General features: G+C 43.5%; 2 protein-coding genes across 3 annotated transcripts; both read right to left on the bottom strand.

The window, feature by feature from the left end:
* Positions 1-29,331: 29,331 nt before the first annotated feature.
* On the bottom strand, positions 29,332-40,447 carry EQTN (equatorin). The gene is made up of 8 exons (XM_012925784.2): positions 40,279-40,447; positions 39,135-39,749; positions 37,430-37,516; positions 35,869-35,934; positions 34,578-34,622; positions 33,633-33,689; positions 30,798-30,951; positions 29,332-29,651 (listed from the first exon to the last, which is right to left on the bottom strand). Exons 1-8 carry the CDS (start codon positions 40,352-40,354, stop codon positions 29,387-29,389), a joined length of 1,365 nt encoding a protein of 454 aa, XP_012781238.2. The 5' UTR covers positions 40,355-40,447; the 3' UTR covers positions 29,332-29,386.
* A 15,588-nt stretch (positions 40,448-56,035) lies between these two features.
* Positions 56,036-231,281, bottom strand: MOB3B (MOB kinase activator 3B). Of its 2 annotated transcripts, none has more exons than XM_058672631.1 (4): positions 230,966-231,281; positions 171,301-171,917; positions 92,593-92,795; positions 56,036-56,265 (listed from the first exon to the last, which is right to left on the bottom strand). In XM_058672631.1, exons 2-4 carry the CDS (start codon positions 171,716-171,718, stop codon positions 56,236-56,238), a joined length of 651 nt encoding a protein of 216 aa, XP_058528614.1. In that variant the 5' UTR covers positions 171,719-171,917; positions 230,966-231,281; the 3' UTR covers positions 56,036-56,235. The 2 variants fall into 2 exon arrangements, with proteins under 2 accessions (XP_058528614.1, XP_058528615.1); XM_058672632.1 differs by lacking the exon at positions 230,966-231,281 and adding an exon at positions 201,489-201,537.
* Positions 231,282-242,774: the final 11,493 nt, after the last annotated feature.

Here is a 242,774-nt window from a genome sequence, read left to right as displayed (position 1 = left end):
ATGAGAGTGACAGCAATTCAGAAGAGTTGAACTATCAAAACCACTTGAACAGTGCCCTCGGAGCATGCCTCACATTGGGGACCCTGGGATGGTTGGGAGGGAGGATGTGGCTTCTCCCTTTGTCTCTCCCCTTCCACCATATACAGGAAGGAAAAAAAGAATATGGAAGCAATAGTCTTACACACTTTACTGTAGCCCTTGACTCTTTCAGCCCTAATCAACTATGTAAAGATCATCAAAATAAAAAATAATGATTCTGGAAAAACTGACTAGTCACACGAAGATGAATCAAGTTTGGCACCCCAGCAACTGCACAGAGAAAACCACCTTAAAAGGATGGAAGACCTAAATATAAAACCTGAAGCTATGCAACTTCTAGAAGTAAACAGAGGAAATGCTTTAGGATCTTGGCAAAGGCAGCAACTTTTTCTGAGAAGACAACAAAAACATGGGAACAAAAGCAAAACTAAATGAATAGGATTGTGTCAAACTAAGAAGCAATGAACAGAACCGAAAGATAAGCAACAAAATGTTAGAAAATATTTGCAAACTATTCAGTTTGTAGTTACCCATCTTGTCAAAGAATTGAAATCCAGAGTATAGAAGATATGGGATTATACTGGGCCAGGATTATGGCCCAAAAGGTGAAGCTGCAACATGCAGCATCAGTAGCACATATTGCAGCTCTGATTGAGCTCCTGGTTTCTGCACTTCTAATTCAGCTTCCTGCTAATGTGCCTTTGGAAGGCAGTGGAAGATGGCTCATGTACTTGGGCTTCTCCCATCCGGGGCCAGGCTCAAGCTCCTTGTGCCTGGCCCAGACAAATGCAAGATTTATTTTTCTCTGTCCATCTTTCATCCTTGGTCACTTTTAAAATAAATTAATATATTTCAAAATATACAACCAAAAAATGTTCAATTAAGAAATGAATAGGGGAGATGGTGATGGCACCAATGGGGACATGCAGACCTGGAGGCTCATGCCCACGCAGGCAGGCAGTGAGCCTGGGGACTCCCCTCATGCTTGATCCCAGACAAGGGGTGTGGGGGACCCTGGGTTAGCATGCTCAGGTGGTGTGCTGGTGGACTGGGATGGGGAATCAATGCGCTCCAGGGCACACCAACTGTGAATTGATAAGGGAAAGGGGCAAGGAGTTCTGGGGGAGAGGGAGGACCATGGAGGAAGTATATTGCAGGTAAGGAATGACTTCAGAGGGGCTCCCATTGACAAAGCAACTGTACTTGAAAGTGAGTGGGCTGAGACCAAGGAGATTGGAGGGGGGAAGCTGGAGGACTTTTATGGGTCAGACCAATATTCCAGCCCACGTGGGAGACCTGAACTGAGCTAGTTAGCATGAATCAGCAGACCATCACTCATTGAGGTACACTAAAGCTAGAGCTGGGAGCCTATCTGCCTGGGCTAGATTACAGTACCTGCCAGTGGGAGTCAGAGCAGGTGGCAGGTAACTTTAGGCAGGGCCATGGCAAACCAGCATATGAGAGAACCAGGTCCTCAGGCAGATTCTGTCAGGGATATCTGGGGTCACCCATGTGGAGCTGCAATCTCTGCTGGTTTGCCTGAAGAGCTGGTGGTGATGGGCTGAACCAGACATAACCACGGAACACTCTGATGCTCATGGATACTGGGGTTGGGAACAGGTTGGGCTGGTCCAAGTTGCAGTACCCCAGGCACACCCAAGAACAGAGTGTGGGGTGACCTGGGTTACAACATCCACCAGCTCATACAAAGGCTGGGATGGAGGGGGCAGACTGTGTTAGGTAAGGGCCTAGCCCCCACTAGCACATGTGAGATCTGGGTCTGGGAGTGGGTCCGATGGGGGGATTTTGGAAACTCCCCTGATGGGATGTAGCTCCCACTAGTGAGCATGTGATTCAGGCCTGGATGTTATTGGTCAGGCACAGGGATCAGGGCTGGAGACAGGCATAATGGAGGTACTGAGGGTCATTCCAACTAGACTGCAATTCCTGCTGGTTACGTGATGGCTAAGTGTGTAGTGGGCAGGGTTGTACTGGACCGCAACATCCATTGGTTTACATAAAAGACAGGCCTGGAGACAGAACTTAACAAGCCATTGCAACTACCAGTGTGTACATAGGCTGATGTGGGTGATGCACTGAGCTGGATCCCAAACTGGCAAGCACACGTAAGAGTCAGGTCTGGAATCATCTCAGATGAGGTTTTTTGGGAACTCCCCCCTCAATTGAACCACTGGACTCAGAACTTCAATTAAGAGAACTGTAGGATCTATAGTCTGACCTGGAGTGCATTGCTAAGAACTGGGCCTCCTCAGTGGCCAAGATGAAGCAGTGAATGGCATACCCAGATGTACATGGAGGTATGGCAGTCCACTGGGACCTGCAGAGAATATCTGGAACCATAGCAGAGGATGGAAGGCAAAACAAATTGGTCAAGCATTGGCAGCAAATATTTGGGTGAATGGAGACTCTTGGTGAACTATGTTAGCTAATGGACCTTGGAAGGATTTCCTCATCCTTGGATCAGCGAGAGCAGCAGTATTTCAGAAGTATCAAAACCACTTGGGCCTAGCACAGTGGCCTAGCAGCTAAAGTCCTCGCCTTGAACACCCCGGGATCTCATATGGGCGCCAGTTCTAATCCCGGCAGCTCCACTTCCCATCCAGCTCCCTGCTTGTGGCCTGGGAAAGCAGTTGAGACCCTGCACCCGCGTGGGAGACCCGGAGGAGGTTCCTGGTTCCTGGCTTCGGGTCGGCGCAGCACTGGCTATTGCGCTCACTTGGGGAGTGAATCATTGGACAGAAGATCTTCCTCTCTGTCTCTCCTCCTCTCTGTATATCTGACTTTGTAATAAAATAAATAAATCTTTACAAAAAAAACCACTTGAGGAGAACTCTCAGCATGCTCCACACTGGGAATCCTGGGATGACACTGGGTGGCCATTCCCCATTCCCAGGTAATGAAGCTGCTGGAGGCTGGGGGCAACTTCTCCCCTAGTTCTCCCTTTCCCCAGATACAGGAAAAAGAAATGGAATATTTGGAAGCGATCATCTTACCCACTTTTCCCTAATCCTTGACCCTTCCCACCCTAATTGACTATGTAAACATCATCAAAAGTAAAATTTTAAAAATTTAAAAAATAAAATTAAACCTCAATGTTGGCTGAATTTGATTATTTCATGGTGTTGGACATGTAAGAAGCAATGTTTCACATTTCAACACGTTATCTTTCTCTGCTTAGAGCACCTGGCAGGGAAGTGTCATAGTTCTGTTAGTGGCACTCCACAGCTCCTCTGATTCTACTCACCACCCTCCCTTAACTTTTAAATCTCTATGCCAGTTTTGTGATAACACAGTAATTTCACATAATTCATCAATTTGTCTAACAGAAGCAGCAAAATTTATATGCAAAAATCATAGTAAGAGGATTCTGAGCAATCTTCTGGCTCACTTAGTACCTTAATTTGCCAAGTCATCCAACTCTCTTCAGTTCCCTATGGCTCATACAGCATTTTAAGACTATGTGTGCTGCAGCAATAAATCCCTGGAAAGCTACGTATAGGGCCAACTTACAGTCTTTCCTTCATCATTGTGATAAGGTAAAATCTAAAATTTAAACCAACATGCCACTGCACAATTTACTGTTATAATTATCATCAGCAGGTGGGATTTTGCAGAAGTTTTCACAAAACCCTGTAGGTTTTCTTTATGGTTATGAAGATGAAGCTAAAACAACATGGCCAAATTTGTTTCTGACAAGTGCAGATGAGATCATATAAAGTTAAACAGCTGAAAATTAATTTTTAAAGATGTTTACCAATCACCAGGGTCTGAGCTACAGGTGATAACTTAGTTCTGAAACAAGAAGCATTTCGAGCAACATGTCATACCTTGGATTCTCAACACCCAGGAGGTCCAAGGACACCTCTGCTACAACTTTTTGAGTTTTGAGAATCTCAGTGTTGAGATTCTTAGCCATTAATTACTGAAAACCAACCAAAGAATCATCATCAAAACAAGCCAATTTTACAAGACAGATTGGCTAACACCCCAGAGCATGTTTTATGTTGTACCAGAGATCATTAAGGACTCCACTGAATACTTGTTCTAACATTACAACCCTTGACATCACATTCTCAGAACAGAAAATCTATGGTAAGCAGAGTTCTTTGAAGCTGTGCTTTGAAGGTGAATTCTAACAGCCAATAGCATGGCCTCGTCTTCTCCCATCTTCTTCTACCCTGGCCCTTTTCCATTAGCTTCCCTCTGGCCTCGTGTGTTTTCTGCCTTGACTCCACAGCCAAACACTTTCAGCAAGCCTTTCAGCACTGGCTCCTATTCAATACTGACTTTTTTTTTTTTTTTTACCTGCTGCTACCCTCTGGATGACTGGCTCGAATAGCCATCCTCTCCCTTGCTGGTAACATAGATTGAAAGGTTCAACCTTCAAAATCCTGATGCCTGCTTTCATGCCCTTGGCTAGGAACTTTGCACATTCTTCATGGTAATAGCATTAACCTTCAAAACTTTTTCATACCTCACTCCCACCATCCAATTCTTAAAAGATTAATCTAAAAGGAAAAATGACAGAAGGAGGAACAGATGCCTGCAACACCTGTGATTCAGCCAGGTTGAAGTCAACAACCAAGAATTTTACGTGATCTCCCACTTGAATGGCAGGGACATGAGCCATCAGTGGCTGCTTGCAGGTGCATTAGCAAGGAGCTGGTCCAAAAGTGTAGTAGCTAGGACGTGAGCTGCATTCCAATGAGATGCAACAGACAGCTTAACCTGAAGTACCACAACATCTGCTTCCCATCATCCAAATTACCTACACTTGTATGTACCCTGATCACGAGGCAGCAATTTCCCAGCCACTCCATAACAAACCCTTCTGCTACTAGTGGGTTCAGCACTAGTTTTTTCTATTAAACTGATCTTCCTAAAGTGTATTTTCATTATGTCATTTTACTCAAGTACAATATATTGTCCAGTAAAAGAGTTTACTGGTTGAATGTAAATTTCCTAGGCTTTTTGTTAAACCAACCCATTCACCTGTCATAGCATCCAACAACCACATTTTATCTTCTCTTGTGATAAAAGAGGAAGCCAAAACATGAGTGTTAACAGAATAGTCGTTATATGCCAGGGATTTGATACCATATCAGCTGTTAAATGGACAGCCTTTCCGTAAATGTTGTAACAGAAGCTTATATTAGTTAAGTTAGACAGAGGAAGTAGGTACCAGGATAGCCCCAAATCTTGGGTCTGTTAACTCAAAAGTCCCTAACTGCCTCATTGCACTGCATGGTCATAGTAGCCCAACTGCTTTGTCAGCTACAATCCATTCTCCTCAGCATTCTCCATTCTGGCTTTTCCTTGGAATTCATAGTTTCCCATGTCCTGAAAGTAGGCAGCTTTGCTTAAAAATAGGTCAAGCATGTTTTATTTATTTTACGTTGTTTATTCCTTTCTCATGCTTTGTTTAATTCATAGCATTTATGACAATATTATTAGTACTCATGGTCATGTGTACATGAATAATTCAGTCATTTACTGAATAATTCATTTACTGATGCCATGTTATGCTAAGTGCTGAGAAAACAAGGAGAAAAAGGTTGGACGGTTCCTCCAAAACTGCTTAGTCTTTGCAGATGACCAACAATAAATTATTCTGTCATGATACATTGTGTTTCAGTGCTAGGGAACACAGAGATAGGATGCTGAACTAAAACAGAGAGGCCCTGGTGCAGGCATCTTGGTGTGATGAGAGAAGCTGTTTCCACTCCCAAGTACTCTACTTTCAATTCAGCTTCCTGCTAATGTGCCTGGAAAGCAGTGAACTCTGGCTCAAGTAATTACATTCCTGTCACAAACATGGAAGACCTGATAGGGTTCCTGTATCCATCCTGGCCTGGATCTAGCTGTTGCAACTATTTTGGCACAAAATTAACAGCCTGAAGATCTCTGTCTCTCTGTTAAGTAAGAGTAGAGGAGGAGGAAGAGGAGGGAAGGAAGGAGAAAAAAGGAAGAGGAGGAAGGAGAGAAAATAGTGACTTTAGGAAATGATGTCAAGAGATCTCAAAGATGAGAGGCACCAGTCAAGCAGAAAGCAGAAGCAGTAGTCAGAAAGCTCCAAAAAACTTGCCAGGCTATGAAGATAGTGACAGAAAGGGCAAATCAGGCATAGTCATGCAGGCGTTTTAAAGGCGGGGAATGATCGGACCGTACTGTGATGTAAGCAACAAAGCACTCTAGTGGCTTTTCAACACAAAATAAATGGGGAGGCAAGGTACTAGGAGAGAGAAGAGAGTGGTGCGGAAGCATGAGACCTGCAAGGTGGCCTCTGCAGGAGTTTCACACCAAGCCTAGTTTGATTTGGGCTCAGGGAGTGGCAGTAGAGGTGGAAGTAGGTTCAGGTTTCTGAGGTAGAATATATGGGCTTGCCTCCATGAAGGATTGCGCAAAAAAAGGAAGGCAGTGAGCATGGTAGCTGGACTTCTGGCATGAATAGAGAGGAGAGCAGAACATTATTCCTCAAATGCTCTGCCTTCCCATGGAAGTGCAAATCAAGGTCTTCTGTAGAGAGGAGCTTAAACTAGGGGAGGCCACTCAAAAAAAGTAGAAAACGATCAAGGCAAACAGTGGATAACTGAGCAAACCAGACTTACAGAGTACCTGCTTAAGTTCCACACAGAGGAATATAACCAGCAGGAGAAACCCAGACAAGCAATGGTCCACTGTATCCAGGGTTTGCATTTTTTTATGAATTCAGCAGAGCAGCCCTAACGGGAGAAGTGGAGCAAGGGAATGAAGACATCAGCAAAGACAGCATTGTAATGCTGGCATGCGAAAAGGAGGCAAGGTCAGCAGACAGCTGACTGGCGACCTCGGAAAAGAGATTTTTCAGTCTCAGAGTTCTTGAGCCTTGGGTGCCAAGGGGTAAGACAGAAGTGCTGCTCAGAAAGACACACTTGTACTTGAGACTTAAGGGCTGATTCAATTTCCCTTCTTGGACTGAATTTAATAAACACATCAAAGTGAATATTGTATTCCCTTATTCTTTGAAGTTTGCCCATGGGTTGGCAAAAAAATGAAACAGAACTGCGAATACTTGCCTTTGTGACTCAACACTTGGCCAAAGTGTTAATTATATTCTTCTATCCTACTGTGTTTGCCTGAGGGAGTCACATCATATGTCTTGCCACATCGACAATAGATCTTCAAAGCTACAATAAATATGAGGTACAGTGATTCACGACCCAGTAAGGGAGTACCGAGACACTGCATTATTGACCTGTAGGGAGCACTTAGCCTGCATGATTGCTAAGTTACAGGAAAGATCAGAGGAGGACCTCCAGGGAGGATGTGCAGGGGACCTGCTGTGGGAACAGGCAGTCCCTGCTCAGCCCCAGAGTCAACCCAATGACAGACAATTGTATTTTTAGTACCTCATTTGACTATGCATAGAGCAGGCACTGTGTGCAGCACTTCATGCACATTGTAGTTATCACTAAAATCTGATGAGCTTTATCCCCACTACTTACAAAAATGCAGCTGAGAGTGACAGAGGTTCAATTATGCAGCATCATTTTTTTTAAAGTTTTTAAAGCTTTTTAAAGTTTTTACGTACTCACGCCACAGACACTGCCACAAGGCAGTGAACGAGTCCTCGGCCTCACCCAGGACCCAAGAGAGCTCTTTCCTCAGGGTAAGTGCGCCATGAGGGAACTTGGGAACTGGGTTAAAATTCCTAGCTCCGCCCAGCTGCTAATATCTTGCAGCTAGGTGAGTTTGGGAGGGGTTCGGGCCTTGGGTTTGGGGGCAAGTGCCACTCCTCACAGTGTGGCGGCTGTGGGGGGTGCCCCTGCCGGGTCGGACCCAATGCTGGGGGCTCACGCCAAAGACACTGCCGCAAGGCAGTGAACGAGTCCTCGGCCTCACCCAGGGCGGCCAGTGCACCATGTGGTGTCAGGCTTTGCCTGCTGGCTGCCCGGCGGCAAACTCTGGGGTTTTTTTAAATATGTTTGCTGCCTGGGAACACCCATGACTAAGTCCAATTTTAGTGTAGGTGAGTAGTGAATATTGGGTGATTCCCAGTGACAGGGTCATGGAAGGTTAAGGCGTGGGGACTGAGACCTGGTGGTTTGGAGGGAAGTATCCAGAAGGTAATTTGGGTTAGACAGACTCACCAGCCCAATTAGGAATACAGAGATGGCCTTTAGCATAGAGCATCACTGATCACCACACCCCAGCCCACACCAAAGCTATGGATGGGGGCCTCTTTGGCAGTGATGGGTACCATTATCCAAGTGTTTGGTGGAGTGGTGGAGTGGTCACATTTGGCAGGGTCAAGACTCTATCTAACACGCGAGAGAACTTGGTCTGGGGTAGACTCTACGGGGTTGTGTGGGCCCAACCCTATGGAAATACAAGTTCCCCTGGTTAGCTCACAAGCTGGGGTTGGGATGGACTAAGCTGGATGTGACCATGCCACCTGCCATCACACACGGGTGCAGGAATCCAAAACAGTCAGCGCAGGTCAAGGCAGCAGCACCTGAAAGTGAATCCTTTAACAGGATATGGGGTGGGCAGTGCTGCCACTGGAACGGGACAGAATGGGCAGGGCTGAACAAACCTTAACTCACAAGAAACAACAGAAATCAGGTTGGAGCACAGGTCATGCCAAGTAGGTCCTTGCACCTACTGATCTGTGTAAGACAGGGATGCTAAGCCACAGCATCTAAGGGGACAGGACAAGAGAGGGGCTCTATTAAGTTGAATCAGAGCAACCACTGGCCTTCATGAGATCTAAAGCTGGGAATAGGCCCAGTTGGGCAGCTAATGGGATACTCTAGCTAGGTTGAGTTTCCCATCAATGAGCGCATGGGCTGTAAATGGGGCTGCGTTCCGATCAGGATACGAGTGTAATCCCACTTGGCACAAGTGTGGACTGGGAATGGAAGCACCAAGCCGGGCCAGATTCCAACACCATCTGCAGGACCAGGGGAAATGTATGACAGACTAGGCTAGGTCTCAGCCCTTACTAAACCATGTGTAAGCTGTATGGGGGTATGGAAGAGCCATGGCTGGGTTGAAACATCCAACAATAAGAACCAGATTGGGTTGAAGAACAGTCAGGAAACACCACTGTTCCTGCTAGGACAGGAGGTGAACTGAACAGGGCTGGCTCATGGACCCACTGGTATGCGCAAAACCTGGCACTGGGAGAGTTTCTGATGGAGGAGCCTGGGCAACTCCTCTGGCAGGACACAGTCCCTGCAGGTAAGCGCAAGAAGCACAATAGGAAACAGCCCAGAACAGGCTATGGAACTTATCCCACTGTTATACACATGGCATGGATTGGGCGCAGACCAGGCTGAACCTGTTCACATAACCCGCTGGTGAGTCTGAGCGCCAGAACAGAGTGTGGGTTGAGCCAGGTTCGGTTGCGACACATACTAATACACAATAAGGAATGCCAAGGTGAGATGAGCCGTACCAGATGTGGTTGCAGCGCCCAAACAGCACATGTGATAATCGGGGGGAGGGGGGGAGGCAAAGCTGACAGAGGAATATGGGCTCCCCTGCTGGACAACTACTTCCATTGGAAAGCGTGAGTCGGGATGGGGACAGATCACACTAGGCAGGGCTGTTACACCTGTGGGCCGCATGTGGGCTGGATAAGGGAAGGGCCACAGTGGGCTGACTGTTCCGACTGGTGCAAGCAAAAACTAGAGTGGGTGAGGGTTGGTTGGGCTAGCCGCAGTACTAGCTGGCAGAGACTGGCACTTGGAGCTATTTCTGTCAAGTCTAATGCCAGAACTACCTGGAGAGTGCATAATATGGGAGTGAGTGTGGCCTAGAAGGGAAATAGTGGGCACCTCCTTCGGGGCTACCACTCTCATTGGACAGCACAAACACCAGGACAGGGGCAGGGGTGGCTGTACAGAAGGGCACCTGCCAGTAGGTGTGTGGGCTGGATAGTAGGTTAGTTGGGTTGAGCTGGGCTTCAATGCCCATCAACATGTGCGAGAGCTAAACAGGATGTGGGACAGACTTGACAAGCCTGCGGTGTGTACTGGCAAGCATGGGAAGCAGAGTAGGGGGCAGAACTGGTGGGGGTTATGGGGAGTCACCCCAACTAGGCTGCAGCTCCAATCGGTTTGCGTGAGGACCAAGCATGAAGTGGGTAGGATCAAACTGGACTACAACACCCGTTGGTTCATGAGGAAGACAGGGCTGGAAAAAGAACAAACCCAGCAATCCCAACGACCAGCATGAGCATCAGCTGATTGGTGTGATGGACGGTGTCGGACTCTGTACTAGCAAACTCGCGCAAGAATCAGGTCTGGGATCATCTCAGATGAAGTTTCTTTGGAGATCCCTCCAACTGAACTGCTGATCTTAGAACCCCAACCATGAAGAGACTGTCAGCCATTGGATTCTGAATAGGTTTCATTGTGATTGGAACTGAGAGATTGGCAGCAATCCAGAACTGATGAACTATCAAAACTGTATGAGCAGGACCCTCAGAGCATGCCTCCCATTGGGGATCTGGGATGCGTGGGAGGTTGGATGGGGCTTTTCCCTTTGTTTTTTTCCCTGACCCCAGATACAGGGTAAAATGATATTGATGGGGAAACAATGGTATTACCCACTTTCACCCTTTAGCCCGTGACCCTTTGTTCTCTAATCAACTAAGAAAGATTAAAAAAAATAATTTAAAAATAAAAAAAATTAAAAAAATAAAGTTTTTACCTACTTTTATTAGAAAGGCAGGTCCACAGAGGGAAGGAGAAACATCAAGAACGATCTTCATCTGCCAGTTCACGCAAAGCCTATGCTTTTAACCGCTCAGCTTACAGCCCTTCATTGAGAGGGTTTTAAGACAAGACAAAAATCCCTATAGACAAGTTTGAAAGATGCAAAAGCAAATAAAGATAAATGTTCCATAATCAGTGAAAAACATTTCTATAACAGCATTTCAAGCTCGTTACCTTTCTAAGCTTTTCAATGTTAATGGTAGGCATTCATTCTCTCTCAATGAACACATGAGCTAATGATGCCTGCTACCTTAACACGATGTAAAGTAAGAAATCAGTGTTTTTGTTTTTTGGTTTTTTTTTAGAATGTGTAATGGCAGGGCATCTGTTATCCACATGTTACAGCATATGTGGACAGCTAAGAGTGGGACTTCTGGGGCTGATCCTTTTCGTCCTGATCCTGATTTTCCCATTTATTTTCTCAGAGTCCTCTGACAAGTTATGTTGAGTGTCAGTCTTCCTGTTTGTGTAAGTAGAGTAACATTACTGACCTGAAGTGGTTGCCTAGAGGATTTAACTAAATCAGTCACTTAAGTAAAAAGAAACTAACAGCAGAAATTAAAAGAAATGGAAAGAGAGGTGAAATGCACCGACTGCTTTATCAATGGTTAATCATGAAGCTACAGATCTCCCTTCTAATATGATAAATCCTCTCAAATAGGTAAAGAATCAATATCATCTAAAAACTCTCCCAGAAAAAACAGCAAAGGGGAAGGAACACTTCCCAATTTAGGCTGAAGTGGATATAACCCTAAGACCAAAGAAAACTACAGTCTCCATCAACAATGAATGGATAATGAAAATGTGGCATAGACCTGGGAAAGCAGTCGAGGACGGCCCAAAGCTTTGGGACCCTGCACCTGCGTGGGAGACCTGGAGGAGGTTCCTAGTTCCCGGTTTCGGATTGGTGCAGCACCGGCCCGCTGCGGCTCACTTGGGGAGTGAGTCATCGGACAGAAGATCTTCCTCTCTGTCTCTCCTCCTCTCTGTATATCCGGCTTTCCAATAATAATAATAAAATCTTTCAAAAATAATAATAAAAAAAGAACATGTGGCATAGAATGAAATATTAATTGGCTATGAAAAGGATTGACATTGTAATATACGCTATAACACGGATGGATCTCGAAAACATTCTCGGTGAGAAATCAGACATAGAACATTTGGAACGATTTCCTTTACCAGATGCCCAGAACAAGCAGATTCACAGAAAGAGTGCAGAGACTTCCAGCAGAGAGGAATGAGGAATGTTTAATAGGTACAGGAATGCTAATGGCAACAGTATTTCATGGCACTGAACTGCATACCTGAAACATGTAAAATGACAAACTTTGTCTCATCTGTTTTACTGTGATGGAAAATAACAGGAAAAAAGCAGGGGCAGTAGTGGGGAAGGAAGGAAACTGCAGACGACCATCTCTGAAATACAGCCAAACGAAAACCCTCAGTAGCAGGTGCAATCCTCACTGGGGATGTCCTCATCCTGAATCAGTGTCCCTGGGCTCAAGCCCCACCCAAGTCTCTGATATACTTCCTAAGCCTGTACCTGCTAATGTAAGATAATGGTTCCAGGATTTAGGTACCTGTCATCCACTTATAAAATCCAAAAGAAGTTCCTGTCTCCGAACGTCAGGCTTTCCCCAGCTTGGCTGTTGGAGGCAACTGGGAAGTAAAGCAGCAGAAAAACACCTTCTTTCTCTTGCTCTTTAAAAAAAATAACAATGAATGAGCATTTTTAAAAAATAGCATTGGAATAAAGCAAAACATAAAAATTGGTTTTATACCATGACCAAGGGGTTTCATTCAAGATACAAAAGATTAGACGGAAAGCTGCTCTGAAGAATCAAAATGCATACATACTAACAGGGTAACAGACAATGCCCACTTGACGGATCTCAACATGATGAAACACTCAACAAGGTAGGAATGGGAGGGGACCGTGCCACTGACAGAGATCCTGTGCAAAACCCAAGACACTTATCAGAGAAAAGCTCAAGAATTTTCTCTTAAGGACCAAAACAATGTCATCTCTTATTGCTTCTGTTCAATATTTTGGTATCATTTTGTGGTAGGGAAATTAGGTAACAAAAATTAACAAGTACCTAGATTCAAAAAGAAGTAAAATTACCTCCACTCAGATTATATCCTATTATTTATAGAAACCCTGCAGGAATCACTATGAAAACTAAAAAAAAAAAAAAAAAAAAAAAAAAAAAAAAGTTCAGCTAGTTTATAAGATACAATATTTAAAAAATTAACTTTCTACACTCTAGTCATGTAAAATCTTGGAATATAATTTCACTTTACCCAATGGAATATTAAGCCTGTGATTCAAAGTGCCATAAACACATGCCATTGTAAGCATTTTTTAAAAAGGAATATGTAAGTGGGTACGGAGTGAGGGCAGGAGGCAAGGACGGCTGAGGGATTTCACTGTGTTTCTAAACCTGTGTTATGGAATACATGAAACTTGCTCACATTATATTAACAAAATAAGAACAAAATTTATAATCTAGATAAAGTAACATGACCAGTTTCATTAGCAGTAGTATAATGATTAATGAAGAAAACCTTGATCAAAGAAATGTGTGGATTGTACTCTGAGATCTACAGGATGTTCTTAAAGAATTAAAGATCTAGATAAACGGAAATCCATCTGTGCTGATAATTCACAGGACTCAATTGTTAAGACGGCAATGCTCCAGAAATTGATTTAAATTTTAAAAATCATCTCAATCAAAACCATGCTTGCTTGTTCATTTGTTTGTTTATTTATTTTGCAGAAAGTAACAAGCTGATCTTTAAGAAATTTTTTTTACTGGAAAAGTCAGACATACAGAGAGGAGAGACAGAGAAGATCATCTGCCTGCTGATTCACTCCCCAAGTGACTGCAATGGCTGGAGCTGAGCCAATCTGAAGCTAGGAGCAATGAGCCTCTTTTGGGTCTCCCACGAGTGCAAGGTCCCAAGGCTTTGGACCAATCTGGACTGCCTTCCCAGGTGACAAGAAGGACGCTGGATGGGAAATGGGACTGCAGGGATTAGAATGCTCATATGGGATCCCAGCATGCGTAAGGCAAGGACTTCAGCTGCTAGGCTACCATGCTGTGATGCAAGCTGATGTCAAAATTTACAGAAATGCCAGAGATCATCAATAATCATGGTAAACTTGAAAATGAAGAACAAATTTGGGGCCCGGCGGTGTGGCCTAGCGGCTAAAGTCCTCGCCTTGAACACCCCAGGATCCCATATGGGCGCCAGTTCTAATCCCGGCAGCTCCACTTCCCATCCAGCTCCCTGCTTGTGGCCTGGGAAGGCAGTTGAGGACGGCCCAATGCATTGGGACCCTGCACCCGCGTGGGAGACCCGGAGGAGGTTCCTGGTTCCTGGCTTCAGATCGGCGCAGCACTGGCTATTGCGTTCACTTGGGGAGTGAAACATCGGATGGAAGATCTTCCTCTCTGTCTCTCCTCCTCTCTGTGTATCCAACTTTGTAATAAAATAAATAAATCTTTACAAAAAAAAAAAAGAACAAATTGGAAGGACTCAAACTTTCCAATTTCACCAATTACTAGAAAGGCACAGTAAGATTAATTATGTTGTCTGATTTAAACTTAGAGAAATGGAACAGAACAAGAGTTCAAAATTTGTTGTTATTTCCACACACACTTCAACTGATTTTTGACCAAGTTAGCAAGATAAATGGGATAAAGAATAACGTCTTCAACAAATAAACAAGTGAATATCTACATTCAGGAGAGTGAAATTGGACTCCTCCCTCACTTTTCACTGAAAAATCAACTCAGAACAGGATAAAATATTTAAAGGCAAAACCTAAACATTTTCAAAGCCATAGAAATAAATCTCACTGGTCTTGGATGCTTAACATACCACCAAAAAGGGCCCAGTGCGATAGCATAGTGGCTAAAGTCCTCGCCTTGAAAGTGCCAGGATCCCATATGGGCACCAGTTCTAATCCTGGCAGCACCATTTCCCATGCAGCTCCCTGCTTGTGGCCTGGGAAAGCAGTCAAGGAAGGCCCAAAGTCTTGGGGCCCTGCACCCGTGTGGGAGACCCCTAACAAGCTCCTGGCTCCTGGCTTTGGATTGGCTCAGCTCCAGCCATTGCAGCCGCTTCGGGAGTGAATCATCAGAAGAAAGATCTTCCTCTCTGTCTCTCCTGCTTCCTGTATATCTGCCTAATAAAAATAAATAAATCTTCCCCCCAAAAAAAGATATCACCAGAAACAAAGGAAAATTAGGTTGAAAAAATATTTGCAAATGTTATATCTAGAATATATAAAGAACTAACAACTTAACACTAAGACTACCAAAAAAAATTGGAAAAGGACTTCAACATTTTTCCAAAGATAGAGGAAAACTAACAAATTAGCACATGAAAATAGATTCAGTATCATTAGTTGCTAGAGAAGTTCAAATCAAAATCTGAGCTAAGTATTGCTTAGCTCCCACCAGGATGATCACAAGCAAGAACACTGATAGTGACAAGCGACAAGCACTGCTGAGGTAGCAGGGAAACTGAAACTGTCAAAGACTGCAATGGGAAAGTAAAACTGCACAATCACCAAAAGTTCAGAGTCAGCATGGGACCCAATAGTTTTACCTGCAGATTTCTGAGAGTATTTCAAGAAATTCATAGGAAATGGAATGCAAGAATGTTTATTTCCATGTAAAAAACATTTTGGAATTCATACATAGTTTTTTGATAGTGTGTATAAACTACTCGAAGACTCTTCATATGCTCAGGAAATACTGCCCTGAGTTCATGAAAAAAATTTGCACACAGCTGTCTCCAGAAGCATTACTCATAAGGGTCATAAAGTATAAATAAGCCAAATATCCACCAGCTGGTCAATGAAAGAACAAAATATATACACATGCATAGAATGGAGTATTAGTTGGCAATACAAAACAATGAAGTAATGAAGAGTACAGCAGCTTGGAAGACATTTGAAAACATGATGCGACAGTGAAACATTAAGCTGGTCACAAGAGAATGGCATATGATTCTATTCTTGGAAAATGTACAGAAGGGACACATTTATATAGGCAGAATAGATCGGAGTCGTTTAGAGCAAAGGGCATGAGTTACATCTCAAAGCTGCTTACATTCCAAAGTGTTTCTAGCAACTGCCACCTCTGCTTCACAAAGCTGTTTTATGGACAATATATTTGTTACAAAAGTCTTCCTCGTATGATCCCACATCTGTTTCTCCTGGCATCTACCCTCGGTTCTTTTTATGATCTCCAATGCAAACTGAATTAGCCTCAATTAGTGCCCACTCCTTTTAAATAGGACATACCCTGCATGGTAAGCCACAGTTCCCATCCTTCTTTCTTACTTACGCAGTCCACATGGAGTTCTAAAGACACACATGGGTATAGATAACTATTGCTGTTGCCACTGATCTAAAAGATTTCAATTTAGAAAGGGGGGGGGCTGAATTAGAAGTTGCCAAAACAGGTGCTTCCAGAAGACCAGGAAGGGTCCATGAAGGAGTCTAACCAGGTTCAGATAATAGCAAGCAGAGCTATAACTACTAGTAGTGGCTCACTAGGCATGATATGTCCGCCCAACAGGAAGGCAGATCCTACTGGAGCTAATGTGCCACTGGTCTTGAGATGAACATCATGGAGTTTGTACAGTTTATAATCACTAGAGGTACCCAGGGTACGTTCTGTAACTTTACCAAAATGTCATCAAAGGAGGGCAAAAGAATCAGTGTCACAGCCTATTTAAAAAAAAAAAACAGTGTATTAAGCCTGTGAATATAAAGTAGACCAAGATTGTGTGTGTGTGTGTGTGTGTGTGTGTGTGTGTGTGTGTGTGCGCGTGTGTGTGTGTTTGGCAATAATTAAATGAAATAAAGGATGGAAAGAGGGAGCTGAGGACGAGCATTATCATTATCTTATACCCATGAAATACATGAAATCTGGTTTCTATCATGCTAATAAAAGTTTTACGAAAAAGAAAGATATTCTTCTGAGAATGAAAACTAGAAGAATAAAACTATGACAAATGAAATGAATAACCTGTAGTAGTAACAGCCAGAGACTCTTCAATAGTTGACTAGCCCTTAGGGATGCCACAAATCTAATCAACGTAACCTGGCTTTGATTTTAGTGAAGCAATCCTTCAACAAATATGACTAAAATAAAACATGTCAAAAGATTAAGAATTTCTTTGTAAAGCTGTGGAGCTAATGAATAGTAACTTGCTAACGATGTCCTAGGAGGTTTTTTTTTTTTTAACTCGATAATTCCTATGTTGTGAATACCTTCTGTAATTACATTATTCAGTACACACTGAGCTTCCAAATACTTTTCCTCAAAGAGACAGACATAGCACTGTCTCACTTCATCAGGTACTTCAGATGAGGTTGCCTAGGTCCTTGAAGTCTCTATTTTGTGTTTTGACATCTGCTTAAATACAGAATAACTGATTGAAGATTTGTACATGCTTAACATTTGTACCATGCATTAAAAAGTAAAACATTAGGTACAATAAAGGGAAAAATCACCTCAAGTTTTAAGTCCACTAGAATAAATAAATGGTCTAAAATTATCTACACTCACAAAAGAGCAGCGAGACAGCAGAGCCCACCCTCCACTGCCTAGACGGCAACATTAGAGCCTACTAATCACCTAATCGCACAACTGTTCCCTCATCAAGACTTCTACAACTGTGGTTAGAACTCTGACCAGCATCCGACAAAGTTCACAGCTTTTCTTAAATGTTAGTCCTCATGTCCTACTATACCATTAAGAAAAACAGTTGCACTTAAAATGTACAGAGGTGTTGTGTATACTAAATATAAAAGTGATTTTAGTGTTTCTTTTATAAGACTTAATGCATACATAGTGAATAGGGGAAGGGATGGACACATTGCCACTAACATCTGGAGGCAGACAAAGGATGCTCACTCTCACCACTGCTACTCAATACAGTCCTGAGAGCAATTATGCCAGAAAAAGAAATCAAAGGAATACAAACTGGAAGGAGGAAGTCAAGCTACCACTGCTTGCAGATGACAGTGGATCTGAAGACTAATAAACCATTGGTACTCATAAGAGAACTTGGTAAAGCTGCAGGACATAAAAAACACACAAAATCAAAGGATTCCATATACAGAAATACTTTCATGGCCAAGAAAGAACCTGAAAGAGCAGTAACACTCACAATAGTTGCAAAAAAATTTTTTAATACCTTAAAAATAAATTTAACCAAGGATGTGAGGGATCCCCATGATGAAAATTACAGATTAGATACAGATTAGGAGGAGTCCATCAAGCACCATTTTGTATGGTGTGCCAATGGCTTCGAGACTGTTGGGACAACAGTGAACTGTGCATGTACTGCACTGAGAGTGAACTCACTGAGCTCAGTGAATTGCACTGGTCCCACACTGAAAATAATACTGACTTTGGTATCTTATGACTCAAAATGGGTCTGTGTGGCTCTCAGACTGAATAGCCAGCTGGTTCCCTCAAGATCAGCACCACCAACAACGTAGCTATTAGGATACTTGATTTCTCCCCGATCCTGGGAACAACACAAACCAGAAGTGGGAGAAATGCTGTACAGACAACAGTACAACAACATGGGATCACAGAAGGTAGAGTGGTAAGCCAGGAGTTGGGGCTACAGAGACCTGGTGGAAGTCTAACATAAGATCCCAGATCTGAAACTAGCTGGAGAGAGTGGCACAAGTGACTACAAACAAAGTGCTGTGTACAAACAATAAGTAAAATCAAATTGCAGACCTGTGAGTGACAAAGCTTAGAAACCTGCCCTAACAAGAAGAATCTGATAACCAATACAATGACGAACAGCAGAAGAGACAAAGGCACAATGAATATTACTTAGGACTCCTCTGCAAAGGAGCAAAAGCCGTTGTCAACCTCAGAGTTAACTGAGGGATACATCAAGAAAATGGGGATACAGAATTCAAAATGCTTGTTATAAACCTCCTTAACAACGAGAAGCACATGCATGAATTTAAGGAATAGGTCACACAAGTTGAATTTCTAGCAAATTAAAACTTTAATGGAAAATCACAATAATAGAATAAACGAGGCAGAAGAAAGAATCTCAGAATTGGAAGATATTTCTTGTCACAATTGGTAAACAATCAAAAAGCTGGAAGCTTAGCTGGGTCAAGCTAAAAGAAGTATTCAAGAATTAAGAGACACTATTAAAAGGTTAAATATAAGAGTTATGGTAGCTCCAGAGGGTGTAGAAAGAGAAGCTGGGTTTAAAAATGTATTTGATGAAATAATAAAGGCAAACTTCCCTAGTCTGGAGAAAGAAATGGGAAACAACAGCCAGGAGGGGCACAGAACTCCCAACAGCGTTGACCAAAAGCGATCTTCACCATGATACATGATAATCAAGCCTATTCAATCAAACATAAGGAAAACAACCTTAAATGTGCATGTGAGTAAAATCAATTGACATATAGAGAAATGGCAATCAGAATTACAGCTGATCTCTCACAGGAAACACTACAGGCCAGAAGAGAATGGGGTGACATAGTCCAGATTCTAAAAGCAAAAAAAAAAAAAAAAAATGTTGGCTCAGTATAAGGTACCCAGCAAAGTTTTCCTGTCTTTTTGAGAACGAAAAAAATTCTTCCACAGTCAAGAAAAGCTCAAAGAAAAAACACCTTCCAGAGCTGCCTTACAAATGATAAAGATGTTCTCGTCAGAGAAAAGGAATAGCATACACCAAAACCAAAGGCAAATGTGAAGAACATCCCAGTAAAACAATATCAGAAGCCTAAATCAATGAACAACCCACTGCTAAATGACAGGACCATATTGCCAACCATTCATATTAACCATGAATGTAAAAAGCTTAAACTCATCAATCAAACATAGGTTATTAGTAGACCTGATTTTAAAAAACTAAACCCATCTATTTGTTGCCTACAGGAGATGCTTCTCATCAACAACTATCAGCAGAAACTATCTCATGGATTTTGACGTTTTCATTTTTAGTTTCATTTCTTCAAAACACTCGTTAAATTCTCCAATGACTCATAAATAACAGCAGCATGTTATTTAACTTCATGGTGTAAATTTTTTTCTTCCTGCTGCTGATTTTGTCTTTGTGCCTTTTAAGGGGATGTACAGTAACTGTGTAATGGAAACTAACTTATCCAGTGGCTTGTTGTTTAAATTCATCGCATTGTAGATTTTTGTTTTTCTTGTTATTGATTTTGTTTTGTGACTTTTCACTTGGGGGAATTATAGTGACTGTGTAGTGGAGACTGACATGTCCAAATGTGAGGATATGGTGCAGTGTGCATCTTTACTTCTGGATTGGGAATGGACTCCCAGTGAAACTGTAAAATGTGTCTTGACAACTTGTTGTGGGATTCTCTGCTACTGCCCATGCCCGCAATGATGGATTTACGACTGTATGAGGAACTATGCCGTTGTAATAATATGGGGAACTCAGTGGGGGGTACTTACTTGGAGACGGGGTAGAGAAAATCCCAGGGCTTACAGAACTGTATCATAAAATGATAATAATTAAAAATTAAAACAAAATTAAAAAGTGAAAAAAATAAAGAAATAAAAATTTTAACCAAAAGGGGTTTGTACATTCAAAATGATAGACTATGCATTAAAGTAATTGAAAATAAAACAAAATTAAACAAAAAAACAGATCAGATACAGAAATAGAAGATGACGTCAAAACATGGAAAAATCTCCCATGGTTGTACAATGGTGGGATTAATATCATCAAAATGTCCCTATCACCAAAAGCAATTTACAGATTCAATGAGATCACAATCAGATCTAGAAGAAGTTATGCTAAAATTCATATCAAATCACAAGAGACCCTGAATAGACAACAATGTTAAACAACAAAAAAGCAGGAAGCATCATAAATATCAAGTCTTAATCCAAACTACAAGGCAATTACAATCTAGTATGGGAACAAAAACAGACATGACAGCCAAAGGAACAGAACAGAAATGCCAGAAATGAACCCACACATCCACAGCCAGATAATTGTTGAAAAGTGAACTGAAGTAAACACAGGAAGAAAGGACAGTGTTCAACAATTGGTGCTGGGAAATTTGCATTTCTGTGTGGATAAGTATGAACCAAGAGTCCGTACACCTTACAGAAACATTAACCCCGAAATGATCAGGAACCTAAATCTTGACCTGCTATCAAATTAATAGAAGAAAACATGGGAGAAACTGCCAAGATTCAAGTGTAGGCAAAGAATTCCTGAAAAAGACCCCAGAAGCACATTTAAACAAAGATAAACAAGTGGTATTACGTCAAGCCAAAGGCTTCTACACAGCAAAGGAAGCCATCAACAAAGGCAGGAGGCAGGACACAGAATGGGATAAAATATTTGCAAACCATGTAACTGATAGGATTAATATCTAGCATCTATAAAGGACTCAAGAAACTTAACCAACTACAAAACAGTGAAGAAAGGACCAAAGGACATGAATGGGCACATATACCGAAGCATAAAATTCAAATGATCAACAGCTACATGAGAAAATTCTCAGTTCATTAGCCATCAGGGAAATACAAAATGAAACCATTATGGCCTTTCACTTCACCTCAGCTAGAATGACTGTCTTACAGAAACCAAAAAACCATAAATGCTGGTGAAGAACGTGCAAAGATGCTCTATTCCACTGTTGGAGGGAATATAAACTAGAGCAACCTTCATGGAACACAGGGTGGAGATTCCTTAGATACCTGAAAATAGATCTACCAAATGACCCAGCCATCCCACTCCTGGGAATTTATCCAAATAAAACAAACTCAGCACGTGAGAGAAGTTATCCATACCCACATGTCAACAGCAACACATTCACAATAATTGGGAAATGGAATCAGCCTAGATGCTCATCAATTGAAGACTGGTTAAAGAAAACACAGCATATATATATTTTGGAACACTACTCAGCCATAAAAAAAGAATGAAATATTGCATTTTTAACTAAATGGATGCAGGTGGAAACCATTATGCTTAGCAAAGTTTAAGTCAGCCCTCAAAGGCAAATGTGATCCTTGATCTATGATAAATAATACAGGTACAACAAGAAGCCTTTTAAATTCCTGATGAATAGTACTTTTTCATTTTTTCTTCTGCTTCTATGTGAATATTTTTACCTCTCTCACACACACAAGACTTTTCAAATTTACATTTTAATGTGAAACATTTTGGAAAAAGATACAAAGGAAGCTTTTAGGCATAAAAAAATTAAGACTTCCAAAGATAGGAAAAAGAAAATATTTTCATAAAATAACTATAGTATGATACAATGTCCACCAAATTTTTAATATTTCTCTCTAAAGGGTCAGACATTTATCTGAAGCAGTGGTTTTTAGTAAGAAAAGCACAGGCACATTTTGGGGATTCTGTTCAAGGACAGCAAGTTTCTGTGGACAGATTTAGGCCAGAATTCCTTCACAGGAAAAGCAGCAATGCTCTTCACAGAGATGTGTAATTTTCTTGGTTTTCAGTGGATTTTCCTTTGAAAGAGCTACAAGAGCAGAATGCTGCTTAATGTGGGTGAGCTTTAATTTTAATGATCAAAGAAAAAAGGAAAGGGTGAATGTTAATATTTTTTATTAAGATTTCTTAAATCACTAGTTCAATGTTGCATATTTTTTTACAAGTTTCAAATACATGTTTCTCTTGAAGAAAGCAAAATTTGAAAGTATTAAAAAAATCACCAAACCAAGTTAAATACCTAAGATCAATTTCATGTAAATTTATAAAGCAGCTTCATCACACATCTGAGTGGTTCCAAGAGTACTACCAGCTATTGGATAGGAGTTAAATACAAACATAAAACATTTAAAGGTCATATCCATTGTACTATTTTATATAAAACTCTGTCTTTTGCTATAATTGGTAGTATGGGTCATTCATAAGATATTTCACAAGTACAAAGTAAAATACTATTTCTTAAATGATTGGCCCAAAAGGAAACAGGCAAATGCTTTTTCCTAGTGTTCAGCAGTGGCAGCAACCACTGTCCACTCTTGATGGAAGCTGTCATCTGCACCTCCTGTTCCTGCGCTCAAAGGCTTCCAGTGCAGCAAGCAACTGATAGGACTGATCTCGGGGTAAGTCAACCAACCATCTTTCTACTTGTTAGGACCTACAGGGCATCGGTATGAGACAACAATGATGAAAGAAGTGTGGACATTGATAACAGGTCCTTTGTTCTGTCAGGGTTCTTCCAGAGCCCTTCGCCGACTAGAGCAGCAAGCTGATGGCATGTGCTCCAGAGCATGCACAACTGGCTCATTCCTAGAACTGAACAATAAAATGGAACCACTGAAGCATGACTCAAGAGACCGTTCTTGCAACAACAACAAAAAAAAACATGTGAAAGCAACACTTGCTATGCAGGCGAATGTCATAAACCAGGTAACAGTAGGATATTCTCTGCTAAAGTTTAACTTCAGAGTTAAAGAATCCTTCCAGTAGGGAAGCAAATGTGATTGGGTGATCGCAGGAGAGACAGGTTAGCATCATGCTTCTCTACAGCAAGATGTACTACGAGAGACTGAGACCCACTGCAAGGACGTTCTGCTTCAGTAGTAATCAAAACAATGTAATGTAAAACAGAACACAGTTCCACCTAGTTTTGGCCTTTCAAAACCTCTGACATTCAATGGGGGAAAGGTTAGTGGGAGGGGAACTCAAACTGAGTAGGACCCAATCGTTCCCGCACTTTGGGAGGGCATTGGTGCAGTGCTTTATGTATCTTAAAAAGTATCTTCTTGGGCCCAACGTGGTGGCCTAGCGGCTAAAGTCCTTGCATTGAAAGCGCTGGGATCCCGGCGCCAGTTCTAATCCCAGCAGCTCCACTTTCCATCCAGCTCCCTGCCTGTGGCCTGGGAAAGCAGTCAAGGACGGCCTAAAGCCTTAGGACGCTGCACCCGCGTTGGGAGACCTGGAGGAAGTTCCTGGCTCTGGATTGGCACAGACTGGCCATTGGGGTCACTTGGGGAGTGAATCATTAGATGGAAGATCTTCCTCACTGTTTCTCCTCCTCTCTGCATATCTGACTTTGCCAAAAAAAAAAAAATCCTAAAAAAAATCTTATTTCCATTGCTGAAAATTTTTGGTACAGAAATAATTATCAAGGACAATATTTACTCATAAATCTACTAAGGTTCTTTAAAACATCCCTGGAGAATATCAGAATTTAAAAATATTTATTATGATGCAATCAAAATTTGAAAGCCATGAATAGCTTTTTCATAATGTTCATTTTCCATGATTTTATCCCACAAACGATTTTGTCACAAAAATATTTTTGTTTCATTTTCCATAAATTTTCTGAAGTAATTTTGATAATTTAGAAGTGTTACAAAGCACAATAAAGTAAAAACTACCATCATCACAACATTGCTAATTAAATGAGAGTAGTATTAGCCTCTGGGAGTGAGGGAACCTTTCCTCATAAGAGAAATGAAAAGCAATGAGATTGTTAAGTATCTATTTAACTTCCAAACAGGCACTCCATGTCTCTTTCACACAAAAGCAAAGCAAAAACCAGAAAATTAAGTAAGTTCTCCAAGACATTAACTATGTTGTGACACTGTGGAGTGGGGGTTCTCAGCTCGGTCCTGCAAGCATACAGCCTTTTTCTGCCTATAGATACCTTATGCAATATATTAAGTGCTAAGTGTACTATCCACCTGAAAAAAAAGCCCATTTGTCACGTGTTCTCTGCAGGGCATAGTCACAGCCTAATTGTGCCCAGAAATATTACACCCAAGGACTATTTTTAGCAATAAACTCAACAAAAAGCACATCAATGCAGAAACATGGAAGTAAATAGATTCTGCAAAACTCTGTTTACAGTGAGAGGCCTGAAACAAGGCATCTCTGCTGTCTTGAACTCTAACCAGGGATGTACACAGCGGGTAATTAAGGATTTTTTGGCCGGCCTTTACCAGTCCAGAGTGAACATAAAAGCAAAAGGTATTTCAATGAGGTCAATTTGTAAACTTTGCATCTGAAAATGATGATAAAATGAAAGGTATTAAATAGTGGCAAGTGAAGGAAAATGCTCCGAAGTAGAACCAATATACTCACTGCCCACATGTGCCCCCTGGTGGATACAAGATAATTTTACTAGTTTCAAGCAGGAAAATGACTAACCAGTCCACACTTGAGTTTGGTAAGTTCTGTGTCAAGGGAAATAAGGGATTAAATAACTCACATCAAATTTGGTAGTGTGTGCAATTCCCTTCTTGGAGTCAGAAGTTGTTTTGTAATTCAACATTTCTTGATTTTCCGATGCCTAACGGGGAAAAGTGATCCATTTCAGTCTAATAAAGGCATGTTCCCTGAAAAGCAATGAGCCCAAGCTACAAAATACTAGGGAAATCATTAAGCAACAATTCAGCTTACTCCCAATACTAATTACCTTCTAATATTAATGCCTTCTTAATACAGTGATATACATCCGTGGGACCAGCCTGGTTTATACATATTTACTGTATAAACTGAGACATGGTTTGTCTATCAAATACATCCTGTTATTACCAACTACTGACAATTTGGAAATTCAAATATCCAAATATCACACAGAACTTCATATAGTCTTGTACCCCAACAGAGCTCCCCTTTCCAAATTAAACATTTACAGTGGAAAACTTTTGCTTCACTTAGGTCTCAACATTCTCATCGGGGTTCCTGATATCTATGAAACACTTTGGAAACCAAAAAGCCACAACAAAGCAACCACACAAACATACCACTCAAATAGCTAATTTTGTACTCCCCAGGAAATTCAGCCACAAAACAGTGTGCCCTGTTGGAAGCAGAGCTGTCCACAATGGCCTGGTAGCTTCATTTTGAACCTAACTGTACAATCGCAACCCTTCTTTTTTGCAAGATAGTTTCATTATGTCAAAGTCAAGAGAACTAACACGTTTCCTATTTGCCAAACAAGATGTTAAATGTGAGATGCTGTCCAAATCATGTTTCATATTTTAAAAATTGTAGATGACCTATGCTTTTAACATGCACAATTCCTTCTTCTGTAGTAAACTCTCTAGGTTCAACAGCCTTTTTATTTGCCAGCCATTTTCTATAAAGAAATCAATTCCGTCGAATCCAAAATCGAAAAACCTGACTCATTTTTTCATGAGGCGGGAGGAAAGGAAAAAGCAGAACAAAAAATGTCCTAGGAGTCAAGAAATGCCCAGATCTGATTTCTTTTGTCTCTAGATGCCCAGCCAGGCACGCACACGGGTATACTCTGGGTTATAGGTGGTTGTCATGAGTTGGGAAGGGCTGTGAAACAGGCAGGGAGAGGGGTGAGGAACGGGGAGGGGGGTGAACGGTACCACCGAAAGAGTTTCCTTCCAGACCATAACCATTTAAGTGACTTCTCTTTGCCAGACTGTTCTGGAAGAGTCAGTTGGTCGTTTTGAGGGCCAGCTCCTTTTAATGTTGTCACTCGGTGCCCCTCAGCGAAATTACCAAAGGCACAGCTGCCAATCCCCATTCCACCCCTCCAACCCAGGACCCCTCACTTTTCGCAGAAACAGAAGAAAATTAATTCCACCTTGCAAGTGGGGAAGAGAGTCAGGGGGCGGCTCAAAACCAATGAAACCGGCACGCGTGGTTCTAGGGGGCCTGTCTGGGCACCAGCGCTCCCAGCACCTGGCACCCGGGGTCGGCCCACGAACACTCCGGGCCTGGTGGCCTGGGAGCCTGGGGGCTTGGGCGCCTGGGGACCTGGGGACCTGGGGACCTGGGGACCTGCCCGTTCCCACCCGGCCCAGCGCCTCTCGGGCTCCCGCGTTCTCCCTCGGTTGCTGGGCAGCGGCGTCCTCAGGTGCTCTTCGGCCCGACATTCTAATCCAGGGTGTCTGGAAGGCGCTACCTTCCCTACCTAAAAGAAAGAAAAAAGGACAGGACCTACCCACAGAGCTCTGGTGTCGGGCCGCTCCTGCGTCAGGTGTCACCGGGAACACGGCCAAGGCCAGAACTTCAGGCTTCACGCCCCCGAGGCGAGCTGTTGGCTACCGGCGACGCAGAACACGCACCGCGGCAGGATCCGGGGCGTGCGGGGCCGGATCTAAAGTCCACAGATTTCCCGGTGCTGGGGGAGAGGCAGGTGAAGGCGTTTCACAGAAGGAGCAGCAGGTCCCAGGAACACCTGCTCAGAAATTGCGCAGGTTTGTGGAGGTCGTGGAGCTGCGGACACAGGAGAAGCCCTCTGCCAGCCAGCCTGGGGCCTCGGGCCGCCTCCTGGCTCCTGGACTAGGGCAAGGCGGAGACGGGATGGTGGTCACTAGTAAGAACCTCCTCATGTTCTCACATCCCGCTCTCTCAGGTGGCAGCGGTATGCAGAGCCTGTAGCAACTGTCCCAGCATGGAAGCCAAATTTATAAAGTGTAGTCAACAGTATCTCTTTGTGCCCTTTCGGACGTTTTAGCCAGGGCAACACCCTAAGCATTTCCCTGCTCTGCTGTGCTCGGGAACTGGAGACACCTTACAGGCATCCACCTGTTTCTAGTCAAGAACACGCTGGGCACTTCCCAAGGAGGAGCAGAAGGAAGCCGTGGTTATAGTTGGTCCCCAGGCTCCCCAAGCGCAGCCGATGAGCTTCCGACCCACCTCACCCCTGGATGGGACATGAGGCCTTTTGCACCCGCAGCTGCTCCGAGGCGCTGGGCCCACCCCTCTTCCTTCAGTTTCCACTGCTCCTTGAGGGGTTTGAACTCGAACGCGCACACCCAGTCCAGGGCTCTTCGAAGGGGCATGGGTAATGGCCAAAGGAACCGGCGGAAGGTGGCATGCACTGCTGTGAAACCGGGCGGAGACAAGGCAACAAGGAACGCCGTGCTGCTGCTGCTGCTTTCCTGCTGTCTTATAGAGTGCGTCGCTATTCCAAGGCGGAGCGTCACAGCTTTCCCAGCCAATGGTGAGTGATGCGAAGGCTGGAGACTGGGAAGAAAATGGGGAGGGAAGGGCCTGGATTCCACGCGAGGGAGAGTGGAAGGTGAGGTAAGAGCATGTGAGGGACAGATCCTGACGGAGATATATGCTCGATGCAGGGAAAACGGGTTCCCAGGAACCAACAGAATACCGGGATGGAGGAAGCCGGCGCTCCTCGGAAATGGCTCGGCGCCTCTCTTGCTCCCACAGTTCTCTCACCTGTGTAGACCCTTGGCCTTCAAGCGGCAGTGTGGAGAACCCACATTCGGAAACACTGAGAGCTAGGAGCAATTTGCCCCAACAGATGCTCTTAGGCAAGGAATCTGACTTACCTGAGCTTTCGTTTCTTAATCTATAAAACTCAGACACAAGGAACTGAAGTGCCTAGCACAGGGGAGGCGCTCAAGAGATGCAAACCTTGGTTATGGTTAGGAATTGAGGAGGGCCATGGAACCTGCCCTCTTTCCCCCACGACCACACCTATTCACAGAGAGACCTATGTCCCTAAAATCCTTCCACTCAAAAGTGGTTTTTAAGAAGAAAACATCCCCACCCTATTTGTCTTCGTTGTAAATTGAAATACTCTGGTACTGATAGTCTCAAGAGTCAGGTGCTTTGCTTTACAGTGTGAATGATCTGCATTGCCTTGCGGAAGAGAGAAGGGAACTTAATCTCTTTTAAGACTTAGGGCAGGCCCAGAGCAGCAGCCTAATACTCAATGCCAGGATCCCACTTGGATGACAGTTCTAATCCAGGCGGCCCTGCTTCCCACCCAGCTCCCTGCTTGTGGCCTGGGAAAGCAGTTGAGGATGGGCCAAAGCCTTGGGACCAAACCTGCACCGATGCGGGAGACCCTGAGGGGACTCCGGGCTTCTGTCATCAGATCATCTCAGCTCCAGCCATTGTGGCCACTCGGAGCGTGAATCAGTGGATGGAAGATCTTTTTCTCTGTATCTCCTCCTCTCTGTATATCTGACTTTCCAATAAAAATAAATGAAAAAAAAGAAAGAAAGACTTGGGGCCCATGAAACTCAGAATTACTTGCTGGGATCCTCTGTTTCCTTCCTCTTCAAATGTTATCACAGATTGTTATATTACTTCAGAAAATGGAAGAAACATCTTTCCATCCTTAGTTTGTCCCATGAGAGCAACCCTGAGGACTTTTAAGCAATTCAGGAATTCTAGCACTAACTTAGGTTCCTCTTGGGCCCAACTAATTTAGCAGTTAAACATTAGCAGGAGTGTGCTTTCTGGGTTTTGGGGGGATTAGGGAGAGCATCCTGAGAGGCCTCAGAATGCCCCCCATCCTCAGTGAGACAAGCATCTAAATGTCCTCATTTAGAAACAGATTCTGATTCACTTCCCCAGGGTTATTTTCAGTGGATGATTTTTCTACACCTTAAATTATTTCCTTGTATATTTTCCATTAAATAATTTCTATAACTGAGATAGTTTTTATTGAATATGCCCTTCTTTGAAAACACTAGAAAATGTAAATGTCTCAACAATTCCAAAATCATGGCATTAGAATGAGACAACAAGGTGGTTTTTTTTTTTTCCAACAAAAGATTTAAAGTTATCTATTCGCCTTCCTCACTGTTAACTAAGTTTGACTCCTCATTCGCGCCCGTTTCATCTGAGCCCGTGGAAGTCATGTCCGTCAAATTTTTAGATTTTGACCTTCTTGTGCCTGATTTTCTCACATCTGAAGAAGTGGTGCCCCAAAATGTACTGCTCTCTGCACTCTTAGAAAAAGATGTGTCTGATACACCTTCTGATGGATGGAAATAAGAAAGAGTGGCCAGCTCAGGGTTGACAGAGTATTGACTCTCACAAGTTTTATAACTGAAAAGGAAAAGAACACACATCAAGAATTGTTTTTCATTGTGTACATTGTAACTCAACTTAGAAAAGCATTCACAAAAGTTAACTTCTGTCCAAGGTATTACTTAACATTTTATAAATGATACTTTTTCCCCTTAATCGTAACTCTATTATATTTAATACTAGCGTGGATGAAGCATATTTTAAATCTTAAGACTAGAACTTAAAACCAAATTATAAAACTGGAAAATCTGCTTTAATGAAAGTTTAATATGAATCATGTATAAAGAAACTGAGAAAGGGGGAAATAAATAACTAGGATTGTCCCAAATATATCATTCATCTAAAATACCATCACCAAAAAAAAAATGAAATGACTGATGTTCTGTTATGATTTCTAAAGGTAAGCCGTTATACCGTGTGATAAATTTTAAATAATCCTCTGAGTCAGGTTTGAGTTGAATTTCAACTTTTTCTAAGAAAGAACGAGTGAATAAGTTTTAAGGTATAAATGCAATGGAGATTTGCTGTTTTTGGAAGGCCTTAAGCCTTGTTTGAAGGAAAAAATGTCAGACCCCAGGAAGATGTGCTCTTCAGCTCCCTGGACTATCATCACAAAAATAGCAAATGTAAAATTCTCTACAGTGTTGCCAAGTGACTAAGGTTGTCTATCAAGAGAAAGCTAAAATGCAGAGTGGAGTGCGTTTGGTGTGGTTTGGTTTCCCATAGCTCATACTGGAATGCCTGGATTCAAGTCTCTGCTGCCCATTGCAGCTTCCTGCTAGTGCGCCCTCTGGTGGGCAGCGGCTGATGGCTCAAGCACTGGAGTCCTTGCCACATGAGGAAGACCTGCACAGCATTCCCATCTCCAGCCTCGGCCCAGTCTCATCCCTGGATGTCGCGGGGAGCAGTGGATGAGAGATCTCTGTCTATGGCTCTGCGATAGATAAAATTCTAAAAAATGGAAATGAAGTGTTGGAGCAAAGTTTAGAGAGGCAGTCTCATATTCCTTCTGCATAGGGGAAATAAAGTCAAACTGAACACTTCAAACATTCGGGAGAATTAGTATATTTGGGAGTCACATATTCCTAACAGTCTCCTAAAGAGTGAGGAGTGAGCTTGACATGGTGCGCTGGTAGTGAGGACTGCAGAGCCCTGCAGACTTACCTCAGCTGCTTCAGTTTGTATAGTGTGGCACTACAGAAGGCCAAGAGGATGACAAAAAGGAGAAGGGTCATCAAGGCGATGCCCAACATTAATTTGAGCTTGATTTCCTGTAGCTCTAACAGTTTGTCGTAGTTGGTGGCATTTATATCAGAGCCTGAGAGGAAAGAAAGAAAATGCAATGGAAAAGAGTGTGTTTGTTCTGTTATCCTGGGGTTAACAAGGCCCTCCACTGGGCGGAGAAGTCACTGCTCACTCCTCCTTCCTAGTCCTGGGCAACGGAAAGGCTGCTCGCTCTGGTCAAGCACGTTTTGCTTTCACCTGTGCAGCAACTGTGAAGGAACTGCCCTTGGCTCCAACTCATAGGATCACAGATGTTGATGTACTACTGGCCCATGGCACACAGCTGGTGAATGGAAAACTCTGGATTTAAATCCAGGATACCAAATGTCAAAAAAATGTGTATTTGACAGACTTTGCTAAAAACCAGATGAAACATAAAGTCTCTGAAAAGCTCTTGATGAAGACAGTTGCAAGGGGCTGGTTCCTCAGAAGACAGATATTCTATTATTAGGACATGCATTTTTTATGTTAAGTTGTAATGATAGAGTTCTTGATGCTTTATGAGGCTAGCTGTTAAATTTTGCATTTCATCACTCATGGGATAAAACCAAATGTATTTGATATTTAATAAAGAAATGGAAACACCTTATTTCACTTTCTAAAATCAGTGAGTAAAACCATGTCTGAATCCAGAGATGTCAGGAGTCTCTGTACTGTATTAATGAGCATCTGTGTTTACTGTCCCATTTTTCATTTCCCTGAATCTACTCCTGACTTAGGAGAATTTGTTTATGGATGGTTTCGATGATGTGTGCTATCTCTTTCCACTTTCTCAGCTTCCCTTCACTCCAACCCAGAAGTTCCAAAGTGTTCACCATTATATAGGTGACAATGTTTAGGTAATAAACAATGACTAAGTCCCATTTCTGCATTCTCTAATCACAGAGGCTCTGGAACTGTATGTTAAAATAAATGAATTTTAAAAAGATTGTAGCTGTCAAAGTGTGGCTTAGAACTAGTAGAGTGAGATATGCCTGTCAAGGACTGTTTTATATGGCTTTGAGGTTGATTATTTTGAATATAATCACACAAATCATATTTAAGTGGGCTACACTCCTAAATTGCTTCTCTTGACCTTGAATGCTACTTGTATGAAGAGGAATGCTAGCAGTTTATCATGCATTTCTCTGTCCCAGTGATGATCAGACCCAGAGCTGGGTTTGGCGTTCCTAAACACTAGAAACTTACAGCAAAGCAAATTATGAGCTTGGACAGATTTCCCCTTGAAGCTTCACTTTTCATATCTATAAAATGAAGATAATACCAACTTCAGGATGCTGCTGTGAGGACCAACATAATAATGTATCCAAGGTCCCTGGCATCCAGTCTGTGCTCAATAGAAGAAAAATCAATGAAGCTCAATTTAATCACTCCAGAGAAATGACAGAGTATGTCTAAAACAACCCAGCTTTGATCCTTCTTGTATATAACTTTCCCAAACAAAGAATATTTGCTCTGTTGTCTTAGAGCTATACAAGACAGATGACTATACTTGCCAAATAGTCCAATGCAGACTGAAGTGACAGGATTTAACTACCAGATGACATCTATTTGTGTGACACGTTTGGGGGAGAAATTAACATCCGGCCTTGTCATTAAACTTTGGTGCAACTCAGTTCTTTTATGCATATAAATCTAACCAAATTGCTGGCGAGAGCTGTATTCAGTAATAGGCGTTCACATTCAGTGCTGCTGATAATGCAAATGGTAGCAGCCACCCTTACAGACAGTTTCTTGCAGAGCTAAACATAGCCTTCTCATACAATCAGCAATTGCTTTCCTACACAGTTAGCTACATGAGTTGAAAATGTATGTGCACACAAAACCTGCACACCAATGTTTATAGCATCCAAAGCCATATGCTGCCAAGATGTCCTGCAATAGGTGAATGAACTGGGGAAAAATCACACAGTGAAATGTGAGTGATAAAAAGAAATGAGCTCTCAAATTTCAAAAACATGGGGTGAGGAAGTTTAGATGCATATTTCCAGGTGAAAGAAGCCAATCTGAAAGGTCACTTCCTGAATTAGTCCAATATTATTATTATTAATTCTATTCCAATAATTATAATTATATTCCAATAATAACATTTGGAAAATGCAAAACTACCAAAAGAGTCAAAAATGAGTGGTTGCCAGGGGTTCCAGCGGAGCGATGAATGGAGGAATGGACTGCTGGGAGGGGCTTGGGGGCAGCCCCACTTTGGTTTGCACCTGTGATGGTATATGCATGACACTGTGCAATTGCTCAAACCCAAGCAATCACACAACACAAAGAGTAAACCCTGGTGCAAAATGTGGACTTTGGTTCATATCCATATCTCGATATGCATAAATCAGTGTTCATAAGTTGTAACTTTATCAATGTGGAAAACTGAGGGGGGCATAGTGAATTTCTCATTCAATTAAAAATCTTGTAAAAATCTATTTTTCAAGAAGATCATGTTGCTCATATACTCAGTCCCCCATGTAGTTTACCTGTTTTAGTAGAGGCTGTAAAATAGGAAGATGGAAATGACTATCTGTAAAACAGGAACTGGAAAAGAATACACAGGAATTGTAACCTCTACAACGTTAGATATCCTCTCCTATGTGATGTAGCTACACCATGGATCACCTCCTACACACAGTATACCCTGCTTGGGAAAATAGCATTGTCCTGTTAAAATGGGTGTGAATATTTATGTATGTACTAATTGAAGTACTTTGTTCTTACCTGGAATTGGTTTGTATAAATCATCCTTGTCGGCTTCTGGTGCTGTCTGATTTATAACTGTTAAAACAATAAAATGGTGTTATGGTCAGCAGTTCTCACAAAGATTATGTGCGTAAATGTGTGTGTGTGATACGTGCAATCTATTCTCATTATTCATAGTGTTTGTGCTCTGCGTATTTTAAACATCACTATAACTCAGGGCTGAGCAATGTTTAACTAACGTGTAGTTTCTCCATGATAGCCTACTTGTACTTAGGAACACTAAGTAATGTAACACTATCTTGAAAGCCAGCTCAAGGTATAACTGTGTACACCAGGCAGCTGCATTTTTTAAAGTTTTGTCATTGTCCACAAATGACCATTAAGGGACTAGCAGTGTTAATCACAGAAATATTACTGATTTGGAATGCTAATACAAAATATATGAATGAGGATTGACTAAATATAGTATGTGTTGCACATAATACATTCATTTACATTCATTATACATATGTTTATATGCACATATTCATGCATGAGTAGATTAATGGACACATTATATTTATGTGGATGCTTAGGATATACAAATTACCGTTAAGCATGGGTATATTTTTATTTAGCCTTACATTTATACATGCATTTCCATGTGCTGTGTTCACATTGCTCTAATCAAGAAGAGATCTCATATTGGGCAAGAACCTTATTTTTAAATTTCAACTAAAAATTAAATTGAATGGCCACATTTTAACATTTATGGAAAAATAAAATTTTGGTTTGTGTATGGAGGGGGACATGGGAGAATCAGAAAATGTGTGATACTTGATCACTTTCTGGGTTTGTTTTGCATTTATTGCATGTGACAACACAATGTTGGCATATTGACTCTGTATTAAATTTAGACTGAGCTTGTCTTCCATACTTAACATTGTAGAAAATGAAAACATTTCCCCAGCTGTATGCATTTACCTTTAGCTAACATGGACCAAAATTCAGGCAGATTTGGGGTTGTTTCTGTTTTGAGAAAAGAACAAGATAACAAAATAAGGTAATTAGCCTTAGTAATATCCATTCACTATTCATTTAGCAGTTATATCCAGAGCTACCAGGACCTGAGGCTGGCACTGTACAAAGAACACAGCATAACTTCTTCGTTGGGGAGGCAGAGCAGCCACTGTTGGCCATGTTGAGGGTTAAGAAAGGCAAAGGAGTTATACACAGGGCCTAGGTCAAGTTGGGAAGCTCAGACACTCTTTGAAAGGCAGCTTTTGCTTCTGTGTAGCCAAAAAGACCTAGAAATGGCTCACTAGGCAAGCCAATCAGGGCAGCAAACAGTCGAGCAGGTTGAGGGAGCTCTGGGAGCTTCAGGTGGTCTGCAATGAATAATGTAGATGGAAATATGGCCAGAGGAGACATGCTCAGGTATTTACAATGGCAGGATTGTTTCATGTGTGAATGCTTGATTACAAACTTAGAATATAACCCCCAAACCTAGTAGTTAATTTCTAAAGATAGTTAAGAAGGGGGGTACTAGGATGAGCAGGTTTCCACTCTGAAACATATCAAAAGGTAAGATACATTTGGTTGTTTAGTGTTAAAGATGCAAACTAATTCAGAGTAATCATATTAGAAACATAATTGAATTGCATAAACTAGAGGAAACAGAGTTTCATGTAATGACAGGTAATTATCCAATGTCTTGAGTTAGATTGTTCACTAAGAGCCTTAGAGGACAGCCATACTAGGACTTCACAAATAGTTTATATAGAAGAATACTTTTGATAAAAGGGTATAGTGGCGATTTTTACTTTTTCCATCTTCCACATGCAAACCCCATTCCATTCTTCAAAAAAAAAAAAAAAATCTTAGGAAATACAAATGGTTGACTCTAACCAGAGGTAAGTTTATTCTTCAGGCAGTTAGAAATGTTTATATTATCAAATGATATTTTAAAAATATATGTATGATTTATAAATATGTATTTTATATAGATATGAATACATTTCATTAATAAAAAATTACTTTTCTAAAAAGGCTCACTTCCTGTTCCTTTATCAAATTCTGAAAAGTGACTGAAAACCTGAAAAGTGACTCTTAGATATTCACCCTTTAAAGGATTTTAGAATGACTTTAAAATATAGCAATATAAATTCTTTAAGCATGCTATTACTTTATGTAATGATCAGAGTAGTGAATCTTAAATTTTTAAGTCATATAATGATATGCTCCAGATATGAATACAGTGTAGTAATTTTAATACTTTGAATATTTTTATGATAGGGCTCTTTTTCTTCAGTTTTTTCAGCACTTGCATTGCCAAGTTTATCTAGGAAAAGGAATAAAGGATTATCAGTATATGAAGAGGATACAAAAATTTTGACTCAACATCTGTGACTAGGTATATTTTATGTAAAAGATGGAACAACTTAGAAAGAAAGACATTGAGATTTTTCTAAATAGAGAAGGGGAAATAAGGAAATATAAATCCATGTGGTGATGGGTTGCCTGAGTTGGGACTGACAGGCCTAAAATTTGTGAAAGAACAGGAAGGAAACACAGGACCAAGGGCAGGTGACACAGCCCTGGAGCTACCAGCTGCTGCCTCCCAGGACCTGTACTGGCAGAAGCTGGAGGCAGCAGCCACAAATGCAAATAGAGTCCTGGGACACCGGCATCATAATCAACTGCCAGGCCAAATGACCACCTCCATTATAGTCATCTTGAAGACAAGCATGGAAGGGAAAGAAAATCTATATTGGAGTTCATGACAGTCCAGGCAGGACTTGAAAAATTGTGAAGTAATCTTTACGATCTAGTGTGCAACTCTTTAACTCTACCTTGGAGAATTGCACCTGGATTGCCTTGACTTGCCCTCTGGGCCTTGGGGTTTTAGGAATTATATGTCTGTAAGTAAGCTTGACTCAGAATTTCCCTAGAGATTTCCATTTCCTGAGAGGTAAGCTCTGCAGGCACACAGCCTCGGGTTGCCCAGTTCCTGGTGCTAGCCTAGTGTTGTTTGTCAAAGCCTCTCTGAAGATGGCAAGAATTTTTTATCCCAACCCAACTTTATCTGGAGCCTCTAGGAGCCGGAATTGTGGAGTGAGAATTTAGCATTCTGGAGCCTTTTCCTTGAATCCCATAGTCCTTAATAACCCATATCTTAAGGCATTTGGAGGCATTCAATCCATTTAACACTGGTCTCTCTCTCTCTTCTCATCCCAAGTGATTAGATGTTGTTTGCTGGGAACAGGCAAGATTTCCATAAGATATTTATCTAATTAATGTATGACTTTGAATTGTAAATACTCATTTAAATACAAAGGCTTGAAATTGCTGGAAATATTCCATTCTTGTCAAGTATCTGTAATAGTCATTAGGCATTACTCAGCTTGGCTTTTTCCAGTTTTGAAACTGCCACAGCCAGAAACATCCTCTCTGCCATGTTCAAAGCTAACGGTGCAAACCAGAAACCACTTCAATGTGAATTTTTATAAAGATGTAGAATTCCCAAGATCCAAAATTTATGGAATTGACCTTTCCACACAACCTAAGGGTAAGTGTAGAATTGTTTAGGACCTCCCTGCCTCTTGAAATGATCAGCACAGTGGACATGTAGAGAACAGTGAAAAAGAAAAAGACCTGTGGGATGGGATGACTGTAAACCCAGTGGGGTCCCAGAGTCCACTTTAACTAGTTTAACTTAGGAATTAACACTTGTTTCTACCCAACACTCTAGTGCTATTTTGAAATCCTGCATTAAGGCTTTTTGCTTGTTTTTGCTAAGCTTTAAGGTTTTTCACATGTGCAGAAGTGCTACTTACAGTTTTTTAGAGCGAATCTCAGATCAGTTGTTGCTCTCACGGATATTTCAGATGCGGAGCCATTTGGATTCTGTGTTGTGAACACATCTAAAAGCATAAAATCAAGTCTTCAACAATTAGCCAATCTAACTCTTGCTGCTTTACGTATTTCCTCATCTGATTTTGTTTTTCTTAAAATATATGCACTAATTCCAAAAGAATGAGAGAAAAATAATTGAGTCATTTTCCAACTACAAAATTTTGTTAAGATGGGGCAATCTGAAAATCATGCGGAAAAATATGTGAAGAGTAATTCCAGAGGAAATTCATGTAAAAGAAATACAGAACGAGTTGCAAAGAGATATGTAGATGCTCAGTGTTGTCACTGCTTTGGCATTAGCAAAAATAAGTAAAACAGGGAGAGAAAACCTTCATTCACCCTTGACCTTTTCATTAGACTATAGAACACAACATGTCAGCTTGAAAATAAACAGGTAGTTCAATAAAAAACAGGATGTGTCCTCACACTTGTATTTACACAAGCAATTCTACTGTTGAAAGCATCAGTGGGTTGGTTATAACTCAAAAATAATGAACACAGTAACCCAACAAAGGGATCCGGATAACAGGCTGCACATACACAGACATGTACCTCTTCCCACCAAAACTTCACAAAGCAACACAACTTTATACATACTAAAATGTATGATTTTGTCTCAAGTCCTGCCAGAAACCACATGTTTTTAAGAAAATGCATTATTGTATCACCATTTTTGAGAAATTCCTGAGATAGACTGTTGCATGGCAGAGCATGTTTCAAGGAACACATGGCTAGTCTTGGAGCTGAGTTTGGACTCACACCCAGGATGTCACAACAAACCTCTCATGATGATTCCTTTCTCGGGACACACTTGCAATGATCTAAGGACCCTGAAGAATGCTATCTCCTAAGGGTTATATCATATCCCATTAGTCCTTGGGAACAAAACCTGTAAAATACATGGAACTTTTGAGAGACAATCGTTATCCAAACTAATATCCAAAGAAGAGCCAAGTCATAACTCAGGAGCTCGGAGTGTGGACTTCTTTGGAAACAGAGTCATTGAAAACGTAACTAAGATGAATTCATATTGGAGTCAGGTAGGATCTTAAGCATGTTAGATGGTGCCCTTGTAAGAAGAGGGAAATTTGGATGGAGACACAGGAGAAGACCATGTGAGGAGGGAGGTGAAGACCATTAGCCAGGGGGTGCCTGGGACCACCGGAAGCTGGAGGATACTCCTCTACTGGCTGTGGAAGGGCTTTTATCTGCTTAGCTCAAAACTTGATTTTGGGTTTCCAGTCTCCAGGACTGGGAGAGAATAATTTCTGCTGTTTGGAGCCACCCAGTGTGTGGTACTTTGTCTTAGCAACCACAGGAAACACTTGTGTTTAGACACATTCTGTGACACTTATGGACAAATTAGGCCCACTGTTACTGGTGTGAATAAATAGCCATGATACCATAAAGAATGTTGTGAACTATGAATAACTGCAAGGGAAACTCTGTTAAACTTTGTAAAAACATTGTAGGAAATAAAGGTTTCATTTCACACTATGTTGCATCTGTAAGATAAATTAGAATTTAAGTAGGAGATAGAATGACTATAGGGATTTAGAAAGATTTAAGACATCAAACCCATCTCATCAGTTTGTGGTATATTGCTATTAATTTGAAAAAACTTACATTGTTTTATATCTCTAAAATAATTTCCACTTTTCTCATTAGCAGGAATAGTATCCAGATTATATTGATTTTTATGTAAGTTAGAAGCACTGTCTGAAATCTTATCTGCCTTTTTATGTCGATCCGGAGAAATAACCATATTCATATTCTTATCTTCATCTTTATGTAGATCAGGAGAAAGAGTTACTTCCATACTTGAATCTTTAGCATGTTGACCAGGAGAAATGACCATGTTTGTATCCTTATCTTCATCCTTATGTAGGTCAGGAGAAATAACCATGTTTGTATCCTTATCTTCATCCTTATGTAGGTCAGGAGAAATAACCATGTTTGTATCCTTATCTTCCTCTTTATGTTGATCAGTAGAGATGCCTGTATTATTTTCTTCTTTCGGTATATTAGAAACAGTACCCATATTCTTGTCTTCGTCAGATTCAGAAGGAGCAGTGCCTGCATCCATTCCTGCATCTTTGGGCATGTTAGGTGCAGTGTCCTCAATCTTTTCATCTTTAAGTATAGCAGGAGTAACAGCCATGTTTTCCTCTTCTTCGTGGACAGCAGGAATAGTATCCATATTTGCTACTTCCTCACTGAAAGGTGGCATATCAGGTACCTCTGAAAAGCATGACACAACAGGGTCAGAAGTACATTGGCTACTCCCTGTTTCTAACTGCATTTTTTCACAAATGATTCAAGACAGATTTAAACCCTAAAGCATACCACATTCCCAACAATATATTTTATATCATAATTTTATACAACTCCCACAAACTCCTCACAATTTTTGCCCTCCGTTTTTAACATGTATTATTTTTATTTATTTAATAAGCCAAGTCACAAATAGAGAGAGAGATCTTCTGCTGCTGGTTCATTCCCCAACTGCTTATAAGAGATGGAGGTGGACTGGACTAAGCCAGGAGCCTAGAACTCCATGTGGGTTACCTACATGCTTGGCCAGGACTCACCTGGAGGTGTCACCTGCAGCCTTGTGCATCAGCAAGAAGCTGGATCAGAAGTGGAGTAGCTGGAGCTTACATCAGGATGTGGGCATCCCAAGTGGCAGCTTAAAATGCTGTGCCACAACACCCACCCTGGTTATCATTCTTATCTATGATTCCTGTGAAAGTTTTAAATGCTTACTTACCATCAATATTGGGCTTCATGTTGCTGATCGCTACGGAAAAAGCCCCAGGTAAAAAAACAAATAGTATAAAATTCATTGGGAAATGGATGATATGATTTATCTAGTAATGTACTGCGTCTCCTCAGAGCTTTCTTTCTGTGGCCCAGCAGGTCCTATAACTGGCTAGGACATTGTGACATCACTGCCCGGGGGAGGTCAGAACGTTGTGGTGGATGTTCGGGAGCTTTATGACTCCGGGTGAGGACAGTGTTATCTCCAACACTATGATGGTCTTTAGCTTTTCTAAATGGGCCATTAGAAAATTTGTGAGAGTTTTTATATTTTCATGAAAGGGTAATTATTGGCACCTGAGATTTTTTTTTAAGGTTTGTTTATTTTAAAGGCAGAGTGACAAAGGGGTAGAGAGGGAGAGAGATCATTATTAGCTGGTTCCTGTCCCAAATGACCACAATGTCCGGGGCTGCCCCAGGCCAAAGCTGGGAGCTCAAACTCCAGGTCTTTCATGAGGCAACAGGTGTCATCTTCTGTTGCTTTTCCATGTGCATTAGCAAGGAACTAGATGAGAAGTAGAACAGTTGGAACTGCAACAGATGTTCCAATATGGGATGCTGGCATTTCAAGTGATGGCTTAACCTGCTACAGCAAAATGCAAGCCCCAACCATGATTTTTTTTTTTAAAGAAACTTCTCCAGAAACTCATTTTTCAAAAAAATTAAAAATGTATATTATTCTAAACTATAAAATGATTTGTTCCTTGAAAGTGTCTCTTACTTCACATATGGGTGGAGAAAGTAGTGTAGTATTTAGTTGACTTAACTATAGAGGATTTAACTATAATATGCATTATTATTCGTATAATATCTTAAATAATAGGCAATAAAGATAAGAAATCAGATGATTAATATTTCTGTCCAGGATATTAATGGAAACCCAAGTTTCCATTTCTCAATTTTTACTGTTGTTGACAATAGCCTTTTAACTTTAGAGAACATTCATATTCAAAATGATACAAGTTATCAGGAAGAAACGGCAGGACTTTAAAGGCCCTGAAAATGCCCTGAAAATGTTCTCAGTGTCATGAGCGCTCACAGGTGAAAGCCAACCTGTGACTGCTTCTCGGCTGATGCTGCCTCGGGGGTGGGGGGTGGCGCACGGGGAGAAAGGCCACCTCTGCAGGAGAGGACCAGGCAAGTGGAGAGGCAGAAGTAACTCACCCAAAAGGAAAAGACGGCGAGCAACAAGGGCTGGGATAGAAACCTTACTCAAGCCAGAGGAAATACTGTTGTGTGCAGCAATGTTTCTGCTTAGACCAGGGGTGGGGAAAGTCCAGCCTGCAGGTGTAGAAGGCCTGCAGAATCACTTGGTTTGGCCCTGCCCAGGCAACGGCTGCTGCGACTTGAAATTCAAGAACTTTACAGCAGGTAATTTTGAAGTTGAAAATTTTGTATGGTCTCTGAAACATAAATAGCCAAAGGGCCCTCCCTGGCCAGCAAAAAGCTTCCCTACCTGTGTCTGGGAGCATCCAGTGCCTTCAACTGTGAAATCTGGGTGTGGGAAAAGAGACACAAAGGCAGGGATGGCAGGTGCAGGAGCCTTTTCCTGTGGGTACCAAGGGGGCATTGTGGAGAAGGAGAGAAGCCTGAAGCAAGTGTGCCCTGTGGGGCTGCAGCCAACATGTTATCCTGGATGATGGAGTTCAACCAAGATGAAAAATCGTCTGGAGACATGGGTCCCATTGCAAGAGCAGCATCCAGTAGAATGACTTGCTTATCTGTTGAGATTTGAGAGCCAGAGCCAGCTGGAGAAACACATTAATTGCTGCATGCCCCAAACAGACACAATGTAGCATATACCAGGCACATGGTAAAGGAGTGAACAGACAGGTTATTTCTTCAGCAGGAATGTAGGTGCTAAAAGGAAATAGCACGTTCTAATGACAGGTTTTCTGTGTTGCCTCATCATAAAACTTTCTCTGCTAGAATCCTCCTACAGATCTTGGATAGCCTTTTTAAAAAGACCTATTTATTTCACTTATTTGAAAGGCAGAGCAACAGGGAGGAAGGAAGGAAAACATAGAGAATCTTCCACTTACTGGCTTACTTTCCAAAAGGCTGCAACTGAACTGCCAGGGCAGACCAGCCTGAACCCAGGAGCCAGAAGTCTCCACCAAGTCTATCATGTGGAAGAAGGGGCCCGAAATTTGAGCCATGCTCTACTGCTTTCCTGGGCCATCAGCAGGATACTGAATCAAAAGTGGAGCAGCCAGAACTCAAACTGGAGCCCATATTGGATGCCATCATTGCAAGTGGTTGGCTTTACCTGTTATGCCACAATGCCATCCTCCCCCCAAATTTTTTTTTGAAAAAAAAAAGATTTATTTTTATTGGAAAGGCAGACATACAGAGAGGAGGAGAGACAGAGAGGAAGCCCCTTCATTTGTTGATTCATTCCCCAAATGGCCAGAGCTGTGCCAATCCAAAGCCAGGAGCCAGGAACTTCTTCCTGGTCTCCCACGTGGGTGCAGGATCCCAAGGCTTCGGGCAATCCTCAACTGCTTTCCCAGGCCACAAGCAGGGAGCTGGATAAGAAGTGGGGCCACTGGGATTAGAACCGGTGCCCATATGGGATAGCAGCGCACGCAAGGTGAGGACTTTAGCTGCTAGGCTACCATGCCGGGCTCCCCAAAATTCTTAAGATGAGGTCATTCTGGAGGCAGAAAGGCCCCTACTCCCATCAAACTGATTCTTACAGAGGTCACAGAGACATACAAAGGGGGAAAATTCATGTGAAAACAAGGGGCCAAGATCAGCGTAATGAAGCAGAAACAACACTTGAGCTGGCTCACAAGCCACCAGTAGCCATCAAAGGAAGCTGCTTGGTCCACATTCTGATTCGGGACTTCTGCCCTCCAGAGCTGTAATGGCATTCATGTCTGCTGGTGAAGCCACTCAGTTGGTGGCACTGTGTGCAGCCCTTGCACACTAATGCTAGATTGATTATGGAAATTTACATTGAGTATCTATTCTGAAGGTCATGATTTGAGGGTTGTAATTAGCCCCTTCATAAATGTAGATATTCTAGAGCACAACATAATAGAAACTTTTTTTTATAGTGTGAGGGTGACTGTCCTAGCTGTTAGGATGCCAGTAGGGATACCTGCATCCCATATTGGGGTACTGGGGTTCAAGTCAAGCTCTGTTCCAAATGTTAGCTTCCAACTAAGGCACATCATGGTAGGCAGCAGGTCATGACTCAACTAGCCGGGTCCCTGCCACTCATGTGGAAGATATGGTTTGGGTTGCTAGCTTCTGGATTCAGGCTGGCTCAGCACTTGTTGTTGCAAACATGTGGGGAATGAACCAGCAGATGGAAATGATCCATTTGCGTGTCTACCTCCCAAATAAGCAAAATCTTAGCTAAAAATGCAAAGAACTTCAGTGTACATTTTTTATATGTTAAAGCATATTTTAGTCTGCAAAAATCCTAACGGTCTATTGTTCACTCATTCTAACAATGTCATTAGCTATCTGAGGGGACTTCCAAAGGTCATGGAAAATGGAATTAAAAGATAAGCTTCACTCATGTATGTTATATGTTGTGTATACACTAAAATTGAAATGTCAATGAGGTGGTCACAGAATGTGGTTAAGAACTCGCATTTACTTTTAACATATTGGTTACTCATTACTATGTCAATTAATTCCATAATGATGTAAATTTTTGCTGATGGTATGTTGGAGCTTTTAATTGATCAGGATGATACTCTGCTGGCTCTGTCTTCAGACCAGAGAGGGTATACCTAAGAAGCCATTGAACTTGACTGGACAATAAGATGCTGGACTCTATGTTTGGTATATGCTTGCAATGGGGGAATCTCAACTGAACTTGAACTGTGGTTATGCAACAAGGTGGAGGAATCCACCATGGTGGGAGGGTTTGGGGAGGGGTGGGGAGAATCCAAGTACCTATGAAACTGTGTCACATAATACAATGTAATTAATGAATTAAAAATGATAAATAAATTAATTTAAAAAAGATAAGCTTATTTTGGTGCAAAAATCTTTCAAAACCAGTGTGTAATTTTAGACTGTCATGGTGCAACTGGGAGAATCATGACACCAATATCCCATATCAGAACACAACTTCAAGTCCCAGGCACCCCATCTCTCATCCTGCTCCTTCCCAATGTTCCAGGGAAGGCACTGGATGATGGTCCAAGTACCTCCTTCCACCTGTGTGGGAGATGAAGATGGAGTTCCAGGATTCTGGTTTCTGCCTGGCCAAACCTCTCTCAATGTCTGTGTCTTCCCTCACATGGGCCTAGAGTAAGAGGCAAATATCTGGGTCTGAGTGACATTATTTCCTGCTTTTATTATCATGGATAAGTCATTTCTTCTGTGATCCTGAATTTGCTTATCGGAAAACAGAGAAATTAAATTTCACTGCAAGTATTTAATAATTTAACTTAATCATAAGTATTTAAGAGTCAGTCTTGGGTTGAATTTGCTAAGTTTATTTGCTTCCTGTATTTCTCTAGATATTTTTCTTTGCACCTAAAGGTGTTAGCAGTGGTAAGATTTCCATGTTACGGGGAGGATTGACTCAGCTAAGCCAAGTAAAACCATTGGCGCGATGCTGGCTCTTGGTGAGCATGGGGACTTCCCCTCGGTGAGCCCAGCATTGCTCCCAGCCAGCAGTTGGAATTTGGTCTCCCCATCTGCGGTGGGCCTCGAAGCTCACTGATACTTCCCTCAATGGATAGCTGTAAATCCAGGGAAGACTACTTGTCAAGGAACAGTGCTTGGCATGCAGCAAACCCTCCAGCTAACACATTCCCTGGCTTTTCTGTTTTGAACTCACCTTCCTAGTCCCCTGTAAGGCAGTTGGCACAGCCAGCCACTCTGATGCTGGTCCTTCCTAACAGCAAGTTGGGAATCTACACAGCAGAAGATGCTTACCTCACTTAGCTGTCCATCCTTTTTGCAGTAGATAAGGCCCTTGAGTACCTCCCTGACACATTTCTCTACCCAAGTCACACATATGTCACCTAGTTCACAGGATGTAAATTCCAATTAAATATGAGGCCGGGGCAGCATACTCTTTGTTCTGAATGCAAACTTGACACTGCAATCATTGGTTAAGGCTCTCAGGGACTTTCTGGATTTGCAATTTTTTAAAAAAGACTTATTTATTTTTTACTGCAAAGTCAGATATACAGAAAGGAGAAGGAGACAGAGAGGAAGATCTTTCGTTCAATGACTCACTCCCCAAGTGACCCCAATGGCCAGTCTGTGCTGATCCAAAGCCAGGAGCCAGGAATTTTCTCTGGGTCTCCCATGTAGGTGCAGGGTCCCAAGGCTTTGGGCCATCTTTGACTGCTTTCCCAGGCCACAAGCAGAGAGCTGGATGGGAAGTGGAGCTGCTGGGATTACAACTGGTGCCCATATGGGATCCCAGTGAGTTCAAGGCGAGGACTTTAGTAGCTAGGCCACCGTGCCAGGCCCCAGGATTTGCAATTTTAACTTTTCATTTCCAACCTGTAAGCTCACAGGGTTTTTTTCTGAATTAACCAATAATGTCTGTTAGTACTTAATACTAAAAGCTACACCTTATGCTGTCAATTCAGCCTCAGGAAGCTCTCGCTAAGGTTGAAAATGTGCTCCAGAAATGGGGCTTGTCTTCAATGTCCATGGTTTAATAGTTGCAGAACCTAATGAGTTGATTATTAAAAGAAAAAGATGCTTGGGTGTGGGTATTGTGTTGCCAGTTGGGATGTCTGCACCCCACACTGAAGTTCCTCCATGTTGCATCCAGCTTCCTTTGAGTGCATCCTGAGAGGCAGCAGATGGTGGCTCAGGTGCGTGGGCACCTGCCACCCATGTGGAAGATCTGGCCCCTTGCTGCAGCCTGATGTAGGCATTTGGGGAGTAAAGAAGATGTAAGATATTCTCTCTATATATACACATATAGAGAGATCCAGCTAACTAGCTATCTTTATGTCCCGTTTAAGTCAATGGGGAAAAAAACAAACCCATATTTTAAAAAGTGCACTCTCTACTTCCCAACTCTGGAGGAATGCTGTTCCCTTTGAATTCCTTTGTGGACAACATCTATGCAGCCCCAGGAATGGGCAAGCCAAAGACATTCATTTCACCACAGCAGACTGATTGCATCTGGCCTTGAAGGAGGCCTGCATTCCAACCTGACATCTGAAAGATCCCCCACTGGAACCAGGAGTCGGAGGATGTTTATGATCTGCATAACATTCATGACCTCAGAGGAAACAGGGCAGGTGAATGGCAGAGATGCCTTTAACATGCAATGTGATTCCTGTTCCTTTCTAAATTTAGTTAATGGGGTATGTGCACTAGTGTACCTTAACAGTCTATGTGGTTCTGGCTGCTCAGCTGTCAATTTCTAATTGTTCATAGACCCACATCTGCATCTTTTACATTATGGCTGATGAATTAATACCAGTTAATTTCTTTAGTAAAGAAGGGAAATGAGAAAAAATTAACTGTGTTAGTTATCAGACTGCTCATAATCAAAAATAAGATGACTTGCTCTGGGAATTTCTGTTTATTAATCCTGAGAAGTCTGCCCATGTTCTAATAGCTAAAATGTAAGTTTCACTTCCATTTCACAGCAGGAACAAAACTTGGGAAAATTGACTAGTTACTTGGACCATCAGATGGGGCTAAATATGTATAACCAATCTCACAGGGTTTGTCTAAACATTACACAAGATTATCCACATAGAGCACATTTAGTTAACAGTAAACATTCAATACCACTTAGTTGATACACAACCTTTTAGAGCTACTAACATCAAATATATATGTATGCTGCTTTTAAAGCATGTATCTGCAATGTGAATTCATTCAACCATCAGGTGCTGGTTAAGTTTATGTGGTGTATCAGACACTGTATTCTAGGTGCTTGGGATATACAAATAGACAAAATGCTGTGGATAAATCTACATTCCAGCAGAGATGGTTATGAGGTCATAGAGGAGAGACCAATGGCAGATCATAAAACTAAATGAATAAAATATAAATCAATTAAAATGGTATAAGTTGTACAGAGTTCTAGGAAAAAGAAAAGTAGAACAGAGATGTGTGCAGGGCTCTTTAGTTCTGGTGGGCAGGGGCATTCAGCAGAGCCCTCACCAAGGAGGCGACATTCCAGAAGACCTGAACTGGACATGTGACGACCTGGGAGGACTCATGGAAAAGGAAGGATCAGCACATCTACTGTCAGCAGGGAGGCCAGATGGGCCGGTGTTGGTGTGAAGGGCACCTGCTGCTGGTTGATGCCCCAAACGTCCACGTTGGCCAGGGAGGAGAGACTTGTCAGTCTCACATAACTTCGGCTGATGCTATTGCTAGCATCTGAAGAGTGAACCAGTGAATGGAAGATGTCTGCCCCTTTTTCTGACTTTCAAACAAATAAATAAAACTTAGGGGAGAAAGAGAAAATTCTTAGACTCTTATCCCATGCTCATTTATATGAGGTCATGTCTCAAACATGATACAATTTCCTTTGGAGCAGATATTCAACCCTATCTAGTTGCATAGTAATGTAATTGTAAGTAAACTTATGCTTTAATTAGATTGACTTTGACTTCCTCATTTAGTGTTTAATCTGTAAACGACTGGGAATTTTTGCTTGGGTTTCGTCTTTATGAAAACTCAATTAGATGATTAGTACTGCATTAAAACAAAAAGAAGTTTAGTTCAAATAGCCTGGTCTCTTAAAATCTATTTAACAACAAAACAGAAGTAAAACCAGATAAACTCTATAATTCTAATCAATGTCACCACATTGCTTTTCAGTGGCCTTGATTGATCATTTTAGCCATTGTAGCAAATAAGCTTATTTGGAAATAGAGCTGCAGGCAAAGAAGTTAAGATAATTAAAACACTGGACAGATTAATGACCATCTTTCCACAGAGGAAGTGAGTGTCTTACGGGGGTATGGGTTTGTGTTGTTGGGTAGGAAGACTGAAGGCATCTGGTTTGAATCCATTGTTGTCTAAACTTTTTCCATCTATCATTAATGCAAGACTGGTTACTACAAAAATGCAAGAACAGGGCCTGGCACAGTGACCTAGTGGCTAAAGTCCTTACCTTGAACACGCCGGGATCACATATGGGTGCCGGTTCTAATCCCAGCAGCTCCATTTCCCATCCAGCTCCCTGCTTGTAGCCTGGGAAGCAGCTGAGGATGGGCCAGAGCTTTGGGACCCTGCACCCACGTGGGAGACCTGGAGAAAGTTCCTGGCTCCTGGCTTGGAATCGGCACGGCACTGGCCATTGCAGTCACTTGGGGAGTGAATTATCGGTCAGTAGATCTTCCTCTCTGTCTCTCCTACTCTCTATATATCCACCTTTCCAATAAAAATAAATAAATCTTAACAAAAAAGAATAAAGCAGATATTCAGTATGGGGGATAAATTAGGAAATATAATAATTACCTCAATGGCCTCTCCAAATGTGCTACAAAGGGGCTGTGAGTGAGTGGATGGAGAGAGACAAGTGGGAACTGAGCACCAGTCACATAGACAACAGGCAGGTGGGCATGGTGGGGATGCCGTTAAAGTGGATAATGTGACTGCTGGGTCAGTCTCTTCCTGACACATGAGAACAGGAGCCTGGCATTGCTAGGTCAGACTTGATAAGAAAAGCCCAACTGCCTGCACCTGAGGTGGTGGGTTTTCCATTTCTTAAATGGTAGCTGGCTTGTGTAAAAAGTCTAACTCAGACGACAAAACATGCCCATAACAAAATGCAGCCTGCAGTCTGGCCCTTTGTTACATCTCAGTGGTCAGTTTAGACAGTAGGCCTGTTTAAACAGAATTCCTTGTACTTGTGATAGAGTTCTGAATGTCTTCTTTCCGATGCCCTGGTCTAGAAGCCATCTATTTATCTCATTTTGTCTGATACAATTGCTCTTGTCAAGCACAGTATTGCTATTATTAGCAATCATGGCTATTATTGGAGTCATCTATCATTTTAATATACGATAAATATATACACATGTACATAAGTCAATATATTGTATCAATGTACAGAATTTAAATATACACCTGCTTCACCATCTGCCCAATTATGCTAACTTATTTTATTATCTTCCAATAATTCTAAGTTACAGGAACAAATCTACAAGCCATTTGCCATTCAGAAACCCATGGCATGGAATCACCCCCAGTGAAACATTAAAGGTAAGGACGGGGGTGGGCAGTGATAGTCCAACAGGCTGATCCTCTCCCTGCCAATGCCAGCATCCCATATGGGCACCAGCTTGTGTCCTAGCTATTCCTTGCTTGTGGCCTGGGAAAGCAGTGGAGAATGGCTCTAATGCTGGAGTCCCGTCGGAGACCCAGAAGCAGCTCCTGTCTCCAGATTTTGGACCAGCCCAGCTCCATTTGGGAAGTGAACCAGCACATGGAAGATCTCTCTCTTTCTCTTTCTAGGTAAGAGAAACATACATATCAGAGATTAAAACTCAGGTTCATTTTCTCTGATTGGAGAGCTTTTGCTGTGACAGCTTGATTATGTTTTATGTAAGATTATCATCACATTAATATAGCATCTCACCACAGGAAAAAGAACAGGTGTTGTGGTGCACTGAGTGAAGTCGCTGCTTGTGATACCGCCAACATTTGACATCAGAGTACCAGCTGGATGCTCTGGTTCCTGTAGAGATTGCTGTTACTGCTTTTGGGGAAGCAGCAGAGGATGGTTCCTGTCCTTGGGCTCCTGCACCCATATGGGAGGACTGGATAGAATTCTCGGCTCCTGGCTTTGGCCTGGTTCAACCTTTTTTAAAAAAATAATTTATTTATTTTTATAGGAAAGATAGATTTACAGAAAGAGGTTGCAATGGCCAGAGCTGAGCTGATACGAAGGCAGGAACTTGGAGTTGCTTCTGGGCCTTGCACACAGGTGTAGGGTTGTTCCAAGGCCTCAGATCAGCCTCTACTGCCTTCCCAGGCCACAAACAGGGAGCTGGATGGGAAGTGGAGACGTTGGGACATGAACAGGTTTCCATATGGGATCCCGGTGCTTGCAAGGCAAGGATTTAGCCACTAGGCTACTACACCGAGAGCCTGGCTCAGCTATGTCATTTGGGGAGTAAATCGGCTAATGTTACTTTGCTTTTGAAATAAATGAACACATACATTAAAAAAAAAACTATGCAAAGATATTTAGCATTTGTGTGAAATGGGACATCTGTTTTGATTTTGGTGCAAGGAGCTTGAACTTCATGCATGGCTTTTTTTTTTTTTTTTCATTATTTGTGCTTTTAAATCCCTCATATTTTACCCTGTTAAGAAGCCGAAAGAGCTGGTTTGTGTCTTTTTGACAAGTTTTCTAGATGGGATAAAGAAACTTGTGCTAAAAGGTAAGGGTGGCATATATTTGTTCTCAAACAAAACTGTTAAAAATGTTTATTTTCATCTATTCCAAAGGAGAACAATAGAGAGAAATCAAGAGATCCTGTATGTCATGGTCTACAAACTCCTGCAAAAGCCAAGGCCTGCTCAGCTGGAAGCCAGCAGCCATGACCTCCAGTCAGATTTTCCATGAGGGCAGCAAGGACCCAATATGATATAGACTCTTGGCTCCCAGCATGCATTAGCAAGAAGCTGGGAGGTCAGTGTTGTGTCACAGCAGATAAAGCCATAGCCTGCAAAGCTGGCATTCAATATGGGCACCAGTTGGAGTCCCAGCTGCTCAAGTGAGTCACGGCTGTCCCATTTCCAATATAGCGCCCTGCTCACATGGGGGGGGGGGGGGAGTCACTGGAGGATAGTCCAGGTGCTTGGACCACTCCCCACCCCCGGCTCCCCTGTCAACACGGGAAACTCAAGTGAAGCAAAATTGCTATTAACTGGCCATGATTCAAACTGGCACTCCTTTATGCAATGCAGCTGTCCCATGTGGCAGCTTAGTTTGCTGAGCCACAACACTTGACATTTTCAATGATTTTTGAATTAGATTTTATAAAATTAAATGTCCCTGTTATCTACTGGCTTCAGGCGCACTGCAAGATAAGCAATCTATTTGTTCAAGAAATAAATTGAATATTAAAAAAAGACAAACTAAATGATGGTTATACATTTTTTTATTTATGACATGAGTTCCTAGGCTCACATAGAACTGATTTCATAAATATTTTTAAATTTCTTCTTGCATTTCTAATTGATTAAACCATGTTAGTCAAACTCTTAATTTGATCAAAATTGGAACTAAAAATATAGTATGCATTTTTTCCAGACGTACGTAGAAAACTTCATAATCAGAACACTAGAAGAAAAACTTCGTAATCAGAACACTAGAAGATAGTAAAACAGCTTAATTGTTTGATTAGAAATGGATCTTCCCTCCACAAGTTATACAAATCCTTATATAATCATCAAAAACTTTTACTCAAAATTAATACCTGCTTAGAGGGAAACATGTTGTTATAAAAATATTGTGTGGATATGCTGTTTAAAACAGGAAAATGAATGTTATTCCCAAACACACATTATTTGGATAATTCTAGAAGAGAATCATCAATTTCTTCAAGGACAAAAATGATCAGAACAAGAGTGATAATATTATTCAAATGATACTCCTTCTCACTGGAGTGTGTCTTTGTACGCCTTTCTTGACATTATGGCCATGCAATATCTTTTTTTACTCACAGTGTTAGCCATGGGCTGTACAAGAGTTAGAAGTTAGAGACCAGAAGCATGGATTGGCTTAAACCACCACAAAAAGATGAGAGAAAGCCTGCCTAAGTCCTTCTCTGCTCTGCCAATTATAAAAGTGATTAACAAACAGGAAAAAACAACATACTGTAATCACATGAGGAATGTTAAAAGCAGGAAGAAAGGAGGGTCAGCAAGGTAGTTCAGAATAGTTGGATAGCATCAAGAATTTTGAATGGGGAATTCAAACAGAAAAGCCAATCCACAGGCATCTAAAAGCAAGACCAGACTCAGCAAAGACACAGTATCATTTGGAGAAGGCAAAGGATAGTTGACCACATTCACTGCTGCACACATCCAGAAGGCTGAAAAAGGCGGAAGTGTAGAAAAGTTTCAAGTTGAAGTTCAGAGTTGTGCAACAGTGCAGCAACATTCTTCAGGAAAAGGATGCTACTGTTGACAGAGCTCTAAAGGAAAGAATACGCAACAATCAGTAAGACTGCTTCTTTAACAGGTAGGCAAATCATGGTCATTTATTTTTATTAATCCTACATGGTTTTCAGATCAGAAGATGGGATGAAATTCAAAATAAGGCTTTGGCTTGAATTGCATGAAAGGATTTCAGATGTTGTAAATCATTCAGCGAGAGACAGGCACTGAAGGATGCTACAGAATTTCTGTAAAGAACTGGGAAAAAAAACCTTGAAATGTTACTCTTCTAGTTTGGGAGTTAGAAGGGATGGGGTGAGGAATCTGTCAAAGTTTTTCCCTCATCTTGGTTTACAGGGTAGGCCCTTAGAAATGAGAAATTACCCAGGAAAGAATAAAGAGCCTATGAAGTGACAAATAACTCTGGAGTGTTACTTTTCAATCAGCTTTATTTTCATTATTTTCCTCCATGGAACCAATGATTTCCTGGTCACCTGTCTGTCCCGTCTCCCATGTCATCCCCAGTGAACTTCCAATAGCATAATAAGCACTTGCTGTCTATGTATAGACATTCCGTACAAGGCCAAATTTACAGTCAGAGCTAAGATTTTCCCCTCAAGCAACAACGGGCCATCATCCTCCCCAAGAACCCAAACTCTCCATGAGTCTAAATGGTAGGGCACTGTTGATGCCGGGGGGAGAGTTACACATATTTCATCTCTGGCTGTATTTCAACAAGGACCATGCAAATGCTCCTAAGCCTGCAGACGCAGGGAGGCACTGCCTGCATGTGGAATCCTACTTATCCTTCCTGTTGTTGAGAAATGATGGGCTCCTTTGTCACTGCCTTGTGAGCTCACTGCACAAGTCCTGGGCCTCCAGGAAAATGATAGGAAATGAGCATCTGTAATTTGCACACACTGTACTAAAATGCATGTGCACTCAAATGTGGAGCTTAACCATGAACCTGGAACTTAATAATGATTGGATCAGGCAGATAACACCTGAACCTGAGAGACAACCAGAAGACATGTGTATCCAGGGTGAGATGCAATAGAAAGAAACAGCATTTACAAAATATCCTTGTCTACCCCCCAAAAAGTTTAAGCTAAATCTAACATTGAGGAAAGAATCAGAGGAAAAAAAAAATCAGATTGTGGGACATTCCATAAACCAACTATCCTACACTCCTTAATGTCAGTGTTATGAAAGATACTCCATAGACTCCAATACACACAACCCTACTCCACTGAATAGAATTTAAAAAACAGAAAACCTAACACAATGCGCGACTCTAACTGGTATCCTAGATTTAAGAAAATTAACTATGAAGAATATTTTTGGGACACCTGGAAGATTTTCAACATGAACTGTATTTAAATATTAGATAATGCAGTACCAGTGCTCGATTTCTTGTGTGTAATGATATGATACATGGAAAGGGCAACTTTTTTATAAATATGAGAAACATGATGAAATGCTTCACAAGCACTGATGGCTGCAGCTTCCTTTCAAATGGTTCAGCCGTGAACAGCAAGGAAACGCGGTGAAATGTGAACAACCGCTAACGCTGCAAAGGGTAAAAGTACCCACTGAAAACGTTCAACTTTGAAACGTCTCCAGATATAAACGAAAGAAGAGGGTCAAGTTGAGAGGAAGAAGCAAGGTTGTCGGTTTCTGACGGGGTGGGGGCGAGGAAGCTGGGGACGTGGGGTTGGAGGAGATGGGGGAGTGGGGGCAGTGCAGAGGTCTGGGGTGGCTGCGGGGCCCCAGGTTCTCCACCTGCATTATGAGATGCTGATAAGATGCCAACAGGACGAAGAGATGAAGCTCACCTATGAGGATTTTCTTCAAAATCTGTCTAACACAGGAACACACGCCATCATTGAAAAATAAGAGCCATTTGCCGGAATGTACCTAGACAAACTGATTAGTGCAATTAGCAATAGAACCGGGACGAGGGAGAAGGGGATCATTCCAAGCAGTTCAAAAAACATTTGGGTTTTTAAATCGAGTGGAAATTTCGTACACATAGCTAACAGAAAAGAACTTTGAAAGAACTGCTGACCAATGGCTTTTAGCGTCCATTTGATGACACATCACGGAAGTGCAGAAACAGATTCTAACTTTTAATATCACACACAACCCTGCGGTTTTCCGTGCTCACTCCTCTGTCACATAGTTCTGCACTCCTGCGTGATGCTGTGTGCTGTCGGGAATGAGGGGCTCTTGGTCCTCTGTTCTCTGGGCCCCCAGGACAGTCACAGCAATGCTCGCCAACACCTTGGCCCATGCAGTCCTTCCAAAGTGACTAGAGAAGCGAAAGAGGGGGGATGCCTGTCGTTGACCAGAGCGCAACAACATGGAGAGAGGTAGCAGCATTTGGGTTCCATGAGACAACCTTTGTCAGATGTGAAGCAGGGGTCAGGCTGCTTGGTTAAGGCGACACACAAAGCCACTATGCTCAGCCAGGCAGGCCTGTCTCAGTTTGGACAAAGAAGGGTTCATTGCTTCCATCCTGGCGGCCCTGGATGGCTGGAACACAGAGAATCCAGCAAAATCAGTGTTGCTTGGTTAAGTGCATTAGTACATTCTTCTCTACTTCCCTCCACCCAATGGTACTTTGTAAAGTACTAACTGCTCACCGGAAGTATTGTCACCCCCTCGTCACAGGCTGTCAGGACCACTGCAGTTAGGTGACTGGATCAGAGGAGGCAACGTTTCACTGAAACTCACTTAGGGTTCAAAAGGCAGGCAGCAGGACAGAATGCGTTATCCTGGCTGTCTACGTGGAATAGAAACATTGGGAAGGATGAAGGATGTTAGCCTGGGCATCACTGTTACCTTGGTAACGGTGGCACAATCGCAGGGGGCGGAAGTTAACTGTGCCTTCCTGCAGTGTGACAGAGGAGGAGAAAATCCCACCCCTGGGTTGAGGAGCTCTGAGGGGACGATTCCAAGTCAACAAGCTGAGTGTTTAATCCACACACATCATCCTTTTGTCACTGAAATGCTAGCGTTACGTAGACACAGCCACAACCCCCTGTCTTTTCATCCAGAACAAACACTGCACAAAGCAGGCTCAGGGCTCCTGCTGGTGGCTCTTGCACATTGCCAGCTTTCTTCTATGAAGGAACATCTTCAACGGAAGAGACAAGGAATGACACTGGTTATATTAAAAAAAAAAACAAAACAAAACACAAAATTACATTCAGGGCAGGCGAACTGGTAACATGTTAGCTTTGTGCTGGAAAGCAGTCTCCTTGCTGGAGTCCTCAAACTGCTTGTTAGGGGGGAACGGTCCAGACACTGGTGGCTATGGCTTCCAGTCTGCCACAGCACAATGGGAAAGCACGGGAGTTCAGAGGCTCCGGAGGAAGGCTTAAACGCTCACTGTGGACCTTCCAAAACGCACAGGCGCTGAGGGAAGACAGCCATCGCCAAGACAGCGATGTGGAAAAGTACTGCTGAACAACTCTGTCTCAGAACTTCAATTCCAGGAACGCTCAGGCGGCGGCAGCTCACAGGCAGAACTGGGATGTGGGTGGAGTGCAAAATCTTCCTCCCTGGGCAGTTTGAAAGGCAGAAGGGTTGAGGGCTGGCTGGTCCTTCCTTCACAGGTCCACAGATCCACAGGTCTTGGCTAGCAGCACTCAGAGGGTTATGAGCAGGTGCAGTAAATGGGAAACGTTGCTGGCAGGCCGGATCCCTCCAGCCCTCCTGCTCCTGGACGTAGTGGCAGCATCCGAGCCAGGAGGGCAGCCTCTCTGGCTCGGCACTCTGGAAGGAAACTGCGTTCCTTTCTTCTGCAGGATGACAGGGAGTGTTAGTGACACATCCTGCTCGTCATCTCTTTCTGGAAAGCAAGAGGAGAAGGGAAGTTAGGAGAGACCAGAAGCAGAGCAACGATTTGAGGCAAGACTGCAAATTCTCCTGGGGCCTCTGGAGTCTGTATACATGACAGGCTGCACACGTTGCCGGTGAGTAAGGCTTAGAGTGAGGAGGTGTTCCACTTGGTCGGCAGGTTCCTTTCTTGTTGCCAAGAGGCTGTAAGACTCTGGCTACTTTGCCAGAAATCCAGGCTGCTTTTGTGGAAAAAACAGCAACATCTGGAGTTGCTGAGCAGCGGGAGAACATGGTGACGCAGGTCCCCACTCCTCCCAGCTGTGTCCCTGGGAGGAGACCAGTGCCACTTGTCAATTGATAGGACAATTGGATTTGGGCTACTAGTTTTCTGAAAGAATAATTTCCCTTCAGCGATGTTTCAGCCAGAAATGTCAAAGTCAGAGATAACTCAGGACAAGCAGGACGGAGGGTGTGTCTCGGCAGCAATGAAGACTGGACCTCAGTGTTTGGCGTGCAGCCATCACTTGCCTCGCTTTCACGGGCATTTTCAGATCACACAGATGCCAATCTTGTGCTCTGGGGCTGGACACAGCTGAACCCCTTGTCTGTGGCCCCCACCCTAACACATCCCTTCCCTCTGAACTGGGCTAATTCAATGCAAGCAAGATGCCTTCCCTCCCGACACCCTGCTGAACGCCCCCCTCAATGGAGAGCGTCACACATTTGTTCACACCTGCAGTCTTTTTTTTAAAAGAAACTATTTATTTGAGAAGTAGACCAAAAGAGAGAAAAAGAGCTCCATCTACTGAGTCACTCCCCAGATACCCACAGTAGCTGAGGCTGTGCTGGGAATTCAGTCCAGATGTCCCACGTGGGTGGCAGGAGCCCCAGCAGCATCACAGCTGCCTCCTACTGTCTGCTCATCCAGGTTTCCCCATGTGGGTTTGTGCATCTTAGCTGTGAGAATACTCACGCATCCCTCTGAACACCTGGATTGCTGCCTGCAGTCTGGTAGTGTGTACACTGGTGTGCACGCATGCCTCATGCATGTCTCCAGGCCCCTTGACCAAGAACAAGGAGTGTGAGGAAGAACGAACGCTCAATGAACCGCTACTTGCCTTCTCCCTTTGGTCTCTTCCATCCCTTAGCATTGTACTCAGCACAGAGTGGCAGTTCCCATCTCCAGGAACGGCCGGGAAACTGCCTCCTGAGCTCTGTGCCAGTTGGCAGTTTAGGAGGATAAACTTGATGTTATTTTCGCTTACGACTCAATTGCTTTTGAGCTGCACACGGGTCACAGCAGGTTGCAGCTGCTACCTCTCTTGCAGCCATCATCACCCCAGCTCGTAATACAGGAAACACAAAAGGAAACAAGGCCTGTGGGTGGCACTGCCCAGGTACTAGGAGAAGCCTTCTATTTGAAAACAACAAATGTGTCAGTTCATGAACTGACAATATGCAGACCAGAATCCGGGTGCTTTTGTAAGCCTCCAGAATATTAATCACAAACAACTACATGTACGTGGGAGGCCCAAAACGGACCATTTACTTTTGCATATCACATGGGATGTGGACGAGATGCCTGGGACTCAGGCTGCTCATCTCCAGAAGTTACAATGTATGGATAAGGGATCTGGATGACAAATTTAAAAATGATAGGAATGCAAATATTTACAAGTATGGAAGGGGGCTCAAGGGACAGTGGAACAAACTCACCCACCTGCCAATCGCACATCAGATCTTAGGTGAAATGTCCCTGAGTTAGAGCCATTTCTCCTTCCTCTACCTTGCATAGCACCTTGCTTTACAAGTAGAAAAAGTCCACTCTGGGTTTCACTCCTGCTCCTGAATTCATCTGACATCAGATCCTCTAAGATTCCAGAGGGGATGAGCTGGATCTGCTGCTTGCTGCTGTGCCCCAGGCCTGGCAGCTCACAGTCAACCAGTGCTTGCTTAATTATGGAAGGAACAGACCCCTAGTCTTCCCACTTTAAGGTGGAGAGAGTGACCCCTACTTGTGATTACCAGCAATGCAAGACATCTGCACGCATAGACTAAGGATAGAAAATCCCTCCTTGTGATCCCTTCCTATAGAAAGACATGTTCAGAAGCATAAACCTGGGAATAGTCATTCCTTGCTAGAGGAGACATGGGAGACCTTTTCTGATCAGATAGTCATTGAGAAGGGCCCACAGCTCAGAGGGGGGAACCTCACTGGTGGAGGGGGCACTAGAGGACAGGGCTATCAGCCCAAGAGAGGCCCAGGTGGGACATGGCCAGGGATCCAGTGTTATTGTGGCTGCAGCAGAGGGATAGTAGACACAGTATGACGGGGCATGGGGACCAGGACCAGGATGGGTGAGTCCATTAAGGGCCCATGCACCTGCTGTGAGGAATGGACATAAATGATGACAACCTGAGAGTAAGTCTGATGGTCCTCTCTTAAGCCGCTTAACTGTTGATTACAGAGATGGGACAAAAAAGTGGAAAGCCAACAAGGGTGTGCGTGTGTGTGTGTGTGTGTGAGAAGGAGAGAGAGGGAGAAGGAAGAGAGAAAGAGATCAGAGGATGGGCACAATTTGAGCTTTATAATAATCCTGTAATGATTTTTATTAATTCTTATTTTCCGTTTTACAATTTTGCAGGCATGGGGCTTCCTTCCTCTCTCCCCACCATTCCCCTCCTCTCCCCGCACCATCCCCTGTGTTCGGTAGTAAAACAGTCCCTCCGGTTTAATCTTGACTCCAATTTTCTGTTCTCGATGTTGTTCATGAGACTGTTGGTATAGGCGATGATAAAAAGTTTAATATTTTGTTGTCTAGGTATAGTTAGAAGTTTCTGTAATGATTTGCAATGGATCAGTTCTTGTGAAAAGAAAGGAACCAGCATGTGTGGTATTTATTGATGTCAGGCATGCCGGGGTGGCATCTGAGGGGAATATGAACGGAAGACAAATGGCTCTTCCTAGGACAGGAGAATCCTTGCATCAGGACACAAGCAAATCAGCAGACAGCAGGGCCCAAGCACAGCGGTCACCATATCATGTCCCTATGTGATGCAGACTCTCAGACTTCCTTATGAATCACATTCAGCGGTTATTAACTTACATCTTCATTAACTTACATATCAATGATAAATCCCGTTTTTGAATTTTTAAAATGCCAAATAAACATTTTTTTCTTAACCCAGAATCATTCCAAATTTGAATCAAAGATGCAATGGGTAATTAGTAAACAGTGATCCACTGACAGATGGGACTCTAGACACATGGAAGAGTATTGTTGAAAGAAGTGGCAGCGTTCTGCCTCAGAATGTAGAAGAAAAGCTATTAGTTCCTGTAAGGAAAGAATAGTTGAAATGGCAGATCAGAAACATGAGGAAGGAAATTTCAATCAGATCCAGGCATGTATGAATGTGTAAGTCAGTTCATTCATCCATCCAAGTGAACCTTAAAAACCTCCCAAGGCTGTATTCTTGTATGTGCCCACTGGGTGGTGCTAATAAGCTATTTAAGAAGCAACTAGAACTGAGAAGAGGGGAGAAAAAAGAAAGGAAAAAAAAAAAAAAAAAAGGAAACAAAACATGTGCATGGCCCAAACTGGGTCTCCTGGCTTCCTAAGAGTGACCTAAAGAACTTCTACCCAGGATGCTCTTTAAGACTTATGTGCCATTGCTGGGGATACTGGGTTCTACAAGTGTTTTAACAGGCAAAAAAAAAGTACTCTAAAAAGTGCTTAAAAATGCATCTGCTGGAGGTGGTGATGATTTTCTAACAAATGGTGACGGCAACTGTACTTGGCTTATACTGAATTTTGTTTTTAGCTGAGTAAGCAATAGAGCATGAGTTCAGCCGCGGCGCTCTGAAGCCTGCCTTTCCTCTAGAGGCTTAAGCGGCCTTGTGGATCCCTGGGGTTATGTGCTGTGAACAGCGGGTTCCAGAGCTGGGCAGCCTAGCACGCAGAGCTGTCAGGAGTCGGTCCCTCCACCCCTGCTCACCTCCTGTTGGATCCTCACCCACGCATCACGCTATCAGGCATTCAAGATCTACCCACATCAGACGGCTGGCTCCCAGCCCTCTCTCAGGTGATGTCTTCCATCTGCTCCCGTGTGCTTGGCAAATCCGACATCTCCCAGCTCCTTCCTTGGTGCCCCCTGCTTTGTACACGTGTGCGCTCCAGGATTTTGACTAGCTCTGGAGTTTATCATTTCAGAAGATGAACACTCTGTGGTATCTTTAATGCATGTTGAGGGATTGTTTCTGTCCAGGTCAAGTACCAAAGCATGTACAGGTTGGTCCTGTGTTTGGGCTGGGAGTGGGCGACACAAGCCAAACACAGGCCTCACATGATGTGTTTTTCTCTGGATGGGTGGAAATATGTATTTTTTTTTATTTCTTATCCTTTTTGTCCTTTGCCTACCCTCTGAATTTTAAAATAACTTTAACAAACATGTATTTTTTTCTGATAAAAAATAAGCCCCAGTAATTAAAAAAAAAAAAAAAAAGGAAAGTAGAGTGACATTCCAAATCAAAACCATGTTTAGTTTCAGGAATGCAGATGGAATGACTTCGCCTTACTTCTTCGAGGATGGTGAAGCCAGCCCGTATCTTGCATGAGAACCCCAGTTTGTTTAGTTCTAATCTAAACACTCTGTAAATGGAAAATACTCTCGAATCTCTTGACCATTACAAGGCTCCTGGTATCCACAGAAGTTTTTTTGACTTTCTAAGAGTCACATCTTAACTATGACCTTGCATCCACGCATGTTTATGAACGACGGTGGATGCTGGTAATAAATGCTTCGGGAAGGGCCAGGCTCTGGGTCATGCAGCCATGACCATCAAATATTTAAGCTCCACCCCCCCACCCTACCATAGCACACATCTTCTTATTAACCAGATTCTCACATGGGGGTTGGGGAAGGAGCAATGAGGGAGTCCACTAGGTTCGGTCTCCTGGGCAGCATGGCAGTTCTAGTGAGCTGAACCCAGGAACTCGGGAGCTGCAAAGTAAGCTCCAAGAATTAGCAACAACATGCAGCCTTAGGTTCCAATGTAACAGCTGGAAGGAAACACTGACTTGGACTGTGAGGAAGATGGTGACTTCCTGAAGGTGACCCAGCCAGTGGCGGCAGAGCGGGCCATGCTGGCCTATGGACTCTGTCCTTACAGTGGCTGGAAAGAGAAAAACTGCAGAAAAGCCTGCTGTTTCCACTGCTCCCCTGGGGGAAAAAGGGTAAAAGAACAGAAATGAGGTCCTTGATTTCTGTGCTGTTTCCAACTATATTAGGGTTGGAAGCGCCACAGCAGCATTTTGGAAACTTTGTTTCTTCTAATTCAGTAATTCTTTGCTAAAGCTTAGGGAACAAGCAGAAAAAGGAAGAAATATTGGAAATAAACAGGAAAGGAGCAGAGAGAGAGAAGGATGGTGGGTGTGGAGGATTCAGCAGTGTGGTAAGAAAAATGGCAGCTTTGTGCCGCAGAGGTTGTGACAATGGCCTTTATGTAAATAGCCCATCACCCATTGAAAACTCAAGGGCTTACAACTGGGCGGAGAGAGGTACTCAAGTTGATATTAGACTTGGCCCTAAAAGAGAAGAAAATTGTTTCTAAGCTAACATTGGCTCCTCATCTGTCTTTCTCACACACACACACATACATGAACTTGGGATGCACACCTAGAGAACCATGGCAATGAAGCAGCTTCATCAACAAACACAGACCATCCCTAACAAATAATGGTTCAACTTATAATTCTCAACTTTATCATGGTTTAAAGGCTCTGCACTCAATAGAAACTGTACCCTGAATTTTAACTTTTGAGTTTCTCCAAGGCTAGCAATACAGAACAACTATCCTTTTCTTTTTGTTGTTTTACTTTTAGAACTGTTCAACACTTCAGTCTAAAACAGGCCTTGGACAAGCCTAATGGGCAGGCTAATGCGGGTGATCTGAGCATGTTTGAGGTGGGCTAGGCTAAGTTATGATGTTCATTTACTGTGTTGGGTCTGCAAATTAGTCTCACTTCTGGTAGGCTGGTCTGCAACCTCATTGTAAGTCAAACTGTTACCAGAGACAGAAAAACAGTGGGTTTGGCAGAGAAGGCAGTCAGAAGGTGTTACTCAGTTAGAGAGCTTCTTGCCCATCAACCAGCAGCAGGGCTCAGGCCTTGGAGTTCAGGGCCCCTTTCTGGACCTTGGCCCCTCACTCTCAGTCTGTACCAGCTAAAGGCAGACTGCAGCAGGTGGCCTTGATCTGGGGCAGAAACATCGGGCCAACAAATCTGGTGGGCTGGTGATGAGTAACACCAAAACCTGTGGTTTGAGACTCTCATTCTCGATAGCTAGGTTAGGCTCCCTGGGGGCTAGAGGCCGGGTCACAAAGATGGCACTCCAAGATGACTTTTATGTCATCGACCCCATTGCTTATGGACTCAGAAACTGGACTGTATCCATTTAATCCAATCTGTCATTATGGGCCACTGTTTGTCCTCTTCCAAAAGTTTGAAGGTTGAAAATTCTATGTATCTCATGACTCCCTCCTTTCCCCACCTTCCCTCCAAAGAGTGGCACCCACTTCCCTCAGGTCATGTGTCTGCACCCACTGGCACACCGACACTTTGTTGTCTCCTTGCTGTAAATGCGATACACTAGCCACTCAGGGAACCCCTTTGGACCAGGTGCCTTTCCTGGAGGCGATGAAGGGAAGACCCAAAGGAAACATGAGTCGGCACCAACAAAGAATGTCGGTTATTGACTGAACCATGTGGGTGAGTGTGACCAAAGCAGTCCATGAGGTTTCCTCCTGCAGTCAAGGCGATGGTTGTGTCAACAGAATTCCAGGGTCAGGCAGGTGTGCTCCTCAAAGCTCAGAAGAGGCAGTTGTGCTGTGTGAAGGCATTTGATCATTAAAGTCAACATTCATGCTTCTCTCTGAATCTCTTTAAACCCGAGTCTTCCAGCTTCAAGGACCAGGCAGCCTTGTAGTCCTTGCAGGCACTGTGATGGTTCCAAGAACTAACCAAGGTCCAGAAGTATTACTCTGTCTGGCACTGGCTGCCAAGGCACCACTGAGGCTCCCAGCAAGACATTCAACTGCTTCCTGCTCCTCCCCAGATCCTGCCCAACGCAGCACCTGCCTCACTCCTGACTCAGCGGCCTCATACACACACGGTTTTTGTATGTTTCTCTACCTTCGCATATTCATTCCTACCGCTCAACTTTTTAAGCTCTGTGTAGCTGTCTGTGAAGGGCACAGCCTCCCAACTGGGGACAGCAATTCCGGGGAAGGGAGTAGGACTCTCAGGAGGAGTTGAAAGAGAGGGGATTGTAGCCTGGCAGCTGGCTTTCCTCTCTCAGGGGACCGCCCTTCTTTGAAGGGGACAGTTTCTGAGCAAGGGAGATTCAGGGCAAACTTCTGGCTGCTCACTGCAGGGAAATCCCCAGAAAAAAAGAAGAGGGGAGAAAAAAGAAGCAAACACGCAAATCCAAAACATCCCAAACAACTCTCCAGCCAGCTCCCTGTGGGAGAGCTGGGCCAGCTGAAGACACCAACAGTGGGACGGCTCCTGCTGACCTCAGGCCTAGGGGCTGGGCTGGGCTGGGCAAGCCCACAGCTGTCCAGGCAAGACTGAAGCCCACTTCCTGCAGTGAGCGTTTCCCTGCTCACTTTCTAGAACTCAAAGAGCTGTATGCATCGCAGGAAATAACATCGGCTTTTTTCCAAATGCCTTGACAAGCCTAGCCAAACAGTCCTTCCCACCTCATCTCCCGTAGGGTAACCATACATCTGGGGGCCTGCAGAGACACGACTTTCTAAGGAGCCCTCTGTGCCAGGCACAGAGGAAGGTGGGAGCTGGGTGCCCCAGGCTGTTTCTCTGGGCCATTCCCAGCTGCTTTGCATGACCCTGTGCTGGCAGTGCCAGGGGTCAGGGCCTGCCAGGGATGATTTTCATGTCATTCCCTTCTGCTGGACTTTGGCAGCCAAGGTGCATGCAGTTGGTTGGCCATGGTCACGCAGGTGGGGCTTCCTGCCTGGAAGAGTCTGTTCACAGGAGTGCAATGTGGCTACCAAAGAAAGAGTGCATTCCTTGGCAAGGACCCAGCAGGAGGCCTAAACCTTGCTTAAAAAGCTGCTCTGTGCTGTGTTTCTGTGTCTACTTACTGGGAACAGGGGGAAAGAATCATCATGGGAGGATGACACCAGGCAACCTCAATTATTTCAGGAACAAAACTTTATATGTTTAAATAGCCCGACGAGGGCCATCTTTATGCTCTGGCATCCAAATGGGTGCTGGTTCTACTCCTGGCTGCTCCATTTACCATCCAGCTCTCCGCTTAACGCCTGGGGAAGCAGCAGAGGACGGCCCAGATCCTTGGGTCTCTGCATCCACATGGAAGACCTGGAAGAAGCTCCAGGCTCCTGGCTTCTGATCAGCTCAGTTTTGATTGTTGTGGCCATTTGGGGAATGAATCAATGGATGTAAGAATGAATGAGATGGGCCAGTGACAAAGCAGCCACAGTTCCTCAACAAAAGTGTCTTGTGTTCCTAACAAAGCTCCTGTCATTTCCTGGTTTTCTGCTACACGCCTGGCACCGTGCTTTCTGCCTCACATTCATGATTCCATTCAGTCCTTAGAACAATCTTACCAGATAAGTGATATTATCCTCCTGGGAGAAAGAAGGGACTGGGGGTAAGAACCTAGGCCGCAGTTACAGCACTGGTCGTTAGGGTAGTCGAGCTTGAAATTTTAAAATCTGACCTCCAGTCAGTTTGCTATCTCCCTGGGCATTGGGCCAACACATCTTCCCTCATGGCACTTTCAGCTGAGTCTCTTCGAGTTCGTGACCACACAAAGCGACCAGCACCAGCCATGGGAAGAGCAGGCAAGAGCAGTATCAGGGATGTGGTGGGCTGACCCCTGTACAGGACACCCCCACCCAGAGTGGCTGTGTTTCCTGCTAGCATCCCCAAGTCTGCATTCTCATAAGACAAGCAGGGCATCCAGGCTGCACCATTTTAAAACAATTCTTAAAACTCTCTGTGTGCACAAGATCCAGCCAACGCATAGGAATTAAAAATGTTCATTATCGTTTCTTTCCAGGATATGAGTGGCAAATAAGCCAAATGAAGTAAAAATGGAAACCTGACAGGCCAGATCTCCCTAAACGGGGGAGAACAGTACTTATTTGATTCATTCTGTTCCTTAGCAGCAGCCCACATGTTCAACACAAAGGGCGTTTCCACAATAACACATGTGTGTGCAAAGGTGTGCACACATGTGCAAGTTCCTGCATGTATATGGACACATGCACAGAGAAACGCACATCCTCATCACACAGACAAGATTTATTCCTACCGGCAAGGGAAGCAAATCCTACAAGCATGAAAGATCAGCTGTTTGTAGTCCACATACTGTTTTGAAAAGACAGAGCTGCGTATTTCTGAGGATCTCCCACTTAAGCACAGTAGGAGGAGGGTGATGGCCACATCTCATGAGGTGTTGTGAGAGCGGGAGGATGAATCAGAACCACCCAACCTTTCTGTGTCTCAAGACCCTTCTCCCTGAGCTCCCTGGGCTCTCTAGTGTGTGATTCCCTGCCCTTCAGCATCCTGATCTGCTGTGTAGAACCACTGACTGTGTCCTTTCCACCCCATCCAGCTCATCCCCTGACTGAGACAATGCAGTGGAGCCAAACCAGCTTCAGTGATGCTAGCTGGCACCCAATGCACTTCCAACGCTGGCCTTCCTCTCAGCTGCTGCTCCCTCATCTCTCCCACCTCTGCTTGCCACGACCTCCTTAGCTGGCTCCACAGATGTCAGGATTCTGGCTGCCTCCCTCTCGTGACTGGTACTGGTCAGCACGGTTGGACCAGTTTCTGGCAAATGTTGCTTGCATCCCTCGATTCAAGATGAGTGAGGAATGACCAGAGGCACCTACTCTGCAGGGTAAAACCAACTGCTACATGGCCTAGAACCCATCTGTGGGGCTGCTCAGCTCCCCGAAGGCCGGGCAGGGTCAGAATCCTCCTCTTTGCCCCTCATTTGTGGTCTATTCATTGAGAGTAACGGACAAGACCAGCCAGCGAAGTGTTGAGTAACACTGTAGGGGATGCTGGAGACACCAGAGTTTCAATTCTTTTCAGGGCAGCTCAATGGGCCCACCTCTTAATGACCCCGAAGGAACAGCATTTGTCATTTGCGGGGGAGGTCTTCTGACCTTTCAGGGTATGGGTCCTTGGATGAAGAATTTATCTCCCCTGAGAAAACAAAGACTCCACAGAAGCTGCTCAGCTTGGCTGAACGCATCACAGGACACAGTTTGACATCAGTTAACAGTCACTATTGGAATTTCTTCTTCAGTGAGCTTGTAACTTAGAGACCTTGCAGTGTCTTAGCAGGCTCATGGTTTTGGTGGAAACAAAGTATTATTTGGGTGGAATAAACAGAAATGGAACAAAAACATATCCTTGTTTCAATAAAGTAGGATCTATTGCTAGAAATTTGGCTATTTCCAACTGAAATGTGTTCTCAAGTTCCCACAGAGAATGCGCCCCCCTCGGAGCCTTGGACCCAACAGCAGTCTGTTTTCTCACTCTTTTGTCCCTGACTCTCATCACTGTAGGGAGGCCATTCTGCTTCCCCCGTGACATGAGGTGAGAACAGTGACATCCACAGCTATGTAGCTAACACTTGGCAGAACGTGCATGTGAAGCAAGGCCTGTCATCACAACTTGGTCAACAAGCCTTTGAATGGTGTTTTCCCTCCACATTGGGGAACAGAAACCTGTACTCCATACCTGTTCTTCTGCACCCCTAAGCTAAGCAAAGTTTTCTGTAATAGTTGAAACAATTAAAGAATATTTCATAATCCATGAATAGTGTATGAAATGCAAATTTGAAGCCCCACAATACAGCTTCACCACCTTTATTAGAGCCACACCTGTTATTTATCTGTTGTCTCTGCCTGCTTCCAAATCTCATATGGTGAATAGTTGTGAAGGAGACCATATGGTCTGCAAGAACCTTCCGTTTCAAGACTTGGATGGCTCTGCACTATGCCAAATTCATGGCCAATGTGACTCTGTGGTTTTTAGGTCCATATGATTACAAATGTGTCACCAGGCTGCCTCCCAAAATTGACCTGGCAATAAACAGTATTTCTCCTCTCTTGGAAGAGCACTGGTAAGAAAGCACATTTCAACTTACAAAGGAGTTCTCATCTTTGCTGTTCCTTAGACTTGAACTTCTGTGGGAGGAGGCATGCCCTCCTCATTCCTCTCTTGACTCATGCACCGTGAAAACAATGTGAAATTCACAACAAGGGAATGTGTCTTATCAGGTAAAAACAATTTTTACTTGTCAGGGATCCTTTCTCATTTTTCCCTTTGATATTTTATTATGAGCTGTGATAATAGATTTTTTAACCTTTTAGAGGGGATTCTGTGGTGTTGTCATTTGTGCCTTGCTTTCGGCGGAAGGCATCAAAGGTTGGTAGCAGCACTGCCTCAGCTCAAGAGAAACAAAACATGATGTTCTCCTTCTTCATACATTTTTGATCCTCTTTTCTGGCCTCAAGTGCAGACCCACAAACTGTCTCACTTGTGGAAAGAGACAACGGTCAAAATAAAAATCTTCAGTATAAAGATGAGAAAAGTCCAGAGGCCGTGGTGATGGCTGTACAACAATGGGGCTGTACTCAATATCATTGGACTGCATGCTTCAAGAGAGTTAAGATGGTAGATTCTGTCATATGTATATATAATTGATAACATTATTTAAAAGAAAAAACATAGCTAATCATTTTTGGAAAAGCATCCATTTCAAAAGTTTCAAGGAAGAAGGTTTTTTTTTTTTAGTATAGTTCCATTAGCAAACTGTGAAAAAATTATCAGAGAAAGAGTTTTATGAGACTTGAAGTTTTGTCAAGGAAAAAATGAGTATCTGTGTATGTTTATGGGTGTGCTTGTGCAGGTACACATCTTTAAACACTCGTGAGCTGGCATGATGGCACAGCAAGTTAAGCCAGTGGCTGTGATATTGTCATCCCACATGAAACACAGCTTCAGCTCTTGCTAATATGTCTGGCAAAGCATCAAAAGACGGCCCTCCCGTCCATGCCATGAGAGACAGACACAGACAGAGCTGTCAACTCTTGGCTTTGGTCTGGACCAGCCCCAACGGTGGCTGCCATTTGGACTAGAGCAGCAGACGGACAATTTGTGTCTCAGTCTCTCCCTGTCTCTAACTCCTTGAATTTTAAATAAAATAAGTAGATCGTTTAAAAATGAGAGAGAAATAGAGAGAGAGAGGGGGGGGGGGGAAATACCCATGCATTCCAAACACTAATTCATTCCCTGTTAGTTGCTCTTTGGGGATGAAAATGTCTGCAAGAATTCTCCCATTTAGAATAATTTCTTTCTGTTGATGCAAATTGCTAAGTACCCTTACAGCAGCATTAGACACTGAAACAGAATGATTGTCCCAGAGACTCTCTTTACACTGACGCCAGTGACACTGAAGGCAGAAACCACACCCACACAGCACCTCTCTAGGTGGCTCTGAGGCATGGGGACAAAGGCTGCTGTAACTACCAGGGAAGCAGTTCCAAAGAAACAGAGTCCCACAACAGAAACCCTGTCTTACAAATGGAACTCAGCTATGGGTAGGAATGCCAATTATCAACGATTAGCCTGAAAATCACATCGGGATGTGGATGTGGTCTAACATCGCATCGGTTCCTGTCAAGGTGCCACCGTTCTTCACAGAATAATAAACCACAATCTCTTCAACCATGCTGAGTCCACAGCTCCTTTCCAGTTCCACGGAAACAGAGGTGGAGGAGGGTGGGTTAGGAAGGCCCAAGTGTTGGAGTAAGCATTCACAGTAACAACAGCTGTTCATGGTTCAGGCCTGGTGGCGACAGGGTCAATGCTCTAAGTGCCAAGTAGTGATGACACTGCTGGTGTCAAGGGAAGCCAGGGACAAAGGAGCAGTTGTGTTCTCTGCCTCTGTTGCAGAGCAGCAGTGAGGATGCAGTATGCAGCAGCATGGTATGAACCTGACTCCACTCCATCAAACAGCCACTGTCATGTCCGCTTCATCTAAACACCGTACTTCTGGCTCCCACCCCTGAACAATCAACCACTAACACACACACACACACACACACACACACACACACACAAGTTCATGTGCTGAGATGTTTGGGGTTTCACAGTATGGGAGAACTCTAAGAATGATCTTCAAAGTATGGACACTGGATATAATGGACCACAAGCTCTCTTGCCAAAGCATGAGTGCAAAGATATGGCCCCTAATTGAGCTGCACGCTTGCAAGGTATCAGGCCTGTAGCTTTAAAAATATGCTACAGTACAATACAAGAAATGCTGTAATTAGCTGCCATGATTTCAAATTCTGGAACGTTCACCTAAAATGTTTGCCTTTAGACTTCTCTTGATGTAGAAATATCAGGCCTTTATCCCACACCAAATCTGTTAGCTTGAATGGTATGGTAGCTGCCCTGGTGGGTTCCAGTTTCTCACTGGGTGGCAGCTAACTCAGATGTATTATCTGCCTGGCTCTTCAATCTTCTGACTTACAGACATCAAACTTCTTAAGGGCAGGAGACTTTTCTTTGGAGTTGTTCTGAAATCAGCACCAGCTCTTTATCTCATCTGGTCACTCGACATCATGCAGTGCGTGGGCTTAGAGAGCTGAAGGAAGACACCTGACAGTGGTCCTCACAGCCTCATTGTTCAGACAGAGATGGAAATGGGGGCTCTCGGAGCGTGCAACCCCAGGAATCATCTAGCTGCTGCAGACCATCAGAACTCATTCTGCAGACTGTGTTACTAAGCAAAAACCCACCCCCACCGAAAATCCTCCCTAGAAGCCACGCTAGGGTCTGAATGTTGGCATTCCCCACAATTCAAGTGGAGGAACCAACCGTGATCAAATCAGGTCGGAGAGCCTTTGGGGTGATTAAGTCACACAGGCAGACCTCAGGAGTGGGGTTAGTGCCCTGATGCAAGAGGACCCAGGGAGTTCCCTGCCCTCCTGCCACATGAGGCTGTAGCAGGCATCACCATCCTTGGAGCAGAAAGCAAAGCCTCAACGCATTTTCCATATGCAGGGTCTTGATCTTGAATGTGGCAGCCTCCAGAACAACAGCAACTACAACAACTTTTGCTTTTAAGGGACCAAGTCTGAGGTATCTTGATGTAGCCACTGTAACAGATCAAGGCAGGCTGCATCTGGGTTCTGGAGAGAAGCTCTGGGTTTCTCACCCCTGGCTCCACAGAACTGTGTGACACAGGACAGGTTACTTCACCACCTAGCCTGTTCTCTTCCTCTCAAAGACACAGACTCGAGCCCAGCGGCGTGGCCTAGCGGCTAAAGTCCTCGCCTTGAACACCCCGGGATCCCATATGGGCGCCAGTTCTAATCCCGGCAGCTCTACTTCCCATCCAGCTCCCTGCTTGTGGCCTGGGAAAGCAGTCAAGGATGGCCCAAAGCTTTGGAACCCTGCACCTGCGTGTGGGAGACCCAGAAGAGGTTCCTAGTTCCCGGGTTCCGGCCGTTGTGGTCACTTGGGGATTGAATCATTGGATGGAAGATCTTCCTCTCTGTCTCTCCCCTCTGTATATCTGACTTTGTAATAAAAATAAATAAATCTTTTCTTAAAAAAAAGAAAGATACAGACAAAATAGTATTCATTTTATAGGATGGAGTGCAGATCAAACACATCTGGTTCATAGCTTGACTCAAGAATTTTCGCTGTTAGCATATCCTCAGAGGCTAGATACATCCAATGGAGAAACACAGTTATTGACGGCACTTTAAAGCTGTTTCATGCTAAGACGTTTTAATAAGACATAGACATAAATCCCTATCATAAACTTATTTTAAGATAATTATACTGTTCGAAATCAATATTAAAGCAGAGGAGTCTAAGTCATTCTGAGTCGGGATTGCAGAGAATCTAAGTCTACCTGAATTCATTGGATTAACTGTCGCAGGAGAACTCATTTCTTCTAACATAACCACACACAGAAGCTTCGAATGAGAGAAATGTGGCAGTCCTGGTTAAAGAGGAGGTGAGTCTCAGAGCTGGACTCTTTCTCCGTATGGCGTGGTCACAGATCTGTGTACTAACCTGAGCTTGGCTATGTCCTCTTATTTTCCAGTGGGAAAACTAGGATCACTCCAATATCGCCACAAAGAAGGCGGCTCATGGCAAGCACCATGCCTGGCCTTTCCAGCTAGCCTTAGCACTTGGCCATGCACTTGGAGTACAGTGCCCTCATAGAACCCAGTTTTGTGTGATGGAGGCAACAACATGGGGAGGTGCTGGGCTGACAGGTAGGTTTCTGGACTGTGGTTAGCATCACGGCCAGCGAGAGAGGAGTGATAAAACTCTATTATGGGCTAGACAGCATGCTGGGTGAAGGGTGGATTCTATAGGAAGGCATGGGCGGGGGCAGGTAAGAGCCTGAGTTTACAGAAACAAAAGAAGGCCTAGATGCCATTGAAAACATGGAAGTAAGAGGGCATGGGCAGGGTCAAACATCTTACTCATCTTCCAATCCTGCCCAGAAATTTGGGAATAGCCAGTATTTGGTTTCAAGGAGTGAACCCTGGGCCACCTGCATCAGAATTCCTTGGTGGCCTATTTAAAAAGCAGACTCATGAACCTCACTAACGATCCAGCGAATCAGAGTTTCCAGTGGTCCAGCCCATGTATCTATGTCCTCACACACTCCCCGATGCTCTTGTGCAGGAAAAGCCTTGAGAAGCAGCATACTCCATCAAGAGGCTCATCCTGCACAGAGTGTTGCCTTGCCCAGGGTTTGCCCTTGGAGACTGTGATTTAATAAAGCAAGCATGAGGCCCAAGAACAGGTGCAGTTTCCATAACGCCCCCAGGCAATGTGCTGCAGAAGGGTTTATAGCCCAAACAAGTCACTGCCAGAGGGGAAGGACAGCCCCACCTGCAGACACCTGCAGGTGCATCTGACCTAGCTTGCCTGGGAGATAAACTTGTCATGCACAGCATCCAGCAGGGATGGGTAGAGGCAGAGATGCAACCAGTGAGTGCTCAGCCCTCAGAGCAGGTTATGCACCTCTGAAGAATGCCAAGTAGGCCTTTCCATCCAGCTGCTATGCAGGAGCCCTGCCATTTATGGCCGCTTATGTTGGCTCTAAATAAATGTACATAAGAGACTGAGACTGAGCGATGGGGGACACTTCTGGGCCAGTGTGGGCTCCTTGCGTCTTTCTCTGTGACATGCATTATGCTTGTTAGTATAGCTGACTAAAAAGGCACATATTCTAATCGGCCCCTGGAGAGCAGCTGCTGCTTTTCTTTGCAGTTTGCCTGTCAATTGCACAAGCAGACAAGGGCTTTCAGTGAAGACTTGTCAAAACACTGAACATTGGAGTTGTTTTTAAAATACCTTGGATGCATTTTCTAGGCATGTTTGCAAAATAAAATTTATTGAGGTGTGAGTTTTCTTTAATAACATGCTTCTATAGAAATGCACAGGGCCTGGCGGCGTGGCCTAGCAGCTAAAGTCCTCGCCTTGAATGCCCCGGGATCCCATATGGGCTCTGGTTCTAATCCCGGCAGCTCTACTTACCATCCAGTTCCCTGTTTGTGGCCTGGGAAGGCAGTCGAGGACAGCCCAAAGCTTTGGAACCCTGCACCTGCGTGTGGGAGACCCAGAAGAGGTTCCTGGTTCCTGGCTTTGGATCGGCGCGCACCGGTTGTTGCGCTCACTTGGGGAGTGAATCATCGGACAGAAGATCTTCCTCTCTGTCTCTTTTCTCTGTATATCTGACTTTGTAATAAAAATAAATAAATCTTTAAAAAAAAAAAGAAATGTACAGTCTTAGCAGATACCTGCTCTCAGGTAATCACCATCAAAAGACGTAGGAGGTTCCTATCATTCATCACAATTTTTAACTCCTTTGCAATCAATGTCATCACTCTACCCTTGGCCCCAGCCAACTGATGTACCGACATTTCATTAGTGTACACTGTCCTGGAATCGTAAATACATGACATATAATTATATGTGCTTCCATCTGATTTCCTTTGCTCAGCATAATGCTTTTTTGATTTGAGTCATGCATGCACATGTATGCGCACACATACACACAGAGACAGAGATCTGCCATCTGTTGGTCCACTCCCCAAAAGCTTGCAATAGTTGAGGCTGGGCCAGAACAAAGCCAGGAGCCCAGCACTCCACCCAGGTCCTCTGTGTCGATGGCAGGCACCCAGGTCCTTGACCCATCATGCAATGCCTCCCAGGGTGTGTGTGAACAGTAACCCAGGCACTGTGACAAGGGATGGGGACATCCAAAGAAGTGTCTCAGCTACTGCAACACACACTGCCCCCTCCCTGCATGGCGTGCTAAAGACCTACTCCTGAGTGTGAATGGCCAGTCGTGCTTTCCACTAGTTGTTCTCAGCACCAGAAGGAAGCACACAAGGGCTATAGGATGCTCCTATGGAAAGAGCAGGTTTCTAGAGGGAAAGAGTAAGTATACTGAGAGCCCAGAGGGAAGCAAGAAAGCAGAGACAAGAGGCAAGATGGGCTCTTCCGGAGAAGGGAAGGAGGAAGAGGCCACAGCATCAAAAGGAAGTACCAGGGGTTTCCACCACGGCAGAGGATTTCTGGAGAAAAGAGCACCTTAGGGAGTGACACACCTGAGCTCTAGAATGAAGGAAGTGGGAGAACACAGAGAAATACAGGGTCAACGGCCAGTTCACCAGCGTAAAACGCTTGGTCCTTTGCAGAAGGTTAATCAGATGTTCAGAAATTCTGTGACATTCTTCTTTTCAAAAGACAGTGCCTAGGGCGTGTTGAGGCATAGCAAGTCAAGCTGCTACCTGCAAAGCCGCATCATATATGGGCAATCATTCGAGTTTCAGCTGCTCTACTTTTGATCCAGCTCCTTGCAAATGCCCTAGGAAAGCAGTGGAAGATGACTTAAATTTTTGAGCCCCTATACTCACATGAGATACCTTAAAGAAACTAATGGTCTTGACCCAGCCTCAGTCTTTGCATCCATTTGGAGGGTGACCCAGCTGTTCAGCTGATGGAAGGTTTCTCTGTCTCTCTAAAATTCTGCCTTTCAAACAGTGAATAAATAAGTCTTTTTTTTTTTTTTTAAGAGACTAAATCCTCTTTCTGTAAGAGTGAGCAAGCTGCTTGTGGTAAATAGGAAATGTGGAAGAGCTGCTTCCTCACTTCTGACACAGGCTTGCAAACACAGGGAGGCTTCGGTGTTGGTTCCCTGTCTGGGACCAGGACCTCCTGGGGTAACCAGCAGGGAGCTGCCACACGTGGAGTGAGGGTGTCTTCTCTGAGGAAGGGACAGTGAAGCCAAGGCCAGTAGAAGGAACAGGGCTTAAGAGAACCAGGAAGCTAAGAAGCAAAGTTCCATGCAAGAATTCTATGAGTTGGTACATCTCCTTCTTTGCCTGGGATCACCTGCATGCAGTTATTTATTTATAGGACCAAATTACATCGAGACTTAAAACATGTTACGAATCTATCAGCACGGACATCATGAAACTCATAACTGACCAGTGCTATGTTCCAATTCCCCATTACAGCCTAACCACCTTTGTTAGAGGCTTGCATGTCTAACTTTATGTATGCAATTGTCTGAGCAAGAGGTCCTCAGACAATACAAATGACCATGACCCAAGTTAAACACTGCTGTAATCTTATCTCTATTCTTTTATTGTTGTTGGGTAAGTGAGTGGTGAGAAAGGATGCATTATACATGCCAATAAGTAAAACCTTCCACCATCCAAATTTCAGATTAAAATGCATTTGACATTTTTTGGAGCCAAAGAACTTACTCTTATCTCGTTGGGAAAACTGAACTAGTCTAGACCACACATATCAGCCCAAAGTTGGCAGGCTCCTATATAGGCATCAAGGCCTACTGATTATTCACATTTTCATAGAAATGTTCATGATGATGAATTAGTCTCTGCTGCGACTGACATCCTGTAGCCATTTCCAACACTGCTGAGCACAGTCCAAGAAAAAAAATGCAGTTATAACTTGGTGCCCCAGAAGCCAGCGGTCCTGTTGAGATAATTCAGCAGTGGCTTGAGATGGAGGTTCTGATGGGACCTAGTGAGAGACCCTGAGAAGCTGGCTTTCAGTTTTATCCACTCTTCATCCATAAAGTGGATGGCTTATGAAGGGGAAGCCAATCATACCAGGGGCTTAACGAACTAAACAGAAAGGCCTCCTTGATGAAGTGTGAAGATCATTTTGGCCCCTGGGGCAACCCCTGGTGGCAGGAGAGCCTATCAATATTACAGGCAATACCTTTTTTAATATTTATTTTTTTAGTTGAAAGGCAGAGTTACAGAATAAGGACAGAGAGAGAGAGAGACAAAGAGAAAGAGAAAGATCGATCTTCCATTCACTGGTTCACTCCCCAAATGTTCACAATAGCTGAACTTAGGTCTATCTGAAGCCAAGAGCCAGGAACTTTCTCCGGGTCTTCCACATAAGAGCAGAATCCCAAGCATCTAGGTCATCCTCTACTGTCTTCCCAGACCATAAGCAGAAGAGCTGAATCAGAAGTGGAGTAACTGGAACATGAACTGGCACTCATATGGGATGCTGGCACAGGAGGTGGATGAAGCTTACCCCATTATGTCATGGCACAGCCTCTAGGCAGTAACTGACAGAGGTGTATGATAGAAAATGTTCAGTGTCTTCAGTCTCCACTTACCAGACATGTGGTTTGAGGCACTTTTATTTTTCTTAGCTTTAATTTAATAAGACACAAGTGTCTACAGCTATTGGATTGAATTGCACAACACTAAGTAATGGTCCAAGGGTATCATTCTTTGAAAGCATGAGGTGGCTGGTGTTGTGCTTGGGGTTAAGCTGCCAGTTGGGATGCTGGTGTTCCATTTTGCAGTGTGTGATTCAGATCCTGGGCTACACTATGTTTTCAATCTAGCTTCTTGCTAATGCTACTTGGGGAGACAGCAGACGGTGGCCCAAATCCTTGTGTCCCTGCGCCCCACATGGGAGACCCAGATAGAATTCCAGACTCCTGGTTTTGGGCCTGTCCTAGCCCTTGCTGTTGCTGGCTTTTGGGGAGAAAATCAGTGGGTATGTCTCTCTTCCTATTTCTGTCTCTCTCTGTCTCTGTTGCTCTTCCTTCCAAATAAGTGAAACAAAATAAAAATTCTTTAAAAAGTGTTAATTTCCCAAAGAATGGAGATGTATCTTATTTCATTACTACCTCTATGTTCAGTACAGTGTTTGAGTTACAGCAGGATTTCAAGCACTTATCAGGCCAAGCAGACTAACTTATAATACAGAAATGAGACCACAAACTCTGCAGTCAATACAGCCCCAAGGAGATTTCACAGCATCTTAGATTCACACAACGCCTTGTAGAAAAAGATTCATTTATCAAGTGGCCCACCTGGGAAGTTGGAATGCATATTATAGTCCTAAAGAACCTGAGTAGCTTCACTAACTCACTGTTCCTACAGCTATTTGATCAAGAAACCCTCTTTTACCTAATACTTTTGATATCAACTGTAACCAGTGGATTTTGGCAGAAATAATTGGGCAGATGCTCCAGTAAATACTGTAAGGGTAGAGAAATTCAAAATGAAAGCTGCGTATATCGCACACTGAACCTACCTCAATGCTTACAAACCCATTCTGTTTTCCATTCCATGTTGAAATAACTCCTACTCAGGAAAAGCTTCCTTGTTTTGTCTAAAATAATTGCTGATTAACCTTCCAATGACAGGGACACCACTGTGTCTTGGGACATCTCTGTCACATCTAGCCCTTCACAAGGAAGCAGAAGGAATGGCCAGAGAGAGCATAGAGCCGACTTGGAGTCCTCAGGTTTGGACACACAGACCAACGTCCTGCGAAGCTTCAACCTTTTAAATGATATGTCTTTGAGATACTGTACTTCCACTCCACCCTCTCTAGGGTTTGAATCACTCTGGACTTGGAATCAGACTGATTGGGTTGAAATCGTGGTTTTATCTGCATCCCACATTTGAGTGCCATTTGACGCCCTGGCTACTCCAAGCTTCTAATCCAGGTTCCTGCTAAGGGACCTCAGAGTTAGTGGATGACAGCCCAATTATTTGGGTTCCTGCCACTCACGTGAGAGACCTGGGGTTTCTAGCCCCCACTTTGATTTGACTTTGCTTGACATTGCAGGCATTTGTGGAGTGAACTAGCAAATGAAGAATCTCTCTCTTTGTCACTTTGCCTTTCAAGTAAGTAAAACTTTTTCACAAAGACTTTCAAATATCACAATCATCTGTTTACTTCTATGAAACCTTGCTTTTTGTGTGATGCTTTAAATGATTATATTGCTGTTGTTCTGAAATAACAGGAAGAAAAACCAGAAGAACAAAATAAAGTATAAGGCCTGCTTTTTCTCATTATAAAAGTGACACATTTAAAAACAAAAACCCGGAAAACCCACTTGTGTGTTTATGTGTGTGTGTGCACGCACGCGTGCGTGCGTGTGTGTGCATGAAGCATTACCAAGAATTCCTTCCAGAGGAAACTATTAATGTCTGATACATTTCATTTCTCATACACAAAGAAGCAGTGATTCCCCAGGACAGTTCTGAATGCTGTTCTTGTTACTTAATGCTATGTGCTGACAATTTTCCATGGGCATCATTTTTAACTATGATTTGTATTTTAGGTCCTAAGACAGATCAGACCACATTTCACCAATTCCCCAATTTAAAACAAAAAACCTGAAAATATACCAGAAAACCAAAAGCAGAGGTTGGCATTGCATTGTAATGGTTAAGTTGGAAATTATAACACTGACATCTTTAACTGTAGCCCTGGTTTGAGGTTCAGCTGCTCTGCTTCCAATCTAGCTGCTTGCTAACATGATTGGGAAAGCAGCAGAAGACGGCCTATGTACTTGGGCCCGTGTTGCTCATGTGGCAGACTAAGGTGAAGGTCCACACTTGGCTTTGGCCTGGCGTGTCCCAGCCCTGGCCATTGCAGCCATTTAAAGAGTGAATCAGTGGATGGAAGATCTTGATCTCTGGCTTCCTTTTATCTCTGTCATTCTGCTTATCAAATAAATAAATGAACAAATCTTAAAAATATAAAGTACACTAGGAATTGTCCCCTCTTTTCTTAGGAAAAGAAACTAACCATTTACCATCCCACAGACTAGAAGCAAAATCTCCCTGGACATCGACAAAGAATGAATAAATAGGCCTGGCAAAGACAGGGGGCTGATCTGCCACATTCCCTGTTACCAAGCTCAATGCAATTCATTGAAAATAATGACACATTTCTTTGCTATTTTTCAAATTGACACTTTTGTGTACATCTGCCAAAGCTCCTCAAATGATCTCTGGCAGCTCTCCCACTCATTTCTGAGCATTTGGGTTGCTCTGAGCAACTACCAAAAGCTGATCTTTCTCTCTGTGCACATACACACCATTTGAATTGTGCAAAGGCCCATTAATGCAAACCCCAGCTACTCCCTGAGCCAGGTACACTCCTCTGCTGGCTTTAACCTGTGACGGCCCGACAAATCAATAGTGAAGGTCATCTTGACGGAGAGCAACAAGGCTGGAGACACATGTCAAAGATGACAATCTTAGAAAATCAAGCCGGGGGACTCCAGAGGTAATCTCTTCTACAAATGGGGAAACTGAGACCAAAGTCAAACAACTAGCAGGGCAACATGATTGTCATCACAAAGGGTAAACTGCCAGACCGTGCAGCTGAAGCTCTTTCTACAATGGCTGTGTCCATGCCCAGGCCATTTGGCGGAGAGTCAAGGGCCCTGCCTGACAAGCAGCAGCCTGGAGGCCTTTGCACAGATGATGCTTCAAAAGAAAAGATCCTTTCAAAGGCCCCACAATGGCTGTTCCCTGCCAGCTATTCTGGGATCCAGCTCTGGTTCATGTGAGTGGCTCTGCTTCTTTCCATAGTCCTGACCTGATCTTCCCGCCAAAGTCCAGCCCTGGCCACTGCCCTCATCCAGACATTCTCCAAGGAGATGTGAACAAGGCCTGGCCACCTCTCAGGGACAGCACAGGTCAGGACATGTTAGGGTCCAGATGGACCCGTGCTTTGGCCTTTATGAGACAAGACTTCTCAAATCTTTGGCCCTCAAATTGTTTCATACACACAAAAAATCCCAGCTGGAAACAGTTACTTAAGATGTCTTCTACCTAGGAAATTGTTATATTTTTGGGAGAAAAGCAGCCAATAGATGATGGCATTCTGGGCCTGGTTAATGTCAAATATGTGTCAACTATATCAGTGTGAGAGCACAGTTATCCATTGTTTTTGTCTTTTAAGATATGTGGTAGGGACCAGCCCTGCAGCCTAGTGGCTAAAGTCCTTGCCCTGAATGCGTCGGGATGCCATATGGGTGCCGGTTCTAATCCCGGCAGTTCCACTTCCCATCCAGCTCCCTGCTTGTGGCCTGGGAAAGCAGTCAAAGATGGCCCAAGCCCTTGGGTTCCTGCACCCATGTGGGAGACCGAGAGGAAGTTCCAGGCTCCTGGCTTCAGATCAGCATGACACTGGCCGTTGCGGCCACTTGAGGAGAGAATCATCGGATGGAAGATTTTCCTCTCTGTCTCTCCTCCTCTCTCTATATATATATACCTGACTTCGCAATAAAAATAAAAGAATCTTAAAAAAAAAAAAAAAAAGAAATGTGGTAAGATATGTGGCAAAGGTGAGGAATGCATGCCCAGGACACATCACTCCAGCATCCAGGCAGGAGGGCTGCAGACTGCCTGGGGAAGGAGTTCTGGGGACATCCTGGAGTGGAAGGAGCTGAGGGCATGTTTCACAGGGGAAGAATGACTTCTGGAGTCTTCCACAGACTGGGCCTCTGCATTTGTAGGCAGGTAAGGTTGCTGAGACCATGTGGTTTAGAACGGGGAAACTGGAGGGCATGTCTGGGTCAGGCGAAGTCTTCTATCCACATAGAAGACTTGGGATGGACTAAATAGCATCACACACCACACATGTGTGCACATAAAAGCTGGGGGTTAGGACATGCCTGAACAGGCCAGGTCACAGTATTCAACCATGAGTGTTGAAGCAGTAGGTAGGTCATATCAGGCTGGGCTGCAGCACCTACCAGACATGAAAGAACTAGATCCAGGCAAGAATCTATAGGGGACTTGTAGGCTTGCCTCTGTGGGTCTGCTGCATCTGCCAGTTTATGCAGAGAGTTGGGAGTGGTGATGGGCTGAACCAGGCTGGACCCTGGAACTCATGTGACACTCAAAAGAGCCAGGGCTGGGAGAAGGCCAAGCTAGGCCAGGTTGTGGCACTTGTCTGCATATGCAAAGGCCAGTACTGTGGCTAGACCATGCCAAGGCATCTGCCAACATGTGAGAACCAAGGCTGAGGGTGAGCAAAGCCAGGTCATAGCACCCACTGGTATGTTTGAGAACTAGGACAGGGTGTGGGCCATGACTGGCTGAAATGGGCTGCAACGTCTGGTAGTGAGAGCTGAGACTGTAGGTGGGCCATGGTAGGCTGGGTTGTAGTACCTGCCAGTATGTGTACAATCTGGGGCTGGGGATGGGCCTGGTTGGAAAACTTTGGGGATTCCACTGCTAGGCTACCGCTCCCACTGGTGAGTGTGAGAGCCAGGACTATGGGCGGGCCAGGCTCTGGCATCTGCTGGCACACATGAGAGCTAGAATGGGTGTTGGCCAATCTGGGTAGGCCACAGTACCTGCCAGTGAGTGTTGAAATGGGCAGCTGGACATGTCAGGCTGGACCTAAGCACCTGGCAGCACACACCAGTTCCTGCACTGGGAGCAGATCTGGTAGGGGAACTTGGGGAACTCTCCCGATAGGCTGTAACTCCTATTCGTCAGTACAAGGACTGGGACTAGGAACAGGCCAAGTCAGGCTGGGCTGCAGTACCTGTTGGCCTATTTGTGAGCTGTGTCTGGGGGTGAGCTGTGCTGAGCCAATCCACAGTACACACCAGCATGAGCAAGAACCAGATGAATTGCAGGACTGGGAAGATTTGGGTCACAACATCTGTGGAGGTAGGCTAGGGACCAAGCTAGGCTAGGTTGCTGTACCTGTTGGCAAAAGCTGGGACTGGGGGCATGAGCAAGATTGTAGCACCTGGTGGCAAATGTCAAGACTGATGCAGGCCATCTCAGAATAGGCTACAGCACCCACTGGCATACACAGGTCTCATGCACAGGGTTGGGAACAGGCCTGGTAAGAAAATATTAGGGGACCTTTTGCTGGGCCACTACTTCCACTGGTGAGTGCAAGAGGTGGGACTGGGCATGGAATGGTCTGGGCTTAGGCTAGGCTGCCATACCTACAAGTACTAGGATTGAGTGTGAGTCAAGTCATGCTGTACCATGGTACCTTCTGGTGGCTGTGGGATCCAGGGCTGGGAGTGGGGCTGGGTTGGGAACTGTGGGTACTCTCCTAACGGGCTTCAGTTTTTGCTGGTGAGTGTGAGAGCCAGAGCTGAGGGTCGGCCAGACTGATAAGGCAACAGCATCCATCGGTATATGTGTGGACCAGGTTTAGAGGTTGGTTGGGCTAAGCTAATGCTGTAGCACCCATGGGTGTCCACAAGAGCCAGATGGGAAGCGGGTTGGAATGGACTAGGTTGCAGCAAATGCAAAACTGGGGCTAGGGTAGGCATGGTTGTGCTTTTGGGGGATTACCCTGACTATGCTGAGGCACCAATTGGTATGCATGAAGATTGGGCCTGTGGTGGGCTGGGCTGGCCTAGGCTGCAGCACTCATCAGTTTGTAGGAGAAATGGGGCTGAGGGTAGAACTGACAAGACAGCTGCATCAACCAGTATGTGCATTAGCAGGTGAGGGTGACAGACCGAATCTACCCTGCACTGGCTGGCACAAGTAAGAGTCAAGCCCGAGGTAAGGTTTCAACTAGATAGCTTGACTCAAGGCAAATCAAGCCACAAGGAAAATTACAATATATGTGATCCAACCTTGGAGTGCATGTATTGGGACTGGGTCTAAGCTGATGCCTATGCATTGGACAGCATGTACAGATACACACAGGGGACATGACAGCTAGCTCACCTAGACCAATAGAGGATGGTGAGTGCCTTGTCAGAGAACGGAAAGCAGAACAGGCTGGACCACTCCCCTGGAAAAGCTTTGCAGCATGTTCCTGCATCTGTGGATACATTAAGGTATACGAGATCAGCCAATACATCTTCAGAAAGATTTTCTGAACCCTGGGCCAACAAAGCAGACAACGTCTCAGAAATACCAAAACCACTCAAGTAACACCCTCAGAATACTCTTTCCTATATCAGGGTATCTGACCATATCATCAAATGACTGTCCCCCATTCCTGGGTGCTAATGTAGTTTGACAGCAAGGAGTGGCGCCCTTCACTTCCCTCCCTGTAGACAAAGGAGAAAAAAAAATTCAACATTTGTCCCACCCACATTCCTCCACGTCTCATCCCTCTCCACTCTATTTGGAGACCAATATGTGCATGTATCCCTCTCAACTATGTAAAAAATTTTAAAAATACATATGCATCATTCCTAAATGGTATTGAAAATAGATAAAAACAAAACAAAAAGAATAAAGGAGATAATGTGCTAAAAGATTGTTTCAAAAAGTACCTAATGTTTAAGCAATAATTTTGGGACCAGTGCTATGCTGGTTAAGTTGCCACCCATGGTGCTGGCATCCCACACAGGCACTAGTTTGAGTCTAGGCTACTCTACTGCTGGCCCAGCTTCCCACTAAGGCACTGGGAAGGCTGTGGAAGATGACCCAAGTGCTTCGGTTCCTACATCTATGTGGAAGACTGGAGGAAGCTCCCAGTTCCTGGCTTTGGCCTGGCCCAGTGCTTAGCCAATGTAGCCACATGGAAAGTTAACCAACAGATGGAAGCTCACTCACACACACACTCTCTCTCTCTCTGTAACTCAGCCCTTCAAGTCAAAGAATCAATCTTTGAAAAAAAAAAAAAAAGTGATAGTTTTGGTGTTGACCCCTAGCATGAACATCAATCATCAGTCAAGAGGCCCTCTATGTTATGATGGTGATGAGGAGCATGGGGTGTGGTGTGCTTGCTGAGATGAAATGGCAGTTCCATGGCAGTTCCGAGGTAGGGCGAGGCACACAGTTCAGCTGTTGAGAACATGCTTATTACATGTGTAACAGGTGTGAGGAGATGGAATACTACAAGTAATGAACTTAATGAAATATCTGGAACCATTGCTTATGGCTGAAATTGTGTGCTGTGCACGTACTAAAGCCTCCAAACAATGGGTGCCCCACAGTGATGGGAGCCTGAAAAGCAGAGCAGAAGGTGTGGGATTGCTTCCTGCAAGGCCCTCTCCCAGGAGTTTCACTTCCCTCCCAACTTTCTCTCTTCCTCACACCATGTAACAGGTGGAAGAGGTAGGGAGAAAACCACTGCAAATTCTAAAGATGCATCACAAAGATACACAGTGTAGCCCAAAGCAAGCTCCTCTCTTGAAAGTTGATAAGGAGTGATAACCAAAGAATAGAATGTTCTTGAGCTAAATGCAGCTAAATTGGGTGGGCTGCACAATGTCAAATCAATTTCTTTGCTGAAATGCTTCTCCTGGCCTTGAAGCTGCTCTTGAACATTGTGGATCCTCAAGGATTTATCCTGTAAACTCAATTGGCCAAGGAAGGAAGTCTGTTTTCGCTGTATATTACTACACAGGACAGCTCCCTTGGAGGCACATTCTTGGCAACAGGGTTCCTTGGATTGTCCTCCTTTGCTGTACTTTCCAACTCCACTGAGCTAGCTCCCAGTCCCTGGAGGAGCCTATAGGAGGTACTCCAAACAGATAAGCTCAACCTTCAGGGGAACTGGCACTTTGAGGTTGTAGTGGAACCTGCAGGAATACCAATCCTTTCAGCTGAACAGAATTAGAAGAACATTTTAGCAAGACTGCCAGGTGAGTGGCATGTGCATTAAAATCTGAGATGGAGATTGACGAGCTTGGTACTGTGAACTAATCTCAATAATTCTACTTCCATGTATCTGCAGGGAGGCACATTTTAGAACATTACCTCCATGATATTGTGAAGTGCAAGTGTGTGTACAAGTTTGGTTTCAAAGCAACGTGGTATAATAAGAAAATGAGAGCCCTGTTGAGAGACTGGGAAGGGGCCCTGAACAATGGTACTCAGTGGTCAGCAGGTACATCTGGGTGAACAAGCACCCTCCTGTCAGTCCTCCCCATATTACCAGTTTCTTTCCTCCTCCAGCCCTAATCAGCACTTCATTCACAGCTACTGAGTTGCTAATAGTCCTCTCTGAATCTGCTTTTGTTTTAGTGAAAGGTCCACAAAACAGGGCTGGCTCATTGTGCTTGCTACCCATAATTCTGATTAGCTACAATCTGTCAGCTGACTCTCAGGCAGCCCTGGGCCAACAGCAGCCAGCTTGTTTAATCAGGGTCTGGCCTATGTGCTAATTACCAGCATCATTTGGGCTCCTTTCCTCCAATTGTGAACTTGCTTGAGTTCAAGTCATCTTCAGCTGTTATATTTACATGAGAAATGGATGAATTGTCACGTCTGTGGCTGTAAGTGTGCCAGCATCCCCCTCCCTCTTGGAGAGCAAGGGAAATGGTTCAGTTTCCTCTGGGCTCCCAGGCTGTGGGCTGCAGCTGAGCAGCAGGTCCCATTGGGAGCCACAAGGCCAGGCCTGGGCGTGGACAGACATGCTGGCTGTCATGGGGCTAGTCACAGTGACCTCTTCTCAACTTGTGAATTCCTAACTGCATTCCCACTTAAAAGCCTCACAGGAGGATCAATCATCCAATTTCCTCTGGACCAAGGATTTTCTCAGCTTGCAAGGCTTTCATTGCTAAATTTGGGAGTGCTGGTAACTCTACCTGCTGCACCAGGACACAACATGTAACACAATGCCACGTTTCCTGGGCAATCCACTTAGAGTCCGGAATAGAGAATGACTCAAGAGTTGAAGCTTCATCCTTGGTATGCCTAATGCTGTACAGTCATCCTTCACTGTACTTGATCTCCTTTGTTCTTTTCATCTCTATTGCTGGCCAGAGAGAATGAAGCATGATTTACATAGAAAGAGACAGAGGTCTGCAGGTACATCCTGAGACAAATATGGGATCAAGGCAGAAATGGCTGGTGTGTTATCCCTGGGAATATGAAACATCACCCTTAAAATAATCCTCCTAATTCAAAAACACATTAAGCATTTGTTATGTACTAAGTACCATGGGCAACTAAGCACATACCATCATGGCCGTCAAGGAGTTGACAATTTCATGGGAGAGTCTGATATTAATGTAAGTAACTACATCTGCAAAAGGCTACTTAGGAGATCACTAAGATGGCAAGAGGCTGTGGGAAACAGGAAGGAGAATTAGGGTACTTCTGCTTATAGTATGACAGTCAGTTTGGTCATATCATTTAACAGCCAAGATTCCATGAACCATTGCCATATGACTGAATCGTTGAACTTCCTCCATTATTATACCCATTCTATGAATGAAGAAAAGGAGGCTTTCCAAAGCCAAGTCTCTTGCTAGGGCTAGAATCCTGAAAGAGTCTGGGCTTTGATTATGCACTGTTTGATACCAAAGCTCCTTCCCTTGGAGTTAGCTCCTACTCTAAACACAAACATGAACTGAATGCTCAGCCAGCATCACACGAAAGCAAGCAGGTGGGCTCAGGGACCAAATGGGGGAAGCAATGACAGCAATGTCTGATGGGAACATGACAGGTGGACAAATAAAACAGGGTCTCTGTGTTCTACACAGTTCACTCCCAAGGCGTGACAGCAGGAATGTCCCACTCGAAGTGTGGGAACTCTGGGAATGCTGATGTCCTAAAGGAAACTGGCTTGACACACGCTGCCCTCTGGCCCCTTGCTGCACTTGAGTCTAAGCCATATGCAACGAGAATGTGAAACCAAATGCCTGACTTCTGCATCATCCTTCAGGGCTAAAGATGAGTCACAGTTATGATGTGTTTTAGATTACATTGTACATTTCTCGAGAGTTTTTGTAAAACACCTGAGCAACATGTTTTGGATATATATGGTACTTGACATATGCGGATCAAAAAGGTGTTCCTTCACATGCTACACCTGACTTTAACACGTACCTTGTGATAGTAGGTTCCAAGCTGGGTATTCAGGCAAAAGGAGCTACAAAAGCTCTCAAATCAGCTATACAAGCCACAAGCACAGCTCTCTCAGTGGATACAGGAAATACCAGGTGACTGAAGTCTGATACTGTAGAGTTACTATCCTCAGAAACTTTCTAAATATTCAATTGTATTATTTGGAGAATAAATATAAATATGAGATAAGCAAGCACTAAATAAACAAATGCTTTATTAAAATTAATTTCCCTGGGCCAAGTATTGTAACATAGTAGGTTAAACTGCCATATGGGATGTTGACATTCCTATGAATGCCGGTTCATGTTCCAGCTACTCTACTTCCTGTCCAGCTCCCTGCTAATGTACCTGAGAAAGCAGCAGAAGATAGCTCAAGGATTTGGGCACCTGCCACCCATGTGTGAGATGCAGAAGACTCTCTTGGCTCCTGACTTCAGCCTGGGTCCAGCTCCAGTCATTGAGGTTTTTCCAAGAGCGAATTACAGGATGAAACATTTCTGCCTCTCCCACTGTTTCCCCCCTTTCTGCCTATTTTTTTTAAATAAAAATAAATAAAACTTTTGAAAAATTAATTTATGTGCAATTACAATTAGCAAAACATAAATGTAGAAAGAATGTTATTTCAAACAAGATATAAAAGAATAGAAGCTTCAAAAATACCTTTTCTGTTCACTTGCCCTGTTGAGACTCTCCTATTAATCTAATCCCACTCCTCCACACCCCTTCCAGGAATATTGTGACTCTGAGACTTCAAGGCAACTCCTGGCACTGCCAGGTCTACAGCGCAGGAGTCCTTTGTTAGTTACAGAAGATGACAGAACTTTCTGATGGCAAAGAAAGGCTTTTTCTACTTGCTGACACTAGGCTTTATCCGACAATGGCCTTTATGCTTCTGTGCATAAAGGAGAAACTGACTTTCAGCTCTGTTTCTGTTCGCTTAGCTCAGAGAAGCCCCATGTCCACATGCTTAGGAGACTTCTTCCTCCGGGCCAGCCGATAGGGAAGGCAATTTTCCTCTAGTTAAACAAGCCCACTGAGAGGCTTGCCTGCAGCCTGGAAGCAGGACCAGAACTACAAGACCACTGTGCTTTCTCCATTTTCGAGGCCCGAATTCACGGATTCTTTTGTACTTGACGATTTTTGAAAATTAGCTTTATCAAGTCTTTTCAATCATTTAACCCCTTTGAATTGTTCACACGACCTTTGTCTTCTTGTCCTGGCTGTTACCCACAACAGATTCTAGAAAAGACAAGCCAGCAAATCTCGACCACCCTCAGTGCCCCTCTGAGCATCTACTGACACTGGCTGCCCAATCACATTTTGAGACAACTCACTGCCTATCCCCAAGAGCTTCCTAGAAAGCTATTGTCAAAGAAAATGAAGAAAACCTTTTCTTTGACCAGTGATATGAGCATTCTTAACTGTTCCCAAAAATACTTGCTTTATTTCAGAATTGTTGAGGAATGCAAACAAATTTTTTTGCTGTGTACCCTCATAGCACAATCACAAGCTGTGAGTTAAGAAAAAGGTGATACCCAGAATTCACCTACATTCTCTGCCTCATACAGGTACTATACTATACCACACATGCCTTTTTTTTTTTTTTTTTTTTTTGTATTTTGATTCTTTGACATTTAGAGTCATGGAAAGACTGCACCTCCCAGGGCTTGCCAATACATGGAGTTGGTAAATTAATGACCTCCAGCTATTCAAACACCAACCAAGAGAAACCAACCAGTCTAACAAGATAAACACCTCCTCCTGCAGACTCTCACACTAAGCACCCCAGGCCAGGTCCCAGACACTGCAGACATCCCTGACACACCCAGGCCACTGCAATCACTCAAGTCAATATACTTTAAGCTGGTGTGACCTGCTTAACTGTTCCCTGCCCATGTTTCCCCCTGCCTCCACATCCTGCCGACTTTCTCTCAGCGTGTGTGAGAGTAACAATCCTAGGGCTACGGACAATGTGGTGGAAGCCTAGCACAAGAGCCTGGGACTGAAATTTGCTGGAGGGAGTGGCACAAGTGATGGCAAACAAAGAAACACAATCAGTAAAACTGACTTGTACCCCAGTGGGCAATACAGCTTAGAAACTTCCCTAAGGAGAACAATCTGCTGAGCAAAATAGCAAAGACCAAGGGCAAAGGAAGAGATAGAGGCAGGTGGGCAGCCTGCCTGCAGAGAAAATGACAGACCATGTTCTGATCTTCTGGCTGCAATGAGCCTAAACAAATACAAAAACTGTATTGTAAACTCTGGCCTTAAGGATAAAGTCATATGGGGTGGCAGGGAATGATGGTTTGGTTCCATCCCAGCATTCTGGTCATTACTATAGTCAGACCTGAGCTATAAGACCACCAAAATGGTGGTATAGGGGGAGGACAAGTTTAAACTGACAGAGAATCATCAGCCAGAGTGGAACAGAGAGGGCACATTCCAGGAGCTAAGAGAGGACGGGCTACCAGCAGAGGGTCACTTGGAGACTCACACCTGGGGAAGTAGCAGAGAAAACAGAGCAGTGTTGCAGTGACCAGATACCCCAGCAGTGGTCAACAAGTGGTGATTGGGGCTCCCCAGGCGGCCAGAACTCAACTGGCAGCCAGGTGGGAAGGGGGAGTTCACCGGTAGCTCAGGAGAATCCAGGCACAGAACTGATGATATGTTTGACCCAACTACAAGCAGAGACAAAGTGGCAGACCCCAGGTGGGCTGTACGAGAAGAGGGTGGGTTTAACAGCCGGGATGCCCACCAGTGCCACATCAGATAACATTTTGTACAGTGGGGAAAGGCTGTAGGACTGAGGGACAACAGTAAGCTGTACATGAGTGAAGCTGGGAGTGAGCTCACTTATGGCTCAGTGTAGTGCATTCATCCCACAGGGAAAACAGTGCCGACTTGGCATCCCAAAGCGTCCACCCAAAATGTGTCCGAGTGGGCCCCAGACCTAGTGGCCAACAGACACAGAACCCCATCAGTGCCATGCCGGGGGTCACTCTGCGTACTGATGCAAAAGCTGTGGGACTGGAGGGACAACAGGGAGTTGTGCAAGCGCTAAACATGGACTCAGTGCACTTCTGACTCAGTGCATTACACTGGTCCCACAGGGAAAACAGTAACGACTTAGCATTCTATGGGTTCCACCCCAAATTGGTCTAGGGGGCCTCAGATCTAATGGCCAGCAAGTTCCAGCAAGACCAGTACCACCAGACCTGGTGATTTAAGACAGTTGGTGCCTCCTTAGTCCCAGGTAATGCTCAAACCAGCAGTAGCAGAAAGGCTGTGCAGGCAACCATGCGGCCACAGCTCAGGATCACAAGGGATAGAGTGGTGAGCCAGAATTTAGGGTTATGGAGACAGTGGTGTAAGCTTAAGGCACAAGATGCTGGGACTGCAACTTGTTGCAAGTAATGGCACAAGTGACTCCAAACAAAAAACTGGGTACCAAATGCAATCAGTAAAACTGACCTGTAGACCAGTGGGCAATACAGCTTAGGAACCTGCCTAAGGAAAGGAATCTGCTAACCAGAAGTACAATGACCAAGAGCAAAAGAAGGGACAGAGGTACAATAAATATTGCTGATGCCTCCTCAGCAAAGGAGCAAAAGCCTTGTCAGTCTCAGAGTTAACAAAGGAAGACATGGAGGAAATGGTGGATCAAGAACTTCAAAACCTGTTGTAAACCTTCTTATCAACCACGAGAGGCACATACAGGAGTTCAAGGAATTGAAGGAACATATCACACAGCAAATAGCAACCCAGAAACAAAATCAAGCTGAATTATTAGAAATCAAGGACATAATGGAGCGAATTAAAAACTCAGTGGGAAAGCCTCAAGAATAGGATGAGTAAGGCAGAAGAAAGAATTTTGGAAGACATTTCCTTCAACAATGAGGGAAAAATAAAGCTAGAAGAGGAACTGAGTGAAACCAAGAAAAAGTATTCAAGAATTAAGAGACATTGTTAAAAGGCTGAATATAAGAGCTATGGGAACATCCGAAGGCACAGAACGAGAAGCTGGTTTAAAGATGTATTCACTGAAATAATAAATGAAAAACATTCCAATTTAAAAGAACATTTTCAGGGGCCCGGTGTGGTAGTCTAATGGCTAAAGTCCTCGCTTTGCATGTACTGGGATCCCAAATGGGCACCGATTTGGGTCCTGCTTGCTCTATGTCTCTTCCAGTTCCCTGTTTTGAGGGTTGGGAAAGAAGTAGAGGATGGTCCAAAGCCTTCTGCACACATGTAGAAGACCTGGAAGCAGCTTCTGGCTCCTGGCTTTGGATTAGCTTAGCTCCGTCCATTGTGGTCACTTGGGAAGTGAACCAGTGTATGGAAGATCTTTCTCTCTGTCTCTCCTCTCTATAAATTTGACTTTCCAATAAAGATAAATAATTATTTAAAGAAAAAGGAAAGCACCAAGTAAATGAGCAAGAAAAACATTAAAGCAATCTCAAGATTAGCAGGAAAAAAGAAATAAGCAAAATAAGGGAGAAAATAAATCAAATCGAGATGAAAAGAACAATATAAGGACAAGGGAAATTTTTACTGGGTAGTTACTCTGGGCTGACAATTTTTTCCTTTTAGAATCTGTAATATGACACTCCATTGTCTTCTGGCCTGTAGTTTCCTCTAAGAAGTCAACAGTGAGTCTGATCAGTGTCCCCCCCCCTCCCCCCCGCCCCCAGCTTAAGAGAGCTTGATTATCATGCCTTGTGGTGAAGATTGCTTTTGGTCAACCTTATTGGGAGCCCTGTGCTCTCCTACATTTTGTTTCTCAATTCTTTCTCCATTGAATCAAAGAGCTGGTTCCTTGAGAAAGTCAACAAAATAGATTCCCCACTAGTCCAACTAATCAAACAGGGAGAAGATATGAACCAATAGAATCATAGATGAAGAAGGAAATACAACAACAGATACCTTGGCCATTGGTAGAATTATTAGGAACTATTATGCCAACTATATTCCAACAAATCAGAAGACCTTAAAAAATGGACATATTTTTGGACACATACAATTTACCAAATTAATAAGCTAAATAGACCTATAACCAGGACTGGGATTGAATCAATAATTAAATCCTTCCCAACCATGAAAAGCCCTGGACCAGAAGGCTTCACTGCAGAATTCTACCAAATGTTTCAAGAAGCACTTACCAAATCCTCCATAAACTATTCTAAATGATAGAAGAGTTTGAAACCTGATGTCCATCAAAAGAGGTGTGGATAAAGAAACTATGATACATCTACTCCATGGAACCAGCCATTAAAAAGAATGGAATTCTGGGGCTGGCACGGTGGCCTAGTGGCTAGTCCTCACCTTGAACACACCGAGATCCCATATGGGCGCTGGTTCTAATCCCAGCAGTTCCACTTCCCATCCAGCTCCTTGCTTGTGGTCTGGGAAAGCAGTCAAAGACGGCCCAAAGCCTTGGGACCCTGCACCCATGTGCGAGACCTGGAGGAAGTTCCTCGCTCCTGGCTCTGGATCGGCACAGCGCTGGCCATTGCGCTCACTTAGGGAGTGATACATGGGATGAAGATCTTCCTCTGTCTCTCCTCCTCTTTGTATATCTGACTTTGTAATAAAAATAAATAAATCTTAAAAAGAAAAAGAATGGAATTCTACTTTTTACAATCAAATGGTCCCAACTAGAGACCATTACACTCAGTGAAATAAGTCAATTCCAAAAGGAAAAATATCATAAATTCTCTTACAATGTTTTTCCTAAGCATAACAATTGACACATAGTAGGTACAAATATTTATTTATTGACTGACTGAGGGAATATTTTTGAACATTGTTGAGTAACAGCCTGAGACAATGTGAGCAACCAGAGAACCATATTTAAGGGATTAAATAAATAGATTGAAAGCTACTCCCTCTGGCCCAAATGATTATTTCTCCTCTGTCTTATGCCACTGCTCAGAGAGAAATGTAGGAAATTCCACTTGCTGAAGTACCCGTTATGTCAACTTCTGACTTTTATCTCACTGTTGAACCCTATCCAGCTGTGTAGTGCCCCGTAACAGCCAGCCATTCCACGGGCCTGGCAGTGTCCTGCAACATGTGGCTGAGCTAGGGGTGACCTCGGTGCCTCTGCTGTTTGGGAACACTTACCAAGGGCTCTAGCTCCTTGCGGTCTATGAGGTTCATCTCTGTGACGAAGTAATAGAAGTGTTTGTAGCAGGTGTTGACGTGGGCCTCTGCACCCATCACAATGACTCGGTCGAAGTGGTGGATGTAGACATGGACGAAGACACGGAAAAGGCGGCACAGGATCTTCTTGCAGATCTGAAGGAAGTTCTTTGGGAAAGGAACACCTATAGAAGGAAAAAGAAAAGGGAATGAAATTGTGATGCATAAGCTAAGTTTCCTCCTACCACTAATCTAAGAAGAGGGTAGAGAAGGAGGGAGCAGCTACAGTAAGACTGGCATTGGCTGTCACGGGGGCAACTGGGAATAGTGGGGGCAGGAGCAAATTAGAAAGCACTTTGCCGCCTCTTTTCCTCAGGGAACAGCCTCTGTGCAACTCCAGGCAACAGAGACTATTCAGGAAAGAAGCCCATGCTTGCTAGAGCTTCTGGACAGTTCAAGAGAGTTTAGAAATCCTCAATTCTATGTGAACTTGCACATTGTCTAGAATGTTAGCAATTAACCTGAATTTCTAAAAAAAAAAACAAACAAAAAACAAAACAACAACAACAAAAGCAAAAACAAAAAAACAGGGGAAGGCATTTAGCCTGGCAGCTGAGAAGCCCAGGCTGCACATGTTGTTGCTACTGAACTTGGCTTTGAGTCTCCTGCTTCTTGCTAATACATAACCTGGAGGCAGCCCTGATGGTCCAGTTATGGGGTTTCTGCCACTCACGTTGGAGACCTAGGTTAAGTTCCCAGCTCCAGACTGAATTTGGGCCTTTGTGGGTATCTGGGGAGTAGACAAAGAATTGGAAGCTCCATCTGTCTTTGTCTCATAAATGATGAGGGAAAAAAAAAAGCATAGGTCAAAACAAAACTTTTTCTAGTTTGGACTCCACCTGTAAGCAAACATCGATCCAAAACTTTTCAAAAGGCACCCTGTTACTGAGATGGGAAAATCTAACAAACGTCACAGATAGTTCTCATCATACCCACTCCCTCTGTGGGAGGTTAGAGTCAGCGAGCTATGATTTTCATAACCCAGAAAGGGAGACCGATGGGAGCATCGTTTAGACCTTCTGTCTAATGGCTACTCCTTTCAGCTTGGTCAAAGTAGCAGCAGCAGCCTTGCAAGCTCACTTGCTTTCTCCCTTCCAAACTGTGCTTAAACTTTTATCAGTTAAAGACTCCTGGAATGGCCACATGTTGTAAACAATTCCCAGATTAAACAAAATTGGTGTGGGGTGGGCATTTGGTGCAGTAGTTAAGTTGCCTGCATCCCGTATCAGAAGACCTGGGTTTGAGTCCTGCACCTGATCCCAATTCTGGCTTCCTGCTAATGCCGACCCTAGGAGGCAGTAATGATGGCTCAAGTTGTTGGGTCCCTGCCAGCTACCAGGGAGGTTGAGTTTCCAGGTCCCAGATATGTGTGCAGTAAAACAGATGGGAGATGTGTCCCTCTGCCTCCCTCCTGCTTGCTAATAAATAATATATATTTTTTTAAATGCAGACTTCGTTTGAATTCCTATTCTATTTTTCTCCCAGCTGAATGACTGTGGGCAAGTTCTTCAACCTCTGATTTTCATGAGGAGGTTTTGCTTGCGATGCTGTGAAGTAAGCCCTTACCCTGCAGCACCCAGAACAGAGCGAAGGCTCACGAACGGGAACGCTTCTCCCCTCTCTGTAGACTAAGTCCTGGAGCATCCAGCTGCTACAGCCTCCTTACTGAGAAAAGACAGACACGACGATCTCCAGCCCTTGTTGCAGAATGCGCTCAAGGCAGGGCCCAGGTCTGCAGGAATCCTGGGGGTTTGCCATTCTGGCTTCCGCAGGGACCCAGCAGCAGCCTGCTGGGTGGAGGCCTGAACAGGGATTAGCTGAAACTCCCAGGGAAGATGAAAGAGACAGAACATGTCTGGCAGTTGGCAGTGATGGGATCTGCATCCCCAGGGTCCCAGCAGTGATATATACTGGCTTTTGTTTGACAACAAAGTGGCATGCTATCCAAAGAGCTCACAGAGCTCTTGGGTGCATGTGTGGCAGCAGATTGGGCAGCTGATGCCAGGATTTGGGGGTGAGGATAAACTAAGGCCGGGGGGAGTGTGGATGGCAGCTGCAGGCAGAAGTGATGGGCTATTTTCTGCCAGTAGCTGAGCTGGGTGGTGGCTTTGAAGAAGCCTGGGTCCCAGAAATGCCCTCGGGTGCAGCGTCCTCAGGAGGGGAGGCCTGCCACCCATTTGGACAACTCCAGGAGGATTGCAGATGTTATCTTCATAATTAGCATGCGAAGCAGCTTTCACTACTGCCATTTCACAGATGAATAACCCTAAAGTTCTGAAACACAAGGGAGCTCATTAAAAATAGGACTGGCATTTGAGCTAAGCCTGACTCTAACAGCCACAATATCGCTATATCTCTTTCTCACCTGAAGACTGGGCACCAGAAGGCATCCGAAAGTCACTTCTGATTGGCACAGAAATATAAGGAAGCAAAGAAAACAGGTGGGGAGTGCAGGGCAGGGCAAAGTCCAGAGCAGCTACATCCAGAGGCCACAAGAGGTCAGCCAATATACTCAGCTGCCTGCAAGGAGAAATGTGCTCTTTTTTTTTTTTTTTTTTTTTTTTTTGCCCAGGCTTTAAGACCACGGACCTTGGGCTAACAGTAAAAGCTAATATTTACTGAGTGCTTACTGCGTCCTGGGGACTGTGCCAAGCACTGCATGCAGATTAGCTGGCTGAGACCTCAGAATGACCCTTACATGATGGTTCCCATCTCGCAGATGAAGAAATAGACTTAGGTAAGTTAAGCGCTGCTGAGCGCACCCACTCGGTAAACAGGAGACTCCAACCTGGGAGTCTCTAGTTAAAAGCCTCTAGCACTTACTAACCTCAAATTCTGTTTTGGAACTCTGGATACACTGCCAGATCCAGGGCCCTTCCTTTCCAGGAGGGTTAAACTCCCCTGGGTGCACTACTCATTGCTCTTGGCTCTGGATTCTTACAAGTCCACCAGCAGGTGGAGTGCTCTGAGCATCACAGCTGGGTCGGTCGAACCACCCGACCCTTATGCTCACATTTTGCTCAGTGTCTACAGATGAGCTAAGTTGGAACACATGGAGCATATTCACAGAAATTGCTGGATCCTTCTAGATTGTCCCCAAGCTGCCCCACCTCTTGCTTTCCCTAGTTCTGAACTCTTGGTTCTGCTCCTCATTGCATACTCGGTCTACTTGAAACTGGTTTACCTCGTGCCACTCCTTTAGTACATGCTTTATGAGTACCTGATTGGTTTATTGTAGACAACGTAATTTAAACACCAGCCCTACCACCCACTAAGCTGTATAGACAGATCAGTTCATTATAAAATAAATAAGCAGGACGTTGACCCAATGGCTAAATCCTCGCCTTGTACATGTCAGGATCCCATATGGGTGTTGGTTTTGTCCCAACTGCTCCATTTCCTTTCCAGTTTCCTGTTTGTGGACTAGGAAAACAGTAGAGGATGGTCCAAAGCCTAGGGACCCTATAATCCTGTGGGAGACCCAGAAGAAGCTCCTGGCTTCTGGCTTCGTATTGGCTCAGCTCTGGACATTACAGCCACTTGGGAAGGGAACCAGTGGATGGAAAATCTTTCTCTCTGTCTCTACTTTTCTTTGTAAACCTTCCTTTCTAAAAAATATAAATAAACCTTTTTTTTAAAATGCAGTCATATTATAAGTGTTCCTGTAACAGAATCTATACTGTGTCAGATACCTGGTGGGAATTTTGGGACTCTCTTCTACTTTCATTTTCCCCCCATCTCCTTGGGCAGGTAGGGCCCAGACCTTATGCCCAAGGCATCACAGCTAAAAGGAGGTAGGGTAAAGACTTGGGGCCAAAATTTAGGTTTTCTTTTCTGTATCCAGGCAACAAGACTCCCTGGTGGCTGGGAACAGACAACTGGGATCACCATTTTGTGACTTTCCCTTAGCAATGTTAGTTTCAAATGACCATACCCCAGTAGGAGGAAGCATGAAAGACTAATACTCTATGTCAAACAGACCTCTGGCTAGTTATAATGGTAAGTGTGTGGTGCTGGGCCTGGGCAAGAGGCAGCGTATGTACCCCCAACTCCGCTTCAGGACAATGGCCAATTCTTTGCTTTTGCCCCTTCTGCTTCTCTGGCATTCATAAGATACTATGGAACATCCACTTTAGTGCTCCCAGGTAGTTATTTTAAAAATGACTAATTATAGAAGGCCATTGGCCAAAGAGAGAGGATCTCTACAAGAATTCTGACAATATCCACAACTAAAAAGTCTTATGTTTAAGTGTGACTTCTCCTTTCGTTACAATATTTATTGAGTTTATAATCAGACCTCCTAGTTTCATTTCTGGCTTTACCATCCTTTACTAATGTGGCTATAAGCAAATGGCTTAGTTACACTACATCAATTTCTTTATCAAGTACGAGAGTCACACATGGGGCTCACGAGGTTGTGAAAATTAAATGCACATACACATAAAAGGCATTGTTTGATGCCTTACAGATAGTAAGCTCTATATTGAACAAATATTCTTTGTGACATAAATCGGGATTAAATTCCTCCTGCATGTTTATTTTCAGAAGGGCACTCTTTATAGTAATATATCAATTCTGAATGTGCAAAAAAGGAAGTGGTAAGTACTCAATTATGCACTAGGTTATATTCTGCCTTATGCTATCTTCCACAGTTTCTTACATCTTGTATTTTTAAAACATTTTATTTATTTTTATTGAAACTCAGATACACAGAGAGGAGGAGAGAGAGAGGAAGATCCTCCGTTCGATGATTCACTCCCCAAGTGAGTGCAACAGCCAGTGCTGTGCCGATCTGAAGCCAGGAGCCAGTAAACTCCTCCAAGTCTCCCACGTGGGTGCAGGATCCCAAGGATTTGGGTTATCCTCAACTGCTTTCCCAGGTCACAAGCAGGGAGCTGGATGGGAAGTGGAGCTGCCAAGTTTAGAACTGGCACCCAAATGGGATCTCGGTGTGTTCAAGGTGAGGACTTTAGCCACTGTATTGCTGCAAGATCTCTGAGCCAGGGGATGGCTTCCTGACCAAGGAGAAGTCTATAATATATCATCAACTAAAACCAAGTCAGAAGAGAGTAGTGATCTTCCATAGTCAGGATGTGACTCTTATCTCCTATACTGGAGAGGAAGGCACAATCTACAGTAGAAATGACAACTTTTGGGGCCAGAGATGTGTTTCAAGGTGCTAATTCCCTGCCTTTAAGTGCTAACATCTCATATGGGCACCTGTTTGTGTCCTGTAACTCAGCTCTGGGTGTTCTCGCTACTTGGAGAGTGAACCAGTGGATGGAAGGTAATTCTCTCTCTGTCGCTCCTTTTCTCTCTAAGTCTGCCTTCCAAATAAAATTTAAAAATAAACAAATCTTTAGAAAACAAAAAACAGAAATGACAGCTATTTACCAGAGTCCTGACACTCTTAGTGTGGAGGTCTCTGCTTTGGGGGGTGCTGCTTGAGGGAGAAAGGAAGAGATATCAATGATGAGGAATATTTTGGTCCAGTACTGGGGGCAGAATCAGCTTCTTTTTTTTTTTTTTTTAAATCATTAAAACCTCCCTTTTCCTTTTGACTTAATTTTTTCAGGGTGTGATAGTTAATTTTCAGTCACTGTACTCAATCAGAAAGTTAATGTCAGACAGTATTAACCAGCAGTCTTAAATGAAACAGATAGAATGGCTTAAGGGATTGGAGTTAAACTTTGACGAGTCTTACAGCAACCTAAACACAAAACTGACAATAACCCCAGACAGATATCTATCAATGGCACAGAGACAGACTTTGATCCTTAGGTCAGGGTAAACCCTTCCTCTGTTCTACTTTGAGCCACAGGTTAAAGCCGGGAACTTTCAGACTCCAAGAAGTTCGTCTAACATGACAAAGTATGTTCAGAAGTCTCCTCCATAAAGAAGCAACAGACGTCCATCCAGGCATCTGAGCTTGACCCTGGACCTGAATAGCCTTCGACTATGGGGTGTGGCTTGATCTCTGCAAATGGATCAATACTGAAACATGGCCAGGCTGAGCTCAGCTTTCAGAGTGGGCAGAGGTCACGCTGAGCAGGAATATGCTCAACAATTGGACAGAGAGCAAGATTAGGGTATCCTGGGCAGTCAGGCCAAGGAGAGGACAGGCCAGGGAGCTGGGAAGGAGGAGCAGGGTTAGCAGAATCTTCAGGCTGGTGCTTCTCCTGAAGCCTAATGAGACAGCCCCACACAGCTCGGTTATGCCAGAGGACTTGTACTTGGTCAGGAACCAGTGCCTGACAGAACCTGCCGAGTCCATTAATGTGCTTAACCACAACTTTTTGGTCTCCAAACCACAATCAACGCAGGAGCTAAATGGAGCATGCAATATAATAATTTCTCTGGGCCTCATGTGGATTTGCTTTTCATCTTTCACTTGGTAAACTTCCTCTCTTCCAAATACAAACTCTAATAATATCTGAGCTTCAGCCACCCCCCCTTTTTTCTTCATCTTCTCATTAAACTCTCAAATACCCATGCAATCCTTCCTTTCTGGGTCCAAGAAAGAAAAATCCGGTTCTCTACATGGTTTGGGGTATATTCTTTTTATCCCATTAGGAAGGCTGAAAAGAGAAATCTCTCTGAGAAAGCAGGAATGGATGGCAAAGGCCTCAAAGGCAGCCAGGATGCAGGGAGGAATTTGTGGGGTAGCAACTGTTTTATTTTCATCATTTTCTTCTGTTCTCCTGAACAGACAGGCTGGGATTGGCAGTAACTCTGTGGTCTGTGAGTGGTACAGGGCCGACCCTGGGATATACAGGAAGAACTGGTTTGCAGGAATATCTGAGAATTGCTCCCAACATCTCAAGTATGGCACTGATTAATGCCTTTTTTTCCTTTCTAGCTGGGTTCAAAGCCTTCCCTTGCCCCCAGCCCCATGTTCCCTGGCATCTGTTTTCCTGTCCCTGGAATCTACCTGGGCCAAGATTACAGATGGCATTCCTGCCTCAGGTTTTAGGCCCCTCTGGACTGTACATGCCATGAGGGTAGTGGCTGTTTCTATCATCTTCCTAGATTATTCCAGGTGCCCACCATGGAGCCTGGAGTCAGTGGGTGTGAAATTAACAGTGGCGGAGTTGCACTGTAGTACAGCAGATTAAGCCCCTGCCTGTGATGCTAGCATCCCATATGGTCATAGCTGCTCCACTTCCAATCCACCTCCCTGTTAATCCATGTGGAAAAACACCAGAGTGTGGTCCAAATAGTTCGGTCCCCAAAACTGTGTGCGAGACCCAGAAGAAGTTCCTGGCTTTTGCCTTTGGCCTGGTTGAGCTTGGCCATCTGAGGAGTGAGAAAAAAAGATGGAAGCCCTCCCATCCCCACCCCCCGTTCAGTAATCTGCCTTTCAAATAAATAAAACATACATCTTTAAAAATCTCTTAATGGTTGCTTCCTTTAGTATAAGAGTAGAGCACTTCTGTCGTGTGCTTAGCCTGAAATGCAAGTGCAGAATGGGAAAGGATGATTTGGTATTTACAAAGCTGTCTGTGAAGAAATGGATATTTGAATTCAAGTCTGTCTCATCCCAGAGTCCATGCATTCCCAAGCTTTGTGAGTTCCTTTCATTCTCCATCCAATCAGCTGAGTTGAGGTAACAAAACCAGCAAAGGTGGAAAGAGCAGTTTGCCTCTCTTGCCAAAACATTAGCTCATAAGACAGAGGAGTTTCAGACACTGGTTAAATTGACTCATCCTTGAGTTTGCATCCGAGGTGTGGAACTTGAGTGCTGTTCTTGACCAAGCGTGCTAACCACTTAAAGGCTGCATTTCCTCTTCCCAGCAATGGTGACACCACGACCAGGAGAGTCATGAAACTGGGAGGGGCAAACAAGAAGCCAAGTGGCAGCAGGTGCACAGCAGGCAGCCAATAAATGGCAGCCCATGTCACTTTGATCAGAAACATGGGTCTTCCTCCCTGGAGCCAGGGTGAGCCTGGGAAAAAGCCCATGAAGACGATAGGAAAAGCTGCCTTTTCTCCCTGGAATAAGCTCTTTCCTGCAAAGATTCAGAAGAAAGGAGGTATGGAAGACCAGGTGAGCTGTACGAGGGCTTCCACATGCCACACGTTGAAAGTAATGCTCCTGCCAGTCCTTTGAGAACAACCTGATGGTGCAACTGGAAGTGACTGTTCCTCCGTAACTGCACTGCTCAAGTCTGAGAGCTGTTGTGTCGCCCCTTTCATCTTTGAAGCCAAGGACCAGGAGGGAATATGTGAACATCCCTCTACCACTTATAAAAACCGCTCAACCTCAATCACTCATGAATTCAAACAACATCCCACACACGTGGGAAAAGCAGACAGACCTCCCCAGGCAGCAGGGCTGAGAGCACAGCACTTCCAAAATACTGGAAAACAGAATGCAAGTGGATCACAAGAATACAGACGGTTCTGAAAAAGTATACACATCCCCCTCTTCTTGGGTTACTCTCTCATCCCTTCAGACCCGGCTACGTCCCCCTGCCTGCTGCCATCTCTGTGTTTATCTACAGGGGCCTCATGCTCTTGCTGAAGGGGATGAAGATCCAGCTGCCGAGCGCTGAGTCCTCTTAACAGATGTTTTGTGTTATCTCAGTGTGTTCCTCAAGAAAATGTCTGTTCACCGTGCCAAGGAAAACAATCCCATGTAGCAGGACTTTGTTCTTCTGCCTAAAAAAAAAAAAGTCCCCAAACAATTTGACAGCTGCAAATGGTTAGAAATAAATTGGCTACTACTCCCTTCTCTGGCTGCCTTCCTCTGCCTCTCCCTGGCCCCCTTGTATTACCCTCCAGTCTGTTATCACAGTGGTTGAACCAAAAGAAAGGGAAATGGAATGACATGTGATTATATTACCAAACCCATAGTTAAATCTTTCAGAGGTGCCATTTGCCCCACAACAGAAGAGTGGCTTCAGCCACGAAATGGAGAGGATGTGAATACAGCACCTGCTCCCTGTCCCCACTGTCTTTGGCTCCCTGGGCACCCTCCCCAGTCACCACCACTCTTCCTTATCTGCAACAGCCCCCTCCAAGGTGACTGCCTTCACCCTGTGTCCTCACAGCAAGGACAGGGACTCAGGAACCAAAGCAGATAAGGAAAATTTCAAGAAGCTCCAAGAAGTACCCACATTGGGTTGATACTTTCAAAGCCACTGAAAAGCACTCTAGCCAGTTTCAACCTGTCCAGTTTGTTGAAAATCAAATGGGCTAAATAAGGAAGAGTGAGTTGAGGACAGATGTTATTGAACCTCATTAGGACTGTAAGGTGCAGCCAAAGGACTAGTAGTTTGATCATGAGGCCACTAGTAGTTTGATCATTGAAAATGGCCCGGATTCTGCGTCTTGAGGATGGTTACTGTGACATCCTCACAAACAAAACCATTCTTTATTTGGCAGCAGAATCTTTCCTCCGTTACGCGGAGGGCCCCTAATACCATGGCTTTGCCTGAATAACTTCTCATCTGCCAAAACCTCTCTCTAACCCTCATGGCCTCTTCCTTTGATTTCTCAGTTCACCGTCACCTCATCCTGGTCCACACAGCTCCTGTTTAACTGAGCTTCCTTCCTGCTTTCCTGCGCTTTTCCATTCTCGACCTGGTAGCAGTCAAACGTTTCAAATACATGAATCTAGCTGGGCTGTTCACCTTTCTGCATAGAACTCTTAGGAAGTTTTTCTGCTGTCTTTTTTTTTTTTAAAGATTTATTTATTTTATTACAAAGTCAGATATACAGAGAGGAGGAGAGACAGAGAGGAAGCTCTTCCGTCCGATGATTCACTCCCCAAGTGAGCTGCAACGGGCCGGTGCGATCCAAAGCCGGGAACCAGGAACCTCTTCCGGGTCTCCCACGTGGGTGCAGTGTCCCAATGCATTGGGCCGTCCTTGACTGCTTTCCCAGGCCACAAGCAGAGAGCTGGATGGGAAGTGGAGCTGCCGGGATTAGAACCGGCGCCCATATGGGATCCCGGGGCGTTCAAGGCAAGGACTTTAGCCGCTAGGCCATGCCGCCGGGCCCTTTTCTGCTGTCTTAAAGGTGAAACCCAAGCCTTTAACAGAGCATAGAGCCTTCATGACTTCATACCCACATATCCCCCCGGTAACCTCTGTATCTCCCGACTTCATATCACACAGCAAATAGCAACCCAGAAACAAAATCAAGATGAATTATTAGAAATGAAGGACACAATGAAGCAAATTAAAAACTCAGTGGAAAGCCTCAAGAATAGAATGAGTAAGGTAGAAGAAAGAATCTTGGAAGACATTTCCTTCAACAAAGGGAAAAATAAAAAAGCTGGAAGAGGAACTGAGTGAAGCTACGAAACAGTATTCAAGAATTAAGGGACACTGTTAACAGGCTGAATATGAGAGTTGCAGGAGTTTCAGAAAGAACAGAAAGAGAAATTGGATTTAAAAAAAAGTATTCGATGAAATAATCACTGAGAGACTTCCCTAAACTGGAGAAAGAACTGATGAACATAATACAGGAAGGGCACAGAACTCCCAATAGGATTGACAAAAAGCAATCTTTTCCACAACACATGATAATCAAGCTCTCTTCAGTTGAACACAGGGAAGAAAAATCCTTAAATATGCACGTGAGAAAATCAACTAGCATATAGAAGAACTCACTGTTGATCTCTAAGAGGAAAGTCAACAGGCCAGAAGAGAATGGAGTGACATAGTCCAGATTGTAAAAGCAAAAAATTATCAGCCCAGAATAACTTACCCAGTAAAGCTTTCCTTTGTTTTTGAAAATGGAAGAAAATTCTTCCACAGTGAAGAAAAGCTCAAAGAATTCACCTCTTCCAGACCTGCCCTAGAAATGATGCTTAAACATGTTGTCTTCACAAAGAAAAGGAATAGTACTTACCAAAACCAAAGGCAAACATGAAGAATGTCCCAACAAAACAACAAATGCAGACTAAATGAAACAATGAACAATCAATTGCTAAAATGACAGGAACAAAATACTACCTACCAATATTAACCTAGATGTACATGACTTAAACTCATCAATCGAATGTCATAGATTAACAAACTGCATCAAAAACAAAACCCATCTCTGTTGCCTATAGGAGACACATTGAACCAACAAAGATATGTGGAAACAAAGCAAAAGGATGGAAAAAATTATTCAAGGCTAATGGAAGAGAAAAATGAGCTGGTGTAGCCATTCTTATCTCATGGATTTTGACGTGAGAAACACTAAAAGAAATGAAGGATGATGAAAGATCAAAGCATCTATTCAGCAAAGAGATTACCTTACTAGTTTTTTAGGATGTTTTCTTTTTCATCTCTAATTTTACTTGGTTTTTCCCTCTTACTTGTTTTTGCTAGTCTGGCTAAATGTTCGTTTTGCTCACCTTGTTCAAAAATGGCTCTTTCTTGTTGCATTTCAGTTTTCAGTTTCAATTCCATTAATTTTTGCTGTGATTTTTATAATTTTTGCTTCCTGTATATTTTTTAATAAGTCATTAAGATGCATTATCAGATTATTCAAGATATTCCACTTTTTTGTAAGCACCTGATGTTATAATTGTCCCTTTCAATACTGTTTTTGCTACATCTTATGGGCTTTGATATTTTTGTTACTTCTTCAAAGAAATTTTTTATTAATATCTTCAGTGACACATAGGCCATATGATAGAATCGTTTTTTAATTTCTTCTGCATTTCCTTTGTTATATATTGGTCGTTCAGTAGCATGTTAATTAGCTTCAAGTTGTTATAAATTTTTCATTTTTCTTTCCATTATTGATTTTGTTTTATGGCTTCTCATTTAATGGGATGTATAGTAACTGTGTAATAGAGAATATCATATCCAGATGTGAATATACAATGCAGTATGCATCTCTACTTCCAAGTCAAAGATGGATTCTCAATGAAACCTTTAACTCTATCTTGACAATAGGATGCTGGACTCTCTGCCACTGTCCATACTTACTGTGTCAGGATACATTTAAACAGCAGAATGATGGACTTACAACTGATTGTGAAGGACTATACTATTGTAATAATATAGGGGACATCAGTGAAGGGGAGAGAATCCCAGAGTCTATGGAACTGTATTATAAAATAATAAAATAAATTTAAAAAGAAAAAAATTCCATGATATCAGGAAATGTATATTTCCTACACAGAATGTTTCTGTTCAATTAATTCCCACATATGTAATACATACCAGAACATTGTGGTTTTCAATAATCATTTGTTGGATGAGCATTGGACTACATGTGTATGCTCCCCTCAGACAGATGTGTTGAAATCCTAACTCCTAATCTTACAGCGTGAGTAGGTGAGATCTTTGGAACATGAGGGCAGAAATCTCAGGAATGGAATTCACATCTTTATAAATGAGCTCTGTCTCCTTCCTTTGTGTGAGGGTATAGCAAAAGGTTCATGGTCTGTAGGATGTAGTGGACCTCATGAGACCCTGAGTCTGCTGTAGCCTTCAGCCTCCAGCACCCTGAGAAATTAATACTTGCTGTTTACAAGCTACTTGATTTGTGGTGGTGTTGTTACAACAGATCTGGTAGACTAGGACAATGAATGAATGAATAAGTGGCCACCAACAAGCAGAGTAAAATGGAGTGCACGGTGGACTTTGTCTGGTTTTCCTCACTTTCCCTAGCTCTGAATAGCCTGAGTGGCAGTTGGAAACCACTACGACCCTGTGATGGATCTCCCCTGTTTAACCTTATCATCTCTAATGCAGTAAGGGCACAGTGAAAATGAACACACGGTTATCTCCTCACACCTGGAGGATCTCAGAGAAGCTAAGTTTCCTTTCAGGCTGTTACAGAACCTGGGCAAGAAGCACCTGCTGTTCTGAAAGAGCCTTCCTCATCTACAGAGAAAAGTATCAAACGGTCAACAAGGTTTGAAGTGAACCAGTACAGAACTACAAATCAGAACCACAAGACACACAGAGTTGGGGAGGGAACAAGTGAAAAGAAAGCAACAATCGGGGGCTGGCTCAGTGGCTTTTCAGGCTAATCCTCCACCTGCAGTACTGGCATTCTATATGGCTGCCGGTGTAAGTCCCAGCTGTTCCATTCTGATCCAGCTCCCTGTTTACAGCCTGCGAAAGCAGTAGAGGATGGTTCAACTCCTTGGGCCCCTGGCTGCTGGCTTTGCAAGGACCCAGCACCAGCTGCTGTGGCCAGTTAGGGAGCAAACCAGCAGATGGAAGATTTCTCTCTGTAAATCTGCCTTTCAAGTAAAAATAATTTAAAAAAAAAAAAGCAACAGTGATTTTCTTTAGGCAAGGTTGTGGTGGGGGGGGAGGGGAGTCAGAAAGAGCAATGATTGGAATCCAACCATTGCTTTGTAGAGTCATGTGGGAATAGGCCAGCATCGGAACTGTGGTGGTATTTTCTCCAGACAGAAAGGTCCCAGGGAAGGGACATTAGCCAAAGATGTCCAGCACAGGACAACTGTTGCACAGGGCTCACTGTGAGCACATGCGGACCACTCCTGCCCTTTGAGGTAAGCGGCATCAAGGCAGTGAGAAATGGTGAGCTAGGTGTTTGCATGTAAGACCCAGTAAAGGCGAGTTCTTGGGATCTGGATAAAACCAGAGAAGTAGCTCTAAAATCTGGTCAGTAGGTCAGGGCCTAATTTAACTCATGCACTTAGCTGTGCAATTCAAGTAAATTATTGACTTGATTATGTGCTGGAGCATATTTTTAATGCCTTCTGGGGTTATAAAGGAATTCCAAGAGGAAAGTGGGCTGGGTGTGATGCCCTAAGGAGTGGTGTGAAGTGTGGCCACTTGGGAAGCACATATTGCAGGTGAAGAAATAGACCTCTCTGCCCTGCCAGCTGCTGTTGGCAGAGCCACAATGCCAGGATGGTCATTCTGGCTGGTCTATTTTATCTTTTTCTTTTTCAAGAGAAGCCAGAAATCCAGATGCCTCCGTGAAACCACCTCATAATTAAATGTTGGCTAACCTTAAAATATTATTTTAAAACATTTATTAACATTTTTATATAGTTAACTCTACATGGAACATGAAACTCCACAAGCTGACAGCATAATTTGAAAGTTTTAAATTGGAAAAACTGGAAAACAGAAGAAAAACATTACAGTAGTAATGTGCTTATGCAATTATCTCCCAGTTTTCAATAGTTTCTGAATAAAAGGAATCAGGGCTTCTTGGAGAAAAGGCTGATTGCGGTAGGACATGAAAAAGATGACTGTTAGCCCAGAGCGCAGGAGCAGGCAGAAAGCCCACAGGTGGCGCCAAACGCTCCCAGGGAGAACAGCGCCCCTGACCCAGTTAAATGGAGCCAAACACTCAGAAGACAACACATACCTTAACCTCAAGCCCTGTTATCACCAGTACTTAATGTGTGTGGCTCAGTGCAGGTGCTACTTCAGGGGCCCACTACCTTAGCTACCTTGCGGATAGATGAACCTCCCCCAGGAGCAGATGTCAATAAACCTAGCTTTACTATATCATATTGGTCTCTGTAATCCCACTGTTCTGGTTCGCTTTTGTATCTAACAATGACCTGGAACACCTTGGAGTGCCAGAAAAAGAAGCTGAAGTACTCAATAACAGCACAGTGATGGGGGACATATCACAAGGAGAAAAGGAGCCTTGAATTGTGAATTTTCAAAACTGGAGTGATCAGAACAACATAAATAGAGTTATACTGCATTATAATGTAAAGTGTAGCTTATGTGTCCACGGTTGATACTAATAGCAATAACAGTTGACTAATACATGGGGCACAGACAAGTCTGTCCGGCAGCAGGATTCCACGTGATTCACACAGATGATCTCCACGAAACAGTGGGGTTGCTGGTGGTAGGCTGTGCTTGGCAACTTGCTTCCACAGAATACAGAATACAGTCCAGAGAGCTCATGCATGTGTGTGTTTACCTTTACACCAAGAAATCTTGCAGGTGTAACCTTAGCCAAGTAATCATGCTAAATACCAACGGTGATAAATCACATTCACAGCATTTACTCTGACACAATGTTACAAAATGTCACTCTGCTTCTGTGGTCTTCCTCCCCCAAATCCGTAAGCCCAATCTAGCCATGAAGAAAAATCAGATAGCTCCAAACTTTCATTAGACACATCCAGGCATTCAAGAAGTTTCAGACTAGCACTGTTCCAAATTCTCAAGTTCATCCAGAACAAGGTTAAGTCTGAGAACATCACAGCCCAGAGTCCAGCGTAAGGCTACATGACAGCACAATGTCATACCTTCAATGAATGCCACGAACAGGAAAGCACCTTAGGGAGAAACTGCAAAATCTGCATGCTGTGTGGGGTTATCTACGGTCATACTCTGACATCTCAGTCATGCCAAATGGATTGTAAATATGTTTTCAACATAGGTAATATACTGGAACTCTGTACTTGATTGCTCATTAACCAAACATCTAGCAAGCATTTCTTTACTTGGGGATGTGCTAGCTACTAGATTTAGCAATAAAGAAAAGATAATGAATAGACAACACACCTTAAGGTCGCCTTACACCTAAGGGAGCTGCAGCACTGAAACCTGACGCCAGGACCTCCCCCAGGAGCAGACACCCACAGAATGAGTCTTCCTCTCACCGTCTCCATTTTCCTGTCTCAACTGTAACACTGCCTACTTACAGCAGAATTTCTGAAGAAGTTGAATCTTTTAATTCTAAAATGAAATATGTCAAAGCATTGATTCTACTTTCAATTACATGACTATCAAGAGAGAGATTTATTGTCTGAGCATCAGGGAACAACATACGTAAATACCCTTGTCTCAAACAACCCACTGAGTCCCAAGTTGCTTTCCCTGCTTTGCAGAGCAGAGACTGGGCAGCTCGGAGAAGAGAAGCTGTGTCACCCACCCGAGAGTCAGAGGTGGTGGAGAGCTCAGCCCTCCATAACGCATCCATTTCCTCCCACCACGACACATCCTCTAATTTCTCAATTATCTGGGCAAGTCCTTTCAAATTATTCTAAAAATAAATGTCATCTTCAAGAAGGTTTTTTTCCAATAAATTAATCACAGTTCTAAAAAATCCTCAATTAACATAAATTACTGGGGAATTTTTAAATTTTTAAAACATATTTATTTCTTTTTATTCGAAAGTCAGATTTACAGAGAAGGAGACACAGAGAGAAAAATCTTCCATCCACTGCTTTACTCTCAATGTGGCTCTAATGGGTGGAGCTAAGCCGGTCTGAATCCTGGAGCCAGAAGCCTCTTCCACATCTCCAATGCAGGTGGCAGGGTTGAAAGGCTTTACGCCATCATTGACTACCTTCTCAGGCAGAAGCAGAGAGCTTGATTGCAAGTGGAGCAGCTGGGACATGAATCGGTGTCCATATGGGATCCTAGCACATTCAAGGTGAGGACCTTAGCCACTAGGCTACCACACCAGGTCCAATTTTTCGATTTTTTAAGTCCTCATGAAATATGACGCTTGCCACACACACAAAAATAGGGATTTGGGAAATTTTTCTTTCAGAATGTGGTGGTGCTGGCACTGGGACCACAAGAGGAATGAGGAGGCAGCAGGTGACTGAAGCTACTGCCTCACCAAGACTTGAGACTCAAAGCAAAGGTGAGCAAGGGATGCGGGTAGGCTACCGTGAACCAGCAGGGAAGTTTGCTTTGAATTTCATATTTTTGAAACACTGCCAATATTTAGAAATTGGAGCTACATCATAAAGATCAAGACTTCTGGCCTCACTTGAAAAAACTCCAGAAGACCAGGCACAAGTGGAGTGAAATTCTCACCTGGTAAACCCCTTAGCAACCTCTGTTCCCTATCCACTGTCAATGTTGGCACACCTGAGCAATTCCATGCGTTGGTTTTTCTCATTGTGGACCCTTTTGAGAGAAAATTATTTCTGACTGTGCATTTGTTTTGTTTTGTTTTTGGATACAATTTAGTTGGTGGTGGGCTCTCCCCTCTCCCTCCCCCATGTTCTCCCCTCCAGGTTCATAATGTGTGTCCATCGTGAATTTTCCCAAGTCCATCATGCTTCCACTGGAGTATCTCCCAACCATTTAGGAAACTGTCATTTGGTTGTGAGTTCATTCCTGTATCCTGAGGCCCTAATGGAGGTACGGTGAGGATTAGATCTTCATTGTTTATGGGCAGTACCAATAACAGTGATAAAGGTGACACTGACCATCTCAGGTGATTATAAACAATCAACCTCCTATGGATAGTTGATTAATGAATTACATCACAACCTCTTGTTACATTAGGTACAAGTAAGTATGAAGTACCTACAGTGTACGGTGAGCACTTCCGGCCTCCCCTTGGGACCAGTGTTCTGCCTTCTGCAGAGGAGGGGTTCTGTCTCCTGGGATGGTACTCACTGGCCTGCCACCTGCTCCTGTAGGTTAGGTTACCAGTCCCAGCTATTGTGGAAGCTCCAATCAAAACACATCTTTGTTTTCTTTGGGAAGGCAAGGGAGGCTGGGTTACATAACAAATGTCCATCGGCCACACTGGAAAATAGTGATCCGAGGACCACAGTCTCTGAGTGCTTGATCCTTCTAGATTCCATCTTCTCTAAGGCCCCACTGGGCACTACAGTGGGAGGTTCACTCTTTCCACTGTTCCACTTGATCCAAATGTGCAGCAGGGTCCATTTGCTTGCTTTCTGAAGGTCACCCCATCAAGACACACACTGCTGAGGGTGATAAAAGCAAACGGACTCTACTTTGCAATATGTGAGTCCCCTTCCTCATATCTTCTTATTTGTATTTACAGGTCATCCTCAAGCGATACATCCTTGGCTTTCTAACCACTTGCATATCTGCATGGTATACATGACTCCATTAAACCCCTTTAGAATGGTACATGTGATCCATGAAACATTAACTATAGTGATGGTTTGATGGTGCCACATAGAAGCACCAGAGGTGAAAACAAAGCCACGCATTCACTCCTGCATCCTGAGACGCGCTGAAGAGCTGCTGCTGCCTGTCCCCACCAGGGAACCTGCATGTCCATCAAACAACCCTTCGCCCAGTGCCACTTCCCAGGTTTTTACACTTCCTGGGCACAAAGGCATCAACTGTATTTGGGCAATAATTACCAATTTGGGAAATTTTTTCCAGTTATCAAAAAAAAATTTTAGTGGTCAAGTTTCCAGATGGGTATTGTAGAACACAGATTAATAAAAGTAGGTGATTATTTTGTTTTTTGTCTACTAGTAGTAATACTAATATTGTTAATAAATTATCAAATGTTGTCAAGTATATCACTATCACCTCATATATTACCAAGGAAAAAAATCAGTGAAAATATTTGAAAATATTACCTGCAAATCTTTTTCTGTGTGCTTGTACAATTTTTGAAAATGCCTTCGATCCTACTACTTATTTACTCTGAATCCTTGTTATTGCATGTCATATTATGCCACCGAGTTCCAAATATTCTCTAAATAATGAGTCATCATATGCCTATTATACGGATTCAACAGCTGTTAGGAAAAAATAATGTCTGGATGGCAGTTAGCATGCATATTGTTGGAAGTTAGTCCCTGACTCTCTTCCTTGGCTGCAGCCTGAAGAGTGAGCTAAATATCTCAATGTTTATGCAAGGACATGCCAAACAGTTCATTGAGAAATGTAACTGATATACCGGTAACACAATTTCAAAATAAAAATTATTACTAAAATAAGAGAAACTCAGTGAACTCCCACCTGCTAGTTCATGCTTAAAATGCCTGCAGCAGCTCAGACAGGGCTGCTGAAGTCAGGAGGCTGGAACTCAGGCCAAGTGTCCAATGTGAATGTTAAATACTCACGCACATGAACATCACATGCTATCTCCCGAGTGCACAACAGCAAGAAGCTGGAATAAGAAGTGGAGCCAGGGCAGAAGCACAGGTTTTGTAACGTGAGACATGGGTACCTGAACTGTTACAGCAAACTCCTGTGCCTAAACTTATCTTCTAATTCCATTTTCTCATGAACTTATTGAAGGCCTGTGAAGTAATACCTTGTGTGCATTTATAGTTCATTGCATAACAGATATTTTACTGGCAAGATTTATAAATATATTTCTCTAAATAACATCAAAGTGTGCTATTTATCTTACAGTGTTTGATACTCTTTGGTATGCCTCAGGTGGAAAACAACAACACAGGACTCAGGAACCAAAGTGCTGCCTTTCACTAAAATAGTAATTCTCAATCCCAGCTATGTCTGAGAATGATCTGGGAAGCATTTGGGTGTGTGTGTGTGTGTGTGTGTGTGTGTGTGTGTGTGTGTGTTTTAAACAGACAATATCCAAGCTGTAATAATGGAATCTAAAATTCTCTAGAAAATAATTCTGGACATGGCTGAAAAATACAGGCCTAGAGTGATTCATTTGTTTTCAAAACATTTATCTATTTACTTACTTGAAGATCATAGTTCAAGAGAGGAGAGAGACAGAAAACGAGATCTTAAATCAATTGGTTCACTCCTCAAATGGCACTAATGGCCAGGATGGAACCAAGTGGCAGCCAAAACCTTCTGCCAGGTCTGCCAACTGGTTGCAGGGGCCCAGGTATCTGGGCCATATTGCACTGTCTTCCCTGGCATATAAGCAGGCAGATGAATTGAAAGTGAAGCAGATGGAACCAGAACTAGCACCCATTTGGGGTTCTGGCATTGCAGGGGACAGCTCAAGCCCTTATGCCACAATGTTGGCTCCAAGAAGTGATGCTTAAAGTGATATCCCTGGACCAGCAGCACCAGAACCATCTGGAAAGTCTGAAGTACAAATTATAAGGTACCAATCTGTGGCACTGACTCAAACACTTGTGGACTGAAGCCCAGAAAGCCGTGTCGTAAAATGCCTTTCAGCTATCCTAATTCATGTGAAAGCGTCAAATTCCCAGGCATAGAATGTTTGTATGCATTACCGGCTCCAGGGTATAACCTATTTTATCAAGCTGAAATTTGTATTAGACTTTTTATTCTGCTTCAAATATTTATTCATTTGAAAGACAGAAACTGGGAGGGGGAGGAGGAAAACGCAGAGAGAAAGAGAAAGAGACAGAGAGACAGAGTGTTTCCATCTGTTGGTTCACTCCCCAAATGGCTCCAATGGCCAAGCCTGGTCCAGGCTGAAGCCAGGAGGCCTGGAAGCCTGGAGATCCAGCTGGACCTTCCACATGAGTCCCAGGAAACGAGGCCCATGAGATATCTTCCACTGTCTTCCCAGGAGCATGAACAGGGGGAATCTATGGGAAGCGCAGCAGACAGACTTGAACCAGCACTCTGACATGGGATGCTGGTGTCATACCAGCTCCATCAGACAAACACACGTTCAAGCCTCTCAGCTGTCAATCACTAACAATATGATCTTGGGTAAACGACAATCTTTCTGAGGCTCAGTTTCACCTACAAAACAATGGGATGGTATCTATGTCATTGCATGGTGGGAAGAATAAAGGGACATAAAGTAACAAAAGAGATATGCCAACACTGTGCAGCTGGCTAAACACCTGCTATTATCACTACCCATCATCAGAGGACCATTTCCAGTGATGAGGAGATCAGGAAGGAAACATCAGAGGTGGAGGAGGCCAACTGAGACCAACACCCAAAACCTGCCTGACTTCTGTAGGTCTAAGCTTAGACTTTGTTTACAACTGCTGCAGGCATAAACAGATGAGTCTGTCACAATTAGATCAGGCATTCTCTCAGGAGCTGTCTTCAAACTGTGGAAGTGCTTGAAATACAGGGCTAAGGAGTTGGGCTTGGTCATCTGGCCCTGAGAACTGCCAGGGCCAGAGCAAGGAGCAAAAGGAGAGGGACACTGTGCTGACACCTAAACCAGAGCTCTCCAACAGGGAGCCCCGAGCAGCACCCCAAGCCAAACCTGGCCTTGGGAAAACAGACTGCTCGGGTTGGAGCCCACCTGTGGTGAGGCTGAATGTACATGCCTAACACCTTTCCAGGTGACCACGCATTCCGTGCTAAAGTGAAAGCACTGACAGAGTACAGGAAACCGGAAGGCAACTGAGCTGTGACCTGTAAAACTTTAAGGAGTGCAGAAATGTTCTCTGGGCCACTCACATTTCCTCTGTAAAACTCAAACTCCCTGTGATGTGCCCTTTGGATTTCCCAGAATAAGACCCAGCAACTTTTACAGTACTGCAGGAGAGAGCAATTTCATTTGAACCGCAGGTGCTATGCAGGGCACTAAAAGGGAGGAGGAATGGGTAGGCAGGCTCACTGCTCTGCTTTCACAGGCTATAGGTGAAAAATCACTTGCATTCCATCCCCAGCCTTCCAAGAAGCTGACATCTATTCCCTTAGTATCTATGTGTCGGCACACACTCTGTCATGTCTACTTTCTGGTGCCCCTAGGAGGCAGTCATTACTGACATTCCAATTTTATAGATAAAAGAACTGAATCCCAGAGAAATTCAACCAATTTTCTGGAGCCATGTGGCTAGCAATAAAGATCTTCAGGTCAGAAATTGAATCTTTAAACCCTGCATTCCTCTTTCTGATCTGCAGTCAGTAGATCAGCCTCTGCCTTTAGATTGCAAAGACTGTGGGGAGGGAATGCCAGACACTTCTGTATCAAGACATCCTGAATCCACGTTGGGGTGAGATGAGCTTATGAGAACTGGTTCTGTGTCTGGGCATGGGTGAGAAGCGCATAGCCTGTATTCCTGCCTGCCCATACCCTAGCAAGCTCCAGTCTCAGCATCTGAAAAGCACAGAGAGCTGATCAGGAACCCATTTAGCTACCTCAAGGATGGGGCTGGGATAACAGCATCTAGCCCACTTTCACCTTCAAAGGGATTCAGCCAAGGTCTGGCAGCAGAAACATCAGAACAGAGGCCAGCTGAGCAGACCAACCATGAAAGTAAGGACTGGGAATATGGTGTGCCAGCATCTGTTCCCCTTTTTCCCTATGTCTTTTTCTTTAGCTTTCTGATCCATCCTTCCAACCTCTATCAATATTCATGTATTCCAAGGTCCAGAACCACAACAGGAATAGCAACTGGCTCTAAGTTATCTGGGAACTGACATCTAGTCATGTAGGGCAGCTATCAGAAGACAGAAAGGACAGGGTTAAAAAATATGAAAGATGATCATTTGGAAAATGAAATGGAAGAGAAAATAGCAAGCATTGGCCCAGGGCCACAAGCAACAGACACCAGCATAGAACACAAGGCCCTTTCTAAATGACTTCAAAGCTTGGTCCCTTTCTACTACTTTATTCTGCCTTTTTATGTCCAGAGGTAGCCCTTTCCTCTTTTAGGCAAATATGAAGACAGACTTTTGTATTACCAGAGATGTCCAAAATGGGATGTATTGCCATAGGTGATGGTGAGCTCTCCACACCAATATGTTTCAAAGAGAAGCCTGGTGGTCACTTGTTGGGGTGCTGGACAGGAGATTCGTGTGAGAAAAGATGGTTACCACACTAACTGCACATCACTTTGCCTATGGTGCTTGCTAATACAACAGACTCCTGGCCCACCGTCAGATTCATTGAGTCTTAGGTGTTATTCAGGAATAGGTTGGTTGATTTATGGGAGACAGATCCAGAGAGATAGGGAAATGACATTCAACCTAACCACTGGTTTGTTCCCCAAATGACTGCAGCAGCCAGGTGGCTGAAGATGGGTCCAATCTAACTCTCCCACATAGTGGTAGAAACGCAATCATACAAACCATCACCACCGCCTCTCGGAGTCTGCAATAACAGAAAGCTGGAAGCAGGGGCTGAAGCTGGGGATCGAGTCCAGGTTGTGCTGATGTGGAGGGTAGGCGTCTTAGCTGCTAGGCCAAACCACTGCCCTGGGAATGGGCAATTTTTAAAAGGAGGCATCATCTGAGTCATTACTGAGTGTTTACTCTGGATCAAGTCCACAGTGTTACCTCTATTGGTGCTCAAAAGGAGCCCATGAGGTTTTTTATCACCTTCACTTGAAGCATGAAGAAGATTAAGTTCCCCGCTAAGATCATACCACCAAGGACTAGAGAAGTTATGCTGTGAGTGTGAGCAGGTTGGCTGTAGAATTTTCCTCTGACTGCAGAAGGAGGCACTAAATATGCTCAAATCCAACGCCATTTAATCTGAGAGAGATTATGATCCAAAAGCCCCAGAGGGTAATCTCCCTAATCCCAAAAACTACACAGAACAGGATGTATCAGGAGTAGAACAGACTCTAAGACCTTAAATGACTATAAGAACTGAGAGAGTTGTAAAGACATAAGGTCTAAACATTTCCTTGGTCTCAATTTATTACACTGACTTCTTTAAACTTAAAATTTTTCAGTACAAAGGGTACTCAGGTAATTTCTACACCATTCCTTCCTTTAAAAACAAATCATGCTTGTTAAAAATGGTTTTTATTCTGTCGTGGAATGCTCAAACAAAATTCAATTAAGTGTATTGACACAATGGTTGAAATATTAACTCGAGTGAAACTCCTACGTGTGAATTCAACAGAACTCACCCACACCTTTCTGGGAAAGCTGGTCAGTCCTCATATCTTATAACTTGTGACCCAATCCACACCTTCTGCATGTTTCACAGGCCACACCAAGAGTACAACTTTAGCATACAGACTTCATCAACCAAATATATTCTGATTTCCCTTTTCAGACCAATCCCAAAGTAATAGAATGGTTAAGCACAGAAAAAGACAGAATTTTCATACTGTGAGTGTATGGACCCTAAGGACATTTCAGGTTAAATGTCCTATTAAACTAGTTTTTTCATTAAGCTTAGAGCAAAATAGTGGGGAAAGTAGGGTGGTCCATCTTCTCACCTACATCCCTACTCTGCTAGAACTACAAATCCTGCTTGTTCCTTGTTTTCAATACAGGGCTATTCTAGCTATTTAAAGATACCTCACCACTACTACCACCACCATCATGGCTTCTAAAACTCGAGGAGATTTGTTGAAACTCACGGAAAGGAGTTGAGATAGCTTGAAAGGGGTGGGGAGGGAGGGAAATCCAAGGAATCCCAGTTCCCTGCCTCTCACCGGGACAATGAATGGCAGAGCTTTGGAGAATCTTGTTGAACCTCTGGGGTTTGCAGATTCCTTGGAGGGCTATCAAAAGATGTAGCTCAGGCCAGTATGTCAGAACTCTGTACCAAGGACACAGAGCTGCTACCATGGAGAGGGAGAAGCATGGGAACCCTGATTACCACTGTCTATCCAGGGTAATGCTCAAGTTCTGGGCAGGATTTCACTACACAAAATCAAGATATGAGAACTCCAGCTTACATGATATTCAGTGCCTTTCATATCCAACAATCTCTCTATATTTTTTTCCATAAAACTAGAGAGCTACTGCCTCCCATATCCAGTCTAAGGACTGTTAGAGACTTAACTCTTCCCTGGGGACTAGGAGTCTTGTAACCACAAGTCTGTCTCTTCCAAAAGACTGAGAAGTTACCAGTATTTTCTGCACTTCTTGGATTTAGACAAGAACCTTCAGTGGTCCTGGAATTTTTGCCCCATGATGCTGCAAGCCAAGTCCAGCACGGACAGTAGGAGTCTGGGCATAAGAGCGTCTATGGCACTGCAAACACTGGTTGGGCTGCTCACTGTGGTATATGGCTTCATAAAGTTGCTTTCCTTCTATGTTTTGCCCCAAAACAGTCAGTTGACAAGATGTGGGCATTAGCATGATACACACACAGGTGTTCTTCAGCCCAGGCTTGGGGTTTGAAAAGTTCTGGATTCACAATGTTGACTTTGCACTTCTCAACACACACATGCCATTCTAGTTGTGTGACTTTGAACACATTATTTCATCTTTTTGGGCCTCAACTTTGAGAGTTCGTATTGTGTATACAGAACACATGGGGCAGGGCCTGTCACTATAAATATTATTATTTAATATTATCACTGCCATTTTGTACTATGTCAATTCCTGGATTGCTTTAAAGTGCAATGAGTCAGAAAAGGAGCTCAGTCCAAAACCACCCACTGTGTGGGACACCTGCTGTTACAGCTATCAGACCAAGTCTATTTCACATGGATTCCTCCACTTGGAGCCCCAGGCTCCCTATATATACCAGGTAGGATCAAATGTTCCAAGTCATTCCTGCACCCCGATTTACACTTTGATAGGCCAATCCTCTTACAGCCTCACCCCCTTAACCTCATTGGCTTAGCAGGGAGAAAATCATCTCATTTGGCTGGTGGCAAACATGCCACTGGTGATGCCTGCATCCTACACTGGAGTGCCTGGGTACAGTCCCAGCTCCTTTCCCAAGTCCAGCTTTTGGCTGATGTTCTGAGGTCCCTACTGCCTTTGTGGAAGACCTTGAGAGGGTTCCAGGCTCTTGGCTTGGGTCTGTCTCATGCCCAGTGGTCACACACATTGGTGAGCGGACCAGCAGCTGAGAGCTCTGTCTCTAACTCTGCTTCTCTGCTTTTCAAAAAACTAAATAACAGTAAAAGTAGCAGAGTACCTGGGAGATACAGAAGTGGTCTTTAAAATGTGTATGGTGAAAAAAATGTATAGATTTAAAACAACCTTTTGCACCAAAACACACACTTTTAAATTCCAGTTTTCTATGAGCTTTCTGAAGTTCCCTCAAATATGCAGATACATTTCTTGCTCAAGTGCTAGCAAAATACATTCTTTAAGTATTATTGGTACTATCGTCTAACAAAAACATAGTAAGCTTAATCCCTGCCTGTGAATATTTTTACTAATGTTATGTACTGAAAGGAAGTTAAGTTTATATGTGCTATCTGAATTCTCCAATGTTTCCTATGATATAACAAAATGTTCCTTAAAATGTAAAGAGTACTGAGCATGTTATGATGGCTCAGTGGCTAAATCCTCGTCTTACACACATGGGACCCCATGGGCACCAGTTTGTATTCCGGCTGCTCCTATTTCATTTTGCTTGTGGCCTAGGAAAGCAGTAGAGGACAGCTCAAAGCCTTGTAACTGTGTGGGAGACCCAACAGAAGCTCTTGGCTCCTGGCTTTGGATCGGCTCAATTCTGGTCAATGTGGCCATTTGGAGAGTGAATCAGCAGACAGAAGATCTTTTCTCTGTTGTTACTTCTCTCTGTAAATCTGTCTTAGCAATAAAAATGAATCTTTTTTTTTTTTTAAAAAAAAGGGCAAAAACTACCACAGTTAAAGAAAATACTATTTATTCCAGCTCTTTTCAGGAAATTGCCTGGTGTATAAACACATTTTAAAGGCTTTAAGAAAGTAAATGTTAAAGAAATCTGCTCACTTTTAATGCAGTGTTTTCCAAATCAACTTAGCCACAGAACCCTTTATTATTTTACAAAACATCTGGGTAATTCTGAACTAACTGGATAACTTTGCCAGCCCCACAAAGGAGCGACTACTGCTACTTTCTAGGTGAGAAAATTGAGGCTCATGTAGCGGGTGGTAGAGCTGCAATTACATATTGAAGGCTCCATCTCTGGAGCACTAGGCCTATCTTTACTAATTTTTCAAAACTTTTAAACAAAAGACAGGCTACCATCATTTGTCATGAATGGTGTGAGCGTACACCTGCCTAAAGCTAAGAAATGCACAACATTTGACCTCTGACAGCGTTTGGAATTGGTTATGATCTCAGCTCATTCATCTGGACAATTAGTTGGTCTCCCTGGGCTGATGAAAACTTCAGTTCACCTTGTATATCACTCCTGCTAAAACAATGGTTCTGCAGTGACTCACTCTCCTATAGAAAACAGCAGTGAAGGAGAATATGTGTAGCACTGGAAGGCACGCTCAGCAAGGCTCTCTCATCAACATCTCCTGCACCCCCAAGTCTCCCTGACACTCACGAGTGTCAGATATAAGCATGTCCCTGTCCCTCGGCCCTGCAACTGCGTCCTAACACCACTCCCCAGTGTCCCAGCAAAAAGCAGAATCAGAGACCATGATAAGTGCGTCTGGTCACGTACACCGCCTGAGCCAGGGAGATGAGCTTGGGTGACAATGAGAAGCTGAGTTTGGTCCTTGGCCAGCAGCACCTCCCCCCTCCTGCCCCACACACCATTCCCTCTGCCAGGAGCTCAGATCCTCTCTCCCCTCAGAGTGTTTTCCAGCCGAGTTTCCTCCATGGGTTTAACACACTTCCCTGAACACTTTTACTCACAAAACTTTTTAAAAAGCAAAGCAGGTCATAAAAAAGTTACATCAACCCAACCAAAAGTACGTTGAGAACTTCCAGAGTGGCAGAACGGCAAATAGAGTAAGAGGAAGACAGAACAGGACTGATTGGTGATCAAAAAATGCAAAGGTATTATGAAAAGCGTGCATGGAAATAAATTCTTTTAATCCCATTTTCCATGAATTTTCTGAAGCACCCTCCTGGTCCACAGGTTTTACAGAAGTGCCTGAGAGGCTTCAGCGACTGTGGGTCAATCTTCCTGTTCACCAGCCACCTTTCTTGTTCTCTCTCTCTCACCACCAACTTAAGCAGCTGCATTTTAAGAAAATCCGTGTTGCATGTTTCCTTGCAGGACTGGCAGCTGAGACACAATTTATTGATGATTTTAAACCCTTGGAAATTTGTGAAGGCATTTTTGGTGGGACTAACTCAGGGACAGGACTCTTATTAAGCAAGCAAAGACAGTTGCCAGTACGGATTGCTCAAACAGACTCTGGCAGAGGAGACACCTTTCACGGCTAACTGTTTGCTGAGACTTTTTGAGCAACCCTAAGTGCTGGCAAGTGCTGATCAGTCCTGGCATGTCCTCACGCACCTGCTTGTTGTTTTTCCAAGTTGGTAGTGGCAGCTGCTGGGATGCATCCAGCAGTTTGGATGCTTCTCATGCAAGCATTGTAGAGTAAGGTGCCTCTGGCTCTCTGTGTGTCCTGATGCTTTCCCCTGAAGTATTATCTCAGGAGCTTTGCAATCTGCTATGAACACCTGGATTGCTGTACAGACATACGCAAAAAGTACATGGATGCTCCATGCCACTGCTGCTTTTCCTGGGGCCTTTGGTGCTCCTAGGCAAGAGGGAACACTTGGAAGCCTGAGTCTCCAAGAACGAGTCCAAAGTTCAAGTCCTGACTCCACTGCCACCCCACTGCGACCTTGGGCAGGTGACTTCTCTCTGGAAGCCTGTATTCTGTCAGCTGCAAATCAGGGTGCAGTGACTGTTTCCGTTCCATGGAGTTGAGGTTTTAAATTAACCACGTAAAGTGATAAGCTATGGTAAGTACCATTTTTAGCATTATCATCATTGTTACTGACACTTCCAAGAGGAATAATTTCACAAAGCCAAAGGAAATGTCCAAATCAGAAATAACCTATTTGGTGGTGTTGGTCTAGAGCTAATGCCTGTCAAAGTGAAAAGTGAAGGTTTGAGAAAAGGCTTTGTTGAGAGCAATTTTCTAACATCTCCAGAACAGCAAGATTTTTTTTTTCAGATGCTAGGATGCATAAATCCAAGAAACATATCCCCTTGGAGGAATTTACCAGATGGAAGCTCTTTGTAAAGGAATTTCAAAACCTATACATGTAGCACAAACAGGGTCATGTGTAACCCTGTACCAGTTGTCATCATATTCCTGATGGCTCTTAAGGCACAATCAGCCTGATGTTTTATTAGCTTCAGGAAATGCATTATAGAGCACGTTTTGAAGGAAAACATGAGCTTGTCTTTCTAGGGGCCAAGGCAGCAACCAAGGCACCAGCTCTCGGCTCTTCTGTTATTTTCCTTACACAAGCACATTCTTTTCTACAATACACTTGCTCCTGTAGGAGCTTCAGGAAATGGTGTAAGTTCTCATCCCCAATCAGGTGCACACCTGTAATTTCACAGCCATTTGCAGTTGCCATAGTAATGCAAATGTTTGTTCTGGCTTCTCTACGCAATCTAGAAAAAGTAGCAAAGTGGGACAGAGTTGCTTCTGGATTCCAAAAATAAAATCAAGTCCTTTATATATGAATCAGTCTAACTTAATGAAATCTGTGGTTAAAATATGTCCTTGCTATGAAAATTGAAGTTGGATGCCTCCTTTAAGCAACATGACACGGGAGAGATGAATGAATCAATGACAAATTCTTTCCTATCAGTGGGACTCATGATCTCTAAAACTGTATAAAACTTTTCTACACAAGGCACTCTGCAAATTCAGGCATACGGTTAAGGACCAAGAGTGATGAATCTTGTAGACTCCTTGCCCCATGTTCTTTTGGAAGAGCAGAGTCCAGACCCAGCTCTTACTTAAAAGATTTTGGGTCAATCACTCACCCTGATTTATTTCATCTATAAGATGAGGATGGTAATATAAGTAGCAAAAAATCACAGAGTTACTGTAATGATTGAATCACTATTTTTTAAATAATCGAACGGTTGTCTAGCATATTCCCACTGTCACCACGATTACCTCACGATACGTCTGCTAGGCTTTGCCTCATCTGAGATGAAGCCTGAAGTTCCCTGCAGTGCCAACCTGAGATGTCCACTCCTGAAGGCCACATTTCCACACACAGTGGCCTGGAAGAACTTTTCAAGTGAACTGAAAGTTACCCTGAGAGATAAGCAGTAAGGATTCTGAGCAGCTGGGGCTGGAAAACAAGTACATTAAATGGGTAAGAAATCTATCAGGCCAGAGGAACCACAAGAGGGCCAACACATTGAAGGGTACCTTTAGGGCGGTGCTTAACTGCAGGGGATTTTGCTTGCAACCTCCCGCACACCATGGACACCTGGTAATGTTTGGAGCCATTCTTGTTGTTGGCACAGCTGGGGGAGGGTGTGCTCCAACTGGCAGGGAAGGCCAGGGATGCTGCTCAGCATCTGACAATGCACAAGACAGCTCCCAGAGCAACAGGTTATCTGGTTCCCATGTCAACAGTGCCAAAGTTTGGAAGTCCTGTGGTATGGTAGACATGCGATGCAAACAACAATCTGGCTTTATGGAGGCCCTCACCTTAGGATGGATATAATGTGAGCTTCCAGCTACCCCAAAATTAATCTTTCCCAAGGGTGCCTAAAGCCTGTTTGAACCTATGTACATGGGATGATATGCTTACCATGCAGCATTAGTTCCAACAGTGTTCCCAGTTCTCAGTCACAGAAGATGGAGGATCTGCTCTGTAACCCCAAGCACCTACATAGTCTTCATCTTCAACAATGGTTGCAGGAGGCTACCGGCTGCAGTATTTTTAGTTTACTTACTGAAACAGCCATACATGCAATGCTCTGAATCTATCTAAAATGAATTCAGCTTATTTTTCTACTCTCCCTCCTAAGAATGCTCCTGCCCCATCTTTGTCATCTCAGTAACTGTCTTCTCCTCATTTCTCAAGACAGGAGCCCAGACAACACCCTTCTTCTTTTCCTTCCCTCACCCACCACATCCTATCCAGTGTCAGATCCCATTGCTGCCACCTCCTAAACACACTTCTTCTGTCTGTGACCACTGTCCAAACCTTACAAATTATTTGAAGAATGTCCTAAACCACTTTGTGTCATTCTTCACAATTTTCCATCAATTCTCCACACAACATTTTGAGTCAGCAGGTAAGAGTATTCACTCTCAATATCCTCACATGGCTTCACGCTAGAAGCTCAATTAAAATCACGTTCTGAACGTGTCCCCCAAAATTCAAATGGTAAAATGCTACTGCCCAGAGTGATAGCCTTAGGAGGCAACAAGGACCGGAGAGTAGAACCATTACAAATGAGACTGGTGTCCCTAGAAAAGACTTTGAGCTCCCTCCCCCTACCCAGCTTCTGCCAATGTGAGGACGCAGAGGAAACGTGGCAATCTGCAACCTGGAAGAGGACCCCACCCAACCTGTTCATGTTGGCTCTTTCATCTTGGCCGTTGCAACCTGCAGAACTTTGACAGGTGCATGTGTGTAGTTTGTTAGTCACCTAGGGTATGGTAGTTGTGACAACAGACTGAAAGGTCTAAGTCAGAAAAAAAAAAAACCCTGTAGATCTGAGGCCTTAGGTGCCCCATGGGAGATGGTTGGAAACAAAGGCACAGTTCACTTTCTCAAACTCACTCCTTCCGTTCAAAGGATTTTAGTTGTAAAACAGAGAGCTTTGGTAAAAGATATCATGTTCATCGGGTGGCATTTGTGCATGTTCTATTCACAGGGTAATGCAGCTAGCTGTGTCCCACTCAGTGCAATCTGCAATGATCACCTTTCTTCAACCATGTCAGGAAGTAGGAGTTAAATAAAGTTTACTGGTATATCGGACCCGGCGGTGTGGCCTGGTGGCTTAAGTCTTCGCCTTGAGCACGCCGGGATCCCATGTGGGCGCCGGTTCTGGTCCCGGCTGCTCTACTTCCCATCCAGCTCCCTGCTTGTGGCCTGGGAAGGCGGTTGAGGACTACCCAGAACACTGGGACCCTGCACCCACATGGGAGACCCAGAGGAGGTTCCTGGTTCCCGGCTTCGGATCGGCACAGCCCGGCCGTTGCGCTCACTTGGGGAGTGAGTCATCGGACAGAAGATCTTCCTCTCTGTCTCTCCTCCTCTCTGTATATCTGACTTTGTAATAAAAAGTAAATAAATCTTAAAAAAAAGTTTACTGGTATAAACAAATGGTGGGTAAGGGAGGCAGTGCTACACAGGAGTCTCTTGTGGGAGCAAGGGAGCTTCTATTTACTGATGGGGAGGGAGGAGGGAGCTAGAATGAGAGTGTGAGTGAGCGCCTTTAGCTGCTCATTTACTCCCTAAATAGCTGCTGAGGCTGGAACTGGGCTGAGCTGAAACCAGGATTTGAGAACCCTAGGTGTTCAATGTGGTGGCAGAAATTCCTGTCTGGGAATCCAGTCTTTTGAGCCATAACTCTGTCTCCCAAGGTTTGCACTGGCAGGAAGCTAGAATCAGGAACTGAGGCACTCGAATGTGGCTACCAGCATCTTCACTAAACTCTTAACTACCAGGGGAAAAGTCCACTCCATGGAGTTCAAAGCTATGTCTATGCCCTAGACAAATGGATTTTCCTCCCCAGAATCAGTAATCTGGAGAACTAAACTGTGACATAGGTTATAGGGAGAACCCCAGAATTCAAACAGCTGCTTGTAAAACATTTGTATATGTCTGAAATGAAAGGACATTATGTAACACAGGAGGACCCTATGAGTCAAAAATCCTGTAACATTTAAAAAACTGGGCAAGGAGATCGATATAACGTTGTTTACTTTTAGTCTACCAACAAGGGCTCACCAGCAGTTACCAGCCATTCATAAAACAAAGGGCATCCTTAGTACTAAAAAGAGTAAAAAGAAAACCCACTTAAGATTATAATCTCAAGGGAACTGTCACTGTATTTAGTCCTCCACCTTTAAGCGTCAGCATCCCATTTGGGCAATGGGTTATGTCCCCACTGCTCCACTTCCCACCCTGTTTATGCCTTGGGAAAACAGTCAAGGATGGTCCAAGTACTTGAGATTCTCCACCCTTGTGAGAGACCCGGAGGAAGCTCCTGACTTTGGATCAGCTCAGCTATCTGTTGTGGCCATTTGAGGAGTGAACCAGTGCATGGAAGATCTTTCCCTCCCTGTCTCTTCTTCTCCCTGTAAATCTGTCCTTCCAACAAAAATAAACAAATCTTTTTTAAAAAGATTATAATCCCAGAATATAATCCCTTTGCATGGGATAATTGTAGGGGTAACAATAAGGCATTGATGCGTTGTCCAATTCCTCTCATTCTCATTTTGTCACCAGTGAGCACTGCAACACCAATACTTAGGAATTCTCAGATAATAGAGAGCTCAGTGTTGTAATTTTAAAAAATCAATTCTATGCTCTACCTCCTGCTAGCTGAGTGGTTTGGGTATCACTTAAGGTGATCTGTCTTGGTTTTCTTATCTGTAAGATATGGGTAATTTTCATTGTAACTATGAATGGATTACAAGGAATGAGCAAAAGGTATATAGGAAGAGACTCAATAAAATTCTTACTCTATATTCCTTATCTATGGATACATAGTCTACTAATAATCTTACTGGACCTGATGAGAAGACAGCGTTACTTGGTTAAAACGGAGGAATAAGGGCTATTTAACTTGCTCCCAACATTTTATACTTAGCTTCTTCTCTCTCTTGCTTTAGGTTGAGTTTCATATAACTAATTGTTATTGACTACTGAAATGAAGGTCTCCTACCTACTTTGACACAACGTGCATGGGGTTCCAGTAAATCATTGCTACATATTTTAAACACTGTTTAAGTCCATTCTGCCTTTTCTGTTAGTCCTTTTGATGAGTTATTTTCCCAAAGTTAATATAAGATGATTTATTATTCACACAGAATGGAGGTATTGTGTGTCTATGTTTTTCCATGAAGGGAACACACACACACACACACACACACACACACACCCCACAGATTGTAAGGGGTGCCAGAGGATTCGTCTGTCATGAAACCTTAGAGTCACCATTCATACTATGTTCGACGTGAATAATTGTCCCATTGTGCTCCCCAAGAGTTGTACAAAATGGTAGGCCTGGCAGAAAGAAGCACATAGACAAGTATTATTTCACAAACAATGCCTACATGCGGCCCTCCAAAAAATGGCACAATTTCATTGCTAACATTTTTGTAGTGCTTATGTATTAAGCATTGTAGTGAACTCTGTACATGGATTACGACATTTAATCCCACACAACTGCGTGACTATTATCCCAACTTTCTGTGTCAGCAAACCAAATCTTGAGCGATAACTTGGAGATTACTTAGTCGGACAATGGTAGAGGGAGAATTTGAATCCTGATCTGTGGAAACCCAGAATTCACAATTTACACAGCTTTGAATTTTCAAGGAGGGCCATTTTCACTTTTTCCTCTCCACTTAAGACGAAATTCACAGGAAAGACCTGGCTCAGCTCCTAATTCCAGCTTCCCAATAATGTGCATCCTGAGGAGTAGCAGCTAAGGGCTTGAGTAGTAGGGTCTCTGACACCCACAAGGGAGACCTGGACTGATCACTGGCTCCTAATTTTGGCTCAATCCAGCCCTGGCTGTTGTGGACATTTGAGATGTGAAACAGCAGGTGGGATCTCTGTATCCCTGGCTTTCAAATAAAATAAAATAAAAAATGTTTACAGGTAACCAAACATCTCTGATTTACATTTTGCCTCTTGATGGTAAGGAAGAAAAGCTCCGTAAAAGAACTTACTCATCAATCCCTCCAGTAATGTCTCTGTTTTATTAAGGCAATATTTGAAGTTCTCTCAAAGTAAGCCATTAAATTTCCTACAGGAATGACCTTGTCTCCTCAAGAGGTAATCAGGATGTCCTGCTGAACTCAACATAAAGGGGTCATCAAATAACCTGTCATCAAGTCTCCTTCAAGATCACTTGGGTGAGTGGCTCTTTTGGAAGTGGCTCTAAGCTGTCATGTTACGCAGTTCTGCTAAGACTCACTTTATTAGCTACCATCAAGAGCTAATAAAACATGTCAGGAAGTCTCTGTAAGCTGTGAAAACATTTCCAAAGGTCACTGCCAACACTCCGGACTTCAATGAATTTTTTAAAGGAAAAGAAAACAAAAAGCAGAAGCCGACAGTTTCAAAACACAGAAGGACAAGAAGGAGTGATCCCAAATGGGCTGCCGAGGCTGACACAGAGCCTACAACTGCCACCAAACTGACTGGGTCTAGAAGGTGCTTTTAAAAAGTTTCCAAAAGGCACAAAACTGTGGTGGAGATGATGGCAAGAAAGCAAAAGCACAACAGCGTAGGCTTGATGTTATGAAGACAGTCATCCCTCAGCATCCAAAGCTCAAGTGCCTTGGGTGAAATGTGGTATTTACATATAATGCTTGTGCATACTCTGGACTATTACAAGTCATTGCTACAAAAATTATCAAAACTAAGCCATTGTAAATACTATGTAAATAACTATTACAAAACATTGTTTAAGGAAAAAATCACCAGGAAGAAGTCTGTACATGGTCAGAACAGATGCAAACATCACAGATCTGATAGTATCTTTGACCCAAGTTTGGCTGAATGCTTCGATACTGAAATCAACCATACTTTATTTTTCTTGGTTAATTTGATTTGGTATATGGGATATCTAATAGTTCCAGCTACTTACACTTCTATATGTGACTTTTACTTAACTAAAAAAACAAAAGTACTGTTGATAAGTTGGTCTATTCCAGACTCAAGGCTCCTGTCCTGGAGCCGTCAATCCTCTGCTCTGGGGGACAGACTGCACGTGACTGTCCTTGGTAATTTATCGCAGGCTTCACTAGAGAGTGGACAGGACTCAATCCCTACAGATCACAATGCTCAGGAATCTGGTCAACAACAAGGGATACTATAGCTGCCCCTTCATTTCTTTGTTTCTCCTTCTATATTTGCCAAGAAAGGCAACACAGGAAGGCAACAAGAACCTTGGAGCCAAAAGTACTAGGTCTGAGACTCAGTCCCACCTGCCTCCCAGCATCAGGTTCCTTGTCTTGCTCTACTCAGTGGCGTCCTCATGACGCAAGATAACAGGATGTGTGCAGGAGGAGCCGGACAGATGAGCTGCATACGGGGATTTCCAAGCCCTGGGCTGTGGGCCTGGGAGACCTGAGGACAAGGGCCAGGCTGACTTTTTTGGACACTGAGCATGAAGTGAGAGGGTGAGGAAGTCTTAAAAATGCTCAAGATAAATGAATTTGGTTGAATTTACTTCATTTTCCTTTCCTGGTACACTCTTGCAATATTTTTTTCCATCTAGTAAATCACCTTTTTTTCTTGCTTCAAATATACCAATGGCAGTAGGCTGAGGTCACTCAATTCCCATATGTTTTCCCTAGAAACATTTACATTTTTTGTACTGGCTCTGATTTTCAGCACTTCTTTCCCCTCTTCCTCTTTCTCTTCCTGTCGTACGCCTCTGTCCTCATCTCCAGGAAACTGCTTTTCCCTCAGTCACTGGGGTTCCAGCTGTGCATCCAAGCCACCCCGATTCACACACACACTTGGAACCATCGGATGACTCAGAAGTTACCTGCTGTATAATAAATTCTTTCACCTACTAAGACAAGTTAGGCAATTTCAGTTGCTTGCAACCAGATGACCCTAACTGATACCTATCTTATCTTTCTAGCCTCACGTCCTTTCTGCTTCATGGATGTTTTCCCATATTTCTGCTCAACCATCTACCACTACATTTAATCTCTCATTCCACTAAACATAGAATCTATTCAATTCTGTAAGGATGACATAATCTCTCTTCTAAGACAACTCAGTAACTTAAAAAAAGAGTGGTTATAAGGAATTCAGGTATCTTCAAGGCAACCTTTTTTGCTGTGTTTTCACTGTCCTAAGACTATTAAAATTTAAAAATGGACCATGAGGAGGAGTTAGCTTAGCGCATAAAAGCCCTGAAACATCAGTATCCCAAATGTAGCACCAGTTTGAGTCCCAGCTGTTGCACTTTTGATCCAGCTCCCTGCTAAAACCCAGGATGGTTCAAGGGCTCGGGCACCTGCAACCCACATGGGAGACCCTGAAGAAGCTCCTGGCTTCTGCTTCAAACAGCCCTGGCTACTGTAGCCACTTGGGAAATAAATCAGTGGATGGAGAATTTCTTCTCTCTCTCATGTCTCTTCCTCTTTCATTGCAACTTTTAGCTCTTTGAAATAAATATATAAATACATCTTAAAAGGGGGGAGGCAGGAAGCAAAGGAGCCACCATCTGCTTTATCTTTGTTCTTTTTCCAGTGAGGAAAAAGGAGGAGTTTAATGACTTTGTGCAAGGTCAAACCACCAGATAAAGGACAGATTAGAAAAAGTCCCCTGACACTTGATAAGGTGTTCTCCTCCTGTTACTGAGCAACTTAGAAAAAATAATATTTTGGATCCAATCCCCAGGAAATTTTTTTTGTGAAGTAGGAAAGACCTTTGATATAAGACAGTAACATCCATCCACAAGATAATTTAATTACAAAGACATTTAAGAATTTTTCAGGGGCCTGGCATGTTGGCTCAACTGGCTGATCCTCCAACTCAAGTGCCGGGATCTCATATGGATAATGGTTTGTGCCCTGGCTGCTCCATTTCCCTTCTAGCTCCCTGTTTATGGCCTAGGAGAGCAGTGGGGATGGCCTAAGTCCTTGGGACCCTGAACCCACATAGTGAAAGAGGAGTTAGACTGGATAGTACGCAGGTAGGGTATTCTAGCTCCCCAAATCATCATTTTTTTTTTTAATATAAAATGGTATTTTCCCCACCATGTCTTGGTGCATATTTTAACATATCAAGAACATGCTTCCCCAAAAGACAAGGGCGACATTAACATACCAATTTCCCACCGGAAGAATTACTGGGGGAGGGCCTCAGACTGGTCTCTTCATCATTAGAAAAGGACCAAGGAAGTTGGCTCCTGATGCCTTTCTGGGCATTTGTCCCAGGGCCAGGTACTATGGAAACCAGGAATTCTCTTTTGTTTATGGAGAAACATTTTTGAGGTAAGCCTTTAAAAGATGCTATCCCCACCATTAGTACTGGTCTTTCTTTTCCACTTTTCCTCCTGTCACTATAGTGGCAGAGGTCTAGGGTCCTTTCTGTCTCAAAACTCCCTCCCGTCACTAGGACGGGAGCTCCTTTTCTCAGCTTTTCTAATAAATCTTGCTTTAAAACTAAACTGTGTCTGCACGAAAATTCTTCTTTCCTGTGAGACAAGAATTGAGGTTGCTGCTGCATTCGAGGTCAAAAACCCTACAACAGTAGGAGATTCAGAAGAAGCTCCTAGCTCTTAGCTTCTGATCAGCTCAGCTCTGGCTGTTGAAGCCATTTGGGGAGGGAACCAGTAGATAGAAGATCTTTCTTTCCATGTCTCCTTCTCTCTATAAACCTGCCTTTTCAACAAAAATAAATATATCTTTAAGAAAAGAGGGAAAGAAAGAATAGTTCTGAATTAGAACTGGCATTGTGGCTCCCTTGTGACAGTGGGTGAAGCCACTGCTTGGGATGCTAGCAATTCATAAGAGCATGGATTCGAGAGCTGGCAGCACCCTTTCTGATCTGACTCTGCTAATACTCCTGAGATAGCAATGCAAAGTGCTGGAGACCCTGTCATGCACATGGGAGGTCCGTATGGAGTTTCAGGCTCCTGGCTTCAAGCCTGACCCAGTTCCAGCCAATGGGGCTATTAGGCAAGAGAAGCTATGGATAGGAAGCTCTCTCCCATTGTGTTTCTCTCACTGTCTTTACAATTCTGCATTTCAAATAAGTATTTTTAAAATTTATTCATGTTAGAGAAGAAATAAATACAGGAAGAAGGGAGGAAAGTATTTGGGAAAATGCCTGATACTACTTTTTCTTCATTTGTGCCATGTCCAGAATGAGGCTATAAGACTTAGAGAGGTGGCAAAACGAACAAACAAAAACAACAGAAAGTTGCTGATATATCAGGGAGACCTTTGCATTCAAAGTTTTTCCTGCACTGGGCCACAACACAGTTTAGCATATGCATTAGAAAGCAATACTCAAATAAATAAATGCAATTGGTTATTATGCAAAGCAATACGTTACAGGGGAATAAATTAATACTATCTCAATGTTTTGAAGTTTTTGTTAATGTGGGGTGATTACTTCCTCCTTTACTCTGGTAAAACAAAATCTGTTCATCTGCTTCCTTAGTAAAATCACCTTTTTAGTTCATACAGTCCTAGAAAGAATCCAAAAATAATAACAGAATTTCCCTCCCAAGAAATTCTTTCAGGACTACATGTTTTGGGTAATTCAAAATCTATAGTATGAATAAGTGCTTTAAAAAGACTTCATAGTTGTAGGAGATCAAGCTGTTCTTTTAGACCATTTAAATCTTGTTTCCAAAAGAGGCCTTTTAACCAGTATTCCTTAAACTTGCCCAAGCTCTGCTTTGGACTCATTGTTGAGAGGCTGTGCAAGACGCAATAGGGTGTGTAGCATATCTGTCCCTCAGATGTCAGGAGCGCCGTCCAGATTTGAGCTCCCAGAACAGGGTCTAACCGTCCTGGAGGTGGAGAATTGAGCTTTAGGTCACTGCTTGCTAATCTCTCCCTTTTGATAGGTGATCCAAAGGTCAAGTGTTTATGGCATTCTTCCTCCTTCCTATGCAAAAGATTGCCCTTCTGGGATATCTGAGTAAAAATTAACCAACTTGCTCCCAGGTGCCGCAAGTTCACCAGACCACTTTCCTACCTGCCTGCATTGCATAGCCTTTTCCGTCTGCTCTGAGAACTTAAACTCCCTTCTCCTTTCACAAACTGGCTCAAAACTCACATTGGAGGTGAAATCTTCTCCAATGTCTTCCAGTGAAACTGAAATGGCTATTCCCTCTTTAGAGCAACATCCTCGTGTTTCTGCTGCAGGAATCACCTTTTATGGTGATTTCCTTGCTTGGTCACCTCTCTTCATTAGACTGTGACTCTGAAGGACAGGTGTAAAGGCGCTGCTTTGAAGGAGACCAGCAGAGAAGGTGCGTTCAGGCTGGGCGGAAGGACTGGCCAGAGGCCTGGGTGTGATGAGGATTCTTTCAGTACAACATGACACACACAATTACATGAGAAGTGTCTTTGTCTCTTTCTTTTTTTCAGTTTTTTTTTTTTTACAAAGTCATATATGAAATATCCGGCTTGATCTCTGAGCAGAGGGCAGAAGTATCTAAGGCGTAAAAATAAGACTCCACCTCTAGTCCCATTAGCTGGGACACACATTACTCTACCTGCTTGAGAACTTATGCTGTTCTCTGTCAAATGGAACAAAAACCATCCAAGTCAATTAAGTGAACGGGGGTGAGGGTTTATTGTGGTGGAGCTCAGCACCCAAGTTAAGCAAAGAACAGCAAGGAGAGTGGGCCAGGGCACCTGGTCTCCTCTCAAGAACTCCACAGTCCGGGCCTGGCGTGATAACGTAGTGGTTAAAGTCCTCGAATTAAGGGCCCAATGCGATAGCGTAGTGGTTAAAGTCCTCGTCTTGCCCGCGCCGGGATCCCATATGGGCGCCAGTTGCAATTCTGGAGGCTCCACTCTTCCCATCCAGCTCCCTGCTTGTGGCCTGGGAAAGCAGTTGAGGACAATCCAAAGCTTTGGGACCCTGCACCCGCAAGAGATACCCGGAAGAGGCTCCTGGCTCTGGATTGGCTCAGCTCCAGCCACTGCGGCCGCTTGGGGAGTGAATCATCGGAGGAAGATCTTCCTCTTTGTCTCTCTTCCTCCCTCTCTGTATATCTTCCTTTCCAATTAAAGAAAAAAAAAGAACCCCACAGTCTTGAGATGGGGTCTCTAGTAGGTCCAGCTCTGCTTTCAGGGGTCTCAAACACCACATGGGCACCTCAAAGGTGGATCTCTCTCAGGCCAGGCACACATGCTGGTCTAATGGCTTCTTGCTGATGACAGGTATGCTCATACGGGCCTCTCACTGGGAGGTATGAGCTGAGAAGGGTAGCAAGTAATAGCACAGCCTCTTCAAAAGAAAATCCCTCCCCTCCCTGCAAATCTCGCCCTACATATTTCTGCCTCACACCTCATTCCTGGTGGCTCTGGTGGCCTTCTGCTCTGCTAGCATCCAAGAGCCAAGCAAAGCACATCTAGAAGCCAGAAGTTACATCCTGTGAATGTACCACTGGGGAACCAAATCCATTAAAACTAGACAAATGGACAAGGCAGAGGTAAGAAACGTGGCAAATTTTGCAATTTATCTGCCATCTGATAGCAGATCTTGAAACCTGAGCAACCATTCCAATTCGGGGAGCTTCTCCTCGTAACAGGTGGGTATCATACTCTACCAACTTGCTCTTCTCTCCAATCTCTGCCACCTGATGCCCAGAAGATTCTGTTGTGTAGAGAACAAAGCACTGAATGTAGAGTCAGAAGGATCAGGTACTGCCACTTAGTACCTGGGACCAACAGAAATGAGTCTGCCCCCTCTATGGCAGTTTCCTCTATCATCTGGAAATAACACAGACAGCTTTTTCTGGATCCTGTGTGTGTCAACTGTGATACTGACATAACACACATTCCTATAAGTGGGAAACAGGGAACAATCACTTAGCAGGAAGTAATAGGATAAGCTCCATGAAGCTGGCATTTTGCAGGGGTCAAACTAATATTATATGATCGTAGGACTTACCACCTATATTATTATTGTGTTCTTGTGTTTCTACCATTGTTGTAAGTTCCAGAGAGGATACGCTCAATCCGCCACGCTTCCCACACAAGGCCTGGCCCAGTACTTGGTAGGCAGAAGTTGGTTTATATATATCTGGGTTTTGGGGGGGCTGATGACGGAGATGAGGATATTTCTTATGAACCATCTATATGTGAGGACATTTATAGGCGATGTGCTTCTTGGCTTCAATGCTTGGTATACAGAACGAATGCAATAAATGTTACTAAAGTAATGAATAGCCAAGTGAACGAATGAATGAAAAAATGTCAAGTTTGTATACACAGCTCAAAGAAGCCTCAAGTTAATTAGGATTGCCATGAACATGCTTTTTGTTATTGCCCTCACAAAACATGTAGTAGCTGTTTTTATTTTCACATCTCCAACAGGCTCTTTAGTATTGTGTGGATACAAACAGCAAGGAAAGGAAAGAAGCAAAATGCTAAACTGTAGCCTGACAAGCCAGGAACACGTTGGGTTGCCGTGGATAGCTTCCAGAAACGTGCTACCTTCAGCCTATGCAGAGTAAGCCAACAGCTCACATTGTGTGCTAAGGCTCTGGATGCAGAGGCCCTCCGCCAGGCTGTGGTGCATATGCCTTGAGACAATTTTCGTCCCAAGAGCCTGCTTTATTGATTTCTTCCATTTCTCTCCACATTCCCTCTAATCGTCTAATCTTAAGGTTACAACAGAGAATAGACTGAGGAAAAAAAAGGAATCTTCCTGGAATTTGGCCCTTGCAGTCCTCAGGAAAGAACAGGCCTACGTCTGGATTGGTTAGGAAGGCCAAAAAAGAGCTACAGTCAAAAACGAAGATTTCACTCAGCCGTACAGATGTTTTTAAGGATTCAAGTAATGGTCAGTTTATGTCATTAGATTTCAGAATGCAGTCTACAGAGAGGAGCAATATGTTCTCTCTGGGTTTGACAACAGGTGAAAAAGGAACAAAGAATGAGGAATGCAGTTATCTACCAGAAAAATTAATCGCTTTAAAATATTTAAGCTTCAGGAACCACAAATAGGCACATGTCAGATGAAGTGGGGAAAAGAAAAGAAGGATTGAGATCTACAAGAGGAACGCACTGAAGCTCTCTGCAACACTGCTTACTTCCTGGGGCTGCTCTGTGTTATGTAATGGGTCTGCCAAAACTCGGAATGCCCTGCATTTTACCCTCTGAATTCAGGGGAAAAAGCTTCCCACAGAACCATTCCCAGACGAAACAGAGGCTGATGCCATGTCTCACGACTCTGGGCTGGGGTTTTCAACTCAAGCTACTGTTTACAGAAGTGTCGCTGCCACAGGATTATAATTATGGGCTTAGTTTAGCTACAAAGAGCGTCTGAGTCTCCCATCAAAGAGGAAACAACGTCCTCAGAGCCACGGAGGGCATCTTTCCCACTCATGCTCCATGCAGGTCCAGGGATCTGTGTGGATTCAGGCCAAAGCATGAGGCCGAGAGGCACGCAGGGCTACAGCTCGTGGTGGGTAGGGAGCCCAGGGTCCTGCCCTCCCGTCCCTCCTTTCCCCACTTCTCGCAGAAGCCATGAGGCTGAGGGTAGTAAGGAAGTCCTTGGCTCCCATCTGGCCAGCCTTGCTACCATGGACAACCTTACCTCTACTCCAGGAAAACCAGCTCTCGTCTCTCCAACAGAACACACAGACCTACAAGCTGCCAAATGCTGCCACAAATAGGAGGGGAGGCTGTCTTGATGCTGGCAGAGTAGGGAAAGACAGGAGGCTTCTGAGAGTACCTATTTGCCTCTAATATTATTTCCTTTTAGCTTCTTCCTTGGCTTTCTTTCCCATATTTGCCCCTCATTTCTAAACTTGAGTTCAATGTTCTTTGACAACCCATCACAGGACTGGCACTGCGGGCTCGACCCCTTGACTTAGCTATGCTGGCTGGTGTCCTCAACACACCCTTGCAGGCCTTGCCATCTCCCAGATGCTGTTTCTGGCCATTGATCCTGTGCTTGTAACGGCAACGGCTCACCCATGCCCCAGGGTCTCCTCCTTATCCCTGGCCAGGGTTTACACAGCAGGCTCACAACAAATACTGTGGCTCCACCAAAAACGCGGTGAGCAAGGAATGGAATCTGTTGGCATGCTATCTCCATGAAAGCTGCCCAGATGAACATGATACAGATGTGTGACTCAGCACCTGAACTAATGAATGCTGCCCTTCCGAGACGACCAGGCAGTGTCTGTCAAGTTGATGAGAGAGGAGCCGGTGGCGGAGGTAATAAGTCATCCTATTCCCCAAGACTCACACTACACAGCATCTACTCCTTCAACACATGAAATGCACCAAACTAGGACTTACTGTCTTTTGCCTGAGTTTCCCCAAATCTACATTTTTGTCACCTGACAGTAGGTGCATTTTTTTTTAATCAATGGTTAAACGTTGGGGAAATGCACACAGATTTGCCTTCCATCGCTTTGCTAGCTCCTGGACGGGGGCGGGGGGAATGTTAGCATTCCATTCACATTTGCTTCATGAAGCTAATATTTCCTAGGGTGTTATCATCTATCCTAAAAGAATGTGTTAGTTCCAATCACTGGTTTGTAATCCTCAATGAGTGGCTCTCATGCTCTAACCTCAGTGGGCCTGGTCTGTTGTAAAACCAGTTAAGAGCAGGACTCTCAGTTACCCTCTCTCTGTTAATGGCCCACAGCACCATCACCACAGAGTGCACTCGCTCCGGGGAGCTCTGGGCTTAATGGATTTTGCAGCATTTCCCCTTCCTTCCTGCTGTAAAGCTCTGGCTTAGCTTGGAAACCTCTCAGATTCCTGAATCCATGGCACACTGCCTGCCTTGTAGAGCTTACCAGCAAGCTGCAGATCAATACCCACTATCCCACCGTGGGTCGACAAAAGCCCCCTACTGAGTCATATTACCGGTAAGTACTACTACTTCCCAAGCTTTCACTCTATGCCAGGCAGCAGGCAAGCACTCTGTGGGCAGAGCCCCATACAATCCTTAGGTCACATGGCTGGGAATATCAGGCTGGTTTTTTCCCCACCTCAATATTACAGTTGAGAAAACTGTGATTGTGGGTTATTAAGTTAGGTCCCATAGCTAAGTGACAGACTGGGATGCACTCATTTCACACCCAATATGAACTCCTTACCACGTGCCAGTCACTGTTTTAGGGATTACATATAAGTCGGTGAGGCAAAAGCCTAGCATTCTTTTGTTCCTAGAGCTGTCTTCCTACTGAGAGGACACCTCTACTCTGCTTGATCCCAGAGCTGCAGCTGTGAAGCACACCACGGCAAGATTAAATTCAGGTCACAAGCACCCAGGAAGACTTCCTTTAAAATGTTTGCTGTTGGGCCCGGCGGCGTGGCCTAGTGGCTAAAGTACTCGCCTTGAAAGCCCCGGGATCCCATATGGGCGCCGGTTCTAATCCCGGCAGCTCCACTTCCCATCCAGCTCCCTGCTTGTGGCCTGGGACAGCAGTTGAGGACGGCCCAATGCATTGGGACCCTGCACCCGCGTGGGAGACCCGGAAGAGGTTCCTGGTTCCCGGCTTCAGATCAGCTCAGCACCAGCCGTTGCAGCTCACTTGGGGAGTGAAACATCGGACGGAAGATCTTCCTCTCTGTCTCTCCTCCTCTCTGTATATCTGACTTTGTAACAAAAATAAATAAATCTTAAAAAAAAAAGTTTGCTCTTAACTACAGATACCACTTTATACCTTCTAGAATGGATACTACAAAAGAACTGAAAACAGTTCTTGGCAACTCCTCAGAAAGTCACAAAAACAACTGTCATGTGTCAGCCAATCTACTACTAGATTATATACTCAAAGAATTGAAAGCAAGATTCCAACAGACACTTGTATACCAACATTCATGGCAGTGTCACTTACAATAGCAAAAAGATGGGAACAACCCAAATGTCCAGCAACAGATCAATGAATAGACAAGAAATGAACTATGTGGAATATTCAATCTTAAAAAGGAAATTTCGACTCTTGCAACAACACGGGTGAATCTTGAAAACACTATACAAAGCCAAATGAATTTGTTATTCTAATTTCCACTTACAAAGGAAGTGGGAACAGAGGTTATCAAAGGTGGAGGGATAGATGAGGAGTTATTGAATAGTTACACAGTTTCAGTTTGGGAGTGATGAGAAAGTTCTGGAAATGGACAGTAGTAATGGTTGAACAATACTGTGTATCAGTTAATGACACTGAATTATGTACTTACAATAATGAAAAGAGTAAGTTAAATCATGAATATTTTACAATTAAAGCAATACATTTTGAGGCCAGCCTAGGCCAAGCCTCTCCTGCAGCACCAGTATCCTATGTGGGTATAGGTTTGTGTCCCTGCTCTTCCACTTCCAGTCTAGTTCCTGTTTATGGTCTGGGAAGGCAGCAGAAGATGTTCCAAATGGTTGAACCCTCATACCCATGTGGGAGACCTGGAAGAAACTCCTGGCTTCTGGTTAGCATGGGCCTAGCACTGTCAAGGCCATCTGGTAAGTGAATCAGCAGAAAGAGCTTTGTCTCCTCTCTGTAACTCTGCCTTTCAAATAAAAATAAATATTTAACAATAAAAAGTTCTTTTTAAAAAAATTGTTTGAAAGAGGAAATCGTAATACAAACATTATGCCAACAATTTTGAATATATATATATATATATAAAATATTTTATATATTATAATATATATTATTATATATATTATATATATATTATATTATATATATATAATATATAATATTATATATTATTATATATATTATATTATATATATATTATATATATTATATATATTATATAATATATATATATATTTTATATATATAATATATATATAATATATATATATAATTTTATATATATATATAAATATATATATATATAAATATATATATATATATATATATATATATATATATAAAATTAGGTGTAAGCTCATATCCCATTTTCCTTTAACATTATATCACAAATTATCCAACATTTTAAATATTCATGAAAAACATGATCTTTTAAAAGATTTATTTATTTGGGCCCGGCACCGTGGCAGCTAAAGTTCTCGCCTTGAACGTGCCAGGATCCCATATGGGCGCCGGTTCTAAATCTAGCAGCCCCGCTTCCCACCCAGCTCTCTGCTTGTGGCCTAGGAAAGCAGTGGAGGACGGCCCAAAGTCCTGGGACCCTGCACCCACATGGGAGACCCGAAAGACCTCCTGGCTCCTGGCTTTGGATCGGCGCAGCACTGGCCGTTGCGGTCACTTGGAGAGCGAATCATCAGACAGAAGATCTTCCTGTCTGTCTCTCCTCCTCTCTGTATATCTGACTTTGCAATAAAAATAAATTTTTTAAAAGATTTATTTATTTTTATTGCAGAATCAGATTCACCGAGAGAAGGAGAGACAGAGAGAAAGCTCTTCCATGTACTGATTCATTCCCCAAGAAGCCACAATAGCCGTATCTGAATCAATCTGAAGCCAGGAGCCAGGAGCCTCTTTCAGGTCTCCCATGTGGATGCAGGGTCCCAAGGCTTTGGGCTGTCCTCCACTGCTATCATGGACCATAAGCAGGGATCTGGAAGGAAAATGTGGCAGCTAGGATATGAACCAGCATTCATATGGGATTCTGGGACTAGACCCAATTTTTAAAAATCTTTCTGTTTTTAATTCACTTATGAGACAGAAAAAGAGAGAGAGAGAGAAAGAGAGAAATCTCTCATCTGCTGATTCATTATTCAAATACTCACACTAAAGCTGAGGCTGGACTAGGCCAAAGTAGGGAGCTGAGAACATATTCCAGGTCATCACACGAATGGCTGGAACATGCTTACTTGAGCCCCTATGGGTTTCCTTTAGGGTCTGCATTGACAGAAAGTAGGCAATAGAACCCAACCACTCAGATACAGGGCTAGACCAAACATCTTTTTGAAAACACAATTTTTAATATCAGGCTAAAATTATATTATATGAATATAGGATCCAATATTATAAATGAGAATATAGAACCTGGTGGAAACTTGGCTTTGCTTTAAGTCTGCCAAGTAACTTACTCTCTTGTTCTCATATGGGTGGGACTGTTTTGACAAACAGGATTTGATATTACTATGTATATAGGATAGGGACAATGACTGTGGAGTAGGTGAAGTTTCCCCTGCCATGGCTTTGCTCCAGGTGGCTCTACTTCTTCTAGGAAAAAGGCACATTAGTCCATGGGTCTGAAATCTGTAGTTAGTAAAGGAAGTCTGAGCATCTATTCCTGAGTTAAATTCTGATGATGTACTCACATCCCATTGGCATTTATACCCCATAGTAGCTCTACCTGTGGGTCATTACTCCTTCTAGGCTATGACGGACCAAGCTGACAAAGCTGGACCAGCCAATCAGATGGCTGTTCCCACGAATGGTTTCTTCTGACGCCTTACTTTCAGCAATTTACAGGGCCAGAGAGCAAGGAGCTGCCCAACTAAGCAATCTTTCCACCTCCTTTCTCCTGCTCTTTCCCCTGGCTTGGCCCAGGCAAGACCCAGAACACCAAGTGGTGGTTGGCTTCCATTCCTTGCCCAGTGCTTGTCACAGAGTCCAACACAGAAGTAGTGGACAGTAGAAGAAGGAATTCTTGGCCCAGGAGTGGGGTCCTGCTTTGCTCCATTTCCCTGGAGCAAACAACCCATTGGCAAATCTTAGCACAAACAGAAGCACAAGCAAGGAAATGAGTAGGGATCTCATCTTTGGGATGTTACTATTACCTCTGACTGTATTCACTTTCTTAGTTAAATTGGTACTTCTTCCCTTTTGTGTGAGTGTGTGAGATTAAGACTGTTACCTGACAAAGCTAAGAATTGTATCTTAAGCACAGGTGGAGACCATTACATTGAATGACTTTTTAAAGAGATATTAGGAGGGCCCGGTGGCATGGCCTAGTGGCTAAGGTCCTCACCTTGAAAGCCCCGGGATCCCATATGGGCGCCGGTTCTAATCCTGGCAGCTCCACTTCCCATCCAGCTCCCTGCTTGTGGCCTGGGAAAGCAGCTGAGGACGGCCCAATGCATTGGGACCCTGCACCCGTGTGGGAGACCCGGAAGAGGTTCCAGGTTCCCGGCTTCGAATCGGCGCGCATCGGCCCATTGCGGCTCACTTGGGGAGTGAGTCATCGGACGGAAGATCTTCCTCTCTGTCTCTCCTCCTCTGTGTATTTCTGGCTGTAATAAAATGAATAAATCTTTAAAAAAAAAAGAGAGAGAGATATTAGGCGACACAGAATAAATTTTCGTTTTGGTCGTCGCACAAGTTATAACCATAAATGAATCAGTTATATGCATGCCTGGATTTGTTTTAAAAGCTTACTGTCAGCTATGTGGATGCAAATGAATTGAAGAGGGACAAGTGTGAAGTTGAGAATCTTAAAATTGGAGGGTGCTGCCATATTTCAGTTGAGAGATTACAAGAATAGCAATGAAGAAAATGAAGAAAGGCACTAAGATTTGAGGATGGATTCAGAGTGGGAGTTGTGGGGAGGCATCATTGATTGTTTCTGACCTCAAAAACGGGATGGAAAATCTCAGCAGAATGGTGAGCCAGAGAAGCCTTCTGGAGAAGGAAGTTTGGCATGGACAAGAGAGGGCTGCTAATAAATCCAAGCCTAGGCAAGCTCCTGAGGTGAATTTAAAACCAGCTTCCAAACAGCTTTGGTTTCTTCAAATCATCTCAATGAACAGAAGGCTAATACTGGAATCTGAGATGTATTTTAAAAACTGACATACGTGTTGGCTGGAGTAAAGCTTTCATTTAGCTTGGGAGCAACACAGTATCCTATAACATCCATCCCCACATCATTTCTAACTCTATGAAACTCCAGCGGTTCTATGCCAGAAATATGTGTAATTACTCACTCTCACTTCCCAAGGGAAAGTCTTGCTTTTCCAGGAAGAAAATGCCTACTCCTGTCAACTGTCACCAACTGCTACAGGTACCCTGAGGTGGCTTCAGAGGCCCATGGAGCGTGGCTGGGAAGAGCTGTCATCCCTACCAATGGGCAAAGTGCACATTCACCTCCCAGTTTACAGAGCAGAAACATCTGTCCAAAGGCACACAGCCTTAGTGGATGCAAGCAGCTGTGATCCCCTGGGGGCTCGTCATCTGAACACCAGATTGTTCCAGATATCTGCAGCTGCTGGGAGCCCGTTCTAAAACACAGGGCCTCCATTCACCCCGAGTGAGGCAATGGGGTGACCCAGGGGGATCACACATGACCCACACTGTGCTTCAGCAAAGCTAATATGAGGATTGGGGTTAAAAATTCTGGAGTCTTGAACCAAAGGCAGTTTTTCTTGGCTCTTGCTATTGAGGTTATACCTCCCTGTGACCCCAGATTTGGTGATAAGGAACCAGTCACACATGGTAGTGTGTAACACGAAGGTTACACGTGAAGTAGTATTGCCTCACTACTTCACTCAACAACATAAACACGAGGTGTCACAATCATAAGATTTTTTTTTCCCCTCCTCAATAAGTCAAATGCATGCATGCAGGCCTTCCAAACAGCTGCTCAAAGGATTTACTCTTCAATTTTTCAAAATTATTATCCAAAAGGAGGAAGAAATCCTGAGAGCTGAATTGTTGTCTAATTAATTATGGTCTTAAAGTCCTTCCTAATGAAAATAATTTCAGAAGATGATTCTATGCATATACATAATTTGTAAAGATAAAATGCCAGTTGTGTCTCAGATGTAAGGCTACAAGCAAACTTTTATTGTTTGCTTTTTAAAAAATATTGTTGACATAATATAATCCTTGCCAGTTTTCTGGGCTTACACATGGTTCTACAGTTATGCAATATGTTGACATTAGGAGAAAATGAGGAATGGTATATGGAAACTCTGGGTATTAATTTTACAACTTATGTGTACGTCCAAAGTTATTTCAAATCAGAAATAAAAGTTTAAACATTAGGAAGATGTCCTGGAGACTGAATTTTCCCATACATCATACCCTCCTTGAAAATGTTCTTTCTCATGGATGGAAAAATTAATCTTCAATTCTAAATGAGATCATTAAAAAATAAACGAGGGTCCTTATATCTTACAGCAGTCTAAATCTTACAGCAATTGTGTCAGTATACCTGAAGGGCGTTGTCAGTTAACTGTTAAAAAGTTCCTCATTTTTCACTCCAAATAGAAAAGATCCTGGCTGATTCCAATTGATTTGGCTTTAGATCTAAAACCTGCATCCTCCGGGGCTGACCAAGCAGATGTTCGAGCGTCTCCTTCATTGAAGTGCTATATTGCTGAGGGAAGCAGTTTCAACACATCTGGTTCTAAGCTGCAAGACGAGTGAATTCTGTCACTCACACAGATTCCAGTAAGGAGTTTTATTTCTTTACTTGGCTAAGTCATGCAAAGACAGGATTAGACTTGCTTTTTGCATGCTGTTAGCCCTGGATCATATACAGATAACCCTAAAGGGAGAAATGCTGAAACTTTGTTGATATCTGAACTTTGCATTAAGCTTGTGTCTTCTTATTAGATGACCAAAACATGCTTTCAGTTAATACAATGCACCGATTGATATGACTGTGTGTAAGTATAGCATGTACACTATGTATAAAATGTGTAAGTATTAATTAGTTCTGAGTAATTAGAAGGTAATAAAACTACACTTACGGAAAACAACTGTCTATTTCAATTACGCCTTAAGATTTCCCTTCATGACCTTGAAGGACCTCAAGGCTAAGAAGTTTAAGGATTAGTTAAAAAGAGAAATCCAGGGCCTGGTGTGGTAGCCTAGCAGCTAAAGTCCTCGCCTTGAACATTCCTGGATCCCATATGGGCGCTGGTTCTAATCCCGGCTGCTCTTGTTTCCATCCAGCTCCCTGCTTGTGGCCTGGGAAGGCAGTCGAGGACGGCCCAAAGCTTTGGAACCCTGCACCTGCATGGGAGACCCAGAAGAAATTCCTGGCTCCTGGTTTCGGATCGGTGCAGCACTGGCCGTTGCGGCTCACTTGGGGAGTGAATCATCGGATGGAAGATCTTCCTCTATGTCTATTCTCCTCTCTGTATTTCTGCCTTTCCAATACAAATAAACAAATCTTTTTAAAAAAGAAATACAGTAAATAGCGTCTAAGGGAAATAATTTATTTCTTTTTTAATCTGAACATGGGAATTAGTAGAGATCATAGAGAACATCTGGTCTAAATCTCATGTTTTCAGATTTTTAGTTAATTTAAAAGGTCTTGGTTAGGGGTTTGGGTTGGGTGCAAGATTTATTTGACAACCGGATAAAGCTATAGATATGGTATTTTCAAATGCACTGCTAGATACTTGCAGGATTTTGTGGAATCCTCAAGTCTTTTATTACTATTACCATACAAGATAATCACTGCCATATTTACATTAATGTATTTATGATTGTCGGGGTAGAAAGGGCAACATGAAGAAATGCACAATAAATTGCTAACTGTAGTTACACCTGCAGTTTTCAACTACAGGGAAGCTGGAGTGGAGGGAGATACACATTTAATTTCATTGAAAGACAGTCTGAAAATGAAACAATGAAGTTCTGCTTGAATGATCTGGTCATAATTACTCTTTCTTAGCACCTGCTCCCAGTTCCAATCTCCTCCCTTTTATTTTACAGGAGATACAGTAAGGTTGCTGTCCAGAGTTCCCAGCAGGGGTGAGAAAGAGGCCAGTACTATGGGCTCTGAAAGCAAAGGGGTCATGAAGGTGGTCAGGGTTACTTGGTGTTGCTGGCACGTTACATGCATGATCTCAGAAGTCTCCTTTTCCAAACACGCTGGGGCAGAAAATCCAGGGAGGGCAGGCATGTACCTCTGACTCAGGGCCTGGCCAGCAACCATCCTCATCCCTGTACTGTAAATCCTTTAGCAAATGTGCCAGGCAATCAACCTTACACCAGCACAGAGGCGCACAGTCACGTGCGGTAAGCCAGGACAGCAGGAGTCAGTGTAGACCTTCCTGCTCACACCCACGCTTGCTCTGCACACAGCAGCTGCAGCTGTTCTTTCTGAGCACAAGAGTGATTGCTTCTGCTCTAAAGCTCTCCACTGGCTTCCCACAAACCTCAGAATCAAATCTGAAAGCCTTACCTTGGCCTTAGGTGATTTGATTTCCTCCAACTTTCCCATTTCCCAAAGTCAGCTACAGTGGCCTCCTTGCTGTTGCTCAGATGGTACTACAGGGTACCACCTCTGGGCTACCAGACTTGCTCTTCACTCTGCCTGGACTGTTTTCCCCTAGTGCCCACATTTCCTTTACAGCCTTCCATTTCCCAGCATGGTTTTCTGCCCATGCTGCTAGTACCTGCCACCTCTGTTTGACTATGGTCTACCTCCCCCAACTCCTACTTCAGACTTCAGTTTGATGAGAGTGAGCACTCAAGTTTTTATTGTTCTCTGTGGAGTCTGAGCTAAGTGCCAAAGAAGTGCCTAGAAGTCGGTAGAGGGCTCCACCAATATGTAATGAGTGAATGAATGAATAAAAGCATGAAGAAGTAAAGGAATACAGCTCTCCTTCTGGCAGTAAGTAAATGGAAAATGTGAGAGTCAAATATTCAATTCAGCTTGCAATTCTAGGGCTGATCCAACTTTCCAAATAGGCAGCTGGCCTTACAATTTACACTTCAGCTCTCATTCTTCAGTATTTCCTGAGTTAATTTAACTAATCTTACCCTCATTACAGCAAATAAGTACCCACAATTTCATGCCTGAATTCAGTTCAACTATATGCCTTTCAGAGTTTCTGTTTTTTGGTTACAGCGTAGGCATGTGGTCAATATGAAGCATTCCTAATCACTGCCATGGTGCAATCTAACTCTGCTGCAGTAGTCTGACCCAGGTTAAAACTGAACACCTGTAGAAATGAAGGTTACTGATGGAATGTAACCAAGGCATCATATTAAATCCAGACAGCTGAAGACAGATTTTATCTTTCTGTTTCCAAGCACTTGCGATGTGTAGCTTTATGTCTTTGCCAACAATTTCTGGGGCACGCTGCACTTCTGAAGCTTTCTGTATGACAGCCATGGTGAGATCAGTCTCTGATGAATATTAATGGCTTTGAAAAGATTGTATCTCATGGAGATCATCTTAAAACTGGTTGAAGCATGCATACCACCAACTCTACTTTGCCTGTAAATTCCATTCACAGAAACTTTTTCAGGAAACATATTTCCTATTTTTTTTCATTACTAACTCTACATATAAAATGTAGATTTGTAATTTGACATACTAAAATTTTAATAATATAAGCCTTGTAAGTCAGTTTGCTCTGTCCTGAATCTATTGATAGGAATATATATCTGATGTTTCCTGAAAGGGTCAGGAACATTGTTCAAGCACTCCCTGGAAAGAAGCTGGCTATTCTACAGTCCTGATAATCACGAACAGGAGATACAGAAGTACCGCAGCCTTGAGGTCTGGCTGTGTTCCAGCAGAGAGCCAGCAAGAACGCTACATGGAGAGGCAGGAAACCCAGACTGTCCAATGCAACTAACATTTCTGGTGTGACTCAGGAGGCTTGAGTTTCCTCATCTGTAACATTGGGATAAAATTCTGCCCTGCTGACAGTATATCACAATTCCGACAATCAGGGGTGAAGAATGAACTGCTAAGCATTACTAGTCTTCTCTTTTATTGATGGAATTAATACAAGAAAATACAATTTCCCCTGTTCTATAATTATCTTTGTCCTTGTATGGAAGAGTATATGGCAATGATTCTTATTCTTTTACCTAATATTTTAAGTCACTTATTGTCCTAAGCATGCAACAATTTGTATGACTGCCATTCTAAGACATTCTCAACTTATATTTATGCACTGATTTCCTGGACAACAAATGGAGTGTCTAAAAAGAAAAAAAAATAATAATAAGGTTGGGTTTATGATGACCTGATTTCTGCTAATCTCTTTAGAAAACATACTACTCGGGTCCTAATTCTCATCACCTGTGTAAATAATTATTTCATATCTGCTGTTGTCACAAGACTAGAAGGCACATGAGCAGTTCACACTTTCAAGCACAAGGCCATCACAGGGTAGACACAGAATGCAAAAAAAGAAATATTTTTGTAGTGAGCAGATAAGACTCTGATTCAGACCATATGCGTATCTGAGGAAAGTATCAAACATTGAGTTAGAATTTCTTAAATGCCAGGAATTTCTAACTGTTTTCACTAGTAATGTCCAGTATATCTACTTTACAGCGAAAAGGTGAGGGCAAAGAGAGGCTAAGTTAGTGTCTCGGGTTTAAAGGTAGTGCATGATGGTGTAAGGATGTGAACCTAAACAGGTTGGTTCTACAATCTTTTTATAATTGTTACACTACTACAGTGTGAAAGTCTCTTACACTGTTTACTGTTTACATTATGTGCCACAGTGCTCCAACTTCCAGAAAGTTCATCATTGCCCATACTGAGCTGGCTTTCTGACATCTCCTATATTTCCTGTATGAGCTGTTGGATAAGAAAAATGATGTTTAGAGGTGTTCTGTGGTTTCTTTGTTAAAGGCCATGTGTTTAGAAGAAAAATGAACCTGATTTAGAAGTTCATGCCAAACATCCTAGCAGTCATGACCCAATGAGGCCAGAGCCCCAAGAACTTCTGGTCAAGGACAGAGAAGGAATGTGGGTGGAGCTCAAAAAGGAGGTCTAGAGAATGTCTGAGAAACAGCACTCGTCAACCAACTCTTTTCAAATCAATGACTTTACCTCTATAGGTTCTGTGGATCAAACTGCAGAACTGTGGAGAAGATCAGTTCTTGGCTACTGCCAAATCTAACAAACCAGCCACTGGGGCAACAGTTACAAACCTCCAGGGCCCTTGCCCATGACTACTGCTCGACCTTCTGAGATCACAGCAGAGCCTTGGACAACCACTGTAAAGAGACTCTACAGAAGGTGGGCTTCATAGGAGTGTGTGATTTTTCTTGGTGACAAAACAAAAAACATACCAGACAGGAAAGTCAATCCACCAAACACTTACACATTAAGTTGCTGACACTTGCCATGTGTAAGTCACACGGGTTATAACTGGTGCATCAAAACTGGCCATCAGTATTCCATTGTGTGCTATGAGAACTGGAACCCTAGACATGAGGTCCTGGATCTCACAAGTTTATTTCCAGCCCCTTCCAAATACAGCTGTACTCATGTTCTAGGGTTCTATAAAATGTGCCTGCAACTTTGAAATAAATCCCTCTCCCCACCACACCACTCAAGGCATTGTTTGCTCAAACCATCTCAAGCTAGATTTTATTACAGAAATTCATTCAAAATTATTGGACACAGATTTTTTTTCCGTTAAAATTTAAGATTTTTCAGAATTTAGGATGACTATTGGGGTCAACACAGTGCAGGCTAATCTTTCCCCTGCAGCACCAGCATCCCATATGGGTGCAGGTTCATGTCTGGCATCCCTTTGGATGAAGGTGCATGTCTGGTAACCTATATATGGGTGCAGGTTTACATCCTGGCTACTCCACTTCCAATCCACTTCTCTGTTATGGCCTGGTTAAGAAACAGAGGATGGTTCAAGTCCTTGGGCCCCTGCACTTGTGTGGGAGACTCAGAAACTTCCTGACTCCTGACTTCTGATCAGCTTAGCTTTGGCTGTTGTGGTAATTTGGGGAATGAACCAGTGGATGGAAGATCTCTCTGTCTCTCCTCTCTGCCTTTCAAATAAAAATAAGCAAATCTTTTTTAAATGGCATGATGTGCATATAATGCCTATTACGTAACATCCTCAGCAGCGCTTTCAGGCAATGCTCCAGAATCACATGCACTCATTTCTGCAAGGGAACAAGGATGTTCAGAGTTACATAAGAATACAAATAGGCTCATGCCAGATGAACACTATTGTGGACTTCAGAAGTGCTAATAATGGATTGTATTCCTGTATTTCTAACCTAAAGCCCAAAACACTGGATCATACACAAATCCAGAGCTGGAAAGGTGGAGTGGGAGACAAGCTTTACTGTGTTCAGCAGAAAACTTTTAGCTTTCATCAGCCCTCTCCTCACTGCATTCTTTTTTCCTAACATACCTCTAAGTTCTTTCTAAACATCATGTCTTTCAAGTACACATTTTACCATCTATTCATCACGCAAATCACAGAGAACCCTGAATGTGGGACGAAAAAGGAAAGAATGAGCGAAGCAGAGAGGCAGGGAGATAAAAAATTGACTTATCCATTTGATATTAGGCATTATACGGCATAACTCTGATTTTCCCAGCAGAAAGAGGAGGGTAATTGGCTTCTCCATGGATAAGGAGAGGGGAAAATTCCAATATTAACTCAGTGCCTACCATGCAAAGCACAGTTGCAAGCCTTTAAGTACCAGATCTCTTCTAGCCCTTCAGAAATCTCAGGAGAGAGGTGCCATTCATATTCAATTTTACCCATAAGGAACTGGAAACTCAATAAGTAGCAGTCACCTGCCAGTAAGTGATAGGACTGAAATAGGATCTTAACTATTGATACCAGAGCCCACAGTCATCATCTGTTCAACTTGATATAAATAAACTCATCTGCATGGAGTGTTACTCAAATCCAGTTTTCTCTGCTATATGCTCCACTTGCAAAGGAAAGGCAACCATATGTTATGTTGTTGCTTGTTGTTTTTGTTTGCCATGAGCAGGGCAGGAAGGTGTGCTGGTGGGGGCTGGAGTAAGACCATGGGGGAACAGCTGTCAAGCCTAAATTGGCTGAAATACATTGGCAGAGCTTGTGTACACAGAGGTCCAGGCAGGTGAAGACACTACTATGATGCGGAGGTTTGGTTTGCGTGCACAGTTCTACTCCTAAGGGGCTTTCTGCAGCTGATTTGAGAACATCAAAGTCAGGACCTGCCACAGGGCTCTTTCTAGCTAATGTGTAGACAGCAGCTGCTATTTCATCAAAAGGAAAGCTCAGCTGATTCCTAATCTCAGAATAATACAGAGCTCAAAGGGAAAAAAAAAGGCTCTCCAGGTTTCTCGGGACTCTGCAACCTTTATCACGAGACCTGGAAGACCTGGTTCAGTCAGAAAAACCACCCTCTGCCATGTGTGTTTTGGAAGCAAGTTCTCAGTTCACACAAGCACAGAGAGGTGCAGGGGCATGGAGCTGCCAGGACACTTGATGCTTCTTGCAGAATCTGGTACTTGTATGAACAAGATGGAATTTAGAAGCACACAATGGCTTATCCTAGATGATACTTTTGGCAAAGGATGTGCAAGTTTGCCAAGAGCAAAGGCAAGGCAAAGCCAAGCAGAATCCAGCATGACTAGCACAGTGACTGTAGAGTCTCTACCGCTCACAGATCTCAGTGAAGTTCAAGGTCCCCTAAGGTAGGCCTAAGACAATGCTACCTCCACCTTGTCCTCCCCATCATTATTCCAGTGCTAAGTCACCTTGGTAAAAGCCACAGTGTGTTTATGTTGAACAACAGACTTTTCAGCAACTCACAAACAGCACCCACATGCAAGCATCTCCTTCAAGCCACTTTTCATTGCTGAGAGAAAAGGAAACAACACTGGATCTGAACCACTCCCCCAGGCAATGTCCATGCGGCCAACGGCAAGCATTATTTCAGAGCGACTGGCATCCGAAAGAGAAGCCGACATTTTTAGAGCCAGTCACTTCTCCAACACTGCCTTTAATGTCAGTCCAAGTGGTTATGTCTTTAGGAAGAGTAGGTATATAAAACCCATTGCTAAAATCTGAGATTTCCTAACAAATTAAAGAAGTGAACATAATCTTTTTTCTTAGCTCTTCTCTCCTATCCACCAACTTTAAATGAATCAAAGAACACGCAGAACAATAAAGATTCTGTTCACTATTTTTGCCTTTGTCTTTGATCTAGCTAGAATTAGCATGTGACTTAAGTCTATGGAATTTCTACCTTTCCACATTTATTTCCCATTATACCCCAAGGTTTTGCTTATTTGTTTCAATCCCTTTGTTTCTCACTGCTCAGTCTACCCTTCTTGTCCAGGCTCTCCAGCAGGATCTTAAATCAAGACCCATCATGTCTGAGTTGATTATTACACCGGTAGGTATGGCTACTTAGCCCAAACATTTCTGGCTGCACTTCCAACACCCATGCAGTCCAGTGTGGTGCCTCCTGCATCTCACCTTAGGCATACTCCCTTCTCTAACAGCAAACTCGGCATACATCATTAAAACAGTCTGTCCATGCACTCAGCAGTTCCTTACTGAGGGGCTGCCATGACTGAACTAGACACTGTCAGAAGGGACATGGGATGAAAAATAATGTCCTTTGATGAAGGAACTCTTGATCTAGTAAGTCTGTTCTTGCAATATGATCATGGGACTGGACAGAGATCCTGTGCTTTTAACAATTTCCGAGGTGATCACAACGCAATTTATGCTTGGAGAACAAGATAACAGGAAAGCAGAAGGGAAGGTAACATGGGTGGAACATGGCCACACAGGTACCTCTGACTTGATCATGAATATTTTATCTGAGATCCATTGAATGAATACAGCTCATTAACAATAACGAACAAGCTCATTATTAATCCCACCAATAGGTGGGACTGATCTTCCAAAGGAAATAACGGGCTGACACAGGCAATAGGTAAAATGAAAAATGTTGAATCCCCATTATTCTCCATTCCAAAGCTTGAACAGTACTGTGTTCCAGATTAACACAAACACAGGGCACCAAAGGGGACTACCTCGGTCAAGCAGATAATAAGCAATGTAAATATAGGACTGGTGGGCAGCCTTATCCTGTGTCACTGAACCAAGTCTTGGAAGCTCTAATGAACTCTGCAGAAGGACAGAAAGCCTAAGAAATATCTAAAGTTGTGTTTCCCACCATCTGGTGCAAGGAAGACTAAACTCAGGGGGAAACCTGGCCTTCTGTTTACATATACATTTCATTCTTGACTCACTGTACTTCAGGAATTTAACATGGTTCAACCTGTATGCATGTGTGTGTGCACGCGTGCGCATGTGTGTATGTTGCCTAAAATCTTTTGGAGAAATGTTGGCCTTGGCACCATGTGTCAGTTGTCATGGCACAAAGGAACAAACCCTCACCAGCCCTAGAAGCACCCTCGATACACTCAGCACCACTGCCAGACCTTTGTGGGATTTACAAATCCAGAATAACATTTGACGATGAGCCTCTTGTTCTTGGAGAGCCCAGTTGGATATGGCAGGCAAGAAACCAGCTGACTGCACAGCCTCATACTAAAATGTGTGACCTTTGAAAATACCTCCATGAGATGGAGGACATGGAAAATCCAGCTTCAATGTGGTCTCTGAAGTCACAGGAAGGGAAAAGAACACAAGGGATATACCATTCTTAAAGTATTCTGATGGAAGTGGCATGGCTATGCAGTGGGTTAAGCCACTTCCTATAACATCGGGGTCCCACATGGGTGCCATCAAGTCCTTGCTGTTCTACTTCTGATCAACATTAATGGATGTACAGGCAAATACGTATATACCCTATATTCATCTAAAGGAACTACATAATGGAGACCAGCATGGTGAGAAGTGAAGATATACTGCAGTATGCAGTTCTACTCCTAAACAAAAGGAGGACTCCCAGTGAAACTGTTGAATACATCTTGACAATAGGATGCTGGACTTTCTAACATTGTCTATACCTACAATGTCATGATATACTTAAAAAGCAGAATGATGAACTTCTGACTGTTGTTAAAGAACCAAACTACTGTAAAATAGAATGGGGAAAAACAATGTGGGAGAAGAGGAATGAGGAGTGTGGAAAGAGAAATTCCTGAGCCTATGGAACTATATCACGAAAAAAGAATGAGAAATGGGCCCGGCGGCGTGGCCTAGCAGCTAAAGTCCTCGCCTTGAAAGCCCCGGGATCCCATATGGGCGCCGGTTCTAATCCTGGCAGCTCCACTTCCCATCCAGCTCTCTGCTTGTGGCCTGGGAAAGCAGTCGGGAACGGCCCAAAGCTTTGGGACCCTGCACCCGCATGGGAGACCCGGAAGAGGTTCCTGGTTCCCGGCTTCAGATTGGCGCACACCGGCCCGTTGCGGCTCACTTGGGGAGTGAATCATCGGATGGAAGATCTTCCTCTCTGTCTCTCCTCCTCTCTGTATATCTGGCTTTCCAATAATAATAAAAATCTTTAAAAAAAAAAAAAGGAATGAAAAATAATCCATTGCAATGCAGAAAAACTACAGCTTATATTGTAATTACAGATAATATCACCTGGCACTAAGATTCAGTTATCTAGTCATTTTTGTCAAATTAGTCATTTTACTTCTGTTACCTGTAAACAATTAAATCATCAAAATCATCAAAATCATCAAAAAAAAAAAAAAAAGAAAAGAAAAGGCAAAGAAAAGCTAAGATAGCCATTGAGGCAGCAAGATCAAAACACTCTGGAGCCCCTTTGTGCCATAGGGTTTGCCGATGGGACCCTGAGGGAGTCAGCTACCCTGTAAGGGCATCCTGGAGCAGATTCTCAAACCACCCCACCTATCCACCCATGTGGACTGAAGCAGAAAGTGCTACTCCCAGAGCAGCTGCTTCCATTATCCACATATTCAGCTGGGCAAACCTCAGGATAGACTGGGAAGCCTGGAGGAAGCCGAGAGCATGAGGGGTTAACACACGAGCCTTGAGCCTTTTCCTTTCTGTGTAGCAGGAATGCTGGTCTCAGGTGGCCATCCATGGTCTGTGACTCCTTCCCAACTGCCCACAAGAAGGAAAGCAAGCCCTGAGGAAAGTGTAGGTGCTGAATGTTTATGGAGGTAGTTTTTGCACTGTACTGCCCAGAGCTGAGGGTTTTGCTCCCTGTAGCGGGGGAAGGTACTTCATCTGGGAGGAGTAGAAATGGGATGGTGGGAATTCTGTTGCCAAGGTGGATCCAGTTTCACGTGAATGAGCATCTTTGCCCTTTTGAATTTGGTGTGAGAAATTACAAAGTTCAGAAATCACAAAAATAGCAAGTCTACATCAAGAACCTCACACCATCTTTTTATAGTAAAAACAACGAAAGAGCAGAAGCCAAGGAAAAAGATGAATATGTCCAGGTGGAATTCAAAGGAGATGGAAAATTCCTACAACAGGTCATCATGAAACAAAAGCTCACAGGGCCATTTAGCTCACGGCTGTTTGCAAGTATTTTCTGTGAAAGCAGGCATAGCAACGCTCGGTGCTCACCACTGTAATGCTAACCATTGGCAACTTTCTCAAGACCACAAACCACAAGGGATTCCACCCCACAGTTAAGCTGAGTGCTCACTCTACCCAATGGGGGAAAATATTTCCCAGTCAACGATGAGATTTTACCTGAGACTCTTAAACCCCAAGAATTTGCCCACTACTAAACTAGTCATTCCTCAAACAGGTTCCTCCACTTAAAATGGCTGCGCAGCTACAAAAACTAAATTTTATATCTGGGGGGAAAAGTCCACTATTTTCAAGAGAGAAAGTGTTGTTTTTTCAAAGTGATTTTCTACCTTTGAAAGTCTTTTTCTCATTAGAAGGAGACAGTAGCTCATCCTACAATTAAAAATAAGCCTTAGGAATCACATACAAAGGATTAAAGGGTAAACAAGCATCTTTTTCCTCACTTAACCAGGGATGTAACACGTGGTTTATTTTAGTTGTTAGATCTCCTGATCTCCTTCGAAGCATGCCTAGTGACTTAATTGCCAACTGTAAGAGCAAAGCCCAGAAAGACAATGGGAGACAGGAAAGAGACAGATGAATGTTCCTGTATGTTACTTCCCCCATCTTCACACATATTAGAGGAACTCTAGTAAGACCCAGAGGTGAACCTGAAGCACTTTCTAGAAAGACAAATCCACCCAGGGAAAGAGGGTTTGATCTCATGTGGCAATGGAAGCAAACTACAATGAGCCAACCCAAGAAGACCACTCATAAATCTTTAAAATCCAAAGTGCAGCACACTGAATGGCGACTATGAACTCCTGCATCTCCATTCTCCTCCTCTCTCTTCCAGGTCCCCTTCTGATCTGCTTTCATGGGCGTAGGGCCAGATGATTACTTAGGGAGGTGTGAAGCTGGGAATGTAGGGGTTCCAAAATGCAAAACTGTAGAGGCAGCAGGCAGTCCTGGAGGAACAAGGGAAAGAACATTCTTTCTAGATGACACCATGCAGACTTAAATAAAGTTATTTGCTAAGAAAAAGGTCAGTGAGGTCGTGCTTTTCCCATTAAAAACTGGACAGACTTGGTCAATATGAGTAATAAACACAATTCCATGTATCAAGAGAGCCGTGCTAAGAGTTACCCCAGTCTCTCCAGCCCATGAGGCTGACAGATTCTATAAAGAGAGGAGGAGCTGGGTTACTGGGCCTCACAGTGGAAGGCAGGTTAAAGCCAAGCTAAACACACTTTGTGGAGCTGAAGTAAATGAGTAAATATAGAAGAAGAAGAAAAAAAAAAAACAAACTTAGGACCAGTCCAATATCCAGTAGGTAGGGTGAATCACAAAAGCCAAAAACATCAGACAATCAACTACCCTTTTCAGAAAACAAAGCAGGAACTTGCACAACAGAGATAGAAACCAATTAGATGGATGAAAACAACCTATTATTAAAATAGTCCAAGAGTGGGAGATTTAACGTTTCACTTGCAGTCATTACCATAAAACCTATTTTAATCATTTAACCAGAGAAAAACTTCTCTTCTGCAGCTCTACTACAGGTTTTAGAAAAGATGTAATCATTCAGAAGAGTGATGTGGAGTGGGGCAGTAGGGAGGAAGAGAGATGTCTTCTATCCACTGGATCACTCCACAAACGGTCACAACCGGGGTTGGGCCAGGCCAAAGCCAACAGCCATGGTGGCACGGCCTGAAACACTGGAGTCATCACCTGCTTCTTCCAAGTGTATTAGCAGGAAGGCCAGAAGTAAAGCAGCAGGGACTCAACAGCACTGATAGGGCACAAGGGTGTCACATGCGGGAACTCCAACTCTGTCATCTCAATTCCTATTTTGATTATTTTGACAATGTACTCAACTTCTTTCTCTGTATAGTAGAGGCAGTAACAACCCATTACAGGACTAATACCATTTGATGTATTGGAATAACCTATACATTGAAGAATTCTAGTTTGTACTGTCATATTAGAAGTTTTGGTTCTACTAGGTCTTCTTCACTTTGAGATGATAAGCTCAAGGCAAGTGAGCCCTTCTCTTTCCTTTTAGAAAATCAACACTTTCCTTTTTTAAAAAACTTCTTTCCTTAACTCAGATTTGCTGATTTTTCAATTAGGTAGCCAAATCTTCATGTTAAAATTGCTCCAGTCCCTCTCTCCCTTATCTATTAATTTCAGATGTATTTCCCACCTGTGTGTATTCCAGATTATGGCTACTACCTTCACTCATCTTAAACAGCAAGATAATAAAATACACACTTTCTAAGTAGCAGTCATGAAATCACTGCTTCGTGCTCAGTTGAGAATGGAGTATAAACCTTATTTGCTGTCACAGAAACCAGAGATGCAAAATGTCTCTGAAATAGGGCCTAGCGCAACAGCCTAGTGACTAAAGTCCTCACCTTGCATGCACTGGAATTCCATATGGGCACTGGTTCTAATCCCAGCTTCTCCATTTCCCGTTCAGCTTCCTGCTTCTAGGCTGGGACAGCAGTCAAGGACGGCCCAAAGTCTTGGGACCCTGCACCCTGCATGGGAGACCTAGAAGAGGCTCTGGGCTCCTAGCTTCGTATCGGTGTGGTTCAGGTCATTGCAGCGATTTGGGAAGTGGATCAACGGATGAAAGATCTTCCTCTCTGTCTCTCCTCCTCTATGTATATCTGACTTTCCAAAAAAAAAAAAAATAATAAATCTTAAGAGTCTCTGAAATAAACCAATCACTGGCCTTATACCTTAAAAACAGAACTGCTTGCCTCCTTTCTTCACAGAGTCAAGGATGCTAACAGAACCCATAGGCTCCATCTCTGCTGTTTCAGTTAATCCAGTCTGGAAAAGATTCCTCGAAACAGTACAACTATTGTCAAGGCCTTCAGAATCCTTGTGATATACAGATGAGAACAAAGTGTTTTTTGCACCATGAGGGTGCCTGGGGTTCTTAATTTATGGTTTAGACGTTGCAGGTGTAGCAGTAAACCTGCTAGGCTACCAAGGCACTGCCAAGGCTGACCTCTGTGGAGCTTGCAGAGGACAAGCACTCTTCTTTGTGAATCCAACAAAGTTCATGGCTAATCCATGGCTTATTTAGGGTAAAGAAAAGAAAAAAAACATTTGAAATAATTTGGAAGGACAGAAAACAGGAAATGCTACTCTGGAAAGGCATCTGGAGGGAACAGAAACTGAACTGAAAAGCCAGGCCCCAGAGTGTTCGCCCACCCTCTCTGAAGACATGTGGTAGCTTCATGTCCTCTTGCTTTCTGCTTCTGCAGAATGACCTGCTTTGGAAATGGGCCAAGGATGCCGACCGGATTATGTTAGACATTGACGTAGACCAGAATATTTGCAAGAGCACAAATGCTGCTATTTCTGTGTTTCTGCATTTGCCTTCTCTGCCCTTGTCTTATTTATGCTGTCAACACTCTGTCCTCTGCGACGTTCCCCTCCCTCTGTTCATGGAACACCATTCTCTCATGCTCTCTTGACTCGGATTCCTCAAACTCCCCTGCCAGTGGCTTCTCCTTCCCTGCCCTACTGGTAACTGCGATGTCCCTCAGAACTCTGGCTTAAGAGCTGTCTCCTGGAGTGATCTCAACCATACCCATGGTTTCAGTTGCCATTCATAGACTTCGGCCTCTTTTCTCAACCTCAGACCTGAAAAATTTGGCTATTTAAAATGCAAGGGATCTATGCCATGTTATACTTGATGGTTACAGAGAAGTCCTCCTCAAAGGAAATTTGAACTGAGATTTGACTAACAAGACTCAGCCTTGCAAATATCCAGAGCCAAGCGACTGAGACATCAAGATGAGCATGTGCAAAGCCTCATGGGTGGGGAGCGGGGGGGGGGGAAGAATGAGAGGAATGTGGATGTATGAGAAGCATAGAGGGGCTTGGTTGGCCATGGCTCAGCTGGCAGGGGAGCTAATACAAGAGGAATAGTAAGGGGGCTGCTTGAAAAGGGTCCAGAAGGCTAAAGATTGAGGATTTTATCCGATTACAATGGGAAGGTGCTGGGATTATGACAAGCACAGAATTAACATGATCCAATTTCTGTACTTATGAAGGACTGTACTATTGTAATAATATGTGGAAAATCAGTCGGGGGTGGGAAATTGGTGGGGAGTGTGGAGAAATCCTATATCCTATTCAACTATACAACAAAATAAAAAAGAAAATAATTATCTGCTATGTGGGGAACAAGAATGGTGGCCCCCTTGGCATGTAGATCTCTCAGGATATCACAGATGAGTACAGGAAAAAGTGATCCTGTCTGATGCTGAAAAAGCTAACTTTGTTGCTTATGGCCCTTGCTTGTGTTCCTGTTGAATTGTTTTTTAAATGCTATTTGGTATAGCAAATAGCATTTAGCTATAATGTAAACACAAAGTGTTATCTCAAAAAATTTAAAATTATGTTAAAACAAAGAAACAAAACCTATGGTTGACTTCATCTCGGGTTATTATATATTGGAAAAATATTAATTAACTTCATTCCTTTTTGGTAATTTTCAAGTCTTTATTGGTAGTAATGAGACACCCCACTAAGACTTGGCATTATCCAATTAACCTGACCTAGCTCTGTTATCAGGCTTGTTTACTTATTTATGTACAATCTATTTGCTGATCATTGATGAATATGATGAATATGATGCAGCTGATGCACATTCTTTTTAAAAGCTCATTAATTTCTGATAAACATCTTCCTTCAACCATCACACAGGGTAGGACATTGTCACCAGAGCCCTGTCTTTGGAGACTCACTGATGCATCTTACATGTGCCCAAGTCATTATTTATGGGCAGTCAGCTGTGTGACGGAAGAGAGAGCCATCCTCAGGGACACATCCTTCTTAGATTTGAAACAGCTTATCTCTAGGGAAAGAAGAGGGCGTTTTTTAATCCTGTCATTTTAAAATGTATTGAAGTGTCATTAGTCCAGAACCTTCTAAAAGCACGGACAATGACTTTGCTAAATCTTGGTAAGAGCAGAAAACAAACCCATAAAGCTACAAACACAAGAAGCCACACCTCTGTTTTTCAAATGAAGGAGAAGGACTGCAGGACTGGATGGGAGGGTGCCTCTTGATAAGGCTCCTGTGGAACATAGCAGGATGCATTTTTCCTTCTTCTCTTCAGTTAGAACACTATTAACAGAATGTGATGTAAACCAGGTTACCTTTTAGAAGCCAGAGGCACAGACAGCAGTAGCAGAAACTAAAAATATCCAGGAGCACTGAGAATTTTTTGAACCAAGTGGTAGTGTCATGGTCTTGGTCATTACATCTTACAGTCCTCTTCAGCTTAGGCAAAAGAACAGCATGTTAGACTCAGAAAGAGCTTGGGCAATTCCTTATGGATTCAGTTAGCTAGAGAAGAGCTGGACCAAGGCCCTATCCCTCCTGGGTCGAGGAGCTCTCTTCCTTTTCCTGCTGCAAGTATTCTGCCTGACTTCACACCTGGATGGCTGGTGGGAGGTCCACTTCAGTGGAGGGAGATTAAAGCTCCTGATGGAGCCAAGAGGATGAGGCAGATGCATGGAGCAGTGTCAGTCAGGGCTGACTGAGGCACCCCAGCAGGGGGTGGGGTGGTAGTGCAGAGGCACAGGAGTCTGGCACAGGAACTTGGCGTTGGCCTCAGGTCAGCATGGAAAGAGATCCTGTGATTCCAGTACGGCAAACCTAGCACATCTCAACTACACCTTAAGCACCGTTAACCATGAAATTGTAAAATTTTGCTTTGACATTGTCTCCTCATTGAGTTTTTTCAGAAAGGCTGTGATATTTAACCTGAAAAAACTAGAACCTTTTTTGGTCATAAACCAAAAAAGCACCACAAAGAACCTCCTTCCAAAGGCAGCTGTTGGACAGCAATGTAAAGGCTAAAGAGTCACCAAATGGACACCTGTGCCACCTGAAATAACATGGGGACCAGTCAGCACCAGGACTCCGTGGACTGCTGAGGACAGTCACAGCCAAGGTTAATTAGAGTCAACATGTGCTGGGACTAAAAAAATCCTTCATAAGCCCTGAAGTGACACTTACCTGAGAGGTAACTGAGAAAAAAGAATGGCCAAGAAGTCACCCCATGCAGTGCAAAAACCACCACTGGCCCCTCCTACTGAGAGCAACCCAGGGCCTCCAGGATTTAACCGCATGCACAGTTTCTCATAAGGGAGAAAAATGCAGCAACTATTTTGTGGAAAAACTCCAGATTATTAGCACTAATATTAGTGAATATGAAATGAGCACTTTCTACAATGCCAAGCTCCATGCACTTGTCTACCTTCTCAGGCCCAGCAGAGAGCTGGATTGGAAGTAGAGCAAGGACTTCAGCCACTAGGCTAGCATGCCGGGCCTAGCTCCAGTCACTTTTTAAGATCTTGCACTAACATTAAGACCTAGGACTCCTAGTGTAACAGGGAAAGAATCAGGGATAACAGACTGAGGAGTGAAAAGGAAAGGCAGACAGAGTGGGAGATTCAGATTGAGTTCCTGGCTCATGGCTGTGACGTGGCCCAGCCAGAATTGTTATGAGCATTTGGGAAGCAAACTAGAGGATGGAAAATTGATCATGTATCTCCCTTTCTGCTTTTCAAATCAATCAATCAACCAATCAATCAATATATAAAATTTTTAAAAGAAAAATATGGATAACAATAATCACGGCTATGAAGATTATATATATTATATATATATAATATATATCATAATATATATTAGAAAAAATATATATATAAAATGAGGAACTTAATACACTATTTGAAATAGAATAGGTAATAAATATTAGCTAATAAAATTATCACTCTATTTTAAGCTTAGAAATTACTCCCTTACATTAGAAAATGGAATCTGTTCCTTTCAGCTGGTACTCCGGCTTGATTAACTGATATTTTTATGACTGTAAAAAACTGTCTTTGCCTGAGGTTATAGTGACTATAGCATGATCAATAGCTTTTCTCAATTTTTACTTCATTTGGGAAATAAATATATAGATTGCAGATAAAATTCTCCCATGCAATCAAGCAATACAATGTGCAAGAAATGAGAGGTCTTCCTTCTGCATCATTGTAAAATTGAATAATTTACAGCATGTAGTGCTTTAACAGGAACAATCTACATACTTTACGTGCCTTATATCGCTTAAATCTCACCATCTTATAAGTGGGTATCGTTATTATTGTCCCATAACTCACATGAAGAGACAGGCTTAGAAAGGTTCAGGGTTTACTAAGGTCACATAGCATAAAGGGGGAGGAGAAGGCACCAGCATTGTGGCCTATGGGGCTAAGGTGCTGCCTATGACACTGGCATCCCATGTGGGAGAGCTGGGTCAGTCAGTTGCTCTACTGAATAATCCAGCTGCCTGGCAAATGCGCCTGCAATGGTAATAGAAGATGGTTCAAGCACTTGGGCCCCTGCCCAAATACGCAATGCTCCAGGTTCCTGGTTTTGGCCTAATCCAGTCGAGGCCATGAAGGCCATTTGAGGTTTGAACCAGTGGGTAGAAGATCACTTTCTCTGCCTTGCCTCTCCTCACTCTATCACCGGTCTTTCAAATAAACAAACTTTTAAAAGCAGGAGAGAAGACCACTTTATGAACCACAACTGAAGATTCCCTTTTAACAGTTACACTATTTCTGGGACATAAAATAAAGCCATCAGTAATCCTCTGTGCTTCAACAGCCACTGACCAGGCACCTGGGTCCAGCCATGAACAGATTTGCTCAAGATTGTCTGCCAAGACTGACAAGACAGACGTCTCAGTGACAAGCTCTTTCTTCCCCATTCTCAGATGAACAAACTTGAATGGTGTCTTTGAGGACCACCACAGAAAACTCTCCAACATTCCCCAACTTTCTTCCCCCTGCTCCTGGTGGCTGCAGTGGGATTCCCTGGAATTCCCATCACTTTAGATGGACCAGAATTCCAGGATGTGACATAAGGGATGGGCAACAAGCCAACTATTGACTGCCAACTGGAGTTGCCCCTTAAACCATCAGTGCTCTCCAATGCTGTTGACCTTAGGTGGATAAAGGAGAAACTCCTAAAGCCCACTGCTTCTTCTGAAGAACAATAGCTCTTTTTATTTTCCCAAGGAAAAAAACCAATAGTCCCAGTTGTATTGAAGTGAAAATCAACATTTTAACTTTGAAAGGCACAATCTAAGAATTAATCGGAAACATCACAAAGGCAGTATTCACACAAGAAAATGTTTGGCACTCTTTCTTTAAATACTGAACTCTTTCCCCAAGAAATGAAAATATTAGCCAAGCGACAACTTCAATTACTTCACAATCTTCTAGGACACATCTGATCTGTAATATGAACTATGCGTATCAGTTCATCAACTTACACTTGCCTAATTTAGTGCACCAGGTGCTACTTTGCATGGAACATGATGGTCTGTTCAGTACATCAGAGCAGGTACACATAAGAGGAACTAGCTTTGTGTGGGTCACCTATGATAATCATGTGAGACTCTTTAAAAATTTTATTTTATTAGAAAGGCAGATTTTACAGAGAAAGAGATAAAGATCTTCTATACACTATTTCACTCCCCAAGTGGCTGTAACGGGTGGAGCTAGCTGATCTGAAGCCAGGAGCCAGGAGCCTCTTCCAGGTCTCCAACACAGGTGCAGGGTCCCAAGGCTTTGGGCCATCCTTGACTGCTTTCCCAGGCCACAAGCAGGGAGCTGGATGGGAAGTGGAGCAGCTGGGCCACAAACTAGTGCCCATTTGCCCATATGAGATCCCAACATATTCAAGGCAAAAATTTAGCCACTGAGCTATCATGCTGGGCCCAAGCATTAATTTTTAAAGAGAAAACACCACAAACACCCTATCTGTAGAGGCCTTTTCAAAAAGTCAATATCTTGGGCCTACAAAGGTATCTTCAAAGAAGAGCTTGTCAACCATTCCCAAGGGCTTGCCAATTATTTGGCTTCCTGTTAAAATGTATCATTTAAGTATGTATACACTGTTCATCCAAAGGGGCAGCAGAGCACAAGCAGGTGCATGGACCAGGCCTCTGGCGTCAAGGACCTCCCAGTGTCCAGCTGCCTGTCCCTACTAACACCACTGACCAGCACAAAGCACACTTCATTGACTAAGGGTGTCCACAAGCACCCAAAGACTAACAGGCTAAAGGCGTCCTTGTTGTCACGCCATTGTAACCTTAGATTTTAGTTTTTAATCTCTGGCTTCCATTGGATATAAAATATCCTATTTCCCTTCACAGCTGATATTGAGATATAACAACTTGTTACCTAAGACACAGCCCATTAAAATTACATAGCACAAGTAACGGAGAGCCGAGTGCAGGTCAGGACAGTGGGTAATTAGCTTTAACTTATGGCAGCCTCTGGGCCTCTAGGCTCCCTGTCTCCACTCCTGTTCTTCTCTGCTTCCAAGCGCACCGGAAGCCCTCTTCCGAGGTATCTTTTGGGATCTGTTGAGCAGGGATGGTTATTTAACACTGTCCTCATTAACTCAGGCACTGCAGTATTTGGTTCACAAGGTGGGAAAGAGAAGTTATGACCATTCGCAGTAGACCATTGATTCTCCAGTAGCCAGAAGTGTGAAGGCAGGGAGATGAATCGGCTGCCTCAACATATATTTTAAAATATTTATTCTACTAATTATTTTGAAGGCAGAGTAATAGACAAAAAGAGAGAGAGGTAGGGGTCATTTTTCATTTACTGCGTTACTCTCCAAATGGCCACACAGCTAAAACCAGGGCTAGGCTGAAACCAGGAGACAGGAACTCCATCTGGAGCCCTCATTTTGGGTCACAAAGGGCCAAGATTTTGGACCATTTTCTGTTGCCTTCCCAGATGCATTCCCAGGAAACTGGACAAGAAACAGAGCAGCCACAGCTTGAACAGGTGTTATGATACGGGAAGTATGCAACACAAGAGGTGGCTTAACTCATTGTTTCACAACTTCAGTTCATGAACAGACAACTGAAAATTAGAATAGTTCATGAACAGACTACTGAACAAAATTGGGGATGGGCCCGGTGGCGTGGCCTAGTAGCTAAGGTCCTCGCCTTGAAAGCCCAGGGATCCCATATGGGCGCCGGTTCTAATCCTGGCAGCTCCACTTCCCATCCAGCTCCCTGCTTGTGGCCTGGGAAAGCAGTGGAGGACAGCCCAATGCGTTGGGACCCTGCACCCGCGTGGGAGACCCGGAGGAGGTTCCAGGTTCCCGGCTTCAGATCGGCACGCACCGGCCCGTTGCAGCTCACTTGGGGAGTGAATCATCGGACGGAAGATCTTCCTGTCTCTCCTCCTCTCTGTATATCTGACTTTGTAATAAAAATAAATCTTTTTAAAAAAATTGGGGAGCATTAGCATCTACAGCAGGTGAGCTCTTAAAAAGGAATAAAATCAAAGTTTGTACACACCCAGACCCAGTAAATTAGCAAGAGATGTACAGCACTGGCTGCTTCCACGTACCTTGACCCCTCATCCCTTACAGAAGACTTAATAGCTGATACAACAGACAGAGGTTGGCCAAGGGCAGTAATGATTCTGGGGTAATAATGACAGACATGATGTGCTAGAGCACTTGGGAATGTGGAATTGGGAGCTGAGTCACCTTGGATCTGAATCTAGTTCTGTCTGTGTGATTCTGGGCATGTTACTTAATCTTTCTGAGCTTTGTTTCTCACTGGAAATCATACTACCTGCCTTATGGAATGCTTCATAGATTGTCATATGTAGGTTAGGCCAATTATGACTACCTGATGTTGTATTTAAAGTGGTCTGTGTTTAAAAACAGCAGTGTTATTATTATTACGCTTTCTCAACTAGTTATTTTTCTTTTTTAAAAAAAGATTTATTTATTTTTATTGCAAAGTCAGATACGGAGAGGAAGAGAGAGAGGAATATCTCTAATGATTCATGCCCCAAGTAACTGCAACAGCCAGTGCTGTGCTGAGCTGAAGCTAGCAGCAAAGAAACTCTTCCAGGTCTCTCGCGCGGGTGCAGGGTCCCAAGGCTTTGGGCCGTCCTGAACTACTTTCCCAGGCCAGAAGCAGGGAGCTGGATGGGAAGTGGGGCTGCGGGAATTAGAACTGGCGACCACACGGGATCCCGGTGCGTTCAAGGCGAGGACTTTAGTAGCTAGGCCATTGTGCTGGACCCTCAATTAGTTATTTCTTAAGGAGTCAAAGTTAATCAGATCTCAGAGGCAAATCCTGATTCCAGTGCCTTGCCAGTCCAAAGCCTATTTGTAAGTGGCAGGGGGGAGGTGGGCAACAAGGAGCTCCATTTTAAATGTTTCTTTAGAGATCAAATACAGGCGTTTTTGCCCCCATTGACCTGCAGTGCTTGTCCTAGGTGTGACGACTGAGCTCCCCCACTCCACTTCTTCAGCTGACCTAGAGCCACCCGTCCTGAGGACAGCTAATGTGGCACTGGACATGGACAGCCTTGGCATCAAGGCTTCTCAAAACCAGTGAGAAGACCTTTCCTAGTGGCTCTCCTTGAAGAGTCAGGGGCACAACCTTGAAATCAGGTTTTGAGCCAACTCTGGGACTTCCCAGAGCCCTGGAGAGATGTCAGTCTGGAGTATTTATCGCCTCATCTCAGAGCAACTCAGCTATGAAGACTGAAGATTCTAAAAAGTCTTACTGAGTCTTTAATATGCATTAATTACACTAAAGGGCCTGTTCACAAATCATCTAGAGGTTTCTGTGAGGTTTCTGCTGGTACTTGTATCGAAACATGTGTGTGTGAGAGAAACAACTAACACATATTTATTTTTCAGCACCTCCTATATCTCCAGCTCTGGGAGAGATGTTTATACTCACACTGCCTCATTAATTCTTACAACAGCCCTTTGAGGTCCTGAGTTTACAGAGAAATGGAAACACAGAGGGAACGTCACACAGCAGCTTATAAACACGGCAAGGTGATCAAACCCAAGTCCCTGTCCACAAGCTCAATGCTAATTCTCCCACACTGCAAATATATTTTGTTATATACTCTGTCTTGCCAGTGTTATATAGATTAATATCAAAAGAACAATGAAAGATGCACAATGGAAAATGGAGTTAAAATATGAAGGTTAATCATGAGCCCAGCTGCCTGATCTAAGTCTGAGCAGCTTAGCTCTCCGGGTGCCTCAGTACTCAGAGCGGAAGAAGGTCAAATGCACTCCCGTGAGAAAGGCTGCCGAAGGAATGCAACTCACTCTGCAGTGCACTTGGCCACTGAGTAAAGTACTTACTTTAGGGAAAAAAAAAATGCACTGGAGAGCAATGAGATGTCTGAACACTGTAAGAACTACCCAGGGACAAGACCTCATGACTGTATTGCTCTCTCCTGGTACCTCAAACAGGGCTTGGTTTTGAGCAGGTGCTCAGCAAATACTGAATGGATGACCAAATGCTGATAACAGGAAGATGTAGATCAGCAAAGTGTTCTTCATAAAGTAAGCCACCCTCTACTCATTCTTACCATGGAAGCTGATGCCAATTACAGTCCCCAGACATACTTGCTGGACACTGGGTGATGGCTTTATAAAAAGGAAGAACAACCCAGTGGCACAGCAGGTAAGCTGCAGCCGGGGACGCTTGCATTATATATCAAAGTGCTCAGTTTGGAGTCCCAGCTATTCCACTTCTGATTCAGCTTCATCCTATTGTGCACCCTGGCAGGCAGCAGATAATGGCCCAAGTATCTGAGTCTCTGCCACACACATGGGAGAACAGGACTGGGTTCTGGACCCCTGGTTACTGCCAGGCCCAGTCAATGTCAGCCTCTTCACTGGTTAAAAAAAAAAAATACACTTTTGGGCCCGGCGCAGTAGCCTAGTGGCTAAAGTCCTCACCTTGGGATCTCATATGAGCAGTGGTTCATGTTCCAGCTGCTCCACTTTCCATCCAGCTCCCTGCTTGTGGCCTGGAAAAGCAATCAAGGATGATCCAAAGCCTTGGGACTGCACTCACGTAGAAGACACAGAAGAAGGTCCTGGCTCCTAGCTTTGGATTGCCTCAGCTCTGGCCACTGTGGCCACTTGGGGAGTGAATCAGTGGATGGAAGATCTTTCTGACCCTCCTTCTCTCTGTAAATCTGCCTTTCCAATAAAAATGCATGAACGTTGGGGGCTGGGGGACAGTGAAAAGGAACACAGCTTTAATTAGTTGGGTTGTAAGAATTAGGAAAGATTCACAGTGTTGGCCCCGCAGCAGACAAGTACTGACGTACTCAAGGGATGACATTTCCCTCTTTTGTCTCCCTGTCTTTCCCGATCGCTTTTGCCCTGTCATCCGTTCATCTGAAAACTACAAGGTAGCTGAGAACATGGACCTGCTTTTTACATGTGTTTAATTTCCTTCTCAAAGACTTTCTACCCACACATGAGTTGTGGAAACTGTCATTATTTCCCATAATATTAGATCTAAACCACAAATCCTGTCACAAAACAAAAAAAGCAGGGAAGCTGGGGGGCTGGAGCATAAGCAATAAATTAAGCAAAAAAATTTGATTAGAAATGGTATGGCTTTCTATTTTTCTGTATGGAATGTTATGGGTGAGTATATATGATTGAAAACAAGGCAGCCCTTGCTTCTGATGCTGTTTTAAAGCCTTTAACGGAGACATCTGCTACATGATTAACACAGGAAGCCTGAGTTTCAATGGAGAGCACAGGAGACTACGGCTTACAAGGGAGCCACGTCTGTTTGATCTCTGGGTCCCATCTGAGAAAGCTACATACTTGAATAGCATAGCCTCGCGGTTAAATTGGAATTTGGTAATAGATGAAAGCTGTTCTTTCCTCAGTGTTTCAGGGGTAGAAATCAACAGCTGCTTGTATCCTTTCATACCCAACGAAGAGGGAAGACTCCACATCTGTCAGCATTTTCCGGTCCTATTTCTTAGGATCACAGTGGGGAGGAGGTGAAGTCTGAAACCCTGCCTAGTCCCAGACAGGAACACAGCAATATGCCTTGCATTCAAAGCTGGAATTCTAAGCAGATCTCCCCATTTCTCATCCACCAGGGTCTGCTCCACGCCTAGAATTCTTCTACTTTATCCTGACAGACATCTTGATCATTTCCCATATAATGACTCATGACAGTACAAAGATCAAAAGGAAGAGTGGGCTAGAATCAGGGGGAGGTAGAGGAGGAGGAAAAGGAGTAGAACAGAGAAAGTGCCTCCCAAAATAGGTTCTTCTAAAAGACAGCAGCAATAGCATCTCCCAGTGAATTACAGTGGTACTGCCAGAGCAGGTGCTCAAGAAGACCCTGGGAATGTAAGTGGATGCTCTTTTTGTTTTTGTTGTTACAGACCCCTGACATTTCATCTTGGAAAAGTTAGAAAAACTGGAAACCTGTGGAAATAAGGCGAAGGAAATATCTAGGGTTGGTTTCGGAGGAATTCTGAGGCATTTGTTAGACTTGTTTTGATTACATTTTGGAACTTAATCCATTTACCCAACAACTTACAAGGTACCAGGACCAGACTTAGTACAGAGGCAGTTAAATGACCAAGGCCTCCATAATTTCAAGAACTTTACTTTCCAAGCAATGGAAACCCTCAAAGAGAACATGGTAGGTGAGTTGGACTTCAAATGCTGTATGGGAATTTGAAAGACAGAAAAATGGATGACCATTGAAAGAATAACATGAACAAAACCAGACAGGTTTGAAACAATTTCTAGGGAACAAAAAGGCCTTCTGGGATATGTATGTGTATATATATATATATATATATATATATATACACAAATATATATATATATCTCAAACAGAGGAGTAGAAAGTCCTTTTCAATACTGAAGTTCAACTCAGAAATTAAAAAACTAAAAAAAAAAGTAGGCTAATGATAAGAATAAATGCGCCTTAAAAAAAGATGTACAAATGGTCAGTGAGTGCAGGAATAAGGGAAATGTGTCATGCATATACAATGGGGTAAATACACCATGTTGTTAGAGAAAATGTGGTATATATACTTATACACACAATGGAATACTAGTCAGCTTTGACCGAGGAGGAAATGCTGCCCTTTGTGAATTATGAACAAAACTAAAAGACATATAGTAGTTTAGTAAAATAAGTCACAGAAAGGCATACCATGTGATATCACTTACGTATTTGTGGAATCTAAAAAATTGAACTCATAAAACTACAAAGTAAGTTGTTGTTACCAGACCTGGGGTGGTGGTAAGGGATTAACCAGACACTGGCCAAAAAACACACAATTCAAGTTAGCCAGAAGAAATAAGTTCTATCAGTTAGTTATTCGACAGAGCAATGAAACTCTTTAAAACAGTGCTGATTTATATATTATGATGTTGTTGCTAAGGGAGTAGGGGGAATTGGGAGGGAATCAAGAGGTTTGCATTTTTGAATAGAAAGAGCAATTCTGTTACAAACAAAAGTGTTAGAACTTCAGTATATGTAACATTTCCCAAGAGGATAATCACATTCTATTAAAAAGCAGTATTAAGGGTCAAGTTAGGAAACATCACATATTAAAGTGTTTTTCTTAGAATAGACTGGCATATTAAATGTTTTGCAGTAAAGGAATAATTCACCCAACATTTTCCAAACTCATATTTCCATGGAGAGGAGCAGGGATCACAGTACACCCACTGGCTCCTTCAAGATCCTTGAGCAGTATGGAGCGTAGGTTCCATAGAGCTGAAACCAAAAGTGGTAATCAAACTTGCTCCCAGGTATGCTCAATGACTAAGGAAAGGTCTAGAAAAAGCAAGCAAAGTCAATGTTAGAGGGACACAGAGGTACCCGTTGCTTTCCTCCAAGCAGCATTTCAAACTACTTCTGAAGCACTGTTTCCAAGTAGAGTGCCAGAAGCTTCCTCCCTCTTAAGTAACATACATGGCCCTGTGAGGATTTCTGGTCAGCAACTTTGTGTTATTATAACCACAGCTGCTGGAAAGAACAGGAATGCTCAGGTTCAAAGCACTTAGGAGCAGACACAAGGGGAAGGATGAAGAGGTGGTATCCTTGCCCACATTTATTTATCTTTACTGCTATCATTTGTTCTGCAGAGATCTCTTTCATAAGGCCTCTGGAAAAGAAAAATTTCTCCTAGCTCCACAAGTAGCCTCTGACAGTCAAAGTGTAAAAAGGCAGGAACCTAAGAAATTCCAATCGTTTTGGATGCTTAATACAGGCCAGGGGAGTTTCTGAAATCTTCCTTCCTGCTCCTGTGCATTGGCACACAATCCATGCCCTTCCTATTAACAAGAGACAGGAAAGAGCATGAAGAAGCCCCACAGCCCAGGCAATGCCCGGATGCTGACAAATTGGTTGGTGTGTCAAATATTTTAAGATGTACCACACAGAACCAATCAATTCAGACATTTCACCCCTGGTATACAATTGATTACTTCCATTTTCCCCTTCTCAACTTTTCGTAATGCCACAGGAACACCCACCTCCCATCTAGAGGTGATCTCAATAGTGTACCTCAATCACCTCAGAGCTTTTAAAGAATACTTCTCAAATCCAAGTATTTATCAGTCATTACCCCAATACTTCCCGAGGGCCTACAAAGGTGATAAGGCAGTGTGCTAGGCACTAGGGACACAAAGAGTGGAGTAACAGATTGTCCTTCCTTTTTAGCATAGAGCACAAAATACCAAGTTCCAAATTCAATGATCAATGTGTAGAAAACACAATTACCAGAAGTACAAAAAGCTATAAGAAGTAGAATAGGTTTGATTCTGCTTGAGTTTTATGGCCCATGGCACAAAGTAAACAGAAGCACTTGCATTTCCAGTGTCTAGCAGCTATGCAAGGGTCAGAGTTCAGAGAACAGCCTGGAATTTAAAATCTATGAATAGCAGAGGGAGGAGAATCTCAGGATCTTTACTTCTCCAGAATGCAAATCAAGGTTGTTTGACCCCCAAACAAACCCACAGACTCTCACTCTGATATTTTCTCTGTTTTTATTTTTTTATTTATTTTTTTGAATTCTAGAGACAGAAGAGAAGACAGAAAAGGCTTCTATTCACTGATTCATTTCTAGGTTGGGCTATTTTGAAAACAGGAACAAGGAAGACAATCTAGTTTCCCCTAAGTGGCAGGGACAAGCTACTTGAGCCATTATCTGCTGCTTTTCCGGGTCTGTACCGGCGGAAGCTGGGAATTGAAGCCAGGCACTACAAAGTGGCATGCAGGCATTTTGACTACCAGATCAAATGTCTATCCCACATTGAAATCTCTTAATTATGAAAGATGAATTGTATTAGAGCCAATGCAATGGAAACTAGTCAATAAGCCAAAAAATAGAAACCTTACCAGGGTCGGGGGTGGGGGGGTGGAGAGGATTTGTACTCCCAAGAAAGCCAAGTTCAAATCTAACTTAGGAAAGCAGTGACACGCATACTAATCAGCATTCAAAAGTGGCTCTGAGGAAGATCCTAAGAACTTTCCAAGTCTGAGGGGCATGAGTTCCAGAGAGCTGAAAACGTCATGACTTACCCACACACGTTGGGAAGATGTCCTCATTGTTGATCTGGACCTCGATCCAATCCATAAGAAGGTTCATGTATTGCGGCGCTGGCAGTGCAGTCGGCTTCTTATATTTGTGGTCATCCTGCCACCGATACTCATATTTGGGGCCTCCTGACATCACAGGGCAGGTCCGCTCAGTGCAGAACTCACAGATGGTGCCATAGATGAGATTGATCCGATTGAAGAAGTCCACCACATGCACCGCCACCCAGTCATTTTGGTCCTCCCCACTGGGCAGTTGCACGGCTGCCTTTAGGTCCACACCCGAGTTGAGGGATGCCTGGGCACGTTTGTGCAGCTCAAATCTCTGGGTACCAGGTTCAAACTTCCTTTTGGGCCGGAAGGTCTTGTCTTTGTTGAACACCTGCTTCAAGGCGATAGACATGGTTTTCTCCTTCTCTTCTTTCCTTTTGCAGGAAGCAAAAAGACACGTGGAACTGATCAGTGAGAGATCACAGCCCAACAGAGTTTTCCACTGCCAGCCCTCAGGCCCCAGTCTTGCGGGGTGTTGCTTTTAAATCTCTGTTAAACTGCCCCTTCCATCTTCCTCTTGAAAGACTTCCAAGGCAACCTCATCTTCCTTCCTAAAGGCAGAGAAGAAAGTGGATTTGTGACAACTGAGTTGGCATTTAATAAATGGCAAAAGCTGGGGTCCAGTAAGTTAATTCCCTATTTGCAATATCAGCACGCCACTGTGGACAGACTTGAGTCCTGGCTGCTCCACTTCCACCCCAGCTCCCTGTTAATGCACCTGGGAAAGTAGTAGAAGACAGTCCAAGAGACTGGGTATCCACATCCACCTGGGAGGTCTGAATGAAGACCCTGGCCCACCCTGGCCACTGCAGCCAAAATGAGGAGTGAACCAGCAGATGAAAGATCTCCAATCTCTCTCTCTGTATGTGTGTGTCCATCTTCCTCCCTTGCAAATAAATAAATATTTTTTTAAAATGAAGAGTCTAGACATGTTTTCTACCTTGTGTTCCTGTCTGTGCCCACTTCTATCCAGATATATGAATGTGGAGGTTAAATAACTGCCCTTTAAATCTACATTGGTGATGCAAACTATGGAAGTAACTAGAAGAAACGGCATCATATTTTTCCTGATGGCCTCATCAAATCTCTGCTAGCCATTTTCAATGTGATTAAAAGCACAAAAGAGGGCCCGGCGGCGTGGCCTAGCGGCTAAAATCCTCGCCTTGAACGCCCCGGGATCCCATATGGGCACCGGTTCTAGTCCCGGCAGCTCCACTTCCCATCCAGCTCCCTGCTTGTGGCCTGGGAAAGCAGCTGAGGACGGCCCAATGCATTGGGACACTGCACCTGCATGGGAGACCTGGAAGAGGTTCCTGGTTCCCGGCTTCAGATCGGCGCACACCGGCCCGTTGCGGCTCACTTGGGGAGTGAATCATCGGATGGAAGATCTTCCTCTCTGTCTCTCCTCTCTGTATATCTGACTGTAATAAAATGAATAAATCTTTTTTAAAAAAAGCACAAAAGAGCTCTCCCAAGAGGCAAGGATGAGTGGTGACCAGTGACCGGACCCTACCCCATATGTGCTTCTTCTTAATGCCACCCTCCCCCCTTTCATTGCCTGGATTGAGTTTGATTGAGGTCACTATCCCCATCCACACACATATAGGTGATAGGCACAAACCTTGCTATCACAGCCAATTAGCTAATAAGAACATTTTTCCGAAAATTTGTAATCAAGACCCAGCTTTTGTAAGCATGATCCTTAAGAGAGTAAAAACTGGGCATGGTTGAGCTCAGTCTGGATCCTATGCAGTGCAGTCAAGAAAATTAGGCTTCAACACCTAGAAGGAAGGGAGGCTGAATGAGAGAAAGGAGAATGGATGACAATGATAAGAGAAACGAAGAAAAGGGTTCAAGCGGCTGTAAGGAGAAGAAAGAGAGGCACAGTGAGAAGAAAGCATGGGCTTCTTAATATAGAACGTGACTATTTCATAGATTTCCTGATACAGATTTAGGAGCACAGCAATACTTCTCACCCTACCTGCATCCCCACCCACTCTCCTCCTTGCTTCTCTCTTTCCTCTTTCCCAGCTTTTACAATGGCATATTTTCATTTCCTCCCACAGTCACAAGTTTATCGCTCCTAATGGTAATGATATAAACCATCAGCAAGCAGAAACACAAAAAACCTCAGGAATAGAGATGAAGGTTGTAAACAATAATAAACTCCGAGGATGAGCACCAATGTCTTTAGCTCTGGTAATCTCTTCGGTCTGCGTCCCAATCTGTCTTGAAGCCCCACTGTGCTTCCAGACTTTGGGATTCATTAGTTTTTCCTGAATGAGTCAATAAATCCCTTCTCTGATTTCATCTAAGTCGAGTGGATTCTGTTTCTTTTCAAGGTTCTTTCACTATGACAGCATTTGTCAGCTCTATCATGTGACCTCCTTTATGTCTGTAATATCACAGCTGCCCAACAGAACTTTCTCCTAAAACATAAAACTTCTGTGTCTTTGTTGTCAGACTAAATCCTTATTGTCCAATAAGGCACCCGAGGATCATATTTCACTACTGACTACTGTGAATATGACCAATATAACTTAAAAACAGAATTTTATATTGTGTAAAATTTTAATCAATTTAAATTTTACAATACTGCACGTCTAGTGGCTCCATATTGGGCAGAGCAGTTTTAAAGTATTTGATGCTCTCTTCTCTGTTATTTCGTTTGACCCTCACAAAATCTTGGTGAGGTTTATGGATTTATAATAGCTACACTATATTTGTAATTGGTATTACTCTCCCTGGATCCCCAATAAACAAAATTACCTGGCTAACAAGCTTCCGTGACTAACCAGACACACAGTCAGGACTGACAACCAAATTGTTGACTACTAGCAAATATTTTTTCCATTCTAAAAGGTGATGCCCTTCAATCCATCTTGCCTGCTATTCATTACATCCCCCTATTCAGAACTGTGTCCCTTTTACCGTTTGCCCACATATTCCTCAAAGGAATGCATGTTGGAACAAATTGTCTGGGTGCAGGCCATGACCTGGGTCTTCATAGAAAGGACATTAACGGATCTACCTCTACACCAAGCTTTAAACAAAATGGGCCAACAACCAAGTTTCAAAGTCTGTCACACCAAGCTGTAAAGAAACAAGAATAGGTGACATGATTATCTCCATTTTATAGAGGAGTAAACACTTCGCAATGTGTTTGATCACTTGGACATGACCAGATGTAAGAATGTCTTAGCTCGGGCCCGGAGGCGTGGCCTAGCGGCTAAAATAGTCCTCGCCTTGAACGCGCTGGGATCCCATATGGGCACCGGTTCTAATCCCGGCAGATCCAGCTTCCCATCCAGCTCCCTGCTTGTGGTCTGGGAAAGCAGTTGAGGACGGTCCAAGGCTTTGGGACCCTGCACCCGTGTGGGAGACCTGGAAGAAGTTCCTGGTTCCCGGCTTCAGATCGGCGCAGCACCAGCCGTTGTGGCTCACTTGGGGAGTGAACCATCGGATGGAAGATCTTCCTCTCTGTCTCTCCTCCTCTCTGTATGTCTGACTTTGTAATAAAAATAAATAATAATTTAAAAAAAAGAATGTCTCAGCTCATGAAACTTGTCCAAAATGGAATTCTCTGAAGAAAGGGATAATTTAGACAAGTGGGTTCCAAGGTTTGAAGAAAACAACAACGCAGGATGGATAATAATGGATTAGTTGTACCACTAAATGAACAAAGAGGCACCTGTCTGTGTCTTTTGCCTAATGTAAGATGCTGTATCTGTGCAGGTACTCAAGAGTTTAAAAAAAAAAAAAGAATAGCAATTCTACCTGACCTTCCTTTCCATTGGAACTGCTGCCCATAATTTATACTGTCAGCTAATTAAATGATCAGAGTAGTACTTATAAAACATTAACTTGAGGGTCTTGTTAAAATTCAGGTTCTGATTCAACTGGCCTAGGTGACGCCTAAAAGTCTGCATTCTGAACAAGTTCCCAGGGGCTGCTTGGATGACACTTGAAATGTCCAGGTCCAATCTTAGAGGATGAGAAATGCCGGTTCTCAGGCTTCCGCCCACACCCAGTAAATCTAACGCTGCACTGTAACAAAATCTCAGGAGTGCTGCTAGGTCAGAGGGCTGCCTCGCTGGCTGAGTAAAAGAATGAATAAATAAACTTGCACTTGTTGTTTTGTCAACAATCTGCTTTAGACGCAGAGCCTGCTGCTCAGTGTGTGTGTGTGCCTGGGAAAAGGAATGGAGAGTCTTTGTTCTGAGTACCATCGCCTTGACAGATGGTGACAGTGACACGGCCTTTTGATCTGCATCGGTTTGGGTAGCGCAGCAGCAAGCACCTAGGAGGTCCCCTGGGATTACCTTTTCATATATGCCAGATGGAGTGTGGCTACTACAGCCTCACGGCAAGGTCTCTCTCATGGAATAAAATTTAGTACTAGCTAACGCAGGGGTTATAAAGTCTCCAAAGCGAAGTAAAAGTCAGAACTTGGCCATGGGGATAGAAACTACAAGTAAATCCTATGTCATGAACAGCCCCCTTGAGGTGATTCTCAATAAATACTGGAAGCCAACTGCTCAATCCATAAACATTTACTAGAGGGTTTTTATATGCCAGATACAGGGCTAGGCACTAAGGGCTCTTAAATGTAAATGTTGGAGACCATGAATATGCACAAGGCATCTGCCCTGGCCCCAACAGATCAAACCAATAGAGTTTAATCAGGGTAAATTCGAGTGTTGGTTGCTTAGAGAAACCTGGTGACCAATTAACAAAACTGTAAACAACTAACTAGCCAAACTGTAACAAACTGACTGGTTGACTGACTAGCCTGTAGCCAATTAATTTGTTCTTTGTATGTTTTATTTTTGCTTTTGTTTTTTTGTGCCTCCTGTTTTCCCATAAAATCCAACAGTGTTGGTTAAAGTTCTCAGAACTTTCCATCTCGGAGCTGACTGATTTCTCAGCTGTATTTGTTTTGTTTTGTTCAAATAAACTCTACTGGATAAAATTGGTCTAAGTAATTTTCCTTTCAGCAACAAAGTTAATTACAGTTCAGTTCCTGTATTAGGAAGAGTTCAGTTTGTTATGTGGTTTAGAGGGTAGCTACTGACCTTTTTTTGGAGGGGTCTTTATTTACTTATTAAAGATCTATTCATATTTATTGGAAAGTCAGATTTGGGACCAGCACAGTAGCCTAGTGGCTAAAGTCTTCACCTTGCATGTGCTGGGATTCCATATAGGCGCCGATTTTAATCCCGGCAGCCCCACTTCCCATCCAGCTCCCTGCTTGTGGCCTGGGAAGGCAGTCGAGGACTGCCCAAGGCCTTGGGACCCTGCGCCTGCAAGACAGAGCCAGAAGAGGCTCAAAGCTCCTGGCTTCAGATAGGCGTAGCTCCAGTTGCTGTGGCTGCTTGGGGAGTAAACTCACAGGATGGAGGATTTTCCTCTCTCTGTATATCTGACTTTCCAGTAAAAATAAAATAAATCTTTAAAAAATAATAAAAATTTAAAAAATAAAAACAAAGATTTAGAGGGAGAAAAAGATACAAAGAGAAAGCTCTTCCATCCCCTGATTCATTACACAAGTGGCTACAATGGCCAGAGCTGAGCTGATCTGAAGCCAGGAGCCTGGAGCCAGGAGCCAGGAGCTTCTTCCGGGTCTCCCACGTGGTGCAGAGTCCGAAGGTTTTGGGCTGTCCTCTACTGCTTTCCCAGGCCACAAACAGGGAGTTTGAAAGGGAAGTAGGTCTGTCGGGACATGAACCAGTGCCCATATGGGATGCTGCCATGTGTAAAGCAAGACTTTAGCCACTCTGCTACCATGCCAGGCCCTGACTTTATTTATTTGAAAGGCAGAAAGGCACAATCAGAGTTCCTCCTTATACCAGTTCATCCCTCCAAAAGCCCCAAACAGCCAAGGTTGAACCAAGCTAAAGAACTCTACCCAAGTCTTTCGTTTGGACAGAAGAGACCCAGGTACTTTTGCCATGGTTGCTTGCTGCCTTCCAGGGGAACCATTAGCAGCAAATGAGAACTGCAAGCAGCACTTGAACCCAGGTACTCCAACAGGAGACACAGGCATCCCAAACAGCATTGTAACTGCAGTGGCAAATGTCATCCTAACTTCCATTCTATTACAGAACTGAACTCACCAGTATGGATGCTCGTGAGATTCCTTCCAAGTACCACTGAGGTTAGGAACAAAAAGTACTATAGAGTGAGATCTTTGGGAAGAGAAAAACAGAAACCCAAATATACAGCACACACTGACAGGAACTCCATGTGTTCTCCATATTTTCTGCTTAATAGATCAATTATAGCAATAAACATGTGCACTATAAAAATATGCAGACAGAATTCAGCTGGCCTATAAGGGAATGTTGAGGCAACTAAGCAACACTGGCAAGGAAAGTCCTTATTTTTCTCTTCCTATTGATGTCCTTGTCTTCACTAGTGGAAAACTCAGAGTCTTTGCCAGGGATATAAAAAAATGAAATAACTATTCACACACCCTTGAGAGATTCTTCTGCTCTAGCCATGACCACCCGGCCAAGAGACCTCAGTGACAGAGGAGGGTGAGGGAAACAGCAGAGAAATCAAGGCTGATATTCCAAGTCAACATGCCATTCATGGGCAGGAGGATTCCACTGGGCAGGACTGCCTGTCTAGGTGGATTTCTACAGTAAGGACACAGAGAAATGTCCTAGAAACACTCTCCAAGGAAATGCAGGAGCTAGAACAGTGATCAGGACAGAGCTGATTTCACTGAATGTTTGCTAAATGAACAGATAAATGACAGTGAATAGAGAGTGCTTTGTATGAATCCAAATCATAAAAGTGAAACCAAACTGGACCTCCAATCTCTGTCTACTGGGGATTCTATTTCAGCCTGCAGCTTCACTGCCGACTCACGGAAGCTGGCTGCCACCAGCTGCAGGGATGTTCTGAAGTCCCTTGAAGGGATGAAGATACCTGTTCAGCATCTCTTTTAAATGGGCTGCTTTTTCCTCTATGTTATCTGAAGTTCCAATTCTTCAGAATTGGAGAATGACTAGTCTGATTTGTCATCTTCTCACTACATTGTTTCTCTTATGGCTAGAATACAGTCCATGGAGCCATGCTTCCAAAAGCAATCATGAAAATAATTAGATTGAGATTTGATTCTAGAAGGGTGTGTGTGTGTGCGTGCGTGTCTGTGATTAAAATGAATATCATCTGGTCTTCTCAGGTTCCAGTAAATAATGTGCCTTAAGACACAATTTCATCAACCCCATGCACTGTTTTACTCCTGCTTCTTCATTAGGAACTATCTTTGATGATAAAATAACCTATAGGGACAGGCAAGGTGGTACAGCTGGCCAATCCTCTACCCATTAGCACCAGCATCCCATATGGATGCCAGTTTGTGTCCTGGCTGCTCCACTTCCAATTCAGCTCCTTTGTCCTGGACTGGGAAAGCAGCTCGAGAATGGCCCAAGTCCTCGGGAACCTGCACTCACACGGGAGACCCAGAAGCTTCTGGCTCCCATTTTGGGATCAGATCACCTCTGACTACTCTGGCTACTTGGGTGTGAACCGAAGGATGGAAGATCTCTGTCTCTCCACTCTCTGTAAAATCTGTGTTTCAAATAAAAATAAATAAATCTTTAACACACACAGAGGAAATGAAGAGACTACAGCCTGAGAAGCAGCTCTGTGAACTTTTTTTTTCCCTATTAATCCACTTCTATAACTTTGAGCCACCACATTATCACATTTTGTTAGATGAGCCAGGGGTGGAGGATGGACACTGATGCCTCATTTTAATCTTCAGTGAGTGACATGACTTCAGAACTTTAAAACACTCATGTCATTTCTGAACATCAATAAAGTGAGCATGAATAGGGGTAGCCCTACAGAACCTGCCACATGAATTTTATTCCCCACCATCTTCTAGCTCTTCAATCTCTACCTAAGTTACATTTTTATCGTTTCATTGGCTTATGTGGTTAGTTAGTGCAGACAAGACTAAATATTCCAAACATGAATATATCGCATGAAATGTTAATTGAAATGCAACAGAGCAGCAATGGCTACACTGGATCAACACACAGGTGTTTTTCAAAAGACGCAAAGTGATTTACCATTTCCCAGACTCTGAAATGTCACTACTTAGAAAGGAAACATGGTGATGAGAACGAGGGGAAAGGGTGGAAAAGAGGAAAGAAGGGGGTATGTTGTGTAGTTTAATACATTACATACTCAGAGTCGATAACTAAACATAAAAGAAAATATTGTTCCTTTAAATAAATCTCTCTTGGGTACCAGTATAGATGTACTGGGATCCTAACAATGAGAAAGATGGAGAACAGGTATTCCAAATTTGGATAGGTACATGCAGCCTTCTGCCACAGTTCTTAAAACAAATTTTAGGTAAAATTATTTTAAGGTTAAAAAAAAAAATCAGCTGAATTGTTTATCTCATATGAAAGATGTCCTAATGATTTCACTGATTATTTATTTTTTACAAAGTAAGTGACATTAAGAGGGGGCTCACATTTTTAAAAAAAATATTTATTTATTCTTATTGGAAAGTCAAATATACAGAGAGGAGGAGAGACAAAAAGGAAGATCTTCCATCCGTTGATTCACTCCCCAAGCAGTCTCAACAACCAGAGCTGAACCAAGCTGAAGCCAGGAGCCTGGAGCCCTCCCTATCGCCCCCCCTCCAGATCTCCCAGGCAGGTGCAGGGTCTCAAGGCTTTGGGCCGTCCTTGACTGCTTTCCCAGGTCACAAGCAGGGAGCTGGATGGGAAGCAGGGCTGCTGGGATTAGAATGAGCACCACTATGGGATCCCAGCATATGCAACCGAGGACATTAGCCACTAGGCTACCAGGCTAGGCCCCAAGAGTACAACTTTTTAGGCTCGTGGGTAGGGGATAGTTAAAACTGACAAGTACGGGAAAAACTTGTAGACAATATGGCTAAGTGTAGCTTCTGTAAGAGGGCTGTGAGAGCCCAAGGGAGAACATGAAAGATATTCAGCAATTTGCAGCTGCTGAATAAAGTGCCTTACTGTCTTCATCCTTTGCATCCCATAACTATGCAAGTTTTAACAGAAAGATTTTTTAAGAAACCAGTCATCTAGAACCTTCGGATGCTTAAAATTCCATTCAACCTAATTATGATAATAACTAGTATTTACATTACTATTTATTAATGATTTTACTCTTTGTAACTTATACTAAATATTACCATTTACTATCATAATTTTAGAATAGTTATTACCATTTATCACTTTGAGTATTTACTCTTTATTTTAATGCTCACAACCTAAGGCATAGTATTATCATCCCTATTCAGGAAGACTAAGTTTGTTGCAGGTCACAAAATCAGTATGTTGCAAGGTTATTACAAACCATTCAACACCTAATTAACATTGCCCCTTGAGAGAGTTGTCTGCAAAATAAATGAATGAATGAATAAACAAACAAACAAGGCCAGATGAAGTTCTACATTTAAGGGGGTCAAGTCATGAGCTAGGAGAAACAGAACTAACACTATGCACACTGTGATGTACCATCCTGAAGATACACTTGTAGGGTCTTAAAAAAGTTCTTAGGGGTCAGGCATTTGGCCTAGCCGCTTAAGGTGCTACTTGGGACACTCACCTCCCCCAGACTGGAGGACCTGAATTCACACACCGGCTGTGGTCCACTCCACCTTCCTGCTAATATGTACCCTGGCAGGCAGGAGGTAACGGTTCCTGCCACTCGGCTGAGCTTCCAGCTCCAGCCTGATCCAACCCCTGCAACTGCAGGCATGAGGGGCTTGAGGGAGTGCATGAGAACATGGCCTCTATACTTCTCCAAAAAGGAGGAAGAAGAAAGCAGAAGGAAGGAAGGAAGGAAAAAGGGAAGGGAGGAAGGAATAGAAGTAGTAGTAGCAGATGGAAGTGGAAAAAGGAAAATTATGAAAATACCATACAAACTTTCAAAATAAATATCACTTAAGTCCATTTCCCCACACACGTTTTAACATCCCCCCATACCTCAAAACTTTTTGAATTACAAGAGCTGGATTCAAATCCTGACTATGTCTTTACATCTTTATAAGCCACTCTTTATGAACTTCAATTTTGTCTTCATTAAGACAATGGTGCTCATTTTTCAAAGTAATTGTGAAAAACTGAAAGAGAACAGGGGTTAGGGGAGTTGTGACATAGTGGGTTAAGCTGTAGCTTGTGATGCCCCATTCCATAGATGGAAACAAAAAATAAATATAAAAAGAAGACTGTAAAAGCTATTCATAAATGGAAAAAATTATATGGTTACTGACACAGTAACTGGCAATAAAGGAACAGCCATTTTTTTATTTAACTCCAGGAAATAATATGAGTAACAGAAAATGATTCAGTTCAATGTAAAGTGTTTTTATGAGTAACAGCTAAGGTGGGAAGTGGTAGGGGCATAGGCCTAGGGTGGCAATGTGAGTCCAGTATAGGAAAAAAGAAATCAAATATTTTCTTTTTATTCACTTTGGATAGACTTTCACTTCTTAAGACAAAAAGAGATAATATTAATCTTTTTGTGTTACATTTTGTTAGTGAAATCAATGGTTCCCAACACTTATAACATACGCAGGCTAATATTGTGAGGGCGTGCCAATATTTTCTGTATATAATAAAAACGGAAATTTAGGCTTATTTCATGAATTTTAATACACCAGAGCAAATTACATCTTTCACACCCTCTCATCTTTCAAACACTTTTAGAATGGAGTATCAACTTCTGTCATGCTCAATTTGAAAACTGTTGACAATGAACACGACACATTCGATCACAGCCCAGCTACTGTCTCCTGCCTCTGTATTCTGCCAACAGGAATGACCCCCTCAGCTGTTTCAGACAGAGCCCCTGTGGGAGGATTAAAGCTTCATCCTTAGAAACTCCACAGAGGAAAACAGGGAGCCGTTTGCCTGGCAGCTTTTCAGTTTGTCTAGATGAAAACAGGTGAACAATCCCAAGATATAATTGAGACAAATCATGAATGATGCTATCTGCTTTGCCCACCTACACATGTCCCTAATCAGTCACAAAAAAAGAAAAGAAGAAAAACAATGATTGAATGTATATTGAGTCAATTTTCAAACCCTGGGACAACTTCAAAGACTGAAGTCTCTGCCCACTGACAAAACAATGAGCTTAATGGTATCTCTGCACTTTCATTTCCTCTGTTGTTAAATGCAGGTATTAATACCAGTGTCAGGATGTTCTGAGAGATACAGGAGATTATGTAAGTAAAGACAAGGCAAATGTCCAAATGTTAAGTTTATTAGTATTTTTTATCATATTCTGATGGCTTTGAGATCAATAGCAATCAAAAGCCATCATCTTGTCTGTTCTTTGACTTTTTCCCACAAGACCTAAAGCCCTGACCCTCCAAGTGAACAACACTGGATGATGTTAGAAAGAAGCACCATTTCCTCACTCCTGGGTTTTATGATGAAGAATGAATGTTCCCTTAGTACATTACTGGCTTTTTTCTGTGCTTTAACTAACATTGCCCAGGGGAAATGGTGGAAAGGGAGGTACTAGTTTTTTAATTGAAAAATTTGAGAATAATAATGTGGGTTGGCCTGGCTGGCTCAGCCTTGCCTCTCTTCCTCACGTGATGTGCTATTAGCTGCGACCCCGGGTTCTCGCCACTATACATAAAGGAGGCCTGCTTTTTCCAGCAGTGCACAAGAAAAGTTGGGTAAATGCAGAGCTTAGACTTAACAGATCCATCAGCTAACAGACCTGGGGCAAAATCTTCCAGTCTGGTATCTATTCATGTTATTTTGCTGTTTCAATGAACTTCTTTGAAACTAGAGAGAGAAGGGTGGCATTATTTGCTAGGGACCATTTTGGAGTCCCAAGATTGAGTTGTATGAACTCACTGGCTCGTGCAAAGCCAACTGGTTTTTAGCAGAGACTCACTGTGATATGAATTCAAGGAAAACACTGTTTGAGATACAACTTAGTATAATTGATTTACGTATTTTACTTAAAAGGCAGAGAGACAAGAAAGAGACAGAAGAGAAGACAGAGAGAGAGAGGGAGGCAGAGAGAGACCAATCTCCTTTCACTGATTTGCTCCTGAAATGCTTGCAGTACCCAGGGCTGGGCCAAGCAGAAGTCAGGAGATGAGAACTCTGTGTGGGTAGCAGAGGGCCAGGTACTTGAGCCATCACCTGCTGCTTCCAAGGTGCCTGTCAGCAGCACGTTGGGACAAAAACATAGCAAGGACTTAAACGCAGGCACTGTAAGGTGGGATCATAGTTGTTCCAAGCAGTGTCTTAACCCCTGAGCCAAATACTTGCCCTGAAGGATTAATTTACCTCCCAAGTGTACACATCAGGAATACATGCTTTTCTCCAGGTTTTCCCAGAGGAGATAAACCCCTCACAGGGCACAGTTGTCCCAGCCATGGTTCTGCCATAGGCCAAAGTGAGAAGCCAAATACTGAAGCACTCATCCGTGAGGATTTCTCAATATCCCACAACTAACAGTGGGTGCGGGCCTGCTAATGGTATGTACCTGTGTACCTACGGTCTATGAACCTGACCTCAGAAGCGTTTCTCTACAGGGAGCTTAGTCTTTCCATACACCCAAATAAGGCCTCCCCGCCAGCCAGCCTCCACTTGCTCCAACTGCTCTCTGGTTTACTTGCAAGCCATAGCAAAGAGGGAGGACAGAAGTAGAGAAAAAAGAAGGAACAAGGAAGGAGTGGCTGATTGTCCCCAATCCATGACTTGTGCATCCCACATGCACATTTCTCATACACATCCATGACTTCACACTATATGGAGTTTTTGTGTGTTCACCTGTGGTCCCCACCATCAGTCTGAGGGTGCCAATCACAGTCAGGACTTCACTGCAGCAAACGTACCTGCAGTGAAGTCCTGACATGCCTGACATGGCACCCAGCTCATCTCAGAACCCAGCACATTTTTGCAGTTAAAATCAGTATGTAAGTGGCTGGCAGTCCAATACTACACAAGTAAACAGATATCTCTCCAGCTAAGACAACCCTGCTCTCATAATCATGATAATCAACGTGACATAAGTAAAAAAAACCTTTTCAAGCAACAGAACTATTGGTTCACATAAACACTACAGAGGCTCGTGGGCATGCTTTCCTTCCTTCCTTTCTTTTAGAGATTTATTTATTTATTTTGGAAATGAAGACTCACAAAGATAAGGAAAGACAGAGAGAAAGATTTTCCGTTTGCTGGTTCACTCCCCAAGTGGCCACAATAGGCAGGGCTAAGCCTATCTGAAGCCAGGAGCCAAGAGCTTCTTATGGATCTCCAACGAGGGCTCAGGGTCCCAAGACTTTGGGCCATTCCCTACTGCTTTCCCAGGCCACAAGCAAGGAGCTGAATAGGAACTGGTTCAACCAGGATGTGAACTGGCACCCATACCAGTGGATGCAAAGTGAGGATTTAGCCACTGAACCTTTGTGCCAGGCCAGGAGCCAGGCTGGGATATGCTGTTTCTTAAGCCTATATGCACAGCTCACAATTTTCCTTTTCCAACACCGAGGAAAGAGTCAGCTCCAGGCTTAAAAGAATGCTTAAAAATACGCAGTGGAGCTTTGTGAAGATCCTTGTGTAGTGCTGCAAAAATTCCCCTCATATGCTTTGCTTAAAACCAAGTCTGAAAATATATCTCAAAAAGAAAAAAATAATGGGAAAGAAAGGAAGCTAGTCAGGTTGGATTTTTTTTTTCAGCATTCAAAAAAGAAAAAAAAGAACAGGGATAGTGTCATATAGCCACCCTGCAATCCAGCTCATAAGAAGTTGGGCAGGGACAGGGCACTTCCTCTTCCCACTGACATAGCTGAAATGTGATATATCAGGTAAAGCCAGTGCTTGTGAGGACAGCATCCCATCTGGATGCTAGTTCAAGTCCCTGCTGCTCCACTTCAGATCCAGCACCCTGCTAATGCACCTAGAAAGCAGCTGGAGATGCCCAAGTACCTGGGTCTCTGCACCCACATGGGACATTCAAAAAATGCGCCTGGCTTCAGTCAGGCTCAGGCAAAACTACAGCTACCATCTGGGGAATAAATCAGCAGATGAAAGGCCTCTATCTCTGTCTCTCCCCTCCTATCTCTGTAACTGTTTTTTGAACAAGTAAACCTCAAAAGGAAAAGAAGAAACATAAAAATATATCCCATCACCTCCTTTAGTGCAACCTCTGTTTTGGTGATTGCTGCCTGCCCCCTAAGTCTCCATCTGGGTTCTATCTACTCTCAGTCTCTTTCTGCCTGCCAGCAATAGCACTTGACCCCTAAACTGCCTTATCCAACTACCCTATACAATACCAGGACACTTGTTTCCTTCAAGCTATGATCCCAGCACCCACCTGTTAAGTGTATACTGGAGACCTCCAAAAGCAAGATCATTGATGATACAATATCGCAGGAAAAAAACCTCTACTCTCAAAAATCATCAGAAACAATGCAAACTCTTAATTTGTCAAAAAATAAACACACATCATAGCCAGGAAAGCGAGGTGGGCTTTTAAAGTCCTACAGGACAACCCTGGCCAATTGTCCTTTCAGCCAAGGAACCAAAAGCTCTCTCAAATACTTGAGCAAACTGACAGTGAATTGCCCTTCAAAGCTATCACTTTAGACAGACAAGAAACAGTTATCCATCCACATTTGTGGCTTCCCAAACCTGTGATGCTCAAGTCCATTATATAATAAAATGGTACAATATTCCCAAATAACCTATTCAATGCTTCAGATCCTCTCTATTACTTATAATATCTAATGCAATGCAAACAATTGTTATGCTGTATTGTTAGGGAAGAGAGACAAGAGAAAGATGTCTGTACATGTTCAGCCCAGAGGATTTGGTGGATATTTTTAATCTGTAGTTGGCTGAATCCATGTAAGCGTAACCTCAAAGTGTGGAGGCCTGGAGATCCACCTGTAAATCCTCAGTGGTTTTTAAACCTTTTAAAGTATCATACCCTTTTTTTTTCACGACCAGATGAAGCCCTGTGTGAGACCCCCAACTCCATTACAATAGACACATGTTTTCTCTTCCATAGCGGAAGCTGAGAGCATCTACTACCTCCCAAAAGCCACTGAGACACCTCTGAGAACTTCAAGTTTGGCATTTTCAAGACCACTACTGTTGCTCGTACTTGTCTGCCACTAAATCTGAACTCCTGCCCTTTCCTCTGCCTGCCACCAGCCAGGACCTTGCCAGCTGCCACCTCCTCTACATGACCTTACCTGATGGCGCTGTTAGGAAGCAGCTCTGCATCTGTAACCCTCTGTATCAAAGCAGTCCTAATCACTGGTCATTATCAGGTGCCTCACCCTGTACTTCTGCCCTGTGTATAATCAGGGCCACCCACCCATCTGTCAGTACTACAGCGACCATCCAAGCACAGCTCTGACACAAGCTGCCTCTCAAGGGTGCAGCCTCCACTTTCCCTCCCCTCCTACCTTACCTACTCTGGCTTTGTGCCTGACTGGGCTCATCTGGAACCCGCTTACCTCTCACCAAACAGTTATGGGTTTGATTTGCAGTTCTTGAGGTCAACACCTCTCCCCAGCATTGCCTCCCATTTGTTCTTTTTATCCTTCACTGTTCCCCTATTTTGCTCCGGGGCTGCTGGAGAACAAGGTAAGCACAGCTTCTCCTCACCCTGGCCCATCTTTGTCCCCTGCCTGTTTATCAAATTCCTGGGTGGTCTCCAGGGGACCCTGGGAAAAGCAGATCATGATCCCCCAGGATGGTCTTTCAAATGAAAACTCCAAGTCCTCGCTGGTCCCTACTCCTTCAAAGGCAATGACTTGGATAAGGTCTCCCTAAGCCAGGGAGTTGGACACACCTGGTTTGCATATCCAGGGCTCCCTATATCAAAAGTCACTCATCCAGGAGAATGCGCAGGAGAGAAATGTGGCCATCCAAAGAGATGAATTTCCAGCAGTAAGAACGACAGAAAAGGTCCCAGAGAATGAGGACAAACCTGAGTCGCATTGAGAACAGAAGGCATAGCTCTGCCCCTAGCTGGTCTACCAGCAACATCACCATGATGAGGCTGACCTATAAACCACACTCCCACACTCTGTGCCCTGTTGCTCTCCATGTTGCAGAGACAAGTGTTCAAGGACTAAGGTGTCTGATTTCCAAACTGATCATTTTGACTGAGTTTGACTTCTGGGTTGCCATTTTCAGAACTGCTGGGCTCTTGAGCTCATTATTTATAGCATTGCTAAACACTATTTTCTTCTTTGGTGAAATGGAGATAACAAAATGGTATTCTCATACTGTTGTAATAGTTAAGTGACATAATTGGGCCCAGCCTGATGCCTCAATTGGCTAATCTTCCGCTTGAAAGTACCAGTTCACATCCTGGCTGCTCTATTTCTCATTCAGATCCCAGCGGCAGAGGACAAAGTCCTTGGAACCCTGCACTCAAGTGGGAGACCAAGAAGAACCTCTTGGCTCCTAGCTTTGGATCAGCTCAGCTCCAGCCATTGTGGGCATATTGGGAGTGAACCAGCAAGGTCTTTCTGTCTCTCCTTCTCTCTGTAACTATGCCTTTCCAAAGAAATATACAATTTGTGTGGTTTTTTTAAAGGTAAGTTTATTTTGGTGCAAAATGCCTTCAAAATCCATAACCCAGTTTTTTGCAAGATGCAATTCCATGGACCTGCCACCTCATCACTTGAGCCATAATCTGCTGCCTCGCAGGGTGCTTGTTAACAAGAAGCCGGAGCGGAAGCAGAGACAGAACTCAAACTTGGGCACTTGAGTATGAAGCTGGGCATCCCAAACAGGAGCTTCACCAGCCGCACCAAAACACTCATCCCTTAGTCCTGATTTTCTTATGTAATCACAATGTGTAAACTTGCCAAAAAAAAAAAAGTTAAAAATAGAAGAAACCAAAAATCAAAGCAAAAATATCACCGTTCCAAAACCAGCTTGAATGGAAACAGTTACCTCAACAAAAGCACGATGGGTGTACATGTTTTCAGACACTTGGGAAACTGTTTTTCCTATTTTATTCTTTGGTTAGTTTTATTTGTTTTTCCCACACTATTTTTTTTTTCACACTATTTTTTTAATGACAAGTAAGGATGACAGCATTTTTTAAAAAAACAATAAAAGCTGGGGAGGGAGATGCGCTCAAAAATCTCCAGAGGTTTCTGGAACTTTTGCTTGCCCTTCCCCCAAGAAGCGTACAGCTCAAGAGAAACCATGAAAAGCAACTAAGGCCACGGGGTGTGGGGCTGAGCCAAACCCCTGCGGCGAGGAATCGCTTTATTTTTGGGCCAAGGATGGAGTCCAGGAAGCCACATCCACTGACTTCTTTTTCATTTAGGATTCTGAATTCATCAGTCTGTCTTCTTGAATAAGCCTCCAAAAGACATTTTTTCTATTTGTTCTAAGACAAGGGAGGGTAAAACAGAAACAGATACCATTCCTAGGAAAATAGAAACCTGACCTGTGGGGGACCAAAACAGGTGTTTGGTAATAGCTCCTATTCTATTCATTTTAAGCTGTACTGTAGTCTTAAAAAATAAGAAGAAAAGAAAAAAGGGGAAAAAAAAGAACTCCCTGGGTTAACACAGTGTTTGATTTTATATAAGCACCTGATTACCCAAATTCCCTTTGGAAAGAAAGGTGCCATGGGATTCTGTAAAAACTAGAACATCCGTAAAGTTTTCTTCCATCAAATCATCATCATCAAAAAAAAAAATCTAAAAACTTAATACAGGTAAAAACTGAAAAATTCAGTTCTTCAGATAGACTGCCTTCTAAATGTCATTGTAACTCATCTCCCATGCAGATGTCTTCATAATTACTCAACCAACAAACCACTGACAAACGTTTTTATTTTGAACGACAGAAAACTCTTCCCAGACCTGAGAGATTTTCACTGGTTCTTCAACAAGCTGGATCTTAGTTGATCTCCCCTAATTTGCCCTAACCCTGCATGGCTTCCAGAAAAAGACAAAAATGGGCAGACCATGGCAACTTAGCCAAGGAGCCTGATTGATGTCAACTTTGAAAGGCCACTACCCTTGGGTTTTCATTTCTGCAGGGAATGTAACCCCCACCACTGAGCCCGCTGTCCATGCTTTTGTCATCTGGCAGAGTCATCTTGTGAAATGTGAGCACAACCTGCCCAAGGCGTCTACAAGAAGTGAGGGGGGAGGGTGGGGTCATGCTAGGACATGAAGGTTTTGCTCATGGTTTGGAGAATTTGCTGCCAGGGCACTTACCCATTTTATAGGAGGGCACAGACATGAAGAGTGCAGGGTCCTGGCATTCAAGTGCCCCATAAGGAACTCTACAAGCCGGGATCATGACCAGAGACAGGGCTGCTGTCCTGAAAGCTAGGTCCCTCAACCAATCTGCGTGCAAGAGAGCCACATAGCTTCTGGAGGACACAGGGATATGAATGTAGAAATTCAGGGACCCCAGAAGCTTTGTGGCTGAACGGGGTAGCCACAAACAAGCAATGGCGAGGACGGACCCCATCAGAAGGGTTCCTTTCACCTCCTCAAAAGCCTAGCATTCTCCCTCACTCTACTCCCCCATTGCAACTTGCTCACAAGAGAAAAGAGCATACCTTGATACTCACTTGCAAAGCTGCCGTAGTCTAAGCTTGCATCTTCACAGATTCATAGGTTCAAGCCTGAGTCCCCAATGTCAAGGTATTAGGAAGCGTGGCCTTTGAGAGGGAATGAGGTCACAAGGGCTCCCTCCTCAGGAGGATCAGTGAGCTTATAAAACCAACTGCTATAGAGTCCTCTCATGAGGGCCCTTGCTAGAACATAACTAGGCTGGCTCTGTGATCTTGGTATCCACAACTTAATGAAACAGATTTCTGTGTTTGTGCTTCCCCAAGTCAGATACGCAGAAGCTTGCAACACCAAGTGTGCCATTACAATAATAGCCTGGATTTACAATGTGGTGTTTCTTTAAAGAAAGATTTTTTTATATTTGAAAGGCAGATTTATAGAGGAGAGAAACACACACACACACACACACACACACACACACAGAGACAGAGAGATATCTTCCATCTGTTGGCTCATACCCTAAATGGCCACAATGGACAAAGCTGACATAATCAGAAGCCAGCAGCCTCCTCTGGGTTTCTCACATGGGTACAGGAGCCCAAGGACTTCAGCCATCACCTGCTTTCCTGGATTTCCCAGGTCATAAACAGGGACCTGGATCTGAAATGGAGCAGCCAGGTTACAAACTAGCATTCATATGGGATGCTGGCATTTGCAAGCAAAGGATTACCTTGCTAAGCCAGGGCACCTACTCCAATGTGCTTAATTTTTTAAAACCACTTTGAATTGTATAGGAAGGAAACAGATCTTGGTGAACATAAGACAGTCTTTTTTTTTTTTTTTAATTTTTTTTTAAGATTTTATTATTACTGGAAAGCCGGATATACACAGCGGAGGAGAGACAGAGAGGAAGATCTTCCATCCGATGTTTCACTCCCCAAGTGAGCCGCAACGGGCCGATGCGCGCCGATCCAAAGCCGGGACCAGGAACCTCTTCCAGGTCTCCCACGCGGGTGCAGTGTCCCAAAGCATTGGGCTGTCCTCAACTGCTTTCCCAGGCCACAAGCAGGGAGCTGGATGGGAAGTGGAGCTGCCGGGATTAGAACCGGCGCCCATATGGGATCCCAGGGCTTTCAAGGCGAGGACTTTAGCCGCTAGGCCACGCCGCCGGGCCCAAGACAGTCTTAAAAATAATCATAATGGGGCTTGCACTGGAGTGCAGCAGGCAAAACCAACTGTGATTTCAGCATTCCACATGGTGCCAGTTGGTATCTCAGCTGCTCCACTTTCTATCCTGATCCCTGCGAATGCATGTGGGAGGGATAAGATGATGGGCCAAGGACTTGGGATCCTGCCACCATGTAGGAGAACTGGGTGGAGTTCTTGGTTCCTGACTCCTGGCTTTTCATTAGCCTAGCCACGGCTCTGGAGGCCATCTTAGGTGTGGTTCAGTGGATGGAGGATCTCTGTCCTATCTCCCTCTTTCTCTTTCTCTAACTTTCAAAGTGAATAATCTTTTTTTAAAAAATTCATTTCTACTTTATTTAAAAATCAAAGAGATATTTGCTACCACTGCTTCATTTATTAAATACAGACAAAGCCAAAGCTGGGCCAAGTCTAACCCAGGAGCTGGGAGATCACTCTGGATTTCCCTCCTGTGGCAGGGACTCAAGTGCCTCAGTCATCATCTGCTGCCTCCTGGGCTACACATTAGCAGGAATCAGAACAGAAACAGGGGGCCTGGTTTGGTAGCCTAGTGGCTAAAGTGCTTGCCTTGCATGCGCTGGGATCCCATATGGACACTGGTTCATGTTCCAGCTGCTCCACTTCCCATCTGGCTCTCTGCTGTGGCTTGGGAAAGCAGCCTGAAGCCTTGGGAGCCTGCACCCACGTGGGAGACCCAGAGGAAACTCCAGGCTCCTGGCCTTGGACTGGCTCAGCTCTGGCTGTTGCAGGAGTGAGCCAGCAGATGAAAAACATTTCTCTGTCTCTCCTCTCTGTGAATCTTGACTGACTTCCCAATAAAAATGAATTAATCTTAAAAAACAAAAAAACCAGGAATCAAAGCCACGTACTACCATACAGAATGCAGGTGTTCTAAGTATAATCTTAAACAATGTGCCAAAACATTTGTACCCAAAGGGTACCTTTAAGGTAGAAGTCCCTGTGACTCATGAGCAAACAAATGTACATTCATCATTCCATGGATCACTGTAAAGTACTGGCTCTGAGGATGTAGATCAATGTGGCAAGCAGTTTCCTTAGAGATCGCCGGCCCAGCCTGACTCACTCCTCTTGTGGGTGCCTCTTACCTCGGCTAGCTGAGTAAAGCTTACCCAAGGCAGCAAGCAAGTTAAGGCAAAGCTTTTTTTTTCTTTAATGACACAAACAAGGTCACCATATCCCAGCTCAGCAGCCACAATAATGGAGATGGCAAGTGCCTACTAGCAAGAACCTCACATCATTTCTGTTACAAGACACTCAGCTATTTCCTGTTCTGGGGAGTTTTAAAGTCATGAGATAAAAGAAGACAGGAAAAAAAGACACACCGATGGCAAACTCTGGCAAAGCCCCTTTCAGGATCTACAATCTCTCCCTTTCAAGCAAAAAAAAAGTTGGAGGGCCCGGCACCGTGGCCTAGCGGCTGAAGTCCTGGCCTTGAACGCCCCGGGATCCCATATGGGCATTGGTTCTAATCCCAGCAGCTCCACTTCCCATCCAGCTCCCTGCTTGTGGCCTGGGAAAGCAGTTGAGGACGGCCCAGTGCATTGGGACACTGCACCCGCGTGGGAGACCTGGAAGAGGTTCCTGGTTCCCGGCTTTGGATCGGTGCGCATCGGCCCGTTGCGGCTCACTTGGGGAGTGAATCATCGGATGGAAGATCTTCCTCTCTGTCTCTCCTCCGCTGTGTATATCTGGCTGTAATAAAATGAACAAATCTTTAAAAAAAAAAAAGTTGGAAACTGGAGTACAGATTTTAAAAACAAACATGGAGTTACAGATAAAATTTTAAAATATGCCTACATTTCCCCTTCGCAAGCCTGCCTTTGAGAATCCACCATGAGACAAACACTGGGTTATGCGCCTGGCAGCTTTCTAAGATGCCCCCGCCAGCACAGCGATCCCTGCTGCTTGCATCCCTGCTCCTGCGTGGCTCCCTGGGCTTGAAGGCAGGCTGAATCTAGTGATTCACTGCTAATGAATGGAATACAGCCAATGGGAAGGGGGACACTCTTGAGATGACGTTATTGACTTCAGTCTTGCACACATCTCTCACTGTCTCCTTGCTTGCTCACTTGGGATGAAGCCAGCTGCCATGGCGTGAGTGCTCTTGCTGAGAGGTCTATGTGGCAAGGAGCTGAAGGTGGCTTCCAGTGAAGAGCAAAGGTGCTCAGGCCTGCAGCTGAACCCCGCCATCGAAAACAATTCTTTTGATCTTTACATCTGCTCTGCTTCCATTCCTGCCCCTTTGGGATCTATTTCCAAACAGTAATCAGAACAGTTCTTTCAATAAATCTTAAACAATCAGGTCAGCCCCCTTTCCAATCTTGCAAAGGCCTCCCGCTATTCTAGGACTAGAAACCAAAGTTGCTATGCTGGTGCACAAAGCCATCATCTATAGACGTGGCCCGTGGCTATGTCTCCTTCCTCTGGAATTCTCCCTCATTGCCTCCTTGAAGTGTCTGCATCACATCAAGTCCATGCTCACTTACGGATCTATTAGTTTGTTCAGCGTTCTTGTGAACAAGAAGTAGAGACTTACTCATAAAAATGAGTTTAATTTTTGGAGGATAGACATTTGAAGCCCGGGTCCTGGCAGAACCACATTCCCCCTGAAGGTGCCAGATTCTGGTGGTCTCCTGTCAGTCTCCAGGGTCTCCTGCTTTGCAGATTCATCAACCTCTACTCCGTCCTTCACAAGGTGCTCTCTCTGTACGTCTGACTCCAGATTTTCCGTTTCGACTGGGGCCTACCTTACTGCAGCATGATCTCACCTTAACTAATTACAGCTGCACTGGCCCTCACTGGGGTTAGGGTTATGACATATGAACCTGAGGTGGGGAACGTGGTTCAAATCATAACGTGTCTTTGCAGTCAGTGCGGCTGCTGTGAGAATGTGCTTCCCCTTCAGCAGATGGAAGGTTCTCTCTCCCAATCCCTCCCTCCGCTCCCCAAACTCCTTCTCTCCCACCAGTCTTTCTTTCCTTCCCCCTCTCTCTTTCAAATGAATAAAAATAAGTCAACTTTTAAAATATCAAATTTCAACAAAAAAGGACAATCGTTGTAAAAGGATCATAAGATTCTCTCAGGATAATCCATTAGCTGCTGAACAAATGAGACCATCAGAGCAGTCACTGATACAGCAAGCAGAAGCAACTCCACCTGCAAGAGTTAAACAATGTGATACAATAGATAGATGCATTGTGTTTAACAATGCTTTCTTTTTAAGGATTTATTTATTTTTATTGCAAAGTCAGATTCACAGAGAGAAGGACAGAGAGAGAAAAAGATCTTCCATCTGCTGGTTCACTTCCAAAGTGAAAGCAACAGCTGGAGCTGAGCTGATCTGAAGCCAGGAGCCACTTCCGGGTTTCCCACGCGGGTGCAGGATCCCAAGGCTTTGGGCCATCTTCACTTCCTTGCCCATGATACAAGCTGGGAGAGCTAGATGGTAAGTGGAGCAGCCAGGATTAGAACGGGCACCCATATGAGATCTCAGTGCATTCAAGGCAAGGACTTAAGCCACTAGGCTACTATGCTGGGATCTAACACTTTTTTTTTTTTTAAGATTTATTATTTATTTTTATTACAAAGCCAGATACACAGAGAGGAGGAGAGACAGAGAGGAAGATCTTCCATCCGATGATTCACTCCCCAAGTGATCATAACGGCAGGTGCCATGCCAATCTGAAGCCGGGAACCAGGAACCTCTTCCGGGTCTCCCACGTGGGTGCAGGGTCCTAAGGCTTTGGGCCATCCTCGACTGCTTTCCCAGGCCACAAGCAGGCAGCTGGATGGGAAGTGGAGCTACCGGGATTAGAAACAGTGCCCATATGGGATCCCAGCGCGTTCAAGGCGAGGACTTTAGCTGCTAGGCCACGGTGCCGGGCCCAGATCTAACACTCTTTTTTAAGAGAAGGATTAAAAACTCTAAGTAAATATCAATCCTGTATGAAAAAAGAACGGATATAATAACCTAAAAAACTTGGGCCAGCACTGTGGTAGAGTGGGTCAGGCTTCTGCCTATAATGCTTGCATCCCTTTTGTGCACTAGTTCAAGTCCTGGCTATTCCAGTTCTCATCCAGCTCCCTGCTGGTGGTCTGGGAAAGCAGCAGAGGATGAGGCAAGTGCTTGGATCCCTGCAGCCACATCTGAGGCCCAGCTGAGGCTCCTGGCTTCTAGCTTTGCACCAGCCTAGCTCCAGCCATTGTGGGCATTTAGCAGATGGAAAACATCTCTGCCTCTCCCTTTCTCTCTCTAACTCCACCTTTCAAATAAAAATAAAACAAATCTTGAAAAAAAGGAAAGAAATTCTTATAAATGAAAATGCCAAGTTTCTTATTAGATACAGTAAGAGAATAAAATGTCATAAGACATGTGAAGAAAATATCAGAAATACAGCAAAGAAAAAAGAGAAACACACAAAAATGAGATTATAAAACATGAATATCAACTAAAACATAAACATCAATATCAGGAGATGGTGAAAGAGAGAGCAGTGAAAAAATCAAGGCAAGTAATTTAGCAGAACTAAAGGGGATCTAAAAGAAACACAGAGAGTGAAAGAAGAAAAAAAAAAAGAAGTAGAAGTAGAAGAAAAAGAAGAAAAGACTGCATAACACTTCATCTAAACAACAAGAAAACGGTAACTTTCCAACCCAATAATGGAAATCAGGTTGACAGAGGGCTTGTCATCAATGCTACAGAGGCCAGAAGACAATAAAACAACATCTTCAGCTTGACAGAAGAATATAACTGTCAAACCAATACTCCATACTTAGCCAAGCTTCTGCTGATGGCTGTGTGCTGTGATACAACAGGTTCAGCCACTACTTAGCATACCCCTATTCCACACGAAAATGCTGCATCAAGTCTTAGCTAATTTTTGATGAACACCCCAGGAGGCAGCAGATGGTAACTCCAGTATTTGGGTCCCTGCCACTATGCAGGAAGCCACTGAGCAATTCCTGACTACATTCTGTCCCAGTCCTGCTGTGAAGAAGAGAACCAGGAGATAGAAGATACCTCTGCCTGTCTCCCTATCCCCCTCCTCCTCCCTCTGGCTGCTTTTAAAATAAATCACAAATGAACATTTTTTTAGATGGAGTGAAATAAAAACACATATTCATACAAAAGAGAATATCCAATGTGCAGATATATCTGAAATACTAAGTAATACTTTCCAATATAAACAAAGACAATAACTACATGACTAAATGTATAAATGCCCCTACTGTTTAAAAACTTTTCCAGACTAATACAGATAGGAGCTATAAACTCCTTGGAATCAAAATGTTAGCAATAATACAAAGGGGCAATTATTCTAGTATCCTTGTATTACTTGATAGGAGAATAATAATTTTCAATGTATTTTTAAAAAATTTCAAGGTGGAGTATGCGTATTGTAACTTAGGAGAAATCGGGGGGCAATAGAAACGAAAATGGTGTGTCGCTCGCTTGCCAGTTGTAGCAAGGCTCAAAAGCCAAAAAACGAACCCTCAATGGAGGACAGGCACAGACAGATCCAATCAACATGAATTTGCGATGTACTGCAGGCAAAAGAAAGTAGATTACAGGTGAAGATGTGTAGGAGCACAAACAAGGAGGAAGAACAAGGATACAGGAAGACGTAAGAGCAGCTAGTGGCACAGCAGTGCAGATGTGGCTTGGGATATCGCAGCCCATGCTGGAGGGCCTGCTAGGAGCCCGAGCTCCTCCACTTCCGATCCAGCTTCCTGCTAATGCACGCCCTGGGAGGCCAGCAGGTGAGGCTCAAGTACTGAAGTTTTTGCTATCCACATGGGAGACCTGGAAGAGGTTCTAGGCTCCTGGCTTGGGCCTGACCAAGCCCTGGATGTGGCACACATTTGAATAATAAGGCTGTAAATAGAAGACTTCAGTATGCTTCACTGCTTTTAAAATAAATGAAAATTAAACATATTTTTAAAAAGAAAAAGAATAGAACAGAAAACAATAATTATATGGGGTAAACAAATACAAAGCATGGGTTCTGTTAGAGAATAAAAGAACAATGCTTTATGAGAATTTCAAAATATGCCTGCACTTAAAATACAGAAGAAGACTAACAAGAATTCGGGCATAGGGCCCAGTGCGATAGCATAGCAGCTAAAGTCCTTGCCTTGAACGCACCAGGATCCCATCCAGCTCCCTGATTGTGGCCTGGGAAAGCAGCTGAGACAGCCCAAAGCCTTGGGACAATGCACCCGCATGGGAGACCCAGAAGAGGCTCCAGACTCCTGGCTTCATTTTGGCGCAGCTCTGCCTGTTTTGGCTGTTTGGGGAGTGAACCATTGGACAGAATATCTTCCTCTCTGTCTCCTCCTCTCTGTATGTCTGACTTTCCAATAAAAATAAATAAATACTTAAAAAAAAAAAAAGAATTTGGGCCTAAATCAGAAGGATACTGTTCTGAAAAGGTAGAGATACTCACTGCTGGAAACCATTAAAAGAAAATAGAAGCGCAATTTTTCAGAGCGAGATTCTGAATAAAAAGTAGATCAAAGCAACAAACCTTACGAATCAGAAGATACGGAAGGAGAGGACCAGAAGCAGTGCAGTTGTGGGACAGAAAGCCAAGGCAGGAGGTGAGGGCACTGCAGAGGGTGCAGGGTCACGGCACACTGGGTGAAGCTGCGGCTTGCAACACTAGCATTCCACACGAGAGCGCGGGTCATGCCCCAGGTGGTCTACTCCTGAGCCAGCTCCCTGCTAACCTGTTTGGGAGCCAGAGGAAGATGGCTCAGACACTTGGGTCCCTGCACCCACATGGGAGACCAGAAGTAACTCCAGGCTCCTGACTTCAGCCTTGCCCAGCACTGGTCGGTGCGACGATTTGGGAAGTGAACCAATGGATGGAAAGATCTTTCTCTGTGCGTCTCCAGCTCTCTCCAACACACCACCTTTCAAATCAAGAAAGGACGGCAGTTCCCAGAGGTTGCTGCTAGGTGAGAATCCGAGGTCACTTCATACACGTCAACCTTCAGAGATGGAATTTCAAAGTTTTTCATTGGAAAATGGACTTATAAATGGGTTACTAACTTTTTGAAAGGAAACTCTCAGAAGGAAAAATAAAAAAACACTATTAACACAGTGTAAGAACGGAAATTGAAATGAACAAGGAACAAAAAGCACAGTGAGCAAATGCAAAATCAAAACTCAAAACTGACAAAAAATAAGAACGATCCTTGCAACATGAGTGGAGGTGACGGCTTACAGTAAAACATCTCTGTGATCTCCACCCTGTAATTCCCACCCTGCTCAACCTTATCATTTGGCTGAAGAGATCTAACATTAAAGGATGGGGAAAACACTGAATAATCCAAACATGAACCACATGGAACCCCAGCGGCCACTCGAAACTCCAAGTAATGTCTGGATGTTTGTCCCATTCATTCTGCTTATACCAAGCCTCACCTGGGATATCCCAGATATTGGGGTTTTTCTGGCTGTTAAGAACATCAGAATGTTAACAGGAATCCTCTCTGCCTGAAAGGAAGGAGAGCAGCAAGCAGAGAGAGGAAAAGTTCAAGGGCATTCACCTTAAGTTACTCTCTGAATGTGTTATTTGAGCCAGCTCCTGGAATGGCAGTTCCCCACGGCCTGTGAGGTAAGGTCTGAAACATTCCAAGGCCTCTCGGATTCTGGTCCAGCCACATCTCCATCCCTGCTTCTGTGCCATGCCCATGCTGGTGTTCCAGCCAGGATGTGTCCTCTTCCCCCTCGGCACTTTAAATCAAAGCCAAACTCCAAAGCACACTCCAAAGGCTGCCTGATGGAATTAATGGGTTGGTGTGATGGAGCAGTGGCTGGCAAGGCAGCTTTCCTGTAGGGTCTTGCCGGTGGGCACGCTCCTGTGGACCTGTTTCATCCAGGGAGCAGCACAGCTACGGTGTGTCAGGACTGAAGGACTGGGTCCAGCGTGATGGCCTAGCTACTAAAGTCCTCGCCTTGAATGCGCCCCGGGATCCCACATGGGCACCGGTTCTAATCCCGGCAGCTCCACTTCCCATCCAGTTCCCCGCTTGTGGTCTGGGAAAGCAGTTGAGGACAGCGCAAAGGTTTTGGGACCCTGCACCCACGTGGGAGACCTGGAAGAAGTTCCTAGCTCCTAGCTTCAGATTGGTGCAGCACCAGTTGTTGTGGTCATGTGGGGAGTGAGTCATCGGATGGAAGATCATGCTCTCTGTCTCTCCTCCTCTCTATATATCTCTGATTTTGCAAATACAAATAAATAAATCTTAAAAAAAAGACTGGAGGACTTAGAAGAAATTAATATAACTAGAAAACAGAAAAGCAGAACATTTATAAATGCTTAAGTTAATGTCTACATACATGATGCTTAATATTTTAGAAATATTTTGTTACACAAGGAAAATAATTTTTTAAGGGTTTATGTATTTTTTTTAAAAGACTTATTTTATTTTTATTGGAAAGTCAGATATATAGAGAGGAGGAAAGACAGAGAGGAAGATCTTCCATGTAATGATTCTATAAACCATTTTTTTTAACCCCCTTTATCAAGTGGATTCCAGTGATGTCTCATGTAAATGAAAAGAGATCATCAGGCCACAAAGAGACCGTCCCCTGCACATCACTCTCATAGTGTGTTGGCTACTATAGCAACAGCAAGAAGCAGACTTCAGAACCTGCTACCTAAGTCATTGCAACAGTCAGCCTAGTGTGAGTAACAATATGCACGAGCTTAATTTTTTTATACAGACTTATGAGATTGGCGCCACACCTCTAAAGGGATCATGATGTAAATATTCAGTAGGATTCACGCACAGCAAGGTAGCACACAAAGCGGGAGATGTGGCTGGCACACTATCTACATCTCTTTTTTTAAACAGATTGCTTTTATTTGAAAGACAGTGAGAATGAGAGATCTTGCGTCTATTGGTTCACTCGCCAAATGTCCACAACAGCCAGGGCTGGTCCAGGCCGAATCCAGCAGTACGAAATGCCATCTAGGTCTCTCATTCATACAGGTGCCAGGGACTTAAGCACATGCACCATCATCAGCCAGCTCCCAGGCTCATTAGCAGGAAGCCAAATCTGAAGTAGAATAGCCAAGTTCAAAGTGATACTCCAAATGGGATACAGGCAGCACAGATGGCAGCTTAACCCACTGTGCCATGATGACAACCCCACTGTACACATTCCAAGGCTTCCTGTGCTCACTTCTCCTATGCCAGGACTGAGAGGAAGATGGGTGTCATGTTAAGTATTCTATGGCGGGGGCGCACAACAGTTCCTATTTACTCTGGAAATATTTGTGTTTCTGTGCAGGCTAAAAGGATGAGCTGTGGTGTTTCAGAAGATGGTGTCTGATGGGAATTTTAGATCACTGTAGTTCCCACTCTACTTTTGGAAAATCTGGAGTTGCTGCTAGGGTTCTTCGCAGTTATGTGGGGCTCCCCCGGCAACCCCCAGCAGTCCTCTGCTGTTGTACACTCACACCAGCTTTTCGCTTTCACACTGCCTTTCACTTTTCCTACTCCATCCTTCTTTTTTTTTTTTACCTTGTCATTGAAGCATCCTCAGCTATGCACAGAAATCTAACAGAAGCCTTTTGTGTGGGGGCCTCACTCCCAGGCAGTTCTGAAAGCAGCAGGTGCCTCACTGCAAAGGCTTCTGCTAAACCTACACCCAGCAGCTGCTAATCCTGGGCTCTTGCTATTAAACACAGTAAAATGGACTTACATCAGAAACCAAATGGAAGCTAACTCCCTCTTCTTGGACTTAAGCCACTCTTGTCTTGAAATTTTTCCAAAACCCACAAAGTTCATTTCTCTCACAATGTGAAAAAACAGTTAGTAGAGAATGCAGATTATGACGGAGGTAGTGAGGCATGAGTGTATGGGGGCAGGGTAGGTGGCTTGCAGGAGTAGGAGCTCCACTTAGAAGCACAAACTTTCCTAGCTTGGTTAAGCCTCTGGGAAGGAAAACATCATACTAGGTAAGAACCTATTTCCTGTTTCCAGCAGGGGAGTGAGGCTCAAAATTACAGAATGAGAAATGTCCACCTCCACAAGCTACACAAACTAGATTCTCTCCATGACTGATACAGATTTGTGAGGGTACTTTCAAAGCTCATAGAAAATGGAAATGAAAGGTCCATTTTTGCACAAAACTGTTTTTTCACTTTGTAATTCTTCCTACCGTTCATTCTCCCTGAATATCAGTCGACCCTTTATAGCTCTGTTAGCTAAACATGACAAATCTTGAAAACCTGACTTTATGTTATATATGATCTATTAACAGACAGTGAAAGTAAAAAAATATATATATATATAAGGCATCAATACTTAGCAACTTCAAGGCATCTACCTCCAGAAAGGAAAAGAGTGCAGAATGAGTATACAGCTTTCGATATGTCACTCATGTTTTATTTCTTAAAAAAAAAAAAGAAGAAGAAGAAGAAAAAGAAGAGAGAGAGAGAGAGAGAGAGAGAGTGCTAAACATTGTGGTAAACTGTTTGCCTCTGTTAAATCCAGGTATTGCATATGTAATTGAATGTTACACTATTTTCTGCTTCTGTTTGTTTAAAACACTTTATGACATGAAGTATTACAACAAGAGAAGTGTTTGATTGTATGGTATGATTCTCCAAGCCATGCCTCTTTCATTTTTTTTAAGAAAAATATCTTCCGTCCAATGAATCACTCCCCAGGTGACCACAATGGCCGGTGCTGTGCCAATCCAAAGCCAGGAGCCAGGAGCTCTTCCGGGTCTCCCATGCGGGTGCAGGGTTCCAAAGCCGTCCTCGACTGCTTTCCCAGGCCACAAGCCGGGAGCTGGATGAGAAACAGGGCTGCCGGGATTAGAACCGGCGTCCATATGGGATCCCAGTGCATTCAAGGGGAGGACTTTAGCCAATAGGCCATGGCACTGTGCCCATCCCATGCCCCTTTCTTTAAATCTTGGCAGATGAAAGTGAAAGACAAATGCATTAAAATCAGATTCACTGAACTGTTTTAAGGCAAAAAAAAAAAAAAGAGAGACACACACATAGATTTCAAAAATGACCTATGAATGATCCCTTCCATCCTCCACATGGAGTATTCATGGTACCGCTTCTGAAGCACAGACTGCAGCCAAGCCCTAAGCTCAGAGGCCTCCAGGGTTCCGTACTGCCTGCCTACCAGGCTGACAGCACCTCCTTGCAGGCTTGAAGCCCCATCTGACCTGGGCCTTTCTCACCTCACCTTTGAACTCAATGTCCCTGCCAGAACATACCTCCTGGGTCCCCAAGGTTCCACTCTCTGACTCCTGGGCCATTATGCATGGTATGTGCTTACACTGCCCTTCTCTGGACCTTCCTGATCCCTGCCCATGGCTGCCTCCTCCTCCTTCCCCTTCCAAACTAAGATGAGACCAGCTTCTGGGAAGCTCCTCTTGCAGCCCGAAATGTGGATCAGGTATCCTCCCTCTGCGCTTCCCATGACAAAACTCTTATCACAACAGAAGCCAATTGCCCAGCTGTTCTTTTCCCACTGGACAGTGAGCTCCGAGCTATCTGAGACTGCATTTTATTGTTCTTCATATCTCTGGCACAGGACACCACACTTGGCACCCAGACAATTTCAGCAAATACCTATTCCTGAGGGGGACAGTGGACAAGCATGTGCATTAGTGACTGGATGTAGGAACAGGACCAAACAGCAATGCTGGGTACTTCTAGCCCAATGTCAAAAGGCATGATAATTCATTTATTTTCTAACAAACAAACAAAAAATGGTCATTTACAGTTGATTCAATAAGCATTGACAGGCCAGCCTAAAATAATCACAGAGAAACTACTAGATGGCAGAAGCTGAAAGAAGCAACTACTAACATTTAAAAGACTCAAGAAAAGCTTCCTATGGGAAATGATTTTTGAACGTGGTCATTTAAAGATGACATGGAGTTTGGTAGGACACAAGAAAGAGTACTCAGGACAGAAGGTGACTGCCATAAGCTTGCAGCGTGAAGGTGTTTGTTGCACTGCAGGTTGTACGCCTCAGGGCTGGGGGGTAGTCTGGAAGAATTCTCTGTCTTGCCTCACCTTCTGGTTCCATAGGCAATAGCTCCAACACCTAACTGGCTTCCTGACTCTCACCCCAGGACTCTTGATGTCATTATCATCAAGAAAATGGAACCACATGAAACCAGGATCATTTTTAATAAATGACACCAGATGCTATGTGCACAATGGGACGCTCAACGGGGCAGCCAGACAGACACTCAAATGAAGGAGGACAGTAACAGTGACAATCAACAGAACAAAAGATCTTTCAGAGCCCCCTGATAGCACCTGCTGTGGGCTTTTGTTAAGGCCATAAGTATACCAAGACAGAGAAAGAGGATGAATGACAGTGACAATAACTGTAATCAACATTCCTAGTACTTTACACTTGTAAAATCTCCCTTTATGTACATTGTTTCTTGACTGTAACAAAATAATTATGCAATGTAGAGAAAATTAATATGCAACTCACAACCAAAAAGAACAAGCTATATTATTTATAGCTGATCACTGAGGCCATCACCGCTATCAAAATACAAAACAGATGCCTTTTATGAGGAAGTTGGCACCAGCTCCACATAAACCAGAAAGCTAGAGAAATTGAAAATTGAAGTATACGCAAGTGATTTATTAAGCAAGAAAATGTTCCCCTCACAAATGACAGAAGACTTTGAAGCTGTGCAAGAGAGCACGGCAACAGGAACACAGAAAAGAACTTAGTGCACCTGTAAGCATTCTGGGCTTCACAATGCTTTTGCCTGAATAAGCTGCATTTCATCTCCCCAAATGATTAATCTGCTTCATTCTGGAATGTGGAAGAAAATCAAATATCAGCATCTATCATCCTTCTTCCAGATTCTAGTTTAGAAAGATAATTCAATAAAGATCAATACAGACACCTTATTGTTCTAAGAACCCTTTATTTGATATCGTCACCTTTAAGGCTATATCTTTAAGATTTTTTTTATTTTTATTGGAAAGTTAGATATACAGAGAAGAGGAGAGGCAGAAAGGAAGATCTTCCACTTGCTGATTCACCACCCAAGTGGCCACAAAGGCTGGAACTGCACTGATCCAAAGCCAGGAGCCCAGAGCCTCTTCCAGGTCTCCCATGTGGGTGCAGAGTCCCAAAGCTTTGAGCCATCCTCAACTGCTTTCCCAGGCCACAAGCAGGGAGCTGGATGGGAAGCGGGGCTGCCGGGATTAGAACCAGCACCCATATGGGATCTTGGTGCATACAAGCGAGGACTTTAATTGCTAGGCTACCATGCCAGGTACTAAGTTATCTCTCTTAAAAACTCCTAAAATACAGAATCTGAAAATAGGTTTCTCACTTTCCTTGCTCAAACTGAAAATCCTTGCAGTAAAGAAAACAGAATTTGGGCTGCCCATGACATTTTAGCAGCAATTTGTGGTATGACTAAAAGCCTTGCATCTGCCTGTGTGCACAAGAAAAGAGAAATTCCTGGAACAACAGAAGTCCGTCAGCGGACACTCGCTACCTCCATGCTTCAGGAATGTATGAGGGTTGCAGTAGTGATGAACTTTTTTCCTGTACACTAATAATGCGATTTTTTTCCTTAACTAAAAAGAAAAAAGCTGAAGATAAAACTGAATGCCATGATCAACGATTTTTTAGAAACACTTTATAAATTTGGTTCAGCAAGTATTCTCGGGTTGAAACACATCTAATATCTCCCTTAAAATCCCCTTTTACATTAGATATATGAAGGAAACAATACGGAACTAATTGTCTTACCCATCTTCCTGTAGGGTTTGAAGCTTTTTACCCTAATTATGTAAAGATTGTCAAAAATAGATAAACATATCTAATAGCAAAGAGATAGGCAAAGTTATACCTACCAGATAGTCTGCCCAAATGATTGTACAAATGAACATTTGAAGATTTTAGAAAAGTAAATCATCTGGTATCAAACAACATGAATCAACAGACCACTAAGATTCAACCATCCACTAACACTGGATCTGGGAACTGGTAGCTACCAGGCTTCACGCCTGGTAATTATTAGAGTAACTATTAGCTATATCACAGCAGAAGATAATTCCAATGTCAAAGCTATTTATACCTATATTTCATGAAAGCAAAAAAGAATCGTAAAGTAAATGATCAGCAAGCTTTCAGGAATGTCTCCAGTATTTGGGAGACTGAGTGACTACTGTGGGAGAAAAAATAAGGCTTTGAGACCAAGCAGTCTGGGTTGAAATTCTGGCTTGTTTATTATTCATTGCATGGCCTGGGCGTATCTCTTCACATCTGTGAGCATCTGTATTCTCATGTACCAGTGATGAGCATTCCTGGCTTGTAGACAGAAATGAGTCAGAGCGTTTATTTAAGCCACTCAGCAGCCACACTCGGCAGCAGACACGCAACAAAGGAAGCTATTACCATGAAGTCATGCTAGTACGCATGGATCAAGGGTAAGCTCTCTTCTGCTCTTTCAAGGAAACACATGTGTTCATGTACATGGTGCCATTTCTCCAACATGTATGAGGGGTTTGGGTCATAGCACAAAATTTGGGCCCTAGGATCCGGTTAAAATGCAAAGTATAACTCCCTCGTTCTGGCTAAGGTGTCAGATGCTGTTTTTCTAACACACTGCAGGCATGCTGATGCTCAATGGGCTGTGGGTGGCAGTCTGGGGCCAGGCTCTAGCGTAGAAGAGTTACAAACTAAAACGAAATTGATGAAGATAGTTGGGAATGACTGCGAGGTGCCGGGAGCTATTCCTTCCCATTGCCTGCACTCCCATGACATACTTTTCACGTAATTCAATTACTTCTGAGTAATTCTGTTAACTTGCTGTTGGTGCGGCCTTGCCACAGCCTTCAGCTGTGAATTTCTTAATGGCTGAGCTAACTTTTGCTGGCAACATATCACTATAATTAGGAGAAATTCTCTCCTGAGGTGTGTAACACGTTTATTCTTCCATGCTATTTCAGTTTATGGGTTATCTAAGTAATTAAGGATCACTCAAAACAAACAAGAAAAAAACTTTCACTGCCTTTATGGCAAAATATGGCAAGTTTTCCAACTGAGCTTTCACAGTAACATCAACTTAGACAAATAACTCATGTTGTTTTTACATGGCTAATCCTACTGTAGTAACAAGTGGAGATAAAATTTGCCAAGTAAACTACTGTAGCAAAATCTAGTTTTGTTGCTGAAAGCTACAAACCTGTTAAACTAAGGAGGACCACTAGAACTTTCATTAGACCATGGTAGGAAGCATTTCATTAGACCATGGTAGGAAGCATTTGTCCAAATTTGGTCCATCTACACGGCCTGATGAGTTCAAGGCCTGGCTTTGTCGGGCTCTTCTGTTGCAAATGGAGACACTGTGCACACATACCATATGATACCAACTTCTACACCTCTCTGTGTAAGTGTACAAACTTAGTTCTATAGCCTATATGCTCAAAAATATGACTATAGTTAGCTGTGGTTCATTTTCAATATAACAACAGGACTCCAATAAATACTGTGCCCTGCAGTTACAACAGGGTAACTATAATTAGGTGCCCATCACCCCAGGTAGTCAGACACATTACTCTTTGTCAATAAAGGAATCCATCCTTTCTGAACTCTCCTTGAAAATCATTCTAAATCATTCATTAATATGAATGCTTTCGGCACCTCTGGAGCCTCATTATGCTGTTGTTATTTGGCATTTTCTTTTCTTGGTCCCAAATGTTCTCAAAGCAAATACAAATTCCAAGCAGACATTCATATTTTCTTCCAGAGGAGTCCCGTTTTACATTCACGATCTAAAACAAATGTTAATTAAAGTGATGGCAAGCATAACCCGCGCTCCTTCCAAACATTTTCACTATTGGCTGCACTCCACCTTCCTGTTCCTATACTCTAAGAAACTCCAGCAAGTGATTAGTCTTCACAGTGTAAAAATTTCTTGCAAGGGCAGCCCAGGAATATTCAGAACAGTTTCCTGGAAAGGCATCCTTGGAAAACATTTTTTGGGGTTGTCATACTATATCAGACTCAAGTCCTACAAGCTTGGTGAAACTAAAGCCCAATTACCCTTGACTCACAAATTACTTCTGAGATTTTTTTTTTTCCCTAAAGAAAACTAATGGTTTTGCATAGAGTGATTGTCAACACTAATGCTTTTATCACAGCACTTTTTAATCACTCAAATTTGGAAAAGTCATAACTTTCTCAGTGTCAATGAAATTCTATACTGACATGAAAAACCTGTTATCAAATGTTTAGAACTATGCAAACATTTATATTTTATTATATATTATAAACAAGCAGATAATAAAACAGTAATCTAACTTTCTAATAAATATACATCTATACTTCACCCAAAGTCAAAGTTAACAATTTTCTCTGCTGGCATGACTTTAAATTTTTTTACACATTCCTGAATTTTGGTAGTGTTACATTTCCTACACAAAATATGTATGATTTTATAATCATAACATATAGCAATTTTATTTTCTCGAGCAAGATCTTCACACACTTAGAATTAACGACTCACTAGATTAGTAGATTAATACAATTAAGTAATGCTGGTACGCATAAAGCTATCTTTCCCCACAGATTTGGATTGAATGTCTTATATTTAAATATATTCCTCTCAGCAGACACTCTTTCAACAATCTGCAATTCCTACTAACTGATCCTTTTTTCCTGAAGCAGTCCGAGAATTCCTAGTAAAGTGTAATGCAACTCTTAAGACAGAGAAGGAAATGAAATGTGTAAAGGAAGCCTGCCTTGCGCATCAGTGGAAACCATGAATATGAATGGATTTTGGAGCAGGATGATGGAAGAGGAAAATGCTATTGGGAGGCCAGCTGCCAACTCCCTCTCCCTGGACTCTCTCTCTGCAGCTCCCCATCCCCTTCTCAGGGCCTTGATTCCCAGCTTTCAGGGACACTGCGGCACATGTAGCCTTCATGATGTTCTCACAGTCTAAACGCACAGAGGATTAAAAGGCCACTACATTGAAAGCTTGTGCCGCACAAAGTAACAACAGTGCTCAAAGCACTTAAAAATACATTACCGCTGTTCGTATCAATCACAGCATTTACTAGCCACTCCCCAGTCTACTGGGAGGTACAAGGGTGAGCACGGTTTAATTGGCTTTGAGAATCTTATGAGCCGTGCTAGACCTTTAATTAGAGGAACTGTAGGAGTGAACTTGTGATGTGTGTATTAGGGAGGGGCTAGTTGGCTCTGTCCTGGTCTGGGCAATTTGCTTGCAAATGCACCTTTGAACAACTTAAAAGTTAGAACTCACTTCTTGCTAAAATAAAATTTAAGGTAGAAGCACCCTGAGTTTTTATTACACACAATAATGTTTAAATTATTTATTATCAGTGTTGGAATTTTCTTATCCAAACCAACAGAGGAAACAGTGATTTGCAAAATCAGGGTCTCATACTCACATGCTGTTAGCTGTCTGGTAGATAGAGGGACAAACAGTGCAGCGACTTTCTTAACACATAAAGGGGGCCATTGTACATCCCTAGTGGAATTGCTGTGTGTGGACAAAGATGCAGAGTTGCTAGACCTTCAAATTTTTTAGGAGAAACCGATAATCTATATTTTAACATGAACTCTGTATGTGCTTAGATATCAACAACTAAGTAGAAAAATCAGCATTTTCTATTAGCAAACAGAACAACTTTGAAGGCCAAAATAGGCCTGTGGAGTGCAACCAGGGATTCACAGCAAGGAAGAGCTTATGATATTTATTAGAATATTTTTCAGCGCACTAAATGTATTTGCATATGCATAAATAATCATCCAGTAAATAGATTAGAACAAAATCCAAAATCTAAGTTCCAAACTGCCTAATCAAGGTATTCTAATCTGATTCCTAAGATCTTCTTAGGCTTGTCTTCCTCCTATTAAAGAATAATGATGTATTGGAGTTTTGCAAAGCAAATATTCTAGCTAAAGGGGGAAAAGTGTTGTTGGGTTAGGTTTATTGTTTTGTTATTGCATCTCACAGCTATTGCTGATTTCTTCCTGTTGATGTGAGGAACAATGAAAAATCTTGGACTGCTACTAATCAGAGGATGGGTTTGGAACCTGTCTATGATTCAACAGTCAAATGGAAACTTCTAAAGGGTGACCAAGAAAGCAAGCACATTAACACTGTAGGCTCAGGAAGCAAGTTATCAGTATGCAAATTTCTATTACAATAGTTCCAATAAGAGGAACCCAGGTTCTAACTTTAAAAGCATGGAAAGAAAAAGGACTGTCCAGTTTCATGCACACTTCTAGTTTCCTAGGGCTGACATTTTAATATTTACTAATTCGCTCTCAATGCTTGCCATTTCTTGATGCGACGGGAATTTCTGATTTGTAAAGGAAGTGAGTCATTCTAGGCCACAATCCCACCTTGTGAAGGACAAGTTAAAGCAAGACATGGAATGCCAGGTTTTGTTTCTGCCTCAGTTCAGACAAACAGTGCATTCTTGGGGTAGGCACTTGGCACAGAGGTTGAGACACTAGATGGGATGCCCACATTCCAGAGCTGAGCACCTAGATTTGAATTCCTCTTGCTTCCCACTCCAGATTTTGTAATGCACACCCTAGGAGGCAGCAGGTGATGACCTAATTTTCTGGGTCTCTGACACCCATATGGGAGATCTGAATTGAGTTCCTGAAGCCCAGGCTCCAGGCTTTTGCTTGTCCAAGGGCTCAGCTCTTGAGGGCATTTAGAGGAAACCAGAGGATGCAGCATCTTTCTCTGTCTCTCTATCCCTCTCTTTGTGCCTTTCAAATAAAACAAAAATAAATGACAAATAGGCTTTTAAAAAATCATATATTATAATAGTAAAGGATTTCAACCTACATCCTGGATCCTGGCTCCTGGCTCCTGGCTTTGGATTAGCTTAGCTCCAGCTGTTGTAGCCACTTGGGGAGTGAACCAGCAGGCAGAAGATCTTTCTCTCTGTCTCTCCTTTTCTCTATAAATCTGACTTTTCAATGAAAAAATAAATATTAAAACCAAACAACCACAAAGGGGCTGGTTTTAGTGAAGAGGTTAAGGGTATCTGGGTTCAACTCTGACCTGGACTCCATTTGTGACTGCAGTTTGCTGCCAATGCTCACCCTGGAAGGAGCAGGCCAGGGATCATGTACTTGAATTCCTGCCACCCACAGCGGAAGCCTAGACTGGGGACCAGACTCCTGGCTTTGGCCTGGCCCAGTCCCTGCCCTGTAGGCAGTGGAGACCAGAGTGATGATCTCATTTTTAGTATTTTTGCACTGAAGATGGGCATTAGATATAGATTTTTTAAATATTCACTGATTTATTTATTTGAAAGAGAGGTACAGACTGCAAGACTCCTCCTCCTACTGGTTCACTCCCCAAATGCCCACAATAGCCAGGAATGGACTAAGCTGATTCCAAATGCTGGGCACAAGAAACTCCAATCATATCTCCCACTTGCATGGCAGGGACTCAAATACTTGACCCATCATCCACTGCCACCCATTGTTGTATTATCAGGAAGCTAGGGCAGGAGCAGAGGCACTCTGATACGGGATTAAGAGACCCATGCAGTGGTTTAATCCACTATCCCACAAAGTAGGTCTCAGAGATACATTTTCAGAAACAAAAACAAAACATCCTTTAGCCAACTGAAGACCGTTCTTAGAGATTCTAGCTCAGAGAGTCAAATAAACATTACATGTCTCACTCCATCACCAAGTTGACAGCCCAGAAAGCCATCTGTCAATCACGTTTTTTCTGACTTACGATTCTTTGTTTTTTCTATTTATTTTTATAGTTTTGTAAGTACAGGAGGTCTTCCACCTTTCTCCCTTTCCTCCCTGTCTCTCTACCCCACTATTACTCCGGGAATTACCACAGTTATCCCTTCTGTAACAATTACAAGATTAACTCTCTGCTACTTAAATGTGTCATGATGTGGTAGCTACAGGTAGAGATAGAAAGTCGAGTATCATGTTGCATATATGCCTTGTTTACATCTTTCAAAATGGGAGTCCTCTTAGCATAGCCCATCCAGGAAACTGTCATTCAAGGGTCAGATTCGGGTCTCCAGATAAGAACCTTTTGCCATGGGATTTCAAAACCCTCAAAACACTAAATTATTACAGACAGGAGCACAAGGAAGTAGTTGGAACTCTCTGTTCATCTAGTTTTTTAGCTTAAATCTTAGGATCAGCAAGTTTAAAACAGGCTGTTCACACTCTCTGAAGTCTTCTATTATCCTGTTCATGTCTTAGCAACGCCCCTCAGAGTTCTGATGATCCCACTTTGGAAGCAATGGAGAAGGGAAGGTAGGCTCTCAAAGCCCTCAGTGAGAGCCACCAGTCTTCAGGCAAGACGGCTGACCCCATGATCTGCCAATGCAGCCAAGTGGAAGGCAGACTCCAGGCATCTCTTTACAAATAAATATTTGGGGGTGACTAAATCCAAGAAAGAACATGATGTGAGGTGTTGAGGATCATTTCTCCCATAGAAAGGACTAGAACAAAGAAATAATTTAGCACGCTGATCCCGACCCTGAATCGGCTGTTCCCAAAGGGCTGCTCAAAACACCAGCCACTTCCCACATCCTTGGTACCACTGTCCAGGAGTTTGGCAAGAGCTGCACTCACATTCTCCCTGCCACTAAGTGTATCTAACTAGGGCCTGAAGATGTCCTGCAGTAAAGGACTTGCCTAAATCAGAGTAGCTTACATTCAGTTCCACAGATTATCTCAAGGAATGCTTGATGCACTTTGATGTACTAGGTTATACTGCAGCTCTGGGCAACGCTGTAAAAAAGTATGCTGCAGAAAGCCTGCAGAACACTGGCTCCTATTTTTTTTTTAAAGGTTTGTTCTTTTGAAAGGGAGAAACCGAGAGAGGAGTGAGATTTTCCATCTGTTGGTTCACTACCCCAGGTGGCTAAAACAGCCAGGAGTCTGAGTTTCCCAACTGGGTGACAGGGGCCCAAGCACTCAGATCATGTCCCACCGCCTTCCTGGGTACAAAAAGTTCATGGACAAATTTATTTTGGCATTAAAAATTATTTTGAAGTCCTTGCACAACTTTTTCATAACATGTCTTTTCCATAAAAAGACATGAATTAACTTATTGGAAGCAGTGGATTCTTGGGGGAACAGCCCTCAGGTGCACTATGGAAAACCATCCTACCCTCTACTCATCTGTGCCCGGATGACATGACTCATTCCTCAGGTGTCTTAGTTCTAACTGGAGACTTATTTCCTGAAGATTCCTTTTCCCTCTCTTCCTTCTGCCTGACTTTAGACCTCAACTCTAAAGATTAAAAAATAATAATAACCAGGAACTAACGTATCACCAACTACACTCAAGGCCTTTAACTGTGGTCTCTTATCTCTTAGGAAAAATACTTGAACAGAGAGCAAACAAAAACTGGATTTTTCTTTTCGTTAGCAAATAGGTTGTGCTAGTCAAAAGCAGAGCTCATTCACTGGCTTCTGTTGGTGTGTTCTGGGCAGCAGTCCTAGCTGTCTCCTTCAATGGGATATGACTGGCTCTCCACCAGCTTCCTCAGAAATCATTGGAAGCTGTGGAGGAACCACAGAAATCAGGGAGCAGGCACTGGACATATTGATTAAGACGCTTTTGGTGGGTGCTGGCAGAATGGTTCAACTGGCTAATCCCCCACCTTCAAGTGCTGACAAACCACATTAGTACTACTTCATGTCCCATGCACTCCACTGCCCATCCAGCTCCCTGCTTACGGCCTGGGAAAGTAGTGGAAGGTGGTTCAAAGCCTTGGGACCCTGTATCCATGTGGGCGACCTAGAAGAAGCTCCTGGCTCCCAGCTTTAGATTAGTTTAGCTCTAGCCATGGGGGCCATTTGGGGAGTGATTCAGAGGACAGAAGACCTCTATGTCTCTCCTTCTCTCCCTGCAACCTTGCCTTTCAAATAAATGAATTTTTTTTAAAAAATATACCATTTGAACAAGCCCTCTACTGAGCATATATCCAAAGGAAAAGAAATCAGTATGTTGACAATACATTCATACTAATATGTATACAGATCTGACATTAAGGCTTTTCATAACAGCTAAGATGCATGATCAGCTCACCTGCCCATCAAAACATGATGGGGAAAGAAAATGTGATACATATATTCATCACATGCATGCATGTGCACACACAGATAAACGCACACACATGTACCAGGTATTATTAAGCCATGAAAAAGCAAAGAAATGCTATCATTTACACCTAGAAAAACATGGATGAACCTGGAAGGTATTATATTAACAAGAAGTAAATCAGGCATAGAAAGATTAAGACATGATCTGACTTACATGGGAGATGAAGAAGTTATCTCACAGGAGGAAAGACTGGTGACCAGAGGCCAGGAAAAGGGAGTAAGGAGAGGGGGATCAGAAGAGGTTTTGTTAATGTATACTAAATTACTCACTATTACGTTTCAACAGTCCAGAGCAATTTAAGTCGACTATAGTAAACAATTACTATATATTTCCGAACAGCTCTAACCCAAAATGAGTACTTCTAACCCAACATGATCAACGCCTAAGGTGACGATTGTGCTAAATGTCCTGACTCAATTAGCACACTTTGCACGTGTTGAAATCATATTATAATCCGCAAATATGTGTAGCTACCATGTGTCCATTTTAGAAAACTTTTCTCAGAAGAAAGAAGATTGCTGTATGCCCTTCTCCTAGCCACGGGATGCTTGCACTCCTACCCATTTCGGTAGAAGGATGCCCCAGGTTCCAGATGGGGTAGTTCCAGGAGGCAGCCAAGTCTACTGCTCTGCAGAGACCTTGACCGCCCCAGTGCCTGCTTCCTCTCACCAGGGCAGCCGTGCCTTTTCCTCCTCCCACCACAGAAGCCAGAAATGAATTCCAGCCACACTCTGAAATCATGTTTGCCTGGTTCACGATGTCATGGCAGGCCTCAGTGACTCGGAAACAGCTGTCAGGACCCAAAGTGGCCACGTGGAGAGGGCAAGGATTTTTCTTTCCATGAGCAGCAAAAGAATCCTGAGGGTGTATAACTCATTCCATCAGAAGCCAAGAGTCTTTTCAAAGACACTCTCAAAAAATCTATTCTTGAGAGGTTAGGGCTGTAATTTTATTAGGTAATCATTGTTCTTCTCTTAAAAAAAGATATACACAAGACACCTACTTTTTACTTAATAGCTTAACAGAAAATCAGACGTTAGTTTTGTGTGACTTTTGTAAAATTAGGTAACTTTTGGTAACTTTTGGTAGTATTGGTTCTTAAACTATAAAATGGGGATTAAAAATAAGCATCTGGCAACATTCTTTTGGTGATCACATGAAATAACATATGCAAGTGAGTATCACTGATCTGTATGGTTTATACCCAGGGTAGTGTTATACCCAGGGGGTGGCACTGAAGGATCTTGTTGCTGGGCCCCACAGCAAAACAGCTCCCTAGGGTCAGGGTTTAGCTGAGCTTCATTTTTTCAGCTTTGTCTATTATTTATTTATTTATTTATTTTTGCTAGTTATTTTCTGCTTTCATTTTTTAGCTCAGAGACAAAACTGTACATATTTATCATGTACAAAATATTTTGTAATAGTCATATATGTATATACGTATGTATATATGCATATATATGTATATACATATATGTATATACATATATATACATATATGTGTATATACATATATATAAATCCCACTATATATAGTGGGGTGACTATATGAATACATGGACATATGCTATTTTTAAAAAAACAGTTAACAGTAGTTTTCTGCCAATATTTTATGATGGAAAGTTAATCATTTCTCTGTCTTCTCACATGGAGCCCTAAAAAAAAATCGCCTTTTATTTCAATAGTACCTCTTGTTCTCTTTCAAAATAGAAAAATAACCCTCTGCGAAGCTGCCTGTGGCTGACAATTCCAAGTCTCCAAATGGATTTCCAAAGGATGAAACACATCTTCCACCATCCCTGTCACACAAAGAAATAAAATCTTATAAAAAATAAAAACCTCTTTTGGCATAATAGTATATCCTATCATGCCAATCCAAGGTCCTGTGCCAACTCACACCAATGCCAATATATTTTGTTGCCATATGATTTTCCGAAATGAACCAGAAGCATGGTAGAGATGGGCTTAATGCTCACCACACATCCCTGTTATTTCTGCGAATGAAATTCAATTTCCTGGCACCCATTGTGTTATCTATGGCTAAATTCCTGCCAATGGGTTGCAACTATGAGTAATGTGTGCTCCTGCAAACCCAGGCCATCCAATCCTCCCATGTGTGTTCCTCCACATGTCTGCTCCTTGGCCCAGCTTGGTGGAGGCAACCCTGCAAACCTAGAAGCCACATAAAAGTGGCCTAGCCACAGCTAGGAAATCTGTATCCCTGATCACTGGAAGACAGCCAACTGCAGCTCAAGTGCCCTGCTCCAGAGCTGAAAACAGAAACGCTTATAACATGTCTGTGTCATTCAACATTTTGGAGTGGCATCTGGAACATCTGATCTTCTTGAAGTTCTACAGAACATAATGAAACACCAATAGTTGACTTATAGAAATAGTGATTTTAATCATTGTGTACCACCACTGGATGCCAGCTCTCTAAACTTAAGACAGCACCTTAGAATAGGTCCTACGCTAGATAACCAGCTGGGGTGGTACGAGTTTAAGAAAAACATTGCCGAAAATCTTGAAGCTCATTTTTTGTATGTAATCCTTCTGTGACACAAGAAAGCAAGCTGTCCTGCTTGACTTCAGTGCCTGGAACACCTTGATCTGCCACATTAAACACCAGTATTTTGTGGGAATATAATTTGTGTCAAAGGATAAATATTTATGAAAATTAGACCTATCAGAGATCTTTAAAAAATAAATTGGACACTGACAATTGACATCGCCATCTATAAGCTTTATATCTATCTAGCAATAAAAAATCAGCACCACCTTCTAAGCCTCATACTTCTGTGATTATATTCCATTACAATATGACTGCAGACAGGTATCCACGGCTTAGACCAATTATAGAGCATATTATTTTACTTAACTGTTAGCATTTACAGCGGTGTGCATTTCTCTGGGGATATATGTGAACTATAAAAGGGAATATTCTCAGAAATTTGAGCTTCAGCCAAAGCTAGGAAATTGAAGCTTCAACCCCAAACTAAGACAAATTAAGTAAATTACTTACATCAATGGTCTAAATTTCTGGGTGCCTAACCTGGTTTAAGGTCATCCAGGTAATGATTCCATGATAAGTGCGATAACATACTTTCTTATTTAAAACATACCAGGTTAACTCAGTGAAGAACTTACATGCAAATGGATCATTAAGTGCATTCCTGGAAACTGCCTTTAGTGATTACAGACGTTAGCCCGAAGCAAACAACACTGTACTGTCTCAAATAACTTAATAAAAAAATATGCTCAATATGAGCCATGTTCCATCCCCACTGCTCATGCTTTATGTTGGCCACCACAACTATTACCTGGCCTACTAAAATACGAGCCCCCAAGTTTCCACCTGGCTCTTGGTGCCCACTTCGGCTGTGTAAAACCTGCCCGTTACAGGTTCCCAAAGTGATCTCTTTAAATCACATGTCATACCACACCACTTTCTTCTGTAAAACTTTTTCATACTTAACAGGTTAAGGATAAAAAATGGAAATCCATCACTGCCTGTCACTCCTAACCTCATCAAAAGCCATCCCAATAGCAGCCTCACTATCCTTTTCATTCCAAGGCAACCCAGTCTTTGATGTGTTTCTTACATACCCCGGATTCTTTCCCATCGGGTCTTTAAGAACTTGGAGTTCTCCGTATCTGAAAGACTGCTTTCAGCTCTTTCCACAGTTGACTGTTCTCCAGCATTTAGGTCTCAGCTCACCCTTCACCTCCCTGAAGTACCTGCTGGCTCTTTATATTTTCTTTGCATCACTTACAAAACTCTGTCATTTTACTTTTATTGCTGGAAAAACCTGGAGAGTCCACGAGGACATGAACAACTCTCCCCCTTTTAGCCTTGTACCAGACATCCTATAATCAGAGATGGATAGATGAATGGATGGATGGATGGATGGATGAAAAGAACCAAAACTGATATCAGCACTCTTATGGAATCCTACGTGGCACTATGCTGTGCCACAATGCTAATCCCTGGTGTTTAATTAGCTGTTATATTTGGAGACATGAGGCCATCTTATCTTTAAATTTTAAGCCATTTTCCTTATAAAGCAGCTTTTTCACAGGAGAAACCAAAAAAGTAACCACACTGTAGACTCCTGCAGGTGGGACTGACTCCTGCAGAGTGGTACTCTCCAGGCATACACCACCACATGGAAGCCCAGCACACACTCCACTTCCATGTATGGCACTGGGTCCATCTGACAAAAGAACTGTTTTTTTCCAGTGCCTACAAATTCTTTTCCCAAATGGTCTCCTGTGTATGTAATAGGAAATGCAGAGTTGGATCTGGGCATAGGCTCTGGAAATGTCAGGGCTGTGTCTGCAGACTGGCTGCCCCTGAAAAGGCCAACACATGTGACCAAATTTTTCCCCATTTGGGGTCATGAAGGAAAGCTATGCCAATCCAGCTAAACTGCTGAAATCCTTTCCATAGCTCAACATGAGAAAAACCAATGAAGCCTTGCAGGATGCCAGCCAGGATGCCAGCCAAGAACTTACACATAGGCAAGAAGACCTCGACTCCGTGGAGGGTGTTGCAAGATCAGCCCGTGACGCATGTGCTAGTAGTTACTCCTGGAAGGAAGCTGCTGGGCTCTTTGCTCTTGGCATCCCACCAGACACTCATTTTGAATCTCCATGCAGAAGCTCCTCCCAGAATTCAGTACCAACAAAAGCTTTGCCTCTCCTGAACACTTAGCTTCGCTGTTGCTTTGTATTGGAACCTGTGACAGTTTGACAAATCGTATTTTCTCAAATTACAAACAGCCAAGCAACAGAGCTGTAACCCGGCTTCATGACACTGAACATTATGACTCACATTCTTATCTTCCAACACACCCCTGATTTCACCTAATTTTCTTCTTCTTTTTCCCAATTTGAATTGCATCATGGGCACTACAAAAAGGTTTGAAGTCCCTTTGTACATACCTGGCAATATGATGTACTTCCTTGGAGGCCTATGCCAGAACATCCAATCCTGAGTTTCACTCAGGCATCAAATAACCCATGCCTCTCCCTGAGCTTCATGCATCTCACCTCTAAGATGGTGTTACAGCTAGATCAACAGTGGTGAATAGAATCTGCACGGGAGTGACTACATTAGTGTTGCACTGTGGAGACTTCTACAGAGTTATCTGGGCAAAGACACAGAAAAGCATAAAACCATCAAAATTATCCTGTGCTCATCCTCTTACACCTTGTGGAACCATCTTTGCTAACTGCCTCTTCCGTTGCCAGTTATTTAATGAGATTCTTGGATTTTGACATCGGCACACTTCTTTGTATAGTCTAGATATGCTTCCTAGACAGACCCGGTGAATCTTTGGGTCTGTTGACATATTCAAATCTCTTCCTCCCTCCTGCATCAGTCTCACGCCCTGTCGGTCACATATATTCAATAGCTACCTAGACAGCATCATTTGGCTATCATGGAGACAATTCAAAGCGACTCATCTATATGGGGTGGCACTAGTGTTCTCTTAAGCCTCGCTCCTATATGAAACATCTCAGTGGATGACACACTATATATGAGCTTTATAGCTCATTGGCATATCATCATTGATAATTCAGTGAATTATTAATGTATTATTCTCACTGTTTCTATGTACAGTAAAACAGCTGAAACAGAAACGACAAGGTGAGGCCACAATAGTGTAATGTGTAGCCTGTCCTGTATCATGGTATCTTTCTAACTCCTGAGTTATGCTCTTCTCTGGGTGTCTGGAGTGACAACCAGATGTTCCAGCTATAATGCTGAGCTAATCCCTAGTCTACTTTTTCCACATGTTCCTTCCCTTCCACATCAATACCACGATTTGCCAATCTAAGTGCTTTCTCCATACTATTGGCAGTATCCTAACCCAAACGCTTGTAAGCCTCCAGATTATTCAAGACACTCCCTTCAGCCACAGGTATTTTTATTATTTTTCCCTACAACAATTCCCAAATTTTTACCTTTTGAGTGTTTGGCCAGTCTAAGAAAAGCTCACTTGAATTTTTCCATAATGTTTGCTTGCTCTTTGTAAAGGCCAAAAAATCTGACAGCCAAACGCAAACTAATAATAAAGAAGGTGCTGTCCTCATCTACGTAACATTTTCTTCTTTTTAAATATTTCTATAAAATATGAGGGTCATTTTTTAAAAGATGTATTTATTTTTACTGAAACTCAGATATACAGAGAGAAGGAAAGACACAAAGATCTTCTATCCACTGGTTCATTCCCAAATTGGCCACAACAGCCAGAGCTGAGCCAATCTGAAGCCAGGAGCCAGGAATTTCTTCCACATCTCCCACACGAGTGCAGGGTCCCAAGGTTTTGGGCTGTCCTCGACTGCTTTCCCAGGCCACAAGCAAGGAGCTGGGTGGGAAGAGGAGCAGCCAGGATTAGAACTGGCATCCATATGAAATCCCAGTGCATGCAAGCCGAGGACTTTAGCCACTAGGCTACCGTGCCGGGCCCCATGAGGACATTCCTGTTCATCACCCACATTCTTGACACTTCTTCCCAACTACAGACACTTGTCCTTACGGCCCCTTTGGGAGTGAATCAGTGTACGGAAGATCTTCCTCTCTGTCTCTACTCCTCTCTGTATATCTGATTTTCCAACAAAAATAAATCTTTTTTTAAAAAAAGTTACTCTCACTGTACTTCATCTCCCTAGACTAAAAGAAATAAAACACAAATGATTTGTCATTGACACATGGCTTCATTAACTTCATTCAGTCATCTAACAAATGAGTATTGAGAAGCTGCTATAAATTCAGAGCTGCATAGGCATTTAGACCTATCAAAGGTCAGGTCTGATGAGCAACTAATTAAGGACCTCATATCCACTAAGGGATTATAATGCATACTGTTTAATATTAGCCCCAAATGAGGTACACATGCATACACACAGAGTCACAAAGATACACTTAACACGATTACACATCAAAGCACATCACAATTTAACAACCCCATTTTATGAGCCAATGTTTTGTCATGATAACAAAACTCTAGAGGCAACTAGCTTTCAAGACAAAAAGTTTATGCAGCCTTACAGTTTGGGAGGTTCAAGTTCACGATTGGGCATCTACATTGACTTGGCTTCTGTGAGGGCAATGGATGGCAGTGGTGGAACAAATGTGGAAGAAGGAACACATGGCAAGTCCAGAGCAGAAGAGTGTGGAGACCCAAACTGCAGCTTTCATAGCAACCCTTGCACAGAACTCGACAAGCCGCATGAGAACAGCCTTCCAAAAGACACCCCTAGTGATCGAAGGACTCCCCTCCAACCTGCTCAAAGATCTACCACCTCCCAGTAGCATCTGGGGACCAAGCATTTAACACATCAGTCCTTGGGGATCAATCAAAATAATATTCAAATGACATCACCTATTTTGACAATTTAAAAACACAAATGTACAAGTCCTACTAGTGCCACCCATGGGAGTGATCCTGCCCTCTCTCAATCTGAGTCCTGCTGGGTGTTCAGGAGGTGGCAGCAAATAAGTCAGCTGTTGCACCTACCCTACATAGAAGTTAGACTTTAATGGAAAGGAATCTTTCAAACAAGGCCACACACCAGATAACTGTAGTTCCTACAGGGAGAACAGGCACACAACACAAGGCTGAGCTGTCAAGTAATGCTTACACTTTCCACGAAGCTTCTGAAATTTCACAACACAGATATGTCTGTGTATTGCTCATATAGTCATGAAACATTTCTATATCAGATACAACATTAAGAAAAGTACAGCCGGGCCCGGCGGCGTGGCCTAGCAGCTAAAGTCCTCGCCTTGAACACACCAGGATCCCATATGGGTGCCGGTTTGAATCCCGGCAGCTCCACTTCCCATCCAGCTCCCTGCTTGTGGCCTGGGAAAGCATTCAAGGACAGCCCAACGCTTTGGGACCCTGCACTCTGTGGGAGACCTGGAAGAGGTTCCTGGTTCCTGGCTTCGGATCAGTGCAGCACCGGCCGTTGCAGCTCACTTGGGGAGTAAATCATCGGATGGAAGATTTTCCTCTTTGTCTCTCCTCCTCTCTGTGTATCTGACTTTGTAATAAAAATAAATAAATCTTTAAAAAAAAAAAAAGAAAAGAAAAATACAGCCAAGAAAGAGACCAGAGGATCATTCAATAGACAGGCCCAAGCACGCAGTCAGTAGTGAGTAAAATACAAACATAGCTTTCAGGAATGGTCCAGGCTAAAACGAACTGCATACAACGTAGTGGTCATGTTTATCTACACCCGGCGCGGAGAGGATTGCCAAGCCTGGCTGCCGAGCTTTCCATTCCTCAGGCTTCACTGGGTTTAAGCAACTTCTGACCCCACAGGTAGAATGACTGAAGTTCACTTACTGAATAATATCAATGATCAACAAGCTTGCTCTCACCCTGCTTCAAACTTGCCTTTTCATGGCAAGCAATAAATCTTATCAGCAGATGCCAAATGCCCCTGAGCTGAATCACAGCTATCTTGTCTAGACTGAAAATGTCTCACTCTCCATTTTGTCAAACAAATTGTGTCTTGCCCATTACTGTTAAGTTTGCAATACACGCAGACTGCACACAGTTCATGGACAACAGGTCAGACCCTGCTCATCAGCCTTCCCTCTGAGAAGAGCCTGACCACTTAATGTGACTGCAGGGCATGTCAGGGAAGTAAGGGCAGGCACCACAGAAACAACATTAGCATACCAATGCATATTCTCCTAATGAAATACTGGACAGACTCCACAGTTCTGATTAGTACCTTCAAGGATTAAAAATGGTTCCCATCCTAGCTGCTCCACTTCCCATCCAGCTCCCTGTCTGTGGCCTGGGAAAGCAGAAGAGATTAGCCCAAAGCCTTAGGACCCTGCACCCACACGGGAGACCCAGAAGAAACTCCTAGCTCCTGGTTTTGGCTTGGTTCAGCTCCGTGCGTTGTGGCCAGAAGGTCTTCCTCTCTGTTGCTCCTTCTTTCTGTGAATCTGACTTTCCACTAAAAACAAATAAATCTTAAGACAAAAAAAAAGTTTCTAATTTTTACTGTATTTTGAGACACACTGAAATGGCACAATTTTATAGGACAGAGGAATGAGCAAATGACTGATCATGCAACATGCTTCCAATCTGAGCGGTTCTGTGTGAGCTCATGTTTCTGAGTGTGTGCAAGCTTCAGTTTCAGTACAGCACTCTCCCTCTTTGGAGGAGCACTGTTGTTCAGGATATGTGCACAAGTCTGCAGAGAGAAGTGGAATCAAGTGCAGCTTTGAAGAAGAGGAGAGTAGCAGGGCAACCATTATCTGGGGAGGAGGCCAAATGTGAGCCCTGCGGAGAAGTCAGTGGGGGCCTGCTGGTGGACAGCACTAGCAGTTTAAACAAAAATGTCCAGTTACATTTGAATTTGGGGCTAACAGCAAAGGATTTCTTTGTTTGGTAAACCAGACAATCTAGTGGTGGTAGAGGGATGGCCTTAAAGCCAGTCAACTTTCCTTTTTCTGTGAGGAATACTGTCAACATTTTCAGCAGGTGGACAATGAGGTTCATGCTCCAACAACGCCCTATGAATTACTCCTACAGAAGAGACTTGCTTCTTCAACCATGAGCTTCTTGAGATCATGTAACTGGCATATGACAAATTCTTAGACTTTTGAAAAAATATAGATGATATGATATGATATGATATGATATGATATGATATGATATGATATGACAGTTAAGGGGAAAAACCTGGAATGAGAGGGCTAAAATGGCAAAATCATGTATAGTAGAAAACATAGGGAACTCAAAGTGGCTGAAAACAGCCATATCTGAAGCTACTTTCACCCACTCCAAGTAGAACCTCTCCTCCCCTGAAAGTCACTGAACAACCTTTTATATTTCATCTTATCTGGTTTTAAATTCCCTTCTTACTTGTTAAACACAGACATGTAAAAATGTGTTATGCTCTCATTCTACTTTCCAGAGAAAGGAATCCATTTGCCTTGACCATTACCAGAAGAAACTGAGCTGGCCAAAATAAATGCCATGGATAGCATACAGCCACCACTACAACAGTATTATTGAGCAAGGTATGAATTAGCTTAACTAAAGTACATGACCTCATACTCAAATACCTTTTCATTGAAAAACAAGCATGAGAACAAACAAAAGGCTTTGCAGAGTCCAGAAACCTCAAGCAAGATGCAAAGATAACCATGCAGAAGCTCTAAGCTATTGTCTAAACTACTGCCTTGAAAATAAAAAAGTAGGATGCTACAGAAGCAAAGCTAAGGAAGCAGACTCATATTGTGAAATATGTAACCCACTGGAGGACTTCTAAGAAAGCTTATCAGAGACATATGCAGCAGTGCTGGTCAGGAATGGATATGCCTAAAGGAAGGGCTGGTCGGAGAAGGCCAACATGCTGTAAAAGTCAAGGAAAACCAAGACAATTTAAACTTCTATTTGACAAGGGTCATGCTTAAAAGGACTAACTTTTCCCCCTTCTTTTGTAAGACTCATTGAAATCAAATAAAAAGAGAACATATCCAAACATGAAAAAAAAAAGTAACAGCATTAAACTATAATATGTTCTCATGACCTAGTAATCAAACAATCACAATCTCGTGGTCAATGTCTATGAAATCAATGAGCAAGGGTATCTGTCTACAGAGCCAGGCACACACAGTATCTTCGGGAAGGTCTTCTACTACAGCTGGGTGAGAGTCCCAGCTTTCAGAAACACTGGGTAGGGTGTACTGTGATGATTCCACAGTGCTGGGACGGATCATGAAGGCATCGAAGGTAACACAGTAGCAATGCATTGCTCATTTGAAAAGCAGATAGCACTTCCAAAATCAGCATGTCACGCAGAGTCAAACAAGCCTCAGAGGCAAAGCAACGGGCTGCAACCCTGAGAACTATAAAAGGACTAACGAGAAAATTCCTCCTGCTGAAGAAAGTCATATATAAAGGTCCACAAAGGAGTACTGAAAACAGCACTGTCAACCTTGGTTTTGTAGATATTTTTGCTTGGGAAGAACAAACCGCAAGCCCAACATGATTCAAAAATGTTGGTGGCATGCATACTTGGTATGTCTGTTCATTATTGGTTTCCAAGCTCTGAATTATAACTTACTGAGTGTTAGCCTCAATACAGTCATCTGGAGGAATCTGAGACTTCTGAGCAGCGTAAGCAATCCATTTCCTATAGAGTGTCTAAGAGAATTCGAGGCTTTCACGTTTCCCCAAGAGATCCTCTCCTACAACCAGCCAGCGAAAAGGCACATCGTGGAAGCCTGCTAAGAAATATCCACACTCGCCTTGCAGTCCACTTGGGAAGAGAAACATCTGGCACAAATCCTAGTGGGATTTTACCACCAAGTAGTGTATCTGGGACAATGTTTAAAGGCAGACACACTAGCCAGCAAAGAGGAGATGAAATACTCAGATGCTATGGTCTTCCAGCTCATCAACCCAGAACTGAGAACTATTTCTACAGGATGAACAATTTCCTGCAAGACAAGAAATACAGTCACTGTGCAAGGGAGATCGTCCTATTAGACAGCAGAAGATGCTTTTATTACTTTCAGAAATTCATAGCATTTCTCAGGAGGAAATAAGGTATATTCTTAGAATTAAAAATGCCATTTCTGTCCAAAAATTTCCTGCTCCTTTTCCTCCCCCTTCACCTTTGTCTAAAGCATGACTTTTGGTATCCTGTCAGCCTGCCCTTGGTTGGTTTATTGCTATGTTGTATAATGTTTGGTATCTCTAAAATTTGGCCATGATCATGCTCCCAAACAGAGATAACACCAACTACTCTTGGGCTAAGCAGCATCTAGTTAGAAAATCCTGAAGACAGGTTTAATAGAGGAAGACCATCTCCCTCTACATCTTCTTCTACTCTTTCTTACTCTTGAGTCACTTGACCCTGGCTTTGCTTTACCACCTTTGAGCTTCATGAAGTTAATGGATAGGGGACATGGAGCCATGAAGAAAGCAAAAGGTCCCATTTCAATTACTAAAGTCTCTGGTGTCAAAAGAGTTTATTATTTTGGAAGTGCAGCACATTAAGAGTCAAGCACTTAAGTATTAAAACCCTTCCTTGCCCCCTCATACCCAGGAGAAAAAATGGCTGACAGTACTAACCAATTTGCTTCTCAGCCTGGTTTGTCTGGTTTTTCAAATGGCATCTCATGACTTTAAGAAAGTTAAGAATCATGTGAATAGGGCCCAGTGTGGTGGCCTAGTGGCTAAAGTCCTCGCCTTGTACACGCTGGGATTCCATATGGGCACCGGTTCTAATCCCAGGGGCCCCACTTCCCATCCAGCTCCTTGCTTGTGGCTGGGGGAAGCAGTCGAGGATGGCCCAAACCTTAGGACCCTCCACCTGTGTGGCAAACTTGGAAGAGTTCCTGGCTCCTTCCTAGCTTTGGATTGGCACAGCTCCAGCTGCTGCGGTCACTTGGGGAGTGAATCATCATACAGAAGATCTTCCTCTCTGTCTCTCCTCCTCTGTGTATATCTGACTTTGCAACAAAAATAAATAAATCTTTAAAAAAAATCATGTGAATCATTTGAAATTGAATAGACAGTTGAACCAAATGACCACTGGTCTCTCACTCAATTCTGTGAGCCTATGATTTCATTATAGAAAACTAGTAAAGACTCCCAAGACATATACTGTTTGAATCCTGTGTCTAAAAGACATGGAAAATGCTTGAGAAATGTGTAGTGCCTTTTGTTATTTTTCAAGTCAGAAATGCTGGGCCTAGAGTCAAGTACTATGGCAGAATTTTGCATAGACTTCTCCCAATTAAAAGACAACTTTCGCCGGTTCTAATCCCGGAAGCTCCACTTCCCATCCAGCTCCTTGCTTGTGGCCTGGGAAAGCAGTTGAGGACGGCCCAAAGCTTTGGGACACTGCACCCGCGTGGGAGACCTGGAGGAGGTTCCTGGTTCCTGGCTTCGGATAGGCGCGCATCGGCCCGTTGCAGCTCACTTGGGGAGTGAAACATCGGATGGAAGATCTTCCTCTTTGTCTCTCCTCCTCTCTGTATATCTGACTGTAATAAAGTGAGTAAATCTTTAAAAAAAAAAAAAAAAGACAACTTTCTGTCCATCATGGAAACCATTTTAATAACAGATGACATTTCTATATCTTTCGCCTCTTTCAAAGCTATTTTATACCAAGATGACCTGGATGATTCACTTAACTTCTTGTGTGAGTCTTCATCTGTATTAACTCACCATCTGGCTGAGCGGATTTTCTCTCCCTCTCTCTCCTCTACCTCATTTCAGAATCATTTATCTTCAAGAAAAAACATTAGCTTGGAGAATGCAGCTACACAATGCACTCAAGACGATGAAATGTACCTCGTTTAGCCATTGGGAGATCTATCCTGTGAGTGCATTAAGAATTTCCTGCTAGGGCCCAAGGCTAGAGCCTAGTAGTTAAAGTCCTCGCCTTGAACGCACTGGGATCCCATTTAGGCCCCGCTTCCCATCCAGCTTCTTGCTTGTGACCTGGGAATGCAGTCAAGGACAGCCCAAAGCTTGGGAGACCCAGAAGAAGCTCCTGGCTTGGGATCAAATCAGTGCAGCTCCAGCTGTTGCAGCCGTTTGGGGAGTGAACCATCGATGGAAGATCTTCCTCTCTGTCTCTCCTCCTCTCTGTATATCTGCCTTTCCATTAAAAATAAATAAATTTTTAAAACAAACAAACAGAATCCCCTGCTCAACAGTTCAGATTCCAGAGTGTTCCAAGTGTGGGGGGTCAAACAATATAGCCAAAGAAGTAACCTTTTGATGAAAGTGAGGCCAATTTCTGTCAAAAAGTTAAAGGAAATATTTACAACAAGAAGTTGTGGACCAATGCACCTGGTTTGCCAGCAGGAGGAGGAGATGATGAAATGTGTTAATATAATCAATCCATTTCTTAAAACAATTCATTAACTGAAATGCTGTAAATGTAAAATGTGCCACCAATTTGGTATTTTCTACAAATTTCTCAAATAATGCCCTTGCCTGGTCTTTCTTATAACTTTATTTAAATTAGGACAGCTACTTTAATGATGTATGGATGCAGTCTTAGCAAGCATTTGCTATGAAGAGGGGCTGGTAAATAGAGAATCAGTCCAGAAATGCCTTGCATGTACAGTCAATACAAACTGTGTGGTTGTGTCAGCAGGCGCAGAAGTCCGTACAGGACACCGTGAGGGAAGCAGATCGAGTCAAAGGCAAAAGGAGAACACCCGGAGGAACACTGCCAGGGACACAGTTACCCCAGCACAAAGGCCGGAACACCAACAACAGGAGAAATGTTCAATCTCGCTTTTGATCAAACATATATAAAACAGGTAAAAAGAGATATTCCATTCCCATCAGTATGGCAGAGGTGGAAAAGTAAGGCAATATGGAATATGAAAGGAATGTGGGGTACAAGACATAAATAACCTCGTGGACAACTGGGAACAGGCGAGAGAAGGGGAACCAACGTCCACCTCCTATAAAGTAAAAGGGTAATCTTAAATACCGCACAAAGCATACCAACCCCAACACATCTCCAGAAACTTATCCCAACAAAATACCTGGATAAAAACGCTCATGAAACCCTGTTGATAATATGCCTCCTCTTCCCCCCACACACTTCTGTCTCTGTAGTGTCTACTTTTTCTTACAATGAATTTTTCAAATTAAAAAAAAAAAGAAAAAAACTGCATGAGCCTACCATCGGCTATGATGTCCTGACTCTTCTTGCAGGACAAGCAGGGTGCTTTACCTTTCTTAATGATGCCTTTGGGTACTTCAACAAGCTGTGCCCAAGCAGGTCTTCCCTAGCAGGTTATTTCCAATTCTTTGCCTCCACGGCTACTGCTAAATTTCAAAAGAATACTTCCTTGGAGATCATTTTCATAATAAAATGTTTCCAAAATGCCTCTACTACTGCAAAGATTCTGCTTATTTCTTTTATTGGTCCTACTAGTCATCCAGAAATTACTGGACAAAGTGCTCTGTGTGTCCACACTCCCGACTCAGTGGACTCCAGAAGCCCGGGATTGGGCAATGTGGCCCAGCGGCTTATGCTACTACCTGTGACACCTGCTCACTATGCCCACATCTCATGCTGGAGTTCCTGCACTTCTGCCCCAGCCCTGCTAACATGCCTGGAAGGAAGAGACGATGGGCCGTGTGCTTCATCCAGAGCTGTCACCCACCCCGCAGGGCATCCACGCTCCTGTGCTTGGCTTGGCATAGCCATGGTTGGGCAGTTATTTGGGAGAGAACCAGAGGAAAATACCTCTTTCTTTTTCTCCTTTTCTTTCTCTTTTCCTTTCCCTTTTTTTTTCCTGTCAAATAAATAAATACAAGTCTCCAAGTTCTGTTAAGTCTCTAAAGGAAAAACTCCTAAGAATTGTGTCCAGCCAAGCAGTTTTCACTAAATGTGTTTCAGTATTCAGGTCACACATAGTGCGGTGAATCATTTCAGAAGGGACGAGAGGTTCTGACTTCACCTCTAAGTTCCACATTCCCCCAGAAACCTCCTCCATCTCCTAAAGTGCCGAGGGATCAAAAGTAGGAGCACATGGGCTAGCACTGTGGCAAACAGGATTAAACCACTGCCCGCAACAATGGAAGCCTTCGGAGTCGCCCCAATTCTGATCTAGCTCCTTCCTAATGCACCTGCAAAAGCAACAGAAGACAGGAAATGGCCAAGTCCTTTGGCCCCTGCCACCTATGGGAGAGATCAGGATGGAGGTCCAGCTCCTGGATCCCACATGGCCCAGCCCCAGCCTTTGCAGCCATTTGCACAGTGAACCAGCAGATGCAAGGGTTCTCTCTGTGTAATTGCCTTTCCAGTAAGTAATTGGCTTTTTTTTTAATAGGACAAAATAAGTGTAACTGAATCTCCTTGGAAGATGGGCTCTTTGGGCATCCTACAAAAAAGAATCCACTGCCAGGATATGGAAAGGGAAGGTTCCAACAGGTGCAGAGTGGTGCACCGCCCCCCGACTTTCCTCACAGGCTAGAGGACTCCCAGAGCACCCGGTGGGGCCCCTGGCTTCTCAGATAGGCTGCTCTGCTTCCGACCAAGTTCTTTGATAAATAATCCACAGTTTCTGAGACAGTACATGGTGTGCAAGCATCTAACTTGGGCAGGCACACGAGGCCACTCTTAAGCCAACAGGGGATATGGGGCAGAGTCCAGGGCACCTGCTCAGTGGGTCTTTGCAAGTGTGAATGTTGCCTGGGTCTGCTTTTCCCACACTGCAGAGAGGGCATGGGGGTTGAAAGGTGCAGCTCTTGTGAAATCAAAACTCTGTGCCCATTCCGGAGACATTCCCAGGCCTGAAACTAGCAAAGCTATTTGCACCTCAGTTCTCTGTGAGAGACTCTCCTGCCCTCCAGCCTTTGCAAACTCGCAAACCCCAAAACCTTGGCTTTCCGCCCTACCAGAGGTGCCCCGACCTCCTCCTGCTGCCCTGACAGCCGCTTTCGCCCGGAGGTTGAAATGGAACTAACCACTGGACACCCCGTGGGTGGAACTGCGTGCCCACTCTCTAAAGCAGCACCCTCCTCAGACCTGTGGATAACCTCTGAAAAACGCGCCCTGGGCCACAGGCAGCCCAGGAGGTGGGAACCCACAACTTTCCCTCAGCCCTCCTAACCCCCAGGCTGAGGCAGCCTCGCTGGGGTTGGGCTCTTCTCTTCCCCGACCAGGATCCCCAACCCAAGAGAGCTGGGCGGCTATCGCAGGAGGCTGGGAAAGAGAGGCGAGGGGGGCTTCCTTCGCTTCTCAAGCCCCACCAGATGTTGGAAAGGCAAACAATGGGGGAAACGTAGTGAAACAAAAGGCCATTCGCCACGGCAGCAGGCAGCTCGGGGGCATGGTCCCCGCAGGGAGAGCTCTAGGAGGAGCCCGGGAAGGGGGGATGGGGGTGGCAAGATCACGAGGGATTTAGGGTCTCTGGTACCTGCCTGGCTGCAGGCTTCGGCCGTTTACCGCACCCCGAGAGGGGTCCGGAAAACGGGGAGGAGCAATCGAGGAAAAGTTAGGAGGTTTTTCCCGTTCTTCCCCAGAGCAGGGAAAGGGAGGGGCTGGCGCTGCCGAAGCTTGACAGTTGTTGGCCCAAGAGTTCAGCAAGATTTGTAGGTTCTTAACTCACTCCCGCCCTCCACGAAGCATCTGCAGCCTCGGGGTAAGGCGGCTGACGGTGCGCAGTTCCCTTGACGCAGCTCCGAGCCCAGCTGCCTCGCTCGAGACCCGGACGTCCAAACGTGGTGCCCCCCCCCCCCCCCCGCCCAGTCGCACTTGCGTAAAGTTTGTCTTTCCGCCACCCACATACAGCCCAACTCGCATCCAGCACGTATCTGCAATTCTGGACCGGTTTACGGACACACTTGTGCCCTGAAGAAAGGAGTTGTTTCGCTCAGAATTTTAAAAGTCAAGGCCACGGATCCCGGAGTGGGGAGCTGGACGCACGCTCATGCCCGGGAACTGCGCACCAGGGGCGGCCCAGCAGCCACGGCGTGGGCTCGGGTCTGAAACGGGCTCTGGCCCCGGAAACCCTGGGAAGCGGGCGCCAGAGCAGGTCCAACACTTCACCCCACTTCACGCCTCTGTTCCCGCTCCCCTGTTGCTCCCGTCCCAGGTGCGCCCCATACCTCTGCCCGCCTGGGCGTGATCCTTGAAAACGAGGAGCTGCCGGGCTGCGCGCCGCCTTCCGTCTCCCGGGTCGGGCTCGCTCTCACCGCGGGGTTTTACCTTCAAGCCAGGGCCCTGTCGGTTCCCCTCGCCTGGTCAGCTGCAAGCGGCGCGACAGACAAGGGGTGAACTCGGGCAGGAGGGGCGACGCTCGCGGACCCACGCGAAGGGCTCTAGGACCAGCGCCCTGACTCGAGCTGCAGCCGCCGCCGCTCCAAAGCGGCCCCCACAGCACCCGGCGCGCCGCGCAGCCCGCGGGGGCTTGACCAGCAGCGTGCGGGGCGCCGAGCGGGGACCCCTGGCGGCCGCCTGCGGGGACTGCAGCTCCGAGGGCGCGCGGTCTGGGCGCCTGCAGCCGGGCCTGGCCTTAGGCGAGTCAAGCAGGACACAGGCGTTGTATGGGAGGCTCAGGACCTGCAGAAAAGACCCCCACCCACGAGCCAAGACGGCGACGAAAATGACACAGAAGAAAAGGAGGCGTCGAGCGCACGACGGCCATATTTAAAGCACTTAGGGTGAAATGCTATAATCTTCATACTTTGCCAGTGTCGAAAAATGCCGTAGACTGCCTGACCCCCAGCAGGGCGTAACCCCCGGCAAATACTTTTGAGCTTCTAGCAGATTTACCAGAATCAGCTGAGAGTAATAGGACAAATTTGGGTTTTCAAGCAGAGCGTTAATCTTGGGCTACTACATACAACCTGTGGCCCTCAGTCTTTGCCTCTGTAGATAGGAGAAGGGTGGTCCTTACAGATAAGCTACATATGTTAAAGTATTCTGAGTTCACAGCGGGTGCCATTAAATGCCAGTTTCCTGCTGTCCTGAGAAAAAGAACTGGGTCTTCTGGATCCCTGTGCATACTGACTAAGGATTGCATTCCAAGGGCCTGTGTTTGCACCACTTGGGGCCAATAGCCTGCCTCCATCCCCCTTTCCAGCTTCCTCCTCACTTGCACCCTTGGCAGCAGCAGATGGTGAGAGACCCCTGGAACTCAGCATGGACAGCCTGAGTACCTTCCTGGCCAGGGAAGCCCCAGCCCTGATGGTTGGGGTGTGTGTGCGGGGGGCGGGGGGAGGCGGTGAGCAAGCAAATCTGTGTCTCTCTCTCTGAAACAAATAGTAATAATTAAATACTTTATAAAAGCTGCTCTTTACAAATCTTAGCACACACTTCGAAAAGACACTGAAAGCCTTGTTAAATTAGGATATATGGAAAAAATATGGCTCCCAAAAGCGGCTTACGTAAATTACTAAATGAAAATCTCTAAAATCCACACACCTGCTGGCTGGTCATCTCTGATAATTGCAAGAATCATGTATTAAGGGCCAGGTGCGATGGCTCAGTGGCTAAATCCTCACCTCGCATGCACCAGGATCCCATACGGGTGCTAGTTCATGTCCCCACTGCTCCACTTCACATCCACCTCCCTGCTTTTGGCTCGGGAAAGCAGTAGCTAATGACCCAAAGCCTTGGGTCCTTCACCCATGTGGGAGGCCCAGAAAAAGCTCATGGCTTTGAATCAGCTCAGCTCTGGCCGCTGCAGCCACCTGGGGAGTGAACCAACAGATGGAAGATCTTTCTGTTTCTCCTTATCTCTGTAAATCTGCCTTTCCAATAAAAAAAAACAAAAAACTTTTTTTTTAAATCATGTATTAAATAGCCATTACCTAGGGATATCATCCAGGATAATACAATTTTGTTTAATTCTGTGTTATTTGTGCAATGCAAAGATATTAGTGATTATGAATATAAAATTCAGACATGAGGGGGACACTGCCAGATACAAAAACACAGCCACCAAGCAATATTCCCATTGCAAACTCATCCCCAAACAGACCCGGTCTGCAGATACTCAGACCCTGTGACTGCATTCAAGGCTTCCATTGTCCCTTGGCCTGCATAGTAATCGGCCCTTCACCATCTAGAACAATATGGATGCAAGTGTCTCTTAATTATGCCAGCCTGTCTTTATTAGTCCTTCTCTCTAATTGAGAGGAGGCTGTTGTCTGCCCTGGAATTTTTATTATGTGACCTTTTCTTTCCTGTTGAGAGAACAGAAGTGAGGCATTGAGATCCAGCTTCAGCCCTTTCAGGTGCAAACACAGAGGCCTTTGGCAGGGCTAAGGGGCCACTAATTTCTACTCGGTGTAACTGTCCCCACCTCTCCCCTTGGGTTTCAGCCTTGTATGTACACCACACTGCCCATCCCTTGCTACCAGCTCTTACCCTGGGAACCAGTGGGAAATCTGGTATTCCTATGATAACTGACCAGTGGGTAGTCACCCACACTCTAGTCCTGCTTTTCTGCTTGTTACCAGGTGGCTGGAGGAAGATATGTCTACCTCTGGAATCCGCTCTGAAGGCCTAGTGTTCTAGATCTGAGGCCTCCTTGGTCTTCCGGTATCTCATCTCATTCTGCAATCTGTTATCAGAGCCTTGCCTAGGTATTAAGCAATATCCAGGTGAATGGGACATGACACAACTTCACACTGGTTATTATTCCCCGTGTGTACATATCTTTTCGTCATTGGAAGAGCCACCGAAAGGGAAATAATGGAGGAAGGGGAGGGTTTGAGTACCAACAAGAACTCACTCAAACTGAACCAATCCTCTCACATGTAATCAGTGAACGACCACTCCAACCTTTCAGTTGCTCAGTCCGCAAACTGTGGAATCAGCTTTGACTTTTCTATTCTACCCCTGGCCTGTTCACAAATCTTGTTGCCTTCAAAAGATATCCAAAGGTAGACATCTTTCCATCAACCCCGCAGTTTACCACCCTGAACAAGCCACCCACCTCTTTAGAATGGATTAACACAGTAGCCACCCACCTGATTCCCCAGCTTCCGTTCATTCCCTATCTGGCACGGTTCTTTCTCCATAGAGCAGCCATTGTCATTCCTGTTAAAATGCAAGTCATATGTCACTCTGCTACTCAAAATCTTTGCTTTCTACCTCACTCAAAATAAAACCAGTGCAAATCAACATCTCTTTGTTGCTCACCCCATCTCTGACAACTCATCTCTTCATAGATGCTTCTCTGACTATGATATGTTCCTTGGCTCCCAGAAATCTCAGGTAATCTGCTATTACCTGGCTTTGATGCTTGTTCTACCTCTGCCAGGAGCAGTCTTCCTGAATTCTCAGATACCTCATGCTCTAATATTATTTCAACCCTCTAGTTCTTTGCTCAAAAACTAACTAAAGCGCTCCTCTTTTAACTCTATCTAAATGTTTCTTTCTTTCCTTTTTTTTTTTTAAGATGCATTTATTTATTTTGGAAAGACAGACATACAAAGAGAAAAAGATATACAAATGGTTGCAATAGCCAGAGCTGAGACAATCTGAAACTGGGAGACAGGAGCCTTTTCCCACTTGGGTGCAGGATCCCAAGGCATTAGGCCATCCTCCACTGCTTGCTATGGCCACAAGCAAGGAGCAGGATGGGAAGTGGAGCCTTTGGGATACAAACTAGAGCTGACACAAGAGCTCAGCACTTGAAGGTGGAGTACTAGCCAATTAAGCCAACATGCCAGCCCTACTTATCTATTTTCATGGACTAGAAAGGCAAAGTAGGAACAAGAGAAACAGAATGAGAAAGAATGAGAAGCAGAGATCTTCCATCTGCTGGTTCACTCCTTACATGCCCACAACCTCCAGGGTTGGACCAGGCTACAACCAGGAGCCCAGAACTCTGTTTGGGTCTCCATATGTATGGGACTTGAGCCATCACCTACTACTTCCCAGGAAGCAATAGTAGGAAACTAGAATCAGAAGTGGAATAGCTGGAACTGGAACCAGGCACTCCCATTTTGAGAGGTGACCCTTCCCAACTGTAGCATAACCCACCACACTATAATACCTACCCATCCCTCAATTTTATTTAAAAGCACAAATAGGCATATTGGCAAAAAAACAAGGCTAGGCAGAAACCACTTACCTGTAGTCTGTTTCCATTTCCATACCATAGACCCTTAGAATTACACTTAGCCTATCCAGATAATCCAGGATTATCTCCCTCTGCTGAAGTCAGCTTACCAGCCAGTTTAATTCCACCTGTAACCTCATTCCCCTTTGCCATGAATTGTAACATATTCACATGTGGTGGAGATGAGTCATATAATCTTTGGGAGTTATTATTCTGCCTACCTACACTGTCCTACTCTTCCCATGAGAATGAGATTAAGCTGTTTGGCTCACTGCTATTTCTCTAGACTGATTCAGTAAATGGTAACCTTGATATAGACTGAATAATGACGTCTCAAAATCCAAAGTCTGAATCCCTAACCTGTAATGTGGTGGGTATTAGAGGATAAGTCTTTGGGGAGGTAGCTAGGGATAGATGAGGTCATGGTGGTGAATGCCTCATTACGGGAAAATTGATTTTACGGAAGGAGGATGAGAGAGCTATGTCTACCACGTAAGGACAGAGCACAAGGGAAGGCCTCTGCAAGCCATGAAGAGGCCCTTACCAATAAGCAAACTGACACTCTAGATCTGTCAGCCACCTGATCCAGGATATTTTGTCTGGCAGCCCAATGTTACTAATGTGAAACTTGATCAGTATTTATTGAAGTAACTAGAGAAAAGATCTCTTACAAATATATAACTATTTAGCATCTACTGAGCACTCATACTATACTATATCAGGTACTTTATAAGCCCTTTAAACAGATTCTCTCATTTAAATCTCACATGATCTCTATATGGTAGGTACAGGTGAGGAATGTATATGCTATAAGGTTTATGTATCCAAGGTCAGATACTTAAAACACCATGTAGGCAGGTTATACATTCAGTTGTGTAACTTAAGCCTATGACAGTAACCCTCACACTCCTCTGCCACTATCAAGAGGCAGCAGGAGATCTTGGGTTTTCCCTCAGGTGCATCCGAACTAATAAAAATGACAAGATGGGCCTGGCACAGTAGCTTAGCAGCTAAAGTCCTTGCCTTACATGTGCCAGCATCCCATATGGGCCCCAGTTCATATCCCAGCCGCTCCACTTCCCTTCCAGCTCCCTGCCTGTGGCCTGGGAAAGCAGTGGAGAACGCCACCCTGCACCCACCTGGGAGACCAGGAAGAAGTTCCTGGCTCCTGGCTCCTGGCTTTGAATCAGCTCAGCTCTGGCTGTTGCACTCACTTGGGGAGTGAACTAGCAGATGGAAGATCCTTCTCTCTCTTTCTCTCCTTCTCTCTGTATATCTGCCTTTCCAATATAAACAAACAAATCTAAAAAAAAAAAAAAGAATGGCAATATAATCACAAATAGTAATTTTAAAAAGAAGAGTATAGGATAGGATAGAAAAGGCCCAAAACATGTCTGTTGAACACAGAAACAAAAAGGATTAATTTTAAATGGAAATGATTGAGCAGAGCTTCAAAGAGGATGGGACATTTGAATTGAATTTGAAAATGGTAATTATTGTCAGAATCAGGTAGATGAGTTATTTGATACAGAGCCATAGAACTACAGTTTCAGGAGCGTAGATACAAACCAAGATGTATTCAGGAATCCAAGAGTCAGCTAGTTGGTATGAAGATGAGGCATGTAGTTAGATGATAACAACCATGATTGCAAACACTAGGCTCAAGATCAAAGGAAATTTAATTTTTTAAACAGTTATTAATGGAAAAAACTACCTGATGCAACTGCCAAAGAAATGTCTGAAGTTGTAACTCACAAGACAACAATAAACTTGCTGGACAAAATGTCTTCAAGGACCATTAACTGTGTTTGCCTTATAAAAAGGGAACGAAAGATCAATAATTCCCCCATATATCTTAGATTCCAAAAATTCTAAGAGAATGAAAAAGGACAAAGAGAGTAACTTGCCAATTCTTGACCTCCAAATAAGTTTGGGTTTCATCATTTCCATTTCATAGATGAAGTACCAGTCCCGAAGGCTTATGTGACTTACCCGGACTCTAAACCCAGTATAATCTGACCGAAACATTAATTCTGAACTTTACAGACCTTAGGGTTCTCTGTGTCCTAATGCATAGCTGGAAAAGCTACTTGGTAAGGAGGCTGTTGGCTTTTGGGCATTTCAGAGGATTCTCTTCAGGATCCCACGGAATACATCAGAGAAATTTGGATAAAACAGTCATGAATTTATCTGCAAGGAAAAGGGACAAGTCAAGCTCAGTTGAAAGAAACAGGATGGACAAGTGGCTTGCTGATTAAGAGTCAGCCATCTGGGCAGCACTTACGGTATAGCAGTTGAAGATGCTGTCTGCAATGTGAGCATCCCATATTGTTACTGGCTTGAGTCCCAGTTACTAGGCTTCCAATTATGCTACCTACAAATGTGCCTCAGAAAGCCGTGGAAGGTGGCCCAACTACTTGAACCCCTGCTATTCATGGCTTCTTATAGGACTTTCCACAGCTTTATTACTGCCATCTGAAGTGTGTCATTTTCTGAAACAGAATTTTTTAAAAAGTTTCATTTACTTTTATTGGAAAGTCAAATATGTAGAAAAGAGGAAACAGAGAGGAAGATCTTCCATCTGATGATTCACTCCCCAAGCAGCCTCAATGGTGTAGGAGGACACTGTGACCCTAGAAGGTCAGCAAGCACAGGATTACAGTTGATTGGACAATATTTGTAGTAACAACCCAATGGATACCTTTTGTATAACTGATTGGATATCATTTGTATGAGAACAGTTGAGTGGACAGCATGTGAATGAGAACACTTGGTAGAATATACAAAACAAAAGGAGTTCAAACAAAAGTATAGAAACACTTGATGGGTTTTGCTGATAAGCTCAAAATACTTCCTCCCTTATCCCATATGACCCTCAGTGTATAAAGTCTGATGCCACTAATAAACTTTGGCTTTGACCATCAGTCAGAGTCCACGCGTGTTATTATCAAAGTGGAGCAGCTGGGATACGAACTGGTGCCCTTATGGGATGCTGCACATACAAAGTGAGAACTTTAGCCACTAGGCTACCATGCCAAGCCCAATAAAATATTTTAAAGATTTCTTTATTTTTTATTGAAAAGTCAGTTTTGCAGAGAGAATGAGAGAAAGAGGGAAAGCTATTCCATCTGCTGGTTCAGTTTCCAAGTAGCTGCAACAGCCGGAGCTGAGCTGATCTGAAGCCAGGAGCCAGGAGCTTCTTCCTGGTCTTCCGCACAGGTGCAGGGTCCCAAGGTTTTGGGCCAACCTCAACTGCCTTCTCAGGCCATAAGTATGGAGCTGGAAGGGAAGTATACCATCTAAGACATGAACTGGGGCCCAGAAGGGATCCTGTTGCATGCAAGGTAAGGATTTAACCACTAAGCCATCGTGTAGGGCCCCTACTTCTAACATAGTTAATTGTACAACAGAAATGTATAACATGTACATAATATAGTGTCTGTCACAAGGGAAATGCTCAAAGAATATCACCTGTTGTTGTTCCCAATATATAGTTCTCATACAACATAATTATTATAGCGCATTCTATCTTGACAATGAATCCAGAAACTGCATTGTTCTCTGTCTGGTATGCCATCTTTAAAATTTGCAAAAACAAAAGAATATTTCCAGGCAGCTGGGAATAGCATGAGTAACATTCACTTTCCTTGTCCAAATTAGTTTCCATCATTTCTAATTCTGCCTTTCAAGAGGGAAACTAACCTTTTGTCAGTGGATCATGAGAAAAATTAAAAAATAAAAAAAAAAACTGTTGGAAAGTAGTTCACTATAGCTTCTTGTCAAAAAGCATCATAAAAACAGTGCCCGGCTCAATGGCTCAGTGGCTAAATTCTCACCTCACATGTGCCAAGATCCTACCTGGGTGCCAGTTCATGTCCTGGCTGCTCCACTCCCCATCCAAGTCCCTGCATTGGACCTGGGAAGGCAGTAGAGGATGGCCCAAAGCCTGCTCCCACATGGGAGACTAGAGGAAGCTCCTGGCTCTTGGTTTCAGATTGGCTCAACTCAGGCCATAGCAGACACTTGGGGAGTGAACCAGCAGATGGACAATTTTGCTCTCTGTCTCTCCTTCTCTCTGTAAATCTGCCTTTCTGGTAAAAATAAATTAAAAAAAAAGTATCGGGCCCAGCGCAGTGGCCTAGTGGCTAAAGTCCTCACCTTGAAAGTACGGGGATCCCATATGGGCGCTGGTTCTAATCCTGGCAGCTCCACTTCCCATCCAGCTCTCTGCTTGTGGCCTGGGAAAGCAGTCGAGGATGGCCCAAAACCTCAGGACCCTGCACCCACATGGGAGACCTAGAAGAGCTCCTGGCTCCTGGTTTCTGATCGGCGCAGCACTGGCTGTTGCGGCCGCTTGGGGTGTAAATCATCGGATGGAAAATCTTCCTTTCTGTCTCTCCTCCTCTCTGTGTATCTGGCTTTGACATAAAAATAAAATAAATCTTTAAAAAAATATATCAAAATACAAAAAAAAAAAAAACAAACCCAAAGGCACAGGTAGCAAAAGAATAAAGTGAAGAATCATGTTGCATAGTCACTGATGAGCACAGCCCCCAGTCAATCTTTCTGGATAACAACTGTCAGAATTCAAGGACTACTTGAAAGTATTTTTTTTTATTGGAAAGTCAGATACGCAGAGAGGAGGAGAGACAGAGAGGAAGATCCCAGGCATGCAAGGTGAGGACGTTAATCACTACGCTATAGCACCCAGCCCTGAAAGTACAGTTTTTTAAAAAGATTTATTTATTTTTATTGGAAAGGCTGATACACAGAGAGGAGGAGAGACAGAGCCAAATCTGGCATCTGCTGATTGAGTTCCTAAAAGGCTGCAATGGCCAGAGCTGAGCTGATCCGAAACCAGGAGCTGGCAGCTTCTTCCAGGTCTCCCACGTGGGTTCAAGGTCCCAAGGACTTGGGCCATCCTCTGTTGCTTTCCCAGACCATAAACAGGGAGCTGGATTGGAAGTGGAGCAACCAGGTCATGAACAGGCACCCATACGGGATGCTAGCACTTGAAGGTGAAGTATTAAGCCTGTTGAGCCATGGTGCCCACCCAGCACATAACTTTTATAATGATACTAGAAATATCCAGTAATTTCCTTTGAAAGCAACATCATATCACTCTGGTTTTACAGAACTATAGCATCGTAAAGCCAGAGGTGCAAAGTTGGAAAGAACGCATGACACTGATCCAAGCTGAACTGATGACAATTGAACTGGATGGATCATGATGGACAACTGTCTACCTTTTGTCCTAGGTTCTTTCCTGTGCTATTGCTTAGATAAATTTTATTGAAAAGTGACTGTGCTCTTTGCACCTCTTCTTAGAATCTGATTTTATCACTCTATAGTAACTCAATGCTTCCTCAGGTCTCCCTGCAAGCTAAGCTTTTCTGTATCTTTTTGTTTGTTTGTTTTTGAGTTTGAATCTTTAATAAATGCCTCTTTTTGAGTGCCCTTGCTAAATGTGATACACCAGTGGTCTGCCTCAGTACTTTAACTAGTGTAGGCAAATTCTCCAAAACAGAGGTCAACTGAATTAGAACCCAAGGAGGGTTAGTTGCCAGGTGAACCAGAAACTATGGCTGTCACACTCAAAGGCATCTCAGGTTGGACTCATAAAATCAGCTGTGGGATGAAAGCTAAGTGTACCATGGGGTACAATGGTTTAGAAAGCTGTACTCTCAAGGCAATTAATAGAGCAGAGCAGAAGACACAGAAGCAGCTAGGATCGCCCCAGTGGTCCTTTCTATCTGATAAACACAGACTCACTGCTTTTGTGAACAATGCCTCCTACCGCTACCAACAAATTGGACCTTAACCCCCAACTGCCTCCTGTGGCAAACAGAAAAGGGTCTTTGTATGTCCTCAGCTCTCCTTGCCTGTCTGTGGGAAAGAAATGAAGGAAACCATTCTGTGGGCAGAATGAAGGTAGCTTTTGATGAACTGGGAACCTCTCCAAACCACCCCCTGCCCTCCTGGCATAAAAAATAAACAAGATTTTCTCTTGCACATCATAATTAAGGGAAGAGACGAAAGTGAGGGTATCATTCAACCTGACCTTTTTTAGCCTCCAGCTGTTCCACTTTCTTGGGACCCTATTTTCCCAACATTCCAATGTGCTTTTATATACATTGTTCAATATTAATTTCCTCCCTAGAAGCTGCTTCACCATTTGGAAATCCTCCTGGGTTGAACAATTATTGAATTTCTAAATGGCCACTGGCCAACCTCAAATTCGGACAACATTTCACATCCAGTAATATGAAAGACCCTTGCCTTGGGTATTTAACAGCCCCGATGATGCAAAAAACAAACAAAAAAACTGTGTGTTACCTTGCTCCAAAGAAGGCTGACAGTGGCTGGATAACTTATCAAGATTACTAATAACAACTTCCCTTTCACGTGAAATTGCATTACACTTTCATTCTCATTCCTTGTCTCTAGGTTTTCTGGTGCTCTTTTCCATTTCTTTCTGCAGATGCAACACTAGGTTTTTCTTTGAAGTTGTTCCTCACTCAGCCCCGGAAGCTGAAAGGCAAGCCATATGCTATTGAGAGAATGCTAGGGTTGGAGAGGATCTCTATGCTCCCAGGAGCCCCGTGAGGAGAGGGAGACCTGGACACACCACCTGCCAGTGTGAGTCTGGAAGCTTGTCACGTGAAGAGTCACGCTTGGAACCCAGAGCCCCTGGCTGCCAACGCAGGCATTTTTCTTGGTTTTAGGAGTGGTTTTCCATTGTTACTCTTGGCCAGTGATCACGGTACTCTTGTGCCTTCCTCCTCCTCTGTGCTTCCCACTCTTTCTTTTCTATCATCACCCCCTCCCTTTAATCTCTAGAGTTATTGTTCACTGCATGCTTTTGGTGCACGACACAGAAGTCTGGCATAATTTTTTCTTAAAGAGTTTTGTTTGTTTGCCAGCCACCCCTCTCCTATCCTATCTGCAATTTCCCCGTTCCTTGGCTTTAGGGGAAAAAAAAAAAGCCATTTCTTATGCCGTTCTCCTTCTACCTTACAAGTAGAGATCTGATGGACCTGATCCCGAGCAGTGGAACTGTTCACCTGCTCTGTAACCTCCAGAGCAACAACAAAGGCTTGAGGGGTGAACACTCAGTTAAGATGCAGCTTGCATTGCCTACTTCTCATCTCAGAGTACCAGCTTCCTACTAGCATACATGTTGGGAGGCAGCAGGTGATGGTTCCAGTGTTTGGGTCCCTGGCTCCCGGATTCAGCTCTAACTCCAACTGTTACAGGCACTGGAGGAGTGAATCAGCAGATGGGAGCTCTTTCTCACTTCTTTCAAGTAAAGTAAGTAAGCAAAAATTTAAAAGCAATGAGTTGTAGAAATTTAATTTACAGCAGATAAATAATTGGTAGTGGTTTTCAGCCACTAAATCTTGGAGTGATTCATTATACAGTATTGTTGTGGCAACAAATGCCTGATAACAGACAATATGATGACTTAAACGAGTAAGAAAAAAGAGTGCTGGGCTTGCAAGCACATACTCAATAAGTGTTTGCTGGGTTAGAATGAACTGGAAGGTAGATTAGACTAATAATCATCAGTAAAAGCTTGACTGAGGATTTTGTAGTATACTCCAACAATGGAACACTTTGCAACTATTAAAAATGGTAAGTAAATATTCCATGAGCTACCTGCTTAGGATTTGTGCAGTTTTCTTCATGACAGTATAAATCATTAATCAAAGCATGTATGTAAAGCAGTGGGTATCTTACAACCCCATTCTAAATACTCAAAAAAAAAAAAAAAAAGGATCTAAATGGGATCTGGAAAGCTCTCTGGGGAAATGTCTTCAACAGATCATTTTTATTTTCTG

The sequence above is a fragment of the Ochotona princeps genome, chromosome 14 (genome assembly GCF_030435755.1).
Source record: "Ochotona princeps isolate mOchPri1 chromosome 14, mOchPri1.hap1, whole genome shotgun sequence".
Taxonomy (NCBI): Eukaryota; Metazoa; Chordata; class Mammalia; order Lagomorpha; family Ochotonidae; genus Ochotona; species Ochotona princeps.
Note: the sequence above shows the minus strand (reverse complement) of the source record. Positions and strands in the feature narration are given on the sequence as shown.

Bases quoted from the DNA above. Each gene is read 5' to 3' on its own strand.
- EQTN (XM_012925784.2), bottom strand. From the start codon at position 40,354: ATGAATTTTATACTATTTGTTTTTTTACCTGGGGCTTTTTCCGTAGCG. The intron at 37,517-39,134 runs GTAAGTTTTTTC...TTATGCTTTTAG, and splicing joins TTTTAGAGATATAAAACAAT to ATGTGTTCACAACACAGAAT. The intron at 29,652-30,797 runs GTAAGTCTGCAG...TTTCCTTTTCAG, and splicing joins TACAAACTGAAGCAGCTGAG to TTATAAAACTTGTGAGAGTC.
- MOB3B (XM_058672631.1), bottom strand. From the start codon at position 171,718: ATGTCTATCGCCTTGAAGCAGGTGTTCAACAAAGACAAGACCTTCCGG. The intron at 92,796-171,300 runs GTAAGTCATGAC...TTCCTTCTATAG, and splicing joins CATCTTCCCAACGTGTGTGG to GTGTTCCTTTCCCAAAGAAC. The intron at 56,266-92,592 runs GTAAGTGTTCCC...CTTGCTTTCCAG, and splicing joins GCAAGGAGCTAGAGCCCTTG to AAAGAGATGACGAGCAGGAT.